At 41.6% G+C, this 262301-nt stretch overlaps 14 protein-coding genes and 1 long non-coding RNA gene across 23 annotated transcripts in view; 6 read left to right on the top strand and 9 right to left on the bottom strand.

The window, feature by feature from the left end:
• Positions 1-8785: 8785 nt before the first annotated feature.
• On the bottom strand, positions 8786-15047 carry ppic (peptidylprolyl isomerase C). The gene is made up of 6 exons (XM_055039471.1): positions 14860-15047; positions 12620-12733; positions 12163-12256; positions 11861-11928; positions 11640-11756; positions 8786-10764 (listed from the first exon to the last, which is right to left on the bottom strand). The coding sequence occupies exons 1-6, from the start codon at positions 14959-14961 to the stop codon at positions 10636-10638; spliced, it is 624 nt and encodes a 207-aa protein (XP_054895446.1). The 5' UTR covers positions 14962-15047; the 3' UTR covers positions 8786-10635.
• A 7846-nt stretch (positions 15048-22893) lies between these two features.
• On the top strand, positions 22894-92697 carry prdm6 (PR domain containing 6). The gene is made up of 9 exons (XM_055039453.1): positions 22894-22952; positions 23717-24324; positions 31854-32002; positions 32511-32669; positions 46968-47095; positions 64082-64206; positions 74416-74788; positions 86228-86404; positions 91219-92697. The coding sequence occupies exons 2-9, from the start codon at positions 23724-23726 to the stop codon at positions 91331-91333; spliced, it is 1827 nt and encodes a 608-aa protein (XP_054895428.1). The 5' UTR covers positions 22894-22952; positions 23717-23723; the 3' UTR covers positions 91334-92697.
• On the bottom strand, positions 50173-52941 carry LOC129365767 (uncharacterized). The gene is made up of 4 exons (XM_055039234.1): positions 52629-52941; positions 52081-52275; positions 51106-51904; positions 50173-50698 (listed from the first exon to the last, which is right to left on the bottom strand). Exons 1-4 carry the CDS (start codon positions 52939-52941, stop codon positions 50173-50175), a joined length of 1833 nt encoding a protein of 610 aa, XP_054895209.1.
• A 2558-nt stretch (positions 92698-95255) lies between the features above and the next one.
• On the bottom strand, positions 95256-111223 carry cep120 (centrosomal protein 120). The gene is given in 20 exon segments (XM_055039447.1): positions 95256-96909; positions 98072-98217; positions 101240-101338; positions 102232-102354; positions 102428-102589; positions 103068-103160; positions 103244-103333; positions 103919-104104; positions 104696-104792; positions 104864-105043; positions 105356-105505; positions 105577-105654; positions 105656-105879; positions 106954-107172; positions 107266-107463; positions 108099-108247; positions 109042-109186; positions 109258-109372; positions 109734-109890; positions 110991-111223. Coding segments are annotated over 20 exon segments (2877 nt in total). The 5' UTR covers positions 111040-111223; the 3' UTR covers positions 95256-96692.
• An 834-nt stretch (positions 111224-112057) lies between these two features.
• znf608 (zinc finger protein 608) lies at positions 112058-146785 on the bottom strand. Its single transcript, XM_055039445.1, has 9 exons — positions 145817-146785; positions 130311-130581; positions 125038-125125; positions 120709-123130; positions 119460-119904; positions 118852-119030; positions 117758-117905; positions 116969-117025; positions 112058-115410 (listed from the first exon to the last, which is right to left on the bottom strand). Exons 1-9 carry the CDS (start codon positions 146546-146548, stop codon positions 115391-115393), a joined length of 4362 nt encoding a protein of 1453 aa, XP_054895420.1. The 5' UTR covers positions 146549-146785; the 3' UTR covers positions 112058-115390.
• Positions 146786-151169: 4384 nt separating this feature from the next.
• Positions 151170-162433, top strand: LOC129365911 (GRAM domain-containing protein 2B). Of its 2 annotated transcripts, none has more exons than XM_055039462.1 (14): positions 151170-151338; positions 152830-152952; positions 153906-153993; positions 154292-154361; positions 154541-154644; positions 155452-155547; positions 155673-155744; positions 156100-156189; positions 156646-156748; positions 157508-157642; positions 157950-158025; positions 160162-160266; positions 160875-160959; positions 161672-162433. In XM_055039462.1, the coding sequence occupies exons 1-14, from the start codon at positions 151250-151252 to the stop codon at positions 161711-161713; spliced, it is 1278 nt and encodes a 425-aa protein (XP_054895437.1). In that variant the 5' UTR covers positions 151170-151249; the 3' UTR covers positions 161714-162433. The 2 variants fall into 2 exon arrangements, with proteins under 2 accessions (XP_054895437.1, XP_054895436.1); XM_055039461.1 differs by having other exon boundaries at positions 157505-157642.
• On the bottom strand, positions 153846-154617 carry LOC129365921 (uncharacterized). The gene is made up of 2 exons (XR_008606566.1): positions 154531-154617; positions 153846-154030 (listed from the first exon to the last, which is right to left on the bottom strand). It is a non-coding gene; the product is annotated as an uncharacterized LOC129365921 (long non-coding RNA).
• Positions 162434-163884: 1451 nt separating the features above from the next.
• LOC129366069 (solute carrier family 12 member 2-like) lies at positions 163885-178106 on the top strand. Of its 2 annotated transcripts, none has more exons than XM_055039656.1 (26): positions 163885-164752; positions 166048-166170; positions 166253-166328; positions 166443-166538; positions 166793-166932; positions 167017-167127; positions 167669-167777; positions 167865-167992; positions 168178-168262; positions 168791-168939; positions 171787-171894; positions 172587-172710; positions 172789-172890; positions 172962-173117; positions 173807-173906; positions 173980-174091; positions 174167-174307; positions 174397-174503; positions 175168-175247; positions 175415-175555; positions 175635-175748; positions 175933-176044; positions 176114-176200; positions 176484-176619; positions 176702-176769; positions 177654-178106. In XM_055039656.1, exons 1-26 carry the CDS (start codon positions 164312-164314, stop codon positions 177787-177789), a joined length of 3282 nt encoding a protein of 1093 aa, XP_054895631.1. In that variant the 5' UTR covers positions 163885-164311; the 3' UTR covers positions 177790-178106. The 2 variants fall into 2 exon arrangements, with proteins under 2 accessions (XP_054895631.1, XP_054895630.1); XM_055039655.1 differs by having other exon boundaries at positions 163886-164752; positions 175629-175748.
• A 638-nt stretch (positions 178107-178744) lies between these two features.
• Positions 178745-183976, top strand: nudt12 (nudix (nucleoside diphosphate linked moiety X)-type motif 12). Of its 2 annotated transcripts, none has more exons than XM_055039702.1 (8): positions 178745-178860; positions 179295-179500; positions 180155-180440; positions 180569-180848; positions 180927-181094; positions 182169-182282; positions 182705-182904; positions 183556-183976. In XM_055039702.1, the coding sequence occupies exons 2-8, from the start codon at positions 179295-179297 to the stop codon at positions 183664-183666; spliced, it is 1365 nt and encodes a 454-aa protein (XP_054895677.1). In that variant the 5' UTR covers positions 178745-178860; the 3' UTR covers positions 183667-183976. The 2 variants fall into 2 exon arrangements, with proteins under 2 accessions (XP_054895677.1, XP_054895678.1); XM_055039703.1 differs by having other exon boundaries at positions 178762-178849.
• Positions 183977-183994: 18 nt separating this feature from the next.
• Positions 183995-197165, bottom strand: LOC129366093 (interleukin-6 receptor subunit beta). The gene is made up of 14 exons (XM_055039701.1): positions 196954-197165; positions 195637-195741; positions 194806-194914; positions 194517-194653; positions 193706-193801; positions 193551-193633; positions 192891-193080; positions 192350-192538; positions 191164-191262; positions 190930-191070; positions 189975-190100; positions 189470-189554; positions 185227-185308; positions 183995-184765 (listed from the first exon to the last, which is right to left on the bottom strand). Exons 1-14 carry the CDS (start codon positions 197024-197026, stop codon positions 184271-184273), a joined length of 2010 nt encoding a protein of 669 aa, XP_054895676.1. The 5' UTR covers positions 197027-197165; the 3' UTR covers positions 183995-184270.
• A 1260-nt stretch (positions 197166-198425) lies between these two features.
• LOC129366148 (protein HIRA) lies at positions 198426-212422 on the bottom strand. Of its 5 annotated transcripts, none has more exons than XM_055039829.1 (25): positions 211991-212422; positions 210072-210134; positions 209333-209443; positions 208545-208635; positions 208370-208464; positions 208205-208300; positions 207615-207775; positions 206877-207044; positions 206544-206657; positions 206397-206467; positions 205572-205677; positions 204719-204940; positions 204554-204639; positions 203284-203484; positions 203062-203205; positions 202775-202994; positions 202257-202367; positions 201896-202044; positions 201663-201824; positions 201391-201449; positions 200792-200900; positions 200599-200721; positions 200368-200531; positions 199902-199990; positions 198426-199492 (listed from the first exon to the last, which is right to left on the bottom strand). In XM_055039829.1, the coding sequence occupies exons 1-25, from the start codon at positions 212025-212027 to the stop codon at positions 199376-199378; spliced, it is 3069 nt and encodes a 1022-aa protein (XP_054895804.1). In that variant the 5' UTR covers positions 212028-212422; the 3' UTR covers positions 198426-199375. The 5 variants fall into 5 exon arrangements, with proteins under 5 accessions (XP_054895804.1, XP_054895805.1, XP_054895806.1 ...); XM_055039830.1 differs by having other exon boundaries at positions 200792-200897; positions 211991-212421; XM_055039831.1 differs by having other exon boundaries at positions 202775-202991; positions 211991-212421.
• Positions 212423-213121: 699 nt separating this feature from the next.
• On the bottom strand, positions 213122-224637 carry slc2a8 (solute carrier family 2 member 8). The gene is made up of 11 exons (XM_055039654.1): positions 224350-224637; positions 224090-224262; positions 221943-222105; positions 221344-221550; positions 220695-220794; positions 217758-217969; positions 217499-217648; positions 216736-216844; positions 215904-216038; positions 215692-215837; positions 213122-215070 (listed from the first exon to the last, which is right to left on the bottom strand). Exons 2-11 carry the CDS (start codon positions 224182-224184, stop codon positions 214924-214926), a joined length of 1464 nt encoding a protein of 487 aa, XP_054895629.1. The 5' UTR covers positions 224185-224262; positions 224350-224637; the 3' UTR covers positions 213122-214923.
• A 262-nt stretch (positions 224638-224899) lies between these two features.
• LOC129366067 (tetratricopeptide repeat protein 16-like) lies at positions 224900-236586 on the top strand. The gene is made up of 13 exons (XM_055039653.1): positions 224900-225008; positions 225483-225649; positions 225834-225924; positions 226000-226137; positions 227268-227371; positions 228116-228242; positions 229986-230200; positions 232763-233025; positions 234291-234435; positions 234509-234674; positions 234737-234873; positions 234963-235104; positions 235669-236586. Exons 1-13 carry the CDS (start codon positions 224991-224993, stop codon positions 235810-235812), a joined length of 1857 nt encoding a protein of 618 aa, XP_054895628.1. The 5' UTR covers positions 224900-224990; the 3' UTR covers positions 235813-236586.
• Positions 236587-238195: 1609 nt separating this feature from the next.
• On the bottom strand, positions 238196-243409 carry mymk (myomaker, myoblast fusion factor). Its single transcript, XM_055039698.1, has 6 exons — positions 243263-243409; positions 242324-242438; positions 240889-241037; positions 240016-240132; positions 239761-239901; positions 238196-239196 (listed from the first exon to the last, which is right to left on the bottom strand). The coding sequence occupies exons 1-6, from the start codon at positions 243395-243397 to the stop codon at positions 238993-238995; spliced, it is 861 nt and encodes a 286-aa protein (XP_054895673.1). The 5' UTR covers positions 243398-243409; the 3' UTR covers positions 238196-238992.
• Positions 243410-249926: 6517 nt separating this feature from the next.
• The window catches only part of adamtsl2 (ADAMTS-like 2), a 26217-nt gene continuing 13842 nt past the window's right edge, over positions 249927-262301 (top strand). For both annotated transcript variants that reach the window (XM_055039737.1, XM_055039738.1), the window contains exons 1-3: positions 249927-250093; positions 258877-258982; positions 261672-261814. In XM_055039737.1, the coding sequence (XP_054895712.1) occupies positions 258878-258982; positions 261672-261814 (248 nt within the window). In that variant the 5' untranslated portion in view covers positions 249927-250093; position 258877. The remainder of the gene's footprint in view (positions 250094-258876; positions 258983-261671; positions 261815-262301) is intronic.

The following is a 262301-nucleotide window of genomic DNA, read 5'->3' as shown; positions in this document are numbered from 1 at the left end:
CAGGACGCCCCCAGTTCACTGCTTTTCTTTTCTACTGCAGGTCCAGAAGATAACAGGTTTATATAACAAGATTATTTCTGCATCAAACATCTGTTTCATTTTTCACCACTTCAAAATAAAAGCAAGACTATCAAAGTCTAATTACCTGAATTATTTCATAAAGATGTTGAACTTTATTGGACTGAAATTTGTGCGTTAGAATGTAGCTACTAATTTAAGGGAAGCTAAGGATGCTAAATATTTTCAGTTAGCTAAATGCTAAGCTAAATATTAGCTGTGCTATTAGCAGATTAGCAGAGGTTTTTCAGAATGTGTTCACATTTCCAGTTGAAGTTGTTCCAACAATAAAATCACATATTTGATCAGAAATTTAATTGCAATAAAGACTAAAATAACTAAAGGTCAGAGGTCACAGTTTGCTTCTTTGCTGTTGAACATGGAGAGTTTCTGTGATTCAGGTGGAAACCAGAAGCTAAGATTAATTCAGTTCGGTTTCATCGAGCTTTTCTTCTTCAGGTTGGTTGTCATGTTTGTTCTGAACAAGTTTTAATGCAGTTTTTGCTTCATTAAAAGTTGGAATAAAAATCTGAATAAAAGAAAATAATCAGAGTGGAGGAAGATGAATTTCTGCGTATTAAACTCCCAAACCTGCAGAAACCAAACGCTTCATGCATTGATTTCCTCTCACCTGCTGCTTTCCTCCCGCCTGCATTACTCCGTATATATTTTTCTTTCTTCTGCATAATGTTATTGATCAGGCGCAGCATCACACAGCAGCACCAATCAGCTGTTTACTGACAGAGAAATCAGCTCCAGCAGAAGCTTCGTCCTGCTGCAGCATCGTCCTGAAAATGAGTTTTCTGAAACGGAAGAGAAAAGTAAAAATCCACCTTAAACATCTGAATGGTGTTCAGTCAAACCAGGTTTCAAAAACTATTTTCTTTTTACTTTTTTATTTTGTTGACCTTTTTTCCAACCTGTTTATCGGAAGAACTCAACACCAAAAACAACTTTCATTTAATTTATTGAAGCACAAACTTTTCTAGGTTTTATCTAGTAGAATAATGTCATGAATGCTGCATATTTTATATGTTTTTACCCTTTGCTGCTTTTGTTTTTGGCAGAAATTCAGAGCAGTTGAGTGAAACCAACTGTAACATGTTTTTATAGATTGATTGATCAGTTCGTCAGTTCATGTTAATCTTAGACGCACGTCAACATCGGAGATTTTGTGATTTAAAAACAGTGAATCCAAACCAAACGTTTTTCATGCAGATTCAATAAAAAGCCAGATTTTCTGCCCGGTCTGGAAACGTCGTTTTCTCCTCGGGTTTAAATGTGTAATTTAATGAAACCCTCATGCTTGAGGATCGGCTCCTCAGGAACAGGCTGATGCGGATCGGGACGGTTTCTCCTCACATCTGAACCTTTTTCCTGTTTTTCTCCTCACATTCTTCATGTCTCCGCGCCGCGCTCCTCCCTCTGCTTCCGACTTCACTGATAATTAGTTTCAGAGGGAGCGGACGAGGAAAGGACGGGCGAGGAGGAGAGGGAGAACGAGAGACAAAGGGAAGTTGTTCTCTCCATCCACAGATCAGACTGATTGTTGAACTGCTGCTCTTATTTCTGCTGTAACTGAAGTGACCGGCCATGAAGGCAGAAACATCATGTTTCCATCTTTACATCACTATTTATGAGATTTTATCGCTGCTCTGCAACCAGAGCTGTTAGTCTCTGGTCTAGAGTCTCATAACCAGCTTTATGTGGCCTGGAGGGTCAGAGGTCAGCCTGATCTCCAGTTTCTGGCTGGAAGAACTGAAGCTGTGTGTTGACTATAGATCGTTCCCTTTAGATCAAAAGATGTCTTCAGTTTGGTTTCAGTTGAACAGTTGATTCATCTCATGCTGTGCGGCGGCCGGTGGAGGGTTTTTCTGAGGAAGACGGTATAAATCCTGACATCGAGCATGTGACCCATGCGGGGTTCGATCCCGGGTGTCCAGCATGGCAGTCTGGTTTCCTGCTGGCCGGAAGGGAATCGATGTTTTGCCACAACCAGGCGGAGAAACATCCGAGGAATGAACCAGAGACTCACCGAACCAAGATCCTGTTTGGCTTCCAGAGACAATCCAGCAACATGGTGCTGACCAACCAGCTGGACTTTGTGACCATTGACAAGCATCAGCCTTTTCTAGGCCTATGGAGAAGCACAGTGGTGGCTGCAGCATCATGCGGGGTGTAAAGTCCACTTTTTGTTCCACATTAGGGTTTGATTACGTATTCACTCCTCTACAAACAAACCGGCCTGGTTTGGATTGATGAAACAACTTCAGTGATAAAGTCCGCTTGTCTTCTCTCCTTCCATCCAAACTTTACCTTGTTGCCCCCGAATCCTTCTTTCTGCCCCAAATAAAAGTTTGGCTTTTCAGCTCTAATGCCAAGTGACCCAGGTTCTGTTTAAAGGGTTTTATTTTTTCCAGTGTTGTTTTAAAAAGTCGGAGACTACAAAGTAAAATCTGAGAAAAGTGGTAGTTTTAGTAAAACGGAGTCTGACACAGAAACCTCTCCTCCTCGCTCCTGTTAGACTCTAATTGGACGATGAGGGTGTTTGGTGTCTGTGTTTGAAGCATATCTCTGTGAACGTTTCGATTTTCCTGTACTGTCCCTTTTTTTGCTTGTTGTAAGGAGGAAGAGGAGGAGGAGGAAGAGGAGGAGGAGGAGGAGGAGGAAGAGGAGGAGGAGGAGAGGAAGAGGAAGAGGAGGAGGAGGAAGAGGAGGAGGAAGAGGAGGAGGAAGAGGAGGAGAAAGAGGAAGAGGAGGACAGGAAGAGGAGGAGGAGGAGGAGAGGAAGAGGAGGAGGAGGAAGAAGAGGAGGAGAAGGAGGAAGAGGAGGAGGAGAAGGAGGAAAAGGAGGAAGAGGAGGAGGAGGAGGAGGAGGAGGAAGAAGAGGAGGAGGAAGAGGAGGAGGTGACAGGACAGCAGCTGCTCTCTCTTTCTTCTTCTTCTGTTTTCTTCGGGTGACTCTCTTCCTCCTCACCGATGAACGAAACTCGAGGGAAATCATCACCATGTTTACTTCGGACCCGTCCCTCCGACACGGTCCTGGTTCTCTCCAACCTGCCCCCCATATCTCTGTTTTCTGCCCCATGATGGGGGTTGTTAGAAAGACAGACAGAAAGTAGCCCCACCCTAAAGCCTCTGCCACTTCTCTCTGTTGTAAGAGTGTCTTCTGCTTGCGATGAAAAAACGGCTGGATGGGAAAATGGCCGGCAATTGGTGGTGATGTGCGTGGGGGGCGGCGAGGAGAGGGGAGTAAAGGCCAGACAATTGGTGGTGAGGGATGCACCAGACAGGAATGAAGGGGGGAGAAAGAGGCCTTGAGAGGGCGATCAATGCGCTGTTCACCTGCCGTCCACCTCCCCAATTTAAAAAGAAAGGAGCTCTAACGATTTCCCAGGCCAGCTCCCTTCAGCTGACGGAGCCGGGAGGGGCGGAGGCGCAGAGAAAGTAGAAAAATTAGGCTTCACAGCGGCTATGCATTTAGATGGGGAGACGACTGTCAGAAAATTAGCTTTTAATGGTGGAATGCATGTATTTAAGACAGAAATAAAGCAGGAAAATGGCTTTTAATATGCGGCGCTCAGAGGAGACCAGCAGACAAAAATAGGACTCTTAATGCAGGACTGCAAGCAGGACGGCAAAAAAATTACTCAACAATTAGGAATTAATGATGAAAACTTGATGTTTAATGTAAGAGAGAAGGAGGAGAAGAGCCTCTGTTGTTGGATGAATATCAATGAGACAGGAATGCAAGATGAAATTACCTGCAGGGCTCAAACTACTGCAGGTTTGCAACACTTTAAAAAAATAAAACCAAACACTGAATGATGCGTGGAGCCGCCAGCGGAGAGCAGAGCAGAGAGAAGCGGTTCGGTTTAAATGGTCCAGCAGTCGGTCAGAGCAGCGAGAGAAGGTCAGCGGTGCCTTGCAGACTCATTACCAGAACTTCATGCAGTTTGAGACCAGCCACATCGTGGCTGTAGGTGATGCAGGGTCACCATAATATGCAACTGGCTGCATGTCGGTTTCCAGAAAGCCTTCAGTTTCACGTCTCACTTTAACCCGTTAATGTCTGGTTCAGTTGGAGCCAATGGATGTGTGTCCATCTTCCCCTCACTGTAGCTTTGAGGGGCCAGTTTTCCTAAATCTCTGCATATTTTGCCCCATCCAGATTACTTTGTGTTGCTCTTCTGTCACAATTAATAAAAAGGTTTGGACCTCAAAGTTTGACCCTGAAATGATCGATCCAATCGATCTATGGTCTCATCACTGATTGGCTGACATGTTGTTGTTTGAGGAGGAATCCGCAGGCCAGTCAACAAATGGTCACTGGGACGGTGGGACATCGTTGGACCCGTGCAGAGTGCAGGAGCTCAGGGAGGCTCAGCTGTGGTTCTGCTGTGGTTCTGCAGAGTTTAGGCTTGAAGACCTGAGACGTGACTGAGCCTCTGTAAACCTGATTGGACGTTGTGGTGAAGGAGCTTTTAGAAGCAGATGAATCTGTAAAGGTGATGGAGATTCTGGACAGAAAGGAGGATCTGAAGGTGATCATGATGGCGTCCAGCTGATTCTGGACGCTGTGCTGCTGGACCTGGTGAAGAAGCTGTTACCCAATCAGAGGGAGAGCTGCTGCTGCTCAGGTTCTGACTGAAACGCTGTGGTTCGTTAAGACGTGGAGGCTGAGGGCGTGGCACCTTGTAAGGGTTTGGTGATGTCGAAAGATTGCTGGGAACTGAACTTTAAATAAAATGGAGGATCTGACAGACGCAACTAAACTGAGAGGCTTTTGTGATGTGGAAAAGTTGAGTTTAGATTTCACATTTGTTAACGATCTTCAAGGCAAATAGACAAATGGTTTGAGGATCTTCCTCACCTGCCAGGTGCTGCAGTCCAGTTCAAAGCCTCCCGGCTCCCTGTGAGTCCAGATTCAGTAAAATAGAGGCTGATCATCTCAAAGTGATCCACTGTTAGATGTCAGCATGTCTGTGAAATGTCAGCAGACTAATTCATGAGCAGTTAGAGGAGCCGGCGGCCCCTCGGTGATTGTGAATCTGAATTGACTGTGTCTTTGTCATATTATCAAATGTACAATAAGAGCCGGTGATAGCCCTCCTCCAGCCCGTCTGCGCCGCCGCGTGTCAGTATTCATGTTCCTGCTCCCCTGCCCCGACCTGTCAGCCCTGTCAATATGATTATTCCTCCGTCTAATTGAAGTCAGGGAGGCGCGCGAGGCTCGAGGTGGGGATAAGGAGGAGACAGAGGTGAAAACTTGATGGAAAGAAGAGACAGGCCGGCGGTCATTAGAGTCAGGTGGGAACGCCGCCGAGAGGAGAGTCATCAGCGTGGCTGAGAGGACGGCGCCCAGATCCGAAGCTTAGAACGTCTAATCTAAATGCAATTAGCACTAAAAACGCCTTCAATACCCAGGGTAAAGATTTAGGATTTAATGCTAAATGGTGTAAGATTTCTTATCCAATAAAAAGAAAAGACTAAATATTTTTAAAAGACTAAATATTTTAAAAAGACTAAATATTTTAAAAAGACGTCTCACTGGAGAGGAGAAGCTCATTTTTACCAAGAACAGACTGATAGGAGGTTTTCCTGCAGCTGCACAGAGCAAATCCTCACAGAGAAAAACCTTTACAGCTCATGTTTAAGGTGATTAAAGATGATAGAAATGGCTGCAGGTGAGCAGAAGCATGTATCTGAAAGCCCAAAAAAACATATAACCACAGTAGGATATTTCACACAGTGGCATTAATTTTGCCTCCACCTTAAAGTTTCATTAATCAACAGAATTGTAATTCTGAATGATGTCCTCTGATTTTATTGACTGAGAGGTTTTTGTGTTCCTAATTCTGTAAAAATGTTGTAATTCCTAATCTGAGCTGCAGAATTGGCTGAGATTAATCTGAATCCTGGGCTGCAGCTTGGAGCCGCCGCGCCGCTCGGCTTCACTTTGGGGTTGTGTGTCGGTTAACTGATCGTTCTCTGAGCGGCGCTCTCAGTCTGATGATGTTTGCTGCTGACCTTTAAACAACTCTGTCCCATCATCCTCTGCTGCTCTCGCAGAGGCCCGCAGGGATCTCACACACACACCCCCACACACACACACACACACACACACACACGCACGCACGCACATGCACGCACGCACGCACACACACAAAGTTACAAGAGAAGACAGTTATATAAGCTCAAACACTGCATGTAAAAATGTTTTTGCGAACATATGAAAGCACACACCGTGCATGTAAAAATGGGCAAACACACACATGAACACACACACACACACACACACACTGAGGCATCACTGTCTGCGGTTTGGTGGTAATGAGGCCTGTCATCCTTCCACTCTGCCTCCTTCTTCCTCTTTCATTCTCTCTTCTTTCATTGATCCAGTAACGGATCCCCAATATAACAACTAGCAGTCGCTGTGGGAGCTTCTCCTCTTCCTCATCCTCTTCCTCCTCGACATTCATCCCTCTGGACCATTTAAAAACCTACCACCACTTTCTCCTCCTCCTCTCCGTTGCTTTCTGTTTCTCTCTCCGCTGTCCTCATAAACCCTCTCTGCCCTCCATCTCCGAGTTGAGACAGTCTTGTTATGTCGGCTGACAAACGGACCGGGCTTTCTCCGATATTCCCCCAACGCCGAAGCCGCTAGTTTGTCCATCTGTCCGTTCGTCTCACCTGGTGGTCCTCTGCAAAAAAAAAACAGAGCACAAAAAAGTGGAGCGAGCTGAGAGGTTTCATCCAGAGGAAAGTTACTTTACATCAGTGCTTTTCAATTATGCCACCTCTGAATTCAGAACCTGATATTCATCTGTTCAATATTCAATCACCTGGTTATGAAAGCTGAAAATGAGCTGCAACAACTTATTTATTGCTTTAAGTCTTAGAAAAGACATCGATTTTGAATATTTTTTGATCAAATTTCGCAATAATTTTGCTAATATTGCAGTTAATCAGAAAAGGTGAAGGAGATGTGACATTTTGTAATGAATACAAAAGCAGGAAGTGGACTTCAGAGCACGGCATTCTGGGTAAATGCAAGCAGGACAAACCAGCGCCAGGGAGAGTAACGACTCGGAGTCTTTTTCTAATTACAAAAGAGGAATTTTACATGGATCACAGAAATTTCCAAGTTTTTTTTAGAAAATTTCTGAGATTATTCTAAACATTTCTTGGCAGAAATTTACTCCGTTTTTACCATGTGTCTCCTTTGCCCTCGTAGGGCTTGTGTGGACTGGTTCCTGGTTTGGCTCTTCAGTGAAATATAAAACATGCAGGATAATCACCACAACAGGAGTGCAGAGGAACCGGCCTTGTACCCTGAGAAAAAGGACAAAGTTTGAGTCGAAAGATTTTAACGTCACCTTCTGTGTCTCACCAGTAAAAGGAAAATATGTGATTTGTTCTGACTCGTTTTCTAATCAGGTTTTGATTTTACTGGCCTGCAGCTCGTCCAGCTGACAGCTGCTGGGTAAATAAGTTGGTTTTCAGTAAAAATGAATGTAGCCACTAACGTCTGTTTGGATGCTTTCCGCTCGACTCCCAGGCAGGAATCTGCTCACCTTTCGCTGTTTTTGTTGTTAACATGTTAAGATCTGACTTTTTGCAGGGGCTGCGTTGATCAGACAGCTGTGATATATTTCACTGTTTTCTGTTGACTTCCTGTCTTCCTCCAGAGATTTCTGCTCCGCTCTGACCTTTGTGTTCGGAGCCGTTTTCCTGCCGCGTCTGCGTTCGGATCCGTTTATTCGTTTGTTTCTGTGTGCGTGTGTGCGTTGTAGAACAGGGGAAAACAAATCACCCGCTGTAGTTCTCATTAGCAGCGGTTTGGTGTCAGCGCTGAGAGATCAGCTGTCAGCCTCTGCAGCTTCACCTTTTACAGACGATAATTACACCATTTAACGGCGCCACTTTCCCAACAAACACTCGGCCGACCCAAATGGGTCTGGTTTATTCAGGATAAGTCAGAATGTAAAAAGTGTTTTGATTTTTCATTGCATGTTTAAAACTGAGTATAGATGAAAGCAGATTTTGTCCAAAACAGTTTTCATTTACCTCATTAGTAGCAAAATACAGCATGTTTGGTCTGCACTTCATATGAAGCTCACATGTAAGAGCTTCCACTTGTAAAGTTACACAATCAAAAATTAACAGCATCATTTTGGTTATTTACCCAAAATAACCAGCAACAAAAAGAAAAAAAATAGTGGCTTATCTTTCAGTTATAGTTTGAAAGAAAGTGGACTACCACCATGTTTTTCATTAATTTATAAATTAGTTTATATTTAGTTTAAACTAAATATAGATATTTAATTCAAAGCTCAATATTTACATCATGGCTAAATATTTAGGTATGCAAATTCAGTTGCCTGTAGCCAAAAGTGGACTACCACAATAAAAGCTGGCTGTCGTGGACCTCTACTCCTGTTGCCCAGATTAAACTGATGAAGATAATAGTTTCTTTCCGTCTTTTTTGTACAACAGGTTTACTATTTAGCTTTTCATTAAATATTGTATTTGCTAGAAGCTAAATATTTAGTTTTGAATGATTTGGCCTTTTCTGATAATCTATTAATTATTAATTATCAGATTTTTTTAATTGGAAGAGACAAAAATACATAAACAACAACAGCATCTCAATAATGGATAAAGTCCCTGAAATGTGAATTATATTTTAAATGAAAAGAGAAAAAAAAATCTTTGACACATGAAGCATTTTAGAACAATCCACAGTTTTATTGTAGAAAAACATCAGTGGTTGGCACTTTGCTCTTCTGATAAATTCTGCATAAGAATCAATATGAGGATAAACATTTTTGCATTTAATGCTGCAAGTCTGACAGATAATAAAGACAGTTGGATAAAAATAACAGTCACTTACCCAACAGGTTCATAATCAATGACATAATGCAACAGTTAACATCAGTACTGAAAGAGCATTACAATTATCATCACTCATTCCACATTATTTAATATTCACTTATGCAAATTTGTGCTGTAGTTTTAGTAAACATGATATGATGCATAATCTTTTTGAAAATGCAAGAAAAATGATTTTGCTACAACATTTGACACTTGCCACTGAGTTTTTTTGGCATAAAGTTATAAACAGGCATTGGAAGTCTCATATGTTCAGATTAAATGCATCAGATTTGTTTCATAGAGCTGAACAATTTGGCACAGAGAGCAACAACTCCGGCTTTTATTATTTCACAGCATCATCCCTGCATTTATAATAATATCCTCTGTAAAAAAAAAAGTAAAATAGCCTCTTTGATGTTTACAAAAATACTTGATACACATACATGCCAACATAAACAATAGAGAACCTGATAAATAAGTATTAAATAAAACTGTTTTATATTTTCAACATTGGCTGAATATATGCTCACACATATTTTAAAAAATCTGTTGTAATTTGTGTCCAATGCAAAAGGTTTCTAGATTGTTTCTGTTCAAATTTTGTAAATACAAATCTTTTGGGAGCATATGAGAATAATAAAATATCATAATCTGATGGATCAGTAAAACTGAATTAACATGCATCAGTATAAGCCCTATTTTTTACACAAACATGCTCGTTCTTTTATTAATAACACAACTGCATAACATGTAGATAGGATGTCACCTTCCAACCAGTGTTGTGCATCAATAGGCTCTTTCACAAATAGAGTTTATATTTTCACCCCCTTTACCTTCAGTCCTGTTGGGGCTTAATGCAGCCAAATTGCCTGTTGATGCCTTTTCTACACATTCCAAGAGTCCTATCATTCCTGAGGAGAAAATTTTATCACTTGTTCAAAGATGCCTAATGTCGCTGATTTGCATCATAAATAATTTATATTGGTTGTTCATAATCTATTAGTATTAGATTTAATACCTACTTAACAGCTGAAATGTTTAATATGTAAACATTAAGGGATTTAATATGAAAACAGTCAGTAGTGCTTTCAGTGTGACTGTAATAGAAAAGATCAGATTTTTTAGTGTGAATTTTAGTTTCTTTTTATTGTGGTTTTTGACAACAGAAATAGAGAAACTTTTGGGAACTCTATTCTGATGCCTTACATGGTTTTAACTGAACTTTTACAAACATTTAAAAAGTTGTTTTGTAATTTTCATTCTTGATATGACTTATTAGCATGAATAATTTGTGAATTTGTTTCAACTGAACCTCAAACTAGATAATGTGAAGGCCAAACCTTCACTACTCAACATTGATTCTAAATTTGCGAGCTCAGCGGCTTTTTCATGTGTTAACATCTGACTCACAGCTAGCAGGATAGCATATCTTTGGATCATGTAAACTGCTAACATTAGCTAGCATTCAGTTAGCTTTTCAGTGATGTGTCTATTATGCTAGCTTGCTTGCATTTACACCATTGTTAGAATAGTTTTACTTGTTTAGCAGCTCAAATGAAAAACTAAGTTTCTCTAAGAAAATCCAAACATATATCACATCCAATGTGTTAGCATTACTGTTAAATTATGCAAATGAATTGAAAAAATTAATATGGCACTAACTGAAATGGAGTTTTACGTTTGTCCTCCAGATTGCGGCGTTTACCAGCCCTCCACCTCCACCACGAATGGCTCTTTGACCGGGATCCGGCCGCTGTTGACGATGACGCATTCAGTGTACGGCAGGTTCCTGTCATTGGTGTCCTGAAGCTCGATGGTGTGAACGACGGCCTGCCAACAGAGACACGCATGCAGGTCAGACCAAACTTTCACACTTCTAAAATTGTTGAATCAAACAACCAAGCAAATAAAGGGATGTTAATCACTGCAGATCCAAATTTTTAAAACTTTTTGCACATTTGTTGTGTTAAAAAAAAGTATCTGGTTTTCAGATTCTTTTAGACTTGGTTGAACAAATTTATTTAGTTACAATAGCGGAATTTGGGTGAGTTTATTTCGAATGCCGTACTCACCAGCATTAAATAATTTGAATAAAAGCAGCAATAAAAGTTGGTTTTGCAAGAAAATGTTTCTGGATGTTAGAATGTGCATATTATAAAAGTTTGGTTCTAAAACGATGAATACTCAGTGTTTTATTTAACATTTTCCATCAACAAAAAATTATGTCAATAATATTGTTAACCTGATTAAAAATCTAAAGTTCATGAAACAAATTTGTACAATTAATTAACTGCAGTTTGGGCCCAAACAAATCAGTCCAGGGGCCACAACTGACCCCAGAACCACACTTTGAACACCCTGTACCTAACAGAGTGCTTGACAGTTTTACAATGTTCTGAACTGAAGATCCAGTATGTATGTCCTGCACCCGTCCTGGTCTGGTGTATTTGAATAAATAAGAAATAATGTTCTTCCATTTTTGGTCCACTGGACGTTGCTTTGTGTCTCAGTCACATTAATCTGAACACTTTCATGTCTTTTTAAGGCATTAGTGTTCTGGGACATCTTTTAGTTCATCAACGTTTTATGATTGTAGTTGAACTTTGAGACATAAAAAAGGTTTGGTACAAGAACCAGTCAGTACATCGGGTCGCTGGTTCTACATATAACTGACACACAGAGCAGCGCTCCAGGCTTCAACCCACCATCCCGTCCAGAACTTTGCCGAAAACCACGTGCTTCCCATCCAGCCAAGGTGCTTTGGTGGACAGGATGAAGAACTGAGAGCCGTTGGTGTCCGGACCAGCGTTGGCCATACTCACCTGGTACACACACACACATTACAGTTGTTAAAGCTAAATCTGTGAAAAACAAACTTCCTGGTCCAGAACTATTTTCCGAGTATAGGTCCAAAGCGTGAGCTTACCCAGCTGGCTCCTATATGCTTCAGTTTAAAGTTTTCGTCTGCAAATGTTGTCCCATAGATGCTGTGACCTGGACAGAAATGTGACATGAAAAGATGAGTTTTAAAACTTATCAATGCAGATAAGTGCAGAGTTTAAAGCCAATTTAACACAAACAATAAGGACTTAAGATAGAACTGTGTGTTCATATGCATCCTAATGTAACATTCATAAAGCCAGTAGATTAAATCAGATTAATTTGTTTGACTTTTGTGTTTTTTTTTTTTTTGTAAATTAAAATGGTCAGTTTGGGTTTTGTTCCCACCTCCGGTTCCGTCTCCAGCTGTGAAGTCTCCTCCCTGGATCATAAAATCCTTGATGACTCTGTGAAACTTTGTCCCCTTGTAGCCATAACCTTTCTACAGAGACACAGATGAAATTGTTAGCTGTGAAAACTTCTTTGCTGCCAGAAAAGAATTATTTTATTACTGATAACACCTGCAAGAAACAATCCTGAACTCAAAGTGGGAAAAAGCAGAAAATATTACAAAGTATTTTATACAATTTAGAACAGTGCAGCATAATTTGATGCAATGAGAGTTTTTATTCCAAAACCAACAAGTTTGTTTGAAGGAAACTGTAGTTTAAATCTGGAACAGATTAATTCTGCAAAAAGGTCATCCAGATCCATTTTACTCTGGATTGAAACTTTTCATTCCTTTTTAAAATTTTCCACTGCATGAAGAATGTTTTATTGTGCAGGCTGTGTTGTTGTACTGTACCTCTCCTGTTGCCAGGGCCACAAAGTTGCTAACAGTGAGCGGGACAACCTCTCCAAACAGACCAATGACGATGCGGCCGACCTCGTGACCTCCCACTGTGATGTCAAAAAACACCTGGACACAGAAAACACAACCTTATTCAAACTTATTTATCTGCAGCTTTGATTTGTGAGAAATAAACAAAAGTAAAAATTATTTAAAAGCATTTATTCAAAAATTCAAATTGTTTCATACTAACTATTTAGAAGTACTCCACACTGTCCCATGCAATGCTTTTAACCTCAGCTGTTTTTAAATCAGGACTATTCCAGTTATTAATTCAGGATAGGAAAAAATCCCACTTAAAGAAAATATGCCAGTTAATAAAACCTCCTTTATGGTTATTGTCACCCCAAATGATTCAGATTTTAGGAATCTTAATTGATAATCCATAATTTTTTGTTTTTATTTTTAAGTGAGGCAGATTTATGAAGATCATAAACCAGTCGCTCACATCAACTAACTACAGTACACAAGTTTCCATAATACAATATTATAGAAAACTTATTTATATTGGAAGTTATAGAGAAATTTTGTTGGATTTTTTAGCAGAAAACTAAGACCAGTAACTGAAAATGACAAAAAACAAAAAGTTCATACACATCACATCAGGCTTTACCATGCAAACTTTATTTGTAAAGCACTGAAAAACAACCACAGCTGAACCAAATGCTGCACATAACTGCATACTAAAACCATGCATTACAAGAAAACACATATTTAGTATGCAAATCAAATACCAAAAAACAAACAAATCAAGGTCAAACTAAATCTGGGGTTGGATAAAAGTTGGTTTTAAATAGTGGTGGGACAAAATTTAAATCTTTAATTGAATTAATTGGAGGGTGTGTAATTATTTAATCACAATTACTGAAAAACATCAACAAAATAAAAACCATTTTCACTTCAAAATTCCTTTTTGCTGATAAGTTATTGTTTAAAGACATAATACTGACATTGGTGCAAAGTGCTATTTTACTCATTAGAATAGCATTTTGTTATTAGCATTAGCATCTTTGCTGCTGCTACATTGTTAGCATTGAGATGCTATTTAAAGTTTGAATAGTTTTGCTGACAGGCTATCTTCTTTTAGGACAACTAAAAGGAGACTGGACAAAACAACTGTCTTTTCCAATGACCAATTAGATTGATTTAAAGTAGAAATTAACCCCCAGTGAGCCGAGAGAAGCGGTTTGTCTTCCATCACTGTCGTAAGTAAATATGTGTGTCAAATTACTGGTGTACCAGAAACATGTGAATGCAAAGGTTCCTGCACAAGACCTTTATATGTTAATAAAACAACAAACAAAAAAGTGATTAATTGCATTAAAAGTTTTAACATGTTAAAATCTATATATTTAATTGATAAAAGAAAATGTATATTTAAAAGTCCTGCCCATAGTTAATTTTTTTTTAGAAATGCTCTTTTCATTTTTAACATGTACAAAGTCTAGAAAACTTTATTATAACCTTTATCAAATAACTGTACTTTACATGCATCCCGAAATTAAAACTGGCACCAGCCCCCTGGCTGCTTTTATAACATTGTGTTTGCTTCTTTACACAAACTGAATCAGTTCACTGAACCGTTCATTCCTCCAGTGGCCTTTGTCGGATTTAGTTCTATTTTTATGGAGGTCAGAAAGCAAGCAGTATGTTTCTGTGTGTCCTGGGAGGTTACAAAAAGTCAGTTCAAAAACTCAATAGGACTGTTTCCAAAATTTTAACTCAGTTATCTTTATTAGATTTTTAAATAAATTTAGCAATTAAAAGTTATTTTTTTAAGCCTTTCAGAAATGATGGTTCCCATTAAACATGCGTATCTCAGCTCCCCATGAGGGGATATAAACGTGTGTGTGTGTGTGTGTGTGTGTGTGTGTGTGTGTGTGTGTGTGTGTGTGTGTGTCCTGCAGGCAGACGCACTGCGTATTAAGCATAATCTGAGTGGACACGTGTACAGCTGTGAGTGTGCGTGTCTGTGCGTGGGCTGGCCCAGATGTTCTGGAAGAATCTGCAGATCCACGGAGAGATAAAATAGCGGTTTGCTTCTTTCTGCTGATGCGGGACCTTCGCTTCACCTGTATGTGCGCGAGCTTCGACGCACGCACCCGCACCGTGCGTGGCTCCCACGCAAAGAGATGCCGGTGCTGAGCGGGGAGGCGGCTGTGCGGTAAAACAGATGCGGTAAATGTGTCACCCACCTTCTCCGTAACCTTCGGTCCTCTTCGTGAAAAGGCGCCAGACACCGAGTGCAGCGCGGCAGAGACGCAGATCAGCGCGGGGAACAGCGACCGGAGCTCCATGGTCTGAGAGCCGGACTGAAACCGGCTGGAAGTGACGGCGAAGCGGCGGAGAGGAAGGAGGATCACGGCGGCCGGGAAACTGCGATCCAGACCCGCTACATCAGCAGACCACGCCCCCTGGTGGGCCGAGCCTGGATCACAGAACCGCCCATAAGAGAATCAGGAGATTATATCTGGTTTATAACAATAACATAGTTATGCAGCAAGCAGTTTATTTTCTATTATTCGTGACAGAAGTGGATAAAAAGCTTATTAATTGATCAACTGTTTAAATTTACATAAAAATATCACAATTTGGATAGAAACATAAACATAAAATGGTTTTTGAAGACCATTGAAGACATTACACAAAAAAGTTGATTTGTGGATTAATTACACTTTAAAGATGGGAAAGAGAAGAGAACATTCTATTTGAGTGAAGTAGATGTGTGTTGACCAGCTTGACCTGAACAGGCCACTCAGTGGTGAAGGACAGGCGCTAATGGACAGCAACAGGCGAAACACTTGAATGACACAGAATCTAAAACATGCAAATACAAAAAACAATTAACAAAAAATGCTACAAATAAAAATAGAAGCAGAAAGAAAAATGCGGCAAATATCACAAACAACAGTAAGATTAAAACAAACTGATGACACAGAATGGAAGTCCTCCAGACCACTAGGGGGAGTCGACCGCCAAAACATGGAGCTTGACCGTCAGGAAGGGTGGGAGTTTAATATATAAATTTTTGAAATGTTCCTGAATCAGACTGAAACACCTGGCTGGTTGAACTGGGTGCTGAGCAGAATCCATTAGTTCTTTCCCCTCACTGATTAAACATCCTCAAATTCAGTTTATTTTAATTTTCCTGTAAATATGTTCCAAGTAAAAAATTAGCCTATATGCAGAAAAGTTCAAATATTCTTAAATAGACACTTTTTTGTTTGAGGCTAAAACCCTGTGTAGAATGTTTGTATTTCTTAAATCGCCCCCTACTGGCAGGTAGGAGTACTTCTGATGGACGTCGTAGTTTTATTTTTTTTTGTAAAAAAAAGAAAAGGGAAATTGTTCAAACAACCAGCTGAAGGTCTTAAATGCTGCATCAATATTTCCTGTCACTCTCAGACTATAATCTTTGTAACTAAATCCCATTAATAATCTCATCCACCGCTGCTAAACTTGATCTTCCAGGTTTAATCTTTGGTGCATTTTCTTCCACTGATTGAGTAATCTGTTGTTAATCCTATTCCAGGTTAGAAGTCATGATTCTGCCCCTTCAGAAAGCAAATTACTCATAGTCTGAGTTCAATTTTATGCCTTTTTCTTTTATACAATTTGTTTTATAAAACAGTGTTTATGTGAAAAACAAAAACATGAATTTAAAAAGAAAAACCAGAATGAAACGTCTCTTCAAAACCGTTTGCTGTAAAACTGAGTGATTTATTGAATATGAAATGTAAATACACAAGAAAAACAAGCCTGCAGCTCAACGACTTTTAATTTTCCTTCCTGACTGACAAATAAATGCATTTTCACCGTATGATCAATATTCATCTGGTTGTTTTTTAACATTAAAGGGAAGAATAATGAGGCGGAGCGGAGTCCAGCTCCAGCAGCCTTTAAAACGGCTCGGCTTCAGCTGCAGGAAATAAAGCTGAAAAACAGAATATAACTCCCTGATGAATACACGTCTGTAGAGATGAATTATAATAGTCAGCCTGGCGTGACCTTAACACACACACACACACACACAGAGTTATCGGCCTCCTGTCAAAGAAGCCCATCCATTCGTCTTTTCCTGCCGCCTTTCTCCAAATTAATTAAGCAGAAATGTAAACATTTTAATTGAATGTCAAAGCAGGACCTTAACAACATGCTGCTATGTAAATGAATGTGACACAGCTTAAACCTGTGTGTTTGTATACTCCAAGGTTACAGCGCCTGGTGTGTGTGTGTGTGGGTGTGTGTGGGTGTGTGTGTGTGTGTGTGTGTGGGTGGGTGGGTGGGTGTGTTGGCTGCAGAGTGAAGTGCAAATGTTTTAATTGAATTACCGTCACTTGTGCACTAACTAACCCTCACGGATTTAAACCAATAAGGCTTGAATGAACCTGCGGTGGAAACGGAGCTCATAAAGCTGGTCACTGATTTATCGCCAAACATCCCGACTCCCTCTGCTCTCCTGCTCGGAAACACAACCTGCATGGTTTTGTTCTTAGAATTCACTTTGGACTTTGACTGGACCATTTCAACAACTTTTACTCCTGAGGTCGAGCTTCAGAGCTACGGCAGGCTGTTTTGACATAAAATAATCTTCAAATCTGAAATTGATTCATGATTATTAGTTCGTAAGTTTTCCTCTAATTTCATTCAGGCTAGCAGAAATTACAACAGATTTATCTTTAATATTTTATGATATGATACATTATTTAAAGATATCTGCAATAAATTGACTATCTGATACGTATATTTCAGATTGCAACAATTAAATTGTCTAATGTAAAAGTTAATTTAAGATTTGTCAGTTTTGTTCTGACTAAAAGTGAGAGAACATGACTGAAGTCATAATTAAAAATGTTCTAAATGTGTTTTTATATGTCAGGCATATAAAACTCAACTAGTTTAAGTTACATTTTGAATAACTTGAAAGCAAATAATGACTCCGCAAAGCTAACTAAGGGATATCTGGAATTGTATTTAACTTTCAAATTAATTAGATATATCTTGGGGGGGAAAATCTAGGCGTTAAGGATACCTCAAAACGACCCAGATTTATGAAGCATTTCGACATTTTGATGAAAAAATTCAAAATGATTCTAAAATTGCTCCATTTTCAGCTTGTTGGTTGCCAGTTGCATTTTTTTTTGCTCCTCTGAGCCGTTTAAAAGTGCAATGTGTCTTTAATTTCACAGTTTCTGTCTCTTTATATCCCACACTGCTGAGTTTTTCCTCTATTTTCTGACTATTTGTGCAGGAAATAAAATGCTCTGCAAACTGAACGGCTCAGTGGAGCTGAAAAAAATTAATTCTTAATTCAGATTTCTAAAAATGTAGTTTTGACTCCTACTTATGTTTCAGATATCTTTAATTGTTTAATTACAGGTGATGAATTTGGTGACATTATTTGAGATAATTTTGATAGGAATTTGACTTGTATGTAATTGCAGATATTTTGAATTAGGATTCAGGATCACTGCAGATGTGTCTCCAAACTACCCTTCAGATATCTGGAATGTAATTACTGATGATGAAACTGATTTTATGTTAAAATGGCTTGCCATATCCTGCAGTGATCCCAGTTTGGACAAAGCTGCAGCTGTCAGACAGACATTTGACTCCAGAGGAGTTCATATGTGACTCTGACTGCTGAAACATCCCACATCACCACCCTGCCACCGCCATGCTGACGGTTGGTAATGTGCTCCGTCTGTATTATCATCAAACATCTCGACTTTCCAAGAAGATGCAGGTTTGCAAACTTGTTTCAGACCCTGTGAAAAAGATTCACCACTTTGGATGTTTCACAATTTTATTGATTTTAAAAATCAAAAATGGTTTACTTTTTGACAAAAAAGGAATAAAAACTTTAAAATCAAAAGCAAAATTGATTTCTACAAAAATAACAATCACATAAAAATATGTAACAAAGTGAAAGCATAAATATTTCCCTTGGTGAAAGAGGTTGACCTGATTCAACTGGTGCTGCTTGTCTCAGAGTGAGTGGAATAAAAGTCCCGTTTATATCCACTAAGTCGTCTGATGGTTATGTCAGATTCTGTTTCATTTTTATTTTGTCTTGTTTCACTTGCTGTGCAGCACTTTAGGTTTTTAAATAAAGATGGAACAGTTTCTGTATTTGAAATCTTGCTGCTAGAGGCTTTAACTCAGTGATTTAATTGCATAGTTTTAAAATGTGTCTTATAGAAATGAACATAAGTGTTTGAATTAAAATCTGATCATTACATGGAGAAGTAAAATGGTAGAAGTTGATTTTCTGCAGGTTTTTTCAGCCAGAATGTTTTATGATGTAGGAACGTCTTTGAATGAGGTCAGTGTGGCTGCAAGCTGAGGAAAACTTTAATTATTAATTCAGTTTTTATTATGATGAATGTGCAGGTGTTTCAGTTTTTTGTTTCTGCATCGTTTTAATTACTGATCCTGGCTGGAAACCGTTTCTCCTTCTTTAAGGAAAGTTGCATTTCTTCATGGCTGCTGTTGAATCTGCAGTCTCCTCACACACAGGAATACAAAGCTCTGCTAAATAAACTCTTGTTAATAATGCGTTGTTTTTTTTCTGTCTTTCCTGCAGCCGTCTAAATAATTAGCTTTTGTTGTAGAAAATGATGAATTTGGGCAGTTAATTTATTGATCGGCCGGCGCCTTTCGATGTGCTTTGCTTTAGAAAGCCATTAATCAATGGATGAAAACACCTAATTCTGCTCCTGCTCTGCTTTTCTCCCTTTTCTCTCCGTTTCTTCTCTGTTTTCCGTCTCCCCAGCGACCGCATGGAGAGAAATTATGATTTGAACTAAAAATGATGATGAAGACGGAGAAAAAAATGATAATCCAACAGAAAACAGATTACTGTGTTTTTATCTGAAGCTCCAGCTTTAATATTTAAAAAAAAATCCCTTTACACTTTAATAAAACACTCAAATAAAACCAGAAAAGTATTTACAACATCTTACAGCCAGGTGTGTTTGTATTTACAGTGAAAGTGAGCAGTGCGGTTATTAAGAGATGAAACTTATCGGTCAAATGAAACCAAACGTCAGACAGATGGATGATGGGACGTCCAGACTTTGTCTCCAGGTTGTTTGTTCATCAGAATCTGAACTTTTCACTTCCTGGAAAAACTCAGCAAACATGGAGTTAAAAACACTCACCAAAGTTTCTCATTAAGCAAACTCTAAACTGGGAAACTTTGGGAAGTTCATCATTTTCCATCACAGAACTGTGAATATAAATTCATCTGACTCAAACTTTACTGCTTCATGTTTTATGATATGAACCAAGACAAAGTAACTTCAGCCTGGTTTAAAGTGGAAGGAAAACAATTTCCTATCTGAATAGTGTGGCATGCTTTTCCATTCCACCCTCCTACACTCTGCTACCCCCAAAGAAAGATGTCAAATTTAAAACTGGAGAATATCAGCTGAATAATGAGACACTCAAGAAATAAGTTTTTACCAGACTTGGAAATCTTTTTGTGTTTTAAATCAACATTCGTCGCAGGTTCAGGAATAGATGGTTTTAGTTTTCTGGTGTCGTTGAGCAGCAAACATCATTTCAGTCTCTTTCTCATCATGGCAGTGAGGTCAGGTCTGTTCGTCACTGTGGGCAGAGTTTTCATCAGTTTAATTATTACCGTTTTCTCATTGGTCATTTCTGTAACATAAACATTTCAATAAATGTATTAAACACTAAAGAAATATGAATCCCTGTTTCTATGACTATTTTTAAGCTTCGCATTAGAAAAGGTTGGAAATTCAAATGAAGATTCTCAGTTCAAAGTGTTTTTCTGCTGATATGATCATGACATTTTCTGTTTAAGGTGGTTTTTGGCTGGAGATGGAAGGAAATCTGATGAATTTGTAGTGAATTATCAATTAATGTTATTTTAAAAGTTTGTTCGAAGTACCTTGATGTTTTCTTATCGTGTGGCTGGAATAACTCAGTTTGCTGCTCTGATCATGTAAAACCTAAATGAAACTTTCCAGCCTGTCTAAATACACACAGTGGGGATTCTGCTGTCAGCCGGTGGTTTTATTCATGTAGATTCAGTTATTTTGCATCAAACTTCTTTAAGAGCCATGACACAAATCTGACTTTGAAGCTATTTTAGCACGGAGCGAATAAGGAATGATTCATTTTTCAGATTATGAGTCCATATGTGTGTTTTGTGACTTTTCTCTGGATGATTCACAGAAGATGCTTGGAGCTGAGAGGTGAAATAAAATAAAAACAGTTGATGAGGAGCAGCCAGCAGAGGGATTTGAACTTCCAACCCGTGGCAGCGGCGCATTCCTCTGAGCTGAAAAAGTGTCTTTAAACCGACAGGAGTTCATTTTCAGACGCTTATGTTTGTGTTTTTGTTCGTTATCAATCCTGCAGAGGACTCTGGGATGACGAATGGGGCCTGTCAGGCCAACGCCAGTCATAACAATAATAACACAGCTGATGTTATTATCCATAGAAACTTACAATAGCTGATGGACACACACACCCGTTGGGAGTGTGTGTGTGTGTGTGTGTGTGTGTGTGTGTGTGTGTGTGTGTGTGTGTGTGTGTGAGAGGCGACGGGTGGGAAAATTCAGGCTGTTGGATAACAAGTCAGACCCTAAATACAATGAACTGGGCTGTAATCCGTCTTATCTACACACACACACACACACACACACGCAGGCCGAGTGAAAGTGAAAGACGTGCCTGGATCTCGTGAGGTGAGACCACAACAGGACGGCCACCAACCACAGGAGGCGATAGCCAATGTTGTAACAGCGCTAATCTTCATTTTAACAGAGAGCAGGTCCAGCAGAGAACAGCAGGAGAAAAACCAGAAAAGGAGCAAAAACCAGAAACCTTAGAAAGAGTCAGGCAGACGAGGAGTTCCTCAGATGAACTGGTTCACAATGAACTGGTTCACAATGAACTGGTTCACAATGAACTGGTTCACAATGAACTGGTTCACAATGAACTGGTTCACAATGAACTGATTCACATTGAACTGGTTCAGAATGAACTGGTTCATAATGATGAACAAGTTCTTTCCCCACTGGATGGATGGAGTGAGTCATCCATCCATCCATCCATCCATCCATCCTGATGTCTCCAGAGGTCAGAACTCCTCACTCGTTCTTTAGGATGTTATTTTCTTTCTCTTCCATCTTCCATAATCTCATCATTCTGTCATAATTTACACTTTTACTGAAGATTCATCAGTGAATTCATGTTTGTCTCAGTTTGACTTTGACACTTTGGAAAAACTAGTGATGAGTTTCTTCTTGATCAAACCTGAGATGGGGCAGTGACGTCATTGAGTCGTCTCCTGTTGGTCGATAGTGGTACTGCATAATGATTCTCGTTATTTCTCATTTTAATTCCTGCCGACTAAATATGAACAGCAAAGAAAATCAATCAGTTTTTCCGGTTTTGCTAAATATTGTCTGAAAAGTGGCCAATAGCGCCACCTACTGGTGATGCAGTCCGAGGTTAATGCGCGTTTTCTGGTAAGAAGTTTCAGATTTTCTTTTTTTCCTGCATAAGGAAAATTTAAGGATCAGCTCTGAACATCTGAAATCCTGAAAATCTGGACAAAACTCTTGAGACAAACTTTGATGTTTGGGTGAAAAAGGCAATTTAAGACCATATATTACATATCTATTACTGCTGAAACAGAGACAGTTGGAGTCCAACCGGTTCCGACCCAATTATGTGTTTACATGGAAGATTCTTTGAATGAACTGACATGAAGAAAAGAAAAAACACAGGGGCGATGAGGAAGTCCAAGCTGTGGGAGTTTTTGGGAAAATGTGGATGGAGAAAAAGAGGAGTGAGAAAAATGTGAGTTTAAAAAAAAGGAGGCTGAGAGAAACAACGTGTTTTAGAGAGAGAGAGAGAAGGAGAGAGAGGCAGAGAGAGAAAGAGAGAGAGAGAGGAGGAGCGGGTCGAGCAGTTTTGGCTGCGGAGACGCGCTGGACGCAGCGGACTGTCCCGGCTGGTTCTCTGCAGCCCGGAGGTGGAGAGAAGCTCCCCGCTGACTGGACATCAGCACCCGGGCGGTTCGGAACCGATCCGAGCTTTTTAAACAACTTCCGCCTTTAAAACAAACCCGGAATAAACCGGAAGATCCGCGGAGATCCCCGCGCCTTCACCGGCCGACAGCTGCCTCTGCCGGGACGCGCTCGGAGCGGCGCACCGCTGGTCTCCGCTGGACCCAAACGGATCTTCAGTTCATCTGTTCAGATGAAACGTTCTCCAGCAGGCTGCTGAACCACTTCAGACTGAGCAGGTGAGCTTTTACTGTTTCTGCTTTTATGCGCGTAAAATAAAACAAAACTGCAGCGGAAACCAAGATTTGCTGTTGAGTTAAATTAATGAAACTTCAACAGGCTGAAGATTTTATTCAAAGAATCAACAAATTATAAAAGTAAATTATTAAACTGCAAATCTTCAGAAACGTTTAAAAGCTGCGCAATATTTATTATTATTTCTTCTGTTTTAAATAATTAGATTTATTTTAATTTGCTAATAAGCATCGCAGAGATCGCATGGATTTCCTGACACTTTTTACCAATAGAAATCAATCTGTGGAGCTCATGTTTGTTTCTGTTTGCTTGAAATAAAAGCGCGCAGCGCGCGAAGCAATGATCCAATGAACAGTTAAAGAAAAACAAGAAACTTGAACCAAAACTGAACTGAATCTGGTAATTACATGGATAAATGTTTTTTTTTCTAGTCTGAAGCATAAAAGGAAAATGTTCATGTTTTATCTGTTTTGCAGGATGAATTTAGAAAATCTTAAATGTTTTTCTAAATTCAAACTAAATCACTGATTCATTTGTGGGGAAAATGTATTGATTCATATACATTTATATACAATTATTTTTTTATAATTGTCCTGAAGAAAAACCCGATCAGACTAAATGTATCTCAGTTCAAAGTGAACTGAAGTCGCAGTGACGGCAGAGAACCGGTTCTTTCTGTTTGTCCTGTTCTGAATGAATCTGATTGGTTCTGTCCTCTGTGTTTAATGATGCCCTTTGACCCCCGCAGTGCCGCCATGCTGAAGCCGGGTGACCCCAGCGGTTCGGCCTTCCTTAAGGTGGACCCGTCCTACCTGCAGCACTGGCAGCAGCTGTTCCCGCAGGCCCAGCTCAAGGCTCCGCTGGCCCCGCCGCCGCCGCCGCCAGACCGCCTCTCCATCGCCGTGGACGCCCTGCGCCCGTCCCGCCTGCACGCGCACCTCCTGGCCTGCACGTCCTCTTCCTCATCTTCCTCCACTTCCTCCTCCTCCGCAGCTCCTTCCTCCTCCTCCTCCTCCTCCATCTCCGCCCCCGCAGGCCTCGCTCAGCTGCCCGTCCCGCAGCAGATCGCGCTCTTCGGGCAGGCGCTGGCCCCGGCGCCGGGGGCCGCGGCGGACCTGGTGGTGGTGGTCCCCCCGGACAACCAGCAGGGCCACAACCCGGCCAAGGAGCAGCGGTGCGCGGCGGTCGGGGTGGTGTCGTCCAGCGTGAAGAGCGGCGGCGGCGGTGCGGAGGAGTGCGGGAAGGCTGCGGGGGGGCGATGCAAGCTGACCTCCGAGGAGCTGGACTACTACCTGTACGGCCAGCAGAGGATGGAGATCATCCCGCTGAGCAACCACACCGGGGAGCTCAACAACCGTAGGTCACACACACACACACACACACACACACACACACACACACACACACACACACACACACACACACACACACACACACACACACACACACACACAGATGTTTCCGCGCTCTGCAGACATCCACCCATCAGTCTGTGACCTTTAACCTTCAGATCTCCTTTGATCTGGACATGAAAACATCCAGCAGCATAAAAAACTAAAGTTTTTATACATTCAAATAATTTTGCATATTTCTGGTGTGAGTTGATTTAATTGTTTAAAAATATTAAACTTATGTTTCAATCAGCATCATGGCAGATCACAGTGTTTATATACATATATATATACATATATATATAGCCTTTATAGTTTTTCATTTAAAACTTTATTTTTTCTGTCATATTGTTTCTGAACAAAATCTGACATTTTCCATTTTCTTTGGCTAAAACCAGAATCAGGTGAAAAATAACGGAAACCTTGAATTTGAAATGAGGCTTTTGGACAGCAGCAGCAGGAGGGAGGATGGGGTGTGGAGGGTCAGAGGTCAAAGGCCAGCAGCCCAGCAGGCTCTGAACCTGCAGATTGTCTTTTAAATTACTTTTTTTTTCTGCCGGTTTTCTGTTTCTGATTATAATTTTGTCGAAATCAAATAAACAAGTTAAATTATTTTCGCTCATCTGAAGAGAAAAAAACATTTATCAGTGTCTATTTTTCTCATTTTCCCAGTTTATCATAATTTATTAACAATAATCGTGACGGACTTTTATCTTTTCTTCAGTCTTTACCTCCTGTGGATGCGCGCGTTCGTGCGCGTGCACGGACATTGACAGAGTCCCTTCATGCGTGAAAACCACGCACACTTCCACGCGCACGCGACCTGGACTCTCCTCTTGCGCACGGCGTGGGCCGCTCAGCGCGCGCGCGCTCTTCCGTCACAGCGCGCGCCAAGCGGCTCTTTGAAGCGGCGCGTGCGGGATCAATTTAAAGGCGCGTGTCACGCGCCCCGTGGGATCGGTTCATTTCCCATGAATTGTTCTGTTTCCACAAAACTTAATCATTTATATTTGATGATTTTCCTAAAATGAGAGGCAGAAGTTCCTGTCAGAGCGCGAGGATAATAATAATAATAATAATAATAATAATAAATAATAATAATAATAATAATAATAATAATAATAATAATAATAGAAAGTCACAGAGGATTCAGATAATAAATAATAAACGTTTAAAAAAATATTTGAGCATTTGGTTCCAATATTGTGAATAACTGTAAAATGTAGATGTTTGCTATTTTTTCTGCATAAACTTAAGTTTCTGTTAGAATAAATAAAATTTAATATTAATTTAACTGTAAATTTTTTACATTCTTAATTATTTTGCAAATATTTCAAATTAATTTGTGTCCATGTTGAATCAGATTTATGTATTTATGCAACAATCAGAGAAATGCTGATTCATAACATATCTACAGGCCTGCAGGGAAATAAACGATTTCTTCCTATGATCAAATATTTTAAATATTATTATTAAGGAAGTAATAATTAATCGAAGCGCCATGATTCCTCCTGCTCCTGGCTGATGGAGTTTCTAAGCCACAGAAAATAACTAATAAATATTTTAATATTAAGTTTAATCTGTTAAACTTTTAACTGTTTTGCTCTCAGAGCAGAAATTGATTCTAGTTCCATTAAAAGGATATTATTTTACTGAATAATAATAATAATAATAATAATAATAATAATAATAATAATAATAATAATAATAATAATAATAATAATAGTAATAATAATTTAAATGTTTTAATTGAATAAAAACGTCTCTCTCTAAAACAGACTTTATTATTCGGTTATTTTTCCAGTTTTCATTTTCTGATCCTTTTTGCCACTTTATCAATGGAGCTGCTGATTTATTCTGATGTGGAGAGAAAACCTTCTGGAAGACTGGAAGCTGGAAACTGGATGCTGGAAACTGGAAACTGGAAGCTGGAAGCTGGAAGCTGGATGCTGGAAGCGTTGACTCTGATCTTCTGGATCAAAAACCTCCAACATCTTCAGATCATCTCCTTCATCCTCCTCCTCCTCCTCTTCCTCCCGGCTGTCTGCGGCCTAAAAGCCCCGCCGCCCCTCGTTGTTCATCCCGCGGTGATAAAACGGACCATCAGCAGTAATCTGAGTCAATACGCTCCGGCAGCCCGATGAGGGATGGAGGGACAAGCAGGAATTAATTGCTGTATATAGTTTTGTGTTTGTGGAGGAGAGAGGGGAGGAAGAGGAGCAGAGGGGAGGAAGATCGATCCACCGGCCTGCCGGCCCGCTATTTATCATCCCAACACGGCCGTATGCAGGTCTCTGGGGTGTGTGTGTGTGTGTGTGTGTGTGTGTGTGTGTGTGTGTGTGTGTGTGTGGAGGGGGGAGGTGTAGATAAAGTCACACACTCACATGTCACTGTCTGACCTCCAGTAACAATTAAACCAATAATAATAATAATAATCAGAATTAATTCAGGTCATTTTTAGTCTTTAAATTAATAATTTCTGTTTATGTCTGCAGTGATTAGTTTCAAATTGTTTTATTTGAATTCATAAAACGATCAGATTTAAAGGTTCAAACTGTTTAGTTTTGTTTCATAGAGAATAAATATTAAATTATTATAAGATAATTCCTGAAGCATGCAGCAGGACATCAGTTTGAAATTAATTTAAAAATTGAGTTACGTTTTCATTTTTTCATTTTGGATTTTTTCTTTATTTTTTCTTTAACATTCAAAATTTTCAGAAGTTTTATTGAAAAGCAGAGAAATGAATAAATTTCTTCAGGAGAAGAACTTTGTTCCAAAATGCAGTGAGTTCAGTGAACCTCTGAGTTTTAAACTTAAAGAAAAACTTGATTAGCTTTAATTTTAACATTAAAGGGTCAGTCACACATTTTGCTCCAGCTTCATTTAGAGGACAAACTGACATCGACATTTATATTTAGACTGAAAACGGAACATTTTCAGTGGCTCAGTTTGAAACTTTGAATAAAATCTGATTTACGACAAACACACAAGGCCTAAAGACACAGAGGCAACTGAAGCAAAAGCAACACAAAGACACAAAACTGTGAATTTAACACATCAATGTTTAAGAAGGTTTATAAAATAATAATATGATAATGTGTTGGTTTAACTCTGCAGAATTTACTGTGTACAATAAAGTTAGAATTAATTAGGAATTTTTATCCTTTTATATCTTGTATCTCAGAACCTGAACATTCAGCAAAAGGAGCAAAAGCAGAAAACCAGGCAGAATTTGGACTTTTTGATTAAACCTGAAACGTCTTCAGTGATTTTCTGAGATGCATTTTGATCAGATCCAGTCAGACGTGATTTTATTGGAGGATGAGGAGAAACGAGACGATGAAGAGCAGAAGCTCCTGCAGCTCCTTACGCCTCGTTAGTGGCTGAAGTGTTTCGGAGGAAACGCAGCGGTTCTGTTAGTTCTGTTGGTTCTGTTGGTTCTGTTGGTTCTGTCGGTTCTGTTGGTTCTGTTGGTTCTATTGGTTCTGTTGGTTCTGTTGGTTCTGGTGGTTCTGTTGGTTCTGTTTGTTCTGTCGGTTCTGGTGGTTCTGGTGGTTCTGTTTGTTCTGTCGGTTCTGGTGGTTCTGTCGGTTCTGGTGGTTCTGGTGGTTCTGTTTGTTCTGTCGGTTCTGTCGGTTCTACAGACGGTCTGTTTGGGTTCATCTTCTGAGTATAGGTTCTGTACTCATTTTCTTTCATCTTTCTTTTTGTCACATTCAGTTTTTTAAACCTGAAAAAGCAAAATTAATATTTAAATTAACGATGAAAGTTGTCAGCTTTGAAGAAAACCTCCAATGTTTTAATTGTTCTTGTTCCTTATTAAGGAACATTTTCCTTCTTTAATTCATAGTAGTTTTAGTTTTAACTAAATCAATTAACGGAGCAAAAGTTCATCTTCCAGAAGGAAATGATTTCTGATTTGTTCTCGAAGAGCAGAGTTTTGTCTTTTGAAGCCACTTAATGCCATTTTATAAAAAAAGAAATAAGTTACCTTCAGTTTCTATAAAACGCTGGATATAAAACATGATTTAAAACATTTTCTTTCTGATTTAATGTCTTGAAATTTGGCCTTTATCTCTTTTAAAACTCCTGCTCTTTCTGAAGCTTCATCACAACATGGCTCCTTTATTAACCCTTTAACAACATTTGTATCAGCGTTTCACTGAGAAGTATATTGAGCTCAGTATATGTGCAGTTCCACCAGGTGTTTGCTAATTCCTGCTGGCTAGTCTGAAGGAGCTTAGTGCTAACGGGAGACTAAATCCTTCAGATGATTTTTGCTAACATTTTGTGAAGAAGGAAGTTGCTCTCAGCGTCTTCAGAGGTTGTTATGTTGTTTCCTGCAGTGGTTCTTGGTGCAGCGCCCCCACAGGCCAGGAGGGGAACAGTTTACTGAGGAGTTTGTTTGGTTTCACTCAGAGAGAAACAGAATCACAGCAGCTGGAGATGGAACAGATGTTGCAACTTTAGTAGCAGCTGAACAGTCTAACCGGACTGCCAGGTGTGAAAACACCGTAAATCTGATGTGAAAATTGTCCAATCAGTGACTGAGATGTCATGAGGATCTCTGTGATCCTGCACACAAGATCTTTACTCCAATCGTATGTTTAGTTTCTGCTGCTTTAGAACCTGCTGGTTCTGACAGGTTCTGTACTCAGCGTTAGCTTTAGATACGTACTTTATTTCTCTAAAGAGTCCATTTGAACTGAATCAGGTTTTTAGCTGTTTTTCAAGCATTTTTCTCTGTGGGATTAAACTGCTTCTGTCTCACCTTTAACTGATAAAGACTTTTATTTGTTCAGCCTGATTCCTGCTGCCTTCAGCGAGGAGCGGGACAGAGTCCGGATCAGATAAATATGTTTGGGCTTAGTGTGTGGGCGCTCTTCATCTAGACTGCAAACAAACACAGATATCATTCATAATCACCATCAGATGATTGGACTGAGGGAGAGTCCAGGAGTTTGTTACTGAACCTCTGGTTTTAATGTTCAGCTGGCAGCAGGTCAGGAAATGCTGCAAAATCCTAACATGAGAGTCAGAGCGTGTTGAGAAACCGGCTAATTCTCATCACTACAGTGTAAAATGTTTCAATTAGAGCAACCATTAAAAAACTCTCAACAGCAATCCTGTAAATTGGAAAGTTTCCCTCCGATTCCTCTGAGGGTTCTGGGAACAGAGCGGCTCAGTCCGTCTGCTGGAGGCGGACCAGAGTACCAGCTCTGACCCGGCTCAGCAGCTCTGACCCGGCTCAGCAGCTCTGACCCGGCTCAGCATTACCAGCACAACACTGCAGCGTTTGGGACATGAGCTGTGGATGTAATCCTGAGGTGTGAGGAGGTTTATCTTCAGAAAGAGCAGCATAAAATAAGAGTCTTTATAGCTGCTAGCTGCCGTCCAGGTCGGGTCGGATTTATCATATGTCATCTTGAAAAATGTCTGATCATGGTGGGTTGTGATGTGATGCGTTTCACTGATTCAGAATGCGTTCATAAGTTCATAGTTATAATTTTCAGCCATTGTTTGCATCCTGATTTATCACTTCTGGATTCTTCTGGTGCAGAATCAGGATGCATGTCTCCCAACAGTAACATAAACGTCAGACTAAATGCAATATGACCGTTCAGGCTGCAGACGCTTCGAAAACAATCCTATTTGATTTAGTTCCACATTTGGACACATTGGGTATCAGAACCGGGTCTGATTCGGGTTGCTGTCGCCTCTGTGACTCTGTGTTTGTGGGCCTGATTTTCTTCTGCAGTCCATCCTTGCACTTCCTGTTTCTTGAAGGTATTGTGTATCTTCAACTTTCTGATAAATCATAAATCTGTTTTTCAGCTGAAATATTTTTAGCAGCAGTTTTCTATCATTTTGATCTCATGATGGTTGCATGATTCTTTGCGAGCATAAGAGGAAAGTAGTTTAGCACAGTGGTACCAGTCATATGGAAACGTTTCGAGTACTCACACAAATCTCTCCACTTTAGGTGAATCCCAGATTTCTGTCCTTCAAATCAAAACAAAAACAAACAAAAAAAAATACATCATTAAAAGAAACACATGGAGAATTTTTCCCATTTACTCAGCCATGAACCAGAGCTGCAGTTTGCGGTTAATAAATGACTTTATTATGATTTAATTAACTTCCATTCATCATGGTGTAAAAGCAGCTGCCAGTCTATCAAATGGAAAATGTTTTCATTTTGGGAAAGTCAGAAAAAACAACATTCACATCCTGTTTCTCTCAGCCTTTGTGGGAGTTTTCTGTCCAGATAATCATCTCTCATTATGTTTCTACAGTCAATTAGCATCCATTACTGTCAGACTGCATCTGTAAGTAAATGTTGACACTCAGTAACTCCAGGCAATGTGCGGCGCGCTACATTAGCGTAGAAAAACACCACAGAGGACTTTTCCCCCTCATTTGGACTTTATTGTGGAAACAGGATCCTTTTTTCATCAGTTTCAGTTTTTCACACAGTCAGGAGTAAAATAATTCCTGTGAAGCGTTTAAAAAAGGTTTTAAAGCAGACTGGGCCAAGCTGCAGACCTGCCTGTAGATTATTATTGAAAACTGAAGACAATCAGGTTTTTAAAGAAGGTGAGTGAAAAACACACAATGAAAATATAATACCGAACAAAATATCAAACAATGCTAACTTAGAGAAATGAAAAAAACCTTCTAAACATATTATTAAATGAAAATAATGTGTTTAGAAGGACCGTTTGCGCAAACAAACACAAACATGCAGTAAATAAATCGATTTTCTACCAGATTTCGCACTAAAGAGTTCAGAACTTTAAGTTTTGCGAGGGAATGCAGATTTTTCCCTCATGTCCCTCACAGGCCTCCGTACTGTCCTTCCCAGTTTGTTTCTGATAAAAGCAGACGATGGTAAGGTATTTAGAAATGTTGTAAATTCTTTATGTTGTTTTATTTATTTGTTTTTGTTTTAGTATTTCTAACTGTGTGAGGTTTTTGAGGGATAAGAATAAACTTTGAAGGATTTTCTTCCATTTATAGACGACCTTGCTAGCGTTAGCAGCTCTAAGCTAATGGCTTCTCAGCGTTAGCACCTCTAAGCTAATGGTTTCTTAGCTTTAGCAGCTCAAAGCTAATGGTTTCTTCCAGATAACTGATGTTTAGGCATAGCATAACAATTCACAGAACCTTACTGATGAACAAATAAATCTAAAAAAAACTGAAAATAGTTTGAAATAGTAATAATCTAATATCAGCATTCTGGAGCTTTGACACTTTGAGCACTACATTAGCAACAAGTGTCTCGCTAAATCTGGTGAACAGGAAGTTAGCAGGTGTCAGCTAAAAGCACATTATAGTTTTTAACCTAACAGGAGATTTTAAAGCAATTTTTAAGTAGTTGATAAACAAGTTTATATCAGATCTGCTGTAAAAACTGTGTTGGTGGCTAAACTGTGTGATTAAACGGAATAAATGGGAAGCCTGGAAGCTAATGCTTCCGGTTCTCTGCAGGTTGCGACATGTGCGCAGATAACAGGAACGGCGAGTGTCCGATGCACGGCCCTCTTCACTCGCTGCGCCGCCTGGTGGGCACCAGCAGCACTGCAGCGCCTGTTCCTCTGCCGGACGTCCCTGATTGGCTGAGGGATCTGCCCAGAGAGGTGACGTCTACATACCTGTCTGTCGTCTGAAATGTAAAATATTTTTGAATGTTTGGATGAAATCTTGATGCTCAAACATAAAGACAAGTTTAATGTGTTGCTAAGCCTCCGATCTACTGATCACGTTTTATTTTTACTTTATGCTTTATTTGTTGCTTTGCTAATTTATTTTGGATATTTAAAATGTACGAATGATCTTTGAGAATGTGTTTTTGCATTATTAGATGATTACCCTTGTCTTATTGAAAATGGCCTCTAAACAATAATATTGTCATAAATTCTGGGAGGTTTTATCATCCATAAAAAAAAATGTTCTTGTGACAAACCTGATCTGAAAACAAAATCAAACAAAAGCATCTAAATAATAAAAAGATGAATAAAGTTAAGAATAAGATTAAAGCATGATTAGTTCATGGAGTTTATCTCCATCTTCCTTCTGCTGCGTTATTCTTAAGCTGAGTTTTAATGATCTGCAGAGTTTTAATGATCTGTTCCTGGTTAACTGCAGGTGTGTCTCTGCACCAGTACGGTTCCCGGTCTGGGTTATGGGATCTGTGCCGCCCAGAGGATCCCTCAGGGAACCTGGATCGGCCCGTTCCAGGGCGTCCCCCTGCTGGTGGACAAGCTGCACTCTGGGGCCGTCAGGAACACCAGACACCTGTGGGAGGTGAGTTCATCCCAACGACGACAAAAACCTTGATGAGCTCAAACTGAGACGATGCTGAAGAAAACATGCAGCGCTCTAAAGATGGACGGCAGAGATGAGCAGAAACCGAAAACCTGCAGTCCAGTCAGAGCGGCACAACGTAGACTTTTGGTTTCATCAGGTAAAAGTAAAAACTATTGGTCTAGAAAATTACCCAGTAAAAATCTACTCAAGTACTCAGTAACTGATCAAATTATCAATCATTTAATATTCGAAAATGACTTCATCAGATGGACTAAAATTTAAAGTTGAGTGGAAATTTTTGTTATTTTAAGGTTGAAAATGCCAATGATTCATATAAGTAACAAAAATAACAAAATCCGGCAAAATATATATATATTTTTTCCAAAGCAGTTTCTCTCAATAAAAACAAACGTATAAAACTTTAACAAAAACTCAGGCGTCTCTATCTGGTGAATGTATGGATAAAACAAGTTTGTTTTTCATTTAATGGGTAGAAAATCCAAAAATTTTACTGAAGTAGGAGAAGAGATACTTCATCATCAAATTAGTAAAAATACTCCAATCAGTTTATGCTTTCAAAAAAGTGACTGAAATAAATGTAATGCAGTAAATGTAACTAGTTATTTGATCCATATTTACATGATAATTACATGTTTTGATCTCGACTTTTTTACCTCATCATAAAGCTGATAAATGGAATCATTTCATGGATTTTTAAAGTTGGAACTGGATGTGAGGTGTCATGGCCGCCGCCGTGTCATTGATCAGAGCAGATTGTTTTACATACAGTGGCAGGAGAAAGTCAATGTGGCCGTTAGCTACAGCTGCATTAGCATGAGACAGCAGGGCGGGACTGAGGCATGCTGGGAGACGGACACGGAGACGGATGAGTCCCCGGTGACCGAGCCGCTAAAGGTCAGCCAGGCGCTGCCGACCGGACATCAGTCTCTCTGCTGCTGAACGGTGGAGGGGATCCTGCAGGGGGTCAGAGGTCAGCGGAACCAAGGGGACAATGGCAGAGGCTAGCAGCAGAAAACAGAAGCTAAACATCGAGGAGGAAAAGGTTTATTAATCATTTTTAATCTAACGAGGAACTGTTGGCCGCTAACAGGATTTATTTCCATTTCTTTAGTTGAAATTCTGCAAAATCTGAAAGATATCAAGCAGATTGTCGAACTGCTGGCGTCAGAAATCAGCTGAGTATCTGATCCTGCCTGACTTTCAGATCCGTTCATCTTCTAGACATCGTTTCTTTAGGCCTGAAGTCGTCCAGGCAGAAAATGGATGTCTGGAAGTTTGGAAACGTTTCCTTTGAAATGTGGAGTGACTGAAGATTTCTGGGCAGTATGGAAACGTTTTATAGAACAAAATGATGTTATCTATTGTTTTATTTGAGCCCAGAGCATTTATTTTGGTCCCTGCTTGGCCCTCAGACCAGCCTTTGGGTCTCGGCGGCCCTGGAGAAACGCTGATCCGATAATCTGCCTCTAACCGTTGCCACAGTATCGGCTGCCAGGCTGCAACCGGTCATTAGGTCTGTCGATGAAGAAACGGTGCGCACAGATCTCATTAAAACCAGCGGCTGCTAAACGCTCTTATTGACGCCCCCCAAAACAGGAAGTGATGTCTGTCCTATAGCCAATCAGGGAGCTTGTGTCATGTTGTCTATGGCGTTCAGGAAGGCCCGGCTTTAATTGAGATACTTGCCGTTACGTTTGCCGTTACGTTTGGATGCAGGAGTAAAGGATTTTCTGGCGCTGCAGTATTTTACGACGAGATAAATTGATCTGCTTCCAGGAAGAGTTACGGAGGAATAATCCTGCGTCGCTGTGACCCGAGGCGCCGCAACAAGCGCTGCGTTTTCCTCCAGTGATTCCACTTCAACTCTGAATAAACAGACAAATGAGATTCTGCTACAACAAAGAGACTAAAGGTTGTTTCAGGTTGAAGTCAGGGAGCAGATAAATGCACCTCACATCGTGATTGATCATAATTAATAGATGCGTTATTTGAGTTACCGTTCAATTAGTTTTTTTATTTCTGCATCCAAAAACTCACACAGATAAAACTTTTCTGAACCTCTGAGAGAAAATGAGACGTTTGATCTTTGCTACAGTTGATGCTTTCAAGGACTGGGATGTATCAGTGAGAGTGCAGCTTTCAGACGGACGGTTTGTGCTGATCATTCGGGCCGGACCGGGCCGGGCCTTACGGCGAGCTCATTTGGGTTGGGCCTCACGGCTGGATCGTTCGGGCCGGGCCTCACTGTGCTGATCATTCGGGCCGGACCGGGCCGGGCCTCACTGTGCTGATCATTCGGGCCGGACCGGGCCGGGCCTCACTGTGCTGATCATTCGGGCCGGGCCGGGCCTCACTGTGCTGATCATTCGGGACGGGCCGGGCCTTACGGCGGGATCATTTGGGTCGGGCCTCACGGTGGGATCATTCAGGCCGGGCCTCACGACGGGATCGTTCGGGCCGGGCCTGATTGAAAAGAATGTGCAGTAAAAACAGGAGAAACGCTCGGATGCTCGCCGCTCTGACCTCTCCCTGCTGGCTTTTACACACTTTTTCTTTCGGAGACATCAGAGGCCAAACTGCTGGAGCAGAGTTAGAAAAAACAAGAGACCAACATCTAAACTTCAGAACAGCTTCAGGCAAAATATTTGGCCAGTGTGGGACGCTGATGGGACACTTGAGGACGGAGGAAAATCCAAAACGCCGGTCGGCATGTTGGCTTCACTCTGCATGGTAAACTATTTTCTTTGTGCGAGTGTTTGTCAGCCCGTCCATCATGCTGCTGCTGCAGATTTCCCCCGGACTCTTTGCAGCGGTTTGTGGTTGCAGCGTTCGCCTCGGCGCTGCTTTGCTTTCTGACTGATGTCATCATTTCATGTTTGTTCTCTGGGTTTTATTAAAGGCTCCCATCGCCTTTGACATCATCGCTCTGTTTACAGAATCGTAAATGGTTTCTGTCAAACATCACATGGTTTTCTACATGCTTAGATTTCAGTGAGGCAAACGTGTTTTTATCACAGTGATGATATGAGGAATCTGCAGCTATTAATGTTCCTCTGCTTATTGTTCTTTGATGGAAACTTGTGTTTCCTGCAGAACTTCAGACATTTTCTGGTGAACTTTCCAGAAACTCAACCACTATTTTCCTCCTTTTCTTCTCCTCCTGTGAGGAGCTGCGTCTGTGCTGCGTTCACACGTATGCTGATGATATCCAGTTTAATGGAGCCCAGATATTACAGTACATGACAGAGGAGAGAGTGTTTTTCATGGCTGATGTTGTCATCGCATTCTTGAACTGTAATTTCACAGCTGTGTTTTTCTAACACCGTCTGTTTCTTTGTTAGTTTTTTATTGGATGTTTCCCAACCTGTGGGTCTGGTGACATCCACTGGGACGTCTTGGTGCTCTACCTCTGGACCTCTGTTGAGGTTATCACTTTTCAGAAATCTTGAATTTCTTTGCATGTTCAAAATCTGTCAGATAAACTTATAGCAATAAGCTGTTAAGTTTTTATTAATGTTGAACAACGAGGGTTTTAAAGTTGGCACCCAAAAAATGTAAAGAACAAAAGGAGGTGGAGTTTTTCCCAGGATGCTTAGCGGCAGGTTTTGTGTCCTGTGTTATTGTCAGTTTGTCTGAAACTGTTCAGAATAAGCATCTGAGCAATAATTCATTGTAATTATTATTATTATCAGGTCTTTTATTTATGCTGTTCAATTTGGATCAAACATTAAAATTAGTGAAAATCAAGATAAATAAAATAACTAAGTTTAAAATGTGAGCTTGTTCAAATAGATGAAGAGTTTTTTGCATAATGTGAAATAATTTGGTCTAAATACAGCTTTAAGTTCTAACATATAATGAGCTATTTAAAATGATAAACAATGTTTAACTCATCTTTTGTTGTTAAATCAAGACAATTTTCTAGTTGACTTGATTTTTTGCAAGTTAAATTGTGAAAAGTTTTACAGTGCAGGAGTCGACTTGTCTCCAACCTGAAGCTGCATATTTTGGTTTTGTCAGTTTGTCAGCCATAATTCTGTCTCTTATAATGAGTTTATTTTCCTTTTCTCCATTCCAAACGCTGAAAGACAGAAAATAAAAACCGTGAATATAATTACAATAAATAATATAAATAAAAGAAATGACTCTCTTTGAAAATTGTGTAAATAATAGTTTTTAGCTTCTGAGATGTTGAGCAGTAAATAATGGATCCTGAATAATAAAAGCTGTTTCTGTTCTGTGAAGTGGAGCCGGTCCGACCAGCTGCACCTGAACAGCGTGTGGCTGTTCCTGGTTTCACTGCGATGCTCTGAAACACCTGGAGAGACGAGAATTTGAGCCGCTGAGAACTGAACAAAATCTCTGAATAACCAGAAGCTGAGAAAAAGTGAAGTTGTGAAAACATTTTGATAGATGGCCGCCGACTCGAACAACTCGTCCACTTCAGGTGTCTTGATATCCTCTGAATTTCTGCTGCAGTTTATGGCTGAGTCACATGATCAAGAAATACGGAATCACTGCTGAGGAAACAACTTATTACTAACATGACACCAAACCGTTTGGTGCCATAAAATAATTAAAAATAATTACATAATGTTTTTATTCTGGCAGAACAACAAAAACTCAGAGGGATTGTTGTGACTAAAGCTGCGTTTTTATATAAATCTGTGGGATTATTTAATCTGCAGCCGCTCTGGATTTTCTGACAGCTTCAATCCTTCATCATCACTGAATCCTGATTTCATCCAATCATCACTGATTCTTCTGACACTTTTCACATTAAATATCATTTCTTTCAGCTGAGACACAAATGCTGTTTCCTATTTCTGAAATTTGTTTTTCATTCCTTTGTTGTACATTTTTTGTTTTTGGATAATTGCTCAGTTTTCCATCCTGGTGAAACTGTTTCCCTTTATGTTTGTAAGTTTCAGACACGTCTGACTGAGAGCAGCTGGTTTACCTCCTGTATCCTCTGGTTGCAGCCGTGTTTCCTGCTGGAGCTCAATGAGCTCTGAGCTGACTGCACCACGAAATGAAAACCTTACACTGAAAAACAGGATCATCAGTAGCTCCATTTAAATTATTGCCACTTTTTCCACAATATGCCTAAATACCTGCAGGTGTCTGAAATGTCTCTGAGGGCCACAAAATATTAATAGCAAAAATAAAAAAATAAAAAGTTACATGCTAAATAAGAAATAAACTAAACACAAAATATTTTAATGTTTGAGCAAAGCAGTCGGTTTCCTGTAGACGAGATGTTCAAATCGTAGATTTAGAATTAAAAAGTTTGCCAGTAAAAAAAAACAGCAAACTAAACAGTACATTTTTCATCTTCTGATTTATTTATTTTTATCTTTTCAGTAACCAGAGCAGAACCTGGATCAGTCCAGCTTCATTCTGACCAGCTTATTAACATAAAATGCCCTAAAAAAGCATTTTAGTTAAAATCACTGGATGTTTTTTTTGTATTAATAGAAGCTAAATTCAAAGCAGAAACCTGGATAAATTGTGTTGCACCATCAGGAAAAACTTCACCCCAACATGATTTTTAAATCTCCACCCACTGCCTGGCCTGTGGTCCAGGGCCGCTCAGAGTTGTTTCGAGGTCCAGAAATGGCCCCCGCACCACACTTTGGACAGCCGTGCTCCACTGTTTAGTTTCAGGTTTTAACTTTTGCTCTCTGGTTTAATTTTTCTGCACCGTCCGTCTCGGTGTGTGTTTTTCTGCCATAAACCGGCGAGGCGGTCCCAGGAGAGGCGATGACCTTTGGGTCGCCTGCGGCTGCAGAGAAACCGCCGTTCGGCTCGGCGCTGTTTGGTTAAACCCTCCCTGTGAGTCGGATCGAAGCCGCTCTCATTCCTCGCTCTGTGTGACTTCGCTCTGCCGGCCCGCCGACCGCAGGGCGCTGCAGAACAAAGCCCGGGGTTTTCCACCCGCACCGGCGTGTCAGAGCAACACGTATGTGTTCATGTGTGGCGTCTCTTCATTAGCCGCCGAATGTTTGATCTGCTTGTTTTCCTCAAACTTTCTGCTGTTTCTGCAGCAGCTTCACCTGCTGTGACGAGCTTCAGGATCAACTGCTTTTTTTAAATGTGGAAGTTTTATGATGTTTAGTCTGTCAATAACAGACGAGGTGTAAAAACTTCATTTTTTAAAAAGTTGGCGACATTCTGGGAGATTTTTAAAATACATTTTGGAAACAGGGAAGCAAACCATCACATGTCTAAAGCAGATTTGTAGAAGCTCACATGTGTTGCTTTATTTGTCTGTGAAGGATCTGCATAAAACTGCTTCAGACAACACCCATGTAAAATCTCTTGTTAGAGCAGTTTTCAGTGCAACACGTCGTCTGCAGCTCCAGGATGAGAGATGTTCTGTTAGACAGCTGGTGATGGGAGCGACGAGGCCGAACGCTATTTATCCAGAACGTCTCCAAGCAGCAGATCTGTGAAAGGAGAAGAAAGGAAAGCGTAGGAAAGCAAACATCAGAGAGGAGGGATGAACACCAGGAGGAAAACTGGAGATGGAGTCACTGTTCACAACCTCAGCACAGATTTTACAGCTGAAACTAAATGTGAGACCTGGATCAGTTTAAATGTTGCTGTGTTGCAGTAACTACTGAGAGTTCAGAGATGGCTTGTTTTACACAAAACAATGAAAATCTGTTTTTGTTCATTTTCCAAAAGTGATTTATTTACATTATTTTATCTTTAGGAGATTCTTGTCTCATTTATCAGAATCCATCTGATAAAAGAAATAATTTTTAATTTAATAATATTAAATCTGAAAGGAGTTTGAACTGCCAGGCTTTAACTCACTGGTATCGGATCAGAGGACGATCCGATACCAGAGAACATTGGATCTGTTTGAACACAGAACCGACTGGTTTAATTACCAGGTTCTGACTCTGACTTGTATTTATGACTCTGGTTTCATGTGACGCTTACAGAGACAGTAGATGATTAGTTGGTAGTTTGAGCCGTTTGGACAGATGGATACAACAATGTGGGTGGAGTTAGTGGGTAGTGGTGGTTCTGTGGGTGGAGTTAGTGGGTGGTGGTGGTTCTGTGGGTGGAGTTAGTGGGTGGTGGTGGTTCTGTGGTGGAGTTAGTGGGTGGTGGTGGTTCTGTGGGTGGAGTTAGTGGGTGGTGGTGGTTCTGTGGGTGGAGTTAGTGGGTGGTGGTGGTTCTGTGGGTGGAGTTAGTGGGTGGTGGTGGTTCTGTGGGTGGAGTTAGTGGGTGGTGGTGGTTCTGTGGGTGTTGTTGCGTTGCTCTTCTGTCTCCAGATGGAAACCGTTTGGTGTTGACGCTGAGCTGCATCAGAGTCGGTTATCCAAATATTATCGGCTGCGTTGGACGATTATTACCGCCCTGATTTATGAGCCGGCCCGCTGGAAGCCCGGCGGGCCGCTGGAAGGCCGCTGAAGTGGCTCTGGCTTCACGCGGAGCCCCGACTGTTGCTCTTGGGCACTGCGGCAGTGGGGTGATGGCAGCAGAGTTTATAAGGCTTGCAGCTGAAAAATGAACACCTCAGTGACACGCTGCGTTTGAAGGAGGGAGCAGCAGGAAGAATGAGCAGCTTTGTGGCTTCGCTTTGGTTTGGCCAACGTTGATTTTATTGCAGCAGAGTTAGCATGGGAACAGACTGCTGAGATGCCTCACATGGAGCTGAGGACTTTGCAAAGAAGGAGATTAAAATATATTAAAATATATTTTAATATATAGATTTGATAGATTTGGCAGGACGAACCTGGAAGGTTTCCTCAAATGATTTTTATTTAATGGAAAGACAGAAGTTGTTGAGAGCTGGATGGGAAATGTGATGGAAATCAGCTTTAAGCTCTTAGTTATAGAGAAAATGCAGAGCTTAGAGGAAATGATTTGAACATTACTGAATAAAATAAATGACCACAGAAACATCCCAAGTTAAAAAACTTTCTGTGCCACAGACGTTTCTGCTGTTTAGTTTCAGTCGTTGCCAATTTAAGAATTTAAACGTGTTTTATGGAAACCGTGAGTGAAAAATGTTCCTGCTGTTTGCAACAGAAACGTGATTAACGTTAGACCCACTAAACAACAAACTACTTTCCCTCCTCGCAGGTTTTACCAAACTCAAATCAACGTGTTTACACTTTTCTGCTTTTATGTCGTCCAGAAAAACGTTTATTTTCTGTTGATGGGCGGAAAATGAAACAGAGATTTTTTTTTATTATGCTCCTTTTCCATATTTTATTCTTTGGCTTATAAAGATTTCCATTCTGATTCTGGTTCCACACCAACAGATATTTAACTAGACACATAGTTTCTCTGGGCGTTTCTTTTTCACTTTCAGAGTTTTTTTATTTAAGATGAAATTATAATTTTAAAAACTTGTGTTTACTGGATATCCAAAGATAAATAAATTCTATAACAGAGATGAACTCTCGGTGTTGCAGGGGGACCCAGGAATCTGTTTCTTTACCTTTTCTTTCAGATTGACGGATTAAATTCAGAAATGAGCTGAGGAGCTTGAGAACTTGTGTGTCCGTTTGGATAAACGGCTACAAACGTGGATGGATCTGTTTGTGCCGTTATTGTCACCAGTGCGTTAGATAAAAGCTGAATAAAGCAGAGTGGAAGTTCGATCATCGTCTCCTGTCATGAGATGACGGGAGCAGCAGAAGGTGGAGGAGGGATGGTGGGATAAGCAGGAGGAAGATGAAGAGAACAGATAACAGTAGAATTAGTGAGGGTTCATTGATTAGCTGTAGAACAGAAGCCCGTGATCATTGATTGGCTCTCAGGGGCAGTTTTACACAATCTGGAGTAAAAAAAGAAAAATGGAAAAGAAAGACACCGATGTGTTCAGCACACGCTGTTTCCTCTGAGATTGTCTCCTGAATAGTTACTAAGACCCTATGAGGGCAGAGCATCACCTGCTATTAACTTTCATCCTGTTGTTACTGTTCAGACGAATAAACTGAGTTTTACCCGAACGTCTCACTCTGCACTGAATTAAAGCAACGTGTTCAGCCGGTAGCTGATCAAACTGTTCATCCTGTTCTGTTTGACCAAGACTTTTCACCGGAGAATCAGTCGCTTCAGATCAGAGATGATTCCATATTACTGCGCAAAAATACTTTAATTCAATTCAAAAGTATTTTTCAGAGTTGTAGATGCTGATGGCTGTAGGACGGAAGGATCTCCTGCAACAGTCAGTGACACAACAGTTAGAAGAAAGCCTCTGACTGAAGACATTGTTGAATGCCAGAATCCTGATGTGCGGCATCTTTCTGTTTCAAAGCTTCCAGATGAAAAATGAACACATAGTAACTGTTGATTAACAGATGACAAATCATTGATGATGTCACATTTGAGGGATCTGGACATTTCAGAATAAATGAATAAAATGAGAGCGAGAACACAGCATTTATGCACAAGTTCTGGGTTTTTCTGTGGCACAATCACAACTATTTTGAAATAATTTTTATGTGAAAACTTTCTAAATATCCATCAAATACTGTGAAAAGCAGCCTAAACTTTAACACTTTGCCAAACCCATTTTTCCAGCCCATCGTGTTTAAAAGAAGCCCAACTGGGCGCATACCTGCCCAACCTGGCAACATATAATGTTCTCTGTTATAGCGCCACCGATTGGCCCGGCTGACCTACTGTGGTACCGCATTCACCTGTTTTCTGAGTCATTTACAAAAACACATTTGTAGGGTCTGTAAGCTGCAGCACCTTTGTGCTGCAGAGACAGCGCTGTGCTGCAGAGACAGCGCAGTCTCTGCAAAGTGGCTATAAACTTTGGAAAATGTAAAATTAATGAGACATCCTGAGTGAAAACACATGACCTTAATGTGAGCGGCTGCACGCGTTCAGACAGACTGATGGACTCAGACCCACTGAGGGTCATTTAGCTTGTTCTGGAGCCCGATGGCGCCCTCTGTGGTGAATCAGTAAAACTGCACTTTAGTTTAATAAAATCTCTCCATGAAAGATGCATGTTGTTCTCATTCAAGTGTCTTTTCAAGCAATAGATTTGTAGGTTTTATGAACCATATTTTACTCCTGAGTGTAAACACTTTTTACATTTCAAGTTATTTTTTTTTCACTTTGATTTACATTCCGAAAGAAATCCAAGATATTGTTTTAAGTAGAGAAATACATCTTAGAGCAACATTTTTCACAGCTTGCGTTCTCAGCTTTTTAGTTTGAAACTGTTTACCAAACTTGATCTCACGGCCACATCTGCTCAAAAGTAATAAATCTTTGAGGTCTGGACACAAACAGCCAGCGGGACCGAGCCGAGCTGACGAAGAATTAGGTGTTAAAACCTCTTCAGATACATTGTCTTAACTGATGTGTGTGTGATCTGTGTGTGTTAGAGAGCTGAAACACCTTCAGACATGATAACTCACAGCTACATTAGTGACTTAATGACATCCACTCTGTGATAAAAGCTCAGCCGCTCGTCACACGCACATCGTCCTGACGGCCAAGCAGCCATTTACATGCCTGCGGTGGAGCAGAGCTGCACTCAAGGGTTTTAACTGATAACTGAAGAACATTCCTCACACACACACACACACACACACACACACACACACACACACACACACACACACACCACACACACACACACACACACACACACACACACACACACACAAACACACACACACACACACACACCACGAACTTTGAAATAGCTCCTCAGCATCTGTTCAGATGGGACAAAATGAAGATTTCGTCTGCAATAATGTCAACAGGTCAAAACATGTCAGTAAACACCTGCTGGCAGTTGAAGTTGTGCAGATCTTTCTGACAGTTTTCACTCAGGATGCTTCAGTTTCTAATGAAAGACGTTTCTGGAGTGAAACTATTCCTGCGTCATCGCTGGTTTGCTTCGGAGTTTCCCGGCAGCGTGGCGGGTCTGGTCGCCTTTTGGTGTCAGAGCTGAGCAACATGAGGGAACCTGACATTTCTCTGGTTGCCCTGTTGTATTTATTAAATTAATGGAATTACAGGAAACATCTCAGATTTTCATCTTAAGGAGAATCCAATATTTGTTTCCTGTTCTCTTTTATGTTTAAATCTACTTTAGATTTGTGTTCTCTTACTCTTACACTCATATTTTTAACAACTGAGAAAATGTAGAATAAATATTTATTAAAGATATTTAAAAGTAGGGATGCAAACTATTGATTTATGATTAATTAAGTTAATGGTTTATTAGAATAAATAAAGGATCCACTTCTTTCAGTGTTGTAGTTTTGGCGTCATCCAGAAGAGGGCGCTGCTGCTCATCCTTCAGCAGAACCAGTTGGTCGGTTCTAAGGGAAATAATCCCGGCAGACGCATCCCAGAACAGGACAGTTAAATGGTTCCTTGTTTGTTATATTTTATAAATATGTCAGTTAATAATGTGAGAAAACCACAATTTTCTGTTCATTCAGTCAGTATTTAATACAGCTGACACAATAAATGTTAAAATATAGTACATGTACTTCTTTTTCTAAATTAAGGAAATTATGAAAAAATATCCATTGATGTTCGAAGGAAGACAGAAAATCTTGATGCAAGTCAAAACTCAGGATTTGTAAAACATGGCTGCTTTTAATTAATCGTTAGTCAATCAATAACTTTTATGTTATTCTCTGCTTCTCTCCTCAAGTATATTCCTGATACATATTGCAAATGATTTCCTCAAATTAAGCAGAGTGCAGCTCCGACTAATAAACTCATAATCTGCTATTTAATAAAATATTCAGACTGATCCTCTTTCTTTGTCCTGAACTGTTAAATAATGGGACATCAGGCTGTTTGGAAAGAAATGTTAAAAATGTACCCAAGTATTTTCTTTACCTGTTCTGATAATTGATCAGACAAGATATTGATATAATCAGCTGAAGGTTGTGAGAAATGGATCGACTCACCAGCCGCTGATCTCAGTGAACATGAAGCTTTGTGCTGCATCTGTTCAACACAAGCCAAGCTGAACTACAATAATTTATGGAGTTTTAACAACAGCAACAATAAAAAAATCTACTTTTTGTGCTGGGACAGAAAATGACAGCTGGAGCTGCGAGCCTGGCAGCGTCTGCAACATTTTGTAGCTGTTGAACTAAACAATATGAGATCTTTGGTCGTTTGTCTTTCAGATGGAATTTCTCAGCGATGGATTCGATAAACACAGGCGGCCAAAAAACCTGACAGAACAGCATGAAGCTAGAAAGCAGCTGTTAGCTTCAGGAGCGTTACTGTACAGACAGCAGAAAGTTTCTCAGGCCATAAAAAGAGTCACATAAAGACTTTCTGAAGGCCTTGAAATCAAACACAAACTGACTGAAATACTAAAGAGTCATCAGAGTTTTGAAATGACTGCAATATGTGTGAACATGCATTAAGTTTGTTTAAAATGTTCCTCCATACTCCGGCGCTGAGCCTGGACTCACTGAAGTGGTCGAGATCAGAGGGTTTTATCACCGCCAGGAGATTCTTGCTCTTAATCTTCCTCCTCCTTTTTTCTTTATTTGAGTTTTATTCACATCTCCATCTAGTAATACAGACTTCAGCACCAGCAGGGATTCCTGCATCAGGGCAATTTGGCCCCTTTTCCTTTGGTTGCCAGAATATCCACAAGGCCAAACAGTTCATCTTCATTTTACCCGTTTTCCCGCCTCCTGGTCGGCTCAGTTTGCTGAGATTGGGGACCAAATTAGTTACATTTTCAGCTGCGGTTTGCTTTCACACCGCACTGACTCAAACCAACTGAAAAACCTGTTCCCCTTCTCACCTGTGGAGGCGCTGCAGCAAGAACCATTACCACACAAAACCCTCTGAAGACGCTGAGATCGAAGCGCTTTAACTTCCTTCGCCAAATGTACACAGATCAGATTTTAGGATTTCTCTCTTTTTGTCTTTGGTAAAAGACCACAAGTCATTTCTCCTGCTGGTGCTGAACTAACACATTTGTTTTGGTTGTATTACCCAGAAATCCCTGCGTTGTAGTCCACTTCCTGCTTTTGGACCAATCTATTGTCTGCTTGACGTTCACATGCATTGAAACGAACCACAGTTAACTTTAACCAAACAGAGCTGAAGTGGATCAGAGCAGGACCAGAATTAGTTGTTTTGGTTGATTACACATGAACACCAAACGAACCGGACCTCCTGGACTGATGGACTGGACTTGGATTAGAGTGGAGAAAGCCTGGCTGGTGGGACTGCAGCCTTTAAGAGACGAATCTTCACCACACCGACGTCAGACCCTCCCAAAACATTTAGGAACGGATCCTTCTGTAAACTTTACAGCCAATTAAAACGTGGACACAATAAACCTTCAGCCAGCAGGTAACAGGTGTGATGAATTACATCACCTGACTGATAGTCGTAGCTGCACCACCGGGCAGTTTGACTGGGCAGCTCGGTTCATCAGAACTTTCTGTTTCTGAGGTCCACTCCTCATGTTCAGTGATGAATCTGTTGGGTTTTTACCAGATCAGAGATCAAACCGGAGCGTCTGCAGACAGACCGACGGTGACAGACGTCTCAGAGCGACACACTGAGAATAATGAATGAGGCTGTTTCCTTTGATTCCCACAGTCATTTACTGCATTGATTGTTTGCAGGCTGTATGGACAGAACAGAGGCCGGCTATTGGCTCGGGTCATCACCTTATAAACACACTCGACGCCTCCTCAATACAGTCACACTGCATCACCACGGATGGATGGAGGGATGGATTAATAATGAACACACACACCAGCACACACACACAGCGGCTGGGTGAGATCGAAGCGCTTTAACTGCTTATGATCACTGTTAGCTGTGAAATCCTCGTCTTTCTGCTGATGCACGAGTTTCATCATCGTGTTGTTTTCCTCCTAAAGTCGACACCAGTGAGTCGCTTCTGCAGATTAAATTATATTCTCAGTTTAAAGAAGCAACAGACGTTCAGAGAAATACCGGCCAACAGAACAGATAGAAACACATTTATTCATGTTTTCATTCAGAAACTGATCCGTTTTACTCTCTGGTCAAATGTTTCAGAGGAATTTAATGTTTTTGTGTCACTTCTTCAGTAAAACCAGACCTGCTAACCAGTAAGAACTGGTCCCATCTACTGGTCTCAGTACCAGTCTGGTACTCATGGGGCCCAATTTGGACCAACAGTGGGTCAAGGTGGAAAAAACTGTTGTACAATTTAAACTTGTAAAACTGTTTTTAACTGAATAAAACGAATTAAAATGCCAGTTACATTGTTTCCGTGTCTGTGTGTTCTAGATCTATGATGCAGAGGGAACGTTGCAGCACTTCATAGATGGAAACGATCCCAGTAAATCCAGTTGGATGAGGTACATCCGCTGCGCGAGGCACTGTGGGGAGCAGAACATGATGGTGGTCCAGTACAGGTAAGAACTTCTGACGTTCTCTGATGCAAAGTTGGTATTTTTCTTAAAAGTAACTTGTTTTGTTATCAATATATTCTGTTTGTCATTTAGAGATGACTAGCAAGTTTTACAGGTACTATTTGAATGAAGTATAATCCTGTGATCTGGAGCTTGTAAAGGTACCTGTAGTTGGTGCCATTATGTGCTTGGTTATAGATATAACCAGTGCATGTAGCTCTGCTCTCATCAATCACACATCCTAGATGTCACCATGGAGCCAGAACACAAATGCCTCTTGCTAGTACTTTGTTTTTAATAAAAGACATTTTATGTGTCCTTATTTTGACACATAAAATAAGGACACATAAAATGTCCTTATTTTAGGACATTTTTTTTACTAGTCTTTTACTCATTTATGTATAAATGAGTAAAAAGCAACATTTTCCATGTCTTGAAGACACATAGGTGCTAGTCATAAAATGAGAATATTATGAAAAAGTTTATTTCTGTCAGCAGTTCCAGTCAAAAAATGAAACTTTTAAATTCATTCATTACACAGAAACTGATTTATTTCAAAAAATTTTCTGACTCACAACTAATTAAAACCTGTTATTACGCAATAGTCAGCCCCACCGTAACCTCACAACTCCCACGGATTGACTACGGACCAGCTCTCCGTCTAACTTGTCTGGAAAATCTATAAAACCTCCAGTATAATCTGTCTAAGCTGGTGTCGAGTGAGACTCGTCTAGTTTTTAACTACCTTCATTCCCAAGTGAAGGTAGTTAAAAACTAAGAATTTTCAGTTCTTAGCTTTCTCAGTTAAGAACAGAAAAAGGTCAGTTCTTAACTGTAAAACGTACGTTACACAAACTTTCTTAACTGACCTTTTTCAGTTAAGAAGCAATCAGCTGAGTAGCCCTTGTAACTGCATGACTTCAATAACCACTCTCTCTATCAACAACGAGAACTTGTTACAGACTAGATCATTTTTAGTGGCTCAGCATAAGCCCCACAGTCATTGTTTTACCAACACTGAACAAATGTCTGAAGCCACCACATTACTAGAAATATGTACATGGGTTTTACACTGATTAGAAGAACCAAAAACAATAGATGACTCAATTAATTTTACTGTCCACAAATCTCATTAGAATTTTAATGCATCTTTATTAAGCAAGCGTTTACCAGGAGTAGATGACAGATTAATTATCACTGATTACAAATTAAGAATAAAAATCCAATTTAATAAAATAATCTTCATTCTTTCCTAACCTCTTTCCCTAAACTGTGTAACTAATTTACAAAGCGAGGCTTTGGGGTGCAGTTCAGCTCATACCCAGATGATAGATGATCCCGGCAATGGAAGGTTTTGATGTCCTTGGTTTGAGCCTTGTCTTTGTACGGCAAATCCTCTTCAGAATAGAAGCAAAGTAGAACTGGTTGTTGTCTTCCGAACACTCAGATCTTCATCACTCAGTGACCTTTGTTCATTCAGCACGTCTGTTGCAGCAGCCTTGAGATCTTTGGGTTGAGCGCAGAGCAGCAGCAGTCGAAACAGGAACCGGGGTTGAAGGTTGATGGGTCTTATCCCCTTCTAGTAGTGCGGAGTCTTCACCTTCCTTTGGTTCCGCGACTTTTTGAAAGTTCGATGGCTTCGTGGAAAGTACCAAACATTTCCACATTGGTCAACACCTTGTTCACTTCTCCTTTTTTGTTGTTTGTCCACTGACCATCTGAATTCACTTCCCTATCTGGTTCAGAGAAAACTTCCCAGTTCCTCTGCCTTCCCCCTCTGATCAGGCCCTTTACTGGCCCTGACCTCTGCTATAATTATAATACAGTCTGACAATTATATGTCACTATGCTTCACACAGTGTAAGATTACTTTAGTTACAATTCTATATCTGCTGTATGATCATGATAAATTAAACAATAATCTTTTTAATTCAATTCTTCAAACATAACTTCTTTTAGTAGTCATCTATGTTTAATTTTATTCACCATTTTATTCATCGTGTTATTCATTTCTTGATCTGCAAGAACAAAATACTGGAGCACAATAATAATAAGGTAAGATGCAGGAGCCAGAGTTTGTATTCACATTCTTATAGTCAGTTCAGTTCTTTTAAAATGACCTTGAGCAATAATCTGTGTAAACATTTCTACATTTTTTACATCAGACTCTCTATAATTATCAATAAATCAAAATACAAAATAACTTGTTTTATAATCATCAGTTAATCAAAATACAAGATTACTTATGTCTCCCAGGCCTCTATGATCTATTTTCTGCGTTAACCTGGAGACATCTCACCTCTTTAAGCCAGTTTTCACAAACAAGCCCCAAATTCAGTATCTTAAAAAATTAGATTACTTAAGACCAAAGCAAATAAAGGATTTTTTATAAATGTTAGCCCACTGTAAAAAATGAACATGAAAAGTATGAGCATGCACAGCACTCAGTACTTGGGGCTCCTTTTGCCTTGATTACTGCAGGGTGACATGGAGTCCATCAATCTGTGACACTATTACAGATCTGTTATGAGAGCCTAGTTTGTTCTGATAGTCCCCTTCAGCTCTTCTGAATTGTTGGGCCTGGTGTATCACATCTTCCTCTTCACGATAGCTCATAGTTTTTCTATGGCGTTAAGGTCAGGAGAGTTTTCTGACCATTTAAGAACAGGGATACCAAGGTCCCTAAACCAGGTACTGGAGCTATGGCTCTTTGAGCAGGTGCTAAGTCCTGTTGGGAATTGCATCTTCATAAACTGGACTGAGACCATTTAAAAGCATTTGCAAGTGTTTCGATTTAATTATTTGATTAGTGTGTGGCACCAGGGATCTTCAATATTGAACCTTTTCATAATATTCCAGTTTTCTGATATTCTGAATTTGGAGTTTTCATTTGTTGTCAGTAGTAATCATCGATACTAAAAGAAATAAACATTTTAAACATACAAGTCTGTATGTATTGAATATACAGATTTAAATTTTGAATGTAATTACTGAATTAAATAAACTTTTTATATCCTTTATATTCTAATTTTATGACCACCACCTGTATTCTGATTTTGCTCTCAGGGAGAAATAATTCATCATGAAATGCTGCACATTTTCCTCTCTGCAGCCTGTTTCACCTTTTCCTGTATCCACTCATTTATTTCCTCCTGATGCGTCTCCTTCAGCTCAGTTATTCTGTTTTTGATATAAGTCTCACCGTGGAAACAAAGCGATAATTTCAACTTGTTTATTTCTTCTTCATGTTTTTTCTGCAGCATGTCGAAACTGTTCTGGTATTCTTTGTTTCTAATCAGCTGCCTTATCATTTGTTCGTTTTTTTTCTGTTCCCTCTGCTTGAAGTCTTTTATTTCTTTCCCAGTTTTTTCCATGTCAGCCGTGACATCACAAGTATATTTGTTCCTGAAATCATTGCTTTGTTCTGCTTGTTTTCTAGCATCCTCAAAATTTTTCCTCTCTAATTCCTCAACTTGCTGGCGAAGCGTTTCTGTTGCTTCTCTCCATTCGGTTTCCTCTTGTTCCCTCCGGATTTGCTGTTCTTCTTTCCATTTTGTTTCATATCTTCGCTTTTCCTCTTCGTATTCTTCTCTTAGCTTTTGGAGTCGTTTCCTCTCATCTTCTTGTCTCTCTGTTTCCTCACGATGTCTGTTCTCCCACCATTCCCTTCTTTCTTGTTCCCAAGCTTCTCTTTCTTTTCTCATGTCTTCTCTGCTTTGTGCTAATAAAGCCCTTTCTGCAAAAACTTTGCTGGATCGCTGTTTCATCTGCAGGTCTTCATATTGTCGTTCAAACTCATGTTCTTGCATCTCATCTTCCCTTTTCTTCTCCTTTTCTTCTTCATTTCTAATTCTCTTTTCCATCTTCACCTTCTCTTCCTCCCTCATAAATTTTTCCCTCATCTCCTTGACTCTTTGGGTGCCTGGTACTTTTTCTTTTTCAGACTTAGCCAATTTTTTTATTTGTATAGTTTTCTTATTTGAATTTTGTCTTCAAGTTGTTTTTTAAAGTCTTCCTTCTTCTTCTGCAGCTCTGTGTCCTTTTCTGTCAGTATCTTCTGGGTTTCCTTCTGTATGGCCTCCTCTGCCTCTTTGAAGAGCTCTGAGCTGTAGTAGCTTCCTCCATTTTCCCTCAGCATTGCCTCCACTTTGTCTAGGAGCTCTGTAGCTTGACGTCGATTCTCTTGGTCATTGTTGTTAAAGACTTGATATCTCTCCCCACAATCAGTGATCAGCCTTTTGACAAATTCCTTGCTTTCGGTTAAGTAACTGTTAAATGTCTGATCTTTGAGTTCGTCTCCTCTGGTGAATACAACGATGATGAAGTTCACTGACTTCTCTCCAAAGAAATCCTTGAGCAGCTCCACAGTTTCTTTTTCCTCCTGCGTAAAGCGTCCGATCTGCAGGACGAGTAAGAAGACGTGAGGTCCGGGCGCCGACAAGCTGATGCATTTGATGAGCTCTTGTTTAATCTGGTCATTAGACTGAGATGTATCAAACAGTCCTGGTGTGTCCACCACGGCAATAGGACGACCATTGACCTCTCCTGTCTCTTTCTGACAAACGTTTGTCACTGATACTTGAGAAACCTTTGAGAAAAAGCATTTCCTGCCCAGGATGGTGTTTCCAGTGGCACTTTTACCGCAACCAGTCTTCCCAATTAACACCATACGGAGAGGCTCTTTACTCTGCGGCGCGGATAGATTTTGGTTTATGGTTATGTTCTGCATCATCCCTGATCCAGAGCCATTTTTTGAACTCTGCACATTCTCCACCTTTTGTGGATTCTTTCTGTGCTCATTGATACTGTGGCCTGAATTAAACAATTCCCACATTTGAGGCTTTGTAGTCTGTCTTACAGGACGCTTGGAGAACATCTTTTCAGTAAAGCTTCTTGTTGCTGCGTTTGTCATCGTTTGGACACATAGAAGCACCTCAGAGATCTGTTTGTTGTTATAGAAGACATATATCGTTCCCTACATTTCTGACAGAGATCTTGAATGTCTCTATTTTCCCTCAGAAACCTCAGCGCTGCAGAAGGTGTGCCAGTTGCCTCCATAGTAAAAAGAATCATGGTGAAATCATTGATTCCTAGACTGAAGATTTCCTGGATGGTTTCCAGCTCCTTCTTATCTTCCTCGGTATAACCGTCCAATGGGAGGACCAGAATGAAGGCGTGGACGCCTTCAGGATCACAAAGAGAAACACATTTGAAGCATTCGTTCACCGCTGCTGCCTTTGGTCTTCCATGCAGAGCCGGTAGCTCCACTATGGACACCCGATGCCCACAGACGGTTCCCTGATTTCTAATAACCTCTGAATCACCAGAATAATTTTCTCCCAGGATGGCGCGAGCTACTGACACTTTCTTGAACACGTGTCTCCCACACAAGACCAGGTTCAGGGGGGTTTCACACACTGAGGACGATCCATAGGAGCCATGTCTCCAGAAAAGGTTAGATGTTGCCCTTTGTTCTCTCTCACCAGATTCTCCATTTTGTTCATCAGTTCTTCAAGATTATTGGCTGAATAGTTACTTTCATCGAGGTCCACTTTGTGGATCCTTTGGCCACATTCCCTGACAAGTTGGTTCATGGGAAACGTCCATTGCTCATCAGTTTCAGTTGTGATGACTATTGCATAATTAAAGGCTTCTTTCCCCCAAAAACTCAGGACACAGTTCATATTCTGTCGGTTCGACTTGGTGAAGTCTGACGGCTTCACCAGGAGCAGCAGGACGTTTGGTCCAGGTGGGCAGAGAGTCGCACACGTCTTCATGTCCTGACCGACTCTTTCCACAGGCAGACTGAGGACGTCTCCTGTTGTTATCAGGGTGAAAGGTTTGCCCATCCATTCTGCATAGACAACATCAAAGGACTTGACTTTCTTTGAAGAATGAGGACTTTTTTCTGTCAGGAATTTGCTGAGTTTTGTTTTGTCATTGTTTTTTCCAAGCAGCACAATCCTCAGACCAGTAACTGAAAACAAAAATGAAAAGATTGAATTAGAACTTTTTAATTCTGATTATCTAATATTTTTATTGTGACATGTTTAATTTTGTCATGCAAAAATTGAATTACTTAAAACTGGAAATTCCACTTTTCTTTTATTGGTTTTCAGAACTTTATATACAGTTGGGCAAAAAAGTATTTAGTCAGCCACCAATTGTGCAAGTTCTCCCACTTAAAAAGATGAGAGAGCCCTGTAATTGTCATCATAGATAAACCTCAACTATGAGAGACAAACGGAGAAAAAAATGTCAGAAAATCACATTGTCTGATTTTTAAAGAATTTATTTACAAAATATGGTGGAAAATAAGTATTTGGTCAGCTACAAAAAAAGCACAATTTCTGGCTCTCACAGACCTGTAACTTCTTCTGGAAGAGGCTCTTCTGTCGTCCACTCATTACCTGTATTAATGCCACCTGTTTGAACTCGTTATCAGTATAAAAGACACCTATCCACAACCTCAGTCACATTCTAACCTCCACCATGGCCAAAACTAGAGAGCTGTCAAAGGACACCCGAAACAAAATTGTAGACCTGCACCAGGCTGGGAAGACTGAGTCTGCAATAGGTAAACAGCTTGGTGTGAAGAAATCAACTGTGGGATCAATTATTAGAAAATGGAAAACAAACAAGACCACTGATAATCTCCCTCGATCTGGGGCCCCACGCAAGATCTCATCTCGTGGGTCAACATGATCACAAGAACAAACGGTGAGCAAAAATCCCAGAACCACACGGGAGAACCTAGTGAATGACCTACAGAGACCTGGGACCAAAGTAACAAAGGTAAAAGTAACACACTACGCCGCCAAGGACTCAAATCCTGCAGTGCCAGACGTGACCCCCTGCTTAAGCCAGTACATGTCAAGGCCCGTCTCAAGTTCACTAGAGAGCATTTGGATGATCCAGAAGATGACTGGGAGAATATCATATGGTCGGATGAAACCAAAATAGAACTTTTTGGTAAAAACTCTACTCGTCATGTTTGGAGGAGAAAGAATGCCGCGTTCCATCCAAAGAACACCATACCCACTGTGAAGCATGGGGGTGGACACATCATGCTTTGGGGCTGTTTTTTTGCTAAGGGACCAGGACGACTGATCCGTGTAAAGTAAAGAACGAATGGGGCCATGTATCGTCACATTTTGAGAGAAAGCCTCCTTCCATCAGTAAGGGCATTGAAGATGAAACGTGGCTGCGTCTTTCAGCATGACAATGATCACAAACACACCGCCCGGGTAACAAAGGAGTGGCTTCGCCAGAAACATTTCAAGGTCCTGGAGTCTCCTAGCCAGTCTCCAGATCTCAACCCCATAGAAAATCTTTGGAGGGAGTTGAAAGTCCGAGTTGCCCAGCGACAGCCCCAGAACATCACTGCTGTAGAGGAGATCTGCATGGAGGAATGGGCCAAAATATCAGCAACAGAGTGTGAAAATCTTGTGAAGACTTACAGGAAATGTTTGATCTCTGTCATTGCCAACAAAGGATATATAACAAAGTACTGAGATGAACTTTTGTCATTGACCAAATACTTATTTTCCACCATATTTTGCAAATAAATTCTTTAAAAATCAGACAATGTGATTTTCTGATTTTTTTTTTCTCCGTTTGTCTCTCATAGTTGAGGTTTATCTATGATGACAATTACAGGGCTCTCTCATCTTTTTAAGTGGGAGAACTTGCACAATTGGTGGCTGACTAAATACTTTTTATGCCCAACTGTAAACATCAACAAAAGCCAACAAAAACAGCCCACCCCAAATCAACAAGAAGCACTTCGGTGTATATGTAAACATAGATGCAAAATATAGACATTCCTAGGTATGGTTTAAAGGGCAGCAGACATACACATAGTATGTAAAAAAATAAGAAAAAGAAAAAAAATGTGAGAAAGATTGCAAGGGGTTCCAGATCCTCCAAAATGTTTCTGATGTTTGATTAAGATCGTGAGTCTGGGATAATAACAGAGATTTGTGATCCACATCTCAACTGTAGGGGCCTGTGGTGCTGACCATCTCAGGAGCATACATTTCTTGACCAGAAATAAGAAGATTATAAAGCAAAGATTTAGTATCTTTATTAAGTAGAGTCTGGAGCATAATTAAAAAGACAGAAGGAGGGGGATCAGAAGAACTGTTTGCCAATGATCTCTTATGTCATCATATGAACCAACTTTGTTTGAATGCGAACAGGTGTATCATTAGTTCGGTAGAAGAATTTGTAGTTCTGCTCATGTATAGAAATCGAGGTGCAATTGGGGAAGACCCCATTACAGAGCTCTCCCCAATCTATTGGATTGAATATCAGCCCTAGGTCATGTTCCCACACCAGTTTCATAGCATCATAACTTGAGGAGTCAGAGCGAGATAATAAACTATATATCTTAGAGATAAGTTGTTTAGGTGATTTGGCCATGACAATTATATTTTCTTACTCTCACAATTTTGTACATAATTTTCAATCAATCAATCAATCAGATTTTATTTGTATAGCACATTTCAGCTACAAGGCATTTCAAAGTGCTTAACATCATAAACACAAAACACAAAGGCATGCAACATAGAATAAAATACCAAGTTTTTTTTTCCCCCTCTTTTTTCCCTTTCTTCCCCCTTCCCTTTGACACGGAATTTAAGCGCCTGTTACCGCCGGACTCCGCCGTCCGTTTAACCACGGGTATTCGCCGGGCCCCGTTGCCCACAAGGAAAAAATAAATAAATAAAATAAAAAAATAAATAAATAAAAAATAAAAAATTACATACATATCCACAAAATCAAATCCATACATATTACATTTCAAATGCAACTCTAAACAGGTGCGTTTTTACTTGAGATTTGAAGGAAGTCAGGGTTTCCGCTGTTTTACAGTTTTCTGGAAGTTTGTTCCAAATTTTTGGTCCATAGATGCTGAAAGCTGCTTCTCCTCTCTTGGTTCTGGTTCTGGGGATGCAGAGCAGAACCAGAACCAGAACCTGAGAGTCTGGAAGGTTGATACAACAACAGCAGATCTTTAATGTATTGTGGTGCTAAACCATTCAGTGATTTATAAACTAACAACAGTATTTTAAAATCTATTCTTTGAGCTACAGGGAGCCAGTGGAGGGACTTTAAAACTGCTGTTATGTCTCTATCTTCCTGGTTCTAGTGAGAACAGGAGCAGCAGCTTCTGGATCAATTGCAGCTGTTTGATTTGTTGGACAGGCCTGTGAAGATGCTGTTGCAATAATCAATGCGACTAAAGATAAACACATGGATGAGTTTCTCTAGATCTGGCTGAGACATTAGTCCTCTAATCCTGGAGATGTTCTTCAGGTGATAGAAGGCCGATTTTGTTACTGTCTTTATGTGGCTCTGGAGGTTCAAGTCCGAGTCCATTACTACTCCCAGGTTTCGGGCCTGATCACTAGTTTTTAGTTGTAATAACTGAAGCTGTGCATTGACTCTAGATCTATAACTCTAGATCTATAACTCTAGATCGTTCCTCTTTAGGTCCAAAAATAATGACTTCAGTTTTGTTTTTGTTCAGTTGGAGAAAGTTTTGGCACATCCACACATTTATCTGCTCTAAGCATTTATTCAGTGATTGGATGGGGTCAAAGGTCACCTGGTGACATCGTAATGTAGAGCTGAGTGTCATCCGCATAGTTGTGGTAGCTAATATTATTTCCTGTTATGACCTGAGCTAGTGGGAGAATATAAATATTAAATAAGAGGGGTCCTAGGATTGAACCTTGGGGTACCCCACATGTGACCTTTGACCTCTTTGATGAGAAGTTTCCAATTGAAACAAAGAAATCCCTGTTCTTTATGTAGGATTCAAACCAGTCGAGCACCGAACCAGAGAGTCCAACCCAACTTTCAAGTCCATTCAGTAATATGTCAAAAGCTGCACTGAGGTCCAACAGAACCAGAACCAGAACCAGCACTGTGGTTCTCCCACAGTCCATATTTATATGGATATCATTGAATACTTTGACTAGGCCAGTCTCCGTGCTGTGGTCATCATGAGGAAACTATTTAATTGTTTACACAAAGTTTTTTCAATAACTTTGTTGATGAATGGGAGGTCAGAGGTCAGAGGTCGGCCTGTAATTCTGCATTAGTGATTTGTCCAGGTTGTTCTTTTTTAGCAGTGGTTTGATGACTGCTGTTTTCAAAGCCTGGGGGAAAACACCTGATGTAAGCGATGAGTTTACGATTTGGATCAGATCTGTAGCAATAACAGGCAGGACTTTCTTAAAGAAATGTTCTAGAGTTATAGATCTATAACATCCAGACAGCAGGAGCTTGAACTTAATTGACTTATAATTTCTTTTAGAGTTTTATAATTAAGTAGTTGAAAGTTGGTCATTTTTTCTGTATTTGTTTTGTTTTGGTACAGCAATGGTTCTGGCTTTAGAGTCAATGTGCAGATTAATCCTCTGATTTTTTGGATTTTCTCTGAAAAGAAATCAGAAAACTTATTACAGGCAGCATTAGATTGGAATTCAGGTGGAAACGTCACAGGAGGGTTTGTGAGCCTGTCAACTGTTGCAAATAAAGTTCGAGCATTATTGATGTTTTTGTTTATGACATCTGCAAAGAAAGCCTCCCTTGCATGTTTTAGTGTTAAGTGACAGTTACGTAGTTTTTCTTTGTAGATGTCGTGATGAACGTGAAGTTGAGTTTTACGCCATTTTGGTTCTGCCCTGCGACAGAGTTGTCTTGCAGACCGAACTATTTGTGCATTTCTCCATGGAGATTTCTTCATACCAGTCAAAACCTTTACTTTAATTGGGGCAATGGAATCAATGATATATGAAACTTTAGACTGAAAATCACCTACCAACTGATCTACATCATTACAGCTGAAGGGTGAGGAGGAAGAGTAGATTTGATTAAATGTTTCTGCTGTGTTTTCTGTGAAAGAACGTTTCCTGTCCTCCACAGCGAATTCACAAAATGGATCTGTGGGTACTTTTGGAAATCTCTGTTATTGAAATGAGCTCTAATTTGTTTAAAGGATTCAACAGAGTCAGAGTCCAATAGGTCCCTTAATATTTGACAGCCCCTTAGATGACCATTCAGAGAGTCCAATGCCAATAATCTGTGCCACTAGCCAGAAAAGTATTATAAACAAAGAAGTTATTTTTGAGATGGGCTATTTGGTCTATGCCACTTATGAAGAAAAGGGAATTAAGTTTGCTGGGGAGACAAGACCAAAATTCCAGATCTAACCATAAAGAGGACCATAAAGAGGTCCTTCTATTCATGAACCAATTTGATGTGATTTTACATTGTGCTGACCAATAATAATGTGACAGGGATGGCAAATGGTAAAGATAAATCTCCAAGATGTTTTGACTCAATTAATATAAAAAACACTTGATTCTTGCATGCTGTGTGACTCAGTTGTTCCAAATGAAGCAAGATAAATGAGAATTTAGTGATTTGAAGTGTGCATAGGATAGATAGCAAAGGAGATTTTGACATAAATAGTTCAGTCGTAGAAGAACCTTAATTTTTATGGAAATTATTCCTAATATAGAGGTTGGCTGGAGAGCCCATTTTATTGAATTATCTTTAATCTTCTGAATTAAAGGTGAGTAGTTAGTTTCAAAACAGATTACCTTAATTTCCAGACTATGGAGCACACTTTAGTATAAGCCACATCTACAAAGATTTTTAAAAACTGGAAACGTACACATATAAGCTGCACCGGGCTAGCCTTCAACTTAAAAGCTGCTTCATTTGAACTTCTTCATGTGGTTTCCATGACGAGGGGATATGAATTTGAAAACATTTCTCCGTCATGCCTGCTGCAGGCATGTGCTTGTTCTAAATGAAAATCAGCACTTTCTTCTTTGATTTCCAATTATGACTTCCATTGATTCACTTCCTGCTGAAGAGCGCCCCCTGGTTGTTGAAGAAAAAATACATAGAAATGCCGCACCGGGCTATAAGCTGCGTGGTTTAAAGCATGGGGAAAATGTAGCGGCTTATAGTCCGAAAAATACGGTATTCAGATTAGGTGTAACAAAAATACCCAAATATTTGAAGCCTCTCTTAGACATTAAAAACGGAGATTGCTTTAACCTTTCTAGGGCGATCTTAAGAGGGGTGGCAACAAACTTTCCTAAGGTGATTTTGTTTCCTGATAAAGCACCAAATGTAGCCATAGATTCCAGGATTGCTGAAATCAATTTTTCAGGATTACACATGTACAAAAGTACATAATCTGGAAATAGTGAAATTATGTGGTTTCTACCACTTATATTAATTACAGATAATTCCGGATTAGTCCTGATAATCTCGGCCAGAGGTTCAATAAACAATGTAAACAATAAGGAAGAAATGGGGCACCCCTGCCTACGACCCCTATGAGCCTGGATCACCTCTTTTTCAAGGTTGTTTCTGATCTCTACTGCTTTTTGGTGAGAACAGTAAGATATAAGATGACCATGCAAAGTGGCTTTTGTTGTATACCAGATCATAGCAGAAGATGCAGGAGAGTTTTTGTTGTCAAGCCAGAACTGCAATAGATTACTCCGGACAAAATTACTATTTTTTTTATCTAAAAAGAATGTATTGAATTTCCAAATTATAGTAAATAATACAATCATTTGTGACATAAATTGTGGCAAATCATCATTAGGAGCAGACACATTAAGAGTAATTATATGTAATTATATGAGTCCTTAGTGAAAACAAATTTATGCTCCCGAATAAAAGGAAGATTCTTGTGCATAAGAATGACTGTAACCTTCTTATTTTGAGAATGGGAAGAAGAATATACGTTAAATGGACTAAACTTTTCCAGTCATTTTGCTTTACACTAGAGTCACATCCATCCATTCACATCAATTCGCAGACCAGTAGGCAATTTGGGGTTAAGTGCCTTGCCCAGAGGCACATCAACATGTGGCAGGAGGAAGCTGCAATTGAACCTACAACCTTCTGATTGCAAGACGCCCACTCTGCCACTCAGCCACAGTTGCCCATTACCGACCCAGTCCTTTGTAAGTTTCAAATGTTCAGATAACCCAGTTTCCTGTAATAGTGCTATATCAAGTCTTTTTTGCTTGTTTTTTTTCCAGTTAAGTCAAAACCTTCTTCCTCTTGATCACATGACCCAGTCCCTGTATAATCCCAGTATACAATCTGTATACAATTTGTATGTCATAGATATACAAACTGCAAGAGTGGAAAACAGCTCTTAAACACCGGGTGTCATATTTAAATAGAATAGTCTGCACACAGACATTTTTATATGTATAAAAAAGAGAAAAAAAGTCACGCTTAAGGTTCCTAACATTTAACATCAAAAAATAAATATGGAATCTGCAAGCAGCACCATTTCCCGGCCCTATTCTGTCCCCAGATTGGCATTAAGATGAAATAATTTCTCAAACATGAATGAAATTAAAGCAACACTCCAGATAGGGTTTTGATTGGAAATGACATTATAACATGATGTAAAGCTAAAAAAAAAAAAAAAGAATTTTACATCATACTCACCCTTTAAAGAGAACACTAAGAACGCCAAACTAGTTTTGTACATAAGGTTAAAGTTCCTTCTTCCCCGAAGTAAAGTCTATTCTTTTAATCTTCAATTGTTTGCAGCAGAATTGATGCATTTAGTGTTTTTAGTTCAGCAGTGCAACATATATATTCCGTTTCAAACTCACCTGATGATGTCTCCATTTTAGGCTTGGGAAATTTCAAGACTGATTCTGATGGAAAGGTAATGGCTACACCAGAAACAAGAGAATATTAATGTTAATTAAGGAGTGTGGTTAAGCAAGTTATAACAGAAGCAGTAAATTACAAAAGTAACTATGTTGATTGAATTACATTTATGTATAATATAGGGATTTTATTTTCAGTTGTTCATTAAAATCAAAGCAAAACTGTCTGTGCAGCAGTAATGTACTGACAATATGTGTCTGCTATATGTTCATCCAACAATGAACACAATTAGGGCTGGAAGAATTTCTCAAATGATTTGAGTAACTTAATTACGAAAAAAATTAAAAACTGTATTATTGTTACAGGTTAATTTTCTGAACTACATAAAAGTAATTATAGGGATGAACAAATATAAATAATATCATAAATAAGGTAAATCAATGTAAAATCATTTTTGCTACTAAGGATTAATGAAATTTTAAGACCATTTTTCAAAGGTTCTAAACCTAACTGAGCCCTTTCCATTTGTCATTGTTCTATAGCTGTGATCTTCTTGACCTCCGAACAGATTTGAACAGATAAAAATTCTCAGCGGTTATCCAGAGATTTTAATATTTTCCATTTTATAAGTACAATGAAATATATAAATATAGTTTTATTAGACTTACCAAAATGTTTCTCACTGTGTCATTATTCCTAACCTTCAGTTGGAGTTTAAATGATAAAAATGTGATCTGTTCTTTTCCACATCATCTGAAGCTTGTTTTCAAAACAAACAACGGATGTTGGCACAACTCTACATTACAATGTCACCAGGTGACTGAAGAGAGGACAGAACAGATCAATGTGTGGGTGTGCCAAAGCTTTCTTCAATTGGACAAATAAAACTGAAGGTATTATCTTTGAATCTAAAGTGGAACAATCTACAGTCAGCACATCTTCAGGTATTACTGCTAGAAACTATCGACTAGGTCAGACATCTGGGTGTAGTAACAGACTCTGACCTGAACCGTCAAAGTGAAATAAATACTTTGACTTAACTTTGAAAGTCGGCCTTCTATCACCTGAAGAACATTTCCAGGATTAAAGGCCTAATGTCCCAGCAAGTCTGTTTATCTTTAGTCGCATTGATTACTGCAACAGTAGCAATGTTTCCACCCAACTCTCGTTCAAATTTAATTAAACGTTTGAAATAAGACTGTTGTAAATGACTATTTTAGTAATCGAGTAATCTATCGATTATTCTTACATTTAATCGCGTAATCAGATAAAATAAGATAAAGTAAAACATCGGTAAAACTAACATAACAGCAGTATTGCATATCAGCATCAGTCCAAGTTTTCACAGTTGAGCTTCCCTAACAATAATTTTTCTGTAGTTTAGAAAATTAGCTCATAACAGTAATAGATCACTTTCCAAGTTGACCTGAAGAAAAGTTACACAAAAATCAGGAGGTGCTGGTGCCTTGTTGGAGCTAACACAGAGACAGACAGGACAAACAACCATGCACACACACACACACACACACACACACACACACACACACACACACACACACACACACACACACAGGGAGAATTGGAAAGCCCAGTTAACCTGACAGTCATGTATTTGGACTGTGGGAGAAAGCTGGAGTACCCGGAGAGAACCCACGCACGCACAGGGAGAATATGCAGAAAGACCCTGGGCTGGGAATCGAACCCAGGACCTTCTTGCTGCAAGGCAACAGTGCTACCAACTGAACCACTGTGCAGCACGCATTTAGCTAATTTTAGCTTGTACACTAATTTTACCATACTGAATGGCATAAGTACATGTTAGTCAACATGCTTTTGATTATCCACATGCTGCTGACTATACTTTTGCTAAACTTAGCAATGATGCTAACTTTGCATCAGAACGCTGGGTTCCAACCGACGGGCATACTTTGGCAGGGCCTGTTTAAATTTCATCTGAAATTTTCTAGTATTAGTGATGCAGTTTACACCTCTGCCCCACAGATGCCAGTAAATTTGACTGGTGCTGTTTGATCCCAGTCAGTAAAAATGCTGGACTGGCTTTGATTTCCCTCTGTGGTGAAGTGATGCAAACTCTGCGGCGGTGAGAGAAAATACCAGAATCTGTTGTGTTTTCCTGAATGACTTTTAGTTCCTTATTTAGTAAAATTGTTTGAGGAGCAAAAATTCCTCCAGCGTCCGTCAATCCTCACCATCCACCCCCGCAGAAAGTCACCGTCAGTAGAAAGTGATGGCAGACTGAACTAAAATAGAAGCTTTTCTGTCTTTTGTTTCACTCACCTCAGTTTCATACTGAAACGCTTCAGCATTTAGTTTAATTTAACCTGATTCATTTGCATTATCACCAGCTGATATCGCTGAATATTTTTAATGTAATTCATGAACTCATTTGATTCCTCAGGCTTTATAAACGTCTCTGAACCGTTAGTTGGATCAGCAGGTTCTGAGGTTTAGCTCAGTTTAACCAGCTAACAGGTAAACCTGAAGAGCTTTATGGAACAGTAGTTTCACATTTATTTATTTGACTTCCTTTAGTTTTAGTTTAGTTTTAATTCTAACAGTATTAAACTCGCCTGTTGCCTTTGATATATTGATCAAATATATTGACTGATCAAATATATTGATCAGTCAATATATTTGATGATTTTGATGATGAAATGTAATGTTTGCTGCTGTTTATTATGTTTTTATGATGTAAAGGACTTTGAATGGCCTTGTAGATAAAATGTGCCACACAAATAAACTCGACTTAAAAATGAATTAGTCTGCTGGCTTCAATAAGGGAGCCGCTGTGGGAATTGAACCTGTGACCTCTCAGCTATAATCTGCTCTGGCTGCCACTCTGCCAGCAGGGAGAGAGGAAAACATGTGGCAACATGTTTTAAAATAGTTAGAGCTGGAAATAAAAGTGTGGTTTTGACCGTGGCTTTGCTCATGTTGTTAGAATGATGTTTTTGGGCAGAGGAAGTATTATTCTAGCGGCGGCGTGACCCAGGAACCGTCAGCTCTCTGGATACGTGAGCGAACAACACGGTGAGACGGAGCTGCTCTGAGGAACGTGAGAGACACCAGATATTTCCCATAAATCATCTCGAGTTCGGTCTGATGTGAACTGAAGCTGTTATCAGATGGAAGTTTTTATCCGTCTCTCATCTTCTCCTGTGTAGTTGAGTCATTTGTTTTTGGTGGACCTGGCTCTGGCCCGCCGCCTGCCTCATGATTTTACTCAGACGCTCGCAAGTAAAGACACAAGTTATAAAATAAAAAGTCAGGGTTTCTGTGTTTGTCTTGCAGGTCGTGCATCTTCTACAGAGCCTGCATGGACATCCCCAGAGGAACGGAGCTGCTGGTTTGGTACAACGACTCCTACACGTCCTTCTTCGGCATCCCGCTGCAGTGCATCGCTCAGGACGAAAACCGTGAGGAGACTTTCCTAACTACCTGTGTTTGCTGGTTAAAGACTCAGGAATACCTTTGATTCAGACACACAAGTCACTGCAGTTCTTGGTTCACACAGTAGAAAAATCAACAACAGGAAGCGGAATAAATTAGAAGCACATTTTCCATGAACTCTAGTTAGACAGGTTGACTATCTGTGGATTATTATGTAACATTTTGCAGTAAATATTTATTCTGGGATCAACTCTAAACCACAGAAGAAAATGTTAGCAGCCAGTGTTTCAGACAGAATAAGTATGAAGAAGAAGGTAGGAAGAATGACCATTAGTGTAAAACATTAGTCAATAAACACTCCCACAAAACCGACCAAAATGCTTCAGATTCAGCAAACTATCAGCATCTCACACTGTTCATGTAGCATTGACTGATCCTTCACTTCTCTGCTGCTAAAGCTACAAGCTAACTAAAATGCTAAAAAATCAGCATCATTGTACACGAATCCAAGTTAATGGGAGAAATCCCAGAGGGAGCAGTGAAGGGAAATGAGAATCTTGTCCGGTGCGTAAAAAGGCAAGAAGAGCAGCTGCTGTCCAGATCTGAGGGGGTCAGACAGATACAATGGAGCAGAATTATTTTTATTACAGGCTTATTGTTTTTATCAAAAGGAGAAAAACGTTTTGCACAAGCTGTAGGCGAACAGTGTAACAAGAAAAGGTGATAATAAAAGTATGAAATTCTGTCTCCAGTTTGAGTTTGGAAAGCAAAAGCTTAATTTTTCATTTTGCCTGAAAAAGTTGAATTTGGCTGCAGATTTTTGCTGCTTTTGAAGTTTTCTGAAGGAAAAGAGCAAATATATAAAAACAATGTAGTCACAAAAACATTAAGTGGGTTTTTAAGCTCCTCTGCTTCTTTCTCATCATTTATTATAACTTCCTTCAGGTTTGTCTGAAGAATAAGAAGCATCATAAATTTCAGCTAAAACCTCCTCAGTCACATATTTCTGACTTTCTTAAAAATCTTAAATATATTTTATTTCCCATTTGGTCACCTGTCTCTTCTTTTGTTCCATCCTCTTCATCCTCCCTCCTCTTCCCTCTGTTTTGTGTTTACCTCTCCCCCAGTTTTCTGCTCTGTCAGCTTGTTTACATCCACGTTTTCTTGTACATCTTACAGAATAACTCCCTGCAGGCGGAAAACAAACATTGCCTTTTTTTTCTACATAATTATTTAGAAAGAAAAACTCGAAGGCAAAAAGGAGCAGAAGAAGGTTTTAATCTGCGGAATCTAAACTGGAATAAATTGAATTAGAGACTCTCCTTTAACAGAGCCGTGTTGAAACGAGATCGTGCTGATTGCAAATTAGAGACGTTTGGCCACAAGCTGCTTTGCATTACAGACAAAACGAGTCTTTTACATGACATTGTTCGTCGTGACAGCGCTGCGGCGTCCGCTGTAAACATAATCACAGGCACACAAACAAACAGCCGACATTCCTTCTGCGTTCGGGACCAGAAGAGCGAATCGCTCTGAAGGAGCCAATACTTCCTGTCTTTATTGTTTGTATCTCCTTAAAGCCGCACATGGCTGCTCTTTTCATTAATGGGTTCCAGGAGTTAGAAATGCATCTTGGTTCATTTCTATTTAATCAAACAAAACACTAATGTCTTTAGGTATGTCAGAAATGGTCACTTTCTGCACAGGTCTCTGACCTGATTCAGGTTGACGTCTGGACTTTGACTAGGCCAGTGAAACACCTCAGTTGTGTTTGGGATCTGTGTGATGGTGACGACCCAGAAAACTTTCGTTCACAGTAATGAGTGACTGCAGGCTGAGGACGTCCTGTGGATTCAAACCCCAGGCATCACTCCTCCACCTCTATGCCTGGTACTTGGAGAACATTGTGCTGTTTTTAGCTGGAAGAGTTTTTTTTTTTTTTTTTTTTTTTTTTTACCTTCAGGCATTTAAAATGGGCCAATCAGGAAACAGTTGCCTTTTTCTCTCCATCTTGATGTTGTGTTAAAAGTAGAGGTGGGACTCAATTAAAACATTTAATCAAATTAAGTAATTAATGGTAATTAATTAAAAAACATCAATAAAATAAATAACATTTTCATTTCAAAAAACATTTTTACAGCCAAATCACTGAATAAATGGAGATATGAGGTGAATAAAAATATTTATCTGGTATTCATCTTTAATCAGCTCAGTATTCATGGAGCTTCTGTGGAAATGTGGACGCTAGCATTAGCATCTGTGCTGCTGCTACATGTTTAGCTTTAGCTTCAGGCTAACTCTTTTTTTGCACAATTTAAACTCAACATAGATCTCAGCATCCCATCAGATCAGTTTAGAAGCAAAAATTAACCCACATTTGACTAACTTAACTTTCGTTCATTATTTTAATTATCATGTAATTTTATGAATTGTGCAGCTTTACCGACTCACCAGATGAAATCACTTTACTATTATAGGAGGATTTTGTTTCTTTTACTGCTTTCTACTGAGTTACTCGGTTACTTTGAAGCCTCCCGTCGATTTCCTGTCCTGCAGAAAGAAATCAGCTTGTTTTGTTCTGGGTTTGAATCCAGAGTCATCTGCCTTTTGACATGGATGTCTTTGCTGTCAGAGTCTGAGACGTGGAAGACGTCAGCAAGTTGAAACAACTCAGAAATGGACATAATTAAAGCTGTCAACGATTCAGACTGTAGGCTGATTTGAAATCATCTCTGTCCATGTGAAGACATTTAGTCCCTGGAAGTACAAAGTAAATCCTACACAAAGAGACGTTCAACACATTGATTCAGCCTGCAGTGAACAAAGGTTTGTTCACGAACCAATTAGCTTAAATCAGATTTCATGTTTTGTACCAAATAGAAACCAGAAACTCTGGTCTTAATTAAAGACACTTTACTACTAACTGCATTTAGGCTGTGCATTGTCTTGGGTTGGCATCGTTATCTGCTGATTGTGGAGTCCATGGAGACTGACGGACAGCACTGTTGTGTCTTCGAGCCGACTGAACACTGAGACGGGCAGCTCCCATCACCTTAACCCCAACCCTAACCCCAACCCAAAACCTGCTGCATGAAGATCTAATTCACAACTGAAACCGGAATAAATTCATTCCAGAAAAACTTTACTAAACCCAAAGTGAAGTTAATGACAGGCTGTAACACAGAGCTTAAAGATCTAATTAGTTAGAGACACTAAATTCCTTGAGATCAGAAAATCTGTGAAACACTTTAATGATGTTTTCACACTTTGGGATCCAAATGTTGCAACATTGGTTCCTTTTCCAGCTGCTGTGGTCCTTTTTCTCACTGCCAAGTCAAACCAACTAAACCGTTTGTAGAAACTGTTCCCCTCCTGGCCTGTGGGGGCGCTGCACCATGAACCACTGAAAGAAACCACATGAAATTCTCTGAAGACGCTGAGAATAACTTCATTCTTCACAAAATCTAAACATTTCTCCTTGTAGCAGCAGACTCGTGCATTTGTTTTGGTTGTATTTACCCAGAATGCCTTGCGGTGTCGGCCGCTTCCTCTCTTTTTTTGAGCGGTTTTCGGTCCGCTTGATTTCACAAATGAATTCAGATTAAAATCTAATGTTCAATGGAAATGTGAAAATCCTGAAGTTCATGTTGTGAAAACAATAAACTAGTAAACATGTTTACAGATTTAATCTCAACATCAGCTGATCAAAACTCAACTTCACGATAAACGCGACGTGAATAAAATCCAGCTTTATGTTCCCACCGGTCCACACACACACACACACACACACACACACGCACGCACGCGCACACACACACACACACAAACACACACACACACACACACACACGTGCGCGCACACACACGCACACAAACACACACACACGCACACACACACCCACGCACACACACACACGCACACACGTTTTACTGAACAACGTTCCCTCCAATCAGAGTGTGTCGGCCTGAGCCGTTGTTGTTGGTGTTAGCGACCCGCTAACACCAACAACATGGCCGCAGACACACTTCAGTTCCTCCTCGTCTCTGTGAGGAAGACGAGGTTCTGATAGGAACGGTGGAGAAAATCTGGGGAATTAGAAGAAATGCTACATTTATATTGACTTGCTTAAAATAACCTCATTTCTCTTCTTTATTAAAAATGAAATATTATTATTATTACTATTGTTAGAATGGTCTGTATTGATTAGTGGAGCATTTAAATGTTTAATGACAGTGGTAGGACCATTGATCATCAGGAAGCTTCAGCAATAATCTGAACAGCCAATGAGGAACGGTTCTGATTAATCAGTTGGTTTTAACCAGATAATCTCCTTTGGTCACTAGTTTGAGGTTAAATGGAAAGTTACAGACGTCCAAACAGCTTCACTGCAGTTGGTAGAAACTCGTTAAAAAGGGCGTTTGACTTGAAAACAGGTGACCAACAACATGGGGAACAAAGTAACTTGACCCAATCAGTCCGAGGCCGTGGTTCTGAACTAGAACAACCCAGAAAGTTCCGTGCAGGTGCAGCGGGTCGGTCTGTGGGGCGGGTCGGTCTGTGGGGCGGGTCGGTCTGTGGGGCGGGTCGGTCTGTGGAGTGGGTCGGTCTGTGGGGCGGGTCGGTCTGTGGGGCGGGTCGGTCTGTGGGGCGGGTCGGTCTGTGGGGCGGGTCGGTCTGTGGAGCGGGTCTGTCTGTGGGGCGGGTCGGTCTGTGGAGTGGGTCGGTCTGTGGGGCGGGTCGGTCTGTGGGGCGGGTTGGTCTGTGGGGCGGGTCGGTCTGTGGAGCGGGTCTGTCTGTGGGGCGGGTCGGTCTGTGGAGCGGGTCGGTCTGTGGAGCGGGTCGGTCTGTGGGGCGGGTCGGTCTGTGGGGCGGGTCGGTCTGTGGAACGGGTCGGTCTGTGGGGCGGGTCGGTCTGTGGGGCGGGTCGGTCTTCAGCTCGTCTGGTCTGAATCATGGAGTTGCAGCGTCCGTTGGAACCAACATGGCCGCCACTGTGCGGCCATGTTGGTGACATGTTTGCAGGTTAGACTCGTCGGTAAGTTTCCCAACCTCTGTGATCCACCAGGAAGAAGTTTCTGCATTTTTCAAAGAGTTAGAACCGATTCCTCTGAACTTGGAGACGTTTAGTCGGGTCCTGGTGGCTCTTTGCTGAGAGGTGAGCAGGCAGAGCGTCCAGCTGCAGGTTTTCCTGAACTCGACTCGCCAGGACCTGCAGAAATCTGCAGTTTTCAGCTGCTCAGTTAGAACAGCTGAATTAAAACAGTTAATCAGGGTAATTTGGATTCTTCATGGCAGGAAACCTGCAAGTTTCCCACAGATTTCACAAATTATCATATGAATAATATCACAATATTTTTCACTTAAAATAAATCAAAGCAGTTGTTTCCTTTTTGATTAAATCTCTGGCACATTGTAGTCATATTTTTATAAGCATCAGTTAAAAGAAACATGATAAAGTTCAGAAGTTAAAGTATAAAAACATTTGGTTTAGCAGTAAAAAAGCTGCTAAAGGTTACACTATGAAGACATATTTAACAAGTATTTGACATGTTTGTCTCTGAAAATGAATGTTTTTATTCTGTTATTCATAAAGACATTAGTTTTATAGAGTAATTACCTCCTAAAACTTTTATTGCTACAAATATTTTCTTTGATGATTTAATTTAAAATATTTCCCAGAGGTTTGAGAGGGAAACGTTTTTCTCTGAGGAGCAATAATCTGTTGTTGATGGATGTTTGAACCTAAGAGCGTAAAAGAAAGTCCTGACATGAACCAGGAGGATCTTCACATGGTTCTCATAACAGAGACGAAGGGTGTTGGTATGCGGCTGAATCTGATATGGAAGCAGAGGGTGGTGCTCCACCCGGAGCAGAGGGTGGTGCTCCACCCGACTCCTGCTCTGCATCAACTGGGAAAACTTGCTTCAAAAACTTTTCTCTGATCCTGAAGAAAGGAATCTGTTGGTATTCTCATCACACCCATCTGGAGGAGAACACACACACACACACGCGCACACACGCACGCACGCACGCACACACACACACACACACATCCAGAGAGGAAGAAATCACAGACTCTGCAATGTTGCAAACTGCATCTGCATAATTCTCTCATTCTGATGATGCATTTCATTCACAACCCAAAACATATCGACTCACATTTTTTGTAAATACGACGTTTGTAGGAAAATGAATTAAGAGAGGGCGAGCGGCGCGAAACGCGGCCGTCGATAGAGCCGTCGGCCAACTTACAAATGGTGTAATTATCTCCTCATAAGGTTATTAGAGGATCAATGAGGCCTGGTGGCCTGATGGCAGAGGTGAGCTGATGAAGGATGGAAAATGGTTATGATGCTCTGAGTGAAGAGATACAACACTGAGAGGATGTTTATCTGCAAGCTCTTTTTGCTTCCCAGCTTTTATTTCTCCACTTTTTCTCTTTTCTCTACAGAAAATGCAACTTATAGTTGAGGTGATTTATAGAAAATATGATTCACTTTGCGCTACAGTGGACTGTAGATCTTTCCTTAGAAAGTAATTCTAAGATATTTATAAGAAATTCACCAATTCACAGATATTTTTTTATAGCGCATATCTAAGACATTCCAAAGAAAATTCAGTGTGGAAACCTGAAATTCCTCAGAGCAATAATACCTTGTAAATACTGTAATCCAGGAGTGTTAGTCATTTTATTTACTACTGATTGGCTGAACACCAAAGAGCCGAGATAAAGATGACTGGATGGTACATGGCTTTCTTTGTCAACATGAATACATTTCAATGCATTTTAAGATAAATTTGAACTCAAGAAATTGGCATTTTTAAAGGAGTATTTATGGTAACATATAGTTGTCCCTAATTCCTGCTGACGCCAGGGATTCGCTGTAGTTTTTGTAAGATAAATCTGAGTCAGCGAAGTGAATCACTGCTGTTCTTGGTCCGACTCCACATCCAGGCAGATTCTCTGCAGAACCTGCAGTCATCGCTCCGTTGCTTTTTTTGATTAACTTTCTTTGTCTTGTCCTGATTTGGTGATGATGCTGTCGGCCCTGAAGTCTCTAAAATCCATCCGCAGACGGCGGCGGCCATTATTACCGCCGTAAACGCTGCTAGGGTCGCTTTGGGGTTGTAAGCCGTTCACACACATCACATCTAATTAGTAGCATAACTGAGAACTCCAGCTTCCCGCTGCTTATGTTACCTTCCTTGGTTTTCAGTGCTAAAATCAGCAGGTTGTCTTCTCAACCGGCACCAGGCTCACAAAACAAACAGCTTGTCCAGAGACTCATTATGATCCACAGCATTCAGTTTGAGCCTTCATAACCAATATCTGTTTAAGTTTAGAGAAGTAAAAGAAAACATTGGTCAAGGTTTGGGATCATTGTCATCAAACTAATGATGATGGGAAGCACAGCCTGTTTCTGGTGTCGGAGGACGGAGCCAGACCACATGCCACGTTTTCACAAACAAGCCAGTTTTACAGAACCAAAACCATCCGCCGCGACTCAAAGCAAAAACAGGCATCCTGATGTCGATTCAAACACCATGAAGGCTTATGCAGTCCAGACCTGTCAGTTGGTCAGACCTCACAACACAAAGCAGCTGACTGCTGGGTCGAGTGAGGACAGCTGGCATCAGCTGCTTTACCCCAGATCTCATTTACACGCTTTCATATAACGTCTCGTTTTCTGTTTTATCATTTTACTCCACTGTTGGATTCACCAGCAACACTTTTTCCTTCATCAGAACTTCTTATCTGTGAAAATTTATTTATGGTGCCGCATTTATGTTCAGATTTCTTTCTGCAAAGAAAAACAGAACCAGACAAATAGAATTAGGAGGAGAGGATAAAACTCAGAGCACAAAGGATGATTACACCAAACAGTGGGAATAAAGTTCAGGCTGAGTTCAGCGTAGTAACTCACACTGATTGCACTTGAATGTTTTGGTGCTGGATTTATTTGCAGCTACATTTCTAGGAGAGTAAAACGCCAACATGTAAATAAATCAAACATGCGCATTTTGTAAAGATTTGTTTAGCATTTTAAATTTTTAAGAATAACCAGAAGCCCTTCAGTTTGAATCAGTTAAAAACCTGAGGGCCAAAACCAGTAAAAGGAAACTTTTAAAGCATTTGAGCTTTTCACTGGATGTTGATTTAGCTGCTAGTTTTCTCCAGAACAAAATCTATAAGCTCACAAACTCTGACATGTGAAAAACAAAATATTTTTCTGGTGAGTGATGAAACGGAGAGAAGGAAGTGCAGCCGCATTTAAACACTTCGGATCCCGTTTCATTGTACTGTTTTAATTTAATACTGCAGTAAATGTAAAACTCACAAACACTCAGCCTTCCCCTGAAAACACTCCAGATATCCTAGTCGTTCACAGCAGTGTGTTTAGTCCACTTCATTCCCACTCAGAAGTCTGGTTCATATGGGAGGTGTGAATGCAACCAAAACTAGGTTTCGGTTTGCCAAGCGGACCGGAGATCGCTCCACAAGCAGGAAGCGGACTACGACACAAGGCATTCTGGGTAAATACAGCCAAAAACAAAAGCCAGAATGAGTCTGGGGGCGGAGCCAGGGGCGAGTCGTCATGGGAGAACCCAGAGAGAGTTTCAGGAAGTGGAAAGAAACCTCAAAATGCAGCAGCTTCATGATTCCTGATCAAAGCTGTTACAGTTTCTGCTGCAGCGTGAAGCAGTGAAGCTCGATTGTTTAATGTTTGTCAGCCCACACTACACCGTGTTGTTGTTGTTTACACCATGTTGTTGTTTACATCATGTTGTTGTTTACATCATGTTGTTGTTTACACCATGTTGTTGTTTACATCATGTTGTTGTTTACACCATGTTGTTGTTTACATCATGTTGTTGTTTACATCATGTTGTTGTTTACACCATGTTGTTGTTGTTTACACCATGCTGTTGTTTACATCATGTTGTTGTTTACACCATGTTGTTGTTTACATCATGTTGTTGTTTACATCATGTTGTTGTTTACATCATGTTGTTGTTGTTTACACCATGTTGTTGTTTACACCATGTTGTTGTTGTTTACACCATGTTGTTGTTGTTTACATCATGTTGTTGTTTACATCATGTTGTTGTTTACACCATGTTGTTGTTTACATCATGTTGTTGTTTACACCATGTTGTTGTTTACATCATGCTGTTGTTGTTTACATCATGTTGTTGTTTACATCATGTTGTTGTTGTTTACATCATGTTGTTGTTTACACCATGTTGTTGTTTACATCATGTTGTTGTTGTTTACATCATGTTGTTGTTTACATCATGTTGTTGTTTACATCATGTTGTTGTTGTTTACACCATGTTGTTGTTGTTTACACCATGCTGTTGTTTACATCATGTTGTTGTTTACATCATGTTGTTGTTTACACCATGTTGTTGTTTACATCATGTTGTTGTTGTTTACACCATGCTGTTGTTTACATCATGTTGTTGTTTACATCATGTTGTTGTTTACACCATGTTGTTGTTTACATCATGTTGTTGTTTACACCATGTTGTTGTTTACACCATGTTGTTGTTGTTTACACCATGTTGTTGTTTACACCATGCTGTTGTTTACATCATGTTGTTGTTTACACCATGTTGTTGTTTACATCATGTTGTTGTTGTTTACATCATGTTGTTGTTTACACCATGTTGTTGTTTACATCATGTTGTTGTTTACACCATGTTGTTGTTTACACCATGTTGTTGTTTACACCATGTTGTTGTTTACACAATGCTGTTGTTGTTTACACCATGTTGTTGTTTACACCATGTTGTTGTTTACATCATGTTGTTGTTTACACCATGTTGTTGTTTACATCATGCTGTTGTTGTTTACATCATGTTGTTGTTTACACCATGTTGTTGTTTACATCATGTTGTTGTTGTTTACACCATGCTGTTGTTTACATCATGTTGTTGTTTACATCATGTTGTTGTTTACATCATGTTGTTGTTGTTTACACCATGTTGTTGTTTACATCATGCTGTTGTTTACACCATGTTGTTGTTGTTTACACCATGTTGTTGTTTACATCATGTTGTTGTTGTTTACATCATGTTGTTGTTTACATCATGTTGTTGTTTACACCATGTTGTTGTTTACATCATGTTGTTGTTTACATCATGTTGTTGTTTACACCATGCTGTTGCATCATGGGTCGTTGTCCTGCGGTCTCAGCTGACCTCTCTGCCCATCCTGTGTGTTTTCCAGTAAACGTTCCAGCGACGGTGGTGGAGGCCATGAGCAGACAGGAATCCCTCCAGTCCTTCAGCAAAAAGCCCTCCTCGTCTTCATCCTCCTCCTCCTCCCCTCCGGCCGCCCTGCTGCGCTCCATGGTCTTCCCCCACTCCCCCTGCTCCCGGAGCTTCTCGCTGCTGGACAAGGTCGGGGTCGGAGTTCAGTCGGACTCCGGCTTCGGCCAGCTGGGCTCCAAGAACCAGCGGGTTCTGGCGAGCCCGACCTCCACCAGCCAGCTGAGCAGCGAGTTCAGCGACTGGCATCTGTGGAAGTGCGGCCAGTGCTTCAAGACCTTCACCCAGAGGATCCTGCTCCAGATGCACGTCTGTCCGCAGAACCCCGACAGGTCAGAGGTCATCTGATCCCACTAACCCACTGTGACGCTAATCTGAGCTGTAGATGCTTTTAGTTCAGGATAGAGAACATTAATTAGTTACAGAGTCAAACATTGTGGCTCTGAAACATTCATTCGTCATTTTGATGCTTATTCTGAGATCGACAGTTTGTCTGTGTGTATCTTTGACTACGTTCACATTTTTGCGTTAAATTCACATTTTATTTTCTTGCTGCTAATTAAATGCGACAGCAGTCAGAATTTTGTGTGAACGGTTTACGATCCCAAAGCGAATCGTCACACAGCAGGACTCTGTTGGATGGATTTTAAAATCCTCATCAGATCCTCATCAGACGAATGAAGCTGATAAAACGAAAGCCCTGCTAGCAGAACGGCCGTCAGTCTAGTGTTGGCTCCAGAAGTCGGACCGGATGTGGATTCGGACCTGGAGAGGCGGCGTTGGGATGTGATGCGTTCACTGACACAGATTGTTTTCATAATTTCGCCGTTATTATTGTCAGCCATCGTTTACATCCAGATTCACCGTCTGGCTTCTTCTGCTGCAGGATTTGACGCTTTTACGCCTCACAGCAGCGACATAAAGGTGGGATGAAATGTGACCTGACCGTCCTGACTGCAGACGCTCTGAAAAATATCCAATTCAAATCCAATTTAGTTCCACATTGTGGAAGTGGAACAAGTCAGATTTTTGCTGTTGGAACTGGGTCGTTCAGGTTCTGCTGTGTGAACAAGGCCTGAAGTCCATAAAAACCCAAAATGATTGTTAGCCGTAAAAGATTGAAAGTGACATTCTGATTATGGGCTATAAGGGTTTATTACTACTTGATTGGTTGTTTAGTTACTGAGGCTGTTTGGTTAAGTTGTTCTGTAGGCAACATAAAGTTGTGGCACTGCAGTGGTAAACATCCTGGCTGAATCGATTTATGATCTCAGTTTTCAGCTTCTGACTGAGGAAACCATTTAGTTTAGATGCTTCTGAGCTGTTTCTGCAGGATTTACTATTGTACGTAAATGGTGTCAATGTTGGGATCTGGTCTGTCTGATGGGATCTGGTCTGTTCATTGGGATCTGGTCTGTTCATTGGGATCCGGTCTGTCTGATGGGATCTGGTCTGTCTGATGGGATCTGGTCTGTCCATTGGGATCTGGTATGTCCGATGGGATCTGAACATGAAAGACAGAAGATCGCACATGGAAGGAGGTTGTTTCTGCAGACTGACCGATGGCCAGAGTCTGTAGCTGCTTGGATCTGCAGCTCCACAGGCCCAGTGGTGCCGGTTCTCTCCATGCTGGGCGGCTTTTACTGGGAGCAGTGGGACACAGATATTCTTCAGGGGTTCTGAAGAGGAGACGGGTCCGCCTTACATCTATGATTGAGGTTTTGTTTGTGGCTTTCAGTGACTCATCAATCCTCAGCTCTGATGCTTTTCCTTCCTTCACGTCACAAACTCCCCGGACGATTCCAGGAAACCAGAAAACAGCCAAAGTGCAGAATGTAAATAACGTTAGTTTCCAACTCCCAGCTGTTTGTCTGCTGGCCAGTGAACACCTGGTTCTGATTAGGACTTTGTCCTGCAATCATTTCTGTTTTTAATAAATGGTCAGATCTGCTGAATGAAACCTTTTGTTTTTCATTCAAAAATACTAAAAAACATTAACATTTTAACTTCAGGAAGGAATCGAGATGCTATTTCAGTCAGATGACCCCCAACTTGTTCCTCTTTATACTATGATAACTGAAGCACAGTTTCTGGTTTATTATCTTGTTTTTATGCACGATTGTGTCTCAGAGAAGGAATCATAATAAATGAGTCGACATGCCGTGAGGGAAACCTGCTGGTTGTATTCTGGTGTTTTTGGACCTGAACTGTTGCCGTAGCTGTTCAGAGAAAGCTGGACTCTCCTGCTGTAACTTAGCATCTTTGTTGTCTCATCATCTCAACATTTATGTGTGGAAGTCTGTGGACTGGAGTGGAGAAAGCGTAAAGTGTTTGAGTTTGTATAACGTCTGCCAAGTTAATTATGTGCAGCATGGATGGAGGAAGATGAGATCTATATGTGTGTGTTGGGGTCGGAGGATGTATTGGAAATTTTTTGCTTAGCTTTATTTTTTGTGGGGAGAGTCAGAGCGGCGTATAAATCACGGCGGCGTGTCAGTGAGAAATACCTCGCCTTACGGTGACGGGGCCAGGAAAACAGATGCCACTTATTCAATAAACTAATACTCATAGGGAAGAAAAATGTGGGCTGGATATGGAGGGGGGCGGAGGGGTCGATCGGGGGCTGCCTGTCAATAGGAAGGTTTTATGGGACAGAGGAACAGATAAAATTCAGCTGAACAAGCCAAACAGAACAGAGTCCTGCAGCTCCAAGGCTGCATTATCCCTCATACTCATGCAGCCGCCAGGCAGAGCAGCACCGCCGGGCAGAGCAGCACCGCCGGGCAGAGCAGCACCGCCGGGCCTCAGCTCGTCTGCAGAGAAGTTTCACCTGTTCACTAAACAGGGCAGACGGCGCTGACACTCCCAACCTGCTCATCCGGAAGGTTCTGCAGGTTTTTAGGAGGACAAATCTGCAGTTTAATCATGAGACCAAAGCAAAGGAAACGATCTGCTCCTGTCACCCTGAACACCTTGAACGCTGGTCAGCACCAAACTCAGACATTTACTAGAATAAAGTCATAATATCAGCAGAAGAAATTCTCAAAATGACTAGAAAAACGTTTTAATGAGTTAAAAGCTTTGATCTGATGTAACCGGCTCATCTAATCTGTGAATGTTTCTTTAAATTGACCTTCGTTGCTGAATCATTTCCAACTCCAGCTGCTGATTTGATGCAGATGTATGAAAAGATGAGATATTTCCTTATAGGTGAAACTGATACCAACTCTAACCCAAACGAATAGAGTGAAAAACGGAAAATGACGTCGTTTTGTTGGCGAATAAGTGAAACTTGTTCTATGAAGTAAATACTATATTTTCTGGACTATAAGTTCCAGTTTTGCTCATAATTTTGCTGTTTGTGCAGCTTATAAAAGTTTTTTCCTTCATGACACATTTTTGAGTTGTGCGACTTATTAGCCTGAAAACACGATACACACACACAGAAACACAGAAACACACACAGAAACACAGAAACACACACAGAAACACACAAACACACACACAAACACACACAAACACACACACAAACACACACACAAACACACACAGAAACACACACACAAACACACAGAAACACACACACAGAAACACAGAAACACACACAAACACACACAGAAACACACACACAAACACACAGAAACACACACACAAACACACACAGAAACACAGAAACACACACACAAACACACACAAACACACACACAAACACACATAGAAACACACACACAAACACACACAGAAACAGACACACAAACACACACAGAAACACACACACAAACACACACAGAAACACACACACAAACACACACAGAAACAGACACTCAAACACACAGAAACACACACAGTGTGACGTCGCCTCTGTTCCTGGCGCAGCGCTCAGCTGTGATTGGTGTTTGCTTATCTACTGATATTCCAGTTTTTATTGTTTCTCGCCTGTGAAGACGCAGCAGGAGCATTTTGTGTGTTTTTGGTGTAAAATAATCAGCATATTTCCATGAATTATTTCTGTGTTTCGCCTTCGGAGCTGCTGCTGTTTTATCTGCCGATCTCTCATCTACCTCTGGATTTCTCCCTCTCCTCTTCATACATACTTATCGATGTTTGCTTGATGGGAACATCAGCAGCTGAAGACTGATGGCTCTTTACGTCAGTAAAAAAACAGCCCATCTCTTTCAGCTCTGTTTTTTCTGCTGACTGTTTCTTTTTCCCAACTTTTTCTTCTTTGTCATTTCCCTGCGTGTCATTTGACCAGAATCCATCAGGAGAGCAGCCGTTTGTTTCTGTCAGCGCTGCTTTTAAACCGCTGTCGGGATGCCGGACGCTGTTTAGCTTCTGCGATGATGATGAGTGATGAATCAGGGAGAAAAATGAGAAGACAAATGAACTGTGACTCCGCTCTCCGTCTCTACATGTTGCAGAAACGATGCAGCATCAAACCGCCGCGGCGAGCTGCGTTAATAACCGCGGCTGCTGTGATGGATGTGTTTACTGCGCTGCTGTTTAAAACAGTCATTAGAGCTTTTTAGGGAAAACGGGTTATTATTACCAAACGCTTTGATCGGCAGCCTGCACATCTCATTCTGCTGGCGCTCGGTGTTTATGGATCAGGCTGCTATTTGCACATGAATATAATCAGAGGACAGAGAGTTTACAGCCGACTGAGAGGGCATCACTGCAGCCGGCTGTTTACTGGGATTAACTGGAGCTTCTGTCATCGTTTTGGGACGGATAACCGTGTTTCTGTGGTTTCACGTCAGCAACCTTCAGCTTTTTCACTGAGGCCCATAAAAAATGTGATTTCGTTCTATTTTTATGAGCTGTTATTCCAACAATGCCCTGCGGGATTTTACCCAGGCGGCCAGACTCTGGAAAACACAAAAAGAGTTCCCAAACTTTATTCCACTTATCTAAAAGATAAAAACGACTTTCAAAACGCCACGTCTCAACATAATCTTTTTGTAAAAACAAGGAAATATTGATTGATTTGGTTTACTGGCTCTCATAAAGTTAAATTTAGGTTTGTCCTCTACATTTGTTCAAAAGACTTAAAACAGAATTTAGGCACAAATAGAAAAGGATATAAACTAAAATGGATTTTATAGGGCCACACTTTTAGAGTTACTGCGTGAGAGAAACCACAGATAAACGTCAGAGCGAGGGCAGGTTGAAACCGGGCCGGCTGAAACCGGGCCGGTTGAAACCGGGCCGGCTGAAACCGGGCCGGCTGAAACCGGGCCGGCTGAAACCGGGCCGGCTGAAACCGGGCCGGTTGAAACCGGGTCGGCTGAAACCGGGCCGGCTGAAACCGGGCCGGTTGAAACCGGGCCGGCTGAAACCGGGCCGGCTGAAACCGGGCCGGTTGAAACCGGGCCGGCTGAAACCGGGCCGGCTGAAACCGGGCCGGCTGAAACCGGGCCGGCTGAAACCGGGCCGGCTGAAACCGGGCCGGCTGAGACCGGGCCGGCCTCCGAGTCCAACTGAAAACTTCTGCAAACAGGAACCAAAAGAGTCTGGAGTTCCTGTCGTGTTGTTTCCACAACATGAAGGCGCCTGGTGGTTTATGCAACAGGAAGTTAAAACCAACTCAGTCAAATCTGTTTGACTTAAATGTTCAGATATCAGTTTGGGAAAGTTTTGAATTCAGAAGTGAACCTCATGATGAACCATGTGACCCGAACGTTTCCATCCCGGCTGACGGCGTTCAGTCAAAAGTTCCTATGAGGAATTTAGATTTACATTAATTAGCTTGATTAAGGATAATTAATAATTCGCTTGATTAAGGATGCACTGATCCACTTTCCCCTTTTCATCCATATGATATAGAAAAACAGCTGAAGGACTTGAAACTTTGTGTTTTTTAGCATAAATTTGCTGAATTACACATTTATTTGCTAATTCTGCCCCAGTGCAGCTCACTGGATCCACCGAGCTGAAACACAACTTTCATCTGTTCAGTCATTAACGACGGCTCCTTTATGAGAAAACTAAAACTAAAAGCTGACAAATGGTTCAGAAAATTAGGATTAATAAATATAATGCAAAATATAATAAAGTATAAAGTGTAGAATTAGACAGAATAGATCGGACAGATTTATTCTATTCTAGATCTGACAACAGATCTAGAATAGATGCAGATGTCAGATCCATTAATCTCTAATAATAATGTTAGAAACAGAAAAACTTCATTTTATTTGTGAAAACAAAGAAAAACATTTTTAATGTTTTTTTATTCAGACCAACTTGGATTGATGAAAATCTGTAAATAATACTAAATAATTTATGAAAACCTTTACTCTGTTAAATCTCACAAACTGTGATTTAATGTTCACTTTTAGGCGCTGGTGCGACCTTTCACCTGGTCCTGTTGAAAACCACAGAGGTCATCATTCTGCACTGTAAAACTCCGTCTGTTAGCTTGTGATTGAGTTTCTTTCCCAGAACGTCTCTTTGCCTCCTGACTGGTCGAACTTTCTGTTGCTTCCAGAAACTGACAGATGTGATTCAACAAGCAGATAAATTATATTTCACTCTCTCATAATGAACCTTTTAAAAGATCCTGCTGGGCCCAGATGAGCCCATTTCATAAACGTGTTACTTTCACTGCATCTGTGGGATACTATGGGTAAGCAGCCAATGTAAATATTTAGTAAAAATGAAGCAGAAAATGATTGATTGACCGTAATCTTTAACACGCAACTCTTTCTTGTTTTCTTGTCGAGCTGAGAAACGTCTGAGAGCAGAAATAACTCCGTTTGTTTGCATGTCCGACTGTTTCTCTGTGTTATTAAACTGTTGATGTTAAGCAGATTTATCACCTTCCAGTGAGGATATATTTGTATTTAACACAAACACAGATGTGTGCCGCCTTGCTGGATACAGATGTTTACTACTAAAAAATCATTTCTGTTCCATCTTCATGTTGCTGAATTTAAACGTTTCATGTTGCTGCTGCTGGTTTTTAAAAGATCCTGCTGGGCCCAGTGAAAGATCCTGCTTTTTCTTTTTATTAAGCAAAAGCTTAATAACTTGTGTTGACCTTTCACACTACATTACCCATAATGCTCAGCCATATTGTGGCTTTTTGAGAGACGTCATCTGAACTTTAATAGAGAAACAGACAGAAGCTGGAGAAGCACTTCCTGTTTCTCAGAAGTGATTTTGATCTTTTTGTGGACTTTGGCGCGTCAGTTTCTGTTCCTACAGAATATTTGTCTTATTGATTATGTATCGATGAGGTCAGAGCGGTGATTTATAGCCTCTGGTCTCCAGGGAGAAACGTCTTCGTACGAGTCGGACACAGAAGACGTCCTCCGATAGAACTCCATATGGATTAGACGGCATCCATACGGATCCATGGACACACATCACTCTGCATGACCGCACTGCAAACACACACACACACACACACACCACACACACACACAGGCACACACACACACACACACACACACAGGCATACACACACACACCCACACACACACACAGACACACCCAAACCACACACACACACGCACACACACACACACACACGGTTCAGGTTTTCACACTCAAGCTGAGGAAATCTAGACGTCACCGACTGAAACGTTTAGAAAACATGAAACAGTTTTTATCTCCGAACATTCGAACTTCAAATGTTCAACAAACAAAACAAACAACACACAGATAGACCAGGGGTGTCCAAAGTGCGGCGCTGGGCCCATTTGTGGCCCTCAGAACAATTCAGAGCGGCCCCTGATTACAGTCCAGGCAGCAGATTGAAAAACAGTTTTCAACACAAAGTTTCCATCCGGGTTTGAGTTTAATTTGTTTTTTCTAGTAAAAAGAGATAAAAAAATAAAAACATCTTGTGGCTTTAATTAAAATTCAACCTGGGAGTTTTAGGTTCATTAACTTGTCAAGTTACCGTTGATTATTTATCAACGTTTTCAGGTTTTTTAATAAAACGTTTGAAAACAATTTGCTCTGTTTTAATTAATTGTTTCAATCTGAAAACTTTTAAAGTGTTCAAACTATTGAAGGTGTTTCATTATGGTTGACTGACTGACACATTCTCACTACGCCTCTGCTCTGCCTGTGCTCTCCGCTGACTTCTGACCCCTGTGTGCTGTGGCTTCGGCGTGTTGTTCCCACGCCGCTGCGGCTCGGCGGCTGCAGCGCTGGCGGCTGCGGCGCTGGCTGCGGCGCTGTTGGCGGCGGCGCTGGGCCTCACAGGCCGTCTGCCTCTGTCATCAGCTCATGTGTTGGAGGTGTGGGCCCAGTGAGACGTCGACACCGATCCTGTTGTTGTTACCGCACGTTGTGTTGAAAGGCGCCGCAGAGTTTATTGTCCTGAGCCGCTTTTCGCCCACATTTTCGAGGTGATTAATTTGACGGATCTCCGTCACGTCAACGCGAGTAAACTCTGCGGCGGGCGGTTCTCCTCTGATCGGCGCTCCACATGAAGAGCTGTTAGTTTGTGTTAGAGACACACAGAAGTGGCCGTCTGTGTTTGTGTTAGTGAGCAGCCGTGTTGACTCTGAGCGTATCGGGCTGTTTGTGCTGTCAGCGGCTCGTGACGCGGCCGCACTGATTAACTGCTGCATGTTAACGACCGCTGAGCGGTTCAGAGGAGCGCGGCAGACCGAGGTCAAAACAAACACAACAAACCCGTCTGTCCGTCATTTCTCTTCGTACATCTGCTGAGAGCAGCTCAGGGCTGACAGGAAAACGCTGCAGGAGAACTGGACCGAAGATCATCCATCGGTTTGAAACGGTTCTTCAAAATATTTCATGTTCTTTCACCGTTAAACTCAATTCTCATCTCCCTCAGTGCTCTGTCTGGGATTCCTCCCATTGAGCTGGATTTCTCTAGTTGAATTTCAACAAATTGCCTTTTTCATTTTCATCTGATCACACTAAAGGAAATGCAAAATAACACATAATCCTCTGATTCAGTGATATTTTCATCTTATTTCAGCCCAAACCTGGTCAGGAGAAAATCACAGCTCAAATAACTAAATACCGAAAAGCAAACAGCTTCATGGCAGAGCGCAGAGGATATTAACCACTTAAATCAGTTTGATTTTCACTGCATTTAACGTTCAAATACTTGAAAAGGCTTGAATTTCATTTTGATGTTTTTAAGGTTTGGGAAGTTCTTGATTTCTGTGATTAATATTCAAAATGAAAGATTTGTAATAAAATGTAAGATTTGATTAAAAACCTGAATTTGGAAAATAAAACCAGATGTTTAATATAAAGGCACAAACATTTTCTGTCTGAAGTTCAATCAGACAAACTTTTCTTGTTTTATGTTGTTTCTATTTGCTAAATGCAATTTTTTAAAATAATTTGTGAATTGACGCTTCTCTTTTAATCGGTCTGAAAACTTTCCCTGCAAACTTTTACAAAGTGTTTTCATTTCGCTGTGGGAAAAGTGACTTTGTTCTGGACTGAATCCAGTTCAGTCGTTTGCAGGTTTTCCTGTTAAGATGAAGCAGAAAAAATAATTTACCATAGCAACTATTTAAGTTTCTCAGATTAATCTGGATTAGAAAATCTGGGTTTCCTCCAGAAACGAAGCTTCTTTCTGCTCTGAAGCTTTTATTCATTTTCAGTTTATTTCCACAGTTTATCTGTTAAATATTATTTTTAAAGCTGTTCCAGAACTTTATATGTGATAATTCCTGCTGTTTTTATATGTGCAGATATTAATGTGGAGTGTGTGTGTGTGTGTATGCCTGTGTGTGTGTGTGTGTGTCTGTGTGTGTCCATGTGTGTGTGTGTGTGTGTGTGTGTGTGTGTGTGTGTGTGTGTCTCTGTGTGTGTGTGTGTGTGTGTGTGTGTGTGTGTGTGTGTGTGTGTGTGTGTGTGTGTGTGTGTGTGTGCGTGTGTGTGTGTGTGTGTGTCCGTGTGTGTGGTGTGTGTGTGTGTGTGTGTGTGGTGTGTGTGTGTGTGTGTGCTTCACCTCCTCTTTCCACCGTAATAAACAATAACTGGGCATTAATCTCCCGGCCTGCCGCCTTAATAAATAATATCCACACATTCATCAACTTAAACTATTCACAATCAATGCGGCTCTTCATAGAAAACCCACCTAATAAATAGTGCAGCGGCCCGCTGAGGCGTGAACTTATAGACCGTCCGGCTGATAAATGAACCCTCCCCCACGCAGAGACGCCTTTTATGTGGAAAACTGCAAGTGAGAATTTTTCGATTTTATATTACACTATTTTACTCTTATTACTGTTAGTGTGTGTGTTTGTCCTGCTGTTGGACTTTGTGATTTATTAAGGCAGTGAAGATGTTGGTCTATTTGTTTTGTTCTAGTTCTGGGCTGTTTTCCTGCTGCTGAGCTTCTGATGGCGCTTCGCTCTGATTGGTTCCAGAGAACGAATCATTTACTCAGACGTCTCAACGCTTCGCTTCATCAGAAACTGTTTCAGAGGAAAACCCTGGGATGGATGATCATCTGTGGGATAAAAATGTTGCTCTGCATAATTATTCACCAAGAGAAATTCATTACAGATGTTCAACATTCACAGAAACTCCTCTGATCGTTTATAAATGCAAACAAATTACACACTTATTAAAAATCAAACACCTAACTTGATTAGAAGGATTTTAACATTTAATTTCATCAACATATTTAACAATTTAAAATGAAAAACTGGAGATCGTTTTCCCAGATGGTTGATGGGAACGTCGAGGCTGTTCTAGAAAACCAAAACAAAAGATTCAGTTTATGACTTATTGACTGAATGACTTGTTTATATGAAGTGTTTAAACTCTGAGTAAATGAGCTGGTGGGAAAATGTTCTTAGGCCTCCATTAGACTAAAGTCTGTCAGTGTGTTTGTTCTCAGATGAGCTGCTTCTGGCTGAATATATTATTCTGTTTATTAGTGTGGTTATGATAATAATTGCTGTGATACAAGAACAATTAGGCCAGTTATTGATCAGACTGAGGATGATGGATTGAGCCTCATTTGATCTCAGTTTGCTCTGATTTACATGAAGCATCCAGAGTCGGATGCAGCTGATGGTGAAGAAACGATTTCATCCTTCAGGTTTCTGATACGAACGTCGTTTCCTCATCAGCTGCTTCATGAGACCGACTGCATCTAATCGCCTCTCGTTCTGCTGTGGTACTGTCTCGACCCGTGGTTCCGTGATAAACGGGTCCGGTCGGGATCCGGGCCTGCCGGGTGGATGAGGGTCATTGCCATGGTAACGGTGTGGGTGGAGGCCATCTTTGTTTCTCAGGGTTGTTTCGTTTTTTCTGCTTTTATGTAGTTTTTACATCATTTCCTGGTTTGGTTCTGTTCTTCTTCTTCTGTTTTGCAGCTATTGATCTGATTAATTTGATCAATATGCTGAAATGAAAATAAATCTGTACAAATGATTCATTCATAAAATACAACTAACAATAGTAAGGAAACCATTGAAAACATGAAGCGTGAAAATGACCAACAGTTGGGAATTTATTTCAAATTCACTATTTTTACTTCTTGTGAAATAAAACAAATGATAAAACACATCAAAGTTTTTCTTGTTTTTCTTGGGAAAACATGGAACCACTTGCTTTCAGAAACAAGTTTTAGATGAGAAATGAGAGAAAAAAACAGATTGAAACATTGGAAAACCTGAGAGAAGCCCAGACTGATCCCTGGACGGTTCGGGTTCTTGTGGTTCTGTTTGTGGTTCTGTTTGTGGTTCTGTTTGTGGTTCTGTGTATCTGTGAAAACCTTCCTGGTTGCTGATTGTTTTAAAGTGTCTCCTCCGCTCCAGGCCGTACCAGTGTGGCCACTGCTCCCAGTCCTTCTCGCAGCCGTCGGAGCTGAGGAACCACGTGGTGACGCACTCCAGCGACCGGCCCTTCAAGTGCGGATACTGCGGCCGCGCCTTCGCCGGCGCCACCACCCTCAACAACCACATCCGGACGCACACCGGAGAGAAGCCGTTCAAGTAAGTAACAGTGAGTACCAACCCTCAGCTCCACGCCTCGCTCTCGCTGAAGCCCATACCTGCACTGTGCAGCGCCCCCACAGGCCAGGAGGGGAACTGGTTGCTCAAAGGGTTTGGTTGGTTCGACTCAGAGCAGATGGTGAAGTTTTGGTTCTGGTAGAACCGGGTCTACCGGACCATCAGGAGGAAAAACATCCTAATGTTTTATATCTGGAAATCACTGAGATCCAAACTGGCATGAAGCTAAAACGTGTTTCCATTGCAGTTTGCGAAACACTGACATTTTTCACCTCAATCTAACTCATTATTGGACACTGAGGGTTTTCAAAGCTTGTCGTTCTTCCTCTAAGCAAAGTTATTTCTGAAAGACAAAATTGTGCAAATGCAATAAATGTGTTTGCAGCTGTTGAAACGCACCGTGTCTCCACAGGGGGCGAAACTTTGAAACGTCTGGTTCTGATCTGGTGGTTCTGTTAAAACCCATCCACTATGTTCAGCCAGAGCAGCTGTTTGTCTTTGCTCGGATTTTATTAAAAGACAGAAACATTTTAATTCAGGATTATCTGCAACTATAAACATGAAAAGCATGAAAATGCATCTTAAAAATTAATTCTCCACAAGTGCATTGGTTTACATCAACCACAGCAGCTGAGAAATTCACTTATAGTTTCTGTTTCCTCTGTTGTTTCACCAGGGAATTAAAAACTCTAAGATCTGACCTGCTTATCGCTGCGTGACGTCGCTTTGGGGTCGTTTGTGCAGAATCTGATTGTGTTGCATTTAACTAGTAGGATGCAAAAAAGAATCAGATTTCAGAAAACAAACATCAGAACTGAGCGTGAAGACCTGCTGCTCAGTCCCAGTCATGTTTCCTTTCCTAATCTGCCTCATTTCCATATTTTCCTCTCGCTGAAGATGGAAACCATTAGAAGGAGAAGCTCTGCTGTCGGCTGTCATCCAGTCAGCCGAGGGAGGCGAGCGGCGTTCCCCCAGTGGACGAAGAGGTGGACATGCAGGCAGAGCGAGAGCCAGAGGAGATAAAGAGAACAGGATTACAGGCTGGAGCAGAGGGCAGATCCAGAGGGGAGATCTGTGGAAAACAATTAACATTCTTAAAAAGCAATTAGCGAAGCCACTCTGTCATCGACGTGAAGAGCATGAGGGCGACGGATGAAATGAATGTCGGAGGAAGTTCGAGGAGGAACAAAAGATCAGGGAGTGAAAAGTGGAGCGACTGAAAGCAAATCAGCGTTCCTAATGAGCCGAACCTGTTCATCAGCACTTCAGAGTCTCTGAAGGCGCGGCCGGGACAAAGACAATCACCGACGGTCGTCACAAATCCTTACTGGATCGATGGCCTGCGAGAGTTATCGCCTTTCAGACAGATTAAAGCTGCCACTGTCACTTTGTCAGGAGGAAAACGCTCGACTTTATCTTCCCACAGAGACGCTTTCACATCCTGATGCTGGTTTCTGACTTTCTGCTCCAGATTTAAAACGAACCTCAGATATCACCGAATCACTGATTTCCTACAAACATTTATTTTCAGGATAAAATGGTTTCAGTGATGGCATCTGGTTCTCAACCAGATCATTTCACTTTCTGCAAAGAGCAACAACCAGAGATGCAGGACGATGGTCCAGTTGGATCGGTTCTGTTGGTTCCCTTTCAGCAACCTGTTCCCCTCCTGGCCTGTGGGGGCGCTGCACCAACAACCACACTTTAGTCTTTGGTAAAACAATTTCTCCTGTTAGCGCTAAGCTAGCTGGTGGTTGTTTTTACCCAGAATGCACTGCGCTGCGGTCCGCTCCCTGCGTTTGGTCTCAGGTCTGTTTGGACCCGAACCAGAGTTCAGCAGAACCCAGACGGAGGTTCAGACCCGAGTCCGATTGACGTTCAAACAGCAACAACAGAACTTATTGGACCAGAGCGGACCGAACGCAGCAGAACCAGGAGAAATGAAACACAAATGAGTTTTTGTCCCAGAATTCCTGACTTTATCTGATTTACCTCCAAAAAGAATCTGTTGGTTTCCATTCATGCTGTCAGTGAAGTGGACCGGTCGGGTTTCGGTGGAGGTTCAGGGAGTTTCATGGATTCATTCTCTGCCGTGTCAGAATCGGTTTGTCTCGTTTCCTCCCATCAGAGCTCAGATGAAGATAAGAGCGGATCTTAAACTCCACTGATCCTGAAGGATCCTGATTAAAGCCTCGTCTGTCAGGCTGTCAGGACAAACGTCTCAACTTTATTTTTCCCTGCTGCTCAGCAGCAGCCGGTCGATAGGCTGCAGACGGAGCCGCCCGCTTTCAGGCCCGCTTTCAGGCCCGCTTTCAGGCCCGCTTTGTTCTGCAGAACCGTCTTCATGTTCGTCCTGCTGGATCAAAGCAGCAGCGACAGATGAAATCAGACAAACGCGCAAGGCGAGTTCAGCTGGAGACCCGTTTCTTCAGAACCAGGTTTTTACTTTAACCAGTTCAGCTTTTATAACCATCAACACAATATGATCTGTAGTCCATACTCAGAACCCCGGTCCAAAAGAACCTCGGTCCAAAAGTTTAACCTGTCGGGCAGAAAGTGATAAACTGATTATTTTGTCTGAAAACATTTGAAGTGAAAACCTGAATCCATTCGGTTCAGAGTTTGGACCTTTTCTCCACTCAAAGTACCAGATCCAAACCCATTTCTGAGCTGGTCTCGGTCCGGTTCTGGTGTGAATACAGACCAGCCTTAATTTGAACCAACTTCGTGAAACCAGCATCTTTTTGGACTTTATAGGCCTCCGTATCTGAGCAGCATGGTGAAGGAGGACCTCCATGTTTGTTTGTTTCCTCCATGTTTGTTTGTTTCCTCCATGTTTGTTTGTTTCCTCCATGTTTGTTTGTTTCCTCCATGTTTGTTTGTTTCCTCCATGTTTGTTTGTTTCCTCCATGTTTGTTTGTTTCCTCCATGTTTGTTTGTTTCCTCCATGTTTGTTTGTTTCCTCCATGTTTGTTTGTTTCCTCCATGTTTGTTTGTTTCCTCCATGTTTGTTTGTTTCCTCTATGTTTGTTTGTTTCCTCTGTGTTTGTTTGTTTCCTCTATGTTTGTTTGTTTCCTCCATGTTTGTTTGTTTCCTCCATGTTTGTTTGTTTGTGTCCTCCATGTTTGTGTCCTGCGCTCGGACCCGCCCACATCATTCCTGTCCAATGGGAGCAGAGCTTGTCACCCACAGGTTTTGTTATAGTCCAATAGAAACAGAATAAAATCCAGTTGTGGACGGACAGACGGACTCGCTCCCAGTCTGATGGACGGTTGGATGTTTCTGAGCAGCTCGGCCTGAAACACGAATCAAACTTTTGAGGATTTTTGGAGGATTTTCCTGAAGCTGAGCTCTGCTCTTCATCACCTCGTCCTCTTCCTCCTGTCTGTCTCACAGCATGTTAGTCCTGTTTCTGCCCCGTTAGCTCCAATATTTCTGCTCAGCGTTCTCTTTGATCCCTCCACACACACACACACACACACACACACACACACACACACACACACACACACACACACACCTTGATATCCATTTAAATGCTCCCGCCGCTCCTCCAGCTCAGACTAAAAGCTCCTTCTCTTCTCTGCTGCTATTGAAAGTGACAGTGATGCTGCCTTATCAGGCCGGGATTTATCTGCAAGTGTGTGTGTGTGTGTGTGTGTGTGTGTGTGTGTGTGTGTGTGTGTGTGTGTGTGTGTGTGTCAGAGTGTGTTAAAGTGTGTGAGACGGGAATGCCCTCCACGGCCCACTGGATAGATTATTGACAGGTGGAGTGTGAGTGTAATTTGTCGGTCAGGTTGCGAAGATCAGGGCAACAATTACAGTTGCTGCTCCACTGGGCCTCACACACACTTTGTTCTGTCGCTGGACATTAGAGTTAACCTGGGTGTGTGTGTGTGTGTGTGTGTGTGTGTGTGTGTGTGTGTGTGTGTGTGTGTGTGTGTGTGTGTGTGTGTGTGTGTGTGTGTGTGTGTTAGCAAAACTAAAGGTTGTATCTCTGCAGTTTAGCAGCAGATCCTCCTGAAAACAAACTTTTTAGTGTTTCAGCTTCACATTTTCAGCTTTTTGCAGGTTTTAGTTTCTGCTGCAGGATCCGTCACTCTGTGACCTTTAACCTTTTGGGTAATGTCATGAGTGTGAGCATCTGCTGCTCTGAGACTGAGAAAAGTCAAACTTTATAACGTGGATGAAGCCGCAGCAGTTATCATGTGAATATTCACTCAGATGTTTTGATGACATCATATCTGAATGGTTCTGATTGGCCCTTTTTGTTGATTCAGTTCATGACCTTTTGATCTTTAGAGCTGAATCAGTCAGTCAGAGGCCTCTCACGAGTCGCTGCGGTACAGACTGCTACAGCAGATTCTTCATCCATAGCGACTCTTTGAGTTACTTTTAATTTGCTTTATGATAAATAAAGTATTTATGAATTCAGTTGAACGTATTTAGTGAATATTTTTATCTCTGTTTACATGACGACCAATAAAATAATCTGGTTCTTATTTTGTATTTTCACTGAAAAGAAACGACCTTCCTGTGGTTTTTTAACGTTTTTTTAACATTTTCCTTCAGATTTAGTTTTCAATAGTTTTCTGACCAGTTTTTTTTATTCTGATTAATTTAAAGTTTCTAATTGAGTTTTGTGTTTATCTCGACTTTTTTCTCTCCATATTGAAGCTGAATGTTTTTATTTCTTCTAACTGATTTTATGAACTTTAGTTTTTTATCAGTCATTTTTGTCGCTGCTGAAGTCAGGAGTGTGAAAGTTTTGCTCTGTCCTCTTTGTGTCCGTCAGGTGTGAGCGATGCGACCGCAGCTTCACGCAGGCGACGCAGCTCAGCCGCCACCAGCGACTCCCCAACGAGTGCAAACCGGTCAACGACAGCACCGAGTCCATCGAGGTGGATTAACCTCTGACCTCTGGCTGCCCGCCGCCTCACCATCCATCCATCCGTCCACATCCCACTGCAGTGATCTGCTGCGGCGATGTGCTGCGGCGTTCCGGTGGAGTCCAGAACGTTCCCCGTTCTGGACTCCACCAACGTTCATCCCTGGTTACTGAAATGTAAAATCCCGGCAGAAATCAGCCGATCCAAAACCAGATCCGGGTTCAGAGAATCGGAGTGAAAACCTCGACTCCACCAAACCAAAGATCCGAGCGGTCGCAGCGTTCCGACTTCTGGGAATGCCACCTTGCTTCGTCCCAAAGAAAACCTCGTGAAAATCCAAATAAAGCGTCTGATTGTCTTCCTGCAGCTTTTCCTCCAGGTGACGCACAGAGAGGCTCACCGACCCGTTTACGGCCCAAACAGCAGCGACTGCAGAACCAGAAAAGAGAGAAACATATTCTATTTATCTTCTGCTCATATCGTGCTGCAAGCACCTTTTATTTTGAAACGTTAAGTTAATATGTGCAGCTCTGATGTTGATAAATGTACAGAGGGATTTCTTATAGAAATGATCCCAGAGTTAATATGAAGCATGACTTCAATCATCGTCACATTCAATGTTTCTACTTCCTGTTTTCTAAATCTCCTCTGAAGGAAACCAATGTTTTCAACTCACCTTCCTTCCTCTGGAGTTGATTTGAGCCTCAGACGATGAAGATCCGCTTTGTCTTCCAGCTCTGAGGGTTGAAGTGAAGCAGTCGTTGTGCCTGAGAGTTAAAAGCTTTAAATCGGCTCCGATCCAAAGAAACCAGAATCAGCACAAAGGGATGTTTCACTGAGGACGGGAAACTGAACGGAATAAAAAAGGTTTAGATTGACAACACCAGCACAAAGTGCCGACTAATCGTCCACGTCACAGACAGATTCTGGATGAACGGCTAAAGTGACTCAGCATTTTATCAAAATGTTGGTTCTACCGGACCGGCCCGACTGGAGCGACTCCCTCTTCAGAACCCGGCTGATTCATTCTGTCAGCAGGCCGGACTCTGAGCCCTGAGGAACTCCTCCCTCCTGAGTGAAGCATCTCTGTTTTCACGGTGCAGACTGAGCCCATGCTGGATGTGAACAGGTTTTATATGACTCATCAGATCCACTTCCTGTTTGGATCCACTTCCTGTTTGGATCCAGAGGATCTGAAGTCAGTTTGAAAAATCAAATCAGTGATTTCTAAATATGAACCAAAGATCCAGTTGAGTTCAGGTTCTGCTTCCTGTTGATCTGCATGACTTTCCTTTTGGTTTGGTTTTGTAACAAACGTCATGAATCAAAGTAACTTTGATCCGTTGGAAATAAAACTGAGATCCGCTTTTGATTCTGAGCTGCAACATTCAGACTTTTTCCTTCTGTTTTTTATTTTCAATATTTTCACTATAAAGAGTTTCTGATCCTAAATGATCAGAAATGATCATTTAGGATCCACAGAAAAAAGCAGAAATGAAATAAAAGGTTCATGTTGACATTTCCTGGTTTCATAAATTAAAACATGACAAACTAAATCCACCAAACTCTTTTATTATCGTTTCCGTTTCAACTCTTTTTACGAGGAATGTTTGTTGTAAATTTGAACAATTTTCAAAATGTTTCCTCTCCAAACAGGACAGAAACGTTTATTTGAAGAAAACAGCAAAGGATTTATTTAGTTTCATATTTATTCTTTTGTTTTTCATGAAGATGTAACTTGGACACAAAAATGTTTTAAAGTTTATTAACATCTGTACATTTATTTAAAAAAACATAAAACATTAATTTTAACTCTTTAATGCCAGTTTTAAGGATTAAAATATTTTTTTCTGAAGGTTTGAAAGAAAAAAAAACAGAAAAATTTATATCTGATAAATGAGAATTATTGATTTTATCTGGGTCAAATTTCTCATATGTTCATATGGAAATTCAGTGATTTTCATGATATGAAAACAGATTAATTATTAATCTGCATTTTAAATTAATGGTACAAAAAATGAGGAGGATTTAAATTTTTTTTTTTTTTTTGGTTTTTAAAAATGAATGAAAGTAAAAAAAAAAAAAAACTTTCAAAAAAATTCTCAGCCAGGAATTTACAACGCAGCAAAAATGAGTAAAAATCTGCATAAAAAGAATAGATGTAAATTTTAAGTCAATGTTAAACATCATTTATGTTTTTATTGCTGTGGTTTAAAGCTCATTTAATCCTAATCCCAGTTGGCGGCGCGGCGCCTCCTTCCCGTCTCAATCTGCAGATTATTCCTGCGAGGATTCCAGAAAAATTCCCAGAACAAATAAAATCCCGGCGCGTCGGGAAATCCATCATGAGAACCGGATCTGGAGCCGCAGCCCAAACAAGCCGTCACACACCGACCCGGTTCAGGACTTCCCTGCAGGTTCTAACGAGCCGGATCGGGTTGCATGTAATGAGATTACAGCAGTGAGTTTTAATTAGCAGCAGCGAGAAGGAAAACAAACCGAGGAGCTGCTGAAGGACGAGGAAGAAAACACAAAGGAAGGAAAGACTGAACCGCATGGATCCACGTGGAACCGCATGGATCCACGTGGAGTGGATCATTTTTCTGCTGGATCCTCCTGATCTACTCCAGATCTGCTGATCGTCACTCATTAAAGGCTGTAAAATAACATCAATAATCAGATTTTACAATATTTCAACATCTGGGGAAAAAAACGACAAATTTAAACCACGAAACGCATTAAAAATACAAACATTACCGAGTTTTAGAATAAAGCCAATAATAAAATAAATAAAGGGAAATATAAGGTCAGTCATCAACACTTTATTTTTCCACTTTATTCTGTTGATTTTATTTTGAACATTTTTTCTTATTATAGACCTAAAATTTACTTTACTGTGATTTATATATTTTGTTTAATTTATTTTAGCTTTACCTGCTCATCAATAACATTTTTATAAAATCTTTAATTCATTAAATATCCACAATATGAAAAGGGTTTCAAGATTTTCTTATTTTATCAGTTTTCTTGGCCAAACTCTGACTTTTGGTTGGAGGCCAAACGAAGTGATTTCACGGACCACCTGTGGCCCCTGCACCACCGTTTGGACTCCCTGGTTTAGATAAAATGTGTAAATATGATCCCATCAGAACTGAACTCAAAATTTACTCAAGATTTGTTCAATGTGACAAAGAAAAAGTCCAGAATAATATTTGTCTCAGTTCTGCTCTATAAGCAGAGGAAGAAACTCAGAGGAAACTGGAAACCAGGGCAGCTGTTTAATGGGAGTGATGGTTTTAATGGTTTGCTTCCTGACTGCTGACTTTCAGATCCAATTAGTCTTGAACTTCTGGAGTTTTTCTTCAGGTCTAATTGGAAACACATTGAAGGAAAAGCAACGTGGGAAAACTGAGCCGTGAGAAAATCTGTCAAACCGCAAATTATGAGTTTATTCTTTAGATTTATTGTGTTGAATTTAAAATGTTTGCTGCATCTTCTGATCCATAAAGTTAGAACATCCTGGGTTTGATGCTTTTTAGCGACATTCAGCACCAAAGGGAAGAAAATGAGCAAAACTCAGAAAGGCAACATTTATCATTGAGGAATAAATGTAGAAAAAGGAAATTACCTGCATGTATTTTGATTACGCAACTTTGAAGATTCAAAAACATTTGTGATCAGTTTCAAAGTCATACTAGATCAATAACAGTATTGATAAAATATTCAGACTAATGAAAAGTTTTATTCACCTCAAGTATCTGAATTTATTGATCAACCTGTTTCAGTTTAACACAAAAACTAAAGTTATTCTGCAGCTGCAACAAAAATTGATTTTTTCTGGAGTTTTAATTTAGGCTGAAAAATGAAAAGATTAAATATAAAATACACCAATTTAAACCTGTGAAACTACTAATAGACTGTAAAAAAACATCATGCTGACATCTTTAATGCAAAAATAATTTATTCCAAACAAAAACACACAACAATAAATTAAATTATACGAGGCTGCAGCGCCCCCTGCTGTCCGGGGCAGAAAACGTCCCGGCATCGATTATTTCAGTAAAAACGTTTCAAATGTTGAGTCACATTAACGTCACATGATCACATCGATTTCTGAGAAACGTCAGATTTTAATTCGGCCCAACGATCAAATTCCACCTGCAGAAACGTCTCAAAATAAAGTTACAAAATAAAGAAAGATTTTAATGTTTGTGTAACAGACGCAGCTGAACGTCGAGTTCAGAACCGAAAACTGGACATTTTAGTGAAAACAGATTTTCTGACCCGTTTTGATCTGTTAGTGAAACCAGTTTGACTTTTTCTAGAGAACTGAAGGTTTCAGCGTCTAAATGATGATTTAGACCAGAATGACATCAGTTTTTACTAAATGCTGAAACTGAGATGATTTCAATCGTTTTTCAGCTCCTGAACGCATCATGAATCGGTTCAGCCGTATGAATACATTTGAGCTGCTGCAGATCAGATCAGAAAACATTTAATCAACTTTAATTCGTGTTTCTGCGCCGCTGCGCTCAGTCAGCGGATTCTACGGAAGCCCAGGAAGCCAAAATGAACATGTGGTTGTTTTGGGAATCCGTTTTCTGAGTCTGAATGTTTCTCTTCTCTGCCGTTTCACATAAATATAAAATATTTTTAAACGTATTTTCACGGCAGCTGATGGCGCCAGAGAAACGAGGCGACGATCAATTTTACTCATCAGGACTTAAACTTATGAATTTATTACAATTATAAGAAAAAAGTCTTTACAAGAATAAACTAATAGTAAGACGATAAAGGGAGAATAACGCACTAATAGTCATAACAATGTGACTTCATTCTAAAGTTTTCATTTTGCTGTAATTTAAAAAATAAGATTTGTAAAAATCAGAAAATATTTCACTTTCTTTACGTTCGAAAGAAAATAATCAACTTATTTTCTACCTTGACGTTTTCTCAAAATTATGTTTTTTATAAAAACGATAATAAAAATGGTCAAGTTTCATATGAGAAAAAATAATATTTAATAATTAAAACTATTTTAAATTATTAAATTAAACAAACACAGTCAGACTTAGAAAATGGCAAAATAAAAAAGTTTTTTGCCCAAAACATTCACCCTCACCGGCTGTTTGTCGACGAGGAATCAAACCTTCAACACTGGCGCTCTGGTTCTGATCAGCTGAATATTGATCCCAGCTGATCAGTGATCGGCCAATCAGAAAGAGCAGAGCAGCATCAGACGCTGTAAAACGACAAACTTCAGTTTTATTTCTGTGTAACGTAAACTCAGCGGAGCTGAATCAGTTCCTCTCCATGGGTCTCAGGTTAAACGTCCTCCTCTGATTGGCCAGTGTGGCGGCCGGTTGCCTCTGATTGGCCGTCAGAGCTTCCTGTCCTTCATGGCTTCCTGTATCTGCCTGCTGAGCTCAGCGATGATGCGGTCGTCGTGCGTGTAAACGCCGGTCCTCAGCAGCGTGTCTCTCTCCTCCAGCAGGCGGGTCAGGTGTTCCTCTGCGCTCTCGTTCAGGTTCAGGCTGGGGGCGGAGTCTGGCTCTGCGGGGGCGGGGCCTAACTTCTCCTCTTCCTGCTTCTTCAGCCTGTAGAGCACGAGACGGAAACATTAGAATCACGCCCTGGAACAAAACTGTTTACATCAGGTTGTCTTACAGCTCTGCTAAATAAAGTTAGTTTGGCTAATGCTACAGCGCTAATTCTGCCAATGCTACAGCGCTAATCCTGCTAATGCTACAGCGCTAATCCTGCTAATGCTAAAGCCCTAATCCCGCTAATGCTAAAGCGCTAATCCTGTCAATGCTACAGCGCTAATCCTGCTAATGCTAATGCGCTAATCCTGTCGATGCTACAGCGCTAATCCTGCTAATGCTAAAGCGCTGATTCTGCCAATGCTACAGCGCTAATCCTGCTAATGCTACAGCGCTAATCCTGCTAATGCTACAGCGCTAATCCTGCTAATGCTAAAGCCCTAATCCCGCTAATGCTAAAGCGCTAATTCTGTCAATGCTACATCGCTAATCCTGCTAATACTAAAGCGCTAATCCGCTAATGCTAAAGCGCTAATCCTGTCCATGCTACAGCGCTAATCCTGCTAATGCTAAAGCGTTGATTCTGCCAATGCTACAGCGCTAATCCTGCTAATGCTAAAGCCCTAATCCCGCTAATGCTAAAGCGCTAATTCGGTCAATGCTACAGCGCTAATCCTGCTAATACTAAAGCGCTAATCCTGCTAATGCTAAAGCGCTAATCCTGTCCATGCTACAGCGCTAATCCTGCTAATGCTAAAGCGTTGATTCTGCCAATGCTACAGCGCTAATCCTGCTAATGCTACAGCGCTAATCCCGCTAATGCTACAGGGCTAATCCTGCTAATGCTAAAGCCCTAATCCCGCTAATGCTAAAGCGCTAATTCTGGCAATGCTACAGCGCTAATCCTGCTAATGCTAAAGCGCTAATCCTGTCGATGCTACAGCGCTAATCCTGCTAATGCTAAAGCGCTGATTCTGCCAATGCTACAGCGCTAATCCTGCCAATGCAACAGCGCTAATCCCGCTAATGCTACAGCGCTAATCCTGTCAATGATACAGCGCTAATCCTGCTAATGCTACAGCGCTAATCCTGCTAATGCTACAGCGCTAATCCTGCTAATGCTAAAGTGCTGAAGCAACAGTAATTATTTTATCTGCAGTGTTCTGAACACTGAGCTCCTGACCTTTGACACTCCAGACTGAAACGTCTTCCTCACCTGTTGAGCTCGTTCCTGATGTCGTCCAGCTCCTGGCGGTCCTGCCTCACCGCCTCCTTCTCCTCTGTTGCTAGGTAACGGAGCCTCATGGCCTCCAGCTCCGCATGCTGCTTCTTCAGCCGCGCCATGGCGTTCTCCTGCTCCCTCTGAGAGCACAGACACGTTAGCATGGCCGTTAGCATGGCAGCTCTTCAGATCTCCACTGAAATCATGAGCAAACAGACTTGTGACCTCTGACCCCAGCGCTGAGTTCTGCTGCCAGCTCTGTGTTTGTCCTTAATTAGAGCGCAGCACAGAGCGGCGGTGATGAATTGGTCCGCTTGTACGTTTTCATAAAGTCTCCCTGAGGAGCCGATCCGCAGACCCACCGCGTCGCCGTGAGCCACAAACTTCACTAAAACGTCCAGAGTCGTATTTCTGTCCGCCGCCCGGCCCGATTGACCAGAACCGCCGAGCTGAGGTCAGGGCGACCCGTAAATCAGAGCGGCGCGGCGCTGACGCGGCTCGGCGGCGTCAGCGCCTAATTAGAAACTAAAGGCTGAGATCCGATCAGGACGGGTCAAACTGTTTGGGCTCAACGGGTCAGAACTGCAGAAACGATATAAATCCGTTTCACTCTGACAAAATGAAAACTTTCACCGCTCAGAAAAAACCAAAGTTCTGAGCATCTGGCACCAGAACCGGGTGATAACGGGTCAGAACCGGGAGGATCCGGGTTTCATTTCTAACTCCATATGATCCATAAACAGCCAGAAATAAATCCAGAACCTTATGGTTCCCCTCAGAGTTCTGGTCGGGTTGGACCCGACCCGGTAAATATAATGAGCTCTGGCTGCTTTATTCTGCAGAACCGTTTCTGTCATATTTGTTTTAAGGCTCATCAAGTTTATTTGTCCAAAATAATGCTCACAATTTAAACGTAAAATATTCTGTTATAAAACAAAATCTGCAATTAATCAGAAATATTTCAATCGATTAGCAGAAACTGATGATTGAGTTTAAAAATCGACTTAATTTGTCAGTTAAATCAGTCATAAGATTTTATTTTAACAGTTTTTAATAATTTTCTCATTCAAATGAATAAAAACTGGAGTTACTGGTTCTGATCCGATTGGACTAGTGGGATCAGATTTTAATCCCACAGGTAAAATTTGTTTTATGGAAAATGTTCTGGTGTCCAGTTTCTGGCCTTGGTGGTTCTGAATCGGACCAGGTCCAATTGGGCCCGGGACCCAATCGGGTTTGCAGCTGACCCGGTCTGGACGGGAAAACCAGCAGAACTCCTGGTTCTCAGCGCCTCGATGCTGACCCGGCCCGGTTCTCTCTGGTCCATTTGCTGCCTGGATAATTACAGGGAAAACAATCGGGCCGAACATTTCGTGTGCCAAGGAGAACCGGATCAGAACCAGGTGGTACAGGCACCAGAACCGGACCAGACTCTTGCGGTTCTGACCCGATGAAAAGCGATTTGAAGCTTTTAAAACTAAACGGCTCAATTAAAGTCACGTTTGAAATACGAGCTTTTATTTTGGGTTTTATGTTTGCAGGTCCGATTCCAGACGGGTCAGAACCTTAAAGCTCAGCAACATTTTAACTTATTAAATGAGTTTATTCAGGTCATTTCTGAATAAACGCTTCCTGCTGAATTTAAACTGAGATTCTTCAATGTTTTGAGTGAATAAAATGTGAAAATCAGGAAACAGTTTGTTGAAGCATCCAAGACGTTTCTGTTATTTACTTATTTGGAAGCAAAAAACAAAGACAAAAAGTTTTGCTTTTCGTTCCAACCGGGAATCAAACCTGAAGTTTCAGAAACGGATAAAAGTTTCTAGAAATCTGGTGAAGAACTGAGGCTCCAAAACTGAACGAAAAATGTTGAAACTTTGTGAAATGTAGTAATACTTAGGATACTGACTGCTGATCGATTCCTCACAGAACCCCACATTCAACTGTTTTCTTCTGAATTTAAAATGAAATCTGAATTTTCGCCTCGTTAAGCAGGAAGAAACCGGCTCCATTTTGTCCTTTTTTGGTTTCTCTGAGGCCCAATCTCCATTTTCTCACAATGAAAACATCTTTGTTTCTGTTTCTGTGCATAAAGCAGCTTTTAAAACCAGCCGACCTTCCGCTCAGCCTTAAAAACACCAAATTTAGCAAAGAGTCTCACATCTTTCATCTGCCTGTCCCAATATTTTCCCTCAGAACAGAACAACTCCAGGTCCGACCCAATATTTTGACCCAACACCTCGGCGCTGTTTGGGCTTCGACTCGCGGCGCGGAAAGAACATCATTCCTCAGGAATTTTTATGATCCGCCGAGCGAAACGGGAGGCGAGAACAAAAACCCAAACAGACGAGTTCAGAACCGGCCGTGTAAACAGAGACGCTCCTCAGATTGATCTGCAGGGGGCGACGAAACCCTTAAAGACGCATCAATCACTTTTCTCTGCAACCACGACGACAACGAGGGGAGGGAGATGAAGGATGTGAGAAAATGGAGGGAGATGATGAGGAGGAGGAGGAAGATGTGGGTCGGGTTCTCCAGCTGCTTCCTGTCAGCAACAGTTATTAGTTCATCTGACTAATAATCCATCTACTAAAGCTGGACGAGAAACACAGAAAACCCAAAACTCCTTTTAAGATCCTCGCAGGAGGAGAGATTATTATAAAGATGAGACAAAAACTATGGGAATAAAGTCACAACATCAGCAAAAATAAAGACAAATTGATCAGAAAAACAGTTTAAACTTGAGAGAAACTGATCAGATCAGAAACACAAAGTTCTGCTGCTCATAATTTATCATTATGGATTCAAAAATAAAATATTTCCTCATCTGCAAAACTGAAACCAAAGTGTAACTTCACAACGTTTATCATTTATTTTCACATTTTCCAACTAATATTATGACTTTATTCCTGCAACATAAAACTTTATTGTTTTATTTAGATTTTGCTGGACGGCTGAATTGTTGTGATTTTATAACTTTATCCAGTAATAATAAGAAATTAATCTGATATTCCATCTGCTGCTCGTCAAACAAGATGGCCGCCCTGCGAGTGATGACATCACTGAACTACAGGAATCTCCGTTTACCAACGGACTCTTTGGATACGGGTTAACCTTTGAGGAGAACCAGCCAGAACCTCCGGCCCGGCCTGATGGCGGTACCTGTTTGAACCGGGCCAGCTCCTTCAGCGCGCGGCCCCACTGCTGCTTGTAGTGCAGCTTGGACTTGGTGGTCGACTCCAACTTCCTCTCCAGTTCCACCTGCACACAACCAAACCGTCAGAACCTCAGCCGCTGCAGCAGCAGAACCTCAGCCGCAGAACCTCAGCAGCAGAACCTCAGCCGCTGCAGCAGCAGAACCTCAGCCGCTGCAGCAGAACCTCAGCCACTGCAGCAGCAGAACCTCAGCCGCCGCAGCAGCAGAACCTCAGCCGCTGCTGCAGCAGCAGAACCTCAGCTGCAGCAGCAGAACCTGAGGCCCATGGAGAGGATCGGTTTCAGCTGTTTTTACGTTACGCAGCTACAGATTCAGTTTCTATCCACTGCTATAATTTATTAGCCTTATTAATAATGTTGTGATGAACGTCTCGCTCCAACTCCGTGTCAGACAGACCTGAGAACTAACCGGTCTGACAGCCAAACCATAATTTAACATAAAACATTTTCAATAACTTTCTGCAATGTTTAAAAAAACAGACGATAAATCACAGAGGGATTAGGAATAATAATAATCATCACACAGAAACAATCCAGACAGACTGTTGAAGTAAATTTTGCTCATATTAAAAGTTTAAACACAATAAAGTAGCAAACAAATCTAAACATGTTTTCTGTCATTTAGGAAATAATTTAGGTGATTCTGACCGACTTTTAGTTTGATTTAACTTCAGACAGCGAGGAAAACAAGGCGTCTGTGTTTTTATGTCGAGGATGAAAACATCTGGTTTACACTGTAAATAATGATTCATAAATTTAGTCTTTTAATCAAAAGTTAGTTTGATTTACAATCTGCAGTTTTGTAATAAAATCCAAACATTTCCAGGGACTTTAAGCACAAATTCAGGACTTTCCAAACCTGGAAAAACACCTGAATGATTCCCCATGATTTGCAGTCCTGGTCTGACCCCAGAGGTCAGCGGGTCGGGTCGGCTCACCTTCTCCAGCGCCAGCAGGTTGACTTCTGCCTGCAGCCTGAACTCGGGCCGCTGGTTCTGCTGCTCCCTGTAGAGCTGGAACTCCTTCTGCAGCTGCTGGTACCGGGCCTCTGCGTCCGTCATCTGGACCCAGAACCAGAACGTTAACCAGGTGACCCAGGCCGTTACGGACCCGGCAGAACCGCCTCCTCTCTACCTGCTGCAGCAGCCGGCCGCGCTCCTCCTCCATCAGCCGGACCTTCTCCCTCTCTAGCGCCACCAGGTGGTCGCTCTCCCTCTGCAGCCGCCTGCTGGCCTCCTGCAGCTCCTTCTGGGTCAGGTCGTGTTCGGCTCTCAGCTCCCGCTGCAGACGCTGAGTCTGCAGGAAAACAGAACCAGGTCAGAGATTCAAAAACTTAAGTGAAAAAACTTCATCATGGTTTTACTCAAGTTACAGTAAAAAGTGTCAGTCCAATAAATTACTAAAGAGTGTTTTAGATTCTGATTGATGAAACCAGAATCTGGTTCTGATCAGACTCAGAACCTCTAAGCAGATTTTCATCAGTTTCATTACACACATTTTTTATTGTTAAATCTGATTTTAAATGTGTTTTTCTTGGCTGTGGTTTATTGGCCTGTTGAGGCTCATTCTGTCCACTAGGTGGAGCTGCAGCGCCTGAAGAGGCTCAGGAGAAACTGAACAACAATCAGGAAGTTATTAAAACCACCAAAACAAAAATACCGACACTTTCCTTAAAGTAGTGAAAAAAACATACAAATTTTAGTGAAACACTGAAGATGATCTAAAAATGATCGATTACTTTCAGTCTGTATTGATCACATGTGATCAGTCTGACCTGCAGCTCCGCCTCCGCCAGCTGCTTCTCCCTCTTCTCCAGGTCACACAGCGTCTTCTGCAGCTTCTCCTCCAGCAGGTTGAACTCCTGCTCCTGCAGAACCACCAGAACCTGTTCAGAACCGGCTCAGATCTGGTTCTGATCCGGTTCAGAACCGAATCAGATGAACTCTTCACCTTCTTCTTGACCAGCGCCTCCCTCTCTCTGTCCCTCTTCCTCCACTCGTCCGCCAGCGCCTGCATGTGCCGCAGCTCCTTCTGCTTCAGCTGCAAACAGAACCGCCGCCATCTTTAAACCAGAACTCCTGACCGGGTCAGAACCGGTCCTGATCCTGTTTACTGAGCTTCTTCTGCTCCAGCCTCAAACTCAAATTCTGCCTTAACAATAACAACTATAAACAGAAAAACTGTTTTACAGGAAAAGATAAACTTTATTATTTTGTTGACAGATTTTAAGATATTTTTATTCGGCTCGGAAATTTAACATTAATTTCAACAAAGCTGCAGTTTGTAACTTTTATTAAAAATATTTTTTTTCAAATTGGCTAAAACTGTCACCATGTTGTTAATGTTTGCTATGAGACAAATAATCTGAGAAGATTGATCTGATCTGCTCTCTGGAGAAATGATCCAAAAACAACCAATGAGAGCCAGGAGGAGCTTAGCGCTGTCAATCACATCATGTACGCGCTGCTTACTGCGCAAATATCTGAGAAACATCGATTTGAACATTTGGCCTTGGATACTGGAAGATTGACAACACTAAGCCCCGCCTCCTGGCTCTGATTGGTTGTTTCTAGTTAGCACTAAAAGACAGCTGGTGGCTAACAGAGCTAACGCTTCTGCTTCTACCTGATCGTCGAACAGATCCTCCTGCTCCTCCTTCCACATCTCCAGCTCCAGGGCCGCGCGGTACTCCAGGGTGTCCCTGGTAGCCTGGGGGGCTGGCGGGGCCCCGGGCCCCTGGGGGGCCGGCGGCAGCAGGGGCAGTCTGGGCGCCGCTGGGTGAGAAGACTGGGGGACGGCGGGACATTCGTCCTAGAGACACGATGAGGAAAAATAAAGGAAAACATGCAGAATCAGAAGAATGGAAACTCTGCAATGAAATCAACGACAACAAAAATAAAAAACACCAAACAGATTTTATTTTACATTCATATCATGTTCAATAAACTTCCTCATTTGTTCCTCATTGATTAAAAATTTTATATTTATAATCTTCAGCTGATCAGGGATGGAAAAAAATAATCATTTAAATAAAAGTCAACTAATTTAGTAATTGATTAATCATTAATTAATTTATACAGACTCGAATGACAGACATTTTTTAAATGGCCTCTTTATTTAATTTCAGAAAATAGCATATTCTCAGCATATTCAGAATTTTCTGAGCAGTAATCAAAGCAGAACTGTTCAATAAAACATTTTGTCTGTAGAAGTCCAGAAGTCCTCTAGCTTTAGCTTCAGCTTCATGATGATGTCATCGCGTTTTAGACAATAAAATGTCCTATTTTTATAAATACTGCAATTTATTTCTAATGTTGTAAAAAGCTTAAATCTGCATCAACAATCACTAAAATAATCATCAATTATTAATGCTGAACCAGGTTCAGAACCAACTGGACCCACCTGGATCGAATCCGACACCAGAACCTCTTTAGCTTTGATGAAGCCCAGATCCTCCAGCGTCGCCACAAAGCTCAGCTCTGCTACGCGCTCCGCGGGCCTGGAGGACCGACACACCGCCGTTAGTAACCACCAGGCGACCGCCGACCCGCCTGTGGGAGGCGTTCCTACCGCTGCGGGTGGACCACGGGGATCCGGTCCTGGTGGGTCTGCCTCCAGCCCGGTTCCCCCGTCGAGTTCAGCTGGATCTTCTCTGAGCTCAGCAGCTGGTGCAGCTGGATGGAGGCCGAACCCAGCAGCTGGTCTCTGCTGGACGAGCCGCGGTCCCACAGCTCCACCACCAGAGGAACCCTGGAACAGCAACGCCAGGTACGTTACAAATGGCAACATGCAGGAAGCACCTGCCTGGGTTCAGCTAGCAACAGGCGTCCAACCCGGGGACAGGCGTCCAACCCAGGGACAGGCGTCCAACCCCGGGACAGGCGTCCAACCCGGGGACAGGCGTCCAACCCCGGGACAGGCGTCCAACCCCGGGACAGGCGTCCAACCCCAGGACAGGCGTCCAACCCGGGGACAGGCGTCCAACCCCGGGACAGGCGTCCCAACCCGGGGACAGGCGTCCAACCCCGGGACAGGCGTCCAACCTGGGTACAGGCGTCCTACCTGTGGAAGGTGTCCTGCAGCTGCTGCGGCAGCGCGGCGAAGTCGAAGGCGCAGTAGGACTGCGGCAGCGACACCTCCATGTTCCTCTGCAGTTCCACTGGCGGACTGGTCATGATGGGAGCCGAGCTGCCAAAGAACTGGTACGAATACCTGCAGAGCGACCCAAACTGGTCAGACTGGGAGCAGGATCGATGGAGGTACTGGTCAGACCGGGAGCCCACCTGAGCATGGCGGCGATGGGGTATGGCGTGGTGAGCTTGGCCAGGCTGCGCAGGTCCAGAGAGAAGCAGTAGTGATGGGGAGGAGGGGATGGACACTTTGGGAGCGGAGACACTGACGGAGGACGCGCCGTCTTCCGGGTGAGGAAGAGGAGCATCAGCTTCATCACCTGCCGCCAGCTTCCTGTCGCACTCCAGCAGACTCTCGGCCTCGCTCTCCGTACGGAACGAAGGAGGGGAAGCAGCAGGTTTCTGGGTCGAAGCGACAGCAGGAGGGAGAGGCGGAGCTCTGCTGGGATCCGGAACCTGAGAAACACAAAATATTTAAAATATCCAGTTAAATACAAAACTTAACCTTTGAACTCTCCCCTATTTCACCATAAATACTTTCAGCATGTTCATGAAGGTCAAACAGACAACAGAGATAAAAGTTTAAAACTGTTTCTCTGCCAAATTCAGCCTAACATTGACTCTGCTGCCCTCTAGTGGCCGTCAAGAGGAAGACAGGACTATAATAAATTAATCCCAGGATTAAATTAAAAAACACCAATTAATCTGGCAGGCTGCTAACAAGTTACACAGATAAATAAACTCTAAGGAGCTCCATAGAAAGTATTCAACCCCTTGGATGTTTTTCACTGTTACATCAATAAATTATGAAAAAAATAGACACTTTTGACAAATAATTGAGAAAAAACTTGAAAACTGGTTTCTAAGAAATGACAAAATGATTTAACTTTAAAATAAGTGACTGTATAAATATTCACGTCCTTCCAGTCCCAGCAGGGAGTCTGCCTGGATACATCAGTTTTCCTTCATTTTTCTGCTAAACTCTTCTAGTTTTATGCTAAATATTCTTATTACATAATTATTTTGTAAAAAAGAAGTGTTCACTTTGAAACTAAAGATTTTTTTTCCCCAATAAAAATGTAAATTTTGTTGCTACTGTCTGATTTGTAGAAGTAATAAAAAGGGTAAAACATCCAGGGGGATTTTTGAATATAAAGTAAAACTATATACAGTAACGCAGTGGAACATCAGGGCCGGCCGCCGCCATGACGCTTCGGTCAGAGGCGCCGGCTGACCAGTAGCACAGACTGCTGCGTCAGTCTAAACTAAATAATCAAAACTTTGAATTAATGTTTTAAATGTTTTATTGCTTTTTATAGCTGCTGTTTTGCAGCACTATAAATCATTCCTTGTAGTTTCGTGTTAATTAATATTTTCTTGATATCGGCCCAGTTTTATTTATCGGGCCGGTACCGGTACATGCCACGCCTCATCACAGCAATTCAAGTCCTTTATTGATCCAAAGGGAAATTAAATGTTGTTGTAACTCATTAACTCGGAGTTTCCTGAAGCGCTGTGGCGTTTTCCGACCTGAGGCGTTGGCTCCTCCCTCCTCAGGGTGACGGCCACGCCCACCGTCGGCTGCAGCTCCGCAGGAAGAGCCGGCAGCTTGCTGCGCGGCGGCGGCTGCAGGACGAACGCTCCCTCCACCGTGGCGCCTTTGGCCTCCAGGTCGGCGGCGGCGGCAGCGAGGGCGGAGAGCGAAACGTCGCTGCTGCCCAGAGAGCGGTTCCCACAGCAGAGGTGGACCTGCGGACGCAGCCGGACGTCAGGACCGGACATCAGGACCGGCCGTCGGGACCGGCCACCGCCATGACGCTTCGGTCAGAGGTGCCGGCTCACCTGTAGGCTGGACTGCTGCGTCAGGAAGGCCTGCAGCGCCTGCGTGTTGCTGCGGATGCGAACGGAGGCGCGCTCCGGCTCGAAGTCTGGACTCAGCAGGTTGTGGAACGGCTCGCTGGTGATGTCGTTCCCCAGAAGGGAGTAGTAGAAGAAGAAACTGGAGTCGTCCGCCGGAAGCTTCTTATTGCTGGGAATCAGCTGCAGGAAAAACAACCGGGGTCAGTTTTAAGAGAAGATGGTAAGAAAATAAAAACTAATTTTATTAAGACATATAATCCAGCCCTTCTGCAGCTCAAAGGAAGATCAGTTCAAAACTTTAAGACTTTTTTAAAACCACTTGGAATCAAATTTAAGATCAAATTAAGTTTGATCTTAAAATTTAATCTAAGATCAAATTTAAATATAAACCTGTCAGTTTGTAACAATTTGAACAGAAAACATGAGTTTTAGGTCCAGTGTAAAAGATTCAAGATTTGAAAACCTTTCCAGAGATGAAGGGAAACATTTTTGTGTTTCTTCTTCTGCTTGTGAAAAATAAAACCACCTGCAGTTTGTTGGCAGACTGATCAACATTATTAAGACTTCTGAAAGATTTTAACAATGATGAAGGTTTTATTTGTAGAGTTATTAATTTAAGGTCTTTTCACCGAGACAGAAACAGTTTGAGAAAAACACCAGACGTGTTAGTCCGTCGCGTTTGACATCAAAGATCAGATCGTTTCTAAATGCCCTGATACCTGAAACTCCTGAATTTATTTATGTATTTTTATATGAAATGTAACCAGTGAGCGGTCGGTCGATCGATCGCTGTGGACGCTGACGCATTTCTTCACCTGTTCCAGTTTGGTAGCGAAGGCGACGGTAACGGAGAGGACGAACATGTCGCCACAGCGATCCGCCGGACCGACCTGATGGTAGCCCTGATCCGGGATCAGCTCTGCCTCCAGCCTGGCGGGCAGCGCGTCGCTCACCGGGCCAGAACCTGCAGCACAGACACAATAAACATCATGTTTTTATTCAGACAGGACCAGAAGTTTAACTTATGACCCAAAGGAATAAACTTAGAAAATACTCAACAGAACCTGACGACAAAAAGATGACAAAGTCTAGAAACAGCTGAATGTCTCTGGTTTCCTGATCAGTCATGAAAAAAACATGAAGGCTGAAAACTTATTATTTAAATCACTAGGATGTCATAAAACTGAGTTAATGTCTGTGCAGTTTAAGCATTAACATTTAATGAAAATACAGTTGTTTACCCAAAATAAATCATTTCTGTTCATCCTCAGCCTCTAGAAAAGGTTTCATTTCATTTTTGTTTTAACTAGATGAGTCATGATTAATCAATATAAATAATCATCAGTTTACTAAACAATTAACTTAGTATACAAACTCAGGCTGTTTCCTGCTAGAACAACAAATTCTTGCATTTAAGATTAAAAAATAAAGAAGAAAAAACAAACAAAAAAAACGTTATAAGTATGTTCTACTCAAAATTTCAGGCAATTAAATTTTTTTATTAATTTTTTTATTGATGTGCATCTTTTTATGTTATTCTAATATCGTATATAAAAAAGCTGAAGTGGTGAAATGAAAAGTGTGCAGAATGTGTCTATTTCCCCCAGATCAATGGATTCATTGTCAGGATAATGGATTACTAAAATAATCATGAGCTGCTCTCTGGCTCCAGAGCTTCAGCAGATAAATCAACAGCAAACCGGATCTGCAGGGTCCTAAACGCCCCATATGAAGCAGAGCGGGTCCAGACCAGCAGACCTTGTCGAGGCGCCGCCTTCTTGGCCCGGATCTTGTCAGGAGAAGCTGCTGCTGCCTTGGAGTCGTTCTCCAGCAGCGTGCCGACGAGCAGTGCCGCCTTCTGCTTGGTGTATTTGCTGCTGAGCAGCGTGTACCAGCGGGGATCCTGGAACACAGCGCAGCCTCGTCATCACGGGGCAGAAACACGCTTAGCCGGGCCTGCAGCGGCCGCTTTACCTGCCTGGCATCATGGACGGACCGCAGGTCCAAGACGATGTAGCCCACGCACTCCTTCTTCTTGCTGACAGAGTCCAGAGTGAAGCACTGCAGCTTGATGGGCGTCCGCTGCAGCCTGGAGGGACAGAGGGTCAACAAGCAGGGTCAACGCAGAGGGACAGAGGGTCAACATGCAAGTTCAGAGGGTCAACATGCAGGTTCAGAGGGTCAACATGCAGGGACAGAGGGTCAACATGCAGGGACAGAGGGTCAACATGCAGGTTCAGAGGGTCAACATGCAGGTTCAGAGGGTCAACATGCAGGTTCAGAGGGTCAACGCGGAGGGACAGAGGGTCAACGCGGAGGGACAGAGGGTCAACATGCAAGTTCAGAGGGTCAACATGCAGGGACAGAGGGTCAACGCAGAGGGACAGAGGGTCAACGCAGAGGGACAGAGGGTCAACGCGGAGGGACAGAGGGTCAACGCAGAGGGACACCTGTGCTGATGCAGCGTCTTGCGGTCCAGTTCCCAGGCCAGCTCGGTGCTGAACTGCGGCTGCTCTCGATGCTCCACTGGATCCGTTTCCAGATGTTCGCCGTCGAAGCTCGCCTGGACCACCAGACTGAGGCGAGGGCTCTTCGGAAAATGCCGACCTAAACGACGACAGTTGGTTCAGTTTAATTTAAGCATAAATTCATTTCCTCATGATTCCTAGCATTCTGATGGACATGTCTTCAAGCTCCTGCACCTTTTTCACTCATCTTCAGTTCAAAGTTCCAGTAATAATTCTGAATATCGAGAGACGAACCAGTAAAGACCAACAACGTCCAACTGCAATTTTTTTAATGGGATCTGACTGCTGCTGACTTGCTAACAGCTCCGATATTTCCAGTAACATGTCCTGGATGACACCAACTCTGCTAATCCACTTCTTGGCTTTTGCTGCTCCTCTTTAAGTCTCTGTCTGGCCGTTTGGTTAGGATGGAGGAAAACTGCCTTTAGTAATTTATTTTGAATGAGTTTACTGTACTAAAAACTACATACCCAAATTAGCCGAGTTGCATTAATATTTCTGAATTTTTATTGACATAAGTGACATTCAAATATCTGAAAAATTATTAAGTAACAGCTGATTTCTTTGAAAACAGCATGAAGTTTTTATCTGTGAACGTATTATATCATGGCTGTTTTTTATTTCTCTGTCAAAAAGCAAAATTTTGTTTATCATGACTAATTTGTAAAAACAATCAGAGTAAAACCTCCAATGGGCTGAATACTTTACTATTCCAATGAGTCATACTCCTGTATATCTCTGTCCATCTGTGTTCTGCTGAAATACTGACTTTCCCAAATAAAAGGTTTATTCTAAGATAAATAAAACATTTTAATTATGGCAGCTATAAATGCCGGCTAACAGGAATGTTTACACGTTCCTGGCTAATTCATAAATTCCAGCAGTTTTAATATATTTGCTGTAACCAGAAACAGGAAAAGTAGAAGCAACCGGTGAACTGTTCATCCCACCTTAACTAGCTGTTAATCCAACCTTAACTAGCTCTTCATTCCACATTAACTTGCTGTTCATCCCACCTTAACCAGCTGTTCATCCCACCTTAACTAGCTGTTCATCCGAACCCAACAGTCAGTTAAGCTGCTACCGCGACACTATATCTCCTGTTAACCGATTTAAACTCAGTGAAACAAACTGAAACCCCTGCAGTTCGTCCCCGTCCATCCCGTGGAACCAGCTCACCTTCCAGGACGGAAACAACGATGAGAAGTTGGTCAGACTTCGCAGCCATGTTGACATCAGCTCCGCTTCAAACACGGAGAAAAAACACGCCGAAGTGACAAACTCCGACTTCACGTCGTCGGTTTCATTTAGGGCTAAATTGTCGTGCGCTAACTGTTAACAGTTGGTGTCTAATTAAAAAACAGAGCGTCACCGACCGTTACGACATCAAACAGCCGCTTTGTTGTCAAGCTTTGGCGCCACCCATCCTGTTTTAAAAGCGGAGAAAATGAAGGAGGCGCTCCACCGCGCCTCTGCCGGCTGGAGGCGGAACTGCACGCATTGAATCAATAAAAAAACGTAAAAATGCTACTCAAATACAGCCACTGATCATAACTCCTGGTTTAATATTTTACATCGAAAAGACAAAATCATATGAAGTTGCTTCATATAAAGTTATTCTCAAAAGACTAAAATAAAATAAAAAAACAATTACAAAACAACAAACTCAGGCAAAAACAAAAGAAATCAAATACATATATTTTCAAGATAAAACATATTAAATTCATATTTACAGTAGGTGTTGCATATATTTAAAATACGTATTTATTGTATCCTTTTCACCTCCAAATGGTACAAAAAAAATAACATTAGAAAAACAGAGCTTGTCTACAAACAAGAACTCTCACACTGACAAATTATAGGTTTGTGTCTGATGCATTTTTTTGGTCACAATATGTTTGAAATGCAGAAATTCCACACAAGTTGGAGTGGAAAGATTCATAATAATATTACTCAAATAACAGTAAAAATATTTCCCCCCACAAATACAACACATGTGTGCTGCATCTGTGGCATTACTGAATATTTTGTTGCATTGTGTTTTGTATTGTTTTTTATTACATGTATAAAATATATGTATTTAATACAACAGTTAAGAAAGAGCTGAGCATAAAAGCAAAGCTTTAATTTTCCCGTTTCATCTCTGTTCAAGCTGCTACATTTAAAACAGATGAAATTATTTTCCTCTGAGTGTGTAATTTGTTGTGTAAATACTTAAATTTGAAGAAAATAAATACAAACCAGAATATATATAAACATCCTTTAATCATGATTGCCAACCATATGAATTAAGGCATATACAGTATAAAAAAGCAACAGCAGGACTTATGTTTATACAGTTTCTGAGCGTTATTTACTGGTTAAACCAGGCAGATGAACTGAACAGAACACTGTGAGACAACAGTAATGTCTCCAAAAAGTAGATTGAAGTTTGTAAACAGAGTCCATCGCGCTAAATTCAAGTAATAAAATGAGCACTGAAACTATGAAGGTAAGGTGTTGTGTTGGTGAGGCAGGGCCGCTGATAGAAATGCTGGGGCTTCGGGCTGCTTGTTCTCAGCCTTGTTCTTCTGTTTTTACATTGTTGCTGTTTGTAATTGCATGAACTTAATTTTTTTAATGTTAGTTTAAAATAACATTCGGTATGTCCCTCGAGTTTGGAGATCCGCAAGGATCAAAGTGCTGCAAAAACAGAGCTGTCAGCGAGCCGACGTGTTTACAGTCATCCAGCTGGAGTTTTAAACCAGCGACTGGCCAAATAGTTAAAGAGTTTGATCCAGGTGTTTTAAATGACAACATTTATGATCATCCATGTTTTTAGGCCTTTTTAGCAAAATAATTGTAGACCATCTTGGTCAGATAAAATGATCTGGACGGTTTGGCAGTGTTTCAACACCAGAGGTAAAAACTGATTGTGTTTATCAGAGGCTCTGCTGGGAGTAGAAAATGGGCAAAACATCCACCACAATCATTAACGACACAAATGTGTACCATAGTTACTTTGTGCATCCATTTACCATCATCGGATATTAAGTTAGTTATTATGTTCTATTACATGCTAATTATCACTTAATAAGTAAAGAAAATCAAACACCTCCAAACCTGCTCAAGTTAAGCTGCAACCAAGAAAAAAAAAATCAAAATAAAGATGTTTGTAAAATCTCTTCTTCATGAGCTGGAAAAATACAGCCCTGCTGCATGTAAATGTTCTAACAAACAATTTACACATTTATAGGAACAAGATATTGAAGCATTAAACTCTGACTTGTAACAAACAACAAAGTGACATTTTTGGTTTTTGGTCAAAATAATTCCTAGTTTACCTAAAGAAAAATGCCCTGATCTGTTTGTAAACATATCAGTTTAACACTGACTTTTATTTTATTTTCTTAATAAACTTTATATTGAGGTTAAAACTTAATGTTTGGGCTACATTTTGTCCACATCAGTGATACTAAAAACACAGCATGCAATGTCAGGAAGAAATGAAAACAACAAAAACTGATTTAGATCAAGAAATTGGAAATTGAGACAAACTAGAATTTTATAGTTTACAAATTATGTTTTAATTGATAATGGGAAATGTTTCTCTTCCTGTTTCCTGCCTTGTGAAGAACAATCTTGATCCATCTGATCTAACTTTATTATCATCATCATTTAAAATTACTGATGCTGAAAAAAGTTGAATAATTAATAAAAATGGCAATCTGACTTTTTAGAACAGAATTGTTTTGAAACAAACATGAACAAAAGTGCAACTGAGATAAAAGTAATTAGATTTGAATTGCGCCTGTTGGTTTTTATATAAAGTACCATAAGACAATATTTATTGGAATTTGGCACTGTGTAAACTGAATCTAACTGAATTAATTAAATGTAATTATTTTTGTAACATTTATCACAAAACATTACATTTCTTAAAACACTGATCACAAAATGTTAGTTTTTTATTTATTTAGTTGAAATAATGGTGTTGTGTTTAAATCAAAGAGAAATAATATGTAACCTTAATTAGCACCTGGTAATCTGTATTGTTATGCCTAATAAACTGTATGTAGCATAACTAGCTTTAATTAGCCATTGATATTTTCCTTTCATGGTTAGTTTTAGCTGCAGAAAACACCTAAATATCAAACTGTCGACCTCCTATAAAATTTAAATGTTCCTCTGAAAATATACATAAGAGTCTAAAGTAATGGTGTTAGCTTACACCTTTGGCTTGAAAGCTAATAGCTAGCCAAATCTAGTTACTCCCTTTGTTTTGTTCAGTGTCACTAACAGAAAAACAAACATTTAAATAAATATGATGAATAAAATGTATAGTTTCTATTATTATTTAAACATATTTTTTATGTTGTAGCCAAAAAAATCGCACAGCTAACATGCTACCAGCTATGCTAACAGGTGCCAGTGGGACCTTTAGATTTTGAAACAACCCAGCCCAACATCTCCTAAAAATATTGCTGACGTCGTTTTAATTTAGGTTACAACAAATATGTTGTTCCTTTAGCTTCCTGTTGAACTAACATATTTATTTCAGCAAAAATCATTACATCCATGACATATTAGCAAGAACAGCTAGCACTCAGGCTAGTAGTTGAAACCTTTCATGAGGTTAGCTTAAATTTGGACTACAATGTATCAAAGCACAATTTAAAAAAACAACCTAAATTTGATATCTGATGTTTTGATAATTCAGTACAAAATTGATTTTTCTTTCAGATTAAATGCTTTTTCATCTAAACGTAATTGTGAATAAATGTGTGTAAACATGAGGTTTTGCTTGAAACAAAAAATATGGAAGAGAAACTGAGCTGATGAGGGAAATAAACAGGCTGGTGGTTCTATTTCCTGTTGGGTGCGCCTGCTTTGCCCCTGCATGGTGATCAACAGAGTGAGCATGTTAGTGCTCTGCCATAAATCTGTACAGAATATATTTACACCACTGGGGTTGGTAAATGGCACTGGGTAGGTCGAAGTGAAGGTTTTACTCCCACATAAAGACAATACAATCAACATGGTTACACTCTAGTACAGGTTAGTTATACAAATGTAGCGTCAGCACTATGAAGGAGGGAGGATCACTTCAATAATCAGAATGAGAACAATTATTATACACTTTTAGCTTCCTAATGCTGTTTTTGTCCCAATGGGGCTTAAAAAAAAAAGAACAGTGAGTTTGAGTTATTACCTTTACATTCAGTCATATCGTCATTATATTACACTACAATAAATGTGCATTTTATAAAGTTAAACACAACAGCAGAGGTAAAGCTGAGTGCACAGGGCTCTAGGATGTCATCTTATACACAACATTTCAATTCGATGACATCTCGCTTTTTACAATAAGTCCCGCTTTTTAAAAACAGAAAAAAAAGAAAGTCTCATCCCTGCGATCTGTCCCCCGCCGCTTCATCTGCTCCTCTGTTATAAAACCGGTGGATGTCATCAGTACGAAATGAAAGAGGTTTCTGTGTTTGTTTGTTCCCTGCCTCTCAGCGAGGCGAAGCTTATTCCACACCAAGGAATTGATGTCTGATAAATCTGCCGTCCCTCATGTGAGACGCAGTCACATGGTTCTACTTCTTCCCTTCATTGTCTGTGGAGCAAAAAAAGAGTCAAAATAAAGATGTTTAGGTGTTTGGAACATTCCGTTCTGCTTGACTTCAGAGGGAAACCAGTCAGAGTTATGTTCAGCGGGAAAAACCTTCTGGGAGTGAAGAAATGCGCTCAATGAAGCTGTGAGGATTTCTGCTCTTATTCATCCTGACTTTAGAGTCTCTTGATCTGACATAATAACACAGCAAACAGTTCTTTAAGAGAAAATGCATATAACCCTCGAATCAAAGTGCAAAAGCTCAGGCGGGTAGGCCTGTCAAAATAACACATTTTACCGGATGATAAATTTGTTGTCGCGATTAACAATGATGTTGTTTTGAGATCATTTTTAAGTAATAAAATGAAGAAAAAACTGATTCTGAAAGATCAATAAACTTTAAATTCTAAACTTAACACTGAAACTTTTAGTTGAAATCAAATATCCAAATTAAAAAAACAAAACAGAAATAATAATGAAATGAATTCTGAAGTATCTGTAAACAAAACAATAATAATCTACAACAGTAAACATATTTGGTATTCATGAAAACGCCTTGGATACCAACTTCTTGGCCAGATAGAGAGCAAAAATACACTTCAATTTGAGTTAAATGTAACAATTTCTTGTTGATTTATTATAACTGGCTGAAAAAACAAAGATGGTTTCTAAAACACTTATATAATGTATAAAAAAAATTTCTGGTGAAGGACAAAACCATCCAAATTATTGTACATTTTTTCCTCATTTTCTCTGGAACTGCAGCAGCTGCTGTGGTAATTACTCTTCTGATTGCGTCTCCCAAGTGTTAGATTTATTTTAATACCGAGATTATTGAAATAGAGTTTGTAATTAAAGAGAGAAACTGAATTATATGTGGGTGTGTTATTTTAAACACATACTTCAGAAAACCCAGTTGAGCTTTTATTAATCGAGATAATTGTAGGGCCTGCAATTAATCCTGTTTTAATGTAAAATATCGACAAAATATACAACACATATGGTGAAAATATTTTGTTTACAAAAATTTTTTATGTGATGATGCAACTTTGGGGCAAATGCATCCAATCTGGTGAGTTAGGATGGGGAGAAAACGAAGCTAATCTCTTCCATCTCCACCATTTCCAGGTAACTGCAGACTTTGCAGGATTACATAATTGTCACATTGTGCTCTGAAACTGCCTGGCAGGTTCCCTCTGCATTGTTTTACGCTTTCACACAAAGCAACAGAAAAAACACTGCAGACGGAGGATCATTTACTCAGAAGGTGATTTTCTCTAAAGAAGAAAAGTTTAACAGTTAGATTACGACAGTTCTCAACATTATTTACTCTGTTTGCAAAAGCAGAGCAGTTTCATCTTAAAATGATCCATTCACATCTTTTGTCATGGTTTAAATGTGAAAAAATAGAAATGTGTTTGTTGCTTTCTTCAGTTTTGACACTGCAATGCTTTTTGTTTAGTTTTTTGACACAATGGTGAATAGTTATGTAACATGTGCAGTCTTGTAAATATGGCTTGAATTGAAGTGAGAAGTTTTTCTGGTTCAGTTTCCGTCTCACCTGCTGAGGAATGACCCGACACCTGCTGACTGGAGACCAGCGACCTGGAGCTCAGACCTGCACAACATAACACACAAAAACAATCAGTTATTATTTATGTTTTTTGTTTATTTATTTGGGCTATTTAAAACATTTTCCAGTTCTAGTGTTAAATTATAATTCACAGTTTATTGATCTTTGAGAATGAATCTGTTCTTGCATTATTGTGCCATTGTCATTATAATATCAAAACAGCAATTTTATCGTTCATCGCAACAACTTCTGGGATAATTTGTCGCCCAGTAAAATTTGTCACTGTGACAGGAATAATTGTGTTTCCATGTCATTCTCACCATTGAGATTTATAATCTAATGGGAAACAGCTAAAATACAAAAACGACCTACAAAAGTTTTCACACATACTCATACATTCCACATAATTTGTATGTGATTTTTAAAATTTTTGTTGTAAGTTTTATAACTAAAACAGATTATGATATTTATCGTTATCGCCACAGATCTCAATAAATATCAGGATATTCATTTGATTCCAAATCACACACCTTACAGAGACTAGATGTTTTCTTAATTTCTGTAATTAAACAAAACTGGATTCAAAAACAATATTACACAGCAACTTTTAAATAAACAGACAAGATTAGCTGAAATGTCTTCACTGAACAGAGTTTGTTCACATTTACATTTTGATGCTTTTCTAACTGTGTTTCTGTCACTAATCTATTAATAAAAGCTCTTTTTGAATTGTTAAAACATGTGAGCAGGTCTGGAGCAGCAGCAGCAGCTCTGTACCTTGGTAGATATCAAACTGGCCGGACATCAGGCTGTAGCTCATGCCCAGGTGTGTGTGATGATGTGTGTGGAGGTGTCGAGCAAACGATAAGTGGCTCCTCTCCCGATCGATGTCTCTGTCTTCCTCAGGCGAACCCTTCTCACCAGGCTGGGCAGAAAACAGACAAACACTCGGCTTGTTCCGGCTTTTCTGATTCACATTAGGTCAAATGTTAACGTTTCTGAGCTCACAAGCTGAAAATTTAACAAAGTATCGCCATTTTGTGACTGTTTGATAGGAGGAAGACAATCAGTGAAAAACGGAGCTGATTTGATCTCATGCACAGGTCTGTCAGAAACAGCCAATCAGAGCCAGGGGGCGGGCTTACATGGTCTTTGCTCGCAAAGAGCGGGAAGACGAAGAGAGGAAACGGAATGTATGCGTAAACAGACACTTCAAAATAAGAGCATGAATGTCTAACGATTTGAAGAATTTCTAACAGTGGATAAAAAAACGTTAACACATACGTAGAACTTAATTCAACTGAAAGTTCACAAAACTACCAAGTAATTTAGAATATATCCAGAAAAAATTATTTAGGGGAGCTAGCAAAGTTAGCAATAACGAACAGTTAGCTTTGCTGTTAGCTTATAATCACTGCTTCTGCATGTCTGATGATTTTTACTTTGTGCAAACTTTATATTTTATATAATTTCTGATAAAAACCACAGAATTTTTAAAAAAGTGAAATTAATCCAGAAATCTTCAAGTTAAGCGTGTTGGGAGAACTTTTGACTGGACTTCAGCTGCCCTGGATATGTACAGAGGCTCTTCGGTGTTTATGTTTGAAATTAAAGATGCTTAGTGCCAGGCTTATGTTTAATAATGCCTGGTGTTTATGCAGTAAATGTCAGTCTAATTGCTTGAAGTCAGAATTAACTTTTTCAAGAACAGATAAAACATCTGCTTCCTGTCGTGTTTGTCTTTCTTTTCATCCTGCGCTGTGGGGGTTTCTGTCAGAGGAACCATCAGATCCAATATGTGAAGGAAAAACAAACATCAGAGGAGCGGCGCAGTGTGAGTGTGGCCGTGAAGAAAGCGAGCGTTTTCTCACAGCTGGGGATTTTCCATGGAAATGATGGCTGGGCTGCTGCAGCAGCTCCACGGAGGAAGAGGAGGAGGAGGACGAAGAGTCGCCGATCAGCTTGCTGTTGGCCGGCTCTCCTCTGCCGGGCGGAGTGACCTCTGACTCCTCCCTGCCTGCCGTCTTTCCATACAGAGGATAGTGGAAACCTGGAGAAGGAAACACAAAGCAGGAGCAAATATTCCTGTCACAATAACAAATAGCTGCACGATGAATTTCCCCAGAAGTTATTGCGATAAATGATAATATTGTTAATTTGAAACCATAGTGATAATGGCATAATGATGCAACAATACAAGTAGATTTTAAATCATAATGAACATTTAACACTGGACCTGGAAGAAGCCCAGTTTCGAGGCGGTAATTTAGGAAGTCAGTTTAACGGACTATAAAATGTGCCTGGAAACACATAATGCTGCCCCTTTAAGCTGTGCATTATTATTAATCATTGCCCTCTGCTGGCCATTATATAAAATGCAGGTATTTTCCCTTTGGCTTCATATCGTAGGGATGTTACATTTCTGCATTTATGAGTACATTTAGTCTAAATATGCAGGCAGCTGATGTCTGTCTGTTACCTGGGTAGTTGTGGACCAGCGTTGGGGACACTCCCCTGTAGGAGCCCCCGCTGCCCTCACACATCGCCAGGTAGGGAGAGTAGGAGGAGTGCTGGTACTGGATGTAGGGCTGCTGGGGGGTCATGGGAGGAGACACTGCCGCCCTGGCATTGTGAGGCTCCTCTGACAGCCCTCCAGAGGGGTCCTGGTCCTGGTCCTCCAGCCCTTCCTGTCGGTCTGAATCCTCCGTGTCAGTGACAGGCGGGAAGTCCTGGAGCCCGTGAGCTCTGGGTTTTTTAGCATCTATGCCACCTGAGGTCATCTTGGCCCCAGCAGGCTCCACGGTAGTGCCCCACTCCTTCCCACTGCCCGCTTCCCCCTCCTCGACATTCTCCCCGTGCTGACTCTGAAGCTCTGAATATTTGCTGAGCGCGAGGCGGTGCGCCCAGGCGGGGCCGTCTGGGGACTAGATTGATGGGGACAAGTGTTGGTGCTGGTTCAGTGTTTCCCCTATAATTCTTTGTTAACAGTGGTGGGTGGCAGCCATTTTTCGGGTCAGTTCGACTTCAGTCCACGTCTCGGTGCTGCTTACATTGCCAGGTGCGAGGGCCAAACTTAGATACCGTTCTATTTAAGCGTCAGCAAATTGTCTCTTTAGTGCTTTTTAAGGACAAGCGAAGGGTAATTTATGACTTTCATCTGTTCATTTGACAATTACTCTCAACGGTGGCCCACCGCTGCTGAATGACTATAGAGGAAACACTGTAGTTGAGTGAACAGAGCCATAGACAGACCATCTATCATTGGCTCTGGATGAGATGTTGATGAAGGATGACGACGTTTCAACAGCAGGCGGCCATTCAGCAGTGAGATGTGAGGCAGAGAGTGGCGTCTCACACATGATTAAGTGAAGAGTTTAGAGCAATTTGGAGGAAAAACGAGCAACCTCTTCAACACGGCTCGGTTAAAGGGATGACACTGGTACGCAAACTGCACAAGCTTTTTGTTCCTTTACAGCTAAAGTTGGAAAAAACACATTTCCTCCAATAAATCTCACTCTAAACGTTAAAAGACATTTGCATTGGAAACAAATGAAGTAGTATATCAGAGTAGAGCTATAGCAGCACAGAAGCCACATGGTCCTTGATATTAGCACCTATTGTACACAATGTGAGGTTAATCTCTTTGTGACACTCAACAGCAGTCAGTAAAGCACACCAACAACACCATCAGCGGCGGCGGCGGGTTATAAACAGAGGGAGAAACTTACACTGGAAAACGAAACATTTGAGTCCAGATCTGTCTGACTGTTTGGATTGTGGAGGGATGAAGAAGAGGAGGAAGAGGAGGGTGACTTGATGTCATCACAGTCTTTCATTGAAACCTGGTGCTGGTCCACTATGCCACTGTGCACCACCTTTACGCCCAGACTCTGCCCCCTTTCTCCCCTTTCACTCATCTCCACATAGGAAAGAACCGGTTTGCCACAGCAACCTTTAGCACCATCTGGGCCTTTACCAAGCAAGGCCCCACTGGCCCCAACCATATGTTTAACATCATCAGTGTCCCTCAACCCTTGTCCTCTTTGCTTGGCAGTGAGGGTCTGGTCACAGCATTTGGAAGCCAGTAAAAGTTTCTGGTCCATGTACAGACCTCTGGAGTACTGGCCGTAGTACAGGGACTGGGCCAAAGCCGTCTGGGTCTGACTCATCGCCAGCTGGAGCTGAGACTGAGGAGGCCCGTCACCTTTCTTAGAATCGGAGAAGTCGTGGGAGGAATTTTTGTCGTCGTCTTTAATGTCCTCTTTCCTATCTTTCCCTTTGCTGTCGTGAGGAGAGTTTTTATGGAAAGCAACAGCTCCGCTGCTGTGCCTGTCTGGCTGCATGTATCCTTGCAGGTAGTAGGGATCGTAGCCATGGTAGTATGGGGACTGGGGCTCCTTCAAAGCGGTGGGAGGGGTTTTACTAGAGTTAGCATAGTTGCTATTGGAGCTCACCTCAGAGGAAGACGAGGAGCTGGACTTGGACCTGAGTCCATCTGAGCGACACTCAGAAGACCCTCCATCATCCCCGGCATCTGAGATATCGGAGTAGGCAGGGCTGTCGTTCTTACTGCCTCCGTCTGCTACGAGACTTGAGTCGAGTCTCGACGAACCACCGATAGACGGACTGGGGGCATTGTCTGTGAAAGTGTAGACTTTATCAGCCTCTGCACGTATGCTGGCCATCCTGCTCTCCTGGCTCTCTGAGAGTCCGTTCATTACGTCCTGTTTGCTAAGGTGCTCCTTCAGAAGACTTCCGGATATTTCCTTAATGGCACCTTTAGGTCCAATTCCGACGTCTTCCACTTTGATCACAGTACTGTCACCATTGGGAGTTCTGTTTGCTGGTTCTTTGCTATGTTTGTCCTTTATCTTCCGTTTTTCCTTTTTCCTGGTCTCTTTGCAAGTGACCATTGTGGCTTTGACAAGGTTTGGCTCCACTACGATGCTAAGCTTTGGTTTAATGGGTTTTAAGGAAAGGTTTTTACTAGGGAGGCCAATGGCAGCCACTGGGGACGACTGCTGTGGGGGTGCAACATCAGCTGTGCTGGTCGGATATGTGGTGTTGGGTATGGCAATCAGCTTCGGTGGAGCCGGAGCTGGAGCTGGAGCGATTGGACGGTTAGTCCTGGACTTGGACAGTTTTTCCACCTTCCCATTGGCTTTCTTACCTTTATCAGACGCTCCTCCCTTTTTATCAATCAGTCCTTCTGCTTCCAGTTTCGGCATCTCTACAGACGTGCTTCTGTCTGGGATCATGCAGTTCTCCAAAACCACAGTCATGTTGGAAATGATAGGCAGATTGCTGAGGTCATCAATCAGACCGTCTTTCAGGAGTGAGGTTCTTCTGGTTTTGGAGTTGGCGGAAGGACTGTGGTCCGTGCTGAGGAGTAACCGTCTGTTCTTAGGTGACCCCACCGTAGTCACCTTGTAGAGAGGAGTGGGTTTCTTGGAGGAGCTGTGAGTGATTGTGCTGTTGTCTGGGGGCTCATACGACAAGTTGCTAATGTTGTCCTCACAGTCTGATAGTCGATCCTCACTGTCCCCATCCTTTGAGGGACCCAGCTCTGGCTTCCTCTGCTCCTCTGCCTCCAGGTGTGCGTGTGTCTGGTGGTAGCGCAGGCCGTTGATGTGCTTGTAGCGTTTAGTGCAGTTTGGATGTGGGCAGTCGATGAGAATGGGAGGGGGAGGAGAGGAAGCACAGCCTCCTCCTGGATCCATGAAAGATGGGTCCGATTTGCCCAAAGGCGTCGAAGGGGCACTCCGGGATTTCGCTCGGATCCTCTTCCCATTCCCGTTTTTAATGTCGTCCGAGGAAACGAGACTAAGGTCCAAGTCGGCTGGTGGTTTGTTCTTTCGCTTCCCGGCAGGGATAGAGGAAGTTACGTTGGTGGCTTTAACGTCATCGACCGTGAAGAAGGAAGGAGGTGCTCTGCCATTGCTGTTGATGAGGTTCAGGCTGCCCCTCCGTCCTTTGCTGTGGATGGATCCTGCTACGCCGCCTCCTCGGCTCCGGTGGTGTGGAAGACCTCTGACTTTAGAGCCATGGGACGGCTCAATGCAGGGCCGCTCAGACATGGCCATTCTCATCCTTTTCCCTCGTCCGCGGCCGCCGGGGAATTCTGGATCACTGCAAGGAGACTCACAAAACCTGGAGAGAGAAAGAAAGCAGCAAAATGTCTAGAATCTGCAGTCACTGGTTAATCAAGTGTCACTATGTAGTGGTGCTGTAAAACAGAGATCCCAGAACAACATTGTGATTCAAATAATGCCACAAAAAGCACAAGTCTTATGTTCAGAGTCAAGTGTTTTGCAATAGGATCTGCTTCTGGCCAGAATATTAGGAATGACAGTGATAAGTCTTGAAGAGCAGTCGGTGTCCTCGGCAGCATCATTTAAATTGATATATTTTTGGAGTTGGGCAGGTTTAATGTTGACTGAACATTTTAAAATGATGAGCATTTGAGTTGCAAATGGAGGGCACTTCATATTTTAACCAAGAATGAGCTGAAATCAGATTTCAACTCAAAGTGAACCACTTCACCCTGATGTTCACCACAAACAGTTTTTTTTCTACACAAAGCCTGTTTTTATTTGATAAACATGAAAGAATCTGTAAAATCCACCATTATCTCCGTCTTTCAGTCGATTTGTATTCACACGGCGTTCCCCTTTTACCTTGAAGTCTTTTGATGCTGTTTGCTGCTGCGCTTTGCATCTTAACGCTGCTTTTCCACACTCCAATACGTGCTGTTATTTATATCAGGAACCTGTCTGCTGGAGCCACGGCTCTGCATCCATAACGACCCTTTAATGCAGTCATCGCAGCACTTTTCCCCAGAACCGGATGGTGTTAATAATCCAGAGAAAATTCAGAGTTTAGATATTTTAAGAAGTCATCTCAGGTTTCCTGTGATGTTTGTATGTTTTTTTTTGTTGTTGTTGTTTTTTGCACAGTTGCTGCTGAAATACTTGGCGAAACCTCCAGCTATTTATTTGACATTTCAACCATTATTCCTGCTTTTGTGTCTTTATTTAATAGAGTGACGGTGATTCAGAAACACATTTTCTATCAACGATTGTCTGATTATATTTAATCTTTTTCACTTAATTCAGAAAATGAATCAACAAGAAAAAAAGGAGCTTTATTCCACTGGACTACGTTATGAAAATGCATTGGGTCTCCGCCGAGAGACGAGTCGAAATGAAAAAAGCAATTTAGTCCCCACTTTTGGAGATTAAGCTGTAATTGCCATGACAACTATCACTTACATACAGGAGCAATAATTGAAAGGTTTCAGGAGAGCGAGGGAGGCGGCGTCACGTTTCCCACTCAGCAGCTCTCAGTTTATAAAACGTTTGGATGCAGAGCTGAGAGTTTTTATAAAAGCTCATCACCAAACTGCGGCTGAAACCCGCTGAGACAACTTTAATCATCTTTGCAGCAATAAAGAAAAAACAAGTTTTTGTCCTGCGAACCGGAGCAGTGGTCATCGGTTTAACAGCCCGGATCAGGCTGGACTGTTTGTCATCGTTTATCTCCACCAGGACGATTTTATAAGTGCAGAAACAGAGAGAACAGGTTTCAGTCTGTCAGTCCTGCTTATGTCTGCATTTGATGCAGCCAGCTGCTGCTAATCAAACGCATTCATTAACTGATTGTAATCAGCAGCCATGTTTCCATCCAATTGTCGTGTGAACTTTTAAAATGTCACAAAAAAGAACAAAAAACGGAAATGCAAATGAGACGTTTCCATAGTTTGGAGTAGAGCTGCAGCACCGACAGCGTTTTCTGATCGAGCTCTGATTACTGATCAACCCAAACTGCTAATTATTCTTTTTTTCTGAAATGTTTCAAAGTATAACAAGAAAACTAACTGTTAAATGCAAACATGCAGACATGACCAGGTGGGTTGGTCTGTCAGACTGAAGAGGATTGGCTGGTTTTTGACCTTTTCTGAGGTAGAAAAGATCGGAGGATCAGATCAGCTTCACATGTCAGTATCAGCCGATCGGCGTCTGGCGGAGCTTCACACGCGTCTGACGGTCCAGTTTTACCTTGGAGGAGCCCAGTCGTGTTTGGTGCAGTCCAGCAGAGTTCCCACGTAGGTTCTCTTCCTCCAGGTAACGTTCACCACCAGCACACCTGTCAGGAGCACAACAGCATTAATCGGACCACACAGAACCAGAACCCTCAGGCTAGAAATGTTAAAATGTATTTAAAAAGGCTGATCCTGAAACAGACACTATAATCTCTGGTTCCAAAACCAGATTACTAATCCCAAATTAGCTGCCTAACAGTGAATGACTTTCATTGAAGATCTCTGCAGAGGGAGAAACCAAACATCAGTCAGTGTGAATGCAAAAAGAAAAATTCATCATTTATTTACAAGAACTGCAGAACAAACATTTGTCTCTGCCTTTCTGATAAAATAATGTTCAGATGGCGTCCATTAGGCCATCTGAACGTAATGGACGTTCTAGTAAACTCACCAAAGTTGGCCTTTAATCAAGGAATGATTATGGGTCATGGCTTCATTTGCTGTCTGACTGTTCCAGTTGCCTTCTCTAATTAAAGCAACACTTTGTGCATCAGAGCAAACTATTCCTGCTGCAGTCCTGACAGGAACGGGCACCACATCAGATTAATACAACTCTAAATACCAGGGAATAAAACAGAAATGAAAATACACTGAGATGCTTCACAGTGAAACAGGATCTGATGGACGTTCTCATGATTCTCTCAGGCAGCAGTTTGGACTGAATATGGAGATCCACGTTTCTCTGCCTGCAGCATTTCTCACTTCTCAGCTCTCGCCTGCTTCTCATGAAGAATGACAAGATGATGATGATGATGATGATGATGACAGGAAGGAGAAACAGAAACAACAACCAGCGGAGCTGAGAGGCGATGAAGACTGAGGAAGAGGAAGCTGAGAAGATTTGAACTGAACGATGGTTCCATCCATCCATCATCCATCCATCCATTCATCCATCCATCCATCATCCATCCATCATCATCCATCCATCCATCCATCCATCCATCCATCCATCCATCATCCATCATCCATCATCCATCCATCCATCATCCATCCATCCATCATCCATCCATCCATCCATCCATCCATCCATCATCCATCATCCATCCATCCATCATCCATCCATCCATCATCCATCCATCCATCCATCCATCCATCCATCCATCCATCATCCATCCATCCATCATCCATCCATCCATCATCCATCCATCCATCCATCCATCCATCCATCCATCCATCATCCATCCATCCATCCATCCATCATCCATCCATCATCCATCATCCATCCATCCATCCATCATCCATCCATCCATCATCCATCCATCCATCCATCCATCCATCCATCCCATCATCATCCATCCATCCATCCATCCATCCATCCATCCATCATCCATCATCCATCCATCCATCATCCATCCATCCATCATCCATCCATCCATCCATCCATCCATCCATCATCCATCCATCCATCCATCCATCATCCATCCATCCATCCATCCATCCATCCATCATCCATCCATCCATCCATCCATCCATTCATCCATCCATCCATCCATTCATCCTTCCATCCATCCATCCATCATCCATCATCCATCCATCCATCCATCCATCCATCCATCCATCCATCCATCCATCCATCCATCATCCATCCATCCATCCATCCATCCATCCATCCATCATCCATCCATCCATCCATTCATCCATCGATCCATCCATCCATCCATCCATCATCCATCCATCCATCCATCCATCATCCATCCATCCATCATCCATCATCCATCCATCCATCCATCATCCATCATCCATCCATCCATCCATCCATCCATCCATCCATCCATCCATCCATCCATCCATCCATCCATCCATCCATCCATCCATCCATCCTCTGTGTTTACAAAGACATAACTGTGTTTATCTTCATGTTTCTGTCTCCTCTCTCTCTCTTAAATCTCAGTCGATGTAGAACTGCAGTGTGAGCCTCATCATTTGCTCTCGGTCAACAGCAGCCAGAACTGCCCTGAAGATCCGATTTGCTGCTCATTAGCTCTGCCAGCAGCGAGACGTGAAGTGGCAGTTTAACCGTCTGTCACACTGAAGATGCTCCTCAATTAGAAATGCGGCTCCACAGAGCCAAGCGCCTGATGACTCTATGAAAAGTGACTTCTACAGCTAATATGAAAATAAGACTAAATTGTGTGTTAGCATCTTTCAGGCCAGAGAAGCAGCAGTGAAGGTTTCCCTCGTCATTCTGGCATGATGAAGCTTCATGAGGTCTCAAAGTGACACAGTTTCTATTTTTACTCTTTCTGGGAAGAAACCGAAAAACTCGATGGCAACATCAGGGTCTAAAGAGCCACAACTCAAAACACTTCATGGTCTGTTTCCTGTTTTTATCTCTTTTCAGCCTTTATTATTTTGGAAGTGAAGATGGTCGAACCTCGTCAGCTGTGAATGATGTGCAATCGGGTCAAAAACGAGTTAATTTCCAACAAAACTCAGAAATATTTGGGAAATTTCTGAGCTCTGAAAGTCGAAACTTTGCGAGAAAAAAAAGAAAAAAGAAAATTTGAGATTTTCTTAAATTTTCTAGAAAACTCTAAATTTTTGAAACAATTTTAGAGTAAATATTTCATAAGAAATCTAAGAAATATTTAAATATTAAGCTAGTCTAGAGCTAACTAAATATTTAGGTCAGAGCTAAAAGTTTTGTTTGTAAATTAAGTTTTTGCCTCAAATTATAAGCTTTGTTTCAATGTAAATATTTAGCATGTTAACTACATATTTAGCTACCAAATATATTTATTAGCAAGCTAAATACTAAATATATAGTTAGCTCTGAGGTAACTGGCTTTGTAGCTAACCCAGAGTTAACTATCTGACTCAGAACTAATTGTTTAATTTATAAACTAAGTTGATAAAAATTTTTCCTTCAAGCTAAATATTTACTTTGCTTATAATTTTTCCGTTTATTTGAAAAATCATATTCCGGCTGATCCGTGTTTGATTAAAGTCTGAACTCCTGCAGAGAGGAGGAAGAGGAGCAGCTCTTCATCTCCTTTCTGTCTGTCCAATTAGTATTCGGCTTAATTAACATGCAACCTGCATCCCCTCCCGGTCGTATCGTATCCCTCCACCACCAAATTATCCTGGAGCTGCAGGGAGAGAATCTGTCCCTCTTTCCAACAACAGCATGAATGTAAAAATTAAAAAAAGGATTTCCCCTTCAGTTTTTTTTATTTTAAATGATCCAACTTTTCTGCCGTCTTTTATAAATACAATATATTTTATCTATTTGTTCAAACTTGTGGTGAGACTTGATAAAATTTTTTTTATCAACTTAATTGTGATTAATCATCACATTTTAATGATAAATTATAACTATGTGTTGACACATAAGCAACATCTTCAGTTCAAAAATCATTTTTGCTGCTAAGTTGTTGAATAAATAAACATGTTAACTCAACAGAAAATATATTTATTGTTTATAATCTGATATTCAAACATCACATTGGAGAAAAATGTTAGAAATTCAGCTTCCAGAAACTCCTTTGTGGAGACTAACATTAGCATTAGCATCTATGCTGCTACATGTTAGCACTGATATGCTAGTTTAGTCTTGAGTAAAATTGACTGATTTTAGTCAATCAGCTAAAACAAGTTAGCTGTTTGGCTAACTAGCCTTAGCATTCACAACAGGCTCTGCTAACTGTAACATGGCAGAGACGGAGCGTAAACAACAACATTAAGCCCCGCCCCCTAGCTCTGATTGGTTGTTTCAAGTTAGCAATAGAAAGCAGAGTGGCTAATTTTTTTTCACAGATTATGTCATGACATGGTGACAGTTTTCAACAAATATGTAAAACATATATTTTATAAAATAATATAATCTAAAACTTTTCCCTAAAAAACTGTTTATAGTGAATTTAGTTAAATAAATGACTTGAATGATTAAAGATTTTTTATTTCTCACTCATTGATTGCTTCTCATCATTTCCATTTGTCTGATTGTTTCCACATTTATGGACCTCAGTTTTCTCATTAACAAATATTAGCTCGATTATAGAAGCTTCATTTGAATTAACCACCTAAATTTTGAGCCTTTCTTCACTCCATAAAACTTGATCTAAGTGCCTTTTTGTCGATTGAAGAGAGGAGACATTTTTTCCTTTCTGTCCCTTTTCATTTCTGTTTCTGTTTTTCCTCTTCAGCCTTAACCGATGCTGGGCTGGGATTCAAACCAGCAGCCAGCATCAGAAGCCCGGCGGCTGGCAGAGCCTCTGTGGAGACGCGCGGCGGCTCCTTAACGGGAAATTAAAGCGCCCGGTTTGGCCGGTCAATCATCGGCCATCTGATCTGCAGCCCATCAGTCCCACGGTGCCGTTTTGCACCGTTGGACTGGATCTGGTTCTGCTTTTCTTCTCCATTTGAACCGAAAGGCCTCTGGAGGATTCCCGCTCCGCACTCAGAGATGTGGGTTATTTTTCCAGGTTGTTTTAAAGTCAAATTAAGTAAATAAATTGAAAAACCTGGAACAGAAAGAAGCATCATGTTTTCTGCTTGGAGCACTTTTAAACCCCCACAAACACACCTTTCAATTAATTAATTAGTTAATTAATTAATCAGCGAGTCTTTGAAGGAGCAAAAATAAAGTTTAAATATTCAGCTTTTTAAATGGTGAAGAAAAAAACTGTCACTGATTGTGTTTTTTATTTTTTGATTGAGGATTCAGAAAATTTTCTGATTTCCTGAGAAAAAATACAGACGAAAAAAAAATATCAAAGAATCCAGATCAGTTCAACAAGGAAAATGCTGAGTCAGCAGTTGCCATGGTGATTCCCTCCATTATTTGGAAGAACAGGGCAGGGTTGCCAGATTGGGCAGGCAGGGTTGCCAGATTGGGCAGGCAGGGTTGCCGGATTGGGCAGGCAGGGTTGCCAGATTGGGCAGGCAGGGTTGCCAGATTGGGCAGGCAGGGTTGCCAGATTGGGCAGGCAGGGTTGCCAGATTGGGCAGGCAGGGTTGCCAGATTGGGCAGGCAGGGTTGCCAGATTGGGCAGGCAGGGTTGCCAGATTGGGCAGGCAGGGTTGCCAGATTGGGGGGTTCTGCTTTTGATGACGTTGGACTAAATAAAAAGGTTTGGCCTGGTTGTTAAAATTTGAGTTTATTTTATTAATATACTTTGAAATGTCTAGAATCTGTTCAACATGACACGATCAATGATTATTAATGGGTTAATCGCGTGTCCATGTTGCTTCCCGCCATAGATGTAGAGTTTCCAGAACATTCCTGACCTTCCTCCGTCTCGTGCCAGACGATCCCCTCCAGGTTGACGCTGGTTCCGGGCTGACAGGGCCCCAAGAAGGCCGGGTCCCCGTCCGCCGGGCCCGGAGCGCCTCCGTCCTGCGTGTTGGTGCCGACGGACCGCGTCCGGACCGTTAGCGGCTTGGGGTTGGAAGTGGGCAGGGCCGGAGAGGAGAACGAGGGGACCGAGGGCAGGGAGGATCCGGGGGCCACGGGGTGGCCTGGAGCCGGGGGCGCTGGGACTGTGAACATGGGGTCCATCTGAAATAAAAAAACACTTTCATTAGACTCATAACGAAGGTTTCAAATGGGATGTTTCTTCAGTTGTACAAAAGGGATAAAGGTCACTGAAAAAAAAAACAATTCTGACTTTTTTCTCAAAATTCTCAATTTAATTTCAGAAATTAACTTTTTTCCTTCAACTTATAACTTTTTCCACACAATTCTGACTTTAATTTCAGAATTCAAACTCTTTTCTTTTAAACTTTTGACTTTAATCTTCTGAGAACAAAATCAGATATTTTTGTCCCTAATCCTTTTCCCTAGAAAGGAACATATTCTAAAAGACACATTTTCATTAAATGTGGCTTTAATTAAATCTTCTACATTTCTCCAGTTATTAATTTCATATTCCTGAGCTTTTTCTCCTCTCTCTCTCAGTCATGAGTGGAGGAATCCTGACAAGGCAAACGTTTCTCTGGTCTCATGCAAACAGAAGGATTAAATTTATCTGAACATTTTAAAAGAAGTGATTTGAGTCACTGAGCAAAAATAATGAAGGTGAGACTGAAGTTCATCAGCTTTATTATAAAGAAAAAAGGAACGAGGTTGTTAACTCAAGGACACTGTTCTACAAACTGCAACGTATTAAATGAATGAAAGACTTTTTATATCCTTTAATAAGAAGAATATATATATAAAAATACAAGCTAGAAAACCACTGTATTAATCCAACTATTAAAGTTTGTTGTAACAGAAATTTCCTCTGGAGTTTAATTCATAATATTTTGAGATATTTCTATTTTACAGACTGTCTAGTCGCGACTACAGTTTAATAAAAGCCGGATCGACATTTTTAGCTTTTCAAACAGTCATAACTATCACTATCACCTTGGCAACGTGTAATGAAATCCTCTCAGCTCTTATCACCGGCATTTATTATGAGAACAATTACAATCACTGCGGGGAATGAGTCTGCTGAGAGAGCGGCGGCGGCGGCGTCTTCTCACCATCAGCACGACTTAATAAAGATTACAAGCCTGACAGAAATCTCCCTGCATTTGTTCTGGAGTGATTTAAAGACCCGTAAAGAACCGGGTCCGGCGCTCAGGGCCGCTCCCCGGTTCCCAGGAAAAGGAGTCGAGTCTCTGTTGGGTCATTAGGAGGATCAGTCAGTGGCTCACGGGCCTCCTTACATCTGACAAGAGGAAATCTCTCATTTCCTCAGCAGGAAAAACAAAAGACTTCAGATTACAATTTGTTTCAACAGCAACAAAGATTTTCTCCATGGTGGCTTAAAACCTTCATGAATGAGGAAATGATGCAACTTTTCTCATTTCTGTAAACATATTGATGCGAAAACTTTTCACCCAAAACTCTCCTTGATTCTCTACTTAAATCGGCCTGATTATGATTAATCAATGACTGAAACAATCAACTAATTCAATATTCAGTTAATCACTAACTGGAGTATTTAGACTCAACACATGAAAACTACACAATAAATGTCACATGTTGATGTTATAAGTATTGGGTTTTTTTTGCTACAAATGATCAACTTATTTTCTTATTTAAAAAATAATTTATTTGTTTATTTGCATCTTTTAATGTCTTTCTAATATTCTACAGAAAGTGTTAAGTGACAACAACTGAGTACATTTTCAGTATGTTTGAAAATAATTTTTTTTCATTTTAGTTTACAGTGATAAAAATTATTTTCACAATTTGTGAAAAACAATATTTAAATCTAAATATACTTAATAGTTTTTAAATTAAATGCAAAACTAGAAGCTGTGAAAACGTCTCTGGTTTAATGAGGCTTTATTAGCTGGTTTAATACAACAAACAATGATTTGGACTTTATCATTTTTCCTCAGTGTTAGTGATGTTTACTTTTGGCTTAACTTTGGAAAATAATTGTTTTTAGCTGCATGAATCGATGCTTTGAAAGCATCATCAAGAGCTTTTAATCCAGGGTTATTGAGAAACTGTTTGCTGCTTGAAATTTATGTTAAATCCTTCCCAAGCTCTGCAAATTTAAAATGCTAAACAGCAATAAAACAAAAGGTATTAATTCCTCTGTGATTCTTGAAACAACCTGTTCACTCCCACACAGCTGCTGACGAACTCCTCCAAAGACTTCTTCCACAAATTCACAGAGCAAATTAACAACAAAAGCTGAACTCTGGATCCCCGGCGGGTTTTGGAGCTTTGCTTTCTGCAAACACCCAGAACAAAACGGCAGGAGTCGTCGACTAAAACCCAGAAAACTGGCGATAAAAACACAAACCTGCTCAGGAGAGAAAAAACTAAACGGAAAATTAAACAGGTTTCTAATTTTAAACAGCAGAAATGCAATAAAATAGGTGGTAATGTGCAACCAAGTGTGTTTCTTCATAATCACGACAAAAATCAATTATTATCCTTTTACTCTACTTATTAACGGATGTATGGAGAGCTGAAACTGCCAAAATTAAAGACTTTACATGTACAAATGACTAATAAACAAAGGAAACCACAATAAAAAAATATTGTTTTTCACATTATAATTTTATTTGTTAAGGTTAAGGTTAAGCTATCTGAACCAACCTGACCCTCCGGCCCTCGTTGGGCCCAGCTGTGGTTGTATTGATTGATTGATTTAAGAATTGATTTTAATGTTTTTTAAATGTTTAGAAAAATATGCCTGTCATAAAAATAATAACAAAAATATGAAATTTCTCAAAGTTATCAAAGGTATCAAAGATCACAAGCCAAACATTAAGCTTCTCCTTAAAGCAGAGCTCCCTCTACTGGTGACAGTCAGAACTGAACTCCAGTCCGTTTGCCTACAAAGTCCAGTTCACTTGAAATTGAACGGTGGTCCACCTGCAAACCTCAGTCTCGGTTTGGTTGAAGCGAACTCTGGCGCGGACAGCAGACTGTTCCGAAAGGCATTCTGGGTAAATATAACCAAAGCTAACATGCTAGCCTAGCGCTAGCAAGAGAAATGGCTCGTAGCCAAAGACTAAAGAGAAATCCTACAAACATCTGACGGGATTCCAGTTTTGTTTAGATTTGGTGAAGAAGGAAGTTGTGCTCAGTGTCTTCAGAGGTTTTTGTGTCGTTTCCTTCAGTGGTTGTTGGTGCAGCGCCCCCACAGGCCAGGAGGGGAACAGGTTGCTCAATTTGTTTGGAAACCAACTAGAGTGTTTCACACCTGATAGTCTGGTGGACTTGGTCGGATTGGGGACCAAAATTGCAACATTTGCCACATTTTCAGCTGGTACAGTTCGCTTTCATACCACACTGTCCAAATCTTTTGAAAAACCTGTTCCCCTCCTCGCCTGTGGGGGCGCTGCACCAAGAACCACTAAGGGACATAACAAGAGAAGAGTCCGTATGGCATTCACACATGCATTTGAACTGAACCAGAGCTCACTTCAACCGAAACACACTGAGGTCTGTTGGGAATTATACCAACAGTTGTCTTCCTATCATCCTGGGCTGACATCTTTGTTTTTGTGGCAACAGCGGCGGAGGCGGCAGCGTGTTTGAGGTGTCTTCAAAGTAAAAAATATCGCTGTCATAATTCTGGATTTAAACGAATGATAAGTGGATAATCTCCTTGTGATGAATGCATTAAACTCTAATCATGTTGACACTATCAGGTTGTTTGTGTTCTTCTCCAGGTTTGCACTGAAAGTGATGCTGTATAAAAGTTTATATCCCTGCTGATGCTTTCAGGTTTGCTGACATTGATTTTATTTTTTCCCCTTTTATGACTTTCTAACATCTTGTTTTATAAGCTCTTTGGCGTTTCTGCACAACAAAAAGAGAAAGAGAAACTAAACCACACAGGAGCGCCAGGTACATAAAGACACAAACACATATAAAATATGCATGGACCCTGAAGCTGTGCACAAACACACGTCTTCTTCATTTTGCCTGAAATCGGCATCGACCCTCCTCTTCCTCACAGATAGTACAACATATTAATTCAAAATGTTACAACCTGAAGCTTTTTTGCTTTTATGTGTTTGATGAAAACAAACAAACGGGGAATATTTATTTTAAACTAAGTCACAGTAGCCTGTTAGAGTTCCCAAACCGACCACAGGGTGGCAGTAACGCTCCATGTTTAACAGAAAACCTGCAAAACAATCCATTTTATGTGACCTCATTCTGCCATCATGATTTCATTTTTAAAGAAGGTAGAAACTGTTTTCCATGGCGATAATAAAAATGTCACATTAATATATCTATCAGCAGTTCATGTGTGATCAGGATTATTCCTCTGGTTTGTCCTGCAGGTTGAATTTCAGCTCCAAGCTGCCAGGTTTCTGCTTAACAACACGCTGGAAAGGTCATTAAACCTTTGATTTGCAGCATCGCTGCGATTTAATCGGCATTGAAATGCCAGAAATGGTGGGAATCACCATGGCAACCAAAGACTCAGCATTTTCTTTTTCTTGTGCTCTTACAGGAGTTTCCTGTCTGTCCTTTCAGGGATGATTCCCACCTGTTCAGCCCGCTTTTATCCAACTCCAGTCCGTCTGTCTGGAAAGTCCAGTTCGTTTGAGGAGGAATGCTAATCGGACCAACAAAGCTAACTCCGGCCCGCCCGCCGGCCTCGGCCCACCGACTCGCCCGCCAGCCGCCGACCCGCCTGCTGGGCCGCTAACCCGCCCGCCGACCCGCCCGCCGGCCTCGGCCCACCGACCCGCCCGCCGGCCGCCGACCCGCCCGCCGGCCTCGGCCCACCGACCCGCCCGCCGGCCGCCGACCCGCCTGCTGGGCCGCCAACCCGCCCGCCCGCCCGCCTGCCCGCCGGCCCGCCCGCCGCCGCCGGCCGCCGACCCGCCCGCCGGCCTCGGCCCGGTTTGGTTGAAATGTTCTTTCCAAAAGAAGCTGTTTGAATACAGATGTGAACGCAAACGGACCAGAGTCCGCTCCAAATACAGCGCAGGGAATTCTGGGTAGATACAACCAAAACAAACGCGTTGACGGGAGAAATGACTCCATTAGCTGCTCTCATCTGAAAACAACAGGATGTGGTCGTAGTTTCTGTGATTTATTTCCGGCATGGTTTGATCTATAAGTACAGTTTAAAGGGCGTCATTTTTATAAAAAGGTGAATTCATCATCCCTTCATCAACTCGTTTTCAGCGTTTAAAGTGTGATTCTCCAGCTGAAGGTGGAAATGTGCCGCAGTTGGAGGGAAGCAGTCTCCTCTTCCTCGTTCCCTCCGGCGCTTCGTGTCGAGGTTGAATAACAAAGAGCCGTCCTAACGGGCGAGCCGAGCCGGTTTCACCCAAATTAATCAGGAGAGGGAGGCTGAGCGTCGGGGGAGCCAGCTGAGTTTTCCATTAATTCTGCCTCTAAAATCTATAATTAAACAAAGACACACTGTTTTCCTCTCTGTTTTTCTGCCTTTATTTTGTCTTCAATCACATTTTTATGCACTAAAGATGACAGACGATTGTATTTGTGTTCAGAAACGCAGGCAGAGATTTATTCAGACCAATGATGTAATTATTCATAAATCGTTCATTTTTCCCCTCATAGATTCATCATCTTAATCCAGCTGCACTAATGTTTTCTTTCCTTTGTTCTGCAGACTCTCTATGTTGACTGGAGTTGTTGTTTTTGTTCTTCCTTTTCATCATTTTTCAAACCTTTTTTCCATTATTCTGGTTCTTTGTTGTTTTACTTTGCTCCCATTAAACTTGTTTTCTCATCTATTCTCATCATTTAATCATTTATTTATCATTTTCAACAAAAGTCAGACTCTCCTCCATGTTTGCGTCCTTCTATATTCCCACCAGAAACTATTTTTCCACCTTTATAATCATTAATCCTAAGACAGATTTAAGTTCAGTGAATGTTGCAGCTCCAAGTTGACCCCAGACCGACCCGGTGGGATTCGGGGCAGAAACATTTGTTCCACTTCCAGCTGCTGCGGTTTGATTCCCACTGCACCGATTCAAACCGTCCAAACTATCGGAGAAACTTTCCCCCTCCTCGTCTGTGGGGGCGCTGCACCAGCAACCGCTGCAGGAAACCACACAGAAAACTAAAGAAGACAACGGGAGCATTTCCTACTGCACCAAACGCAAACAAAACTGGAGGATTTCTCTTTTGTTTATTCAACAATCAAAAGCACAAGTCATTTATTTGCTATGCTAGGCTAGAACGTTTGATTTGGTTGCATTTTCCCAGAATGCCCTGCACTTCAGGCGCCTTCAGGCCAGCTCCTCCGCAGCTTGCTAAAGGTTTCCTGCTTTGACTCAGAGCAGAGAGTCGTCTGATCCACAGCAGCTGGAGGCGGAACAGATGCTGCAGTTTGTCCCTGATTGAACTCAATCTACTGAAAACACAGAATCGTCTCCGATCTGCAGGTCACCAGATTTCACTTCAACAGAAACGAAGCATCAGTTTGGAGGCAGACCGGAGTCGCCGGTTTGGTCCAGTTTCTCATTCTCACCTCCAAAACGAACCGAACTTTCTGAACAAACGGACCGGAGATTAAACCGGATTAACGGCGTGAATGTTTCCTGAATGTTTGTTACTTCATCATTACCATTTTCTTCTTCTTGCCCTTCATGTATCATTTCCTCTTCGACCCTCTTTCCCCTTTTTGTGCCCATCCTCTTCCTCATCCTCATCCTCTTTCTCCTCCCATTAAATGAGCAGCAGCCACACTCATGTTTTTTTACCAGACAGAGATCATCCCTGTCTGTCTTGTCAGGCTTCAGAGAGAGGAAGTGTGTGTGTGTGTGTGTGTGTGTGTGTGTGTGTGTGTGTGTGTGTGTGTGTGTGTGTGTGTTTTATGAATAGATGACTTTTTTCTCCTCCAGCGTTTTCCACGGCCTCCTTCATCTCTGATCTCATGATTTCAGTTTCCCAGCATTGCGCTCACACACACACACACACACACCTTTGAACTGAAACTGAATGACAGGCTCTAATGGCATTTAGACCAACTGAAGGATGAATCATTGGACGGTGATCATGATGTCTGCAGGCTGCAGCTCCACAACCAGTAACAATTAAAAAATGGATGTTTGCGGTGAAGCGGCGCGTTGTCATGAGCCAACAGGCGTTTTAATCAGGTTTACTGAGGAAATCTCGACCGGAGAGGCTGAGGAGCCACAATAACAACAATAAATATTCTTCACACATTGGGAGAAATTACCAATAAGTTAGCAATAAAAGCCGAGCCGGCCCAACGCAATGCGAGTTAAGCGGCTGCTTGGGTCCCTAGTTCCACCAAGGTTCCCCAAAAATATAACATAATATTTATATATATATACTCAATATTACTAACTATAAACTTTAACACATGGGGTATTTAGTTTACAATATTTAACTTTCAAATGAAATATTCAGTTTTGAACTCGACATTAAATGACATGAAGATATTTTATTTCTGTTAATGTTTCGCTGTGTGACTTTACAAACTGCTCTCCAACCAGTTCCAGCTAAACCAGCCTCCCAAATAAAAGGTTTACAGTCCATATAAATCCAGATTAATACTGTAGGTTATTAAAAATATATTATCTGGAAATAATAACCTCGGTCTCGTGTGAAGGATTCCTTCTCTGGATGCCAGAAAAGATGCTAAAATCTGATGTATGAGGTGTGGAAGCAGCTGATGCAGCAGCTTCCAGTCACAACTGAGGCTTTATTTTAAACTCTGCAGGTTGTTTAACCAACATGGCGGAACTGGATGTGTGTTCAGGTGGGAGTGGATGAGGGTCTGCTGAACGACGGCGCCTTTTCACACTGACAGCTAATGGACTCTCAGCTGCTGCTCTGAAAACACACAACACGGCGCCATTTGCTCCTCCGCTTGTTTTCCGGCCCGTCTTTCATGAACGCCGCCGAGGAACGAGGTCAAACGGAAAATCATGGGAGTCAAGCTGATTAGTCAATCTGGCTGCGGTGCAGTTTGTCAGAAACGATTTAATCTGAAGCAATGATGGAAAAACTGCAGATCATTTAATATCTGACTGGAGAATAGAGAGGAGCTGGAACATTTTGGCATTTATGCTCAAAACAATTAGATTTTTTATTTTTTAACATTTTTTCACACTCAAAGATAATAAATAAATAGATAGATGTGGCTTTTTATAATGTAACTACTCCCCAAATCAACTTCTTCTTTCCATTAAACTCACTGCAAAAACAAAAAGGTTTTAAAAAGAATTTCTGGTCTAGTTTTTTGTAAAAGTAGCTTTCACTTAAAACGACACAAAACTAAGTCATAAGTAACTTTTCAGCAAAATATCAAATATTATTGAAGCAAATATTTCCTTAACATTGATGAAAAGGATTTTTTCACTGGCTTGTTATCAGTGAAATAATCTGTCAATGAATCAAACGCTAATTCATCAAAATAAAGGAAATATTGACTTAAAATAAGCTTTCATATCGTATTTTAAATCATAAAAATAATTGTTTTTTCAAACACCATCATCAAAATCGCCATTACACAATAAATATGTTGGTCATGATGTTTCTTAAGCAACTTTAAACGTTTTAGTTAAAGGATCTCAGTGTTTCGGCTGTTTTGCAGTTTTCTGGAAGTTTGTTCCAGATTTGTGGTGCTTAGAAACTGAATGCCTGCTCAGTGCTGCCCTCTGTGGGTTGAACTGTGGTGTTGCAGTTGAATTTTCGGATTGGTTACAACATTAGGAAAGCTGTACGGCCCCTGGTGACGAGTCAGGAGTCGGAATGATCCCAGATCTTTGAGCGTGGCGAGCGTCGACCGTTATAACAAGATATAACAAATAAACTCCAACAAAGAACAGAGCATTCAGTCTGTTACAGTTCTATGTTTTTAGGCTCAATGTTCAGTTTGTGATTATTAATAAGTGATTATTGATCGCTGTGGTGGATTCGCTCCCACTGCTGTTTGCTAAGCTAACAGAGCTGATTAGCTAATTTAAGCATCAGTAAAATCGCTTTTGGTTTGTAGCTGAACCAAAACGCACCGAGTTCTGCAGCACATCTACAAGTCAAGGTTGTCAAAGTCAAGCTAGCGTCGCTGCACTACTTCCCTGTCAGTCGCTATTTTATTCTTCATTAAATCCTGTCAAATTGATCAAGTTTTCAAGTTTCTGACAAGAAAAAGACCAAAGCAGCAGTTCATTACTGCAAAAACTAAAATAAAAATGTCTCAGATTAACTGGTAATATATTATGACAAACATCAGATTAATGAAGTCATAACATGTTACAGAACCGCCTGCCAAAAATAATCAGAGTGTGAGGTGGTGTTTCTGCTGAACAAACGTAATAATAATAGAATAGTGAATAAAAGTGAGATTTGTTGTAAAGTCAACATTTCTTTTCTTTTTCTATTGTTGAGGGTTTGGACAGGAGAAGCTGATGCTGTTTGGGGAAACGTTACGGTTAGAAACTCAAAGAAAGACTTTCTGTTTCACTGTTACAACATTTCTTACTTAAAGTTGAATATTTTTAGTTCTAATGAGACATAAATCTCATTAGAACGAGATTTTTATCTTCTTGTAACGAGAACATTTTCTTGCCTCTGAATTTATTTCCAAGCTCTGGCAGTAAAATGTTTCTGTAAAATTTAAATTCAATGACTTTAAAAAATGAGTGGAATGTGTTTTTGTTAAATTCCTGTTTTTCAGGTGTTTCGTCCCATTAAAAGAAAAAAACAGCAGAGAGATCGACGTCTTCACCGAAATACAAGAGCTTGTTTTTAAAATAAATCTCAGTTTCTGAGCTTCCTCTGTTAAATCTGCTAGTATTAAACCTGAAGAACTAAATTATATTCACAGGGGAGGTGAAAAGAGTTTTTTCTTTGAATAACTCAAGGTCGCTCGCTCATTTTGAAAAACATCTGAAGCTTCGGCTTTTCTCTGAAACCCACCAGGGAGCCTCCTGCTGCTCTCTGCGCCTGATCTCCATTTTCTGGAACCAATAACTTCCCGTCAATCACAGCCACAGAAAAACGCCTCGCAGTCGGACAGAAGGAACAATTAACGCTGAGGAATCAGGACGTATAAATATTATTATAAATAATATTATAAATAATAAGCAGCGATGCAGGACCAGGATTAAATGGCTCATTCTCACATCAACACTTAAACACTTCGAGACGATTTTAAAATAGATTTAAAAAGCTTTAAAACACAAAACCTCAAAGGTTAGTTACTATCATAACTAAACTCAAAAAGGTGAAAAAAACAGCTTTTTAAAAATAAAGAAAGATTATGACTGAATATTAATAAAATGTCAGGAACATTCGCAAATACAAGCTGGAATTTATTGTTTTTAAGAAACAATAAAACTTACAGTTAATTCAAAAAATATCTTCCACAATTTACAGCATTTTAAAAAGTTTCAGAAAGTTACCCAGAGAGTCCAGGCGCAATCATTTGTAAATCATTTCTTACATGTATAGTAAATAATGTGTAAGTTGAGCTGTGAATTTACTGTGAACATTTCAGAGACAAACAAGCCGTGAAAATGTTGAATTAGTTCTGGAAATGAACCAGTAAACTGCTGGAAATGACCTGTGACTTTTGGGAAAGTCACATTTCAGTTTCTGTAAATGTTCAGTGGAGAAAATGAACTGAAAGTTCCAGGAAAGTCGTTTTGCTTCGTTCATCCTGTTTCCACCCACCAGCCAAATGCCAGCTCTGCTCACATCCATCGCTTCCACTCAGCAGCCGAACCGCTAACGTCAGAAAATCAACAGCATGTGAGAATCCAAAGTGATGCAACTGTTTGCGATTTGCTTCCAGATTGTGAATCGATTCACCGTTTGAGGGAAAGAAGAACAAACGTTTGAGCCACTAAATCTGCTGTAAATAACAGAAATGTTGGATTTTGCAGAGATCTTGAATAAAACAGTCAAAGACCGTAAAGCAGCTAATTTGGGATTAGCAATCTGGTCGTCTCTGCAACATGTTTTCCAAAATGTAAAAATCCAACCTGTTAATTCAGGTAAAATAAGAAAACTGAGACTCAACAGTAACAAAATAAGGAAAAGGAATAAAAAGTAATGCAAAAAATAAAAATAAAATTATCTGGATGGAAGAAAGCACTAAATGCATAACATGAAACTATAGAAAATTGCATAAATAGGGACTAAAAATACTCCTGCAGTTGTTTTATTTTCACATTTCTCTCTTTTCCTATCAGCTTTTATCGTCCTGCTAAATTCAACATGTTCATATTTCTCATGTTTCTCTTTGTGGCACCAATTTATTCCTGATTCCTCCTCTGTCTGAGCTGACAGGACGTTCATATTCCACCACCAGATGTGGTTAATTTTTACAGAAATTTGGACGATATCTCAGCTTTTCATCTTTCCTGGTGCTGAAATACGACAAAAGAAGCGTGGAGTCAGATTTATCTGCTTTGACGCGCCGACATCAGGCTTTGTCCCCGTTTTAAATCAACTCTCCCAGCCTGTGAAATCTCTCAGAGCGACGCTCTCGGCTGCTCCAGGGATGAGTCAGATCTCCGGCGCTCTGAATCCACATCCAGGCGTTTTGCAGCTGCAGAAAATCAGACATCTGACTTCCTGTTAGATAACCGTCTGAGGTCTGTGCTGGAAATAAAAGTTGCAGATATGAGCCTCAGGTGACGCCTGGACTCAGGAAAACATCAACCAGGAAGCAAGAAGCCAAATCAGGCCAGGTTTAGTTTATTATCAGCTGAAGCTGTTTAGCTGTGAACCTGAGCAGCTTCCACCTTCTGTTTTCATATCATAATCAGGTTTTCTGAAACATGAATGATAATCAGGCTGTTACAGATGCATAATTCAAAGGTTTTCTGGTGTTTTTCTAGACGCTTTATAATGTTTAAGACGTCAACTTTCACAAAACTATTCAGAAGGTATGAAGCTACTGCTGAGAAATGTAAATATCGTCAGAACAAAAACAGAATAAACACGTTTACTTTCCTCTCATCTGAAGGATTTTCACTCATTTCCCCGAGTGAAAATCCATCCATGATGTCAAATGTTGGATCAAATCAAAGTGATCAGTACAGGCGCCGGCATGGAGACAAACATTGCTGGTTCATGAATCCCACCAGAAGTTACTGCGATAAAACATGATATTGTGTCACGTATCGGCATAATAATGCAAGAACTCGTTCTCTATAGACAACAACGAACTTTAACTTCCAGCGAAGCTTTGACACTGAGACTGGAAAATATCCAAAATACATAAAACAAAAGACAAATAAAATGAATTATGACGTTTCTGTGAACAAAACCTTCACAAACGGATTATTGAGTCCAAAACACCAGAATAAAAACTTTCATCAACCAAGTTTTGGTAGAAAGAGAAAACATAGAAAAACTATAAAAAATAAACCAAATGGAAATTATTCAGCTCATTTTAATTTATTGTCACAAGTAAAAAATATTTATGAATAAGTTGGTATTTTTAATGGTTTATCAAATGTTCAGACTTTCTGTATTTACTGTAGCTTTGAGTTCAATGTGTGGGAAGTTTGGTTTTTAATTCTCTCGTCTTTAAATGAAATGATGCATCACTTTTCCTGCAGGTGAAGTGACTTTTAAATCAGGACCCAAAACAAACTCAAGTGACTTTTTAAATTGTAAGATTGAAGAAATTACTTTGAATTCAGAACCGTTTCTAAAGCGATACTTTAAAACTTATAAAATGTCCTAAAAACAAACAAAAAACAAGCAAAGTATTTGAGTTTCCATCGTCTAGGATCCACCAAACCACAGAGAGCCTGATTCATCAGATGCTAACGCTACATGTGGCTGATAAACAGGAAGTAAAGATTGCTAACCAGCATGTTCCCCTCTGAGCTGCAGGTCAGGACCGGGTCTGGACCGGGTCAGGACCGGATCAGGACCGGATCAGAACCGGGTCTGGACCGGGTCTGGACCGGGTCGGGACCGGGTCGGGACCGGGTCAGGACCGGGTCGGGACCGGATCGGAACCGGGTCGGGACCGGGTCGGGACCGGGTCAGCATCCTTCCAGATGCTAACATGGATGCTAACAGTCACTGTTGTTTTTAAGACCCAAACAATCCAAGTAACAAAGATGGAGATTTTACTGCGATTTATGAACCAAAACGTTTCATTATGCAGAGAAACTACAACAGGCCACGATTATAAAAACCTCATTAAACTCAGTGACTTTCTGATCCAAAATGAACTGAAAATATTTGATGTTGATTGGTGAGTTTGACACTCAGCAAAATGTTGGTTCCTGGTTTTCTCACTGCATGGTGTCGTTTTATTACACCGTGTTTGTTCTTCTACTGGAAGCTTTATGACTAAAAATGTCTTTTAGCTCAGACTCTAAAACCTAAACAAGCTCATCTTAAATGTCCTCTACAAAACCTGAAAATACCAAAAGTTTATCATGTCCTACCCAGAAGCAGCTTCAATATTTTTACAGTAACTGCAGAGAAATAAATTCTGATGAATAAGATTAAAACAAACAGCAACAGAGACCAATATTAATGTTTTCCTCTGATCCGTAAACAGCCCAACCCTCTGACTTCTCCTCACATTGTGCGGAAATTATTTAGCATTTCAGATTTTTCTCCCTGAAGACGATTGTTCTTCTGTTTCCTGCAGTTTTTAAGGAGTCGGCCAAATCTGAGCCTGATCCGTCGTTTCCTCAGATGTTTCCTGTCTGCAATGACCAAACAGATGAACATCTTTTCCACTAAAACAGATCAAGTTTATTAGCTTAGCACATTCCAGCAACAAGGCTGTTAAAAACTCAACAAGTTAAACCCAACATATGTCAACCTGCAGTAGCAAAACAAAGTGAAATGATAAAAAGTAGAATTAATTAATGTTCCAGTTTCGATGACAGCAGCAGATCTTTCATGTCTCGTGATTTAAAACAGTTTTTCAGAGTCTCGTCTCTCAGTGGAGGGACTTTTCGCTGATTTGCTCTTTCTTCCTGGTTTTAGTCAGACGCTGCTGCAGGAATCGAGAAACACATGGATGAGATTCTCCAGATCCTGCTGAGACTTTCTGATCCCGGAAATGTTCTTCAGCTGACGGAAGGCCGACTTTATGACCGACTTTATGCGGCCCTGAAGGTTCAGGTCAAAGTTCATCCTGATCTCCAGTTTACAGCTGCAATGACTGAAACTACATGCTGATTGGTCCAGAGATATCAATCATTCAATCAATAAATCAATCAATCAATCAATCAATCAATCAATCAATCAACTTATCAGTTAGCCAACAACTGTGAAAACCAGTAACTTTGGCATCGCTACAATCATCAATACAATATCAAATATATTGATCAAAGCTCCATTTATTATGATCAATATCACGTGTGACCAGGTGGTTTCAGTCCAGAGTTGCAGCTGAATGCTGCTTCTCCACGTTTGGACCAGAACCAGAACACCTGACGGGTCCAGAAGGTTGATCCATAACTTCAGCTCCTCCAGCCGCTGATTGTAGAGCAGAGCATCATCTGCACAGCAGCAGCAAATCTTATTATTGGTCATAATCTGAGTTCACAGCCTTCAGAACTGAGAAGCTCCTCCTGAGCCGTGAGGATCCGTCTGGATCCCGGACGGTTCTGCTGGGTTCGGTCCAGAGTTTTCAGCGTTTGATGATGTAAAGCTGCTGCAGTCCAGCCATGAACTGAACCGACACCAAACAGCTGAGTGGGGCTCAGACTCTCCATGACAGGAAATGGTTTTTAGAAAAGCCTCCAGATCAACACGTAAACAAAGCAGCCTCTCTCCTGCAGACACAAACTCCTCCTGGACATCCTCTCTTTGTCTGCCAGACTCTTCCAGCCTGCGTCCTCTGCTGTCAAATCACATTCCTCCCTCGCTCTCTCCATCATACATCTCTCTTTCCCTCACCCCTCCACCCTCCCTTCATCTTCCTCCATCTTCTCCTCCGGATGACTTATTTAAAGCTGCCAAAAATAATTTCAGAAGCAGAACCTGTCAGCCTTTTATACAAAATGAAAGATAAAGAAACGGGGTCGATGACATAAAATGTGAATAAATTTGACATCATGAGGTTTTTTCCCACATGGGAAAAAGCAAACAAAGCATTCAGAGGAAACATGCATCCTCCTCTAAATGTCCCCAGAAGAAGAAGAAAGAGAAAACCAGAGATCTGTGCAGATCATCCGGGAACAATGACAGCAGCAACAAAAGGACATCAAGATGCTCCGTTTGTGTCTTTGTGGCCTTCACACCTGCATCCCTCACTCTATTCATTTGTTTCACCGCCAGAATAAACCCAGTTTGCGCCTGTGGAGGATGAACCGCCTACCTTCTCGGCTCCTCGGTGCTTCTTGGCCGCCGGAGGCTCGTCGTGCAGCCGCCGGACAACAATAGCTCCTCCGCCGCTCTTTCCTCCACAGTCCGCGGCTGTTTTCCCGCAGCCTCCGCTGATGGTGCTGCCGTCTCCCGCGGGGATGCGGGAGTCGGTTCCGGGTCCCAGGTGATGCTCCGGCAGGAAGACGGAAGGCGGAGGAGACGTGCCATCGTCGCCGGGCTTCTCCTTCCTGATCCGGGCGGGAGGAGCGGCGGCGTCCCGGTCCCTCTTCCAGCCCCGGATCAGGTTCTTCCCCTTCCGCTCCTCCTTGGCTTTGCCTGCAGGAGGCTCAGAGATGCTGCTGCTGCTGCTGCTGTTATTGTTCCCGTCCGCATCCCTGCCGGCCGCTGAAATCATCTCCACACCTTCCGCTCCTCCGACGCCGCGTCCTTGAGGCTGCGGCCGCCGCTGAACGACGAACCCCGGAGCCGCTGGATGATCCGCCGCCTCCTCCGGCTCCGCTCGTCCTTCCTGGCCGCCTCGGCTGCGTTTCAGCGCGGATCTCCTCGGCTCCGACCCGCCGCCTGGTCCCCGGGTCTGGAGCGAGGACAGGGCCGCGTGTCTGTGGGCTGAGGAGGAGGAGGAGGAGGAAGAGGAGGAAGAGGAGGAGGCGGTGAGGTTGTGTGACAGCTCCCTGCAGTCTGTCAGCGGCTCTCCATTCTCCTCCGCGCTCAGGAAGCGTTTCATCTCCTCTCTCCTTGTCTCCTTTGTTGATCTCCACGATCATCAGCATTCAAGTCGCTGCGAGGCGCCAGCAGCCGCAGTGGGCGCCTCCAGCTGCGGGCCTGGCGCTAACAAATGCGGCTGCACGATAAACTGCCCCAGAAGTTATCGCGATAAACGATAATATTATTCAGAGCGATTTAATCGGCTGCACCGTCAAGCTGGGAAAATAAATATACTTAATGTGACCAAATATGATACAAACTAAATGCTACTTAGTTTTCCAAACTAAATGGTAAAACTAATTATTATTTTTAGTTGTTGCACCAATGATACATAAATTTAAATTTAAAAATATCCAACTTGTTAACTTATTCAGTGTGAATTAATTATTTTTCAATTCATATAGTATTAATATTTTAATTTTTAAAGAGCAATACTTTAGGCTAGAGTTGAAAAGTTATTCCTGTGTATTATATACATATATAAATAATTTGTATTTTATTTTTGGCTGAATTTTATTTTTGTGTTACTTTAAATGTTTGTTGTTTTCATACATGCAAAATTCAATAAATATATTGTTTTAAAAAAAGTTTTTCATTTCACTTTAGAATAATACAAATAACAAGACAAACTTAATATCAGATTTTATATTTTCTCGTTTTTTCCGCCTGTAAGGAATCAGTTGCCATAGCAACCACTGGTATGACGTAATGACAACCACTAATGAACGTTCAGTTCCGCCACAAGGGGGCGCCGTCCTTCCAGGCCTCAGCAGATTCATAAACCCTGAATCTATTTTTACTGGACTTTTACTTTGATTTGAGTAATTTTAGTATTTTTTCTCTTGTTGCAGTAAAACTTCTGGAGTTTCTACTCAATGAATAAAAAACTAAATTCACCAGAGACACAGCAGCAGCTTTTAATAAAACAAATACAAATAAATAAAAGTTGCTTTTATTAAAAAAAAAAACAATTTAATTTTTTTGTCACTTATATGAATTATTGTGATTTTGATCTTTACAATCCCCAAATTTCCTCTTGACTTTATATTTTGGTCCATTTGATGATGTAAGTTTTAAATATTAATGATGTTTTGATCATTAACTTTTTACTAAATACTCTTTTACTCTTGCTGCTAGAAACATTTCCCAAGAAGAAAATAGTAAATTAATATGTGATATTCATGATTATCGGCTGAGAGATCGATAATCAATGATCGATAATCAATGATCGATAATCGATACGTTTCTCTGGCTGGAGTCGGGTTCATAACGCAGAAATACTTTTCTGATGTCGACTCTTCAGCAGAGAGCCAGAGCTGGACTGAGAGATTTTGTTAATATTATGGGATGTTGGATCAGAACCACTGAGTAACTGGAAGCTGATTCTAGAAATAAACTCTATAAATAAAATAATAACATTTGCAACAGATATGATCAGATGCTCAACTTTATTGATCAGAAATCAGATTCAGAGAAACAGGAAACTGATTGGTCAGATAACAGATAGAAGATCTGATCAGTGATTATTGGCTCAGAGTCGATTTACTTAAAGCACAGGAACATTTTGTGGCCTGAATTTCTCAGGTTGAGATCCGTATCGATGACCCTGAGGCCGGCTTTCACATGCTCTTCCTTTGCCACCATGTTTATCACGGTGATGAAGGAGATGGCCGGTTTGACGGCTCCATCTGTCTGGTACCACAGGTACAACTGGGTTCCTCTGGTTCCTTCATTCAGGTTAGTTTTCACTTTCTGATATCCTGCTTTCACCAAACTTCTCTCCTTCAGATCCAGAGGATGTTTGGTGTAGCCGTTTTTACTGAACCAAGGCTCCTCATCACTGTTCAGGGAAACATCGATGTGGGTGATGAACGTCCACATCTCTGGCTCCTGCAACAACCAAACAGAAACAGGTGGATGGAGACAACATCTAGTAAAACACAGAGGAGGATTTACAGAAAGAAATGATTTCATTTATCATTACAGGAAACAAACTGGAGTTTTTATATCTGATAAATATGAAACATCTATTCCTCATAAAATAAAATATAATTCATATGCATTGATAAAAGCAGAAGCAGTTGATCTAAAGGAGCTTGAATCCGAAACATTTCCAGATTTTAAAAGGATTTGATAGTAAAATATGAACCCAGGCGGTAAAACGAGGGTTTCCATGTCAAACTGCTCAGTGACAGTTTTACTGGTGAACAGTTTCAGAGAGATGAACGGATGAAGCTGATCTCACCTGTCTGTGGCTGTGATTGGCTGAGGCTGCTGCTCACCTGCTCTTTATCAACCTGCTGGGAGCCCAGAGATGGTGGGAACTGTTCCCTAAAAACAAATGATCTAAAGAAACATGGCTGGATGCTTACAATGATCCTCCATCTGCTGCGATAAGCAGCAACAACATCGACTTCCTGCTGGGTCAGAACTTCTCGTCAAACTGGAACATTTTTCTGCTCCTGCAGCTGCAGAAAAATGCTGTGAAACCACCTGGTTTCTCTGGAAGCAGCAGAAGCAGAAGCTGAAGCATTTAGCCACGTTTCATTGTTAAAGGTTTATTATTGTGACTTTGATTTCATTCCAGGAGCAAATCGAAGCAGCTGGACGGGAGCCAGGATTCACAGGAACTCAGCGTTTCAGCAGCTTGACAGTTTTATGGAAGTTTGTTCCAGATTTATGGTGCATAGAAGATGAAAGCTGCTTCTCTATGTTTGGTTCTGGGGATACAGAACCAGAACCAGAACCAGATCGGAAGGTTGATATAACAACAGCAGTTGCAACAGATTTATAAACGACCAGCAGAATTTAAAGTCTCTTTGCTCAGTGAAGGACTGTAGAACCAGGTGGTTCTGGTCCAAAGTTCTGGACCAGCAGGCTTGTTGATCACTGATTTGTGCAGCAGGAATCAGTGAGTTTCTCTGAATCAGACATTCGTTCTCTGGTCCTGGAAAAGCCGACTTTGTAACTGTCTTTATGTGGCTCTGATGGTTCAATAAAGGAACTGAACTGAGACACAAACAAGAAAGAAAAGAACTGATCAGTTTCCCATCCGAACAGAAAAACCAGCAAATGAAGCAAAACGGAGAAGAATGTGAGAAACGAGGTGAATCTGTCCGGCAGCTTCAGCAGAGAAACTTCAGAGAAACTTCAGAGAAACTTCAGAGAAACTGCAGCCTGATAATGAGGGCAGCAGAAAATGGAGCAGCTATCAAAGCAAACAAACAGAGCAGCAGATAGTCAGAGGGTCATCCACACTCACCACGGCCCCGCCATGTTTACCTGAGACAAACGCTCAGGCTGAGCGGCACGCCGCGTTCTGGAACACGGAGGTTCTGGAACACAGAGGTTCTGGAACACAGAGGTTCTGGAACACAAAGGTTCTGGAACACGGAGGTTCTGGAACACGGAGGTTCTGGAACACAGAGGTTCTGGAACACAGAGGTTCTGGAACACGGAGGTTCTGGAACACGGAGGTTCTGATGCGTTATGGTGCGACACGAGCTGAAAACTTTCCCGTCCTGATCAGAACCTGCGGCTGCAACACAAATGTTTGTTGTTTCCCAAAAGTTTTCTGAGCCTGAAAAGCTTCAACAGGCCAGAACAGCAGCAGCGTTTCTATCGGCCGGATCGTTACAACATTTCACATTTTGAAAATGAATTTGCTGAACGGAAACACAGCAGTTTAAGAAACAGAAGCACTAAGATCAAAACTGGTTCACTTTGCAAATCACTATTTTCACATCACAAGAGTCACCTGGTCATCAACCAGATGTTACTACTGGCAGAAATGAAGAAGACGGGAAACGGTGGGCGGATGTGAAGGTCAGTCTGTGGAGGAGAAAAAAAAATCTATCAGTCGAGTCGGAGCAGATGTGCAGAAATCATCGCAGATGTGCAGGAAAATCTGAAGGAGATTTTATGTTTCAGGCTCCATTCAAAATATTGTAGATTAAAATCTGGCTTCAGATTCGTCTCTGTTTGTGTTTCAAAGTGCATCAGGTTGAATCTGTGAAGTTGCTTCATCAGTCTGTAAATAAACGGGAAGTAAAAAAAATCCTCCATCAAGTTTTATTTCTGCTCTTCAGTTCTGGTGTGAAAATAAACTTTTTTTCCAGAAAATTTCTGAGATTAATCTCAATATTTTAACGTTTGTTTTTTCAGGCAATGGTTTGACTTTTGGAGCTAAAGTGAACATTTCTGAGGTTTCTAGGATTAATCTAATATTTTCAGATTTTTTTCTAGTAAGTTTTTGTCTTTTTTTGAAACAAAAAAGATTCTAAAGTTTTTGTACAAAATTTCTCAGATTAATCTCAACATTTCGGAGATTTTGTAGCAAACTTTTCACTTTTGGAGCTCAGAAACTTTCCTGTTTTTTTCTAGAAAATATAAAAAGTTTTTTGGCAGTTGCTTTTTTCTGTCAGTGACTTGAGGTCCAGATTTCAGCCTGTTTGTGTGAATCGTTTTGTTGTTGCTGTCTTTGGAGGAGCTGCGTTTCTCCTCTGCACCTCCAGGATCCACTTTTTAAAAAGATGAAGCTTTAGTTTCCAAACACTGCAGGGTGAAATGTCACAGATCAAAGGTTTAAACACACACACACATTTACACACCACCTCATCCTGCAGTCTGATTGGCCGGGACACGTGAGACGGAGGGGGTGCAGGTACAGCCGCGGCTCACCTTACGTCTCGGCGGCAGGAAGCGGGACGTCCAGGCTGAGATGACGGAGGAATGCGTGGAGCCGCAGACGTCTCAGGAGGATGTCAGGACGAGCAGCAGAGGATCCGCCAAGCAGGGCCCAGATTATCAGTGAGTCCAGGACAGCAGAGGAACAGCTGATGGTCTGTTATTACCTCTGGTTCACAGCGTGGAGATGACTGCCAGTGTGGAGAATCCATTTGGAAAGTAACGTTGGAGTAGAAGCTGCATGATGGAAAGTGAACCAAGACTTTCACTGTGGAGGTTCTTGCAGGAAAGATCCTGATTTTGATCTAAATTTACATTTTGTAAATTGAATGTCTTTGATAAAGACATTAATATAACATTAACATTATTATGATAACTCAGCAGCTTAAAAACTTCTTTTTACAAATTGAAAAAAAAAATGCATGTTGCAAACTTTGCCAGTTCAGTTTGGTGCAGAAAGTTCTCATAGTTTTACATTTTGTTGCATCAATTCAAGTTATTTATTGTGAGTTACAGTAAAAACAATTCGTATGTAAAGACATTTTACCTGCATTCCAGTTTAAATTCCAGTTATCATTCAAACTGGTAAAAACAAACAAACAAAACCTGAGAAAACCAGTCGATGCATGGAGCTGCTGACTGAGCAACAGGATTAGATTAACATGTTAATTCTGCAACAATCTCTCATTGTGAACAAAGCCTGTGGAGATAGTAGGAAGGAAATCTCCCTGCCAACAGAAAACACTGGAATACAAACACATTTTACTATTGTTGCATGAACTGACGATCCATTGAAAAGCAGCAGCAGCATCAGGGAGTTCAGGCTGAGCGCAGCAACAGAACCATCCGGTCGGTCCAACAGAGTCGGGCCGCCGCCAGGGCAGAGCTGAGCCGGCGGCGGGTTAGGGTTATACGGTTATAACCTTAACCCTTATTTTTACTTCCTTTTTCTTTATTTGGCTATTTAATATTTTATTAGTTTTTTCTGTGGCTTTTTTTACTTTTTCATTCTTTGTTTTGTTCTTCATTCCGTTTTTTAGATTGTTCTTTTTTTTATTCTTTTTTGTTTTATTAGTCTTTTAAACCTCTGGGGACCAAACCGTCCTCCAGGTGGAACCTCTTCCACGACCATCTGTGGCTTTTCCAGCAGAGCAAAGATCAGATGGAAATCTGATCTATGAAAGTTCAACACTAAAAATTTGTACTTTTAAGTGTAAAATTTGTAAAATTTGTAGAAAAAAATAAAAGATTTTGAAAGTCAAGACATTTTAAAATATAGAAAATCCTCAGAAAACAACATTGATGTCATAAAAACACCTCAGATAAAAACTAAATAAGCTGAAAAACCTGCTGAGGAACAAAACCGTTTTGCTCTGAGTGTCTTAAACATGATTCAGGAGGATCCACTCTGAGGGTTCATGTTGCAGCTGCTAGTCGCTGCCAGGCCAGTGAATTATTCATGCAGCTGATCGGCTGCGGGTAAACCTGAGGCCACGCCCCTAAATGAGCTACCTGTACAAAGATAAATCTTAAAATGGGCCCCGGCTGATTGGGGAGTTGAAATAGACATGAACAGGTTACTATTTTCTGCTTTTATTGTTTGTTTATGTCCAGTTCTGATGATGAGGATGAGATGAAGGAGCATCAGAAAATCAGCAGGATGGTTGGAGAATCTCTGCAGGCTGCAGATCAGGAGCAACTGGAGCCGTCAGGCAGGAAGAAACCGCAGCTGGTCAGGTATCCACCACTACATTACATTTTATTTTATTTCATTAAACCGTCAAGGATCCTCAATATTACAAAATTATATTTATATCTAAATTCTTCTAGTTTTCATTCATTTTTTCTCTTTTTTCTCTGCAGCCACAGCTTAAATTTGCCACCTGTGGGAAAAAGAAAGTATTTTCTTATCTTATAAAAACATAAAATAATCATAAATTCATTTACATAAAAAATGCTTTCAGTGCTAATAGCACACAGCTTGTTCATGTAACGTTTTTATGTTAAACAGAATTTTGAATATCAAGGTGAAGCCTAAAAATCCATCTGGCACTGGAATCAAAAAATCTGTTACTTTGTTTAAAATGCAGAAGATCAGATTTTTGCTCACTGAATGTATTAATTTTATTATTTTATGCCTCAACAGGAGGGAAACCTGGGAACTGAACCCGACAACCATTAGCATCCACAGTGTTAGCATCATAGCATGTTGGCTAAGTTATATTTTAGCATATTTGCATCAAAATATGGAAAAGATGGACTGAAAGAAATGTTCTGAAAGGCTGAAGTCATGAGCAGTTAGCCAGGTTAGCGCTGCAGGAGATCAACATAAATATGACTTAGGCAATAATGCTAATTGGCTAGCATGTTGATGCTACACCAACTGAGCCTAAAGCAGTAATCATAAACAGTTATTAGCATAAGCTAATGCTAAGATGGCCAAATATTTCAAAGTTATAACAAACACTAAAGGTCGCGTTGGCTAACGAGCAGCTAGCTCATTAGCACAGATGTGCCCAACACTCCATATTGGAATTATGTTCATGTGTATTTAAAGTAGAGACATTTTATTTAAACCTATAAACCACATTAGCAGTAAATTAGCAGTGCTGGAAGTGAAGAGTCACGTATGGAGGAATAAATCTGTATTTTTTATTTTGGGTGATAATTCTCCCTGTTGATCCATGCAGGTCAAAAACTTTAGACAACTCCATGCTGACTGAGGTCCAGATCGACCCGGAGTCCAAGATAGACAGGAAGAGGTTCCACTACAGCCAGGTGAGTCCGATCACCAATTGATTGGTTCCGTCCAGGCCTGCAATCAATAACTGGATTTCAACACAGTGACTGTAATTAGACAGTTACAAGAAAATGTAGAGATATATTTCAGTTTTTGATAAAAAATATTTTAAATTTCTGTTATTTTTATGTTTTTCTTCCAGTTTTCCATCTCAGTGATGTTTATTTTTTTCATTTTTTGTTTATTTTTCTGTAATTTCTGGTTTTTCTCAGTGAGTTTAGGCAGGAAGCTGCTCGGTCAGCTCTCAGCTGCTCTCTGGTTTTCTTTGTGCTGCAGATTTCCAAGAGCAACTGTCAGTACCATAAAATATTTAAGGAGATCAGCAAAGAGGAGCAGCTCCGACAGAGTGAGTCTGAACGGTCACAACTCTCTGCTCCACCTTAAATGAACCTTAAATCAGAGCTGAACGCCTGATTCCACTTTATTGACCCAGGATGATGAGAAACAGCTGAAATATCCCCGTTTTAAAAATCATATTATATATAAAGCTGCTCAGCTGCTACTGAGTCTCTCACCTGCCTGCAGGTTACACCTGCGCCCTGCAGAAAGACATCCTGTACCAGGGCCGGATGTTCGTCTCCGATCACTGGATCTGCTTCCACTCCAAGGTTTTTGGCAAAGACACCAAGGTACCACACACACACACACACACACACACACACACACACACACACACACACACACACACACACACACACACACACACACACACAGACCCACTCACACACACACACACACACACAGAGACACACACACACACACACACACACACACACACACACACACACACACACACACACACACCCATACACACACACACACACACACACACACACGCACACACACACACACAAACACACAGACATGAGCAGTTAGCCTCAAACAGTAAAAAAAAATTTACCTCCAAAAATTCTTCAGTGCCAAAATTAAAGCTCATTTCTGCAAAATAATTTAAAAATCAAAAACATTTAACATAAAATGAATGAATAAATGTTCACCCCCTTTACAGCATGTCCAGCTAAAGCTACACAGAGAGAGTTCTGGAGTGGCCTAGTCAAAGCCCTGGTCTGTTCTCAGCTGTTTCCTACCAACAGTTTAGCAGGAAGAAAAACTGTCTGACTGATCCACAGACTCCCTGCTGGGACGGCAGATACTAAACACTGGAACGGCGTAAATATTTATGAAAACGCCTGAATATTAGAGCTTCAGTGTCAATTTGACTTTATAGGGTTTTTGTTATTTCTGTCAAAAAAAGCTAAATTTTGTTGATTATGATAAAGAGTAAAAGTTCCCAAGCTTCATTCATATGAAACAGGAGAAAAATTAAATCATATATATTCTGTTACATGTTGATTCGAGTAAATCTGACATAAATTCAAATGTTTTAAAATCCCTGAAGTTTCATTGTGGATTAGCTGAAATAGTTTTGATTTCAGATTGTCATCCCAGTGATGTCCATCACCAACATCAAAAAGACCAAAACCGCCATCCTGCTGCCAAACGCTCTGGTCATCGCCACCACCAACGACAGAGTGAGAAATCAAACGCACCCCAGCAGCTCACTTCCTGTTCAATAACCGATAATCGATCGATAATCAGCTGACACTGATCATCAGCTGGCTGTGGGTGAGCAGAGTTTCTCTTTCTGTTGCCACAGTACCTGTTCGTCTCCTTCCTGTCCAGAGACAACACCTTCAAGTTCCTGACGTCAGTCTGTCTCCACCTGGAGGTGAGGAGCAGTACTGCATGTTTTAAGAGAGTGAGGGAGATTAGCAGGTTAGCTTCAGTTTTCAGTTTTCATTTTATGTCAGTTTTTTATTGTTGCTTCAACTGAAATCCAGCAAAAGAGGAATACTTTATACATTTATTTTTAGTGAAATATTCATTCATGGAATATTCACAACTGAAAGACTTTGAAACGAGCTAGAAATTAAAAACTAGATTCTAATCAGGACAGATCATTTAAAGTGGCAGCAGGAAATTATTATTTTAAAAAGTTTGTTTTTTATATATATCTCATTAAAACATCAAATCTGAGCCGTAATGATTGAACCTGCAGCTTCTGGTTGTGTTGATGTTCACAGGGCAGGAGTCCGTGCAGCAGCCCGGTTCCTTCCTCAGCCCCACACAGCTTCAGAGGTCAGAGGTCGCCGCTGTTGACCCCCTTTCCGATGGTGAGTTCACGGTCACAAAATGACTCAGCATTTTACAGCCTGACCTGTGGAAGGTCACAGAGGGAATCACTGGCAGGCCTGTTTGGTGTCCGGTTTATTGTAGTGCAGTAGATGACCGGTTCAAACCAGTTCAAACCAGTTCAAACCAGTTATCCAAAATTACCAGACGTAAGTCACAAAAGGAATTTCATGATTGTTATTACAATCTTATTCTCATATGACTTTTATTACAACTTTTTTCATATATTAATTCCTTTGTCGTATTACAGCTTTATTCTGATAATATCATAATTTTATTGTTTTATTATTATGATTTTATTTTGGTAATTCACTGAATTCTCTTAAACTGGCTTTAATACTCAGGAATCGAACCAGGGACCTTCCTGCTGAGGACAGTTTTGTGCATATTTGTGTTGTGAGGCCTGAGGATGAGGACGATGTGTAATTTTCCTGCAGAATAATTTATTGGACCTGGATGGAGCCGTGAGGCAGAGACGGCAGGAGCTGGAGGAAAACAGCAGCTCCGACTCTCCGGCCCCAGACTACGATAAGATGGCCGGTACCCTCCAGTCTGTCTGTTTACATTACACATTACCCAGCATTCATTGCACACATGCAGCGTGACGCTCTAAAACTAAAACATAAACAACAAACAGCAGAAATCGGTGGTGAAGTTGGACGGAGTCGCTGGGCGAAGCTTTGAACGCCTGATGAATCTGATACACCAAACATTTTGGAAATGTTGAAAATATTAAATAAATAATAGAAACGTAGCCCAGAAGCATCATATCGTTTAGGAACAGCAGGGGGCCCAGGATGCAGCCCTGAGGGACACCACAAGTCATTAAATAAAAAATATGAAATCTTCTCAAGTTATTTTGATTTAAAAGTAGAATTTAAATGAAAACTGTTAGGATTATTTATGACTGAGAAGAAACAGTAACAGTATTTTTAAATAGTAACTTGGATCTTTAATATTCGCAGGAATATTTGACTTTCCGTCTGAAAACATTTATTACTGAATATTTTAATGTTCAAACACCAAATGTACCTTAAAATGCATTAACACGCAGCGATTTCTATGGAAACCGTATTAGCACTCATGCAGCCAATCAGTGGCCAGGAAAATAAATGCTGCTCCTGGATTGGCTGGTTTAAAGCAAATGCAGGCCAGTAGAGTGTGAAGCCGCATCTAAATCTGCAAATTTTCCATCAATAATTTGAAGGAACATCTTTCATCACAGAAAAGGTGAATCTGCTGATAAGAAAGTTGTAGAAGAACAAAAACTGAAGTTTTAACCAGATCTTTTCCCAGCAGACTTGCCCATTCCTCACTTCCTGGGCCTGAAACAAAGCGGGAAGTCGGCTTCTCCGGAGCAGAAGCACAAAGTGAAGAAGCAGCATCAGAACCAGCAGAGCGCCACCAAGAGGCAGCGGAACTCGCTGCGGTCCAGTGAGTTCTGCTCACATGTCAACAACCCGGACGATTCTTCAGCTGATTCGTCCCTGAAAGGAATCAACAACATTAATTAAGTCTCGATGTTTGTGGTCAGCTGTGACCGATTTTATTACAAACAGATTAACAACAAGGACAAAACATTTCCAGAATTATTTTTGTTTTCGGTTGAATCTCATATTCCTAATTCTTCTTATTGATTGTGATATGTGATCGATTTAACTAGATTTCCATGCTTTCTGTGGCTAACAGTCATAATTAGTCAAATAATTTAAGAACTGAACGTGTTTTTGGTTGTTTCCAGGTTCAGAGGTCGTGTTCGACGGCAGAGTCATGAAAACCGTTTCTCTCAACACTCTGATGATTATCTACATGTTCCTGTAAGATTCAGCCCTTCATTTATTCAGATTAATATTTCACTGGTTTGTTTGCTAAACGTTCACACAGGGAGGATAATGCTGGGTCCCGTTGGTAAAGTTACAGAATTAACCTCTTCAAGTTTACATTTAGTTTACAAAACTCAATATTCAGCCGGCAAAACATTAAAATATATGACACCTGGTGGCTCTTCCCTTCATGGAAGACGCTAGTGGAATATCGTCTGTCCTGTCTGGATATCGAGCTATTAGCATGTTAGCAACAGGCTTCAGTCAGAGGCTTCCTCAGAGAATCTGAAGACTGACTGCTACTGGAGATCTTTCCAGTTCACATCATCACCGTCCACAACGACTCTGAAGATATTTGTTGTGCTCCAGAGTTTGTGGGTTCATGGTCCACTTACCATCCCCCTCTCTGTTCCTCTGTCCCTGTGTCCCCTCTGTCCCCTCTGTTCTCTCTGTTCCCTGTGTCCCCTCTGTTCCCTCTGTTCTCTCTGTTCCCTGTGTCCCCTCTGTTCCCTGTGTTCCCTCTGTCCCCTCTGTTCCCTTTGTTCTCTCTGTTCCCTGTGTTCCTTCTGTTCCCTGTCTTCCCTGTGTTCCCTCCATTCCCTCTGTCCCCTGTGTCCCCTCTGTTCTCTCTGTTCCCTGTGTCCCCTCTGTTCCCTGTGTTCTCTCTGTTCCCTGTGTTCCCTCTGTTCCCTCCATTCCCTCTGTCCCCTGTGTTCCCTCTGTCCCTGTGTCCCCTCTGTTCCCTGTGTCCCCTCTGTTCCCTGTGTTCCCTCCGTTCCCTGTATTCCCTCTGTTCCCTCTGTTCCCTGTGTTCCCTGTGTCCCCTCTGTTCTCTCTGTTCCCTGTGTCCCCTCTGTTCCCTGTGTTCTCTCTGTTCCCTCTGTCCCCTGTGTCCCCTCTGTCCCCTGTGTTCCCTCTGTCCCTCTGTTCCCTCTGTCCCCTGTGTTCCCTGTGTCCCCTCTGTTCCCTGTGTCCCTTCTGTTCCCTCTGTTCCCTGTGTCCCTCTGTTCCCTGTGTTCTCTCTGTTCCCTGTGTTCCCTCTGTCCCCTCTGTTCTCTCTGTTCCCTGTGTCCCCTCTGTTCTCTCTGTTCCCTGTGTCCCCTCTGTTCCCTGTATTCCCTCTGTTCCCTCTGTCCTCTGTTCTCTCTGTTCCCTGTGTCCCCTCTGTTCCCTCTGTTCTCTCTGTTCCCTGTGTCCCCTCTGTTCCCTGTATTCCCTCTGTTCCCTCTGTCCCCTCTGTTCTCTCTGTTCCCTGTGTCCCCTCTGTTCCCTGTGTCCCCTCTGTTCCCTGTATTCCCTCTGTCCCTCTGTTCCCTGTGTTCTCTCTGTTCCCTGTGTTCCCTCTGTTCCCTGTATTCCTTCTGTTCCCTGTCTTCCCTCTGTTCCCTCCATTCCCTCTGTCCCCTGTGTTCCCTCTGTTCCCTCTGTTCCCTGTGTCCCCTCTGTTCCTGTGTTCCCTCCATTCCCTCTGTCCCCTGTGTTCCCTCTGTCCCTGTGTCCCCTCTGTTCCCTGTGTTCCCTCCGTTCCCTGTATTCCCTCTGTTCCCTGTGTTCCCTCTGTTCCCTGTGTTCCCTCTGTTCCCTCTGTTCCCTGTGTTCCCTGTGTTCCCTCTGTTCCCTCTGTCCCCTGTGTCCCCTCTGTTCCCTGTGTTCCCTCTGTCCCCTGTGTCCCCTCTGTTCCCTCTGTCCCCTGTGTTCCCTCTGTCCCCTGTGTTCCCTGTGTCCCCTCTGTTCCCTCTGTTCCCTGTGTCCCCTCTGTTCCCTGTGTTCTCTCTGTTCCCTCTGTCCCCTGTGTTCCCTCTGTCCCCTGTGTCCCCTCTGTTCCCTCTGTCCCTCTGTTCCCTCTGTCCCTGTGTTCCCTCTGTTCCCTGTGTTCCCTCTGTTCCCTGTGTTCCCTCTGTTCCCTGTGTCCCCTCTGTTCCCTGTGTTCCCTCCATTCCCTCTGTCCCTGTGTCCCCTCTGTTCCCTCTGTCCCTGTGTTCCCTGTGTCCCTGTGTTCCCTCTGTCCCCTGTGTTCCCTGTGTCCCTGTGTTCCCTGTGTCCCCTCTGTTCCCTCTGTTCCCTCTGTCCCCTGTGTTCCCTCTGTCCCCTCTGTTCCCTCTGTCCCCTGTGTTCCCTCTGTTCCCTCAGGGTCTGCGTTCTGGTCCTGTCTTCCTGCTATCTGACCTTCAGGATCGTTTCTCTGGAACAGAAACTCTCGACGCTCGGCTCCATCAGCGACTTCACGCATCACGAGTGAGATTCATTCTCTAGCTTAAATGTGTAGAAAAGACTTTGGATGATTTGGAAAACTTTGTAGGTTTTAGCTGAGATCTGTGTTTAAAATAAGGGAACTGCATTTTACCAACATATTTCTTAACATGACTGATCTGCATTCAGTGTTTCTGTCACATGACCAAACAAACCAGACGAAACAAACAGGAAATACATTTTGGCTTGTTGACGTTGTCCCAGTTCTACTTATCAGACCGGTACCGGTGCTGATATCGGACCGATACTAGCGTCAGTATCGGTCCGATAAATTATGCTTCCCTACATTTGGTTTGCATTAATTTTGACTCTGGGCGACTTCTGGTGCCAAGAGAAGTCCAGAAATCTTTAACTGCAGATATTTGCTGATGTATGCAGAATTTTCCGGAGGATTCCCACATTCATCTGTGTGTGTGTGTGTGTGTGTGTGTGTGTGTGTGTGTGTGTGTGTGTGTCTGTGTGTGTGTGTGTGTCTGTGTGTGTGTGTGTGTGTCTCTGTGTGTGTGTGTGTGTGTGTGTGTGTGTGTGTGTGTGTGTGTGTGTGTGTGTGTGTGTGTGTGTGTGCGTACGTGTGTGTGTGTGTGTTTTCCTAGAAGCAGTTTTCTTTCTGGGAGTCCTGATCTGAACACTGAGCTCTTCTCTGAACTGCTGACCATCAACCTGCTGAAACTGGAGAAGGTTTGTCTTCCTGATCTCATTAAAACTCGTCGTTTCTTGATGATTAACAGGTTCTGATCGTCTGCAGGATCAAATTCAGAAAGTTTCCCAGAAATCAGCGGATCATCACTGGAAACCACAGATCTTCTGCTTCTCTTGTATATTTTGCTTTTCTTTCTTTTAAACAATCCACAAAATTCTCCTTTAATCTCTGGAAAGTTTTATTCATCCAACTCACAGACAGAACTGCATGAGGAGAAAAAGCAGGCAGGTTTTTCAGAGAAAGTTCTCTGATTGGCAATAATCAAACATTCCTCATCATTGATCTGACCAGAGAAACATGGAGCTGCGAGGCGAAATCCTCATCTTGTGTTTCTGAGAAACATCAACGTTTCAGGCTGAAGCTCAAGATTGCTTCTAAAGTTACACTGTGAAAAAATCACAGCAGTAATTTGGATTATTTAGTCTTTCATAAGGAGAAAAGTAAATATCACAGTTTAAAGCTAAATATTTAACTTCACACTACAGATTTAGGTCCAAACTAAACAATATTTAGTTTCCTCTAACTAAATATCTATAAGGTTCCTTTAAACCTTACAGATTAACTTTGTTCATAAAATATTTAATTGAATATTTTACATCATAACTTTTTGTGCTCATGCTGATCGTATCAATAATCCAGTCTAACCTGCATGAATCCAATCACTCACTATGTTTATATGTCTGTTTTCAGGTCCAGAAGAATCTGCAGAAGCTGCTGGAAGAAGCTGCTTGACTGAACTGGGAACCAGTATGAGCTGCTGACAGCTTTGTACATAAACTGTGAATATTTAATTTATTCTATGCAGGCAGTAAAACGGGAACCCGCTGCAGCTGCGGCCTGAGAAATTAATCAAACTGCAAACTGATCGATTTTCTTCATGCTGGCAGTGAAACTGACGCCTACTTGTAGAAACAAACAGTGACGTCGCCCTCTACCTGCAGCGAGCGTATCTGCAGCTCAGAACCAAACTGGAGCAATGGAAACATCTCACAGGCTTTGACTAGGCCAAAACACATCTTCACAGGTGGAGCTGCTGGTGGGAACCAGTAGCTGCGTTTCCGTTACAAATGTAGTTGAACTGTGTTGGTGTCACACTGATGTCGAAAAACAGCTTAGAAATTAAAATCAAGCATAAATAAGTTTGATCCTGTAATAATGGCAGCAAACAAACATGTTTTAACCTCAGTTTATTTCAATTTGGAAACTTGCATGCATATGCATTTCAAATGATTTAAAATTTAAGACTGAATGTGAACATGTTGTGATTTATTAAATCTAATGAGAAGTAAAGGCTATTTTGGAAAAATAAACTCATTTTGGGAAATAATTATCTATTTTCTGAATAAATGTTCATTTTTGCTGTAATTTTGTCATTTCTCTCTTTTAAACATTTTTATTTCACTGCTTTCGGAAGCAGAACTGGCAGATTTTTTTACTGAAGCTTAAATTAAAAGTTTTTCACCCTGTTGGATGTTTTTCTGTTTTTATTGTTTTTAATCATAATCAACAAAGTTTGGCTTTTTGTCAACAAAAAATTTCTAAAAACCTTTTATGTCAAAATTCAAACTGGGTTCTATAAAAAGAGGATTAAAATATTAAACATGACTTCAGTATGTAGAAGAATAAATGTTTTACTAACACAAAAGATAAAACATCCAGTTGTGTGAAAGTTTTAAAGCAGTTAAATATACAACCACTTATCTTTATTCATGAATTATTTGGGTTTTTTGTCCATTTTTAACTTCATGTTTTCGTTTCATCGTTTGCTGCTTCTTGAACTGATAAGAGTTAAAAACTGGTGACAAGAAGCTGCTGAAGTATCTTGAAGAAATTGATTAGATTAATAATTTAATTTGATCTGATTGAAAACAATAAGGATAAAGTGGCTCGTTAAGCTGATGAAGTCCCCTGGATGATTAACAGGTTTCATTGTCAGTTTCCTGACTGGAGGTTTCTGTTGATCCTCGGCTGTTTGAGGAGAATTGCCCTGAAAAGATTGTGATTCTTTTCAGGGTCAACAGATGATGATCCGTTTCTGCTGGAGAATATTTAACCTGAGGCGATGCATAAACACTTTACTAAAACAAACAATAAAAACCTGGGTTCCTTTATTCTCCTTATTTTAATTTGACAATCTGGTCAATTACTGACAGAAACAAATCTGCTGTGTAACAACTTAAAAGAAAAAATTCTACATATAATTAATAATTTCTCTATACCTTTCAAATCAAAATAAATTTTAAAAAATGGAGCGGGTGAAGAAAAAAGCTTAACAATTTGCAGATGTTAAGGTTTTATGTCATTAAGGATGTTAAAGTTTGGTAATAAAATAAAAGTAGTTTAAAGTTGTTTCCATATTTTCTGAAGGATTTTGATCTTCCAGACATTTTTCTGCAGGAATATTAAAACTTTTTGACCTGGAAAACTAAATATTCATAATTTCTTAAAATCTAAAACATGTCTTCAAGAGGGAGATGACAGAACAAGATGGAATATAAAAATGTTCTTCATCCTATTTGTTATTCTGGCTTTAAAACTTTTGACTTTTAACAGAAATTTGACTCTGAATCTTCCCTGCAGTTCCACTTTGAACCGCCAGGTGTCGCTGTTTGACGGTTCGCCGTGTTTAATCAGCAGCTGTTTCAATCTGAACAGAAACTAAATGAAACTGCAGCAGAAACTTGAACCGTTTCAGGATAATAATGTGTTAGATCCGCTCAGTGATGAAACGGCTGTGAATGCCGTGATGCCGCTGCGCGCAGGTTTGCGCCTGCTGGGTTTGTTGTTCAGTGTTTGGCGCAGAAAGCGGCTGTTGTTCTCTGTATGCTAATCGGATCTGAGTGAATGTCTCAGTGTGTCGCCGATAACAAATGGCTTTGTGTCAAACACAGCTGCGCACCAAACCTAAAGAATATGTCAAATATTCTCATTTCTACTGGTTTCAAAGGTTCAAAGTAAAACGTGTTGAATTCAGGTTCATTTTGTTTTCTGCATTATGTAAGTTTGTTTTACTTTGATTGTTCTGGTGCGTAATGGCCCTCATCCTCTTCAGGCCTCCCGCAGCGCAGAGGGAGGAGGAGACGCTCATCTCACTAAAGGCTTGATTCATCATGTGACGGAGGAAAACGCAGAGTTGCGGCAGTTTGGTGTCCTTTACGCACAGACTGCGCATCTCCGCTGTGCGTCCTGGCGCGTCCACCCGGAGCTCAGCAGGAGAGAAAACATTGTTTCTAGATCGGTTCCATATCGGGTTCCTGTTTCCACTCAGCTTGTAGGACGAGATGTCTGAGAAGTGACGGGTCCAGTTCGGGGCAGCAGAACTTTTGAATCATGTCGGACAGGAAACCGTCGCTGAGAGCCGGCGGCTCCGCGCAGAGCCGCTTCCAGGTGGACGTGGTGACCGAGGGTTCCTCCTCCTCCTCCCCCTCCGCGGCTCCGGCCCCGGCTCCGGCTCCAGAGGAGTCCAAGGGCCGCTTCAAGGTGGTGGGCTTCATGGACCCGGGCCTGGGCCCCGCCGGGGACATCGGGGCCCCGCCGGACGTCTTCCACGAGCCGGACACGGCAAAGAGCGACTCCGTGAGCCTCCACTCCACGGGCACCGGCCAGACCCACATCTCCGACTCCCACTCCAACACCTACTACATGCGGACCTTCGGACACAACACCATCGACGCGGTACCGAACATCGAGTTCTACCGGCAGACCGCGGCGCCGTTCGGGGAGAAAATGACCAGACCGTCGCTGTCGGAGCTGCACGACGAGCTCGATAAAGTAAAGCAACCAGTTTATGTTCAAAGTCACGTTAGTTGGTGGGAAAACTCGGATAAGTTATCAGAATCAGGATGTGGGTTTGTTTTTTGTCCCTTATCCTTTTCCGTACATTTGACTTTATTTGCACAGAAAGTCGAATGAAGTGAAAAACTAAAATATTAGTTTTGACCTGATAAATTATTGATGAAAAAATAACAAAGGTAATCAAAACTGTGGCAAAGAGCTCTGCAGAAGCTCAGTGGCCCACAGCATCACGGGTCCTCCACCTTCTCCCTTTGTTTCAGACTCAGCTGCTGATAAAAAGCTTGTTCATCTGATCCCGTCAGAGACTGTTGTCCTCTTTTTCTCTTTGCTGCATTTTTCTATCAGGCTGACAAACATGGAGCCTCGTTTAACCGTCAGGTTCTTCACTAACGTTTCAATCGACTGTTGATACTGGAGGAAATAAAGGCGCCGGGTTTGTTCTAGTCAAGGCTTCAACAAACAGGCTCATTTCTACTGGATACATGTGTTTAGATAGACATTTACAAAAATCAGCATTTACAGTCAATCTGTAAAAACATCAAAACATGACTGACCGTCAAAAGCAGTGAAAACTCTTTCCTTTGTGGTTTTAGTTCACATGCTCTGTAATTAGATCCAAATCTTTATTAGAATAAACTGGACATCTTTTTTGTTCTACAGGGCCCCCGGCCCCTCAGAGCCCCCAACTAGAACCGTCCGTGCTGTAAACGTGGAGGCCCCAGAGGGTCAACAGAACCAAACAGCCAGGAAACTCTGCTCTAGATTCTGTTTTTAAACCTTAATCATTTTTCACTTTTTAAAACTTCTCAGACATCAATAAATGGTTCCTCAGAAATTAACTTTTTTTTTTTTTTTAATCTCACAATTTCTAAGTAGTTTCTTTTCAAGCTCAGAAATTTTCACTTTTTTTCAGAAAATGTCTGAGATTATTCTCAAAACTCCCATTTTCTAACAAATTTTCTTCTTCTGAAAATTTGCAAAAGTTCAAAATGTCTTAAGTTTATTTCCTGTTTTGTTTTGAACATTTCTGAGGTTAATCTCACAATTTCAACTTTTCAAAGTTTTTCTCAAAAAATCCTCAGATTAATAGAATTTATGAGTTTTTTCTTGTAAATTTCTGAGATTAATCTCAAAATTTCTGAGTGTTTTGGTTGAAATTTGCTCTTTTTTTCTTCCAATAATGATCCTGATGCGTCATCCTACCAACGAACCGCTGAAGATGTTGACCTCATCAAACAAATGTTGACCTCATTTCGTCCTTCTGTCTCCAGGAGCCGTTTGAGGACGGCCTGGTCAACGGCGAGGAGCCGTCGGCAGCCGAGGAGGCGGCGGCGTTGATGGCGAAGGAGGCGAAGGGAGGAGCGGTGAAGTTCGGCTGGATGAAGGGCGTCCTGGTGGGTGATGAGCGACGGAGCCTCAGATACTCTGAGCGTTTGCAGCAGTCAGGCTTTGCTAACCTGTAGAAACGTGTTCCAGGTGCGCTGCATGCTGAACATCTGGGGGGTGATGCTGTTCATCAGGATGTCCTGGATCGTCGGTCAGGCTGGAATCGGTGGGTGACAAACGGAGTTAAAGTTTGGTTTTTATTCTCAGGTCTGATCAAAACGTTGTTGGATGGAAGTGAAGGAGCTTTTTGTTCAGATTTTCATGTGTTTTTGTGAACCAGGACTCACCATCGCCATCATCCTCATGGCCACTCTGGTCACCACCATCACCGGCCTGTCCACCTCCGCTATAGCAACAAACGGCTTCGTACGCGGAGGTGAGGAACCCGGAGGAAAACCTCAGACTCAGAAACATTCAGTTTTAACTGAGATGAAACATGAATTTTTCTCTCATTTTAAGACTAAAATAAATAAGACCTGCATGACGGAGCATGCAGGTCTTATATAATATTAGACTAAATATTATCAGACAAAATATTGTAAAAATTGTTGCTATAAACATTAATAAAACCCATAAGGTTTAATTTGTGCAGCAGTTTTGGTCATCTATGTGTGTTGGTGCTTATTTGAGGTGGAGCGTACTACCTGATCTCCAGAAGTCTGGGTCCAGAGTTCGGCGGCTCCATCGGCCTCATCTTCGCCTTCGCCAACGCCGTGGCGGTGGCCATGTACGTCGTGGGTTTTGCTGAGACGGTCGTCGAGATGCTCAGTGTAAGAGCTTCATGAAACGTTTTAAACCTGTCTGTGATGAAGGTTCGGCCTAAACTGAAACATTTTCCTGCCGCGTTGCTGCAGGACGTCGACGCCCTGATGACCGATGAGCTGAACGACATTCGCATCGTCGGGACGCTGACCGTCATCCTGCTGCTGGGAATCTCTGTAGCGGGGATGGAGTGGGAGGCCAAGGTGACAAACAAACAAGACAGTTTGGTTATTGAAAACGATGAACCAAAGTCATTAGTTTTTGCAGGAACATGTTTTATTGTCTTCATGTCTGACAGTCATTCTCATACAGGATGAGGATTTGAGAAAGTTTTGTTTGTGACTTAAATTAAGTTTTATATCTATTTCTTTTGGGTTTACGCATCACAAACTCTTTAAGTCGTAGGTCCAGGTTCTAGAGCAAATATCCTATTAAGTTTCTAATAAGACAAAACTCATTTGTCTTAATTATTTTGAGTCATTAATTCCTTCATTAATGACTCATTAATAAGTCATGTTCATTCATAAGACAGGAAAAGTGTTTTGTCACAAATGAAATAAAATTAATGACTTATTATTATTTGAATTATAACAAGCTCAGTAATTTTGCTGTAAAATTATTTGTCTTATTTTAAGTGCAACAAGATATTTGCATGAGAAACGGAATAAAAATCCTTGGTAATATTTTGAGTTTGCAGAACTTTCTGTTCCTGCAGTTCTGTATTTTGTTGTCTGGATCCTTCAGGCCCAGATCGTCCTCTTGGTCATCCTGCTGGCGGCCATCGCTAACTACTTCCTCGGCACTTTCATCCCGGTGGACAACAAGGAGCCCAAAGGATTCTTTGGTTACCACAGTAAGTTTGCATCCTACATGCAAACCGTCCTCTGAAATCGTTTCTCCAGATTTTATTTGACTCTTTTTCAACCGTCCTGTTTCTCAGCTGCCATCCTCTTTGAGAACTTCGGTCCAGATTTCAGAGAAGAAGAGACGTTTTTCTCCGTGTTTGCGATTTTCTTCCCTGCTGCCACTGGGATCCTGGCAGGAGCCAACATCTCCGGTGACCTCGCTGTGCGTTTTTACCGCATAAAATAAATATATCATCAGTTTAAATAGACATTTTAGGTCTTTCTGTCAAATGAAATGTCTGGTGTTCCTCAGGGCTCTGTGTTGGGATGAATCAACCTGTTTTCTCTGGTTTTGTTTTCATAAAATAATGAAATTAAAAGTGAATATTTCCATTTCTCTGACGTTAGGACCCTCAGTCTGCCATCCCTAAAGGAACCCTGCTGGCCATCCTCATCACAGGCCTCACCTACGTGGCTGTCGCCGTTTCTGCAGGTTCATTTAAATATACATCATTTTATTTTAGCTACAACCGAGCTAATGTTCAGCTAATGTAAACAATTATTACATTAAAGCCTGTCACAATAAGCATCAGTCAATTAACTGCATGCTAAATTAAAATGAGCTCCAATTTGATGAATATCTTATTAAATGTAATTTTGCTTAGAAAACATATAATCCATATTATTTATGGTTTAGATTGTGTGAAGTTATTATTTCCATTTTACTTATTGTATCTGATTATTTAATTTCAGATTTTTGAAATGGCTTCCATTTGCATTGTTGTGTCCTTATTAGAGTTTTCTTGCATTACTATAAAAATATCCATATATTACATGAAAATGGTCTCAAAACAACAATATCATTTATTGCAACAACGTCTGGGACAATTCATTTGTATATTTTGTTTTATATTTTTTTAACTCTTTTGGTTTAAAAATCAAAGTTAAATTCAAATGAAATGAGCCTTTAAGGCCGAGTCGAGGCTTTTGCTCCACCAGTGAAGTTCCTGCTGTTTCTCAGGTTCCTGCATTGTGAGAGACGCCACTGGTGACCACAACGACACGGTGAGCGACACGGTGAACTGCACCGACGCCGCCTGTACGCTGGGCTACGACTTCTCCATCTGCAAGGAGGGAGGCTGCCAGTTCGGCCTGATGAACGACTTCCAGGTAGAAACACCTGAAGTTCCTCCATTTTAACCCAGTTAATTGGTGTAATTACCTCATGGCAGCCTGGACTGTGGATGGTGACATTAGCATCTGTGTTGCTGCTACATGTTTAGCATTGATGCTACTTTAGGCTTGAATAGCTTAGCTAGTAGGCTAATTCCGTTTAGCACAACTTTAACGCAGCAACAGTCTGTTCCACGTCCATCAGATCGGTTTCAGAGGCAGAAATCAACCCGCAGTGCGCCAAAGGAAGCAGCTTGTGCGTCACATTTAAGGTCCCACCAGAAACACAGGAATACGAAGGTTCCGGTTGGGATAAAAAGCGATTAATTACATAAACCTTTTTTTAAAAACAATCTACGTGACTGATTAATCAAAATTAATCGATTAATCACGTCCATAATAAAAACATTAAAACATGATCAACATACAATGTTATTCTGTAATAAAATCTGGGCATCACATCTATCTTATCAGAGATTCAGACAGAAACCAGTTATAAAGTCTCACACAAATAATATAATAAATTAGAATAAAAAGCCACAATTAATGAAACTGTTTCTGTAGATTTTTTTCCCTTTTTAATGTCCTGTTTTCTGTGTGTTTCAAGCTGTTACACTCAAAAATTAACAGCAATATTTGGGGTTATTTATCCTGTTATGACAACAAAAACTAATTCATTTTCAAAGCCAAATTTTCATCATGTACTTTCAAATTAAAATGAGGAAGCTGAGTGCTTATAGTTGCTGAGAAGCAGATATAATCACTAATCTTGTGGTAATTTTATGTTTTATGAGGACCACCACCTAACATGTTCCTCTGCCTTTCCTGTTTTGAAGAGCGGCTAAGATATTTGATATTTGAGGAAAGATGCAGGGAAGCTTGGGAATGTGTGTTACGTAAAGGCCAGAGAGCAACGTGCATCAACACCCACCGTCATTGTTTCTCTGGAGGCCCATCGCTCTCTGGCCGTGTCAGGACACAACACTGCTCCACTTCCCAGAGTCTAAAACACGTCACAGGCGTCCTCACGCCGTGCCGCCGACGTGCCACGCCGCCGCCGCGCCAGCACCAGGCCGCCATCATCATCACTTCTGCTGCTGCAGAAAACTCTGTGTTGGGTTTATTTTGTTCCCCAACCTGCAAAAATCAACCAAAGACACGAATTACTTTTCTGCAGAAAAGGGGAGAAGAGCCCGATGCGGAGAACCGCTGCCAAACGCTGTCTGAGGTCCAACTGCCTTTTATTATTATGTGAATACACAAAGAGGTTGGCTTTCTCACTCAGACATGCAAACAATTGACCAATACACTACAGGATGTTCTGGAGGTCTTTCGTTGATGTCCCATCATTGGGACACAATGATGACCACTCTCAGGATCCTTGATGTCCCATCCTTGGGACACAATGATGACCACTCTCAGGATCCTTGATGTCCCATCCTTGGGACACAATGATGACCACTCTCAGGATCCTTGATGTCCCATCCTTGGGACACAATGATGACCACTCTCAGGATCTTTGATGTCCCATCATTGGGACACAATGATGACCACTCTCAGGATCATTGATGTCCCATCCTTGGGACACAACTCTCAGGATACAGATAAAGATCATTGTGGCTCGTTAACACAGAAATGTGAGAGACTTGTCCAACCCTCAAGAGAAAATCCTAAAAGACAGTTAAGAATAAACAAATAAAAGAAAAGGAAAGAAAACAACACACAGAATAATATGAAAACATAACCATCCAATATAAAAGTAAATGAACTAAGATATTAATTTTCCTAACACTCTGCCATAACTTAATCTGGTTAGAAGGTGTTGGAGTGATGCTGAGGGAGTGCAGATGCCCTTAGACTGTGTGTGTGTGTGTGTGTGTGTGTGTGTGTGTGTGTGTGTGTGTGTGTGTGTGTGTGTGTGTGTGTGTTAGAAACAGATCAGTTCTCAGCATCATGCAGAGAGCCGTACAGCGATAATGGCCTCTGTTGTTCTGGGTCACAAGATTGGTGCCGGTCGGACCTGAATGAGCGCATTATGGCCGCCGCCTGCGCTCACTTCCAACCCGCTGACACTGATCTCACTGAGCGCGCTCCAACACACACCACGCTGCTGCTAATGTCACCACAGGATGGCTCCGAACTAAAACACACTCTGGAGTATCTGTCAGGGCCGGCCAAAGCCTTTTTGGGGCCCAAAGCAGATTTTCGTTCTGGGCCCCCGTCTCCCACCGTACCAACATGCTTCATCCTTTCTACGCTGCTCTGTATGTTTACCATCATCACTACCACAATTAGCATCATTTGTCAGTGTGATCATGGTCTTAACATGACTTTTAAATTCATCCTTATGAGAGCAGCAAACAATGCAGAATATTAAGCGTCATTTTATTTTAGTTATTTGTAAGTAACATCAGCTGATAAACATTAAATTTACTGTCAGTTAACAAGTTTGACATGTTATACGGGATTCATTTATCAGATGTGTACCAACTATAAAAACAACGTTCTTGTCTTGTATAATAGCATTTAGTTTGTATTATCCAATGTTATTTTCTATATATATATATTTCATTATGCTAGCTGGTGCTCTTTGGAGCCCCCTGGTGGTCCAGAGTCTAACTTGCACATGTCTTGGGCCGGCTCTGATCCCAGATATCTGGAGGCTTCAGCCTCTTACTGAATCTTTTTGTTTATGCAGCAACTTTTAGGTCTGATAATGAAAAAGAGAAATTCTGGATGAATAATAAATCATGTGTGTGTGTGTGTGGGTGTGTGTGTGTGTGTGTGTGTGTGTGTGTGTGTGTGTGTGTGTGTGCGTGTGTGTGTGTGTGTGTGTGTGTCCAGGTGATGAGTCTGGTGTCGTACTTCGGGCCGCTCATCACTGCAGGCATTTTTTCAGCTACTTTGTCTTCAGCTTTAGCTTCGCTGGTCAGCGCTCCCAAAGTCTTTCAGGTCAGATGATCATTTTTTATTTTATCCACAATTTGAGAGTTTTTTAAAATCCTTTTTATTATGTATATTTTATATGATTTTATTGTTTTTTTAGATGCAGGTTTTCATGGTGTTTAATATTTTATTTACATTTTGTATTGTTTTATGTTTATTATCATTTTGTTCCATCTAATTTTGTTTCGCCCCGTTTTACTTTTATTGTTTAAACTATTTAATGGAAATTTTATCTTTTTTTTATTTTCCAATTTTTTTCAGTTTTTAGTCATTTTGAAATAGTTTAGAAAAAAAACAAATGTTTTCAAATTCTTTCTATATTTTATTTTGCTTAATTTTACTGACATTTAATTCCTTTTTTTCTTTTGTTTATGTTAATATTTCACATTTACATTTTGTTCATATTTTTTGTATTTCACTTAATTTCAGTTTTTTTCCATCTCTGCTTTATATTATCAATATTTCACCAGAAAATGCCACCATTTCCCTGTAGCTCTGTTGTGCACTTTGACCTTTAAGAATTAGACTTTTATTTGATTATTTCATGACAATTAAAGCATAAAAATGGAGCAAATCAGGTGCAAATTTTCCCATCCTCATTTCCATTTTGTCTTTCCATATTTAGTTTCTTTCTAAATGAATGAATAACGTGAATAAAGGCCCAGATGTGTTTCTAACAGCAGCTGTTGGCTCTGCAGGCTCTCTGCAAGGACAACATCTATCCTGGTCTGGGGATTTTTGCGAAGGGTTACGGTAAAAACAACGAGCCTCTGCGCGGATACGTCCTGACCTTCTGCATCGGCCTCGCCTTCATCCTCATCGGTGGGCAGCAGAGCTTCATCCTCTCAGATAAAAACAGAATAAATGACTAAGCTGGTGAATCTGTTTGTGTCTGATCAGCCGAGCTGAACATCATCGCTCCCATCATCTCCAACTTCTTCCTGGCCTCTTATGCGCTCATCAACTTCTCCGTCTTCCATGCCTCCCTGGCCAACTCTCCAGGTTAAATCAGTAAATCAGACTTTTCTCCTGCAGGAATCGCTCTGGTGTGCTGATTTCCAGTTTGTCCACAGGGTGGCGCCCCAGCTTCAAGTACTACAACATGTGGGTTTCTCTGGCTGGGGCCGTCCTGTGCTGCGTGGTGATGTTTGTCATCAACTGGTGGGCCGCCCTGGTCACGCTGCTCATCATCCTCGCCCTCTACATCTACGTGGGATACAAGAAACCAGGTGAGAACGAGGCAAAACCACAGAAGAAGAACTGAAATATTCACCATCAGAGGGATCAAAAACCTCTCAAATGGTTTTTCCTACACTAAAAATATCATAAGCCCCAAATAATAAAACATCTCAGCATCATTTTAGAGGTTAGTTGGATGAAACATAAATACCATTAAATGGATTTATTTTTAAAACATGTAAAATTCTATATATTTTATTTTAACATGTATCCAGAGGTATGCATGTGTATGGAGGCCCAAAAGGGACAAATTTAAATGATACATTAATGCAACAAGAAATAGCTACATCAAATATAATATAATATGTAATCAGATAATTAAAAAGCTATCTTATAATAGCAGATGTAGATAACTAACTAAAAGTTAATTTAATTATTAAATACTTTCTGATCCTGCAGTGTCTCCATGACTAAAACTTGTTTTGCAGATAAATTGTATAAATTGATTCTTAAGGATTCTGTTTGCTCAAATTGTTTGCTCATTTTTGTGTAAATGTGTTTAATTCTGCAATATTAAGCCTAGCAGTGTCTCAGTGCTGCCCTCTATGGGTTGGATGCTGCAGTTGAATTTTCCTGCTGGTTGAAATCGGCTCTTTTCTCCCTGCACCTACTTTTTAAAATGTATTTCATCGCTGATATTTTTGCCTTGTATTGTTTTGGTTCCTGTTTTGCCCGGTAGATGTGAACTGGGGTTCGTCCACTCAGGCTCTGATCTACAACCAGGCTCTGACCCACTGCCTCAACCTGTCCAGTGTCGAGGACCACGTCAAGAACTTCAGGTTCTCCTCAAAAACTTGACAGATTCTGTTTTTCTGGTTTTTGGCTGTTTTTCCTGAATGCGTTCTCTTTCAGGCCGCAGAGTTTGGTTCTGGCCGGTTACCCAAACTCCCGCCCGGCGCTGCTGCAGTTGGTCCATTCATTCACCAAGAACGTCAGCCTCATGGTCTGCGGTCACGTCAGGACGGTGCGAACTGCACTCCGCCTGCAGGAACGCTTCATGCCACAGTTTCTCCAACCGTGTCTCCGTCTCCTCCTCCAGGTTTCCCGGCGGCCAAACGTCAAGGATCTCTCCCAGGACTACGTTCGGTGTCGACGGTGGCTGATTAAAAAACGGATCAAGGCTTTTTATTCTCCGGTTTTTGCAGACAACCTGAGGCAGGGGGCGCAGTTACTCCTCCAGGTATGAAGACTGGTCTCAGATCTGACATGAGAATTAAAACCTGTTCAGTTTAAATGAAAAGATTCTCCATGATGACCTCTTTGCTGCAGGCGGTTGGTTTGGGACGTCTGAAGCCCAACACGCTGGTCATGGGTTTCAAAACCAACTGGAGCGACGGAAACATGAGAGACGTGGAGAATTACATCAACACCATACAGTGAGGGCCGAAATGTAGCAATTTATATGTTGTAGTTTTAGAAATATCCGTCCTTTCATTTCCCCGATCCCAACAGGAAACACGGTTCCTCCAGACAGTTCCCTGAAAACAAAGAAAACATCCCAATCATTTACCTGAATCAACAGGCTCCCTTTGTATGGAGCGACATTAGTGCCAGGATTAAGATTACTGGGCCCCCAGTGGTGGGAACTTCCTACAGCTATTCCATAGATAGATATTGATCTGATTATTGACCAGCACTGGCAAATGAGAAGAAGAATACTGACTAGCATTAGCTTCAGAGAGACTAACTAGCTTTCCTAGGCTGGTCATCTGCTACATTACATTATGCTGTCCATTAGCATGATAAGCTAGCATTAGCCTTGGATGGCTTGCTTCATTGACAGATTTATCTTATAAGAGACTAATAAAGTATTTTATCTTTATATGAAAACATTAGCCTTGCATATGCTAACATCAGCTAGCATCCAGCAGGCTAATCTGGTCACCTGCATCTTGTACATCAAAGAGAGATGGTAGCTATCTATAAGCGTCATATGTTAGCGCGATGTTTCTGAACTCTGCCCTGAATGTTAGCCTCTGCTCAGATCTGCTGATGCCATGAATCTTTAGTGACTCAAAGTTTTGTGGTTAAACGTTGCAGCGATGCGTTCGACCTGCAGTTTGGGGTGGTGATCCTCAGGCTGATGGATGGACTGGACATCTCTCACATTCCAGGACAAGGTACCTCCGTGGTTTTACTGTCAGTTTTCAACGTCTGGCAACTTTATTTCCTCCATATTCATATCCTCAGTTCTTTGTGGCTTTTCCAAGAATATGAAACATAAAAAGAACTTCATTCAGTTTTAAATGTTAGGAAATGTCAGAAACAAAGGTGTTTTAATCTGTAGACGAGCTGCTGTCGCCCAGCGAGAAACCGCAGAAGGAAAGCAAAGATGTTCTGATTTCCATCAGTCCGCCTAAAGACTCGGACTCGGATTCCTGTCCATCCAAAACCCACAGCAACCAGAGCAGCCCGTTCATCATCAGAGGTAGAGAAAACCCTGAACTGCTGCTTTTCATCACTGATTATCACATTTAGGAGTTAAATATTTGACTGTGCAGCTACAGAGACCAAAAGTCCTCTGAGTCTGACTGACCAGCGTCTTCTGGAGAGCAGCCAGATGTTCAAGAAGAAACAGGGGAAGGGAACCATCGACGTCTGGTGGCTGTTTGACGACGGAGGTCAGATTTTAAAAATTACTCCACCAAACTTACGAGCCCAGAACCAGCGCAACTCTGTCAGGTTCTGTTTTCCATTTTCACTGCATGTTACTGAACCGTTCAGATGTTTCTTTAATCCTTTAAAACCAGAGAAGAAGAGAGGAAATCCTGCCAAAGTGAAAACAAGCCTTGTGTTTTCCTGCAGGTCTGACTCTGCTGATCCCCTACCTGCTGACCAACAGGAGCAAATGGGGCGACTGCAGGATCCGGGTCTTCATTGGCGGAAAGATCAACCGGATCGACCACGACCGCCGAGCGTGAGTGTCCGTCTGCTGCATTCTGGATGTCTGTCCCGATCGCTCCAACCTGCTGCTTCGTCTCCGCAGGATGGCCACGCTGCTCAGCAGGTTCAGAATCGACTTCTCTGACATCAACGTTCTCGGAGACATCAACGTGAAACCCAAAAAACACAAGTAAGACCCCAACGCCGTCTGCTCTCCGGTTTGACACCAAAACCTGATGGGTTTTAGACTCTGATTCAATGAAACTCAGCTGGTAAACATCTGCTACGAAACCAGGAGCTCAGAAAATATTAAATGTAAATCACCTGGTGGGGGAAACTATGCAGGCCCAGCCTGTTTCTTAAAAACTAATAAACCTCAGCAAAACCTTTTCATTTGGACACCAAATGTGGCTCAATATTTGACTGTGTTGTAGAGCCATAATTTGGAGATAACAGTGTCTTTGCTGTGGCAGTAAGCTGAGCTTTAAGGAGCTGATCGAGCCGTACCGGCTGAAGGAGGACGACATGGAGCAGGAGGCGGCAGAGAGGCTGAAGGCCCAGGAGCCCTGGAGGATCACCGACAACGAGCTGGAGCTCTACAAGGCCAAGGTTCAGTCCTCTACTCACACCGACCCCGATAAAAACCTGAACTCATGAGTGAAACAAAATGACCTTATGACCTCTCCTCCAGACCAACCGTCAGATCCGGCTGAACGAGCTGCTGAAGGAACACTCCAGCAGCGCCAAGCTAATCGTGGTGTAAGAACCATTTATTCCACTTGTTACAATAAACCTGATACCAGCGCAAAGCTAACACACCAATCATCAGTTCTGCTAGCGCTAAGGTGCTACAGCAACACAATATTTAGCAGGAGCTAATGCTAATGTGCTAACTTCAATTCATGTTATATCTGAACGTAAGCTACAACCTTTGAGCATCAATTTAATTTTTACATTTTCGAACTTAGCAAAAATGCTCAAAAATAAGTGAGGTCAGCTATTAGCACTTTAGTAAAATTTTATCAAAGCTTACAAAGCAGCCAAGTCAATTAGTGCTTTACGGTTTCTCTTCAAAAGCTAATTTAGTAGAAATAGAAACTAAATGAAAGATTTGCTCTACTGTTAGCGAAACTTTTAAAAAGTAAAACTAAGTAAATGTTTTTGAAAATGAACAAAAAACTGAAACTCAAATTCACTTTAACCTTCAAGCAAAGGCTCATAATACAGTCAAGGAAATTAGCAACTTGAGTTTCTCAGCAAAAACTAATTTAGTCTATTAGCTCTTTAGCTAAAATTTACAAAACAGCAAAGTATTTATCTGTAAAAATGTATTTAGGGGAAGCTAAGAGCACCACATGTTTTCAAAGTTTTCAAATGCTAAAGTGCTGAATGAAAAGTTAGCGTTGCTATTAGTGCATTAGCTGAAGTGCCCACAATGCTAATTGTGTTACAATGCTTTTATTATATCATATTTCAGCAGTAAAACAAGTCTGATTCTGCCTTCCTTAGCTCCATTTGAGAAGTTTTTGATGAATATAAACATGTGATTTCAAAGTTATATTTTTGGGATATTATAATCTTAAATTGCTCTAATATAAATTATTATTTTGTGTGTGTGTGTGTGTGTGTGTGTGTGTGAGCAGAAGCATGCCATTGGCCAGGAAGGGCACCGTGTCTAGCGCCCTCTACATGTGCTGGCTGGAAACGCTGTCCAAAGACCTTCCTCCGCTGCTGCTGGTCCGAGGGAACCACCAGAGCGTCCTCACCTTCTACTCATAACACACACACCAGCACCAGCATGGTGTGTGTCACCGTTTATTTATTTCACATTTACATCTGCACAGAAACAGAAACATGATGAGACTCCAGGTTTTTAAAGGTTTCCTCCCGTCGGCGTCATTTGCTCTCATTAACTTCTCTAATATCAAACTGTTTATATGTTTATATCATTTTAATTAATTATGGTCAACATTTAATGTGTTCAAATCCAGGTGATCAGTTATGTTTTATTCCTCTGGGTTTTTGTGTTGCCAGACATTGTTTTTCTTTTGCAATAATTTTGTAGGTGATTTTAATAAAATATTAACGAAACAGAAGTTTGGTTGATTTTTTTTTATATCTGGTTCTGAGGTTTTATAAAGACAGAGAAACATCAACTGTTCATATCTTGGTGCAATATAATAATGCAATAATGCTAATGGCTTCCCCAGCATGCAGCCCTGCAGTAACAGTGTTTGGCTCTTAAAGGGACATACTCCCATTTCTCCAGCTCAAACTATGAAAATAAATTACATCATAAAATAAATAAAATAAAAAAACATTACATTACTACTAGTAATATATATTTAAATCTTTTTCTAAAATTAATTCGTTAAAAACTCACATTATTTTCTTCCACATATTTTAAATAAATAGAAGAAAATAATATGCATTTTATAATAATTTTGGGGTCACAGGCTGAAAACATATTTTTATACTTTATGTCTGAAACCAAAGTGAAAAAGTTTCATTGCGCCTCAATCGAGTGAAGCTGATTCTGATCAGCTCCAAGAAAGAAATATTTTCTATATGAAAACCAGAAAATATTATAATTTTAAGTACTGCAAAAAAGACTTTCAGGAAGACAACAGAACTACTAATCAAATGCACAACACATCAAAACTTTGTAACTGGATTCTTGGCTTGGAGGAAAGAAAAGAAAAAAATTACAAACAACTCTGAATTCCTACAGTGCAGGCAGCGCCTGAACGCCTCGCAGTTCCCGTGTCCTTTGAACGCAGCTCGTCGCCGTTTGTCCAACAGCAGGAAGGAAACAGAAGGACGGAAAAGTGAAGGAAAGGTCAGGGAAAGGTGAGCAGCAGCGACTCGGTCACCTTCCAGCTGTGACTGAAACCACAGGCGGTTATTTCCGCCGTTACCGTCAGCAGGAAGCGACTCCGGCGCTAAAGCTAAAGCTAGCTCGCGTTCGGTGGCAGTTTGTTTTATAACACCGTGGAGCCGGTGGGCGGGACTTGGTGTGATTGACGGCCCTCCGGTCCAATAGGAGAGGCAGGAATATTGAAAGGCCTTTTAAAGCTGATTTATTTTCCTTTTTGCTCTATTTTACTGAAACTAAAGTAGATAAATAACAAGCAGAGGCATATACTCCTTTAACTCTGATGATACTGGCTTACAAAAATGAAAAGTATAAGATCAAACAGAATTGTAGGAATTTTAATAAATAAATATGATTTCATGGCCTTCACCACAATATAGTATTATTTATTATTATTTGTTTTTTCCAGATGACGAGTTTGCAGCTGAGCGCCAAAGAGGAAATGCTGGAGAAGTTCCTGGACGCTGCAGCAAGAGGAGACCTGTCCCAGGTGTCCACCCTTCTGTCCAACGTCCCTTCACTCATCAACCAGACGGGACGCAGCGGCTGGACGGCGCTGATGCTCGCGGCTCGTAACGGCCACCACCATGTGGCGGAGAAGCTGCTGCTGCTCGGGTGAAACGCTGCTCCTCCACGTTTTACACTACCGATACCGGTACTGGTACCGGTACCGATACCTGAGGTTTAGCATCAAGCGATACCGATATCAGCTGAATCACTTTAAATGTTTCATTTTTTTAAAAACACAGGCATAAATGAATTTATTTGATAACTCTGCACCAATGCAGCTCACTGAAAGACACCAACAGCTTCAAAACCATGAAAACAACTTTCATTTGTTCAGTCAGAGAAATTAGGAGTTTAACAGCAAATGCAAAATAAATAATAAGGAAACAAACTGACATAAACTACAAGTTGACTAACTAAGTTAAACAACAAATTGTCTTTCAATCGGTTCAGAAAGTTCAGCCAGAAAATCCAAACATAATGTAAAATAAATAATAAAGAATGACGTCACTCAGAGCACAAAGTGCAGAACTAGACTGAGTAGATCATGGATCACCGATACAATCTGGAATTTTGGAGCGACACAGATATGAATATCTGATCAGTGCGTCTCCAATTATGATTCGCTATTCAGGTGATTAAAAGTCCAGAACTGGGTCAAACTCAAACAGTTTAACTCGGGTTCAAGAAGTTTCTGATCAGCGTTTAAAATGCTGAAAACTTTCACTGATTTCTGAATCTGGTTTTGTTTTTGTCCTCCAGTTGTGACAAGTTCTGTGTGAACAGTTCATCGCAGACCGCCTACGATATCGCCAAGTTCTGGGGTCACAGACACATCGCCGGCCTGCTGGGCCAGGCGGCCGACCGCGCAGCAGACCGCGCCACGCACGAAAACTACTTCAGCAGAGAGACGCTGGACCGGCAGAGTGGGAAGAGAACCGACCGGGTCTGGTTAGAGGCCAAACAGAGAGACTCTGACACCGTCTACCTGCTGTTCTCCGACCTCAGCCCCATGATCCAAACCCAGCAGGAGGGCGGCAGCGAAGCGGTACGAGGATAACGACGGGTTGATCGGGTCAACCCGCCGTGCTGCGTTAGATGAATTAGCATTTAAAGCAGCTGGTTGGATGAATCTGTTGAGTTCAGTTATTTATTTGACTTTTCTGGCTCCTGCAGCTGCAGGCGGACATGAAGCTGTGCCGGTTCAGGTATGAGGAAGTGAAGGACCTCCTGCTGAAACCTTCAGCCGTGACGATCTTCCTCGGAATAGAGAAGATGAAGAACCCGTCCTCCTCCTCCTCTGAGAACCCAGAGAGTCTCTCTGAGCCGCCGGTTTGGTTCGCCATCAACACAGACGAAGACGCTGCGGCCCTGCTGGAGCGCTGCAGAGAAAAGAACTGTTCATTCCCAAAAAGTCCCCACAGAGACCTGCTGAAGCTGAGCGAGGAAGAGGCAGGTGAGGAACTTTCTTCTTCTTCGTGGTTTTGCTGCCGGTTCTCGCTGAGCGGTGACGCTTCCCTCTGTGCGGCTCCAGGCGTCGTGGCGCAGGCCCGGTCGGTGCTGGCCTGGCACAGCCGCTACAGATTCTGCCCGACGTGCGGCGGCGCCACCAAGATGGAGGAGGGCGGCTACAAGCGGAGCTGTCTGAACTCTGAGTGCCGCAGCCTGCAGGGCGTCCACAACACGTGCTACCCAAGAGTCGGTACGAATCTGCCGCTCTGCTCCTCAAACACCAACATCAGCAGGAAAGTTTAGACAAACAAACTGAAGATAGTTGAGAGACAAACACAGAAAAGGTCAAGTTCTTATGCAGTTCCCAGTTTTTCAGCTGTCACCTTCACTTTCTATAAAAATGCTAAATGTATCAAGTATGATTTAAAATAAATTTTACTTCATATTTGAACACCTGGAAATTGGGCCTCTGTCTCTTTAAAAACTCCTGCTCTTTCTGAAGCTCCGCCTTCAGGACGTTGTCACAACATGGCTTCTCTATTAACCCTTTAATGGTTTTACCAGAGTTGATCTGAGAAGTAGCTCCGATAATGAACTCAGCAGGTGTTTGCTAATTGCTTCTGGCTAGTCTGAAGGAGCAGCGTGGAGGAGGAGCTGTGCCTCGAAGGCGGGGCTAGGTTCTCCCAGGTGTTTCGCACAGCTCAATGGTTGGCATGGAGACTAAAGTATTTCTCAAACATTCATGAAAGAATCACGTTTTTGATGAAGGAATAATATAATAACATGATGGAGAGTCAGAAATGTGATTTCCATGATGCTGGCCCTTTAACAGTGAGCGATCGTAGTTATAATGAAGAGTTAATGTTCAAACTAAACAGAGCAGGATCCTGAACACATCCCTGTGGAGCTCCATAAGCAAGTGAGATAATACATGAAAATAATCATAATGATATAGGAATAAAGTCATGCAACAATCGTTGTAATATGTGAGTGAAGTAATAAAACTACAGTAAAGTCAAAATAAAACCAGAATGATTTGATTTGATGAACTGAAATTCACTTATTGACCTGTAGAGGGAGCGCTTGGACACCAACGATCAGAACTGGATCTATTTATCTGATCAATGAAAATACCTTTAAAATTTTACTAGTTTAAAATGTTAATCTAATTCCAACATGTGAAATTTCCAGCTAATCAATGAACAAAGCTAAAAATACGACATTATACAGGTTAAATCAGTTTTCTGTAACTTGTTAAAAAGTCTTTTAATGTGAATTTATTTCTGATCAGAGATGAACATGGATGTTGTGAACCTGATTTCAGACCCAGTGGTCATCATGCTGGTGATCCACCCTGATGGAAACCAGTGTCTGCTGGGCAGGAAGAAGGTTTTCCCTGCAGGGATGTTTTCCTGTCTCGCTGGATTCGTGGAGCCTGGTGAGAACACACACACACACACATAAACACACACACACACACACACACACACACACACACACACACACACATAAACACACACACACACGCACACACACACACACATACACACACACACACACCACACGCACATGAACACACACACACACACACACACACACACACACATAAACACACACACACCCACACCCACACACACACCCACACGCACATGAACACACACACACACACACACACACACACACACACACACACATAAACACACACACACACACACCCACACCCACACACACACACACACACACACATAAACACACACACACACACACCCACACCCACACACACACACACACACACACACCCACACACACACCCACACACACACACACACACACACTCTGAGTGCGTCTCCTCGGCTGCAGGGGAGACTCTGGAGGAGGCGGTGAGGAGGGAGACGGATGAGGAGAGCGGCGTGAAGGTGGGCCCGGTCCAGTACGTGTCCTGCCAGCCGTGGCCCATGCCCTCCAACCTCATGATCGGCTGCCTCGCCGCCGCCGTGTCCACCGACATCACGGCGGACGAGAACGAGATCGAGGAGGCGCGGTGGTTTCCACGGCAACAGGTCAGCAGTAAATAACAAATTTTAGTGGATGATAAATTGTCCCAGAAGTTATTGCATTAAATGTTGTTGTTTTGAGATGATGTCCAGGTAATTGAAGGCATTTTAAATATCCAAACAAAACAACAATTATGAGAATTATGAGAACAAAATTGTCTTTTAAAAGGTTTGGTTGAGACTGAAGACGTTTGTCATCCAGTTTTTGGTCGAAAGAAAGAAAAACAAAAATAAAACAAAGGAAATTATTGAGTTTATTATGGGATGGATTTATTTATTACTAGTTTTCCCATTTTAAAAGGCCAGTATCAAGTAAATTCAATTTTTTCTAACTTTCCATCTCGTTATAAAATTTCTCCCTCATCAGAAACAAACATGGCAACCAGTCAGCTGTAAAACGCCAACAGGCTGTTTCTGAACCTGTTGGCGTTTTTGGTTCATTGCCCTGGGATTCGCTTCACTGGTCCTGAACCGGTCCAGACTGAACCGGTCCGGACTGAACCGGTCCAGACTGAACCGGTCCGGACTGAACCGGTCCGGACTGAACCGGTTCTGATTCCTGCTCTGAAGTCAGAATCCGGCGCTGCAGGCAGAATTTGGTCGCAGCTCTCCGCAGGTTTTGAAAACACAACATTGAGTTTTGTCTTCTGTTTGCAGGTGATCGACTCTTTGTTCAGAGGAGACCGCTCGGTGTTCATCGTCCCTCCCAGACAGACAATCGCCCATCAGCTGCTCAGACACTGGATCTGCATGAACTCCAACCTCTGATACGAAACCTTCAGACGGACCAAACATCGGATTTTTAATGAAACAACAGCTGCTGGATTCCAGACTGATCTCCACACTGTGCTTCAGGTTTTGCTTTTTATTTCCTGGTTAATGTGATTTTCTCTCACAAAGAGAAACAAACATTTACACAAAGGAAACCAGAGGAAGAAATCTGCTAGTGTAGATTTTTGGAGAATAACAGATCATCGTCATCAGCAAAGAAGTCATTTTCCAGGGAAGTAAAACTCAAAAGGTTTTGCAAAAATGTTTAATAAATTGCCTGACTTACCTTGACTAAAGTAACTGGATAGAAGCAACAGTTAAAAAAAAGTTTTATGACCTTTTGGGTCATAAAACTTTTTATTAATGTCAAACTTTTTTCTGATTAATTTTTCCTACATTTAAACCAGTGCTGCTCATGTTGGATCTCTAAACAAATAAAAGATCTCAAATGAATACATTTCTTTTATAAGTTGTCATTTCAGATGTTTTTATTTTTAGAACCGTCCGGACCTCATCGCTTCAGTAACTTCAGTAACATGCAGTTTCTGTTGGTGTTGTCATGGTGTTTTCAGCCACTAGGGGTCAGTGTTCCACCTCTGAGTTAATGCAGGACTGAAGGTTCTGATCCAGCTGCTGGTTCTGCTCTGAAGCAGCCGTTTGTTAAGTACTCGACCTCAGGGACCGGTTCCAGTGGTCCAGTCACCGGTTCCGGTTGCTCCAGGAAGTCCGTCAGGAGTTCTGGAAACCGAAACATGAAAGCCTGATGATGATGATGATGATGATGATGATGATGATGAGAGCAGCCGCTCTCTTCCTGTTCCTGCAGCAGAGGAACTTTGGCTCCGCCCATCTCTGCCCTAAAACCTGACTGCAGAGAGAGCAGCTGCTGCTCTGTGATTGGCCGAACGTCCCACGCGTGTCCTGTGATTGGTTTGGTACCAGGAATGTCCACAGTGTCCAGTTTGACGGAGAGGCTGCTGGTTGGTGACTGGTCCTTCTGCAGATGGTTTGGACAAACCAGGATCAGCTGCTTCTGTCCTAAAACGTCCGTCACCTGGAAGTCGGAGACGTCCAGGAAGTTCCTCTCCGAACATTTCTGAGAAAAACAACAGAAACACTGAAGACGTTTTGTTCCTGCAGTTTGGCTGATTTTTAAATGTTTTGCTTTCGATCAATGGAAACTTCTCATTTCTTATAACCTAACATTTTTAGTTGCTTGGATGTTGCGTTGCTATTGGTTTTTCTGTTGCTTTAACAGAAACAGTAAAAAGCTGTGAAGTTTATTGCTGAATTATTGTTTTATTCATTGTTTTATTTCTCCAGTTGTACCACAATGTGTACTGCACAGCTCCACCCCAAACTCATTTACAGAAATCTACAGAAGTGGACGGAGCTAAGACACACAGAGGCGCATGGCCAAGTGTCCGTGTTGCCCCAAACAGAAGCTAGCTATTTATTTCATTTTTTTACTGCATATATTTTTGATTGTACAATCTTTTACTGGAGGAAGAATTTATCCGCAAACAGAAACAAAACGAAAGAATAACATCGGATCACCTTCAGGTCCGGGTTCAGCAGCCACTGGCCTGCTGTGCTTCTCCTGGCGCTGGGGATCGTCGGGAAGAAATACGACTTGTATCTGCACAGAAATGCCATTTATACTCAGAATCAACAAGCATGAAGACATTATCTCTACCAGCAAGATGCCCTTAGTCACAGGAAATCTTGAGGAAAGCTGAATTTTCTTGTCACCTTCACATCTGAACTTCCTTTCTCAGAAAAGTGAAAAATAACAAAATAAACCATCAAAGTTCACAGAGGAGCTTTGAGTTTCTGTGGTTCAGAAACGTCTGAAACTAATAATCAGAATCAAAGGCGGTTTAGCAAGAAGGAACTGGTGATAAATGTTTTAGATACCAAAAGTTAATCAAGGTTAATATAACATATAAACTACATTTCAACATATTAAACAGAAGCAATGGATGGATGGATGGATGATGGATGGATGATGGATGGATGATGGATGGATGGATGATGGATGATGGATGATGGATGGATGGATGATGGATGGATGGATGGATGATGGATGGATGGATGATGGATGATGGATGGATGGATGATGGATGGATGGATGGATGATGGATGGATGGATGGATGGATGATGGATGGATGGATGGATGGATGATGGATGGATGGATGATGGATGGATGGATGATGGATGGATGGATGGATGGATGGATGGATGGATGGATGGATGGATGGATGGATGGATGGATGGATGGATGATGGATGGATGATGGATGGATGGATGGATGGATGGATGATGGATGGATGGATGATGGATGAATGTATGATGGATGAATGTATGATGGATGGATGATGAATGGATGATGGATGAATGGATGGATGATGAATGGATGGATGGATGGATGGATGGATGGATGGATGGATGGATGGATGATGGATGGATGGATGATGGATAGATGATGGATGATGAATGGATGATGGATGGATGATGGATGAATGGATGATGAATGGATGAATGGATGATGAATGGATGATGGATGGATGATGAATGGATGATGGATGAATGGATGGATGATGAATGGATGATGGATGAATGGATGGATGATGAATGGATGATGGATGGATGATGAATGGATGATGAATGGATGGATGATGGATGGATGATGGATGATGGATGGATGATGAATGGATGATGGATGAATGGATGGATGATGAATGGATGAATGGATGATGGATGAATGGATGATGGATGAATGGATGATGGATGGATGGATGGATGGATGGATGGATGATGGATGATGAATGGATGATGGATGAATGGATGATGGATGAATGGATGATGGATGGATGGATGATGGATGAATGGATGGATGAATGGATAATGGATGAATGGATGATGGATGAATGGATGGATGATGGATGAATGGATGATGGATGAATGGATGGATGATGGATGGATGGATGATGGATGAATGGATGGATGATGGATGAATGGATGATGGATGGATGGATGGATGGATGATGGATGGATGGATGGATGGATGGATGGATGAATGGATGATGGATGAATGGATGATGGATGAATGGATGGATGGATGGATGGATGGATGGATGATGGATGAATGGATGGATGATGGATGAATGGATGATGGATGGATGGATGTATGGATGAATGGATGATGGATGAATGGATGGATGATGGATGAATGGATGATGGATGAATGGATGGATGATGGATGAATGGATGATGGATGAATGGATGGATGATGGATGAATGGATGATGGATGGATGATGAATGGATGGATGATGAATGGATGATGGATGAATGGATGGATGGATGGATGATGAATGGATGATGGATGAATGGATGGATGGATGGATGATGAATGGATGATGGATGAATGGATGAATGGATGATGGATGGATGGATGGATGAATGGATGATGGATGATGGATGGATGATGGATGGATGATGGATGGATGGATGGATGATGAATGGATGATGGATGGATGATGGATGGATGGATGATGGATAGATGATGGATGATGAATGGATGATGGATGGATGATGAATGGATGAATGGATGATGAATGGATGAATGGATGATGAATGGATGATGGATGGATGATGAATGGATGATGGATGAATGGATGGATGAATGTATGATGGATGAATGGATGGATGATGAATGGATGATGGATGGATGATGAATGGATGATGAATGGATGGATGATGGATGGATGATGGATGGATGGATGGATGATGAATGGATGATGGATGAATGGATGGATGATGAATGGATGAATGGATGATGGATGAATGGATGATGGATGAATGGATGATGGATGGATGGATGTATGGATGGATGGATGATGGATGATGAATGGATGATGGATGAATGGATGATGGATGAATGGATGATGGATGGGATGGATGAATGGATGGATGAATGGATAATGGATGAATGGATGATGGATGAATGGATGGATGATGGATGAATGGATGATGGATGAATGGATGGATGATGGATGGATGGATGATGGATGAATGGATGGATGATGGATGAATGGATGATGGATGGATGGATGGATGGATGATGGATGGATGGATGGATGGATGGATGGATGAATGGATGATGGATGAATGGATGATGGATGAATGGATGGATGGATGGATGGATGGATGGATGATGGATGAATGGATGGATGATGGATGAATGGATGATGGATGGATGGATGTATGGATGAATGGATGATGGATGAATGGATGGATGATGGATGAATGGATGATGGATGAATGGATGGATGATGGATGAATGGATGATGGATGAATGGATGGATGATGGATGAATGGATGATGGATGGATGAATGGATGGATGATGAATGGATGATGGATGAATGGATGGATGGATGGATGATGAATGGATGATGGATGAATGGATGGATGGATGGATGATGAATGGATGATGGATGAATGGATGAATGGATGATGGATGGATGGATGGATGAATGGATGATGGATGAATGGATGATGGATGATGAATGGATGATGGATGAATGGATGATGGATGGATGGATGGATGAATGGATGATGGATGATGAATGGATGATGGATGATGGATGATGAATGGATGATGGATGAATGGATGATGGATGAATGGATGATGGATGAATGGATGGATGATGGATGAATGGATGGATGATGGATGAATGGATGATGGATGAATGGATGGATGATGAATGGATGATGGATGAAGGGATGGATGAATGGATGATGGATGAATGGATGATGGGTGAATGGATGGATGATGAATGGATGATGGATGAATGGATGATGGATGAATGGATGATGGATGAATGGATGATGGATGAATGGATGGATGATGAATGGATGATGGATGAATGGATGATGGATGAATGGATGATGGATGAATGGATGATGGATGAATGGATGATGGATGATGAATGGATGAATGGATGATGGATGATGAATGGATGATGGATGAATGGATGATGGATGAAATGGATGATGGATGAATGGATGGATGATGGATGAATGGATGATGGGTGAATGGATGGATGATGAATGGATGATGGATGAATGGATGATGGATGAATGGATGATGGATGAATGGATGATGGATGAATGGATGATGGATGAATGGATGATGGATGAATGGATGATGGATGAATGGATGATGGATGAATGGATGATGGATGAATGGATGGATGATGAATGGATGATGGATGAATGGATGATGGATGAATGGATGATGGATGATGGATGAATGGATGATGGATGAATGGATGATGGATGAATGGATGGATGATGAATGGATGATGGATGAATGGATGATGGATGAATGGATGATGGATGATGGATGATGGATGAATGGATGATGGGTGAATGGATGATGGATGAATGGATGATGGATGAATGGATGATGGATGAATGGATGATGGATGAATGGATGATGGGTGAATGGATGGATGATGAATGGATGATGGATGAATGGATGATGGATGAATGGATGATGGATGATGGATGAATGGATGATGGATGAATGGATGATGGATGAATGGATGGATGATGAATGGATGAATGGATGATGGATGGATGATGGATGAATGGATGATGGATGAATGGATGATGGATGAATGGATGATGGATGAATGGATGGATGATGAATGGATGATGATGATGGATGAATGGATGATGGATGAATGGATGATGGATGAATGGATGATGAATGGATGAGGGTCGGACTCACACAGTTCTGGAGAGAACGGAGATGATCATCACCGTGACGACCAGGAGCAGCAGAAGCGTCACCGTGGTAACCGCTGGAGCTTCATCTGAGGAAGATAAAATCCCAGAATATCAAACCAACTCCAACTTCATCCTCTCAGATCCAACTTCATCCTCTCAGATCCAACTTCATCCTCTCAGATCCAACTTCATCCTCTCAGATCCAACTTCATCCTCTCAGATCCAACTTCATCCTCTGAGACTCAGATGCTGGTTTAGTTTGGCAGAGCTCAGGTTGCATGTTGCTGCAATAACATGCTGCCACCAACAGGTGGCGCATGAAGATCAGGGCAATGAGGAATGTCGGATTTCCCTCAAACTGGAAACACTCACCATCAACAGTCCAAACTCCAGCCAACCAACCAGTTCCTCACGGCTCAGATCAACTCGCTGCTTTTTCATTTCACTCGATTAAAAACAACAAGATGGCGTCTCTTTCATATGAGTTTCTTGGCTGAGCAGCTCACCGTACTGAGTGGCCACAGGGATGATGAACCTGGACACATTGTCAGCCAATAGGAGCAGAGAATACTCCGTGCTGGGAGTCAGTTTGGAGAAGGTGTGCTGCTGCTGGTCCGGCCACAAAGACAGAGCTGGAAACAGATTATAGACCTGATGGCTGTTCACAGATCAAAGAAACAAACATTTGGTTTTATTTCCTGCCAAGCAGCTAAACCTGGATAATCAGGCTAATTCAGGTGAAGCTAATTAACAATGGTGGGCACCTCTAGCTAAAACTGTCGCTGTGCTAACCCAAAAGCACTAATCATAGATATTAGTTACGCTGATGCTAAATCATGATACCAACATAGTATTCAGTGGAAGCTAACGCTAAAGCGCTTTACCAACATTGGGCTCTCAAAACAATTCATAACTGTGAATTTTTGCATGTATTTGTTTAACTGACACCCTTACAATCATGTGTTGCATTGTTATGTATAGTTCATTTGTTGTTTTACTCGGTTCACTAAAAGAGGGAAACTGCTGTGAAAACAAATTTCTAAATATGAGCATGAATATAATCAGGATTTCTAACTGGCAAAACTTCAACACAGATGTTGAACTTTAACCAGAAAAACGTTTCAAAGTGAGCTAAGATGCTAAAGCAAAAAATTAGCTGTGCTACTAGTGGATTAGCGGAAGATTAACGGATTACTGATGAAATTATTCATCAATATTCACCAATACTGATGAATAATATTGGCTGCTTGGGTCTCATCTTCACTAAATTTCAAAGACACAATACTAACATGCTGACAAAGAAGTTAAAACACGAATGATGCATTTTATATTTATGTATATAAATATTAAAGAGTTATAATGACAGGATGGCTCATTAAACCTCTGAAGAAACGAAATCCACAGCAGCCATTTTGGTCTGCAATATGATAAAAATATGCATAACTTCAGGTGAAATCAGACTTTGTGTGTCGGCGTCTCTCCTCAGCGTCGCTCGGTACCGGTCCACTCTGATTGGTGCGGGCTTCCTTTGCCACGCCCACGCGACAGTCACCGTGGTTTTAGTGACGTTGACGACTTTCAGACCGACGACCTCCATCAGGGCTGAGAGAAAACGCAGCAGAAAGTCACCCAGAGGTCACCCAGAGGTCACGCTGCTCTTCCAGCTCTGTTACAAACAGCGGTTGCCATGGTTACCTCCATTTTCCAGACTGCCGTTCAGAGATTGAGCAGAACCACACCGCTGGTTATAGACGGGGAACACACTGACCAGGTACGGCTCCTCAGGGTCAACACCTGGAGACGCAAACAGGGCAAAAAGCTCAGAACAAAACGGAAACAACAAACACAAAAGAGATTTCAAGAAGCAGCAGCAGCTCAAACATTTGTGATGGTTTGGAAATTTTAACTAAATTCAGCAAAATGGAAATTAGGACTGGACAATAATGGATTTCATAATAGATGTATTATCAATATCAATAGATAACGCATCTATAAAGTATTCAATATTCAATACATAGAATATTCACCGAACTCTGATCCACAAGCGCACGGCATTCTGGGAGATGTAGGCAGAGGAAAGACTCACAGCTAAGCAAGACTTGGTGGCATCAACTAACTCACTCACTCTTTGGCTACCTAGCAACAACCTGTTGAGTAACTTGCACAGCAGCAGTTCCAGGTTTCACAAACAAATCTCATAACTTGGTAAAAACAGAAGAAAACAGCATGGAGGGAAAACTGGATAAAACAGGAAACGTTGACGCTATTTCTGATATTTAAAACCAAAAAGAAAAAACAATATCAATCCTTAATTACTGATATCGACTGATATGAATCACTTAATTTCTTCAGGCCTAAAACTAACATGTGGAGTACCCCAAGGTACAAACCTCGGACCCCTGCTATTTAATATCTTTGAGCTCTCATAAGTAATAATGTTAGTCACCATAACTATGCAGATTTACATGATGATGTCACCAGGTGACCTTTCAACCATCCAATCATTGAATAAATGCTCAGAACAGATAAATGTATGGATGAGCCAAAACTTTCTCTGGCTCAACAGAAAGAAAACTGAAGTTATTTTTGTTATAAATCTAGAGTTATAAATCTAGAGCTATAAATCTAGAGTTATAAATCTAGAGCTGTAGATCTATTTTCAGCGCACAACATCTGGTATTCCAGTTGGAAACCAGAGATCGGGTTGAAGTCTGGGTTTGAACCTTCAGAGACACATAAAGACGGTTACAAAGTCGGTCTTCTATCACCTGAAGAACATTTCCAGGATTAGAGACACCTGGTTAGAATCGCCTTTGATTTATAGTAACAGGAACAATAGATAATATTTGTTTTATTATAAACCATAAACATGTCAGGTGACCTGTGATGACAGCAGAGGAACTAGAACCGTTGACTCTGACCCATCGGCTGTTGGACGGGTTCTCCTCTGAGCGCCAATGAACGAGAACATGGCCGCCAGGCGGCGTGGTGGGCGTCGCCCACTGGACCTGCAGCGCTTCGTTTTCAGGATAATGGCTGGAAATCCACAGGTTCCTCACAGAGAGCCGAGCTGCAGGAGGAGAATGAAACGGTTAGAGAACCCACTAATGAACACGTTTTAAAATCTCCTCATTTTAAAGTTTCCATCAATATGTTTGAAGTTTGTCAGTTTTTCAGAGGAGGCGGAGCCAAACAACCCCACCCATCTGATGTGACAGGAAGTAGTTTTATCCAACATCTGCTCACTTCCTCTGTCAATTCTCAGTTTGTCCTCAGATAAGAAACTCAAACTCACTCAGGATGTTGCAAAAGTGAAGCAACAGAAATTAAAATGTGACAAAGGTCAACTTTCCTGTTTTGATGAAAAGTTTCCGGTGTTTGATTTATGATGAACTGAATCTTCTGATCAGTCAAATACTCACAGTTCTGGTCCTGTGTGTTGATCTGGAGTCGGGTTGCGGGTCCGAAACCGGCTGTGTTGAAGGCCCGAACTGTGGCGCTGTAGTTCCCCTCCTTCACCACCAGGAGGAAAGTCGTCTCAGTGACGTTTTGAAGGTGTTGGTTTGGGTCGATGCGGACCTGGTACCCGAGGACCCGACCTGAACCAGAACCCTGAAATAAATAGAAAACATAGAACATGAGATTCTTCCACTCCATTAAAATGTTTTTGTTACTTTCTGAATTATCAATCAACACGTTATGAAGTGAGTCGCTCTGTATGGAGCTAAATTAGAGCCTTAACATTTGCTTTAAAACTTTTACTGAAGTTTAAAAAAATAGCAAGGAGCTGAATTGTGAACAAGAAATGCCTTTAAAAAAATTTGAAACTATAAAGTTACAAAAACAACTGTATGGAGCAAAATCAGGGCCTTAAAATTTCTTTAATAATTTGAAACTGTAAAATAATGAAAAGGTAAATTGAATCATAGACTTTGCCTGATATTAGCTAAAAGTGGAGCAAATGTTTTCATTTTGTTCTTTTCGTGCATTTAGCTCCAATCAAATAAATTTTTGGGTGTAGATTTAATATGTTCAACATCTGGTTCTTATCTGACAGCATGAATTGATTGGACATGTTTTACCATCCAGACGAGGTGAAGCAGGAGAAACTCATCATCGCCTGTTTTCTCCACTCTGTAGCACATCTCTGCAGGCCTGGAGGGAACTGGAGACACGACGGTTAAAAATGACGTTAACCCGTCATTTCAGGTAATTAATATGAATAAATAGTTTGTACCTCTGTCCAGGGTTCGTACGGTCGTGTCTCCGCTCCAGTCGCTCCGGATCACAGACTCTGAACCAGTCGGAGTTAAATCAGGCCGGGACGTTTTGACTGCAGAGACCAAATACAGATTTCATCAGTCGGTCGAAACAGACGACAACCAACCTGTACTGGAGCTTTTATAGACAGGAAAGTGTTAAACCAGCAGATGTTTAAATCCATAAAAAGAAATAAAAACAAAATGGGTTTACTTGTGTAAAAACAAGATAAATCCTCTTTAGAGCAGAACATTTTCACATGCATACAATAGAGGACAGTGTGGAAACAGCAGGTTTGAAATGAGACAACAACATATTTTCAATTTGATAAGTCATTAGTCACGTCTGAACATGATGCAGTGACACGCAGACAGGATATGAACCTGCAGAACAGGAAGTTACTGAAGCAACTAAATACAGAAAATGTGCACAAAACAAAGTGTGGAATGGAAAAAAATACATTTTCACAAGATGAAATTTGAAGATAAGACGAAACTAGACATAAAACTTAGTTGCAAACCAGGGAGCGATGTGTGCACACAAGATTACATCATGCAGAAAATATCTGATCGATGCACAAAACAAAACAAGAATAATTCAAATGGAAATGATTGAGTTCATTTTAATTTATCATTCAACTGATTGATTGATTGATTGATTGATTGATTGATTGATTGATTGATTGATTGATTGATTGATTGGTTGATGGCAACAGGCTCATTGCCTGGAGAAAGAAAAATGTCTTCAGTAGTTTAGAGATTGATTTAAACCAGAGGAAACGTTTCGACCTGCGTCCCTCAGGAACTGAGGCTGGGCCCATTCGTCTGTCCCGGTCAGGTAGCTCCGCATCCGGGCCGTCACACGGAGAGAACCCAGGACGGCCGCAGGGCTGAAGATCCCCAGGCAGGAAAAGACTTTTGACCCGCTGAGGAAAGACACAAAGACGACGGCGTGTCAGAGGCGCTGCAGCTAAAGAAGAACAACATTGTGCTAAAATACTCAGAAATTTTCTAGAAAAACCAGAACATTTGTGACTGAAGCTGAAAATGTCCTAGAATTTAAAACATTTTTGATGACCTGGTGAAGACGAGCGAGGCTCGACTCTCAGCCTCCTGGCTCCAGCTGCAGGTCACAGATCTGACCCCGTCTGCAGGCTGCTGGTAGGAGCAGGACATGTTCAGCATCTCTGCAGAGCAGAACAAAAACCTGCAGTCAAGTTCAACACAAGACACTTTCAACCATCTCAGTTTGGTTTACTGGACAAAATGTCACCTTTACCCCCAGCTAACAGCTAGCAGCTCTGAGACTTTACTTCCTGCCTGCACATTTACTGATTGTGCTCAAAGATTATCATCGAGAAGCAAAATCGTGGAAACTTCCCATCATCCAGCAGTTACAGTCAGATTCAACAAACTGGAATGAAGCACATATTTCAGTTTAAATTGTAATTTTATAATGTTTATCTGGTCCTGAATTTAGAGGGTCTGAAAAGTCTCCAGGTTGGACTTTTGTCCAGACAACAAACCCACTTAGTCTCATTCTCAAGTCTCATTCTCAGACTTGGCCACGCCCTTCAGTTTTGTTGGCCCCGCCCCTAAATCATCAGGGGGCGGGGCTTCTCAGAGTTCTTTTCCCATTCATGTGGCACACAGAGAACTCCATACATTTGGAATTAAAACATTCTTTATATTTGCCAATAAATGACCAAATATAGTTTAAAATGAAACATAAATAATTCTGAACTCTAAAGATTCGTGTCTCTGTCTCTGAGGTGGCGCCCCTGGAGGAAGCTCCAGGTATTACGACCTTTAAAAGTATTAATACGACATAAAGTATGTTAAAACCTGGTTTCATCAGATTTTTCAGGCTTTGTTCTGATATTTCAGTGTTTCTATGACCGTCTCTCACTCTGCGACGGTGAAGGTGGTGGAGGTTTGCAGTCTGTCGGGTCGGTGACGCAGATCCGGTCGTTTCCCTCACATGGTTTCAGCTCAGAGTGTCTCACTGTTATTTCTACCATAGAAAAACACAAACAGATCCTTAAACTGCTAGAATCTCATATATGCAACTTATTTTAATAAATATTTACTTTACAACAGTTTTAAAGAATTAATGTTTCAGTTCTACTTTTTAAAACAAAGAAAAATTAAGAAAAAATGTAACCAAAGTATTGTCATAAAAAGATATGAATAAAAGATATGAATAATAATTAAGATTAAAAAATGTTGAAGCAAAAATAAAAACCAACCAACCACAAGACTCAGAAACAGCAAAAGTTGATATTTAAGAAAAACACAAAGTTTCTGGAAACTGGATTTAGAAATCCAGTTGTTATTCTATTTAAATATAAAAATGTTAGTTTATGAGAAACGTAGTAAGATGTCAGTTCAAGAATACATTAAGAAGTTTATTTCAGAACGTAAATATTACACTGCCAGTAATAAGGGAAATTACAAATGTACTTATAGTAATATAAATATTAAAACTGTACATTTTAGTTTTAGTAATTTATGAAAAAATGTGTAGAAATATACTGCAAAAAGTAAACTTTTCCATAAATCTGGTCTATTTTCTAATGTAAATATTTTAGTTGACTTGAAGTTTAAGATTCACTAAATGTACTAAGTACTTTAGTCGACTTAACTGCTTATAACCAACTTATAAGCAACTTTGCAGCAAAATATAGAAGCTTGTTTGAAGTAAATAATTCCTCAATATTGAGTTTAAAAAGTTCTTGTTCCACCAACAGATTATTTCATTTATAAGGTGGAAAATGTTGCGTTATAAATGGAATAAATCATCAGATTTGGTGATTTTGCATGTGTTGGGATTTTTCCATATTTTATTATTTTTAAAGTATTATTAAAGTCCGTTATACATAAAGTAGTGAACTCAAATGTGAATCACAATTTTAAAAACAGTAAATTAATGCAAACTTAAAAAATATGACCTGAATTTGTGTTTATTTTCTACTGCAGTAAAACTTTCATAGTGAAACTGGTGAATTTAATGAAATGAGTTTTGGGTTGCAGACTGGTGGGAATCATCTGACTGAACTTTGAACGGATCAATGAAAAAACAAGATTACCCGATCGATCGGATGTGGAAAAAGTTTGAAAACATTTCTGAAAGTGTAAAACGCTCAGAAAAATGAAAGTTTAATAAAAGCTGGATCTGCTGGATTCTGATGTTTTCCTCCATGGAGGAGCTTTGAGTCAAACTCACCGAAGCAGAATCCACCCAGGCGAATCACCAGAGTCCAGATGAGGAAGAGCCGCTCCAGAAAGCAGCGGTCCATTTCAGCAGAACAGAACCAGCAGGAGGAACCTCAGGATTATGGGATTAATTACAGGATTATGGGATTAATCTCAGGAGACATCAGGAGACGCCCAGCTGCTGCCTGAACCTCAAGGAGTCGCCTCTGAGGCCGAGCAGGAAGTGACTGTTCAGCGGCTCGACGCGTCACGCTGAGACCTTCACTTCCTCACCATCATCATCATCATCATCATCATCTCTGCTGGTTTTAACTCAGTAGCGATAAAAACAACTTCGCCTCTTCATTCATTGATGAAAACACAAAATGACCGAGTTAAATAAAAAGTGGTTTCTGAAAAAAAAACTTTTAAGTTCAAATTTACTTTGATGATTAGAATTATAACAAAAAAACCTTTTTGAGGATTAAGTCATAATATAATTTTATGACTATTTTCACAATTTCAGAAATATTTATTCATCCAGTTTTGACTAAAACTAGTCATGAAATACTGAGAATAAAGACATGATCATAATTTCATGTCTTTTTCACAATTAATTCCAAAAATTAAGTGCAACTCATATCAGTCGTTGCTGTAGGAAGGAAAGCTCCCCTGTAGCAGTCTGTGTTACAGAGGCCCTGAAGAAGCCTCTGACTGAAGACTGTTCTAATGTCCATTTGTTTGATTTTCAAACCATTCCTTCACAAATCATACATTCATTTCTTTAGGTCATTTTCTTCTGTCACATTTAAACCAGAATCTTCTGGGTTTTTGTCGTCATCCGTTCATCTCGTGGTTTATAAAGCCGGCTGGTTATGAAGGTTTCAGGTTTTCATTTTCTCCAGTTTGAATTAGTTTTTAAGAGATTTAGTTAGTTTTTACTAGTTAAATATAGTTTAGTTTTAATGTAGTTTTTATTACAATAGTATTTTTTTTCATACTTCGGTTAAATTTGAGGTGCAGAATTTAAAAAGGTCAAATTTGCAGATGGCTGCTTGTGTGTGGAGGAAAAATATAATAAAAAACATTTTCACACTGAATTTCTCTTCAGTGTTAAAGGCTAATAAATTAAATTTATAAAAACAAAGAATATTATATAAACACATTTATATATTCCAGTTAAAGTTTCTCCTCATTAATTACTGTTTTTATTTATCCCAGTTGAAGATGTTTTATCAGTTTTTATTTCTAGTTAACCATTATAAGCTTTATTCCCAGCTTCTCATCAACAGATTGATTTAAATTTGTTTTCAGGTTTGGATCTGAAAGATGAAGCAAACCATAGAAAAAGGAGTTTCAGTTTGAACATTTTTTTGCAGAGCTTTTCATTAATAATCCTCATTAGCGTCAAATCCTTTTATTTGCAGGTCACTGGGGTATGAATATTTATGAGCTGAACTGGTTCTTTACTACAGGAGAAATAAAACTCCAAAAACCAGGAAATTAACAAACTCATCAATTCCATTTTTAATCTCAATTTTTGCTCCAAAACAAAATTTCTGCAATTTTTTTTCATATAAAATGAAACAAAACAAAACAAAAAACAAAACAAACAAAATTACAAAACATTACAAACATTCGAAAACACAAGAAAGAAGCAGGAGAGTGAAATTCTGTACAGACGGACCAGTGGGCCCACATGGAGGGGGAACGTTTTCACTGCGACACACAGAGGCTGCTGCTGCCACCTGCTGGCAGGAAGTCAAACTGCATCATGTGATGCAGAATCAAACGTTTCCGTTTGACCTGATGATTTCCCAGATCGGCAGCCGTCCCCGCTTCCTTTACGATGAACATTATGACCTTTAAAACATTTCAACTTCCTGATTTTAATCGAATCCAGCAGGAAATGAATGTTTTCTAAAAACGCGACGTCCAGACGGTTCCGGTTCTGATTTGGTTCTAAAACCTTCATTAAGTGCTTCCTGTGAACCCACAAAGACCGGCAGCAGGAGAACTCACTGAGCTTCTCCACCCAGAGTTCTGCCGCGGTTCTGAGGAGCCGGATCCGACCATTCGCTCACCGTTTCCATGGAAACACCTCATGAAATTCATGATCGAAAATCCCGGATCGGGTCGGAGGAAAAGAAAACAGAAAAAAAGACAAAAAAAGAGACGAAATCAAAGAGAAAAGTGGAAAAAGAAGCAAAATGGTGGGTTCTGGAGAGACCTGGTGGGTTCTGGAGAGACCTGGTGGGTTCTGTAGAGACCTTATGGATTCTGGAGAGGTTCTGAAGAGGCCCAAAGTCCAAACAGAGGCAGACATGTTTGAAGAAACTCCCAGAAAACCCCTTGGTTCTGACTCCCAGCGGCTCCAGGCCAAACCGGGCCGAGTGGGACGGGACCGGAGCGGGTCCGGTCTGCGTGTGTGTGTGTCCGGGTCGGGCCGGGTGTTATTTGGTGCGGAGCAGCTCCAGCTGGTCCTGGTACTCTGTGAAAAGTCTCTGAAAGCGCAGGTTCTCTCCGATGACGGGCAGAACCTCCCGCAGCAGCTCACGTTTGTGCAGACCCTGAAAACAGCGACACAGGAAGAGACGAACGCAGAGCGGTGACGTTCCTGCTCTTCTGCAGACGTAAATATGAAATAAATCCCGACACAAACCAGACACTTGCCTAAGATCCCACCCTTAGCTTCCCGCTAAAAGCTGCTAGCTAACGAAGACTAGCGCTGGTTTCAGCTGTTAGGTTGTCAACATAACCCACTAAATATTAAATGCAGGCCTGATGTATAGTAGAAGAGGGACACAGTGCTACTAACCGTCAACACCATAACTACTAGATCAGGTCAGGAAAAAGTTTTGAAAGAGAAAAACAAAGATTAAAGTCTCTCATGGCTGACGGTGGATAAATTATTGGCAGCAGCAGCGATTTATTCACATTTCTAACTAAACAGACAGAAACAGAAAATAAAGTTGTTACCAAAGTTGCTGGTTGCCAGGATGAAGCAGCAGATTTGTGGACCGGACCCAGAAGTTCTTTACAGAGTTCCCGGAGCCGGTACTCAGAACCTGGACGGAGGAGAAGGAATATTAATCTGTCAGATTAATAATCTGTAATAAACTCAGCAACATCTCTCTGCTTCCCGACTCACTCTGATCATTTCCACCATCAGAGAAGAGCTTTAGAGCTTCCCTCTACAACATGCACAGGTCAAAGGTCAAGACTTACTGCATTCTATTTCTTTCTAAATGTTTAAAGTCTCATCATTTCCAGATGTAAACAGTAAAACGGTGAGAATAACGAACAAACCGACGGTTCTGAAGGCCTTCTGGTGGACCAGCAGTAAAACACATGAACCCGGTGAATGAACCACTGAGACCCAGAGTAAGTGTTGGTTCTGTCTGCTCAGCCTCGGGTCAGAGCAAACAGAACCCGGCGGCGGTACCTTCGTTGACCAGGAAGCGGGCGTAGATGAGCAGCCAGTAGCGGTACTCCTGCGCCGACTGCAGCGTCAGCGCCGACGCCAGCTGGTTCTCCAGGAAGGCCAGCGTCATGCTCTGCTGCAGGTGATGCGGCGTGGAGGACAGGCGGGACGCCAGCCGCCCGGCGCTGCGGGGGACAGGAAGCGTTAGCCTGGACGCCGAGGCCGGGAGGCGGAGCTTACAGGAAGACCTACTTCAGGTTGCGTCCCTGAACGACGGCCAGCGGCCCCGATGACGCGGCGGCGTCCTGCGACGGGAGGCAGCTCCTGAAGTCGGCACACTGGACCAGAGAGTCTCCTTTGTCCGCAATCAGCGTCCTGCAGGAGACGCAACGTGATTAACCAGAGGTTTAGTGTGTCAGCCGGTCCGGTCGGGTCCGGGTCTCACCATGTCTCCAGAGACAGGCTGAAGCAGAAGGACTTCCCGTTGGACAGGCCGATGATCGGGACGCCCTGCTGGGTCAGCAGGGACAAAGACACCGTCGTCTCAGCGCCTGCTGACACAAACATTCAGTCAGAAATCAGACGTCCTGATGGACATGTGGACGTTTCATCTGGACAATCTGAATCTCACATCCACTTTGTCCAGTCACTGAACTTTTGGTTGGTGAAGATTTAAACTTTCCACCAATGAACTCGTTGGGTTTGCATCATTCAGTGATGTCATCACATCCAGAGCGACCATCTTGTTTGACAAAACGTTTCTGACAAAGCTTTACGAGCCGCACCGCCAGGCTGAGCCGATCTCGTTTATGTTTATAGAAAAAAAAAAAAGGTTTTCTGACAAAACTGTGGAATAAAGTTATAATATTATAACTTTATTCTTGTCATTAAAAAAAAAAAATCTCAACGTCTGGCTCTGATATTCTGTCGTACAAATCACAAAAGGGAAGATTAAAATAAAAGCCACTTTTTTAAAAATATTTTTTATAGGTTAGAATAAAAAGCGAGAAGCAAAAAATGACGACTCAGAACATTTAGACTCACCGGAGAAAATGGTCTGCAGAGATTCATTCTTCACCAGAGCCTTCTGCCTCTGCGCATCCCTGCACACACACACACACACACACACACACACACCACACACACACACACACACACACACACACACACACACACACACACACACACACACACACACACACACACACACACACACACACACACCTTCAGTTTATCCAACATCAACCATCCACTTCCTGCTCTTCATGCAAGCAGCTAATCAATCGTCAGTAGAAGTGTTTCTGTGCGGCGCTGACCAGACAGACAGCGTGGCTCCGGCGGTCAGCACCATGACGAAGTGGGCGGAGCAATGCAGGGCGGAGATGGGCGTGGCCAGCTGGATGGCGGGGAGGAGGCGTCGCCCGCAGCAGGAAAACACCGACAGCATCCTGTCGTCACAGGCGACGGCGAGGACGTCGCTGGAGGAGCGAAGGAAACATTCAGCGGCTCTCATTGGTTCGCTCCGCTAAGACTCAACGGCGCCCCCTACCTGCTCCCCGCGGCGGCCAGCACAGAGCTGGGCAGCAGCGTGTTCCAGTCCCGCCCGTCTCTGGAGCAACGCAGCTGGCTGAGTTTCGAACCGGCAACCACTGACACGTCGTTCTCCACCTCCAGGAACACAGACGGATCCATGCTTACCTGAACACACACACACACACACACACACACACACACACACACACACACACACACACACACAACACACCACACACACACACACACACACACACACACACACACACACACACACCGCTTTGTTAATCGTCAATATTTTCATTCTAACCAGAAATTTTTCTCTGGGATTTGAAAAATGTTGAACTTTTGTGGCGGATTTCAAAATAAACTGCAACCTGCAGGCTGAAGGCTTTCTGCAGACTCGGCGTTGGCAGCCGCAGAACGGCAGCCGCAGCTGGAGGAGCTGCAGCTCTGTTCGGCTCCCGCTCTAGAGGAAGAGGAGTTATCTGGAGGTCAAAGGTCAAACAGAGAGGTCAGGTTACAACGACGACTCCTCATATTTGTTGAAGCTGCCACCATGTTCTGACATTTTAATAAGACAGAAAATTAAAAAAACTCCTCTGGGTTCTCTTGGTGCTAAACAGAAACAACCAATCAGAGCCAGGAGGCGGGCCTTAGCGCTGTTAATCCCTCCCTTTCTACCATTAGCATTGCATGCCCTAAGCTAGTTAGCATAGCCACAGATAAATGGTTTTCCCATAACAGTAAGTCGTTATCAGAATATTTAGCAGCGCATACATGAGGTTGATTAACCTCATCCTGGCTCTGATTTGTTGTTTTTGGTGACAGTTTTAATAATTAGTTTTTATTATGTTTTTATAGAAGCTGCTTTAGCGTCAGTTTGACTCGTTACCTGGGTGAAGGGCTGAGAGATGGAGGCGGCCATCTTGTCCTTCCTGGGCCGTCCCTTCTTCCTCTTCTCCACCACCTCTCCTCCGTCCAGCAGCAGCTCGGGTTTCCTCTTGGCGAACGCCAGGTTCTTGTTGATGGCTGCCATCTTGTCTTCGCTGTCGCTGCTGGTTTCCTCCTTGGCTTTGGCGTCCTTCAGGGCGGAGACGGCGTCCTTCGGCCTGCTGGACGGACAGAATGGGTGAGACGGTTCCCGACGCGTTTTCAGGGTTCGTTCCTGGGGGCGCTCACCTCTCCAGAGGGGCGAGTCCGGCCGTGGACGAGATGGCCGACGGGATCCCCGGCGTGGCCTTTGACCTCTCTGTGAAGCGGGAGTCCAGGGCTTTCATCGGCTCGATCTTGGAGGCCGAGGTGAGCAGCAGGCCGGACTTCAACCTGAAACCAGAGAAGAAGAGTGAGTGGCCGACCTGCTGGAGGCTGGAACCGGACCAGAACCCCAGAGGCCGAACGGACCCGTCTTTGTCGTCCTCCAGGGCTTTTGCGGTGCCGGCGGCAGGAGGCGAGGTGAGCAGCCCGTCCTGGTTGGGCCGGGCGCCCAGAGACGACGGCTGACCCGGGCTGGAGTCGGAGTTGAGCTGCGGAGCGATCTGATTGGACAAGGAGGAACCGGAGGGCAGGATGGGGGCGCTGTTGAAGAGAGCCGGAGAGAAATCCCTAAAGAGAAACAGAACAGACTTAGTCTGATAAACCAAATGGATTTTTATGAGATTCTGCCTTTAATCCCCATATAACCTCCGTTTCACAGCACAAAACGACTCAATGTTTAAATCAACATTCAGTGGGTTTGAGTGGATAAAAACTTTTCTTAGACCAGTTGGTCTAAGAAAAGCTATTTAAATCCAGTACAACTAGAACTGGTAATAAATCTGTTCCTGCTGTCTGGAGTTTCAAATATGAATAGTTCTCAAAAATAAACACAAACCCAAAACTTTCTTTATATTATCGGCAAATAAAGCAGCTGGTCAGTGAAAGCACCGTATGAGGACGCAGCAGGTCGTCATCCTGACCAGTTCATCAGCAGCATGGCTGTTCAAAGTGCTTCACATCATACAAACATCACATAGGCAACAAATAGGAACTAGAAAATTCCTGAAGAAATTTGACCAGGACCTGCCAAAGTGTGCCTGTAGCTCCTCCCAGTAGGAGCAGTGATGAGAGAAACATGGTGTGCTGAACTCTGCAACTGTTCAGTTGCCCTGGCGCATGATTTTACTGCTCTCCCTATGCAATGATTCACAGCTCAATGGCTGCCATGCAAATTAAAGAGTTTTTGAAACATCAAGCAGGATGCACCAAATTATCGCCGTTGATCTCCTTAATCCTGGGAGATTAAGGAGATCGGCTGATATAAAGCTGATCTTATCTACCTCGGCGAAGGCCTAAAAAAGAGCAAATATCTTCTTCTGCTCTGCAGTGACGGCGGTTTGACCGACATCCCACCCACCAGGTCATCTCTGCAGTTATCAATAGTTTCCCCACTGTTGCTGATTCAGCGACTTTCTTGCTATATTTAGCATTGATTCAAACAAAAACAAAAAAAACTGGTGTCAGCCAAACTCAGAGTCAGCATGTCAGGCGTTTTAAAGATCGATGACTGATGAACTGTATCAGTGCAGCTCCAGAACCGAAGGTCTGATTCAGATGAGCGGAAACATTAAACGTGAAGCTCAGAAAGGACCAGCTGAGGGACGCTGGCCCTTTAAAAACAGCTTCGTTTCCTCACCCCGTGTCCAGCTGAGCGATGCACAGCGGCGTGATCCGTCTCCTCCCGTCCGCAGTTCTCGTCTCGACCTGCTTCTTCAAGAGGTTCTGCAACACAGAGAACCATCAGAACCAGAACCTCCCGCCCAGCTGGTACGGTCCGTTCATCCCGACCGAGCGGCCTCACCTTCCGGATGTCCTCCAGAGACTCGCCGTTCATCACGCTGTTGACCTTGGGGGTGGCGGCCTCGGGCCCGGCGGCGGCCGCGCCGGCGTTGTTCTGGGCCGAGTTCTGGCGCTCCTGCTGGTACTTGAGAATCTCTGGGTTCTCGATGATGGTGGTGGAGAGCTGGACCTCGGTGCTGGTGATGGCCAGGCTCTTCCCGTAGATGTTCTGGTGGATGGTGTTCTGACCGGCAGACAGATGGACCGATTCAGAAACACTAAAAGCTTTAAACTCATGTTGGATGTTTGAGCGTTTGGATCTGCTCAAATGATCCAAACGCTGATCTGGTCAGCGTTTGGACGATTTTCTTTAAAATCATTTTATGTGGCAGAAACTCAGCAGTTTTACTGGTTTCTGTGGAGCCACTTGTGCTTTTCACGCCGGATCCACTGGGAATATTAAATGGTTTGCATTTAGCCTGTTGAGCCTCTTTATCTCTGAGCCACAGCAGGAGGAAACCTCTTTCTGTCTGAGCCTTTAACTCTCAGACCTTCTGGGGTTTTTAGACACAGATTCACAATAAAAACCATTTCTCCCAGTAAAGGTTTGGTTCTCTGAATCCACCGCGAATATTCCCTCTTTGAACTAAACATAAAGATCAAAATCCAAAAAAAAAAAAAAAAACTCAAAATGAGATTCAAAGAGGGAATCAAATTAATGTCATGTAGGAAAAAAAACAGGAAGTAATTTCAAAAGTCTCAATTGTACAACAATCATCTCAATCAAAAGTTAAATGAATCAGAAATGATGAATTTGAATATTTTATCTGATGTTTTGTGACAGGCTGCAGCTTCGACGGGTTGCCAGGTTTTACCTTCTCCTCCTCCACCAGAGGGTCGCCCAGCTCGTCCAAGGAAAAGTCCAGGTAGGCCACGGTGCCGTCCATGGAGCAGACCAGCATCCCCAGACCTGTCAGGGTCCTAAAGGTCGACAGAAACGCCTCAGGTCACTTCAGAACCGCGTCTGGCAGCAACACACACCTTCTTAAACCTTTAACACTGCGAAACTCAAACATTTTACAGGTAAGTTTTCAAATTTGGAGAAAAAACAAAACAAATGAACTAAAAAGAATGTAATTCACTATTACATGGTATTACTGTTAATAAAGTCATGTGACTGTGTTTTACTTTCTACAGCAGGGACAAGGAAATGGGAACAATGTGTTACGTGAAATAATCTGCCAACAGAATAACCACTTTTTGATCAATATTAAGGAATTTTAAATAAGTTTTGTCGTGTTTGAAGACATTTGAACTGGGAACTAGACTAAAATGTTTGCAAATATTTTGTGATTTTGCGGTGCAGCAATAATAAATACTCATTATATCCAAATAAATCATGTCTCTGTAAATGTCACAAAGAATTTTCTTGTTTCGTTGTCTGACATTTAGCAAACAGAATTAGTCTTGATCATGATTGACGTTACAGAAAACTTTGGTCTGATTTAATTTCAGTCTTTTTGGATGAAAACATCTGGTTTCAACTGGAAATTATATTTTTCAAATTTAGGCTTTTAATCAAACGTTAAATTGTGCTTTATGACAAAATTATGCATTTTGAACAGGAAGCAGTTCCCAAACCTTGAGAACCCTTCAATGAAATTCAAGGACTTTCAAGGATGATTTTGTCAACTTCTCACCAGGAAATGTCCATGATCGATTTATCGAACAGGTCATGGATGACCACCAGAGGGCGCTTCAGTGAGGTGAGCTGAGGAGAGAAGGGACGTGTTAGGAAACGGGCTGGTTCTGGTTCTGGCTGGTGTGAGCTGCTGAGCGGGACCGACCCAGACGGACAGCGAGCGGTCTTTGCTCCCCACGGCGCAGCAGCAGTACGGACAGCTGGGCTTCGGAGAGCTGCCGTTCTTCTGCTTCTTCTTGAAGATCTTTGGGTTGAATTTCTGCAAAATCAACAGAATTGTATCGGTAAAGCCCGGGCCGGATGGTAAAGCCCGGACCGGATGGTAAAACCCGGGCCGGATGGTAAAAACCCGGACCGGATGGTAAAAACCCAGACCGGATGGTGAAACCCGGGCCGGATGGTGAAACCCGGGCCGGATGGTAAAAACCCGGGCCGGATGGTAAAACCCGGGCCGGATGTGTCGCTGGAGCCTCCTTACCACCACGGTGACGGCTTTACGGTGGCCCACAAAGTCCATGTTGGTCTTCCAGCCGTCCCGCTCCACGATCTGGGCGGTGGGACCCGAGTTGTTCATGGCGTGGGCCGACACCAGGTACTGCCCGTCCGGAGACCAGGACAGGCGCAGGACGTGGGTCGTCCCGCCGCACTGCAACACAAGTTTACAAAAACTTCAGAGAAACAAAGGAGAATAATTATCATAATAAATCAATTGATACATGTATCGCAATAAACACAACAGACAATACATTTGATAAAATATTCAATAGTTAGAATATTAACTGAACCGCGGTTAAACCTCATTCATTGGTTGCCTAGCAACTTCTGCTCAACTCATCAATTCAGCATGGAGCTGATCTGGTCGTTATTGATCAATAATTAGATGGCAGAAGGCAATCAATAGATTTTTTTTACTCACTTTATCACTTCAGCTCCAAAATAAATCATATTTATGTTTTGTCAAGAAAATTGGTTGATAAGTTTTCATAAACTAGAGTTCATAGAGCCGAGTCAACAGATTCACGTCATTTAAAGCTCCAGACAAAAAATAAACAGCTTCTAGTCCTGAATGTCCGGCGGTTTGATCCCGGTGGTTTGATCCCGGGGGTTTGATCCCGGTGGTTTGATCCGGCGGTTTGATCCCGGCGGTTTGATCCCGGGGGTTAGCTTTAGCTTAGCGCTGTTGATGTTGGGTAGCTTTCGTGAGCAGCAGCTGTACCTCGTTGAAGGGTTTGGTGATGTTGGCCTCCATCTGCCAGTCCACCGTCCTCCACACCTTCAGGCTGTGGTCGTCGGCCTGCGAGGCGATGTACTTGCCCACCGGGTCCCAGGTCAAACCTTTCACCAGTCCTGTGTGGCCGCGCAGGCAGGTCACCATCTCTGAGGAAACACAGCCAACATTTATATTGCATCACTGCACAAACCAAAGGCGGATTTGATGCAACATCACTTCAGTCGTGGTTCTGTGTGAAGTTCTGACTGCTGTGTTATTATTATCCTTTTAAAAATTAACATAAAAAAAACTGACAGGATTTTTCATCTTTCAAAAATCAGTCAAAAATTATGCAAAACAAAATGTCTAGCGCGACCTCTGGGTCGGAAACCGTGACCTTTTACAGACCAGGCTGCCCTGGAACTGGAAACCAGTTCATCTACTGCTGAATTTGACCAACTAGCACAACCAAAGGGATTGGAGTCAGATTGGAGTCAGATTGGTTCACAGAAGCGCGGCGATGTTCTGCCATTCACTTGGATTCCTCCTGGTTTATCGGTTCTTCCTCCAGTTTTCAGATGTGAGTTTTCTCCCACCTGGGAACTTGCGAGCGTTCCAGATGACGATGGTGTTGTCGACGCTGCAGGAAGCCAGCCACACGTCGTGAGGCGACCACGCCACGTCCATCACGTCTGCAAACACAGCAGAACACTGAGCAGCAGCAGCAGACGGATCCAACATGGCGGCCGGCGGCGGCGTACCTCCGGTGTGGTTCCTCAGGATGGTCACACACCTCCACTGCTCCACGTTGGCCAGCTTGCTGCTGGAGCCGAACACCGTGCTCGGGCCGATCAGCCTGCGGAGACAAACATGGAGTCTCAGACAGAACAGACCGTTTCTGAGAAACGCGGCGGCGGCGGTTCGTGTTTGACATACGCTGCTCTCTTCCAGACCATCACCAGCTTGTCGTCTCCTCCTGAAGCCAGGTACAGCCCGTTGTTGGACCAGCGCACGCAGTTCACACAGGCTGCAGAGGAGACACACACACACACACACACACACACACACACACACACACACACACACACACACACACACACACACACACACACACACACACACACACACACACACACCAGGTTTAAAATTCTCTAATAACAGAAAAAAAGAGTCACCAGATTTGTCTCTCGTTGCCTTTTCTGACTAAAAGTTGCCAAAGGGTCTGAAATGTTGCTGAGTGCAGCTACAGAGTCGCTCAGTTAGCATCAATGCTTCCCTCTGTTGGTCCACACTTGGCCACGCCCCTCTGAGGCCATTGGCTCCGCCCACTTTTGAATTTTTCAGCATTTGTCAGAGGGCAAGGTGTTAGTTACACATAGTTACACTTTAAATGGCAAACTGATAATTTTGTTAATATGTAAACATCCATTTAGTTTGATGCCTGAAACCTGAACTCACACTGGATCACTGAACTAATCAACATATTGATCAATAGCTTCATGTTCCTGAGATTATCAGAGCAACTGATTGGTGATAAACACAGAGATGATCAGAGTGGATTATTTCTATGGATCATTTCCATTCAGTCCCAGAAACGACCTGCAGCATATGACAGGTCTGATCTGAACATAAACTCTGTTTTATCTGCTTATTTTTCATTGAAGGACTTTGGAACCGTTACAGTTCGGTAAAGAAATCTAAAACACAAACAGAGCGTTGTTCACCTAAGTGATTGTCCATCTGGCAGAGCATTTTGGGAATATTCTCATTCTTCTCATCTTCCTCACTGAGGACAGGCGCCATGTTCCAGATCATCACCTTCCCAGAATCCTCTCCTGCAAAACAAACGTTTAAATCAGTGACTTCCATCAGGAGAGTTTCCATTTTCACCCTGGAAACATCATGAAACAATATTTGCTTTGCAATTTTCATTTGAGCTGATTAAAAATCAGAGACAAAGAGAATCAGCTTGTAATTATTCCATTTCCTGTTAGATTCAAAGCTACCATCTCTATCAATGAACCTGCAGCGCATTTTTATCCAATTACAGTAAATCATTGTTTATTTAATTCACTATTTTTATTTGATAGGGACAGACAAACAATAAAAGAACAGACCCAATCTAATTAGCAGCTCTTGTCCCTCGACTGGCTTTTCTACACAATACGTCTGAAAACTACTGGGAGGCAAAATAGGAATAATAATAAAATGTAAAATAAAAAAACATGATATTAAGAATGTATCCAAAATCATAAATGTAGAACAAAGAAATTAAAAACATGGCAATAAGAAGAAACATTATGCATGGAGTGCTGCGTTTGAGTGTTTGTGGTTTGTTTTTTGAACAAATTTATAGACTTTCACATTTAATTGTTGAAATCAAAAACAAACAGATGAGTTTATGACGACTGTAATTATTAGAAACAACATTTCCACAGGATGGAGCGCAGGACGACGTCTCACCTTGTCCACCTGTTGCAAATTTCGTCCCATCTGGATGAATATCGACTGAAAAAATGGGTTTGCCTGGAATACACAAACACTAACATGTTAACATTAGACTCAAATCGTCTTTAACTCGCAGATAAAACTTGTTGTTGAAGCACAAACACAGGCAGCATCAGAAGAACATCCCAGCATTTTGTCTTAATGGAAATTTCCCAGATATTGTGTGATTTTAAACAGGTTTGTTGGAGAACCGGGTCAAGCTGAAACCGGTTCCTCCAAGCTGCACACGCCCGCTCTGCAATCTAGGACTTTCTTAGAAAGAAAGCTGCTGCTGCTGGACCTTCTTTATCTCAGCACTTTAGTTTGTTTTAATGCAAATTTACTCAGCCTGAAGAACCCAATAGTGTTTCGTTTTCTCTAATAATGCTAATAGAAATGGATAAAAATGGAGCAGAAATTAATGGTTTTATTCATTCATGAGTCAGTATAGGTGCTGGTAATTTTCCAGGATGTCTAATCAAGCTGTAGCTGCAGGACAGAAATGAATCCTGGAATGTGCAGAGCGTTAAAAGTATTTAGGTGACAGACGAGGTGGAAATGAGGAGCAAAGTAAATACAGGTTAGAAGTGGAAACACGATGTTCCTGCAGCTTTTCTAGTCTGTCACATTATTCTGTCTGCAATTATCCAGCATAAATTTGAAAGTTTTACATTTCCATCAGGCTTTTCAGGTGTTTTCAAACCAAAATAGACGTTTGAGTTCATGTACAGCTGCTGAACATCTGGACCAGCATGCAGGATGACCATGGAGTCAGATTCAAGCCAAAACACCTCGGCGTTTCTGACGACACGCTGGCAGAAATACCACATTGTAATGCTGCAGAACTAAAGCAAACCCCAAAGTTTCACTCAGAGAATTGTTAGATCTAAAAAAATAATAACTTAAACTAAAGTTACGACTCATCAAGAGCTTGAATGGTTATGAGATTCTCATGGTTTAATAACTGACAGTAAAAACCTGCAGAATCAAAATTCAAAGTAGACACTGCAGGATGAGATTCAATTTGTGAAAATTATTTAGAAAATAAAACCCAGTGCAGCAACGATGTATTTAAAACCCTGTAATGTCGGGAAGAGACAGAACATGACTCAATTTCAAACTGCAGCACCAACAACACAACCACAGCACCCTTAAATACACTAACGAGACATGCAGTATTTCAACTGATAGTCCATACTTGGTTTAATGTCGTATTAACAGCAAAAACACAAACTGCACATGAATTCAGACATGAAGTTGGAACAACAGCAGCACAACAGTTCAACTGTTTGGAGCGTCAACAGTTACATGGAAAAACAACATGAAGTTTCTGCAGCTGTAATGTGCTGTAAATGTCAGCTCTGAGCTGCAGGGGCTGGATCTGGGTTCTGGGATCGTGTATCTGGTAACATCCCTGCTGAGGCGCTGAGTTCAACCCGACACCTGCAGCCGCAGCTCGGCGTCAGGCCGTTCCCGGCAGCGGTTAACTTTCCCAAGTAACAGCAGCTGGAAGCTTCCTCCAGCCCACCCTGGAAACTGGCAGCACTTTCACAAAATGTCACTCGAAGCGGGAAAGACATTTAACAAAATGCCCAGTTTGACACATTAGCTGAGGACGGAGAAGGTTTTTTGGGTCGTTTGGTGTCGGGGCAGCGAGCTAACCGGGGGGCTAACCAGCTAGCTGCGTTAGCTCATTTAAATCTATTCAGCAGAGAGAAGAGGTCCTAAAATAAAAACTAGGGGCCGTTTTTATCCCATATTTGGGAATGTTTGAGAGCAGGAGAGTGAGTTAATGAGAAACAAGTGAGGACCACCACCAGACCTCCTGAACTAGTTCCCCCCTCCGACAACAAAAGCACAACTTGGTCCAACAGATTCCTGCACAAGCAGCTTACCGTTGTGGCTCACCCAGCTCGGCTTCAGCAGCTTCATCTTCCCTGGGACTCTTTGGTTTCTCTGTTATCGCTATAAAAAACGGGAACAAGCCCCCTGATCGGTGAATTCAGGCGGCGAACTAACGCCAGCCGCCCGGCCTTTGTTTCAAACTCCGTCCGTCACTTCGCTGTTTCTGCGGCTGAACTCCATCTCTGTCCGCGGCGCGGCAAGCAGCATCCCCGGCTATCAGAGCCGAGCAGCGGGCAGGCTGACAGCCAGCGGCGCGCCGGAACATAAACCGGGTGACACCAGCAGGCGCTTCAGGACCGTTTCCGTTACATTTAACCGCGCACAGGAAGGAGCTCGTGCACCTGAAAGACTCTCGATTAAAATTAAAACAAAACTGAAAAGTAATGATTGTAATTAGGCGTTCATCAGCTCTATTTTTAGGATGTTTCTTCTTCTTCGTTGTTTTTATTTAAAAAGTCAAACGAAGCGGTCATCAGGGTGATGAAGGTGAGGCTTTTATTTTGAAATATGAAAAACAGAGCAAGTGCGCAAACGCGGAAATTTAAACTATTTTAAGTACAATGAAGCTTTTAATACTAATTTATTGTTGAACACTGGAATAAATATTATAATTTTGCAATCATATAACGGTATATAAATGTTAAAAGTTAAAATATACACATGTATTTCTGTTTATTGTACGTTATTTGTTATACAATATAATGAAAATATTTATTTAGCTTTAATGCATTTGAATTTAGGAGGAACTTTTTCTGCACTGCAGTCAAGTAGTACGTTTTAATGTCATAAATATATAAGAGATACAAAATATAATCTAAATAAAAGTATCAAACTTTTACCTACTTAATTACTTTTTAAGCTAACTGTTGAGGAAGCAATGAAATGAAATTTAAATAATGTTATCTATTTTTGCCATTATGTTTGAGTTCATTAAGTACTTGTCCTACTTTAAAATTAGCATGTGATTGTTATTCATTTTATTTGGATAATTTCTAGGTTATGGTACAAAATCAACTTAAATATGTAAATTTTAAGTGTTTGCTCATAAAAGTGAAGATTTGAAGTCCTCTGTTGGCTTCTTTTGAAAACTTTTAAATAATGAATAATTTCTGCAACACAAATTACAACAAAAGATAATCACACATTTTATTTTTTCCAAGATTCAACCAGGGTCATTGTGAAGATATGAAACGAGTCATTTTGAGCTTCATGACTTCACAAAACAGAGATTTTTTTGTACCAAAGAAGCAGCGAAAAACAGGACAAAAAAATGAAACTGTGAAGAAACAAAGGCAAATTGTTCCCAGGTCAAATCAGCACAAGGCATCCATCTTTACAACATTAAATCTACAAACCCATAAGAATAAAAATCCGGTACAAACAGACACATGTAGTTGTTATAGTTAACAGATGTCAGCTTTTTGAATAAAAATGTATTTAGTGTAAACAGGAACTCCATGATGCATTCACTTCCCACGGTATTTATAACATCTTCAAAACATTTCAGCAACAAGCCGTTATTCTTTTCCACTGAAACAACATCAAGCCAAGCAAAAACAGGAAGTGTTTTTAGGAAGTCCTGTTCCGCTTCACTTTCTTCAGGATCATCAAAAGAGATTCCAGATTTTTTTAAAAATTACAATTCAGCAGATAATTTGAAAACGCACAAACTTTCTTTTAATTTGCAACTTACGTGATAATGGATTAATATAAAAGTAAAGAAACGGCAACAAATCAGAAAACATTTTTATCAGACAGAGAGAAATCAAACCTCAAGCAGACAAAAAACGCACAAAAGTTTTAAGTCTTATGGACATTTTCTAACTGCAGAGGAGAAAATTGACAGTTATTGTTCTTACTGTGATTTATGTGTGAAATATGGTTAAAATGTCCCTTGAGTTTCAACTGTGGAAGAATAATTCAGAAAGGAAATACATACTGTTGGTGAATTTGAGGTTTATGGACTTTGATGCACAAATTTTACCTAAACTAAAACTACAACCATTAAAATAGCTTAACCAAAATAGTTTCTGAATGTTTAAAAGGCTAAAATCGATCATGACACTAAGCCGAACATTTTGTGGTGAAATCAAATTAAAAAACTCCTAAATGTTCACTGTGAATATTTAAAAACTCTATGACATCCAAATACCAACGCAGTCGGGTAAAACCCAACACCCTCCGACTCGTCTGGACTTTAAATAGTGTTTATAATGTAAACTAATGAATATGTGGAGACTTACAAATCCTTTGTCCTGATCAAGGCTTATGTTTTTACATTTTTTCTGTATGAATTTTCCTAACAATGAGCTTAAATCGGCAAACTGAAAATCGTAACAGAAATGTAGCAAAAAGTAGAATAAAAACTCAGAAAGGGAAAAGTTGTACTTCACGTTTTGTTGGAAAAGTTAAATAAAGATTTTTATCAACTTAACAGCAAAAATCAGCTTTTTTATATATTATCACATTAAACCCTTTTCATGAGTGATAGAATATGGAAAACGCTGTGTGGAAACACACAGACAGAAACTTAAGAAACTCCACTGACATCTTTTTGCCTCAGTGAAGCTTTTGCAGCTTCGCTTCCTTCGTCCCTGTGAGGCCTGCAGGGGGCAGCGAAGAGCAACAGGCGCCTCACAGCTTTCTGAGTGTTGATGTCAGATTATGATGTTTTTCAGGAGTCAACATGTCCAACTTATCACCATCATCACCATCATCATCATCATCTCTGTTGCACCTCACTGATACAGTAATAAAATACAGTTGAGTTTTCACAAAATAGACAAGAATGACTTAAAATATTCACCTGTTTTCTGTCATAAAAGCAACTATAGAAAATGTTTGAGTTAGCTTCATGTTCTTGGAGGATATTTTCTGAATGCCCACTTTAACAGTCTGCTCAGGCTGCCGAGGTTCAGCGCTTTCACGGACCTGAAGTCCCTCTGAAAAGGGCTTCGATCTGCTCCAGCGTCTTGCCTTTGGTTTCCGGGACGAAGATGACGGTGAAGATGATGTTGAGGCCGCACATGCAGGCGAAGAGCCAGAACGTCCCGGCGCTGGTTAGGAGGTACTGGGAGGAGACGCAGAAACAGATTAGAGCTACTGCAGGAGACAAAACTGCAGGCAATCAGTTCGTTCACATCAACATCACTGGGGTATTATTAAAATACATAAATAAACAAACAGAATAAAAAACTGTAAAAAGCATAACTTGTATTTAAATAAATAGTAAAGAAATAAATTAATTAAAAATATGTTAAATGCATTAAAATTAGATCAAAAAGAATAAAAATAATTTAAAAAACTACATGTGTAAAAATAACTGCATAAAAGGTAAAGATATTATAACAGTTTAAAACTATGAAATAGATGAAAATACAACAAAAATATTTAAAAAACATAAAATATTAAAAGTATGAAAATAAATTAAATAAAAACAAAAATAAAAATAACAAAAGCATGAAAAACAGATTGTGAAAAATAATCTATTAAAAGTACATAAAATAAAACAAGAAAAATTTTAAGAATGCAAATACTAAAATATAAATTAAAAAATGCATCGAAAATGAGAGAATCTGATCTGAATCTACCAAACAAAGTTCACTAACTAATAGATGAGGCAGGAAGCCTTGATCTGTCCTGCTAAAGGAAACGGCAGGAAAAGGAGGAACATCTTCCCTGGTTGACCCACCATCATGTCCTGGAAGGTTTTGGTGACGACGAAGGCCATGCCCCAGTTACTGAGAACCACCACCGCTCCAGCAAAGCCCCTCACTCTGATGGGAATGACCTCCGACATGATCAGCCAGGGGATGGGACCCCAGCCGATGGCGAAGCCTGAAAACGACAGGCGTTACCGACGTCCTCCTTTAAATCCTCCTGCTGACGTGAACCTGAACTCACCTGCAATGAAGACGGCCATGCTGGCCAGAGCCAGCCAGGTGAGGTCAGCGGGGGGCGCCGGCGCTCCGCCGGGAACTTTGGGCGTCAAGTAGAAGTAGACGCCAAACGCCGTGGTGCTGATCATCATGGCCACGCCTGGATTCAATCAGAACAAATCAAATTCCTCAACGTTGGCATGTACAGTTAACCTGGACAGGTGAGCATGTTGGAACTTCTTCCTCAGTAGATAGAAGTTCCAGTTTCTTAAACTTGGAACAAGCTCCCAGTTCTTGTGCAAAAGTTACTGGTGAGATATTTGGACTAGAAACAAGAAAACCAGATTTTGTGTTTTTGCAGTTTGGATGAGAGCAAACTAAAGTCGGCTCATCAGACAACACCAACAGGAAATGAATGGAGAGTTTCTAAATTTACACCTAAAACATTTTTTTAAACCTTCCTGAATATAAAAACCTGAAAAACTGAGAATCTTCAGACATGTTTGGTTGGAGACAATAATTTTTTCCCAGGGCGGCATCAGAAAGGGGCGGACGTCCCAGGAAATGGAAAACCCATCTCAACTGTCAGTCGTTTCCTGAACTATGTTCTACTGATTGTTTGCATGTGTAGTGGAGCAAGTATCACTTAATTACTGTTGAGAAAAAACAAACATCACTGTTTGCATTTTAATTGGTTGGTGTGCAGCAGGAGGCGGGACTTATATTTATATTTCAAGCTTACAAACACAGACATAATGATTAATCATAATTGATCACAGCCAGAAAATAGCTGAAAAGTTTGGGAAAAGAAAGGAAGACGAAACAAAAAGTGCATTGATGATTTGATGAAATGAAACCTGAGATGACGAGCAGAACCTTCCTGCCGGCCCGGTCCATGATCACCGCTGCGATCCCAGTGAAGACGACCTGAATCAGAGCGACGATCACCGAAGCCAGTTCGCTCTCCTGAAAAACAGCAACAATCAGGACGGAAAGCGCCGCAGACACAGTTTCCAAAAAGAAATCTACTTCTGTCTGTGAAATAAATGGAAATATTTCCATTAAAATTCAAACAAGTTGAACCGTTTTGAAATTAAAATTCAACTGAGCCCACAGCATCACTCTTTTTACACCAGAAAGTCTCAAGATCAAAACCTCATCAGGTGAAAAGTCAAAGTGTTGCTTGTTTATTATTCAAACTGTCTTTTACTGCTCTGCAGCTGGAAGAAATCCCAGAGGAGATGAAACAGAGACTTCATGGATGCAGATGGAGATTTAAAGAGGCGTAGCAAAAGCAAATGAGGAGGATTAGCAGAGCTTGACCTCCTGAACATGTCGGTGTGGAATATCGTCTCTGCTGCCTGGATGTTGAGCTGTTAGCATCTCACGATGGTCATGAAACTCACAGCAAGAGCCTTCAGTCAGAGGCCTGTTTAGACTCGTTGGTAGACTGACTGCTACTGGAGATCCTTCCTGCCCACAATACAGCTTCCACAACGACTGTTTGAGGCCCGTTGGAAGATACTTTATTTTTTAAATTTCAACCCAAGTGTGTGTGTGTGTGTGTGTGTGTGTGTGTGTGTGTGTGTGTGTGTGTGTGTGTGTGTGTGTGTGTGTTACCTTGAAGTGCGCCTGTACGAATATGTCCTCAGCGTAGAACATGATGGCGTTGATCCCGGTCATCTGCTGAAACACCATCAGCAGGATGCTGATCAGCAGCGGCTTGAAGACGCCGGGATCTTTCAGGTCGGACAGGTGGAACGTTGAACCCTGGAAGAAAACAGAATCCCGACGGACGAATCCTTCACACATTCAGACGGAAAATATCTCAGACCGATCCTGTAAAGGAGTAAAAACAGTTTGTTTTTTGCAATTCCACCTGTTCGTCGCATGCGTCCTCGATGCAGGAGCACTCCCACTCGATGGGGGCGTCCGGCCCGCGCAGGAAGCGCAAGGCCTCCTCGGCCTCCCGCCTCTTCCCCTTCGACAGCAGGAAGCGCGGCGTGTCGGGCATGAAGCACATGGCGACCATCAGCAGCGACGGCGGCAGGGAGCAGCAGATCGCCAGCCAGCGCCAGTCCACAAACAAACCTGCAGGTCGGGTTCAGACACACGGCTGAAACCTGGGAGGCGTCTCAGAAGGACAATAAAACCACTCATTACAAACTTAGCTGGACAATAAACTGTCCCAGAGATTATTACAATAAACGATGACAGCATTGGTTTGGGACGATTTTTAAGTAATGCACCAACAGGTTCTAAAACTTTAAATTCTAATGAACATTTGACACTGGAACAGGAAAACATTGCAAATATCCAAAATAAATAAACCAAACAACAAATAAAACGAACTGTAAATACTGAAAACAAAGTTGTCCATTAAAAAAGTTATTTTTTCTACCTCAGCAAAAGTTATTGTTCCCTGGTATGGTGCAGGTCATCTCAGGTCAGATTAGCTTAGCATACGCTAAACTGAACTCTTTGTTTTACTGTAACTTTATGTTCCCCATCATAGTTTGTTTTACCTTATTTTAATGGCAGCTAATTTTGGATTTGGTCACATGAAATGTAAAATCTTAAAAGAAATCCGGTTTAGGAAATGGATGATGACAAGCTGCTCATTTCCACAATGAAAAGAAACACAGATCCACATTCTGGTTGTTTTCATCATGGTGCAAAAACAAGACAAGAAAACCAACAAGGAAACAAAAGGGCAACTTGTTTTGATCCTAATGAATCACTGGATCTCTTACAGCAAGATTCCTGGTAGGAATCAGGAAATGTAATAATCTGCGATCATCAGATGGACTTAAGATCTAAAGTGAACAAGTGTGACCTTCAGAGGATAAACTTTCAATTTAATGATCATTAACTTTATAACATAATGCAATAGAAAGGATCATTACAACATTCAGCAACAATAAGTGTTCAGAGAGGATAAATACATCCAGCAATAAAAGAAAAATAATGTTCAAAATGAAGCTTCCTAGTAATTAAATGCTGTGACACCAATAATTATATTTTAGTAAATATATTTTAGGTGTTTTCTCTCCAGCTGTCATTGATTGTTGGTGCTCTGAGAAAGTCCAGCTTTGTTCAAACTCCTTCAGAGAAACATTGAAAATTAACTGATTATTATTTATTTGCATTGTTTGTGTTTGGTCAGGAGTGACTGATACCGTCTTACAGTTAATGTAGACAGAAAAATGGAGTAAAAAAAACAAGGACAGTTCTGAGCTGGAGAATTTGCTAGAAAAGAAACAGAAAATTTTCAACTTTTCAAACTCAGAAATTTTCATATTTGATTTTTTAAAATGGAAATTTACCACTTTTTCCTTTCTATCTAAAGTCTCTAATAAACCATCGTAGGAATGTATCTGGCTAAAATAAGCAGCTTTCATGAGGTTGCTGCACAGAAGGGAAACTTTAGTGGGTCTGGTGTAATTTTGCTATGCATGACATCCACAGCGGTTTTGCTGTAATTCAGGATATAAAACTAATGTGGTTATTTTAATCCAGCCTCCTGGAGAGTCTCAGATGAGACAATGAGTCGCTTTCATGAACTCATCCTGACTCTTCCTCCCTTCACATGCTTGAAAGATTTAAGAGAAATTCCACTGAATCCGTTTCACAAAAAAGGTCAAGATACCAAAATGACACTTTTAACCACAGATATGGACAGAAGTCGATTCAATCAATTGTTTTCCAGGTTTTCCAGGTTTTCCAGATCCAAATTCAAACTCATCTTTGTGTGTTGCGTGTCGAGCCCTTAACGGTGTCGTCTCCATAGATACAGACAAGTTTTACATTCATTTTTGATGAACAGCATCAAAAAGAAATTTGGTAAAATCTATGAAAAAATACCAAATGTAGCATAGTTTATGAAAAATAAACCAGGATTTTAGCTCCAGCCATTGAGCCACCAGAGAAACAGAAACACGTTAAAGACGATGAACATGTTGTTCACTTCAACACCTGCTGAAAAACTTCAAACCTGCAGAAAAGTCTGTGTCTAATTTACTAATGAGTGCAAAAAAGAAAAACACTGGATTTTATCCGTCACATTATATTAACTTGTTTATGATGAAGAAGCAGAACCTGTAAAACACAGACATATTCTGAATGTCTCAGAAAAAGTCTAAATTACCACTGAAGCAGATTTTCATATTGTTTCATATTGTTGTGTGAAGCTCAGTATTTGTCTTGACTACCATTTCATTTGGTAAAACATTGAACTGAAATAGTTATCTGGTATGCACTGTTTAACTCTTGCGTCGCACATTTAATGTGACAAAACTAATGAAATTTCTTTATTAAATGTGCAAAGAGCAGAATCCAGATCTTAACCGTATTTACGTCAGACTTCTGGTTGTGAATGAGTGAAAACAAAACCGAAGAGCAGCTCAAACTCTGATTACACTCTAACACGAAACAGAACAAGATCCCTGATCCATCGTTTGATCCTTCTGAGCTTGTGTTTGCTCTGTTAATAATCAACTTTTCTGCACAGCCAGGCCATCACGAGGCAGCCCACCTGACTGGACACTCCAGCTTTTATTTGGAAAACATGAGAGGCGTGCAGCCGCCCAGACCGGTGGCTGCTGCAGCCGCAGAGGATCTGATCTGATCAGAGGATTACCTGCGCTGCGGCGGCTCTCCTCTTCCTCCAAACAGTTCAATCAGAGCCACAAAGAAGCTTCAGATAAGCAGCCAGACCGATTACGCAGGAGGAACTCCCTCATTGATCAGAGGAATCCCTTAATCATTCACAGAAGCCTGGGCTCACTTGTTGCAGCAGGAAGCAGCAGCGACATACCTGCCAGGTAAACTCCCATGATCCCCAAGACCACCATGAGCTGAATGCAGGAGCCCAGCATCCCGCGGACTTTCTCATGCGCCGTCTCAGATATATACAACTGAGGAGGAAGAGGGAAGAAAACCGGCAACTATAGTCACATTCAAAAGTTATTTATGGCTTCATTCTAGTAAAAATTAGATATAATTGTGGTTTTAAACAAACGCTGCATCATAAGGTGAAGCAGCAAACGTAAATCCCAGTAGTTTGTCTGTTAATCTTTATCCGTCTAATTTTAGACCAAGGTTTTCAAAAATAAATATACTAATATATTATATAGTATTATATGTAAATAAATAAACTATCACAGTTTTTTTCTCTCATTAAAGTGAGTTTTTTTTTTTTTTACAATTTTACAACCTTCTTCTGGTGCTACAATTTTTCCTCATAATATTCTAACTTTATTTTGCTGATGACATCATTTTATTGTTGTAATGATTTTATTCTCACAATTAAGCCATTTTAACTGTGAGAATAGTCTGGCCCTCTGTCATGTTGGACCATCCACTGAATCGATTATTTCATTTTTCAGCTGCTGTGTTCCAGATTCGCTCAGTACAGATTCCATTTTCTGGAGGTTAAAAACCGTGAATGTCTGCGGCGTTCTTACCGGGACCACCAGCGACGTGATGCCGCTGGCCAGGCCCGTCAGCACCCGGCCCACGTACAGCATCCACACGTTCTGAGCGGCGATGATGATGGTGAAGCCGAAGACGAAGGGCAGCGTGCAGGACATCAGCGTCAGCTTCCTGCCGATCCTCTGCACCATCCAGCCGCCCAGCAGGCCGCCCACCGCCGCTCCGATCGTCACAATGGACTTCAAAACCAAAACATGAAACCTCAGCGCTCTTCTGGTTAACTCACTTTGAACACAACTTATTAATATTAATAAATACATGTTCAGCTAAACTGTATAATATGTCTTAATCTTGTCTTTGACTGCAGCCAGATTCAGCAAACTGAACTTGGTTATGTTTAGGTTTGCAAAACTTCTGAATGTAAAGACAAACAATTTTGTCTCATCAGAGCCAATATCTGAAAACCATTTTCTTACCAATGAATAAAATTACATCTAATTAAAGCCTCCTGTTCAACTGTTGGCTGTTTTTGCTGTAATAAGTATTTTCCGGCAGCATGTGACGACATAAAGCTGCTGATGCAGCCCAAACTCGTCCCGGCTTCCAGCCATGTGATGTTGCGTCATCGTACCCCAAACCAGGAGGCCTCCACTTCGCTGAGCCGCAGCCGAGGATCGGAAATCCTGCTGAGCTCAGGGATGGCGGGGGAGCTGTATCCCAGCACGAACCCGAAGCTCATCGGACCCAGAACGGCGGCGAACGAGGCCAGGTACAACTTCCTGTTCTTCACTTTGCTGCGGACAGAGAAAAGAGGAAGCAGGTCAAATAAACTGTAAATATCTGCGCAGTTTCACATGTTCATATTTGTTTTATTTTGGAAGAATTTTCAAACTTCGCATAAGAAGCACTTTGTTTCAAGTCTTACCATAGTTTCTGAATTGTGTTTTGGTCTGGACTTTGACTAGGCCACTCTGACATATGAAAATGATTTAAGACAGCGATGTCCAAATGTTTTCTTGAACAATAAACCAAACAAGAAATACAAATGTTTCAGATTTGTATGATTCACTTTAGAACCAAAACTTAAATCTAGTTTTCCACTTTTTCTTTATTGAAAGTAGTTTTTCAAATGCTTTTTGGCTTGATTTGGTGAAAAAGAGGAAAACAATGAGTATCTTTACAGGAATTTGGGGAACTTTTCCTCTAGAAATGCTTGCTGTATTTAGCCAACTTTAATAAATTAAATAAAAACTGATTTAGATGCAACAAAGCCTGCTTTTCAGTGAACGTCACTGGACAGATGTGGTTTTGTTCAGTAGAAAATTAAAGAGAATGCAAAGCAATGACATTAAAGGAGAAATGCTTTGTGCTGCGACCAACATTTTCCATTCTAGGGAGATTTAAATTAGTCAGAATCATCCTTAAAATGTCCAGATGGCTGCTGTCCAGAGTCTGGACACGCCTGGTCCTGTTTCAGGTTATCCTCTTACGCGAACCTCAAACAAGTTTAACTCCAACTCTGACCAACTTCCACGTCCCCACAGCATGATGCTGCCACTACCAGAAACGATCCAGACCAGAGTGTCCATCATTCCGATCAACCCTGGCCATCGCCATCCATTAATCTCACGTTTTCTAATTAAGGATTCAAATAAATCCAAAAAGGAAGCTCACCACATGTAAAAGCATAACCCCGCCCCCTGACATATAACCAATCAGAGCCAGGAGGAGGGCCTCAGCGCTGTCAATCACTCCTATGCTCACGTCCCTGCACCCCTACTCTCTGCTGGTTCACCACAACATAGCCTGCCATGAATGCTAAGGTTAGTTAGCATAGCTAGTTAGCATGACCATATACGAGCAGAGTGAGTAGTATTGATTGACAGCGCAGAAAAATGTCTAAATTTGGCATAAATAAAGTATTAAAATGAATAAAATCAACACAAAGTCCTCAGATTGTTGGAAGGACGTTTGTGTTCTTGGTTTCTGGATAAAGTTGGAACATTTTCAATGCTTAAGTGCCAAATGCTTCACAGCTGACACACACAGTCCGAGGCTGACACTGTGCACATCTGTGTTCAACTTTTTGATTGAAATTTCTAATAAATAAAGTAAAATTAAAGATGAAAATAAGTTGAGTGGGTTCACCAGAGCCAGAAACAATGGCTGAGTGACCAGAATCAGATCAGATAGCAGGGAGCAAGATGGAGGAAAACAAGATTTATAAATGGAGAAAAAACTTTATATGTTATAAGGTTGTTATATTATATTAATAAACTATGTTGCCTTGGAGTGGAGGTAGGAAGCTGCAGCAGCCAATACAGTGTCTTTGTTGGCGTGGATGTGAGTGTAAATAGGAAACTTTTTAACCAGTTGATCATTCTAAATGTTCTGCATTTTACAATCTTATATCCCTGTAAACAGAAAACCTTTGACTTTTGATTTGATTATCAGATAAAACAAGGAAGTCCATCTCCTCATTTTGGACTTTGGAAACATGTTATTTAACCTCTACCATAACTACTGTTGAATGAAACAGAGAGCAGACATGGTTTGAGCTGAATGCAGCAGAATAATCTGCACTCTAGGTGGTTATTTCAGGTAAATTGTTTTAAAGCATCTGAAACATCCAGGTAAGGGTCCACCAAAGATGAGAGCTTTGGTGGAAAGTCTCGAAAACTTTGGAAGTTTCCTAGACTTTGTAAGTCCAGAAACCCGGTTTGAAAGGGTCAGATCGTCCTCTGACCTCTGGCTGCATACTGTGGTGATCAGGCTGACCTGAGATAAGCCTCCTGCTCGGATAGGAGTCCGGTCGGACCGTCATCTCCGTCCTCCTCCTGCAGCAGTCTCCGTCTCTCGGTCTGGATGTCCATGCTGACGGCAGCGATCCTCCCCGGGGTTTACCTTCTGCTCCCGGTCGCCCTCAGCATGAATCCACCGGCCGGTAAAGGCTGCAGCGGGCAGACAATGGCAGCAGCTTCAATAAACCAACTAAAGAGAGAAATGAGAGATTATATCTGAGCGCCCAGCGGTTTCACCTGCACGATGAGAGGATCCGGTAGATCTCAGCTTCCTCCGCCCGCTGACAACTTGCTTTATTGACATCACAGTCAGCTGATCATCTCTTTACGCGACTTTTAAAATAAAAGTCTCAAACACAACCTATCACATATTAGTACATTTTATGACTTGGTTTTAGTTGAGTTTCAATGCACACTTTTTAAAACATTTACCGGTGGGTTTTATATTATTAGCAGGATGTGTTATAAACCAGCTTATATCTCAGTAGTTACATATTTAGCTAGCAACATGATGCTAGCAGTGAAACAGAACAAAATAAGAATTAGAAATCAACAACTGCTCACTCTTACACGGCTAGTATTTTTATTTAAAGTTTTACCACATTATGTTAAAGTTTTACCACATTATGTTACATAACACAGGACTTTCAGCAGCGAAATGATTTAATTCGACGATTTACTTCGACACTTCCGGCGATTTAAAAACGTCACCGGAAGACAGAAGGACTGAGCTCTCGCTTTGTTAAGAAAATAAAAGCCCTGGTGGTGTTTTGCGTTGGTTTCCATGGAAACATTGAGAGTCAATGTTAAAGTGTAGAAACAGAAGCGGAAGGAAACGAGGCAGATGCTGCAGCAGCTGAGCAGCTCATGCCAACAACATGGACGATGACCAAACAGTGAGTCAATTATTAACAAACAACGTCAATAAAGACAAAACAGAGTTTTCAGGGTTAGATAACTGCTTAGTTTCGTAACTCAATCCCAATAATGAAATTGATTGAAGCCTAAGCTTTAATCAATGAGTTTTTTTTTTTTTTTTTTGGTTTCTTTCATTTTTGTTTTTAATTTCAATCTAGGATGTTTTTGTTCAGTCATTTTTCATTTGGTTGCTTTGACTTTTGTGCATTTACCTTTAATTTTAATCAATTTTATTATAAAACTAAATTAAATGTCAAAACTATTTTATTTTTTCTATCCTAATTTTATTTATTTCAAATGAAAAGAGATTTTATGATAATATTTTAGTAGATCTGTTTTATTCTTGTCTAACCTTCACCTGGTCAGAAGGTGAAACAAAAACGTATCTGATAAAGTATTGTGAGAATGTTTGATTCTTGTCTTTATTGTTTCCAACCTCTGCTGTCCATCAGTATGACGATGGAGAAAGTGTGTTTCCCCCCGAGGTGAAGCTGGAAAGGGCCAGGAGAAGAAGCACCTATGTGGACTTCAGTGATCGGCTTGTGGCAGTCAGAGATTATCGCTTTCTCAAACCAAAACTGAATCCGGACAAAATCATTAAGGGCAAAGCTGCAGAGCAGTGAGGACAAAATCAATTACTAACACACTCTGCAGAAGAAAACAATTCACCGCCAGAGAGCATCTACCACAGAATTTTCTGAAATTGATTCCTGAAAGATACAATTAAACCTGTGGATGATTCATAGCAATAATATGTGCAACATTTGATTCTTGGAGGCAATAATTAAAGCTTTTCATTTCAGTTTTAGAAGAGGAAAATGGGCGATGGAGAGGTTCCAGTATGAGGAGGCTGTGCTGTGCTTCACCAAAGCCATCTACCTGCAGCCTAAACAGGTGAAAACTCACTAACAATATTTGCTTTTGATTTGGGAAACAGACTTTTGATATGTTTGAACTCTTCTGCCGCAGATTGAGCTGTATGTGAGCCTGGGCGATGCTTTCATTCAGCTGTGTGACTTCCAGTCTGCAGCCGACTCTTACAATCAGGCCAGTTTTCTGGAGCCGGGAGCTTTCAACGCTCGACTGGCCTTCATCTACTACATGCAGGTGAAACATTTCTCTTTAGGGAAATAAAGAAGTGTTGTATTTTATTTGTTCTGCTGATCTTCTTGCATTTCCAAACTGAGGAAACAATTTTACTATTTTACTGTGAATAAAACTGATGGTTTCTGACAGCTGGCGTCTTAAACGGATCAGCCCAGTTAAGTCCAGTTCTGTTCTGACCCGAAGTCCTGCTGGTTCTGCTCATTTTGTCCTTTGTTTGGGTCGGGGTCAATACAAAAACACAGATCCAATCTGAACTGGACTCTTCCTTATAAAAAGACCTTTAACAGTGAATTAAGTGTTTGGCACAACTTCACAAAAAAGCTCCCTTATAAATAGCTAATAGTTATAAATATGGTTTCAATTCATTTACAAACCATTTATATCTCATTAATAACTGTTTATTACAAGATTTGAGTAGCGTTTGTCTCTTTCTCACCCTTAATTAATGCATAATAAATAGTCCTGTCATGATAAAAAAAATACTGGATAATAAATTATCCCACAGGTTATTGGGACACATAATAATATTGTTATTTTGAAACCATTTTCCAGTCATATAATGGTAATGATGTCATAATAATGCAGAATCTCATTCTCAAAGATCAAAAAGTTTGAATTCTAATGAACATTTAACACTGGAACTGGACAAAAACAATAAACAAAATAACAAATAAAATGAATTATAAAGTAAACAAAATGATCCTTCAAAAAAGGACCAGTTGAGACCAAACTGAAGAATTTATCATCCAGTTTTTGGTAAAAAGAGAAACGATAAATCATGCAAATGGAAATTATTGAGTTAGTTTTAATTGCTTATTGTGACAGGCTGAATAATAAACACTGTATTACAAAAATATCACATTTTAAAGTCACTTATAGGCTTAAAATAAGATGCTAATGAGTAATGTTCTGACTGAAGTCCTGGTCCTGGTTCTGGTTCTGTTGTGTTCTGACTGAAGTCCTGGTTCTGGTTCTGGTTCTGTTGTGTTCTGACTGAAGTCCTGGTTCTGGTTCTGTTGTGTTCTGTTGTGTTGTGTTCTGACTGAAGTCCTGGTTCTGGTTCTGTTGTGTTCTGTTGTGTTGTGTTGTGTTCTGACTGAAGTCCTGGTTCTGGTTCTGGTTCTGTCCAGGCTCAGTGTCTGTTCGACCGCGGCCTCTTCCAGGAGGCGCTGGACGTGTTCGGGAAAGCTGCCGAGCTGAAGCCGGAGGCCGCCTACGCCTTCAGAATCAGAAGGTCCGTAGAATCTCCTCCCGGTTCTGGTTCTCACAGAACCAAGCAAATAACAGCAAATCAACAAAAAGAGAATCTAAAAATAAAAAACATGATTTCATGTTAGAAACTTATTTTGTTTTTATAACCATTAATATTTTTACTGTATTTTAATCAACAAGATTTTGAGACAAAATGTTTGTTTTATTGTTTTGTTTCTGTTTCTGGTTTATTAGGATTAAATTGATTTAAAGTGACAGATGAACATAGATTCACATGAACCTTTTGTTCTGCAAAACATTAAATCTCACCAAGTATTTTGCTTCATTTTCTAGTTTAAATATATTGAGATAAGACAAAACTAATTTACAAGTAACTTTTCAGTAAGAAACAATAGCTTAAGTCAATTAATATTTGTGATAATTTCTAGATTATTTAATTTAAAACATGGGAAAAAGTTTTGTTAAAAGGGAAATGGGACTCGTACCTTTTGATCGGTATCAATTAATTATTGACTAAAACATTCCTATATCTTACTTTAAGTTTGTTTTGTCTTATTTCAAGTGCCTGAAAATATTTGCAATATTCGATAGTCGGGTTTTTGCTGTTAGTCGTTTGTACAGTTTGCTTTTCCTCCACATCTTTTCCAGGCTTCCAAAACTCTGAGAAACTTAAAGCTCATTTTATTTTCCACTCCAGAATCAGATTAATTGTGGTTTTTACCCTTCAGGTCAGTTTTCTGTGTTTGAGTCTCGGTTCTCGTTGCAGCCTGGCCTGCCTGGCAGCCGCAGGGCGACACAGCGACTGTCTGAAGGAACTGGACCTCATCATCGCAGAGGGTCCGACTGCCGAGCTTCACGTCTTCAGAGCCAGAGTTTACAAGACCATGAACCAGGTGAGACCAGAACCAGAACCAGGTGAGACCAGAGCCAGGTGAGACAGGAACCAGGTGAGACCGGAACCAGAGCCAGGTGAGACCAGAGCCAGGTGAGACTGGAACCAGAACCAGGTGAGACCGGAACCAGAGCCAGGTGAGACCGGAACCAGGTGGGACCAGCACTGTAAAAACACTAAGTCCTACCAAATATTTCTGATCTGGGTTCTACTGCAAATATCTTGGTACAATTTAAATAAGATGTAACTAACTTGTTACTAACAAGTCATTTTTTTAGTAAGATATAGCAGCTTGTTTTATTTGTTTAATATTGATGAAAAAGTTCTAGTTCTGCTATCATTTCACTTCACTGACAGAAAAACATGTTTCCATGTGATTCACTTAAAACAAACTGAAAAGTTTGATCTTATTTCCAGTGTGTTAATAACACGATTGTTGTGTTCAAGTTGTGACAAAATACTTGGTAAGATTTTGTATTTTTACAGTGTAGGTCTCACTTGGTTACACTGTAAAAAGTTTTACCAAGTAGTTTTGATCTAGTTTCTAGGGTAAATGTCTTAGTACACTTGGAATAAGAAAACTAACTTTTAGTGATTTTTCATCAAGATACAGAAAATGAAATGTTTATGTGCAACATTTGTGCAGCCAAACTGCAGCGTTTAGTCAGAGCTGCTCTGGTCATCTGAAACACGTCCATCATTCACTCACTGCATGCAGTTCACCTGCATCGCCTGAAGCAGTGCTTCTGCATTTCAACCCGCAACCTTCTGACTTCCAGGTAACCAACCAGAAACCTGTTTTTTTCTGGTATGTTTGCAATAATTCCCCCCTTTTCAGTCATTTTTGGCCAGAAGCTGAGCCCAGCACGGTTCCCTACTTCCTGCTCAGCGTTTGGTTTTCCTGACGCTCAGTTCAGGTGTGATGAAGCCGGTTCAACAGGACAGTCAGGATCTATAATTAGCAAATGAAACCAAATCATTAGTCAGAGGAATCTGGAGGCCAGCTTTCATTTCTCCAACGCTTTGGGTGGCTTTACTTCACAGACAGAAACATAAAACCTGTTGAACATGTCAGAGATCAGGCAAAGTCACACACTGGCATTTATACGACAACTGGGAATCAGAGTTTAAATAATCACATGACTTCATTAAGTCCACATTTATAACATATTTAATTGCTATTTTTACATGCATACGTTCCGGTATGTTTCTGGTACAACCGTAAATCCGACGCACAAGCGGCTTCCGCTAGCATCTGCTAACAGCTGTGCTAATGGCGATGGAAAGCCGTTTTTCTCGGCCCTCTGGGCTGAATTACTGCTTTAAAGCGATGTGGAAAACACTATTGTTGTTTTCAAGTTGTGCTAAAAGCAGTTAGCCTGTCAGCGAAGCTAAAATAGCATCTGAGTGCTAAACGTGCTGCAGACGTTACCGTCAGTGTCCAACTCCACATTTCCAGAAGCTCCTGAAATGCTGGAAATGTGATTGATAGAGGAACATTTTGCTCCGATCTGATGGTTGAATAACATAAATAACAGGTTAAAAATAATACATGCATTTGTTTTTGAGCTGAAGTGTTTATTTATTCAATAAGTAAGTAGTAAATGGAGTTTATGTGAAATTTATACATAAAATTAGATTCATTACTTACAGACTCTGCATTTAATTTGATTTAAAAAGTTGTTTTTTAATTCAATGATGTGAATATTTTCAGCCCTAACTGCAGGACTCTGCCTCTCCTCAGACAACCCGTTGCATCCAAGACGTGCGGTCAGCGCTGAAGTTGGACCCGGGCTGCCGGGAGGCCAGAGCGATGCAGCAGCACCTGATGGAGGCCTGCGAGGAGAACAGGCAGCAGGCGGTGATCCGGATGCTGTCAGGCCAGCTGCAGGAGGCGCTCTGCCTGATCAACGCCGCCCTGGAGAGCAACCCGGAGAATGGACAGCTCTACCTGTTCAGGTGGGATCATCTGCAGCCAGAAGGTTTCTATTGGTGCATCGTCTCCCCGGTCCGGTTTGTTTTAATCCAACTCCAGTCCGGTTCGCTTTAATCCAACTCCAGTCCGGTTTGTTTTAATCCAACTCCAGTCCGGTTCTCTTTAATCCAACTCCAGTCCGGTTCTCTTTAATCCAACTCCAGTCCGGTTCGCTTTAATCCAACTCCAGTCCGGTTCGCTTTAATCCAACTCCAGTCCGGTTCGCTTTAATCCAACTCCAGTCCGGTTCTCTTTAATCCAACTCCAGTCCGGTTCTCTTTAATCCAACTCCAGTCCGGTTCGCTTTAATCCAACTCCAGTCCGGTTCGCTTTAATCCAACTCCAGTCCGGTTCGTTTTAATCCAACTCCAGTCCGGTTTGTTTTAATCCAACTCCAGTCCGGTTCGCTTTAATCCAACTCCAGTCCGGTTCGTTTAATCCAACTCCAGTCCGGTTCGCTTTAATCCAACTCCAGTCCGGTTCTCTTTAATCCAACTCCAGTCCGGTTCGCTTTAATCCAACTCCAGTCCGGTTCGTTTAATCCAACTCCAGTCCGGTTCGCTTTAATCCAACTCCAGTCCGGTTCTCTTTAATCCAACTCCAGTCCGGTTCGCTTTAATCCAACTCCAGTCCGGTTCGTTTAATCCAACTCCAGTCCGGTTCGCTTTAATCCAACTCCAGTCCGGTTCTCTTTAATCCAACTCCAGTCCGTTCGCTTTAATCCAACTCCAGTCCGGTTCGCTTTAATCCAACTCCAGTCCGGTTCGCTTTAATCCAACTCCAGTCCGGTTCTCTTTAATCCAACTCCAGTCCGGTTTGTTTTAATCCAACTCCAGTCCGGTTCTCTTTAATCCAACTCCAGTCCGGTTCGCTTTAATCCAACTCCAGTCCGGTTCGCTTTAATCCAACTCCAGTCCGGTTTGTTTTAATCCAACTCCAGTCCGGTTCTCTTTAATCCAACTCCAGTCCGGTTCTCTTTAATCCAACTCCAGTCCAGTTTGTTTAATCCAACTCCAGTCCGGTTCTCTTTAATCCAACTCCAGTCCAGTTCTCTTTAATCCAACTCCAGTCCGGTTTGTTTTAATCCAACTCCAGTCCGGTTCTCTTTAATCCAACTCCAGTCCGGTTCTCTTTAATCCAACTCCAGTCCAGTTTGTTTTAATCCAACTCCAGTCCGGTTCTCTTTAATCCAACTCCAGTCCGGTTCTCTTTAATCCAACTCCAGTCCGGTTTGTTTTAATCCAACTCCAGTCCGGTACGCTTTAATCCAACTCCAGTCCGGTTCGCTTTAATCCAACTCCAGTCCGGTTCGTTTAATCCAACTCCAGTCCGGTTCGCTTTAATCCAACTCCAGTCCGGTTCTCTTTAATCCAACTCCAGTCCGGTTTGTTTTAATCCAACTCCAGTCCGGTTCTCTTTAATCCAACTCCAGTCCGGTTTGTTTTAATCCAACTCCAGTCCGGTTCTCTTTAATCCAACTCCAGTCTGGTTTGTTTTAATCCAACTCCAGTCCGGTTCTCTTTAATCCAACTCCAGTCCGGTTCTCTTTAATCCAACTCCAGTCCGGTTTGTTTCAATCCAACTCCAGTCCGGTTTGCTTTAATCCAACTCCAGTCCGGTTTGTTTTAATCCAACTCCAGTCCGGTTCGCTTTAATCCAACTCCAGTCCGGTTCGCTTTAATCCAACTCCAGTCCGGTTTGTTTTAATCCAACTCCAGTCCGGTTCTCTTTAATCCAACTCCAGTCTGGTTTGTTTTAATCCAACTCCAGTCCGGTTTGTTTTAATCCAACTCCAGTCCGGTTCTCTTTAATCCAACTCCAGTCCGGTTCTCTTTAATCCAACTCCAGTCCGGTTGTTTCAATCCAACTCCAGTCCGGTTCTCTTTAATCCAACTCCAGTCCGGTTCGCTTTAATCCAACTCCAGTCCGGTTCGCTTTAATCCAACTCCAGTCCGGTTTGTTTTAATCCAACTCCAGTCCGGTTCGCTTTAATCCAACTCCAGTCTGGTTTGTTTTAATCCAACTCCAGTCCGGTTCTCTTTAATCCAACTCCAGTCCGGTGCAGTTAAACCAAAACAGGTTTCGGTGAGACTGTTACAATAAGCAAACCCAAGATTTGTATAATTTATTGTTTTTGTGTTTTTTCCTCTTTTTTCATCCAAACCCTGGATGACTAAAGTCTTCAGTCTGCTAGGATTTTTAAGGATGATTTTGTTTACAGAAATGTTTTATCTTATTTGTTGTTTTGTTTATTTATTGTTGATTTTTAAAATGTCTTCCACGTTCAGTAATAAATGTTCATTAGAATTTAAAGTTTATTGATTTCTCAGAATAAGTCAATACCATTACAAATCAACAGTGTTAACATCTTGGATAATTTATCCTGCAGAAAAATTTGCTACAACCTTGTCTTGGTTTGGATCAGGTTGAAGTGAACTCTGGTTCAGTCTGAATGCAGGAAATGGGTCAGTGTCTTCAGAGGACTTTGTGTTTCCTTCATGTGAAAACATCCGAGTTCTGGTTTGAAGCAGCTTGTCTCCCTCCAGAGGGATTCTGTACCGACGTCTGAAGGAGTTCATCTCGGCCATCGAGGATCTGGTCCTGGCTGCTGAGCTCTGCGAGCCGAAGGAGGAGGAGAGAAAGGAGAGCAGCCCTGAACTGAAGGAGGTGCAGCTGCAGCTGGCTCTCACCTACAACGACTTCGCCGTCCAGTGCTTCAGCAGAGGCCTCTACGACGAGGCGCTCCTGCTTCTCAACAAGGCCATCAAGGAGGACAAGAACCTGGGCGGCCTGTACCTGAACCGAGGAGGTGAGCTGTCCAATCATCCTGAAGCAGGAATCTCTTCTGATACCTAAACCATCTTTTGCACTTGATTTTATTCTTTTACTGCCTGTTCTTAATGCCACAACTTCACCAAGTTAACAGGAAGCTGACCCACAGACAGGAAATGACATCTTCATGCTTCTGTTCTCCAGACTGAAATCTGAAGGACTTAAAACATTCAATTCAGCTCAAATTATTTATATTTTATTTAACAAATTAGTTTTTAAAGTTTCCTATCGCAGTAAACTCAGCAGGTTTCTTTGAGTCTCTGACTTTCACTGGATTCCCTTCAGCAGGATCAGACAGTTTGAGTTAAATGTTCCCACTGAGCCCTGAAGCTGCCAGAGCTGCTACCTGTGCAGGTAGAGCCGGCGCAGCAGGAAGTCATGTGACCCGGAGGAAAACCGGATCAGAGGAACCGGATCAGCTCTGACCCGGTTCCTCTGACCCGGTTCCTCTGATCCGGTTCCTCTGACCCGGTTCTTCTGATCCGGTTCCTCTGATCCGGTTCCTCTGCTCTCACTGCAACCAGCAGAGTTACACTTATAATAAATCAATTATTAAAATTGTTAAAATGATTTTTCTTTGTGTATTTATTGCATAACTGAGACATTTAGTGTAACTCTGTATTTGTTGCATTGTTTCACTAACAACAACAATAATATTTTTTTAGTGTAGTAGTGAAACTATTGTTTTAGTTATCAATTCATAGATCAATCACTCTGATCAGTTAACCCGATAAACAATGAGCTTCTTCTAATCAATTTGTGTTTTTAAGAAAGAAAATAAACATTTTATTGCCTAAAATGTAAGTTATGAATATTTGATCATCTGTAGCAAAAAATATTTCAATCAATGAGATTTTATTTTTTATTAGAGAATTTGAACTGATTGAAGTTTGTTTTTGTCCTAAATGCCAACGATGTGAATGTGGTTCTGCTGGTCTCTGTTGGGTTCTGTTGGGTTCTGCTGTTCTGTTGGGGTTCTGTTGGTTCTGTTGGGTTCTGCTGGGTTCTGCTGGTCTCTGTTGGGTTCTGCTGGGTTCTGCTGGGCTCTGCTGGGTTCTGCTGGTTCTGCTGGGTTCTGCTGGGTTCTGTTGGGTTCTGCTGGGTTCTGCTGGGTTCTGTTGGGTTCTGCTGGTTCTGCTGGGTTCTGCTGGGTTCTGCTGGGCTCTGTTGGGTTCTGCTGGGTTCTGCTGGGCTCTGCTGGGTTCTGCTGGGTTTCTGTGACCCGGTCTGTGTTCTGGTCAGACTGTTTCTTCAGGCAGGCCGACTGGTGTTACGCTCTGCTGGACTACCAGCAGGCCGAGGAGATGCTGAGTCCCAACGAACCGGCGCTGAGGCTCCGCCTGGCCATCATTCACAGCACTCTGGGCTCCTTCTGCTTCCAGGACTGGTCAGAACCAGAACACCAGAACTCCCACAAGAACTCCCTCACAGGTTCAGTGACTGTGTGCTTGTGTCTGCAGGTACTTCCAGGACGCAGCCGACATGTTTTCCTTGGCCATCACGTACAACCCGACCACCAGTCAGTACTATGAGTACCGGTCGAAGGCGCTGCGCCGGATCCAGGACCTGAGGGGCGCCAGAGAGGACCTGATCCGCCTGCTGATCCTGGACCCCGACAACGAGGAGGTCCTCAGCCGATCTTCACATTTCACTCAGGAAACCTGATGACGGTGTGTCTGTGTGTGCAGATCCCCCCGATGATGATGAACCTGTTCCCCGGCAGCACCGTGACCCAGGTTCTGTCCAGCACCAAGGGGCAGTCGCTCCGAGACGAGCTGGAGGAAACCATCCGGGTCTGGGACTCTTCTTCTGATCCAGAGAAGAGGTTAGGTTACGAGATCAGTTGACGATTATCAAGAATGGATTAGTGGTTTCAGCCTCAGAGACGGGTCTGTCTGTTCGGTTTGTTTTTAGCCTGGAAGAGAGTCTGACCGGCCTGAGTTTGAGCAGTGAGGACCCAGAGGGCGAAGCGTTGAGCCTGTCTGAAGCTGCTCAGGAGCTCCGCCTGTGTGTGAGCAGGAAGGACCTGCAGAACGCAGCCAAGGCCCTCCTGCAGGTACAACACATGTTCGCTACATTTCTGGCACAAAATCATTCTGAGATAATGACATCTTAGTGAGGTCAGTTTTAAAAATGTAAATCTAAACTGGCTGCTGGTGGCCACACCCCTCACCTTAATGTTTACACTCCAATGTGAAAATGGCTGCAAACAGATGTGCAATTACACAACTGCACATGTTTGAAAAGCAGAAGTGGAACCTCCTGCACAACCAATAAGAATGCAGCGGTGGTTTCTGGATGGTAAGTCAACAACAAAACACTTTTCCTTTCCAGCAGCCATTGTAGACACAGCAGTAAAACCAGCTGACCAAATGTGCTGGAGTTCCACTTGAGTTGCTCGGTGACAGCGCAGTGCTCACTGTAACCCAACAATAGGAACGTTTTTATTAAACGGCTCATTTTCCAGACACCAAAAACCTGATGTTACTGCCACAAAACGGCTCGGTATTTTTAAAGTGTTTTTAGAAGCAGCTCAGACTGAAGGACAAAAATATTCAAAATGTGAATTTTTCATGACTGGTTTCCTTTGCCGCTGCTGAGCGCCATGCTGTGTGTCTAGGTGGACGAGGCCGTGGAGTCCTTCATCCCCGTCTGTCCGGTCCTGCGCCAGAGCAGCAATAGCGCCTCACAGTGTCCACCAACAGCAAGCGCATCTACTCTTCCACTGCCAGAAAATCTGAGCTGCCTGGGGTTTGAAAAATAACACCAGCGTTCATGTCCACTCCTAATCTGTTGTTAGATTCTCTGTTTTTACGTTTCTACTTCCTTAAGATCATCCAGTAATAACCCAATAAAACTACTGTAGTGTTTCCATTTTAGAGATATATTAATCCAGCCACAAAGCCAAAAACACAAAAGTCAAATAATGTAGTGAAAGAAACCAACAGCATTTCTGAGTCCAGCTGTAATGCAGCGTTTAGTCCAGCAGGTGGCAGCAGAGCCACAGTGTGAGTCAGTCAGCTGTAATTTTATTGTTTTATTGTTTTATTTAACTTGGAGATTGAATTTAAAACTGTTCTGCTCAACATGGTTGTATAAAAACACACTATGAAATAAAAAGATATTCAACAATATTAAAATAATAATTAGACTGTTGAGAAAAATTCTCCAAAAGCCTTAAAATAAAATAAATAAAGCAGGTTCTTTGCTTCTAATGTGAATAAATTTATGACCTGTGATGAAAATCCTAGTATAATTATTATTTTAAATAAATTAACAGTTGCTATTTATTGACACACCTTTATTGTAAATGAAGAGTAAAATTGTATTTTAGCTTAAAATGATCAAATATTTCAAATCTGTCATTTATGACTGTTTTTAACTGGACTGTTAATATGAAACAAAAGCTGATTTTTCTGTCACTTTTTAAAATAGGAAAGACAAGAGAACATGTAGGTAAAGTGAAAAGCTGAGTAATAATTTAAAAGTTTGAAACCAGGAAGGATGAGGAGCTTTTTGTATTTATCTTCTTGTCCTTTGATAAATATGGTGGAAATAAAAAAATCTCTTCATCTTTGTTCTTTTCTTGAAGATAAAATCCCCAGCAGTGGTTTCATCCCTGCTGGGGATTCAGTTTCAGCAGCGCAGACATGTTGTGACTGCAGCTGCGTGAGGCGGCTGACCTGCAGCATTAACAACAGCTGTGGCAACAGCTGACCCACACACACACACACACACACACACACACACACACACACACACACACACACACAGACCCGGTCGGAGCAGGAGCTGCGGCACACCGGCTACCACGGCGCAGTAAAAGCACAAACATGCCACACATACCAGAGAGCGTCGCCGTTCTGAGCTCTGAAGACGTTCAGGCTGAACATGTGAGGAAGATCTGGACTCCAGGAAGCAGCTGGAACTTTGCTGGCATTAAAGCTGCAAGACGCAACTTTTATAAAACATTTTGTTCTTACATATCTGCTTAAATTGTCAAGACAGTTTGGTATAAGACAACCTGTGTAAAAAGCTGCTCTACTTTCTCCTAGAAACTACCAATCAGAGCCAGCCGGCGGGACTTAGTGCTGTCACTCAGGCCATTGTAAAGGCTAGTTAGGATGACTAACTGTTTGTCTGATGGCAGATAAAAAGATTTCCTATAATTGGAAGTCATTGCTATGACTTTCGCACATTTAGTAGCGTGTTCATGAGGATGATTGGCAGCGCTAAAACCCGCCTCCTGGCTCTGATTGGTTGTTTTTGGTGCATTTCTTCACAGCAGTAGCAGCTCAGGATTGATCTTTTAACAGATTATTTGCCTCATAAACTCACAATAAATATGGAAAAACATATTTTTCACAAAGTAACAACCATGAATTCATCAGAACATTTATCAGTTTCATTCTTTACCTTTTCTTTCTGGAATACTTACTGGACCTGGTTAACTGCAGGATTGGTTTTGGTCGTTAAACTTCCTGCAGTCGTTCACAAACGTTTTTTTCTCCCTGAGATTTAAAAGATGAAAAACAACAGAAAGACGTTTTAAACCCAGAGAAAAACTAAGTTGACAGAACTAATGATTTATAAAATTCAACATAAAAGGTCAAAAGCTCTAATGATGAAATTGTTCTGTGTCAGTGAACGCATCACATCCCCAGCCCTCCACGCCACAACAGGAAGCAGCTGCAGCCTTGCAGAAGGTGTCCAGTCCTCCCAGTTTGGTCCCAGTGTGGGCAGAAAGCGGCCCTGAAGGAGCTGCTTTTCACACCGAGCGGGGCAATAAAAGGCTCGCCTTACCGTCCTGTCAGGGCCCAGACACAAACAGCTCTCTGAGGGCGCGGAGCCGGCGGTTTGGCCCCCACTCAACGCATTCCCTGACGGGGAGGCGGGGGGCGCTCTCGCCGCGGACGCAGACGGTTTGGTCTGTTTGTAGACTTTGGGTCGGGTTCGGTACAGGTGACGTGCGGCGCGCTCAGCTCCCACTGAACCCGGTCTGTTCCTGTTCAATTAGATTAGAGGTTCTGGACCGAAGTATGTGGCGTCGGAGAATTTCTCAGAGAAACAGAGACGTTAAAAGCTGCTGCACTTCAATAAAATATCACATTTATTTTAAAAAAATACACAAACATCAGAACAAAGTGAAATAAATACCTCATCACGGAGAATCGGGGCCAAAATCAGAAAATAAAGTGATATTACGAGAATAGATTCATAATATTGCAAGGATGAAGTCGTCGTATAAAGAGAATAAATTTGCAGTCCTATGACAAAACTACAAGCAAAAAGACACAAGAATGCATTTAAATGAGCATTAAGAGAATATTTTGTGATTTTTCCTCAGCGTGGCCCTGATGCCGTCGAACAGCAGAGACAGAGGACAGCAGGAGTCCACCTGCTCCTCCAGAAGACATTAAGACGCCAGAGACAGACTGATGTCCTCGTGACGTCTCTGGCACCTGCAGGACGGATGAAACGCCTAGCTGTGCTTTACAGTCTAATAATTCTCAGAAGCCGCGTGTTTCTTTCCTAGGAGCGATGGAAAGGGAAGGAAGAGGCGAGCAGACCGCCGTTTTCCCCAGAGGAACATCTCTAAACACAATTTATCCATTTTGGAGAGATAAACCATCTGCTGGTCTGATCATCTCATAAATCGCGCTGTCAGTTTTACAGGCTCGTCTCGGCTGTCTGTCTGTGTCGCGTGTCCCGGGTTCTGATCTGACGTCTAATTCACCTCAGAGTTTTACATCGGGTCACGTTTGTTTGTTTATCATCTGGCTTCCAGTCGCTGGCGGATTCCTCACATGGCTGCTTAAACAGAAAACCAGCCAGGTCGCAGTTTCTGGGTAGGAAGGAAAATCCACATGCGGGTCGGTTTCCTGAGTCCTGACAGCCGCTTGGTGCCGGTCCAGCGCCGCCGGCCCGTCCGGCTGACCACCGCTCACTTCCAGCCGTTCAGCTCCTTCAGCTTGCTGACGCTCGTCCCTTTGACCGGCGGGGAGGGCGGGGGGGCGCAGACCGGCAGGGTGGGGGTGCCGGACCCTCGGGGCCACAGCTTCTCCGTGGGGAGTCGCCACACCGACCGAGACGACTTCTTCTTCTGTGGTTTGTTTGTCTTTTCTTTGGAAGAACCCGGCGACATTGTCTGGAGAGCAAACAGAGCAAAGATAAAGAAACAGAAACCAGAGAGCTTTACTAAAATATTCACAGCCACATTCAAATGTTTCACCCTCAAGCTGAATGTTTCCCTGTTGATGCCAGGAGCGGCCATTTTGAAACATGAAGTTTGATTTCATTAGATTTTCTACAGACTACAAATGAAAAGCATCATTAGCCGTTAGCACTTAGCATTATGTTCCGCTCATACTTTGTTCCCACCAGTCGGTACCAGAAGTGATCCGCGCCATCTTGGTAGGCAACGCAGCACAAAGCAAAGATGAGCCACGGCTTCCAGACCAGCGGACAGAAAGTATGTATCAAAATATAAAAACACATAAATTAACAAAATGGCTGCTGTTGAAATCGACTTGTATGACTTGTGGTTGCAGAATTTTCCTTTTGCAATGTGTTTTTTGTGCGTTTCTTGTGTTTTTTTTAGTTAGCATCTTTTGTGTGTGCTGCTGATTTTTCTGTGTTTTTGCAACCTGCCAACATGTGACCAGCTTCCTGGGTGTGAATACTTGTGCGTATGTCTCTGAATGTGACGTACGCAGCAGCAGAGCGTCAGGCAGGTGATCTTTGCAGCGTTTTCTCCCGTCCCGCCGTAGCGGTTCTTTTTGGGCAGCAGCAGCACGAAGGACACGGCCAGAGACAGATGGTAGAAGCTGTGGACGTAGGCGTAGTCCCACTCCTGCAGGCCAAAACAAGACAGCCGGACTCTGTAATTAAAACCCAAACAATCGACTCGCAGATGAGCGGCAGACATTTATCTTCTGGGCTGGGCTTTGTTTTCACAATGAGGCACCTCAAAGTAGAAGCGCAGCATCAGAGCGAGGGCGCCGAAGCAGCAGCCTGGACCGACCTGCTGCGTGTAAACGCTCTTCTCTGGGTAGACGGCCCTCAGCTGCTTCATCTTCTGCAGCTGGAACAGCAGCACAACATCAACCAGATAATAACAAACCTGGCCGACTGGAAGCAGCACTATCAAAATAAAAGCTTCTTAAAATGCAGACCATGGAGGGAAAGTCGGAAAGAAAGAACTCAGAGCATCAGGAGAGATTCACAGTCAGAAATTAATACAATTATTTGAGTTATTTAGAGAAAAAGCAGAAGTTAACTTTTCAAAACATCTTGTAATTATAATATTATTCATTTATAAATGTTGCAGTTTCAACTAATTATCTGGTTTACCAAATAAATATTTATTTATTTGGGAGCTAAATATCGAGCCATGGTGGCCACGCCCCTATAATGCCACGCCCCTATAAGGCCACGCCCTCTTTAAGACCACGCCCACTGCACAATGGGCGTGGCCATAGATGCAGGCTTTTGGTCTGTATCTTCCATAAACATGGAAGCCAGTTTATTCGGCTTCAATGAATAAACTGGAAACAGTTTATTTGAAATTAAATGTTTCAATGTTTAGTTTTGAACTAAATATTGAATTTGGAGCTAAATATTTAATTAGTTAACTAAATATTTAACCTGCTGGTTAGATATTTATTTTATTAGTTATAATGTTTTTAATATATTCAAACAAAATATTCTCTGAATATTTAGCGTGAAACTGACATTTATAAATACATAAATAACATGGTGAAAATTGTTTTCCTCTAAATAACCCAAATTATTTCTGTTACCATTTAGCTGTTATCTTTACAAATGGCGTCTCGCTCACCCATTTGATGGTGATGATGAAGACGGCTGATCCGATTGGTCCGGAGTAGATCCCGTAGCCCCAGCGGTCCTGGTAGATCCTCACGGCGATGGTCAGCACTCCAAACATCGATATGGTGGAGCGTTGCGGCTCGTCAAAGTCTCCCAGGGCTGAGAGACGAACAGATCAGGTCTTTACTGGACGCTGCACCCAGTCTGGACGCTGCACCCAGTCTGGACGCTGCACCCAGTCTGGACGCTACACCCAGTCTGGACGCTGCACCCAGTCTGGACACTACACCCAGTCTGGACGCTGCACCCAGTCTGGACACTACACCCCAGTCTGGACGCTGCACCCAGTCTGGACGCTACACCCAGTCTGGACGCTGCACCCAGTCTGGACGCTACACCCAGTCTGGACGCTACACCCAGTCTGGACGCTGCACCCAGTCTGGACGCTACACCCAGTCTGGACGCTGCCCCCAGTCTGGACACTACACCAGTCTGGACGCTGCACCCAGTCTGGACACTACACCCAGTCTGGACGCTACACCCAGTCTGGACGCTGCACCCCAGTCTGGACACTACACCCAGTCTGGACGCTACACCCGGTCTGGACACTGCACCCAGTCTGGACGCTGCACCCAGTCTGGACGCTACACCCAGTCTGGACGCTACACCCAGTCTGGACACTGCACCCAGTCACACCAGTTTGGTCAATGTTCAGGTACAATCAGGTCAAATTAAGAGCAAATCGAAATAAACACGGCAGAAATACAAAATATTAGTAGTATTTTTGCTCTAGTTTCTAGTCAAATATTTTTGTACACTTAAATATTCAAAAGTAAGTTTATAAGTAACTATTCAGCAAGAAATAAGAGTTTATTTTAAATCAGTAATATTTGTGAAAAGTTCTTGTTCCACTGGGAGATTATTTCATTTATGTGGGAAACATCTTGTAACAAGTGAAATAATCAGCCGGTGGAATAAATATTGTTTTAAATCAATATTAAGGAATTATTGACACAAAACAAACTCCTCCATCTAAAATTTACTTTCATCTCATTTACAGTGTACTAAGATATTCGCACTAGAAATTAAACCAAAAAGTACTTTGTAACATTTTGTGTTTTTGCAGTGATGCAATCAGAAACAGAGATCTAATGTCATTTAAATCAGATTCATTCTGATTGGAGCCCCATCCAGCACAATGTTGCACATTTTAAAGATATTTTTAGGGACATGTTTGATACAAGCGAAAGACATTCGAGCCAATCAGAGGACTCAGATGTTTGAGTCCTCTGATTGGCTCAGTCAGACGCAGGCAGAGCAAACGTTTGCTTCAGTTTGCAACATTTGCAACATTTGTTGCAGTGAAGATGCAACAAATGTTGCAGCAACTGCAGCAGCAGGCCAGGACATTTTGAACCTGTGAGTGAGGCGCTGTCCGTCGTTACCTACGAGCGTGACCCACATGGAGAGCGCCGTGCCGTAAACGCTGAAGAACTCCAGGATGTCGTATCTCATGAAGCAGAGGATGGAGAGGCCTGGACCGTTGCAGGCATGATAAATCTGCAGCAACAGAGTCACAGTTACCCTTCACAATAAAGTTACCGCAACATGAGATTTTTATACAGTCTAATAATCAGCTGATTCATTGCAAAAATTAAGTCATTTTTTTACATTAAACCTTATAAATAAAGAATATTAAAATGATTGTCAATGAGAAATTAACAACTATAATGAACAAAACAGCTCAAATACACAATAATAGGAATTTTAAAATTAAATTAGCTCTTTATCTGATTAACATTACATTAATGATAACTTTTATATTTCATTATGATTTTAGATTTTTATTTTTTCATTTTTGTTGTTTGACTACTTTGTTGATTTTCTTTCAGTAACATTTTAAAATATTTTATCTGCTAATTTAATAATAACCATTATCTGATTTTTAATAAGTCATTTAATTAGTAAGTATTTGGTTAATACATAAGTACTTAAAGTAACATTATTTAAATTTATGTATTTTCTCAACCAATCAAATCAAATTTAACATCATAAAAATACAAAATTAAAAAGCCCTAAAAACATCATAGTCACCAAGAGAGAAACTAGTGAACATTATTAGTTAGCAGCTCATCTGAATCATCCAACACATCAAACATCAACGTCCCAATAATCCAGAACAGCAATAAACAGGTGAGGTTTAAAGGAACTCAGAGTTCCAGCTGTTTTGCAGTTTTCTGGAAGTTTGTTCCAGATTATGGAAACAAATGTTTTGTCACCAGCTGATCAAGTTTTTCCTGCTTATGTTTCGCTGTAATGCATGAAAGCAGACGGTGGGATCGTCCTTCCCGCTGCAGGTCAGTGAAGCGGTTTTGGATTCTCACCGCGGTGAAGAACATGGTGAAGAAGTAGACCATGGCCTCGGTGTGGAAGCCCCTCTTGGCGGCCACGCTGGCGGCCGGCAGGAACACCAGGCTGCTGGCGGTGGGGAGCAGCATCTTGGCGATGAAGGCGCCCATGGCTGGATCAGACTGAGGCGGTTTCACAGGAGAGCGTTTCTGATCTGCTCCTCTCCTCTCTGTCGGTCGGTCGGCGGACAGCTGTCCTCTGAGGCCATTTAAAGTTTAAACGTCCCTGATGACGGGGCCATGTGGGCCGCTGGGGCCGTGCTGCTGGTGACCAGCTGTCTGCATACCAGCGCCTGCCTGAGGCAGGGCCAGGACCAACATGGCCGCCTGTTTCTGTGAGCGGCTGCAGGTCGACGTGAAGCTTCTGTTCCATGTTGGATTCTTCTCTTCCAACTGCTCCTGACTTTATCATTTCACTTTCTGGGGATAATTTCTTCCACGTTGAGACCAACGTCAGCTGCGTTTCCATTTACCATAAAATAGCACAAACTGAAGTTATGAAAATAAACTTAACAGAAACATTCAAATAACAAAAAAAGCCTCAATAGAGAATAGAAACAAAGCAGCTGAAATGAAACAAATGTTTAAGTTTTGGTCCCAATAGAACCGAGTCCAGTGAAAACACTGCGGCATTAACAGGAGTATGGAGTCATTCGTCCTCCCTGTGGACGTGTGACTCCAGCAAACTGCCTGAATTCAAACCACGTCATTTATAAAGAGCCGTTTCTGCTGACACCACAGCAAAACCCAGAAACTGTCGCAGAACAGAAACTGTCTCAAAACAGATTCATAATATGTTCAGAAAACGATGGGCATGAATAGATGGATGATTTCTTCTTCTGCTCTGTGCTCATGTAGGAGGCGTGGAGGCCGTGAGCGACTGGGACCAGTTTATGGAGCCTCACTGGTGTGTCAAATTAATTACCACTGAGCAGGAATAAGTTTGGTGATGTTTCACTTTCTCTGAAGCCATTCTGAGACTTTTCAGGACATTTAAGAGGATTTTTAGCCATGAAACCTTTTCCAATGAGCCTCCGCCTTCTTGGATTAGCAGGAGAAACTGTAATTTGCTGAATTTAAAAACCGTTTCTCTGCAGTCGAACCTTCAGTGCCATTCTCCAGCACAGCTTTGAGGCCAGTCTGATGATTTGTGTGGATGGGAGAGGAGAGGAAGAAATGCAGAGTGAGTCCAGCTTTCTGCTGCTTGGAGGGAATCCGTAGTTTTTATTTGTCACTTCCTGTCGGGGAGAAGATTTTATAGCCGGCTTCACTCTGCGGTTGCTCGTCACGAGGCTGTATGTCTTCATTACGGGGTTTATAAGTGTTGAGCTGAAATCCTGCCGAGTTACGCCCATTTAAGTGCAGACATCAGCTGGGAGCACTGGTGAAATGCTGCGCTGCTGCAGCTGGAGAGGAAAAACCTGTCGCACAAACATGGTGAAAGGTTTACGTTTTGGTAGATTTTTTTTCTTTTGTCTCGTTTTGATCTGTTTTACAATTTGCTTTTGATTCAGATGAACAAAAACTTGATTCAGAAAAAAGAAAAACATCCCTGTTCATCTCAGTCATTATCAGGATAAAATAACTAGACAGATCAATAATGGATAAACTGATCAAATATTGACTTTTAAATGAGTGAAAGTAGCGCCACAGGGAGATGAAGTTCAAAATGTTTCCCAGAGTTTTAGGATCAAAGCTGCTGTTAGACCAGAAAAAACCTTCAGCTTCTGCGCCAATGCGTTTAGCGGTCTAGCATTTTTGTTCACTTTGAACTTGGCTTCTGCTAAATGTTTTGTTTTCAGAATAAATTGCTAATTTACTTGGATTTTTGTTAAACTTTCAGTTGAACAAAGTTCTGATTGTTTGCTAATAGCAGAGCTAAACAAACAACTTTTTATTTGTTCAGTTTAGAGCTGCATGTAACACTGATTTTAGATGCACTCTTATAAGTGTTACTTCTAAAATAAACAAGTTTCCACCATTGTTTCCTGCTGTTGATGCAAAGAGCAGCCATCTTGAAACGTAAAGTGGCGTTCCAGTTGATTTTTACGACTGGGAAGTTGGAATTTCCGAGTTCCACCTACAAATAGGATGCACCACTAGTGTGTTAGCAACAGCTTCTGTAAATTACCATGGCGGTATAGCACTTAGCATTAGCAGAAAAAATATCTGTTATGACTGAATCAGGTTTTACTGCTCAGTAAAAATCAAATGGAGAAAATTGAGACTTTATGTTCTGCACATTTATCAAATATTTTCCAATAACCATGTCAAATTAAACGCAACTTCTGGATTCGGGGTTTTATATTAAAAAAGGCAGAAAATCTGAGCATCTTCCCACCAGCTAATAAAAGCTAACATGAAGCTGTAAGGCTACTGAAACAGCTGAACCATCAACCATCACATACTGGACATCAACTTTTAACCTGACTGGACCAAAACCAGTTCAGTCCTGTGATGGTCACACTGTGTGAATGTAAACAAACCTCATGTGACACATCAGGCTAATCATCAGGCTAATCATCAGGCTAATCATCAGGCTAATCTGTGTTTGCCTCCCAGAACCTTATTTGACTCTGAAGGATGTCTGAAGACGGCGTGGCAGCAGTTGGCTCTGCTGCTCCCCTCTCAGCTGTTGCACCTGCTCAAAGGCTCGAGGCAGCAGCACAAAGGGTGCAGTATGACAGAGGACTCCCACCACATGCCTCTGATTCCCAGGGAGTTTCACCAAGCAGAGCAGGCAGAGGACCGGGGAGGCTAAACCACACCATCTGCCGGGAATCAACTGCAAATACGACGCAAACAAATCTGTTGGCAAAAATAAAATCTTCCCTTCTAAGGCAGCAGGATGATCTCAGCCTGAAATCCAACCTTCAGTGGAGGAAAATAAAATGTTTTAGTCGTTTTTTGATTTGTTCCTGTTTGTTGGATGAAAGCTCAATCTTAAAACTCAGAGGTTCGGTAAAGTTGATCAAACTCCTCGCGTTGTGCAGGACAGAAAACACTTTTTTTGGTTGTAAGCGGCGTGTGATGGGAACCGCCTCGGTGCAGTTCTTCATATTTATACCCCACGGAAACAGAAAGTCATGGATTAGACGTTCCCAGGAACTCTGAACTAAATGAAACAAAACATTCCTTTTAGTTTTATGTTTTCAATTAACTCCTGTATTTTGGTATTTTTAGTCGGTTTTATTTATTCTACTTTTCCCTGGATCCTCCTCCAGCTGCTCATTTTCCCCGTCTTATATCCCTGTGTTTGGATTTTCAATAAATATTCACATTCACATGATTCTGCCTCCACATCGCCTGTGTTTGGTGCTGCAAAATGTGACAAAATATCCTTGAGTTTTCATTTATGTATTAGGAATTAATAAGATGTATTACATCTTCTTCGCCTGATATTTTTCCAGCTGAATAAAATAAAAGGCCGACTTTTTCCCAATTATTATTGTAATATCAGAACAATAAAAAAGGTTACTGACATATTTATCAGAGGTGGTAAATCTGAGTCCTTTGTGTTTCAAACATTCATCAGGAGACTTCAGAGTCAACATTCACAGTTCCTGAGCACAAAGGGTCACAAAGGGTCACCAGGTCACATCAACACTGAACAATAAATGCAACTTATGCTCCAGTGCATCTTCTATGTTTTTCCTTCTCATGTCACATTTTTTAACTAACGGTTTGTTGTAAACGTAGAAATCCCATCAATCTGCATGGAATTCAATGCTACAACTTTTATTTTGAAGGACACTACTTTCCTAATGTCATCAGAGCCTTTATGTGGCTCAGCAAACGTGCTAATAGCCCTTCAAGAAGGTTTGTGCACTTATATATGTCAGCTAATGTCAAAGAGGAAAAAGTGATGCAGAATGCAAAGTTTATAAGAATAATTGCCGTCTCTGACAAATCAAACCGTTCCTTCAGAGTTTCATGCTGCGGACGCTGCTCAATGATTTTTAAGAAATGACACGTAGAAGTCATTTAGACCAATAATTCATCTTTAACACCCACATTATTTTTCTTTTAACTGAGTTTTATCTAACATACAATAACTGAGCAAAGCCAGTTTTCGTCCTCTGAATATTTCTCACTGCGGTTCCGTTTATGACACTTTTAATTGCTCTTTGTCTGGAGACTCTAACCCTAATGACTCCCAACACTTTGCATCCTGCTAATGGGCACGCTCCAAAACACCCACACACACACACCCACACACACACACACACACACACACACACACACACCACACACACACACACACACACACACACACACACACACACACACACACACACACACACACACCACACACACACACACACACACACACACACACACACCACCCACACACACACACACACCCACACACACACACACCACACACACACACACACACACACACACACACACACACACACACACACACACACACACACACCCAAACACACCCACACACCCGTGGGAGTGTTGCTTACATTCACTCAGCAGCCGTTATTAAAGTCTCACATCAAGGTGGGATCGTATTGCTCTGGTCTGGCGTGAACTGCCTCCATCAGCAGGAGCTAACGCTACAGAACTGGACCTCCGCAGCACACATCAGGTCCAACAGTGGTGCTTGAATGTTGCCTGTTTTCTATTATGGTTATTATTCAAGCTGTTTGGCTGCAGAGAAGATGCTAAACATGTTTTCTTTTTATTTTATTTTGCCCACTTGCAATGTCAGCCAAACTTCATCTTATAAAACTCCTAGAGGGTTTTTGTGGGCAGGAAAGTGTCCATAAAAGCTGTCCGTCCACATGTCCCTCCGTCCATTCGTCAACTTATAACTGTTTTCTAAATAACTGAATCTGAACCAACGATGGCCTGTAACGTTGGATGAATAAACCTGCTGTATTCTAACTGGTTAATGAGGTGGAAGAAGCGAACAGATGATTGAGAGGACGGTACTGACAGGAGGTAAGTTCACAGTAAGACCATGAAACATGGAATGACACAGAAGAAGTTCAGCACAGTGAAAAGACAGCTGTAGCAACAGAGGAGCGACTGAGTGAGGTGGAGAGGAAGAGGGAGCGGCGAGAAATAACAGCGGAGGGAAAGATACAGGAGACGAGCTGAAATCATAATAAAACATGAAGGACTGAGACGGACAGGGGAAAAAAGGACAGGAAGACAGCCGAGAAAGACACGGTGGTCCTCAGACGTCTCTGCTTCATTCACCTGGATCTTCTGGGCTCACCTGGCGGTTCCTCGTGTCCCGAAAGGAGTCATTTATAGGAGACCAGTTCAGATGAACAGAAAAGAAACAAACAGGAAATCAAAGGAAAGAAACAGGCACAGATAGAAGCATTTAGGTTCACAAAGAGGCCCTGAACCTGAATCAGGGGAAGAAGCAGGTTAATTGTCTTGCCCAAGGGCACAACGACTGAGACGGACAGATTGGGAGAAACCAGCAGTTAAAAGCCAAACTCCCAGTTCATTCTGAGCCATTATGAAGGAACTGATGCACTTCTGACTCCAAGAGGGTTTAAATGATCCAAATCACCGTACAGCTCAGACCATCTCCACAAAGCACACAGTGACCAGACTGAGCTGGTATTGTTAGTAAGTCTCTTTCCACTTACTAACAATATCATCAGTCCTGGTCAGCATCAAACCAAACACAGCCAGGGAAAGTCCTGCTTTCCTTTCGGTCAACAAAAACTCCTTTTCAACAACATCCTCAAATTCCTCCCTTTCCGGAGCTTTTGTTTCTGCGACTGAAGAAGCTGCAGGCCTTCTGGCTGCCTGGTTCCTGTCTGCTTAAGGTCAAGCCCTAAAGCCAAAGTGCAACTTGATGGTTTCATCACTGGCAACCAGCAGTGGGTCTTCTGGTTGCTGTCAATGTGGTACCAAAGACGTCCTGGCCCATTCACACTTTGTGTTTGCAGCTAACCTCAGAACATGAGGGATGTTGTCCCAGAGGTTTGGACCATATAATTGCTTTCTTAAAATACAAAGAAACCTAATGTGGTCAGAAAAAAGAACTAAAACTGAGCAACATGGAGCTAAACTCCATACCCTACTTTAGGCTCTGCAAGGTACCAATCAACCAGATATCTATGCAGCTAATCAATGTCTGCTTTGGTAGATGTTTGCAGTGACACTGAAGATGAAGAAAGACTCTTACAATCCAAGGAAGGAGGAGCAGAGGAAGAAGTGATGTATGACGGAGTCTCAGTCCGTCAGAGACGACGGTGCTGATCGAGTGATTGTTCTCCTGGATCATCCTTCATCCAAAACCAAACAGCTGACATGAGACCATGTGGTTGCAAGACATCTCCCAAGCAACACTTAAATAGTAACTGTAGAAAAGTTTGAACCAAAACTTTCTGGTTGTTATGGAGTAAATCAGTGTCAGGTAGACAGTATGATTCAGAGATGTAGTCAAAGTACCTTAAGGACACAAGTAAGAAGATGTGAAGTTGAGACAAATGAACCGATTACTAAAGAAAAACCAGTCAGAAAGCAGAGCAGCCAGCCAGACTCCTCTGGTCCTCCCACCTCTTCCTCCTCCTCTGTCTCGGCTGGAGGAGGAGGAAGAGGAAGAGGGATGCAGGGAAAGCACACCTTACCTCCCTCCCTTTCTTCATCCCTCTTTCTATCCCTCCTCACTCCACATTGACAGCAGCTCTCATCACAACTCAACACTGCTGTCGCCGGCAGGCTGAAGCACTTTCAGGCACACACACACGTTGAATCCCACTCACTGACGCTGAGTGGCATCTTCAGCACACACCAAGACGCCCTTGGACTGCTGCAGGCGAGGTGAGTAAATATTTGGGAACTCCTCTGAGTGAGTTGCTGCTGTGCAGTTTGTGTGATTTCTGTGTTGGCTCTTTGGACGCCTGCATGTGCTGTTGTGGTTTCCTTTCTGCTCTGCGTGTGCGTGTGTATTTTTTGTGTTTATGAGGCACAGTAGAGCCAATGGGAATTGTTTTGCACCAGACCAAAACACATCCACAAAATAATGCTGACTCGCTCTCAGAGGAGTGTGTGTTCCTGTGCAGGCATGCGTGCATGTGTATTCCTGGAGAGGCCCGAAGTCTGACTGGAAACTTGTCAGCTGTTGGGAGATGTGAGTGTAAACTGGTGAGGTAGAGGCTCAGTGTGGGTCCAACACGGCTCGTCTGGGGAGCTAAAGGGAGAGAAATCCTACCCTGAACTTTTTCAACCCAGCGTTTTCTGCTGGATGCAGAAAATGTTCAAAAAATACTCATGCTGTTCAGAGAAAAACATGTTTCTGGTCATCGTTGAACTCCGTTAACGCTAAGGATGTTTTCACTGTCCGTCAGAATTAGAGGCCAAAATGGCAGCATTTGGTTAATTTTCACCTGCAGCGGTTTGCTTTCACACTGCACTGTCAAACAACCCGAGCAGCTTGAGTTCATCTCGTCGTATGGAGGGGCACTACACCAAGAATCTCTGAGGAAACGACACGAAAACCTCTGAAGAAGTCAACGACCGCAACTTCCTTCCTCACAAAACCCAACCTAAAATGGAGCGGCATTATACTTTAACAACTGAGCCATTTCTCCCACTGCAGCTGGACATGCTAGTCTGTCTTAGGTGTGTTTACCCAGCATGCCCTGCTCTGTAGTCCACTTCCTGCTTTTGGAGTGGTTCTGGTCCACTTGGCATTCACATCTGCATTCAAACCTCAGCAGAGATTAAACCAAACCCAGATTGAACCAGAGTTCACTTCTTTGGTCCACATCAGAGTTCGATTACGCATTCAAACCTTTCTATGCAAACAAACCGGATTTCCAATCAGAGAATTAGATAAACTTACCGCAGTTAGTTAACATCTGTTGACTCCTGAGCTCATATTGTCCAGTCTGTAGCGAGGTAGTGTAAGTGAAGAAAGAAGTGAGAATTCACGGCACAATAGAAACAGATTTGAGCTCTGCACTCGTTACAATGCGCTTCGATGTGTGACGCAGTTTAATCCAGACCATCTGATGAGCTCTTCAGCTATTATTGTAAATTAAAGCCATTCATCATGAAAGGAAGTCAAGTCAACACGGATCGGAGCAACAACATCTAAACCGACTCTTTTGTTCCTGATCCAAGCAGTAAAGGTTTTGTGGAGAGAAGCAAACATTTCTGAGTACAGCGTTTAATCTGCATCTTAATCCCAGTAAATGTGTGCGATCTATTATAATTTTATTAGATCAATGACCCTGCCTTCTCAAGTCTCTGCATTAAAACCCTGCAGCACTTCTTTTCAAATCCAGCAGCTTTGAAGAGCTTCACCAAGAGGCTTCGTCCCTCTGGCTCCTTCCTCCCATCTCCCATCCCATCCCTGCCTCAGTCATCATTCCTGTGAGAGGAGACCGCGGAATGAGTCCGATTCTCCACAACCAGACACCCACAACCAGCCTCTCGCCTCCCAGCGTCTGACCGATGCTGGGGTTTGTCTAATTAGCAACGTGTCATTCGGCTTTTCGTCGCTAAGAAATGATCAGAATGCAGCGGTCGCCTTTCCAACGCGCAGTGGCAGATTCCTGTAGCTTTCTCGGTTCCTGGATTGGGTATCGCCAAAGGTAATGCTTACCTCAACCTTTGGTTGGCCAATTGGGAATCCTGACTTTAAGAACCAGCAACTGTGTGAGCCTGGTTGATACTCGCTGTGGATGTTGCCCAAAACACAGCTGAAGAGAGTGAAACGAGCCAGAAAGATTCAAGCAGCAGCCGGGATAAGATGTCCACAATGGCTCTGGTTCTTCCTTTACTGCGTTTCGTTTGATCATTTTCTTTACAATGACTCAACGTCAAGAATGATCTGAATTCATCTGAGATCAGGATGTGTGAACGGCAGGTTTTCTGACCACTGCCTTTGTCTTTATGACCTGCATCTGAATTTACTGAACTACTAAAGCCTCTTTGATACAAATCATTAAAAGTACTTTATGTCCTTTTCAGACGGCAGTGGTTCAGGTTGGCAGAGCAAGTTGGTTCTAGACCTGTAGGTTCCCGCTGTGAACCCGTGTCCTTCTTCCCCCAAGACAACAGAAAGGTGTTTGGCCTTAAGAACATCTGACGGAAAATCTTTGCCAAGTCTGTGCGCTCGCAGCTGTAGAGTAGAAGAACTTTTTGTTGGGATTCTCAGATTTTTCTTCCATAGGAATTTTTTTTAAGTCATCATAAAAACTGTTCACCCAATTTCACCACCATTAGTGTGTGAATGAGTGTGAGGACGATGCTGATGTCACCACAGAGACAATGATATCTTTTGCTGATGTGGAGTTTGTCTTTTGACTCATAGCAACATGATTTCTCAGGTTGTTTAGTCCACTCTAATCCAAATCTAGTTTGCCTAGACAGCCTGGTTCATTTGGTGGAAGGTGAGAATAGGTCATCAAACTCTGGTCTGCCTGAAAACCTCAGGCTCAGTTTGGTTGTAGTGAACTCTGGTGAGGCTCGAATGCATATGTGAACGCCAAGTGGACAGGGGACCACTCCATATCTAGGAAGTGGGCTACATTGCAGGGCATTCTGGGTAAAAACAACCAAAACACTTGATTCTATTGCTAGTGGGAGAAATGTCTTGTGGTCTTCAGCCAAAGACAAATGAGAAATTCTCCAACTGCTAAAATCTGATGCCACTCCAGTTTAGTTGAAATTTTGTAAAAAAATCAAAGTTGCGCTCAGTGTCTTTTTGTGTTGTGCAGTGGTTCTTGGTACAGCGCCCCCACAGGTGAGGAGGGGAACAGGTTGTTCAAAGGGTTTGGTTCACTTGAGAAGCTGAAAATGTCAGAAATATTGCAGCTTTGGGTCCCGGTTGAACCGAGTCGACCATCAGCAGGCGTCAGTTGAAGTTGTTGGAGCATCTCATTTGTTGAAGGTTTTAAGAGGAGGCAGAGACTTTCAGGCAGAGCCAGAAGACGAGCTGGAGAATGTCTCTTGACTCATAGCAACATGAGTCAGTCAGGCCTGAGTTAGTCATCCTTTTTACTGTGGAAAGGGATGACTGGGTTTCCCTCCTGCTACCTCTCTGAACTAATCTCAGGAAAGTAAATAGAAGGATGGAAAACAGAGAGAAAAACTCCTGGTGATTGTTCACTCAGACTTCTCTTCTTTCAAATGCCTGTTGGCCGTCTGTGCATCATTGTGACTTTCAGGACTTGTCTGCATGTTGGAGCAATAAAAGATGTGGATGTAAAAAACCTCAGAAACAGAAAACCTATTTAAAGATGGGAAATCTTGAATCAGAACATTAATCCTGGATTAATAAAACGTTCAAAGCTTTATGTTCCACCCCAGTTAAATACGTTCTCTTTGTGATTCATTCATTCATAATAAACCTTAAACTGTTGCATTGTTTCAAGTCTTCCAATAAAACATCTTCACTTGAAAGACGATATTTGTATAACAGGTGTCGGGCAGCGTGATCGGCTCCAGCCCGGCGTCCTGAGGGACAGACCTCTGCTGTCCGTCTGTCTCCTAAGGTTTCCACGACTACAAAAACAAGACGGAGAGGCGAGGGGCCCCAGGGGTCCATCAGGGGTCCATCAGGGGTCCATCAGGGACCCCAGGGGTCCATCAGGGGCCCCAGGGGTCCATCAGGGGTCCATCAGGGGCCCCAGGGGTCCATCAGGGGCCCCAGGGGTCCATCAGGGTGGGGAGAGAGTTCGGGAGCAGGGAAGACGAGGGAACTGTGTTTACTTTTGTCTTCTTTTTTTGTGTCTGCCCTGCTTGGCTGCTGGGAAACGACAGCAGAGTGAGGAAGGAGAGAGGAAGACTCTGTCTGGACGGCATCGGGCCGACTGCAACCTGCAAACCTGGGACTGGTTTCCTGTAGCAGCTCAGTCCCAGCTCTACGCGATCATATCTCTCATCCCAACGCTGTAGAAACTAAAGAGCGCTTCGCTACACTGAGGACAGATGGTCCTCTTTACTGAAGGAAAACAATCATTATGTTTTATTGTTCAGCTCAGCTTGTACAACCAACAGAGAAACAAACTTCATCTCAAGGCAATCTGAAGCACAAAAGTACAAATATATATATAATTTTGCTTAATTTGCTCCAAATTCAGGTACGGCAATTAAACACAACGTGACTAACGTAATGTCTAGTTCACACGGAAACATTTTTATCCAGATTTTTTCCTTCCAATCTTAGGAACGCGCTGAGTATCTGGATGGCTCTTAAAATAAATTTAGAAGTTATTCCTTCCGTTTTTAGAAACAAAGTTTCTAAAATAAGTAATCTGCTCTGCTTGGAAAGACGTTGGGACGCTTCGATCTAAAAGGACAAGCGAGAACACAGCCTGATAAACGCAACGTGTAGCGAGTCAGAAAGCAAGGTGACAACGAATCTAAAATACCGAAGACAAAACAACGGACAATGCGATGGACATCACAGACTTGTTTCGTTTTTCCCTATGAAATATGTTCCTGAATCTACCTCTATTGCCTCTTCGCAGTCGGCCATGTTTGTTTACACTGAAACCGAGAGGTTTTATTAGATTTCTGAGCCGACAGCTAAACGTTAGTGAGAGAAATGTGTTCTCTCAGGTTTTAACTCCAGTTGTCTAAGATACCAACTGCTGGAACATTATCGAAAGAAAACCAATCAGACACGTTGAATCTTGACTTTCCTGCTCCTGAGGAAGCATGTGGCGACAGTGGAGAGAAATGATTTCCTTTCAACAGGAGGAGACTTCCAGCAGGACTGAAGACAGACAGAAACATTCATCCTGAGGCTTTGGTCTGAACCGGTCCAGGATTCTGGTGGTTCGGTTTCTTTTCACGCAGAGAAAACCCAAAGCAAACAAGAACTGGAACATTTGGTCTGTTTATGGGTCAGTTGGTCCGGGCCGGCAGAACCAGATGTACACAGGAAGCAGATGGTGTGAAATCACATCATTAGTGTTTCTGGGAACTAATTCAGGTAAAATACAGAGTGATTATGAGAAGACGTCTTAAATGTTGGACTTTATGCTCTATGGAAAAAAACCTGCATTCCAAAATGCAACACTAACCTGCTAACTAATTTGAACTAAACAAAGTTTCTAAAATAAGTAAAATATGAATATAAATAATAGAAAGTAGCTCACAATGGAATATCTAGAATGAGTTGAATAAGCCTGAAGAAGTTTATCTTTAATAAGTTAATGCATCCTAGAAATGAAGGATCAAGATTAAAATTGTTAATTCAACTGAGCTTATAGTATAGAAACTCATTTTTACAGTGTACAGCACATGATATGATGAATGAGTGAATGAATGAATTGAGGGAAAGTTTCTGAGTCCAGTCATGAAAAAATGGCAATGAAGATTTCTAAATAGTATCTTGGGCCACACACAATACACTGTAAAAAATATTAATAAAAAAAGTGATTTCAGAAGGAAAAGAGCAGGCACTCTAGCGCCACCTAGTGCCGCTCTGTGACAGTCCCTGTGCTCATTTATTATTTCATAATTACTCATTTTCTATGATTTAACAATAATATTTTATGTTTCTTTCTATTGTTTCTGTTTTTGGTCTCTATGGAAACGACTTTAAGGTTTTGTCAAATGACCTTCAAAGTAAAACAAGTTTTCAAACAAAAGGTTTAACTTCAACCTGACTTCAGGGATCAAATATTTCATTTGCAGAGAGAGAAAACGTTTCAGCTGTGCTTTTCTGGCTGCTGGTTCATCCTGAGGATGACGGGAGTTTTTATCCACTTGGAGGTTTTGCTCCTGCTGAGGCAGAGAGGGAACATGCAGAGCGATGATGAAGGTGCTTCCCTCAGCGGGGGACGCTGTACACAGAGAACATTTGCTGGAAATTTAGCATTTTGGCCAAATTTCCCCAATAAAGTTTGTACGCAAACCGCTGAGCTCAAAGTGGGAATCTGCTCTATCGTTGCTAATGTGTGTGTCTGAACAGCGGAGAGGTGGAGTGAGAGGTGTGTGTTTGGGATACCTGCGTGTGAGCTGCAGCGTGCACAGAGCCGCAGTGTGTGCCGGCGCTGAGTCATCCCACTGGCTGAGCGTGTGTGCACGTGTATCCGTGTCGGACAAAGCGTCCGTCTCCTCCCCGAGTGTGTCTGGCAGCTGGCCGCGCTCCAGCTGCGTCTGGTTGGATAATGAAGTCCAGGTGTTTCTGCGGCTGCCTAAAGACACCTGCCACTAATATTTAACGCAGCGAAAGCCAGACTGCAGAGGGAGAGACCAGCTGCCTGCTTATTTTATTAAGACCTGTCCTAAAACTGGGAGTTCAGGGATCAATGAGCCTGTGCTGGTAATCAACGTCCTCCTCTGAGTTTGGATGAAAATGCGCATGCAGGGAGGAATAAAGCACATTCTTCATACAGTTAAAACCCAAATTAAAACAGTTAGGAGAGAAATTTATAGGGAACAGTTTGAGCAAAAACACCCAAAGGAGAAACAACAATGGCAGATAATTAACCTGCTAAAGTTCAGAGATGTGCATCAGCAAGACGTTCATTAGCTTTTTCCCTCCGCAGCCAAACGTCACTCTTTAATCTCAGGCTGAAAACGCAACTGGTTAGATTATCAGTAACAAGAACATATTTGACTAAATGTAAAGTTTAAATGTATTATCATGTAATACACTTGAACTGCCTGGTCACAGAAATGTCCTATAGACTAAACTTGACCTCATTTCATGTAAAAATGTTTCGTTTCTGAAGGTTTACTAACCAGATGATAACTCAAAAAACAGATTAATTGAATTTTTCAGTGAAATTTCCTCTTAAGTCTTTGGGACTTCACCGAATCCTTGAATTTCAGGAAACTCCTTAGAGAAGCCTCCTTTTCCTGTGAGTCTGTGTCTGTTCCTGCCAGCCTTTACATACAGACATGTACGTTTCCTTATGGTCTGTGGAGCTAAACAAAGGCCTACCTGTGTAGGAGCGAAGGGAAACTTCCCTTCCTCCTTCCAGCGCTTTAGGGCTTGTTTGGCTTTTTAAAGTCCAGCTCACCCGTCTGCACCACCTGTGGCCTCTCGGCGGCCCATCTGCGTCACGCTCCACCTGCCAGCAGCCGTCTGCGCGGACCGCCAGCCGCTCTGCACGGCCCAGAAAACAGATGTTACTTTGTGTTTCGGCTGCTTGGAACTGGCTTGTTTTCAGACGCATCAAGTTTATATTGAAGCTTCGTGTAACGCAGGTAATCCTGAATATTTACAGAATTAAATATTAATCGATAAGGCAAGTTATCGATTAATGAGTTGATTGATTTATTATTTTTTTTATCTGAGTTTTCTCTTGTATTATGTGGGCTGATCATCTTTCAAAGAACTTAATTTTTCATAACGTGCTGATAAAAAAAACATAATTCATTTTTAACAATAGTTTGACTCAACTGTGTTGAAGCTGCAACATATGTGTAGTTTTTACATATTTGTTTATGGTCAGATAATCTTCCGGTGTTTTCTGGAAACAAGCAATCAGAGCCAGGAGGAGGGTCCTAGCGCTGTCAATCACCGCTTCATGTGGCGCTTCTCATTCCTATATCTTTTCATGGATTACATGTCACAACATGGTGACAGTTTTAACATATATGTAAATAAAATAAGTTACCCTCTGCACCGTTATACTGACTGAATGAACAGAAAATTGTGGTTTTCTCACATTTAAATTAGACAAATGTATAAAATATAAAATCACCGGAACCTCTTCAGTTGTTGGATAGAAAAATAAAACATGTGAAGAATAAAATGTGAAACAAATCATTGCCCATAAGCAGAGCTGTTCATCCTGTAGTTTATCAGCATCATGTATGTTTTTATCACCAAACATTAACATCTCTAACATTTTCCTCACCTTCATGGCGAATCTGTAATGAAGCTTCAGAAGTTTAGAATAATTTCTCTAAAACAGAAAGAGCCTGTCGAGCGTTTATACAGCAAAACAAAAGCGCATAAAGAACATTTTGCATCTCAGCCGGACTCAGTTCCGGTGTCGCCGCCATCTTTACTCCTGGCTCCCTTTAAGGATGAGCAGCGGCGCCCTCTGCTGGATGGCGGCCAAACTACAACAATACCAGGCTGTCCAACTGGACGTTCTTAGGAAATCGATTGGAACGCATTTAAATCTAATTAACCATTAATCAACAATTATCAGTAAGTCTATTGGTTGTTTCTCTCTCTCTGTAGTTCCAGGATAATCCCAGTAAATCTGCTGTCTGCCTGGAAATGCTTTGCTTTATGCGAGCTCCTCAAACCGCTGCAGTTTGTTGCAGAAACTGCAACAAACTGCAGTCAGAGAGGAACTATTAAGACTCCCAGTGTGTTCTCTGTGCATGAAGCAGCCGAGACTCTTGTGCGGTTTTGGAAGCTGAGAAGCCTCAAATTGGAGTTGAAACCCCCCACACGTCTCGGCTGAAAGCTTCATCCGCAGAAACTCATTAGCGGTGGCGATGCTTCCCTCCAGACCCTTCTGTCCGTGTCAAGCAATCATCGCTTTGCTGCTTTTATCCAGAGACACGTGGAGGTCTGCAGCCCCTGCATGCATGTTCTGAATGCTTCGGTTCTGCTGGAGACAAACATGCAGATCCATCTGTTGAACTGAGTGTTTTTCCTTTCCTCTGTGCAGGATGAGGGTGTGGTCATGGGAGCAGTTTGGGGAGACAGGTGTGGTCCTCTTCGGCTTCCTGACCCTGGCCATGTCTGTGGGAAACCTGTCCTCCAGAGGCCTGCAGGTACACACCACTGCAGGAGAGCACTGCAAAAACACTCAATCTTATCAAGCAATTGTATCTACTTTCTACTGCAAATATCAGAGCGCATGAGAAATAAGACAAATCTAACTTACTAGCAGCTTTTCAGCAGAACAAGAGCTCTCTTTTTGTTGAAACAGTCTATGTTATGTCAGTTTGGTGTGATGGATAATTTGTGAAAAATTAAGTTTTCCCGTCTTCTTCCAGTGCAAACTAGAAACAACCAATCAGAACCTGGAGGCGGGTCTTAGCGCTGTCAATCACAATCTGTTTGGCTCCTCATTCTTTCTCCACATCGCCTTCACAGGCTCTACTATGCTGCAGCTAGTATAGCTTGTTGTGAATGCTCAGTCTAGGTTTCTTCTAATGGTGAGTTGTTTCTCCATTAGTTAAGCATCAGCATGATTGACAGCGCTAAGCCCCGCCTCTGGACTCTGATTGGTAGTCTTTCTTCGGGAGCAGTCCATTTTTTCAGATAGCAGACGGAGGAGGTGGAGGAGATCAAGCTTTTCACAGACTGTCTGAATCATAAACTGTTATAATATGGTGACATTTTAACACATGTTAAAAATATATATATTCTTTTTAAAAAGTACATACTAATGCCAAACTATCAGCTACACTGGAAGATTATTTATCTTAAAAAAAGACATTTTCCATATTATAAATGAAATAACATACCGGTATATACCAGTACTTTTTCATCACTGTAAAGTACTTAAAAGAAACTTGTATTTCTTGCTGAAAAGCTACTTGTAAGTTAGTTTTGTCTTATTTCAAGTGAACTAAGATATTTGCACTAGAAACCAAAAATACTTGGTAAGATTTAGTGTTTCTGCAATGAACTGATCATGCAGTAAATCAATGCTGACAAAAGGAATAGACATCCAACTTAAAAAAAAAAGATCAATTGTTACATTTAATCGGATCAAGTTTGTCAAACTTTATTTTAACATGACAAGTTAATAAACTTAATATATTTGGATAAATTTAATCTGGTTACTTTTAACAAATTAGCTATTTTTTTAAAGTTGGATCACCTGTTTGCAAATGTATGTTCCACTCTTTTTATATTTTTTATTTGGGTTTTATGATGACCAGTATTTATACAGGAGGCTGAAATCTTTGCAAGTTTTTTTGGGAAACAGCTCCGTCTGTGAGCTGCTGTGTCCCTAAGATGTGTCATTTAAAGGACACATCATAATAATCATAACCAATAATTATGATTGAAAACAGATTACATTTTATTTAAAAAAGAAAGAGATAAAAATGTAGAATGAAAAACTAAATTGGATAAATTTTTTCCTTTCTGAGGCAGGAGAGTGAAGGTTTTAGGAATCTTCATCAGTAAAACATTTTGAAATCGATCTTCCATCGTCCTTCACTAATATGAGCAAAGATGTTCCATCAAATCCCAATAAAACTCATTCAGGTTTGAATAAAGAGTCTCAAAGTCTCCAGTTCAGTGTCCAGGTGTTGAAGCTCCCTGAGGTTGATAATCTGGATGTCTGGATGCGGCCTCAGAAATCTGGACTCTAATCTGGACTCTGTCACTCCTGCCTCAGTCTGTCTGGTATTTGCCGAGTTTCCCTCACAGCTGCGCTCCTCACACCTTTACAAGGAGCTCAGCGCGCATTCCAGCGACCCCTCGGACGGATCTGTTTGAATAAATGGATGCCGCCTTCAGCCGGCCTAATGCTGCTAATCCGGGCCAGGAATGTGGGAAGCCTCCATACAAAAACACGATGGCCGTCACTTCGCGGGCCGGGATTTGTTCTGGTTCCTGACGCACGCTCCCGTGACGCTCCGACAATCCTACAGCTGTTGTTGTTACTGTCAGGAGCTTAGGCTCTCTACACATCGGCAAAACAAACCGGTTCTGCTGCGCTTGCACCTGAACACACCAGAACCGACCCAGGTTCTACTTCAGCGCTTTGGTTTAGGAGCATTTTTATTCCAAGAGAAGTGCATCATTATTTACGTGACATGAGAACCAATGAAATAGTAATAAAAAAAGAATGATGGCTTTTTCTCTGAATTACTGCTTTTTTAAAATTAAAATTACTTTTGATCGCGAAAGATTTAAATCAGAATTCTGAGGAAAATTTCAAAATTTTCAAGAAAAAAACTATGGTAATTTCTGAGCTTGAAAAGTCGAAAATTTGGTAGAAAAAAAATCAGCAATTTTGATGTTCATGTCAAATTTTCTAAAGAAAAGGTGGAAATTTGGTGGACTTTCAGAAGTCCATTAAAATTCAGAACATTTTCAAAAGTTGAAATGTTTTAGATTTAAAATGCAGAATTTTTTTCACTACAAAATTTCAGAGCTTAATCTGAACATTTCTCAGTTTCTCTTGGAAATTCTCAACTTTTCAAACTCAGAAATTTCTGGTTTGTTTCTAGAATATCTCTGAGATTAATCTGAGAAATTCTCTGTCAAATATTTGACTTTTCAAATTCAGAAATGTTTTCTTAACCCTAGAAAGTTTCTGCGTTCAATCTGAACATTTTTGAGTTTTTTGGCAGAAAGGCACTCGTCCTATTTTTCTGTCTGCAGAGGAAAGGCATAGAGCTGAGAAAGGAAGACAGAATTTAGTTTTTAGTGGTCCTAATCCTCTTCCGTAGTATTAATCACATTCATACTGTCTGTTGTAATTCTCCGTTTCACCAGGAGGAGGGCGCTGCGTCCAACAGCCTGGAGGACCAGCAGGAGGTCACCACCTACTGGTGGGGCGAGTGGGCCAAGTGGACGGCCTGCACCCGGACCTGCGGCGGGGGGGTGATGTCCCAGGAGCGCCACTGCCTCAAACAGAGGTCAGGCAGTCGGTCAGGCAGTCGGTCAGGCAGTTGGTGAACCAGTTCAGATTGCTGGTGACCCGGTTTTATCAGCTGATTCAAATGAACTAACAGTGGAGAAAACCAAAGAGACTCATTATTTACACTTGAAAAAATGCAGTTGCTGCAGAAAAACGTCAGAAATATTTTGTGGGAATTAAAACATGAAAGAAATGATCAAAAAGAGAAGGATGTTAAAAATAACACAGAGCAAGATTTCTGTAGCAATGTGCTTGAACTACAACAGTTCATTTTTATTTTTAATACAAGAAAAAAGTCAAAATATTAGCTGAATAAAGACACATTATTAATATTTTCTTCCATATGTAAAATGTAATGGAGGTGAGAAATAAGGAAAAAGATTTAAAGAACAAAATAAGACGAGAGAAACGACACTCTGGAAGTTTGTTTCTAATCTTGCAGAAAGAGAAAAAATAAACAAAACTGAGAAACTATAGTGATAAAC

The sequence above is a fragment of the Poeciliopsis prolifica genome, unplaced genomic scaffold (genome assembly GCF_027474105.1).
Source record: "Poeciliopsis prolifica strain line A6 unplaced genomic scaffold, Auburn_PproV2 SCAFFOLD014, whole genome shotgun sequence".
Classification (NCBI taxonomy): Eukaryota; Metazoa; Chordata; class Actinopteri; order Cyprinodontiformes; family Poeciliidae; genus Poeciliopsis; species Poeciliopsis prolifica.
This window is presented reverse-complemented; position numbering and strand designations above follow the sequence as displayed.

What these genes read in the sequence shown, in the direction of transcription:
- ppic (XM_055039471.1), bottom strand. Translation starts at nt 14,961, where the DNA reads ATGGAGCTCCGGTCGCTGTTCCCCGCGCTGATCTGCGTCTCTGCCGCG. An exon ending in AGCTGGAGACGGAACCGGAG is followed by an intron (nt 11,929 to 12,162) that starts GTGGGAACAAAA and finishes ATTTCTGTCCAG; the next exon opens with GTCACAGCATCTATGGGACA. An exon ending in AGCATATAGGAGCCAGCTGG is followed by an intron (nt 11,757 to 11,860) that starts GTAAGCTCACGC and finishes TGTGTGTACCAG; the next exon opens with GTGAGTATGGCCAACGCTGG.
- prdm6 (XM_055039453.1), top strand. Translation starts at nt 23,724, where the DNA reads ATGCTGAAGCCGGGTGACCCCAGCGGTTCGGCCTTCCTTAAGGTGGAC. An exon ending in TGAGGGATCTGCCCAGAGAG is followed by an intron (nt 32,003 to 32,510) that starts GTGACGTCTACA and finishes GGTTAACTGCAG; the next exon opens with GTGTGTCTCTGCACCAGTAC. An exon ending in ATGATGGTGGTCCAGTACAG is followed by an intron (nt 47,096 to 64,081) that starts GTAAGAACTTCT and finishes TTTGTCTTGCAG; the next exon opens with GTCGTGCATCTTCTACAGAG.
- LOC129365767 (XM_055039234.1), bottom strand. Translation starts at nt 52,941, where the DNA reads ATGGGCAAACCTTTCACCCTGATAACAACAGGAGACGTCCTCAGTCTG. An exon ending in TAGAGACATTCAAGATCTCT is followed by an intron (nt 51,905 to 52,080) that starts GTCAGAAATGTA and finishes TGTTTAATTCAG; the next exon opens with GCCACAGTATCAATGAGCAC. An exon ending in GAGCTGCAGAAGAAGAAGGA is followed by an intron (nt 50,699 to 51,105) that starts AGACTTTAAAAA and finishes TGAGAGGAAACG; the next exon opens with ACTCCAAAAGCTAAGAGAAG.
- znf608 (XM_055039445.1), bottom strand. Translation starts at nt 146,548, where the DNA reads ATGAAACGCTTCCTGAGCGCGGAGGAGAATGGAGAGCCGCTGACAGAC. An exon ending in CACGACTGGGCTCCTCCAAG is followed by an intron (nt 123,131 to 125,037) that starts GTAAAACTGGAC and finishes TTCTCTCTCCAG; the next exon opens with GTTTTGTGAGTCTCCTTGCA. An exon ending in GCTGGTCCACAACTACCCAG is followed by an intron (nt 119,031 to 119,459) that starts GTAACAGACAGA and finishes TTCCTTCTCCAG; the next exon opens with GTTTCCACTATCCTCTGTAT.
- LOC129365911 (XM_055039461.1), top strand. Translation starts at nt 151,250, where the DNA reads ATGACGGAGGAATGCGTGGAGCCGCAGACGTCTCAGGAGGATGTCAGG. An exon ending in TGTTGACCCCCTTTCCGATG is followed by an intron (nt 156,190 to 156,645) that starts GTGAGTTCACGG and finishes ATTTTCCTGCAG; the next exon opens with AATAATTTATTGGACCTGGA. An exon ending in ATGATTATCTACATGTTCCT is followed by an intron (nt 158,026 to 160,161) that starts GTAAGATTCAGC and finishes CTGTTCCCTCAG; the next exon opens with GGTCTGCGTTCTGGTCCTGT.
- LOC129366069 (XM_055039655.1), top strand. Translation starts at nt 164,312, where the DNA reads ATGTCGGACAGGAAACCGTCGCTGAGAGCCGGCGGCTCCGCGCAGAGC. An exon ending in CCTCGCCTTCATCCTCATCG is followed by an intron (nt 172,711 to 172,788) that starts GTGGGCAGCAGA and finishes GTGTCTGATCAG; the next exon opens with CCGAGCTGAACATCATCGCT. An exon ending in AGCGCCAAGCTAATCGTGGT is followed by an intron (nt 176,770 to 177,653) that starts GTAAGAACCATT and finishes GTGTGTGAGCAG; the next exon opens with AAGCATGCCATTGGCCAGGA.
- nudt12 (XM_055039702.1), top strand. Translation starts at nt 179,295, where the DNA reads ATGACGAGTTTGCAGCTGAGCGCCAAAGAGGAAATGCTGGAGAAGTTC. An exon ending in GAGAAGCTGCTGCTGCTCGG is followed by an intron (nt 179,501 to 180,154) that starts GTGAAACGCTGC and finishes TTTGTCCTCCAG; the next exon opens with TTGTGACAAGTTCTGTGTGA. An exon ending in GGTGGTTTCCACGGCAACAG is followed by an intron (nt 182,905 to 183,555) that starts GTCAGCAGTAAA and finishes TTCTGTTTGCAG; the next exon opens with GTGATCGACTCTTTGTTCAG.
- LOC129366093 (XM_055039701.1), bottom strand. Translation starts at nt 197,026, where the DNA reads ATGGACCGCTGCTTTCTGGAGCGGCTCTTCCTCATCTGGACTCTGGTG. An exon ending in TGCTTCACCTCGTCTGGATG is followed by an intron (nt 193,081 to 193,550) that starts GTAAAACATGTC and finishes TATTTATTTCAG; the next exon opens with GGTTCTGGTTCAGGTCGGGT. An exon ending in CCCTGTGGCCACTCAGTACG is followed by an intron (nt 189,555 to 189,974) that starts GTGAGCTGCTCA and finishes TATCTTCCTCAG; the next exon opens with ATGAAGCTCCAGCGGTTACC.
- LOC129366148 (XM_055039828.1), bottom strand. Translation starts at nt 212,027, where the DNA reads ATGAAGCTGCTGAAGCCGAGCTGGGTGAGCCACAACG. An exon ending in GGAGCCACGCTGTCTGTCTG is followed by an intron (nt 201,450 to 201,662) that starts GTCAGCGCCGCA and finishes GTGTGTGTGCAG; the next exon opens with GGATGCGCAGAGGCAGAAGG. An exon ending in AGCCTGTCTCTGGAGACATG is followed by an intron (nt 200,722 to 200,791) that starts GTGAGACCCGGA and finishes CGTCTCCTGCAG; the next exon opens with GACGCTGATTGCGGACAAAG.
- slc2a8 (XM_055039654.1), bottom strand. Translation starts at nt 224,184, where the DNA reads ATGGACATCCAGACCGAGAGACGGAGACTGCTGCAGGAGGAGGACGGA. An exon ending in AGGACGCATGCGACGAACAG is followed by an intron (nt 217,649 to 217,757) that starts GTGGAATTGCAA and finishes GTTTTCTTCCAG; the next exon opens with GGTTCAACGTTCCACCTGTC. An exon ending in TCGTACAGGCGCACTTCAAG is followed by an intron (nt 216,845 to 217,498) that starts GTAACACACACA and finishes GCTGTTTTTCAG; the next exon opens with GAGAGCGAACTGGCTTCGGT.
- LOC129366067 (XM_055039653.1), top strand. An exon ending in TCTACCTGCAGCCTAAACAG is followed by an intron (nt 225,925 to 225,999) that starts GTGAAAACTCAC and finishes CTTCTGCCGCAG; the next exon opens with ATTGAGCTGTATGTGAGCCT. An exon ending in CAGCCAAGGCCCTCCTGCAG is followed by an intron (nt 235,105 to 235,668) that starts GTACAACACATG and finishes CTGTGTGTCTAG; the next exon opens with GTGGACGAGGCCGTGGAGTC.
- mymk (XM_055039698.1), bottom strand. Translation starts at nt 243,397, where the DNA reads ATGGGCGCCTTCATCGCCAAGATGCTGCTCCCCACCGCCAGCAGCCTG. An exon ending in CATGTGGGTCACGCTCGTAG is followed by an intron (nt 241,038 to 242,323) that starts GTAACGACGGAC and finishes TTCGTCTCTCAG; the next exon opens with CCCTGGGAGACTTTGACGAG. An exon ending in TCATCATCACCATCAAATGG is followed by an intron (nt 240,133 to 240,888) that starts GTGAGCGAGACG and finishes CTGCTGTTCCAG; the next exon opens with CTGCAGAAGATGAAGCAGCT.